This window comes from Cupressus sempervirens, chromosome 7 (genome assembly GCF_028749045.1).
Source record: "Cupressus sempervirens isolate cs-2001-9-10 chromosome 7, ASM2874904v1, whole genome shotgun sequence".
NCBI lineage: Eukaryota > Viridiplantae > Streptophyta > Pinopsida > Cupressales > Cupressaceae > Cupressus > Cupressus sempervirens.
The window spans coordinates 599,489,435-599,777,792 of record NC_143124.1 but is presented as its reverse complement, the minus strand read 5'-3'; the positions used below and the strand labels follow the sequence as shown (position 1 = coordinate 599,777,792).

The 288,358-nt window shown below is 36.1% G+C and overlaps 2 protein-coding genes across 9 annotated transcripts; one reads left to right on the top strand and one right to left on the bottom strand.

Moving 5' to 3' along the window:
- The first annotated feature begins 17,479 nt into the window (after positions 1-17,479).
- LOC149548161 (uncharacterized) lies at positions 17,480-19,015 on the top strand. The gene is made up of 2 exons (XM_089794232.1): positions 17,480-17,665; positions 18,584-19,015. The coding sequence occupies exons 1-2, from the start codon at positions 17,480-17,482 to the stop codon at positions 19,013-19,015; spliced, it is 618 nt and encodes a 205-aa protein (XP_089650358.1).
- A 55,715-nt stretch (positions 19,016-74,730) lies between these two features.
- Positions 74,731-282,750, bottom strand: LOC149548160 (isochorismate synthase, chloroplastic-like). Of its 8 annotated transcripts, none has more exons than XR_016353995.1 (15): positions 282,331-282,748; positions 274,258-274,514; positions 258,162-258,279; positions 257,895-258,011; positions 257,383-257,574; positions 222,891-222,965; positions 222,558-222,626; positions 203,870-203,988; positions 146,903-146,960; positions 146,589-146,699; positions 146,410-146,494; positions 107,433-107,564; positions 79,698-79,790; positions 75,283-75,384; positions 74,731-75,195 (listed from the first exon to the last, which is right to left on the bottom strand). XR_016353995.1 is itself a non-coding variant. In XM_089792197.1 (15 exons), the coding sequence occupies exons 1-14, from the start codon at positions 282,610-282,612 to the stop codon at positions 75,301-75,303; spliced, it is 1,809 nt and encodes a 602-aa protein (XP_089648323.1). In that variant the 5' UTR covers positions 282,613-282,747; the 3' UTR covers positions 74,731-75,195; positions 75,283-75,300. The 8 variants fall into 8 exon arrangements, 5 of the variants coding, with proteins under 5 accessions (XP_089648323.1, XP_089648326.1, XP_089648325.1 ...); XR_016353996.1 differs by having other exon boundaries at positions 107,433-107,552; positions 282,331-282,746; XM_089792197.1 differs by having other exon boundaries at positions 107,416-107,564; positions 282,331-282,747.
- Positions 282,751-288,358: the final 5,608 nt, after the last annotated feature.

The following is a 288,358-nucleotide window of genomic DNA, read 5'->3' as shown; positions in this document are numbered from 1 at the left end:
TAGAATTATGTACAATGTGCATCAGCATGAAAATAGTAAACTACCAACTTTAAGGGATTCAAAATGACTCAAAATCTAAAACATAGGTTCTTGAGTATGGACACTAGACACTCCCAAAGTGGCAGGTCATGACACAATTCTGGGTGCGAGATATTCAATGATAAACACAACTTCCTGTCATTGTTTGACACTTGGTGAAAAATGCAGAATGGACAAATGCTCAAAACAAGACTTCACAAAATGACTCGGAATGGAAATTTAACTTCATGGAATGCTTAGATAGGCTAAATGCATGGTGTTAGAAACATTAAACACCTCACAAGGTTCAAAGGTATAGCCAGGTACATAGGCATCAAAAGCATTTATAGGGCTCAATTTCTTCAATGGTGCTCAAAATTTGGGCTACAATTTTGAGTGCCAACACTCATCATTATAATCATCCTCTGAATCCTCCTCCTACTTTATCCTTTTCTTAAATCCTTTTTGTGGCTTCTTTTTTTCTTCTTACCCATATCCTTCATGATTTTTTCCACCTCCTCTTCATCTTTTGAGTACATAGCAACAGTGTCCTTCATGTCCAATGGGAGGTAGGAGCTCTATGTTTCCTTAGAAGAAACTACCTTCTAGGCAACAACCCTTCTGTGGGTTTGAGCTTTAAAATGCTCATGTATGAGTAATATCAAACCCACATGGAATACTAGGTTAGAGTACACTTTCTTCTTATAATTCATTATACTCTAGTTTGCAGAGAAAAATAGATAGTAGGGGATCAAAATTTTGGTTCCATACATGAAATGATTTAGAATAATGAAATGGTGGGTTTGAATCTTGTCAAACCTAGTGTTGAGCATAATGTAGGAGATAATTACCCTTAGGAAAAACCTCCACAACCTCTTTATAGATACAAGCTCATAGTAGGCTCCAGTCTTCACAAGATCCTTCATTTCCTTCACATCCTTAGCAAAATCTTTCACCGTATTCAAGGAAATTTTCTTATCCCTATAGAATTTTATGCCCTGGTTGGGAGAGTTAATTACATTGGAAATAACCCCTTGATTGACTTAGAAGTCCACCCCATCAATCTTCACCTTCCCTTCCCTCCATGTCTTCGCCATTAGGTTAGTAATCTTCAGGTCCTAGCTATGAATTTTTTCAATGAAGGACAAGATGTCACCTTCCCTCAATTTCTCCCACACCTTCGAATGCCTCCTCCACTTCTCAACTTCTCCCTTTGGCTCCCTTCTATACCTCTCCCCAACCATTATGTTGCATACAGGAGAATAATTACTCTGAGTTCTCCAATCACCATGCACTAAGACCTAGTTTTTCTCCCAAAACCTATACTTGATTTTGACATCAAAAAAGAAATAGATATAGTAATTACCATAAGTCCTTAAAATTTCCCATAAAATGTGCCAATAAACTCCCTAACTATGATTCCTTTGAATCATCTCATGCCAAAACCTCATTACTTTATACACCTAATTGACAACATTAACTGCCATAATTACATTGTATGTTGCCTATTCTCCCCTAGATCCTCTCTAGCTCAATAATTCTTTTTGCATTTATCAAAAAACCCTCTTCACTTAACCATCTTTGTGACGAGTCTCTCGTTACTACCTCATTTTCTATCCAATTAGAAGCCACATTACCTTCATGGTAAACATGTGACACAAAGACCTTTCCAAAGGAAAGAAAAATATTTTTTCATTTCCTCCATCATATTCTTAATATTCCATACTAGAGGGTGTTCTCCCCTTAGGCATTTAAAAATTTTATTTGAGTCCCCCTCCAACCAAAGACATTTGACCCCTACCTCTTTAGCCAATTTTGTAGTCTGAAGAGCAACATAGGCCTCTGCATAGTGATTAGTTTGAAAACCCAGTGAAAAAGTAATGACTACTAAACCATACCCATGACTATTTCTAATCACCCCTCTACATCTCACCTCTCCCAGGTTGCCTTTGGCCGCACCATCAAAGTTGGCTTTGTGCTAGCCTTTTGAGGGTAAAGACTAGTGACACTCCTTTCTTCTTGTCCAAGTATCATTAATTCTAATATTATCACTTGGAAAAGGGTTAGTTCCTTTAATAAACATATAGTTTTCCAAAAGGGCATTTTGAATTTTTCTAGACTCAATTCTAGCAGTAAGGTTGGCATCACTAAATATCCTATTATTATGTTCCTTCCATATACCCCATCCAAAATGAGGCAATGCCCATTTACTAATAGTTTGAAGCCCAGATCCTCCCCAAGAATCATCCCACTGCTTGAAGAAATTAGTCCTCAAGTTAGGAGCACACAAGTTCATCTCAAAAGCTTGACTAAAAAAGACCACAACCCTCTAGAGAAAGAGTGATGTATAAATAGATGATCCACCATCTTAGCCTGGTTTTTGCAAAGGACACATCTATTAGAAATAGGATGGCCCCTCTTGTACAAGCTATCTATAGTCAATATCATGTTTTGGAGTAAAAGCCAAAAAAAAAAAATGTTGATTTTAGGTGTTAGACCAAGGTACCAGGCTTTAGCCTAGTCCAGCCTTGAATCCTACTTCATAATAGCTTGGTACCCCAAGGCCACTGAATAGGTTCCATCTGAAGAATTCTCCCAAAAAAGCTTACCTTTATTCTCATTCATAACCATAGAGAGAAGAATAGTCATAAGGCATTTAAAGTCCACTAAAATGGCAAATAGATCCCTCTAGCCCTGGCGTTGTCTATAATTTGATACAAATCTCCCAAACCACTAGATGCAAATGTAGACCCATCTCTCAAAATTAGAGATTACAATAAGAGGCCACTGAATTAGCCAATTATCCTACCAAAAAAGAGTATCCTCTCCATTCCCAACACTCCATTTCGCCCTACTATTAGCTACTTCTCTAGCACTTAGAAATATGTTCCATATATTAGATCCTTTAGGAATAGACTCACTAAAGAGAAGGTTTATGACTGAAGGTCTTAAAAGATATTTTTATTCCTTGATGTCCCTCCATTCCCCTTTGTTTCAAAATATTCTCCAAACCTATTTAGCTTGGAGGGCTTTATTGTAAGGATACTATTTCCTTATCCCTAGTTCACCATTCTATTTTGAGAGACACACATTATCTCAAGCCACCATGTGTAAATTCTTGTTGCCTTCTTATCTCAACCAAATAAAGTTCCTCTAGATCTTCTCCATGAGATTTGCAAACTTGCTTAAAATCCCAAAAAGACTCATTGCATAGGTTGGAGGGTTTTGGAGAGTAGCTTTGACCAACTAAAATTTCCCATCTTGGCTAGGAGTGACTCCCTTCCATCTAGCTAATTTTTTTATTGAACTTGTCTAATATGTTACTCCAAAAAGAATTTGGGGGCCTCAAACCTATGGGGAGGCCCAAATAGATTGAAGGAAGATTTCCCATTTCATAGCCCAGAATAGCAACAATCTTCCTTTGATGCTTGATTGGAGTATTTATGAAGAAAATAGAGCTCTTGTTCCAGTTGATAAGTTGCCCCAAGCCCCTTGAGTAAGAGCTCAAAATATTTTTCACCACCCTAGCTTCACCAACTATGGCTTTCCCACCCATTATAGTATCATCAAAAAAATTTTGGTGGGAGAAAACCAAGAGGCTTGATAAAGGTTTGATACCAGATAGAGCACCAAAAATTTTGTTAGCAGAAATCATCCTTTCAAGTTACTCAGCTAATATAATGAAGATAATGGGGGAGATCGGATCACCTTGCCTAAGACCTCTAGAAGGTTTGAAAAAGGTCGAGGGGGATCCAATGACTAGCACAACCAAGGAAGTAGTTGTCACCAACTAGCCAATAAGTTTGATAACCCTTGAATTAAATCCAAAGGTCGTAAGAACTCTAAAGAGAAAGGCTTAGTCCAAATGATCATAAGCCTTAGACAAGTCAGGCTTAAGGTGGAAACCTTGTCTCTCACCTTCTTTCAAAGAGTGGATCACTTCATGGATAATCATAATAGAATCTAGGATTTATCACCCTAGGACAAAACCAAATTGTTGAGGAGCTATAATGGAGGGGAGAACCTTGATGATCCTTTAAGCCAATAATTTATAAATAATATTATAGAAAGATTTACACATGCTAATAGGTTTGAAATGGTCCATAGAGTCCACTCCTACCACCTTTGGGATTAGCATTAGGAAAGTGACATTAATCTCCTTAAGAAGACTTCTAGTGCCAAAGAATTCTTGCACCACTTTAGTTACATCCTATTGAACCACATTCCAAAAAATCTTGAAGAAAAAGACAAAAACCCATCCAAACCTAGGGATTTTTCAGTTGCAAGAGAGAAGACAACCTATTTAACTTCCTAAGGTGATAGAATAGACCCAATCATCGCATTCTCCTCAGGTTGGATCAAAGCTAGAATGTTAGATAAGATTTCCATCTCATCATGTTCCAATAGATTGGGGTCTTTCGTAAGAAAATTAGTGAAGAAAGAAATAACCTCACCAACTATTTCATTTTCTTCTTCCAAAACCACTTCTCCCTTCTTGATGTTGCTAATTTTGTTATGAACTCTATGCTTCAAAGTGGAGGTGTGGAAGAACCTAGTATTCATGTCCCCCTCTTTCAACTAGAGAGCCCTCAACCTCTATTTCCAATAGGCCTCCTCTTGACTAATGACATTGTGAAGCTTAGACATGATAGATTTTTCCTCCTCCTATTAGGATTAACCTCAAATTGGAATAATAGTTACATGCAAATATAACCAACCAAAAAATAGTAGAGCGCAAGAGAACACAAGACACCAAGATTTAACGTGGTTCACCCAATCCTTGGGCTATGTCCACTAATAGCAAGTCCTATATTAGTATTATCTAATGATTACAATCTCTAACCCCCTATAGCTCAATACTGCTGCAAGAACAAATTTTTGCATCACACATTATGAAAATCCCTAACCCTAAGCCTTTTTATACAAGATTTTTTTGCTTACAAAATTAAGGCTAGAATAATATAAAAATAGTAGATGATGCTTTTTATAATAGTATACCAAGACCCTGCAGGGGCCCTACCCTCGACCTCGTTTTGGGGGCATTGCCCCGCATTGCCTCCAAACCCCCATAGAAATAATCTAGAGGGAAATTGTACTAAATAAACCTTTGATTCTAATTAGGCTTCACATTACAACACCTCCATCCTCTCATCATTATACCCCTCCTTCTGAATAGCATCCTAAATGATTCTTAGGTCCTCTGAGATCTAAGCTTTGTGTTGGGTGATGCGACGCGCTCCCCTGCCCACAGGTGGTTAATTATGTGGTGTTCCATGTTCACTAATAGTCATGGCTTTTGGTGCAACGACAAATAGGCCTTACAATTGGTATCAGAGCCTGGTTTTGGCCTGGTCATGGGTTCAAATCTCCCTGGTGCCTTCCTGACCCACGTAAGCACCTAGTATGCGCGTCGAGGGGGAGATTTTTGGGTGATGCGACATGCTCCCCTACCCACAGGTGGTTAATTATGTGGTGTTCCATGTTCACTAACAGTCATGGCTTTTGGTGCAACGACAAATGGGCCTTACACTTTGGAGTGAAAGATATTACCAAAATCTGACTTGTTCCACTTTCTAACATTCAACTTAACATTTGTTAGTTTCTTAGCCACCTTGAACATAGTAGATCCCTCAATATGGATATTCCACCAATTCGAGATATGGAGAAAAATATCCGGGTGAGATATCCACATTTTCTCAAATTTGAAAGGGAAATTAGATTTGATATCAATAGGATCTAAAGTGAGAGAAATGGGCGAGTGATCCGAACCAGTCCTAGCCATTGACAAAAGATTGTAGTTAGAAGAAGAAAACTAGTCTAAAGAGATAAAAGCCCTATCCAAACATACCTAAATGCAATCCCTTCCCACTCTTCTATTACACTAGGTGAAGAAACCTCCCTAAAGATCTAGATCAAGTCAAGCCAAATCATTGATAAAATCTAAAAGGTCTATCCCACTGTCTAGATCTGGAGGCAGACCTCCTTCCTTTTCATCCTCCCTTAAAGGGGTGTTGAAGTCCCCTATAATAATACACATTCCCACTTGGAATCTAGTAAAAATGATGTTTCTTGCATGGAGATTCAACATTTAATGCATGGAAATGCCTTCAAATGTAAAAACTACCCTATAGAGAAGATTTCCTTGACTTGGAATGAATAAATTTGGAGATTCCAACAAAAAATGTGTTCTTGGAGGGCAAGTGCATGGATTTTTGCCTTCAATCTTCAAAAATAGGTTTCTTGGAGGAAAATGCATGCAATGGAGACAAATCACACCTTTTAGGTGTCATTACATATATACAAATTTTTAAAATGGCTTCCTTATAAAAAACACACCTTTTGGGTGCAAACACATATTTTAAAAACTTCTAAAAATGAGTCTAAAGGAAAAACACACCTTTTAGATGCATATGCATGTTTCAAATTTTGCACAAAAATGACCTTTAAGGAAAAAACACACCTTTTGGGTGCTACTACATGTTTTTAAAATAAAATACATGTAATAACATGTTTTAAGTGTTCTCAAAGCCATTTTCATTCAAAATGGCACCTTTTAGGTTCAACTACATATTTTTAATGAAAATCTGCTTGTAGACATGTTTGCACAATTTAAGTGATGAATTCATCACATGTCAAAATAATTTTTCAATAAATATTACTCAAATGGGTCATAAATAATATTTACACTATATAGTTAATATAATATGTGCAAATATTATCTTAAAAGTAATATTTATCAAGATGTTTTGATTTAAAACTCAAAAATTAAATTAAATTATATAGTTAATATAGCCACTTAAATGAAAAATTAAAAAAACAACTCAACTTAAAATTATAACTTAAAGTGCACTATAGTTATTTTAAGGGAAAAATTGAAATGATAAAGTAACTTAAAAACATAACATAAAATGAATTCATGTTATATTTTTCAAAAAGTGAATGTCAACTTAAAAATGATATTTTTAATTCGTGCAGTTGTACCTAAAAGGTCAACTTTTTGGGCACTAAAATGATCATATCTTATGATTTCCAACTCTAATTAAGCCTTAAGATAGATCAAATTGAAAGAAAAATTGAAAGCAATAATTTGAGCAAAAATAAAGGACCAAAAGCGAACAAATGCACTCAAAAACAAGAAAAATGATTTTGAAGGCTTCAAAAATCAACCATAGACTCAACAAATAGAAAAACTAAAATACTTGACAAAAACCTTCAATGAAAGGATTCATTATATCAATTGGAATTAATTGGTTGATCAATACTAACCAATTAAATAATGAACTAAGCTCAGATAAATGCAAAACTAAGTTGAAAAAGTATAATATTGTTACCTACATTTTGTGGTGACAAAATGTAGGACAGCATCTGGCTCTGTCTTGTGAATGTTACTCATTTATTCTTGAAAACAAAGAGTGAAATATAATCTAGTTCTCTAAGTGCCTTCATCCACTCCATTGGGCAATAGAGTCAGGTGACAAAAGAAAAAGAAAAAGAAAAATGTATGATCTAAAACAAAACTTATATACAAAAAGTACTTATCTATTAATTACTAAAAGTAATGTTTCAAATGTTGTCCATTGTAGGGCAACAACATTGGTGTTGCATCATTATATGAAAGCCATAAAATATATTTTCCTACAATTTGATGAATTGTGAAAGGTCCTCACCAAAAAGAATCAAACTTTCCATGTATTCCTTTTGGTTGTCGCCTTTTGTCCTAGAGTAGAACAAGATCACCAATTTGAAATTCTCTGTACTTGGCCTTTTTATCAAAAATATCTTTTACTTATTGCTAATGAGCAACAAATGTATCAACCACCTCTTTCCTCATCTCCTCCAATTGTTAAACAAACATAATCCTCTTATCCAGTGCATCTGAATAAGTTTCATCTTTGATGGTCATACTAAATTGAGAGCTAGAAGCTATAATGTTATTGGAATCTGAGCATTGATCCCATATACAAACTGAAAAGGAGACATTCCAGTTGCTTTTTTAGGAGTAATTTGATCTACCCACAAAGCATCAAACAAAGCCTTGTGCCAGGTTCTTCAATTTGACTCAACCGACTTTTTAATGATAGTCAATAAATTCTTGTTGCTTGATTCTACTTGGCAATTACCCTATGGGTAATAATTAGATGCATGTGCCAAATTTATCCCATGATTGAAACAAAACTCAATCACTTCCCTAGAAGAGAAAGTGATCAGATTGTCTAAAATAATTTTATTCAGAATACCAAAATGTGAAATGATGTTCTTCTTCATAAAGTCACAAGTTATTTTAGATGTAGAACCCTTCACTGGAATTGCTTTGACCCATTTAGTGAAGTAATTTTTTATAGCTAAGATATGTGTATGAGCCTTTCTTGATGATGGATTAATAGTACCAATAAAATCAATTCCCAATTGTTGAAAAGGGTCATCGATCACAATTGCCTTTAATGGAAGAGCAACAAGCTTTTGGTTGCCAACAAATCACTGACACAATTCACATTTCTTCACCCACTAATAAGCATCCTAAAAAAGTGTGCACCAATAGTATTGTGCTTTGAAAATCTTATGTGTAGTGATAGGTGCTGAGAAGTTTCCACCACATACCTAATTATGAAAAGAATCTAATAGTTGTACTTGCTGACTTTTATCAACACATCTAAGGAATGTTCCATCCGTTGCACACTTGCAAAGTCCATTTTCCCAAAGAATGAAACTTGAACCTTTTAACTTGAGAGTCCTTCATTCTTTGTATGTCAAATGTGGATGAAATTCTCCATAGCTCAACTAGTATTCCATATCAAAGTACCAATCATATGTAGTGCTAACGAACAAAATAGTAGGAAGAGAAGAAGAATTCTCACTTCTACCTACAAGGGTTCATTTTCAGCCATCAGCTGATAGAGTCTTTTACCACAAACTAACTTGGTAGGTCATATTTCCATATCATATTCTTGAATCTTAGCAACCCAATTTCCTCTTTTTGTACCAAAATCTTTTTGTGTCAGAATAGTCTTAACAGTAGTATCTTAAACTAAAGCAATGATATGATAATTCAAAATATAGAACCTGAAATGCTTCATTTCTTTAACAACAATATAAGCATGTTTTTCCATTTGACTATATTTAGTTCATGAGCCTTCAAAGGGCACAACTCATCAAAAAAATTGGTGATTCAATAGCTTCATCATTTTTTTGCATTAGAATAGCAAAAAGAGTATGTTATAAAGCATAACTATACATGATGAAGCTTCTTGTATAATCAGGACATACTAACATAGGAATGTGCTATAGCATCTTTGATTTTTACAGATGCTTTTCTTTCATCTTGATTCCAATGGAAAGCATTATTTCCTTTCATCACTTCAACAATATGACAAGTTTGTTCAGCAAAATACGGTACAAATATTCTTAGAAAAATCACCTTTCCAAAGAAATAATGAGCTACAATTTTTCTTGATGGTAAAGATAAACATTGTATTTCTTGCACCCTTTTTGGATCAATCTTAATACCTTCTTTTGACACAATATGTCCCAACATCTTACCTTCCATCAAGCCAAAAACTTTTTTTTTTTTGTATTCAAAGACACACCATGACATTCTATGTCTTTCTAGGACTTGTTGGAGATGAAATAAATGATCTTGACATTTTTTGGAGTAAACAGTCAAATCATCTAAGTATACAACAATGTCACCATTGATAAGACCATCAAAATCAAGATCCATTGCTCATTGAAAGGTTGCTTCAGCATTGATAAGACCAAAATGCATCTACTGATAAACAAAAGTTCCACACAAAGTAGTAAATGATGTCTTATATTGATCATCTTCACAAAACTCAATTTGATTGTAACTTAAAAAACCATCTAACATAGATTAAATTTTAGAACCAATAACAACTTGTAATACTTGGTGTATGAATGGTAGTGGATAATTATTCTTAAGAGACACCTGATTGAGATTATGAAAATTTACACATAACATGAACTATATTAGCTACCTCAAATAGATGATGAATATGAAAACTAATACTCACTTCAAGCATTTTTGGATTTTAGCCATAATGGTATCTAAAATCTTGGGATTATATTGTCTCTTCTTTCGGCGAAAAGGATACACACCAAACTTAATTGGAATATCATGTTGCATTTCCTTTGGATGAAAATATTTGAGATGTTCATACAAATAGGCTAAGGCATCTTTCTATTCATGAAGCAAAGTGATGAATTTTTTCTACTCCTCCTTCATGCACCAATTACCAATGTTCACCAACTTAGGATCTTCTTCAATTCCAATGTTGTATTTCTCATATTGCTCCAAATATGTCATCCTTTTCTTTTGTTGTTCCTTAACATATTGATCATGATTGTCAAAATTTGTTTCCAAAGAAATCAAACCTTTGGGAATCTTATTTCTTTTTAGCTGAATAACTTCATGACTATTTTCACAATCTATGTTAGAAATTACTTCATCTGAGGTATTTTCACTTCATTTAAAGTACATCTCATCAAAAATCTCCTTAGTTTCAAGAAAATTGATGATTTGAGTATAATCAATATTAAACACTTTTCAATGCTCACAATTATTTGGAACACTTGGTTGATAAACCAATTCTATTTCACATATGTTATCTTCAAAATATTGATGAGGAAGTAACAAGGTTGCTGAAACAACAAGTGAATCAGCCCTATCATTCATCTCTCTAGGAATTACTAAAATATTGAAAGCATTAAACAACTTGATGTAATCCCAAGCTAAATTGCAACAATGTCTAAGTCAACCATTTCTTGCTTAATATTGACCCTTGAATTGACATACTACCAATTCAACATCTCCCTTTGCATGCAAATTTTGGATTCCTTTGGCTTTTTCCATGTTCAAACCCAGTATGAAGGCTTCATATTCAGCCATGTTATTGATATTAGGAAATTGCAATTTGTAAGAAAAGGGAAAAATGCACCGTCAAGTGAAATAAACACAACTCCAACACCAGATCCCATATAAGCATATCTTCCATCAAATTCCATAACCCAAACAACAATAGAACTACTTGAACTTGCTCCATAATCATTAAGAATGATTTTCCCTTCAAGAGAATTAGTGGAATCACTTTTGGAAAAAAAAAATTCTTTGTTAAAAAAATCCATAGGATCATCTTCAAGAATAACTCCTTCCTTAGGAATAACATCTTCTTCTATGGTTTCAACAACATCAACAAATCTTTTAGGTTTGATAGTAATGAAGAAATCTCAAAATCAATTCAATCTTTGGAAAATTTAGACACTTCATCAACATGTAGGTAGTAGTTACCCATTTTGACTGGCTCAAAGAGGATTTGAGCATGTGGGTCATTGGATTTAACCACCACATACTTTGTTTCTCTTTTAGGATACAACTTCTACATAATACCCTTTACTAGTATCTTGGCTTCAATCATGTCCATATTGAGTTCACCTCCCTATCCATGCAAAAATTATGACCAAGTAAAATACCATAAGAAGTTGGTACATTTGCGACCAAAATAACCATTTGATCTTTTTGTCTAGGAAATACACAAAGGAAAACTAAGCATCTTTGATTTGCCCTTTCAAAGGCACTCATTTTTTCTCCATAGAATAAAAAATACCAAAAGACTTTGTTACAATCAACCCTAAAGCATCTGCAATCTTAACTAGCATAACATTATCAAAGGCATCAAAATCTATGACACAATTGCTTAACTTGAAACCATTAACTAGTAGGGAAAGATAGAAAGGTTAAATCTTCCCTGAAATTGAGGATGGAGTGGTAACTAGGTTATTTGACATATTTTTATATTTAAGGGAAACCAAATGAGTCTGAGTAGGCCAAGACTCTTTGACAAATTTAGTAAGTCTATCCAACTGATTTAGATAGGCTTGTAGGTATTCTACCTCAAACATCTAAATTTTAGTCTTTTTAGCTCATGATCTATAATATAAAAATCCAAGAAAGAATCAACTAAAGAAGAATTGAAATTCAGCATGGGTTTTAGTACTATTATTAGGCATATTGGATTTAGAAATACTAGATGCAGGAGAAATTTGATCAACACTTGGTTTCTAGTTGGATCATTAAGTAGGCTAGATAAAGTTGTTCCCCTCTTTGCAATGGTGACATGCATTTAAGGAGTATCCAACTTATTTTAAGCCTCCTCTTGTTGTTGAGCCAACTTGGTTTGTGAATGTGTCATAACTGCATAAGCTTGTGCAAAATCAATTTCATGATCTTCATTATTGTATTGTATGTACCCAATAGTAGAGTCACTAGTTGCTTGATGATCTTCATGATATAGAAAAGAAATATCTTGAGAAGGATATTCTTCTTGATTATCATTAATTGGATCAAATTCAAAGTAACCGATCCTTGAATTACTTGGTGGTGCTTCAAGTGCAAGCCTCTTTGGAGGAGGAGAAGCTTACTCTAATTTTTAGCTGCATAATAATTTGCAACATTAGGATATAATTGCCTTGGAATATCCTTGTATGGTCTTGCAAATGACCCTTGAGATATTTTCTTTTTGAGTGCAAGAAGTTCATATTCTAACTTCTAAACTAGAAAATCAAATGTACCCAATAAAGAAGATTCTAAAAGGGAATTTTTTAAAATCGGTTGGAATCTTTATGATTTTTCTTGCAAGTATCAGATCATATTAAATCTTTGTTACTAGAGATTGTGCAAGAGACCATGCTGCAAGAGAAACTCTTCTCAATAAAAACATGACTTCAGAAAGCTGAGTGTTGTTCAAGAAACACTTCAAATTTTTGGTAGTATGTTGAAAAGCAACAAGAATTTGATTGGCTAGTTTATTGAATTTAGTAATAAACTCCTACATTCTCACATTTTCTTCCTTCTTCATCTATGTAAGTTGTGCTAGGAGAGCATTCTCATCTTTTGCAAGCTTGAATCTTTCAAGAAACTTGGATGCAAAGATGCCCAATATGTGATAGAATTGGGTTCCAAGTTATAGAGCCAATCAACTCTATTCCTTGTAAGGTTGCTATAAAAATCCTTACACATATATCTTCATGTTCAAAACCAAATACTCCTACAACAATGTAGAAGGCTTTAATGTATTCATCAGGATGTTGCTTTCTAACCCCGTAGAACTTCAAAAAATTCTTGCGAGAACCTTGTGATAATGCATGTAAGGGTACTGCAAGATTTAATAGACCAAAAGTTACTCCCCATGGGCTAGTAGCCATATTGATATTTTGGTTATGGATAGTATGAGTGGAAAGGTTTAGCTATGTAGTAGAAAAAAGGGGTTTAAAGAAACATTGGGAATCTTCACTAGGTATAGAATTTTCCTTTTTAGGAGGATAGCTTGTAGTATGGGAGAGAGAAGAAATTTTAATAAGAAAATCAAAATGAGCTTTTCGTGCCCAAAATGATCCAATAGAACATGATGAACTATCACCCTTCTTTCTTTGTGAATACACATGCTCAAAAATTTCCAATGTGATAACCTATAATGCCAATTAGAAAAATGAGCTAAACTTCAAATGAAAGCAAGAGGCTTCTGAATGCATTTTTATCCCCAACATAGTCACCAAAAAACTATTGGATGGATATTTTGTAATTGATAGTTTTGAGTAAAATCTAGTCACAAAATAGGATGACCAGCCACAACGTGTGAGACAAAGTCTCTCCTACCTTAAAGGGAAGGCTCCCCCTTCTCATCATTCCTTGGATCAACTCAAGGAAAGCAAAAAATTGAGAGATTTTGTAAAAGGGTGTTACTAATATTCTTTCCTCTTAGCTTTCATGAAAGAATCCACTTACCCATGGAGTGAGTAATGAGCAAGATGAAATCTTTAATTACACTTCTATCTAATATCTGGAAACAATGATATTGATAAACCAACTATTAAATTTTTAGGGATCTCTACAAGTGTAATAACATAGCCATTATATTCAGTATGTGTTTTCCAAATGGCAACAACCTCTTATATATATAAAGAGAATAATCGATGAAGAGACATATCCCTTCATGGGACATGTCTATTCATTATTATAATATAAAATTTAATGATATATATATATATATATATATATATATATATATATATATATATAATGAAAATACATATATAAAGGATAAAGACATCCTAATTGACTAAAACTTTAATACTCCCTCTTAGTCAAGAAGGGAAAATACATTTTGATAATCAAAGGTAAAGGACAATCAATATTTTTGAATAACCCAAAGATGATCAATGAGATGATACCTAAGCTCTTAGTTTTTAAAATACCTAGTATGCATTTATACAAACAACCCAAAGATAATCAATTTAATTATATCTAAGTTGTTAGTTGTTAGTCTCACAAAATGTATACTTACCTCATACCCAATATGCATCTATACAAACAACTCAAAGACAATAAATTTAATGAGATCTAAGAACTCAATTGTAAGTCTCACAAGATGCATATTCTCATGATTTAATTATAAAACTTACTCAAAATCTATAACATAGAATTTAGCCAACTAAAGTTGCCACACATCAACACTCCCTCTTAGCTAGGAAGGATAAACCCAAGGCATATATTACCTCCGTATAAGAATATTCTTGATCAAAAGATATTCAACATTTTGATATCACATTTGATCCCATAAGTATTGGTCTTCCAAAATATCAACATATGATATTCACCAATTACTCAAATAGGGTTTTGATATCACATTTTCTATCAAGAGTATTAATCTCCCAATCCAATATTCACCAAGTACTCTAAGTAATGGTCTTCTAGAATGTCGAGATGCAAGATATTCACCAAGTACTATGAGTAATGGTCTCCCAAAACATCAAGTCGCATGATATTTGCCAAGTACTTTGTGTAATGACCTTCTAGAATATCATTTTGCATAACATTCACCATGTACTCATTTTTTTTTTATATAAGGTATGTGCACACACATTCTCATAAGGCTTACCATATAAAAATCCACTATGCAAATTATAATTTATCATGATCTACATAGACATCATAAGATATCCATCATAATAGAAAATTAAGTTATTGTAAGATGGTCATCTTTCAATAACTCGTGAAAATGCAAGTGATGATAACTTAGATTTTGTCACTTCCTCATGATGTACACAAGGAGTAGGCCCATTAAATCATGTATTCATACACATGATACCAAAAGTTTACATGAATTCAAAACTCCCTCTCATTCTAATATGATCAAGATCTCCCATTAAATCATGCAATCATACACTATGTTTAAATTTTGTATGTCATTTGAAATGCTCAAGTAGCCTCACAAGTTTCATTCCATAGATGTACAATTTGTAACCTTTATCGCCAATTATTAACAATGGAAATGCTATGAAATTAATAGAAGTTTAAATTTCCAACATAATTTAACAAATTGAGGCAATGAATTTTATCAAAAAATAGGACTCCATTACTCTCTTTGGGTAATGATTTTTTCCATTGGTTAATATAATATTTATGTTCATTTTTCATAAGAACACAAAGCATGTATAGGCTAGGTCATCTAGGGTTGGTCAAGAAACCTTTCGGTAGAACCTTGGTCCATTTTCAAGGCTTCCCTCGTAGTGACTTAAATGAGTTCTCACCTTCCCTCATCATACCTATATGTTTTTCCATATTGCAATGTTAGGACATTGTTGTGGGGTCCTATAACTTGATTAGCCTAAACCCAAGAGGGGATTGCATACTCATTTTGTCTTAGGGATCAACCCTACCCTCTTACCTACCTAGTCCTTCCTCCCAACATCATTATGTTTATCTTTGATCATTTGCATCTATTTAAACATATTTAGTGATAAATAAATTAACATATAATCTTATTTATTTAATACACCCTATGCTCATTACATATTATGTCATTTGTCTAGTATTTAGAAAATATATTTATTTTCTTTTTTAAATTGTAATGCTTGCCAATCTATGAATCATATTTATTGATATGCACTTAACCTCACCTCCCTTACCTTACTCATGTGGGTGACGACTTTACTCCTCTTAACAAGTTGATGTGGCAAATTGAAATGATGACACTTGTTATTTACCCCTTCCTCCTTCATTTAATACACTCACATTGTCATTTTATTGAAGATAGAAACATATGTCTTCATCTTACTTCTTGTATAATGTCCTTTGATTAGTTGCCTTAAGTGTTTTAGTTTTGACTTTCTTTTTAATTCCCCTTATTTAATGTGGGATTCAATTAATGTATTTTCTTCTCTTTTATTTGATTGCATGCTTTTTTGTCTATGTGTATAATTTATTTCTCACAAGGTATATATATATATACATGCTAGAACTATGAGAGAAGAGAGCACTCAAGCCCTAAAGGCCCTATCTGTAGTCAAATTTTTGTTGATCAGAGTTTATGACCTAACATCTCTAGACTACTAAGTAGATTCTTCATCCCAGAATGGTCTTTCCCTTCGCATTTTAGCTCAATATTCTCCTTTTTTTTATGACATGTATGTCATGCCCAATTTTTTTTTTTAAACTTAGCAAAAAAAAATATTGATATGACGAAATATTATTGAATTGACATGAATATAGAATGCTTGTATTATATAAGTTCAACACATGTAGCCAAGTTTGTTGTCATGCTTTCGTCCATTAAACCAACTAAGCTCCAGGTGTCACTAACAAGTATAATTTAGGACTAGATGTTTATAATACAAGTTAAGATTTCATAGATATTTCTTAGTTAGTCAAAATAGTTAGATGAAAGGTGCATCCCTAATAGTGGGAAGTTCATGTATTAAGTCACTCACCAATACTTGTTTCCATTAGAGGACGAGGTAGTACATACCTATAAATTTCCTAGGGGAGTATATCATGTGTATTGTGAATAAATCAACATTAATTTCCTTGATATATATGTGTGTGTGTGTGTGTGTGTGTGTGTGTGTGTGTGTTTACCTAGTATATGTATTAGATGGAGCTAAATGTCACATTACTTACTAGTAAAATGTTGTCTAAACAATTTCATTGGATGTCATGCTTTATATTTATAATTACATTTGATAAATATTCATGATGTATCATCCATCACATAACATCTAGTAACATTATACATTCAATGATCACCCATTAATTAGGTTGATAATGGACTTCAATACTCCCTACATGAAATGAGTGTTGCTAAAATTATAAGAAGAATTAATTATATAAGGTTTCTATGCATATATACCTATATGAATGGCATGATCCATACATACATTTTATTCAAAAGATGTAACTTATCATTAATTAGATACATGTGTTTAAAAAATATATAATTCCCATCTCGCTACTAGCTATTCCTCATTAACCATTTAAATCCCTTCCCCGTTTAATGGGCATCCTTCATGTATAATATTGAGTTCAATAAAAAGTTTTTATATTAATTATTTATACTCTTATGTATTAACTATCAAACAACTTTTAAAAATTAGTCATCCTATATAGACTGGAATGGGCGCTCTCTTGGAATTTGAATTAGCTGGATCGCTTGCAAGTGAGAAACTGGTCGAGGAGAATCTGGCTGGCGATACTGACCTTGGGGGAACGACAGAGGATACTGAGAAGTTTACGGGGTTAGAATCTTTGGTTGACGTGGAAAATGGAAAGTCTTCGGGCGATACTAAAATTTTGTGTGGGGTCTGTGTCCCACCTTTGGAATCCCATTCTGCCTCTCATGTGTTACGATAGGATCTCAAGAAGGAAAAATAAAACGTTGTCTCTTTCAAGGAAAAGACATTTGGAGGACAGAAGCAAGGGGCATTGGAAGGAAAATCCTGGTCATCCTTGTTTGGCAAGAAACCAACTCGAAAGTCTCTCTTTCCATCGCTGACTGTGAAGACCTGCTGGGAGAAAGGTGAGTTTCAAGTTTTTATCCTGGACCCTTTAGTTGATTTTTCTATGTCTTCCATGGATTTCACTTTAGTGGGAAAATTTTTAGGCACTAGACTTGATATTGAAACTCTTAGAAAGATGGTGAAAAGGAAATGGGTTATTAGAGGAGAGGTAGATGTTGCCCCCATGCTGAATGGCTTCTTTTCAAAGAAGACATGGACAGAGTTCTTTGTGGAGGGCCATGGTCTTTTGGAAAAAGTTCTCTTACCATTAAAAAATGGGAACCCAATATGGATCTTTTAGACTCATTCTTCTTAACCACTCCCATTTGGGCCAGACTCCCTAGACTCCCTCTTGAATTCTAGCATGAAGATATCTTTAAAGGTATCGCTAGTTCCTTTGGCGAACTAGTGGCTATGGATAATGCTATGGCTTCTAGATCCAAACTTCATTGTGCCAGACTTTTTGTTAAGGTGGAAGACTTGAATCGCCTCCCAAAAAAGGTGGATCTAATCTATGGTTAAGGAAGATATTCTTAATATTCAAGAAAAAATACAGAAGGAAGGTTATACCTCTGATCTCCTCCTTGAAGAGAATGAATAGCTTGTCCAATACCATGACATCATCACTAAAGAAGAAATCTTTTGGAGATAGAGATCCTGATTGTTATGGTTGAGAGAAGGGGATAAAAATACTAAGTTTCTCCATCTTTCCACTCTGAAGCACAGGGCCAAAACTCGCATTTCATATCTTAAAATGGGTGATGTGAAAATTGTTGAAGACAAGGTTATCATGAATGAGATGGTGACATTTTTCTCTTCCCTTATGATGGATGATTCTAACATTAATGTGGAAAGTCAGGCTAAATTCCTCAAAGTGATTCCTCCACTGATTACTAAGGATCATAGTAAAATGTTATGTTCTATTCCTAAGGATGATGAAATTCTCAAGGCTGTTAGCTCTCTGGCAGGAGATAAAGCCCCTGGCCCTGATGGATTCCCCATGTTCTTCTTCCAAAAGCTTTGGAAAGTGGTTGATAAAGATGTATGTGATGTTGTTAAGGAATTCTACGGGGCTAAACAACTGCTCAAAGAAATCAACTCCACTTTTATGTGCCTTATTCCTAAGAAAGTTGGGGTTGATTCTCCAGATTAGTTTCATCTGATCAGCCTTTGTAACTCTTTTTATAAAATTATCTCCAAAGTTTACACTTCTAGACTTGTTCAAGTGATCCCATTGATTACTGTTGATCAACAGAATGATTTTGTCCTTGGTAGACAAATCCTTAACTCTATCATCTCTGCTCATGAGAATATTCATTCCTTGTCTTGTCCTAACAATCAGGGCTTCATTATGAAAGTGGACATTGCTAAGGCCTATGATAGAGTGGATTGGTCTTTCCTATGCAATATTCTGCTTGCTTTTGGGTTTGATCATAAGGTTGTGGGTCTGATCTACCAATTGTTTTCTACTATCTCTATTGTGGTCTTGGTTAATGGTAGCTCCTCTCCGTTCTTTTTTCCTTCTCGAGGGCTGAGACAAGGTGATCCTTTATCCCCCATCCTTTTTGTTATTATGGATGATTGTTTGGGGAGATTTATTTAGGACTTTGTCCAAAGAGGTTTTCTCAAGGGCTTACAACCTTCTTCTCAATTGCTAACTTGCTCCCATGGATAATTTGTTGATGATACCATCTTCATGGGTAAGGCTGAAGTGACAGAAGCCAAGATTTTAAAGCAAGCTATTAACTTATATTCTGTTGCTTCCTGATAAGGGGTAAACTGGAGCAAAAGTGTTGTGTTCTTCATTAACACCCCTATCCACAGACAAGTTAAAATTGCTAAAATCTTGGGATGTTCTATAGCTTCTCTCCCTTCCTCGTACTTGGGGCTCCCCCTAGGTTTGAAGGTCCTTGATGCTTTCTTGGAAGATCTTATTAACAAATTCAGCAAAAATTTAGTGGGATGGAAAGGATTCTTTTAAGCCAAGCTGGTAAGTTATCTCTTCTCAAAGCTTGTCTCCAAAGCATTCCTACTTATGATTTAATTCTTTTCAGAATTCCTTTTAAATTTGTTGAGTCAATTGATAAAATTCAAAGAAACTTCTTATGGACTGGCTCAAAGGATAAAATGGAATGCCTTTAATTTCTTGGGATCTAGTTTGTAAACCTCACAGTGAAGGGGGATTAGGAATTTAGAAAATCAGTAGTTTGAATAAAGCCCTTCTAGACAAATAGGGGTGGAGAGTGTACCATGACAATAAAGAGTGGATTTCCATTTGGAAACATAAGTATCTCTTCAATGCTTACTCCCTTCTAGATTTCCTCGAATCTCCTGATGTTATTCACTCTTCCTCCATATGGGGAGTTGTTCAGGGGACCAAGAAAACTTTAAAAAAAGGATGTTCCTAGAAAGTTGGTAATGGACTTAAAGTGAAATTTTGGGAAGATATCTAGCTTATGGATCACCCTTTGACTGAAGATTTTAATGAAAAGGCCTTAATTGATTGATGCAAGCAGAGATTTGGCCTTCTTGTTTGTCATTACTAGCAGAATGATTCATGGGTAAATTTAACTGATGTAAGTCATGGCTTTAGTAATATCCAATTATCCCTTAATGCTATTTCTCTTTACCCTTATATGGAGGATGAGATTATCTGGCATGTTGACCCTAGTGGGAAATTTAAAGTCTCTTCTATCTTTACTCCTAAGGACAAGAATAATCAACCTCTCTAGTCTCAAGCTTGGATTAAGGTTCTCATTCTCAAAATTAACATTTTCTTTTGGACTCTTCTCCAAAACAAAATTCTAACTCTTGATAACTTGCAAAAAAGAGGTATAAATTTGGTTAATAGGTGTTCTTTATGCAGAAAGGGACTTCAAGATAGAGATCATATGTTTTTGAGTTGCTCTTATACCCAGGAAGTCTGGACTGAGATTTTGAATTTTTTAGGCATAACATGGGTACATCAAAACAATGTGGATCTTGCTTTCAAGAGTTGGAGATGCCCCTCAAAGGATCTTGATGCCCAATTTCTTTAGAAACTTACCCTCCCCCACCTTTGGTGGGGCATATGGAAAGAAAGAAATAACAAGATATTCAGAAATAAAGATCTTCCAGGATGGGTGCTTGGTCAGAATATCATCAGAGCCTTCAAGGAGAATTTTATGTCCTAGAGGGAGCCTGTTTAGACCTTCCAACTTGATCACCCTTTAAGATCTCAAGGATCTAAGTTGAAAATTGATAATCCTAGATTGATTATAAAGTGGCTTGTTCCTCCTAGTGGATGGATCAAAGGAAATTTTGACAGAGCTGCCAAGGGTAACCTAGGAAGAGTAGGATGTGGAGGTGTTCTTAAAGATCATATGGGAAATGTTATTGATGTTGTTTTTGTCCCTATTGGTCATTCAAATAGTCATATTGTTGAAGCTACTACTACCCTTTATACCACTATTTTAGCTATTGATTTGGGGTACTCCAAATTATAGTTGGAAGGTGATTCTCTAAATATTATAAATATTCTTAATAATAAAAATTCTATCTCTTGGTCTATAGAGGCAACAGTTATGAAAATCAAAACCTTATTTCAAAATTTTGAAAAGGTGGTCATTTCCCATACTTATAGAGAAGCCAATGGGGTTGCTGATTGGATAGCAAATCACACATTTCAAATGGGGCAAAAGATGAGGTGGATCGATGACTTAAACAAACATGTGGATCTTAAAGTGATTATTAATTATGATTTTATTCATTCCAGAGTGGAAAATATTTGCTTCGATTAGAAATTTAATGATTTTTGGGAGTGGCCTTAAGACTGTCAGATTACCATTCCCAAGGAGGTACATTCATGTGAAGGCTATGTGCTCTCTACACATATCCTCAAAAAGGCATCCTCGAGATCATGTCACAAAAAACTGGTCGCACTTCTACCTCTCTGCTATCGATATTTGGGTGCCTCTAGTTTTTTGTTTGCTCTGTAATATGTGAGGTGAACCGAGGAAGCAGGAACCCAAAAAGTGTGATGATTGGAAGGCTAGGTAGGATTTTTGGAAGAATCTCTTGAAAGGGAAGGTGGTCAGCTACCTAGAGCAGTTGCATGGATTCAAACCCCATGTCACCATTGGCTTCTTCAAAAACTGGGTGGATGACAAACTTACTTTACATGGAGTATCTGTAAAGCTTACTGAGGAATTCATTGCCGAGGTCACTGGCCTCCCCATGAAAGGTATCAAGTTTTTGAAGCAGACCAATATTTCCAATGCAGCCTACAAAAAATTCTCAAAGATGAAAGAAGAGGAGTTGCAATTGGAAAAGAATGGTGACTTCTATGATGTGCAATAGATAAAAGGTATTTGGCATGATGTGCTTGGTTGTATTCATGAGTATTTCATCCTTGATGGAAGAAACAAAAGGGTGCACAAATTCCACTTTGTCTTCCTTAACCATTTTAGGTACAAGGACAAAATTTCCTTCCCTTTCTATTTGTAGTTTTCTTTGCTCCAAAGTTTGAATGCCCATAAAAAGAAACAATCTCAACCTATATTACATGAAGGTCTGATTTTAATCATTGAGGGTTTTTGTAAAAATAAGTCCATTGCTTCATCTCTGTCCACTGGTAAGCATAAGAGTCCAAATCCCATAAAAGGTAAAATAGATGAGAGTATTAAAGAGAAAATTAAGGCTAAACTAAAACCCTCCAACTCTTGAAGACAAATTGAGGAAGAGGATACAGAGGTGAAGAGCACTAAAGGCTCAGATAAGGATGCCCCTGATTCAAAAGACAAAAATGAGGATGGGAGAGAGGAGGATACTACTAAGGTGAATTCAGAACAAAGCAAGTTTGAAAATGAGGACACTCATATCATGTCTGGGGGAGGTGATAAAGAGAAAGAAAATTTAATTGATGATCTAGTCATTTTGAGTGAGGAGGAAAACATGGGGCAAGCTTCCATTCCTATTAAGGAGACTGAGGGACATGATAAGGAGGGCCAGAGCCACCATATTCAAGTGGAGTCTGGTGAGGAGGATTCATTGGATGGAGGGATTCATATTGATAAATTTGGCCCCTTACCACACACCATTTTTGATGACACAGGTGACTCCTCGGGGAGGGAAACCAAACTCTCCTTCCTTCACTCTGCTAAAAAAAATGATGACTCTTTCCTTCAGGTTGATTCTTGGTTATATAATGAAATAATGGGGTTGAAGAAGAAAGTGGATACCTTGCAACAAAACCAGGAGGCTGATTGGGCTATTATTCAACACATGGAGGTGCAAATGGGAGATATCCCAAAAAAACTAAAGGATTATGAGCAGAATCCTAGAGTGCTCTTCAGGGAAAGTGGAACAAAAATGGAGCAAGTAACCTCAAGCATCTGTGCAGCTGTGGCGACACTGGGCAAAAGAGTTAATGAAGGAACCATATCTTTAGAGGGCCCTAGCAAGAGGACAAGATAGAGTTCAAGGAAGAAAGCTTTGATTTCTGCTGCTTCTTTGGTTGCTAATTCCATCTAGGACATGGCTAAGATTGGTAAGGAGGCTGTGAAGATGATTACAGAACTGTAATAGTTTCCTAGGTCTTCTTTTCTGGTCGAGTTCCTATTCAGGTCATGTTTGCTAGCTATCACTTCTGGTTCCTGGGTTCGGTCCTATTTTTGGGCTTTTAGTTTAACTTGTACTGTCGGTTCTAGGTCCTTGTAAAACCTAGGTACTTTATCTGGACTTTTTTAGTGGTTTCAAGTCCCTGTAAAACCTAATTTTGGTTCTACTTTTCAGTAGGTTTATGGGCACTTTCCTATTGGATGGCTTGTTTTTTCTTTTTTTGAGGATGTGAAAGGGTTTCAGGGTCCCTTCAAAACCTATTTTTACCATAATCTAAAACTATCAAACACCTTTATTATTTATTCTCTAATATTGCATGAAAACCCTTATATTTATTGATGTAATGAATTTAAATTTGCTTATGAGTCCATTTGTTAAAATGATGAAATCACATTACCTTCTTAAAGATCTCTAAAAACTCAAGTATCCAACTCAAGAAATTACTTGAATATAAGAATACCATTTGATCTAATTTTATTTTTATTATGTATATTCATATCAATCTTTACAATTTTTGCAAGATGAACTCTAGGACATACAATGTTTATATCATAGCCCTTCAACATCTTGGCACTAATGGTATCAATACATGTATGTTACTCACTATATTCCATACAAAATACTTCTATCCTATATTAGATTTGTATATGAGGTATCAGCATTATTTAGACGATTCCTAGAATAATTACCTAAACATAATTATCCCATATCCTTTAATTTATTTTATTCTATTATTTTATTATTATTATGGTTATTATGATTATTATCATCATCATTTCATTTACTATAAAATTAGTTATCAATTGAAGTCCTTACTAGCCTACCTAAGGTTATATCTCCCTTAATTCTTTTATCTACTTCATTAATTAATATATATATATATATATATATATATATATATATATATATATATATATATATATATATATATATATATATATATATATATATATATATATATATATATATATATATATATATATATATATATTATTAACATTCAATGGGTACATAATCTGGATAATTACCAACTTGTTAACCTAATTATATTATAATCCTATACATCAATTTCTAACCACACACTACCCAACACCTCACCTTGCATGGACAAACATCCAATCCCAAGCACCCCCATATTCTTCCATGCAAAATCTTCCTAGGCTCAGGATCACATGCCACTTATTAATCCCCTATAGGGGGTGTGGTTGACAGTACCATCTTCCTTTAGACAATTTGCTACATAATCCCAAAGGTAGAAGGAGCATTAAATATCTCCTACTTGCCATGAATTTCCTCCCACTTCCCAAACAACTACCCCTCCTCCCCTTGAAAATCGCATGGCCTCTCTCCTTCCAAGGCAAATTGGGATGTGGAAGGACAAGTTTGACTTGGGGTTGGGACTAACATGATGTCAAAATTACACCCTTCCCCATAACCTTGTGACATGCCCCACTTAATTTCCAATGGGGAAAATGTAGGCGCTTGGTGGGGTGTTTATATATATATATATTTTAAAAGGGCTAATAAAGCCATGCCTAGCATGATATAGGCTAGAGTAATGTATGTTAGTTTTTTTTTTTACTACTTTGTGTCCCTTTCAAATTTCCTAGTCGACCCATACGTAAAGTTCAATTTTCTAGGTTTCCTGACTACCCAATAAATTCATAATGTAATGTACTTAAATTTGATTTCTTGGGTTTTGTTATACTTTATTGTCTATGGATTTTATTATCTCTTTAATTGGAAGATATTCAACATATTCTTCTTATTCTATTATTGGTTTGTATTGGCTAGGTCTTATATTTCACTTCCTCTATACAATTTCCAGAGAGTTGAATAAGCATCTTCAACAAGTTTAATAATTATACATTTATGCATTCATGGCAACCATTTCCATTCTCTACCCCTATAGCCCAAGGTATTCATAATATGTTAATTCATTAATAATTTGGAGTTACTTATTATACTATGCATAGTCTGAATTGATTGAGTTATTTAATCATTTAATCAATATAGTCAAAGAAAGAATATATGTATCATGACAGGGTCATATATTAAATTAACTAATTATTCTTATCTATGGATAATGAAGTTTAGAAAACCATTGGCTCAAGAATTAATGTTGTATTTCTCATGCAAGGTTCAGTTTGAATATGCATAAACAACTACTATACAATAGAACTGGAATGATAATAATGTTCCACAAGATGACCTTCCTATCATTACAATTTCTTCTATGATATTAGATTCAATTTGGCAATCTTCTGCATACATCTTAAGGAACATCAAGTATTCTAGTTTCCATGATGAATATCCATATCATGACTATAATCTAAATACAAATTCCATTACCCAACAATGCATATTCTATACTTGTATATGCAATCAAGATTAATCATAGAATGCATCTACTTATTTATATGAGAATAGAGAATAATAGGGACAATAGAGATGTGGTTATATTTGCATCTTACTAATATCTACAATAAAACTAAATCCATTTCCCCAATATAATCATGTTCATGATAATAGATCTACAACATCAATACAATGGAATTCTCTCTTCTAGTTCTCCCTTAACATACAACATGCTTATCACAATTGAACATAATGTGGTAGACTCTCTTGACAACATTACATGATGTAAGATCTCTACACAAGATGATGCACAATCCTTCTAGTGACAAATGAATAGGAGCAATATCACACTTACAATCACAAATAAAAACACATAACAAGATGGAGTTTTCTGCTCCATTATCAACCAATTACAATAGTATTTCTTCCTCTTATGCAATGAAATCTTCATGACTTCCAAGTATCCAAGTGCATCAAAAAACCTATAAAGATCAAAATTATGGAACCATGGAGGCTCATCTCCCAACCTAGGCCTCAAAGAGACCACCCTTGCACCAAGGAAAATAAGGCTCAACCGAGATACATTTAAACAACATCACAGCAACAAGAACTAACATGATCACAACATTTTGCAACACATTTACAACCACAACCAAGGTTTGCACAATGATTCACAAATGGAATCATAAACATTGGGTGAAGGTGGGCTTTCAATTAGGAGACTTTCCATATCATACCATATCTACAACAACAATTTTTCATGCCCTTTTGGGGCTTCCACAAATCAAAAAATTCCATGCCCTTTTGGGGCTTTCACAAAATAACAAATTTCATGCCCTTTCGGAGCATTCACAAAAATCCTCCAAACATACTACCATCAACTGTAGCATCCTTAAAAAAAACCATACTCCATAAACTTTCTTTCTACACCATCATTTTCCTTATCACCCCCAAACAAGTTATGAATGAATATGGCATACAATGGAGCCCATACTCCAAGTTTCTCAACTATATTTCAAGCCCAACTAACCCCTTCACCCAAGGCTTCTCTTCCCTCCCAAGGGTGAGTGAAGCCTTCACACCCATGAAAAAATTTCAACATTCAAACAAAACAAGGAACTCAAGAAGAAACCCCAAGGAAATTCATGAAACAATATACACAATCACAACACAACAAAACACAAAGATTTCAATGACAACACATGATTCCATATCACACACATAGATCCTACAAGAAGCGCTCTTACAATTTCCAACTTCAACTTCATAACATGAAGAAAACATGGCATGAAGCACTAACCTCCTTCCAAGCTATGGTTATCAAATGGTGAACAAGATCATTCCTTCCTTAACTTCCAAGCTTCCTCTCCCAAAAACCTACCCATCTCTACAATTAGAGAGTGGGTGAACCACCCCTAAGTTTGGCACAAGCTCTCTAAAAAGATCTCCACTTCCATCCTCACCTCCCTCTCTTACACCCTTGTACCTTCTACCAATAGGAACTTAACCAAGTGGAGGGATGAGGAAAAAAGTCATGTGGCACTCAAATTTTCGAATTGGCTTGAAATTGACTAGTTTAAAGGGCCTCCTAAGTCCCCCGAGACAACTTATGGTTATAGTTAGACCCCCAACCTATTCTACTACCATGTGGGTAACTTGTTTTCACCAAAATAACACTTGGGGACCACTTTTAGGCTCTCTAAAGTTCCTATAAAATTTAATTTGAATTCCTTCATGGAGGTGACTCATCCTAACACTCTCCAAGGTGGGTTAACTTAATTTCACAATTGGATTAAGTTTAGATTTAGTGAATTCTTGCCCAAAATCCTACATGACATGTCATTTTCACATAAACAACACAAGTGTCAAATGACACACACTCATTAAATACTTTACACATCACGAGGACATGTTGCTAATTAATCATGATCTTTAACTTATAACACCCATGCACAATCACATAATGAAATAAACACAATACAATGAGGTTTTGAATCTTCCAAAGATTCACCTTGGATTTACTGTGTTCACATAGGTTTGAACCTTGTTTCCCCGAATAATTTCCATGGTTCAACTTTTCTACATACTCAACTTAAACATCAGTAGCCCAATGAAATAGTATAGAAATACATACAAATAAGTGTATAATAATCCAATATCACATAATTCACATTAACATATACAATTAACTTTCATCTAAGAATTTTCATAAAATATTCAAAACATTGAAATATCAAATATGTGTATCAACAGTTATCTATCTTAACATAACCAATTATCATTCTAAATATTATCACAACTCTTTCTAACATAACAATGAAACTCTAAAGTCCTCTTTACTAAATCATGAAAACATATAAAATGGATCTCATAAATCATTATTAGTAACAAAAATGTCAATCATAACCTAATTAACTCCTAATCATATTTATTTCATCAAGATCTAAAATAAGGTACTAATGTGGGCCTTACAATGTAATTTATATTAAATGTTGAATACCTAAAATCCTCCATAGCCCATTAGATAATTTGGATTCCTATTCATCTATTTTCTAATAAGGATGGTGTGCGACTGATTACAATTGTGCAACTATATTAATTATCCTATGATGATCATATGTGAAATTTCTAGTTCATAGCCACTAAATTATGATCTTCAAATATCACCGGTAAAATATAGAGAGAACTTATTGTCATCACTTGATATTCTTGATTGAGTATTGTTAAAGGATCTACTATTATTAAACTTGCACAACAATAGAAAATTCTATCTGAAAAGAGTAATATGGAAACTCTATATGCATTCTCTCGATGGATGTCCATCATTTTTCATGAACCCTCTCATGGACATGAAAAAGATAATACTTGTATCTAAAGTCATATTCCATGAATTTATAAAAATATAATCCTACCATGGTGTTCTGCAATAAACATGTGTGCCATAATATTCAATCCTTCCATAGAACTATATAATAAACATATCTGTAAGTGACTTGTTATCATCAACATATTTTTTCATGATTAAATTGTACCCATTCATGCTATCAAAATAATACAACGATCCAAACACAAATAGACAATGATCAACAATTTCACTATTGTTTACTCTTTTCCATAGTCATGTTTGAGGATCATAGATTGGCATGTTTTGGCCAAGAAAGAAAACATAAAATTTGTCCTTATGAAAAGCATCAACATAGTCATGTTGATGACGGGGGTGATCAAATTCAATTTGAGGAAGAGAGTATAACTTGTTTTCCTCTAAATTGTAAATGAAAGGGTAGAGATGGGGATGATATGGAACAAATATATTACACAAAATAAACAAGGTCTTTTGGTGAAACTGAAACTGCCTTGGGAAAGAAGAATTCAAAGTTAGGACTCAAATCACGATCGAGGATGTTAAGGCACCAAGTGAAAGATAAAAAATCAAACATCAAAACAACTACTCTCTCATCAGATTGTCTTAGGAGGCTCATCAAAACCAAATGATGTTTTGATTTAATGTAGACATAGTGACATTGGCATTGATTAGTCTCGATTTGCCCTCTCAAATCAAACGCTTTTGGGAAGAGAGGAAGCATTTCCTACCAATTCCCAAGAGGGTAGTCAAAAATCACTTGCAATTCCCAGAGAAGTGGATTAAACTTACATATTCATATATTACGGCCTTTGGGGCAAATTGGAACTATTCCTTCTTTGTACACATTGTGGCGACGATGTTCAGTATAGAAATTGGGGCTGCTTAATAGAGTTGCAGCTCTTGGAGACAACCCTGATTTCTATGGGACTTGTATAAAACTCTTATAAGACATGGCAACATTAAACTATTTGGCAGACCTGGCACCAATTCCATTGTGGTAGAAGTGTTGGTATGCTTTCCTTTTTATTCATTTGCAACCTATCTTGAAACTTGGGTCTAATACCATATTAAATTTTTAGGGATCGTTGCAAATGTAATAGTATAGCCATTATATTCAGTATGTGTTCTCCAAATGGCAGAAACCTCTTTTATATATATATATATATATATATATATATATATATATATATATAAAGAGAATAATTGATGAAGAGACATGTCCCTTCATAAGACTTGTCTGTCCATTAATACATACATACATACATAAATGTATGTATGTATGTATGTATGTATGTATATATATATATATGATAAAAAAAATTATATTATATTAATGAATAGACATGTCCTATGAAGGGACATATATATTTATATATGATAAAAAAACACATATATAAAGGATAAAGACATTGTAATTGACTAAAACTTTAACACTAACACCAACTCAAAGGCTAGCTGAAAGCATGCCAATTTGGTTCTAACTCTAATCATAATCTATTCTATACAAATAATATTTACTATTGGGGCACAAAGAATTCTAGAAGTAAATATATCCCAAATGAATATTGACTTGATTTCTTACTCAACATATATTCAAAACTTAAACATAGACAAATGGATTATGGAACAATAATAGAAACAAGTAGATTCTCTAATAAATATTAATCCTATTCTTTCTCAAAATAATATTTAGGATTCAAGCATATCAAAATTCATTACAAACCAATAGTATAAAACCAATAAAATCTCATAAAATTCCTTAAAATATGTTATTGCATTATACAACAATAATACAATGACCAACATTCAAAGTCAAATCTTAAACACTATTTTACAATCATATTGGAACACTAAGAAAAGAACCTATAAGAACATGTGAGATTCTTGATGTGACATCTCCACGAAAAATGGGTTTAAATCCACTATCTACCAGCATAAAGGGCTACGTCTTCACATTTGTTGAAAGCTAAGCTTTTTGAATAATTCTTGCAGGAGAGAAATTGAAATCTAAATCATAAACTAAGCATGCCAAATGAATGAGTCTCTTCTCCTTTTATCCTCATAGCTATGACTCTTTGACTCCCCTCTTGGCTTTTCATCCTATCTCTCCTTATCATTTTTAGCCCACTTTGAATATTAAGTTGACCTTTTATAATTTGAGTTCACACTTTCCTAGTCAATTTTAATATCGTATGAATGTGTCCTTTAAATTTTCTAATGTCTCAAAAAGGGGACATTACAAATCTCCCCTCCTTGAAATTGCTTGTCTTCAAGAAATTAGTACTAGGATCCCATATGAATCTACAAGTAGCTTTGTAGCCCAATCTAAAAATAATTATGGCCATACTGAGAAGCAAGGTGTAACTCTGCATCTCATGCATCAACCAGATCCCTAGATCCCATATAAATCTATGAAATATCGATGCACCTATAGATTGCACAACTTTGATTATCATTGCATCCAATCTCAAACTGAGTAGAACTACAAAAATATCCTCAACAACCCATAGATACATACAATAAACACCTAGATCCCAAACCCTACTTTCATGACCATCTGATATGATGAGTTAGAAATGTATCAAGGGGCTATGTATAACCCAGTAGATGGTGAAAACCCAACCTAAATAGATGATGTAAGAAATGAGCTATTCAAAATCTGAAACTAACACCACAGGCACATCAAAAGCCATACTATCATCATAAATCAAGAGAATCCCCAAGTACATAGGTGCTATGAGTAAGTATGAAGTTGTAAAGCCATTCATTATTATTGAAACATAACTCTTATCAATACTCCATCAAAATCTATTCAATGGCTAATGTAGGAAATCCATCTGACTCTTGTATAGGTTGAAATCAAGAATCATATTTGGATTGATCAAATGATAAGTGAAAATAGTCAATTCACCACTCCCATTATGTGACTAGGTTCCACTGCTAGGAATTGTAATTGGATCCAAAATCCTCAAGTCTGGATCATCCTCTTCATGACAATCAAAAGGAGTGCCCTCATTTATCTCAAAAAAGGATTATCAAAAATCCAATCAACATCCACTCAAATATAGGGTTGTCTATAAGTTGAATGTGATCTAAAAATTTGATACTTGGTCTTTTAGAATAGTTGTCCAAGTCATAAGTCTACTAAATGCAAGTTCCTTAATTACTTCTTGGAAAAACTTCTGCCTCTCTTTACCCTCATGTTCCAAAAAAATGATTTGTGATCCTAACCTAATTTTTCAATTCCTAAGGAGAAACCTGAGTATCATCCAATGCCTCATGAGCATACTTAAGCTCCTTATTGAGTTCCACAATATTATTCCTTTCTTTATTTAACCAATCAACATATATTCCAACAACTTTAAGAATATAATCCCTATTGAAAAGAAAACACAAATAATCTAATTTCATAGTTTCAAGAGCTATTTTGACTACCTGCAAATCAACAACAAGCCAATCTCCTTCCACTTCCCTTTGAACCTTCCTATAGAGATCCTCAACCATCTTGTGAGTGTTATCATAATGTACCAAAGATGTCACAACCATGTATTCACTAATCTTCAATTGGTTCATTAGTTATGCATTTCATTTTCATCATGTTGCAATGGTTCATCGACTTGTATTGTCATCTTGGATTGTTCCTTTGAATTCATGTCATGGGCATACGAGATATATAGTTCATCACACCTCTAGAAATAATAAGCCTTCTTTCCCCATTCTCTTGATTTGTATGCAAAGACCAAAGTGTTGTTGTGTTATCATTTGTATATAAAAGATCATCATATAAAGACCCCAACCTACTATTACCTCATGTGCAACTAACCTCATCAACCTGCTTGTCAAAGATAACCTTGTAATGTTCTATTTGTCATAGTAGCTAGATGACTAGTTAAACACCCTAAATGGCCATACGACAAGGCTATAAGAAAGTCATACAAAGCCTGGGAAGATGGTACTATGAGTAGGAGTAGACAACAGGCCCATACGATAGAGTATATGGTAGTCATATGGTGGAGGTGTAGAAACTAAGCAATGAAAGTTGTACGGTGATTGTAGGACACTTGTACGATAGGAATATGAAGGGTCATATGGTATGTTTATGCAAGTCATATGGTAGACTATGTAGGCTATATAGTAGGCTATGTAGGCCACACAGTAGGCTATGTAGGTCGTATGGTAGGATATGGATGTAGTATAGTGAATAATGAATGCAGTATGGTCACTACAAAAGTAGTATAGTGAATAATGAATGTAGTATGGTAAGCTATGAAGGTAGTATGGTGAACTAGGAGGCCATATGATGGTAGAGTTGCAGTATAGAGTTACAATGAAGGTTGTCAGTTGTTGATGAAGTATGAATGGAAGATAGTTATGCACCATAAACTACTAATCCAAAATTTATCACACAAAAATCAAACAAAAATGAATATTTAAACATGAGTATTCTTCAATAATTATTTACCAAAAGATGGTACTTTGATTTTCTAGATCTAAGCAAAGTGTTATAGGTAATAAAAATTGGGTGAGGGTTTAATCCCACTGAAATTGGACAAACCAAATAGGGAAGGTCTTTCACTACCAAAATGGAAAACAATAAAGAATTCCAACATGAATTCACAGTATAGAGAAAACAATCCAAATTGCATACCTATGACGACTTACAAGCCATGCTTAAATACCTATCAAGAAATTTTTTTGAGGGTGTAAAAAGATAGTTGACAGCTACACTTACCTAAGGAAACAAAACTATAATGGGTTTGACATATTTTACATCAATCGGGCCATGAACAAAGATTTGATTTATAATATATTTTATGATGGGGATATATCAATCTTTGCGTCCCAAATTTTTCGTGTCCTCAAGAAAATGCAATGTCCAATGCTATAGAATATGCTCACCTTCCCAAGTTGCATCATCCAATGGAAAGTATTTCTAGTGTACCAAATATTCCTTCACTATTAGGTTCCGTAGGGTCTTCTCACGTACTTCAATAATCTCGACTGGTTCTAATATAAACTTTCCTTCTTCATTGAGTGGCAAAAGGTTTGTAGCTACCATGATGTTCTATCCCACAACTTTCTTTAGGAAAGAAACATGAAAAACATTATGAATATGACTCCCCTCTGGAAGTTTCAACTTGTAGGCAACTTCACTAATGTGGTGAACTACACGATAAGGGCCATATAATTGTGGCTTCAGTTTTTCTTTTCCCTTTTCTTTCAGTGATGATTTTTGGTATGGTTGGAGCCTAAGGTAGACCAAGTCTCCTAATTTGAAACACCTCTATATTCTATGTCTGCTAGCATATATCTTTTGTTGATTTTTTGCCTGTTGCAAGTTTTTCTATAGGTATTGTAGGATGTCCTGTCCCTCCTAAAGCCAATTCCTCACCCTTGGTGCATGACTGTCTCCCAAAACTATGTCAATGAAGGAAAGGGGTTCATACCTATCTAGATCTTTGAATGATACCATCCCAATGGACATGTGGTATGTGCTATTATAACAATATTCCCGTAGGCATATCTATTTGATCCATGCTCGTTGTTGTGTTGAAACATAGTTACAAAGGTAACCTTCGAGCCACTTGTTCACAATCTCTATTTGTCTATTTATCTAAGGGTGGTAACTAATACTTGGTGAAAATTCTATCCTTCCCAACTAAAATAATTATTTCTAGAAGATACTAATAAATTACCCATCCTAATCACTGACAATGTTTCAAGGTAACCCATGTAGATGGAAGACTTTTCTAAAAAAATAGATCAACAACTTGTGTAGCTTAAAAATCTATGGGTATGGCAAAGAAATGTGCATAAATTTTTAGTCTATCAACCACCATGAAGATATAATCCTTTTTGTTCACTTTGGGAAGTCTAGTTATTAAATCCATTGAGATACTTTCCCACTTCTATTTTGGAATTGGCAGAGGTTGTAGTAACCCGACGTATAGAGTATGTTCAAATTTGTTTTGCTGGTAGACCACACACTTTCTTACATAATGCAATACATCTCATTTAAGACCTTTCCATGAAAACCTTTTCCTGAGATATTTATAACTTTTGAGGAAGCCCAGGTGTTCGACCAAGGGTGAGTCATGTAGCTCCTTCAAGATTTTATGTTTCAATTTGAGTTTTGGTACTAAATATACCTAATTCTTATAGTAAATAATGTCATCCACCACTTTGTACCAACTATCCTAGGTGTTTCCGTCCATTAGCTCATATAAAAATATGCTTTGGAATATTCTACCAACTAATCTGCTTTGCAGTCAGCTAAAATTTGGGTCAGTAAATAGATGATGGGTTTTTCGGACAAAGCATCTGCAACCACATTGTTTTTTCCTTTCACATATTCAATGTCAAAATAAAAAGTTTGAACCTCGCTTACCCATTTTTGTTGCCTCTCATTCAAGTCTCATTGCTTCAAAAAATATCTCAAACTATTATGATCCGTACGAATGACAAACTTGGCACCCACCAGATACTGTTGGAACTTGGTTAGTGCATGTATGATGGCCAATATCTCTTTGTCATAAATGTAATATAAGCATTCTATCTACATAAGCTTCCTACTCTCATAGGCTATGGGGTATCTATCTTGCATCAGTACCATGCCAAGGTCTTCTCTGGATGTGTCGCACTTTAGAATGAATGGTCAAGTCAAATCAAGAAATGCAATTAAAGGACAAGTGCACATTGTCTCTTTCAGCTTATCAAAAGTGAGTTGTTCCTTTTCATTCTACTAGAAAGAACCCTTCCTTGTTAGATCTATTAAGGGTGCACTGGGCTAAGAGAATCCTTTAATGAACCTCCAGTAATAACTACAGAGTCTAAAAATTCCTTATAGTTCTATGAGTGATTTTGGGGGATGCCAATCAAGGATAGCCTAAATCTTCTCTTGATGAACTTGAACTCCATATTTATTGACAACATGCCCTAAATACAATATTTCTATCATACTGAATTCACACTTAGACTCCTTGGCAAAAAAAGATTGATCCTTCATGATCCTTAGAACTTCATCCAGATGCTTCAAGTGCTCTTCCCATGTCTTGCTATAAATAAGAATATCATCAAAAAACACTAGTAAGTAATTACACAATTATTTGTTGAAGATGCAATTTATACATGATTGGAATGTAGTAGGTGCATTCGTTAATCTAAACAGCATGACTAGGAACTCATAATTCCTGTAGTGACAATGAAAGGTCATCTTTTCCATGTCTTCCTCCCTCATGTAGATCTAATGGCATTTGGAATGGAGATCTATTTTTTTTAAATAAACTGCACCATGTAATTCATCCAACACCTCATCTATCCTTGGAATGGGATATCTATTTTTTTTTTTTTTCAATGCATGATAGTCCACACATATGTGCATCATCCCATCCTTTTTTTTGACCAACACCACTAATGATGTGAAGGGGCTAGAATTGGGATGGATCCATCCTTTCTCTAGCAGTTCTTGAATCATCTTTTCGATCTCATCTTTGAATTTCTTGGGATGGTGATAGGGTGTGGTTATAATCAACTTGGCTCCTGCTTCGAACTTGATAGTATGTTCAAACCCTCAATGAGGTAGTATGCTAGGAGGAATGTTTATAATTTATTTTTATTTTATCATATTTACTCAAAATATTCTAGAGATCATCATCTCGGGGAGGTGTTTGTTGCCCTTTAATAGGTTCTACTAAGACAAAACAATATGCAACCCAAGCAACATCATCATGCCAAAAAATTGCCTCCATTTGCAGTGCAGAAAGTTCCTTCGAACCCTCATTTTCCTTTCCATAGAGAACAACTTTATTTCCATTGACAACAAAAGTGAAGTCCATTTTTTTAAAGCTTTCAGTGTATTCATCAAGTGTCTCCATCCATTGTATGACTAAAATAACCTCCATATCATCAAGGTCTACTCTGAAGAAATCCTCAATCACTGTGTGATTCGACATTGTGATACTTAGCTAAGGCACAAGGTGTGTGTAGGGTAGAAGAGTCCCTCTGAAAACCTTGACCTCAGATCCTGCATATGTCTCCATAGGTAAACCTCTCTGCTTTACTAGAGATGAGTTTATGAAGTTTAGAGTAACTCTTTTATCAAGCATTACCATAACCCTTTGTCCTTGAAAGGTTCCCCATACATGAAAAAATGTGTACCTTAGGTTACCAGCTAAGGTGATAGTTCCTCCATTTCATGCCAATGTTGCAATTCTTTTCATACAGTTTAAACTAACAATTTTGGTGTCCTCATGGGGTTGGTTGTCTTCAAAGGGTATATCTTCTTGTTCATCCTCATCATTAATCATGACCTCAATATAGTGGATTCTTCTTTTCTCGAGGCATTTATGCCCAAGTTCCCATGGTCCTTTATAGTTGAAACATTGTTTCTTCCTTTGAAGCTCTTGTTTGGTAGCTTTGTCCAACAATGACTTTCTTGGTGGGGGTTTTTTATCTTTGTCCCTCAGAAACACCGACAGTTTGGAATAATGGTAACTTTGTAAGGATGATGTTGTTGATGATGCCTTACTCCTTGTCTTCTTAATGGCCTCTGATAGAGTGGCAAGATTGAACCCTTTTACTCAACCCTTTAGTGGTTTTGTCAGTCCATCCATGAAGAGTACTATCTGTCTTCTTTTAGAAATGTATGTGACCAAAATAGAGAATTTCTAAAATTTTGCAATGTACTGGTCAACCGATCTAGTTGGCCTCAATTGTGTCAAATCTTTGAAATTGAATTTAGGATATTTACCTTCAAATCAATCTATCAATCTCTAAATGAATTTTGCATAGGTATTTATTTGATCACGCCCCAATGTGATGGTGTCATGATGTTACCATTCATGTGCAACTCCCTCCAAGTGTAATGCCACAAATTTAACTATTTTTTCTTCTGGCATAGGATTAAGCTAGAAAATGGAGTTACTCAACTTCCTTTTGAGATTATTGTTAAAATATCCTTGGTTTTTTCCTCCTAAATATCTCATTCTCAAATCTATGTAATCTTTGTAAGATATATCTTCCTCCAAATTCACATTCACCTAGTCTTCTCTCAGTTGTTCTTGTATTTCTTCAAAGGTCGATTGCTTCCCTTTGTGTGGTGCCTCCATCCATGCGGAAAAGATGAAATGGAATGTCAAGAGCATGCTAGATGAGGGTTTACTTTACCCGACACTGAGTCTACATTGTGATCACTTTGTTCACTGGATATTTTATTGCCTGCCAACTTCTTGAGAGTTTCTTCCATGAGACACTAAGTATTATTGATTTGTGCCTGATTCCTCACAAGTTCTCTTAGTATTGCTATGATATCAACAACTGTGGGTTCTAATTCTATAGCCATTCTATCAATAGAATGGGTTCTTCTTCTCTTTCAACTATACACTCTCATTCACTGTCCACAGGAAGGTAGGATCGAAGCTCTTATACCACTGTAATGCTCCATTTGTCATAGTTGCTAGATGACCAGTTACACACCCTAAATAACCATAAGAAAAGGTTGTAGGAAAGTTGTAAAAAGCCTGGAAAGATGGTGTGGTGAGAAGGAGTAGACAACAAGTCTTTACAGTAGAGTATGTGGCATTCGTACAGTAGGCCAAGATGGTTGTACGATGGAGGTGTAGAAACTAAGTAATGAAGGTCGTGCGGTGACTATAGGATGTCGTATGGTGGTAGAGTTGTAGTATGGAGTTACAATGAAGGTTACTAATAAAGTATGGATGGAAGATGGTTATGCACCATAAACTACTAATCCTAAATTTATCGTACAAAAACCAAACAAGAATGAAGAATTGAACATGAATATCCTTTAATAAATATTTGTTGAAAGATCATGCTCTGATTTTCTAGATCCAAGTGAAGTGTTACAAGCAAAAAAATAGGGTGAGGGTTAAATCCCACCAAAATTGGACAAACCAAATAGGGAAGGTCTTTCACTTTTGAAATGGCGAACAATAGAGAACTCTAACAGGAATTTGTAGTATAGAGAAAATAATCCAAATTGCATACATACAACTACTTATAAGCCATGCTTAAATACCCATTAGGAAAACTTTTTGAAGATGTACAAGGATAGCTAATAGCTCCACTTTCCTATGGAAACAAAACTAAAATTGGTCCGAGATATTTTACATTAATCAGCCCATTAACAAAGATTTGATTAACAATCTATTTTATGACGGGGATATTACAAACCTCCAAATCACCAACATAGAAACTTACACCCTATGTAACATCTTCTACTTGATCACAAGAAGGCTATAAATCAATGGTAGTTGACTACTCTTCTTTTTCAAGACCCTCTATTAGATGATTTTGGTTAGTTGGAAATTCTCCATACACATTTTTGCACTAGTCTTCTACAAGGAGATCCTAAACCAATTCCAAATACTTCCTTTTTTCCATATCAGTCTTATTTTTCTGCTCTGGATGAGAATCCATTTAATCATTGAACAATAAGTCATTCTAAACTCGGTTAGGAAGTTTTGTATACTCTCTATAAATATCAAGTATTTCTGCTCTTATACTGGGTTTAAAATTTTGGGCTAACCGTTGTTGTCGTTTCATAATATTTTTCATGATTTTATCCTAGCCTTGTATTTTCCCAAATGATCAAGATGAATGCTCCTTCAAAATGTAGAAAACTAATGTGAATAGATCTTTAACAAAAATGATGTAGAATTTTGGAGAATGATGTACCAATGGAATGTCTTGCGTGTTTGAGCTAAGTTACTCTGATTAACAGTGAATGGAATTCTCTTCTACTTTGCAACTCTTGGCTCTGCTTAGACGTGACCTAGATGTAAGCACCTATTCTATGATAGAATTCTAGTAAAGATGATTATGCTGAAAGAGTCTCTTGTATGTTTGTTGTCTTATCAACAAGTAATTCTGACCTATCACCTCTCTCTAGTAATTTGTCAATATTTTCCACCATTAAATTACAAATGGGATCCTCACTTGCCTTCCTCAGTAGTGCCAAGTATTCAAGACCTTTTAATGGGCTTCCACAGTAGCATTATGTGTACTTCCATATGACATGGTGTTCTTAGCGATGCTAGTTGCTTTTGGTAGCTTCAGGCCCATTTGTTGGTGATGACTTCATATGACTATCAGTGGCATGTTCTCCCAAATTTACTTGATTTCCTTGATCCAATCAATCTTGTACCCGTTATTCCATTCATCTCCATGTGTTTTGTTTAGTGTAAAGTCCCCTTCTCCATGCTAGCTATAAAGACACCTAGTTGGTCTATCTTACCATCTAGATAGGCTAACAACATGTGATTTAGGATACTAGCTAGTCACAGAAGTTTTGGTTCAGTACTCGAGGAGATTTTAAATGGGAAATCCTAAGATTAAAGTCACTTTATTTTATTGAGTTGAGATATAAAGTACTTTATTGTTTAAAGTCACTTATGAAAAACTAACTTAAGTGACTAAAAGATGAAACAATCTTTTATCTCACATTGCTAAGAAGTTTGTATCTCTTAACACTTTGAGGTTATAAGAGAAATGAAATTGCATTGGGATTTCCACCACGAATATATGTTATTTTACAAATCCTAAAGGTTGCTTAAAAGTGCCTTGATATTTCCTAAGGATGAAACCCTTAAGCAAAGACAATGAGGCTAGACACAAACTTAGTATCTCACATTTACACTTCAGAACTGCAGTTTCAGATTGATAAATTAAAGATTTATAAGAAGTGGAAGTTCAACAATACAGTGAGGATAGATATTGGTAGTCATTTCAAGGAACTAGTACATACAATCTAGTATTATTATTTTGGTATTTATTTGGCTGTAGAAATAGTAGATAATAAACTCTAAGCTAAGGAAGTGGCCAAAGTACTTGCAGAGGCACATCTCCAGATGTTGGGAGATTCACATAATATTTGAACTATGTCTGGTCTCATCTCGTCTACCACAAGGAAATATGAATGAGTAAATTAGAAGAGAGTCAGAATGAAGCAACACATTAGTAGATAATCCATATGTGGGCAGCATATGATAAGAGAAGTTGGTTGCAATCAAGGAAAGGAAATAAAACTTCACGTGAGTAGGTTCCAATAGATAAACTCACATCTAAGGTAGTAGTTACTAAGAAAAGGGGGTAGAATTAGGGTTGGCATCTATTACCAGACAGGAGTTTGAGAACATTCATGATGATTTCTAGTTAGTTCATGGGGCTATTTACCAACCAGCAACATTGTTACTTAACCAATTGCACAAGTTTACATCTCCCAATTAAAATGGTTATTTCATTGCCATATTATTCATACTACTTATTCATTGCAATTTAGTTTGATGTTATGATGTAAGATCATCCTAGGTGTAAGGGAAATCTTGCATCACCCAAAAATATTTTATTTTCAGTCTTTTCTATTTTAATAAGGACTAGTAGACAGGGTGGTTACTATTTATGGGAACTTGCTATTTTTAGTAAGTTTTTCATGTGAGCTCAAAATGTTCTCTTTTTCTATAGCAAGGTTCATTTTAGAGATATAATCCTACCATAAAAATCTCATTTCTCCAACTTAAGTATTAGAGAAGTTATTGCATATTTTTGGTAGAAAAATTTGCAGAAAAATCTTTAGGCTCACTGTTGGAGGCCTTAGAGTGCCCGGATGAGTCGAAAACTCGATGGAAGGGCACTAGAACAATTTTCAGCCTGTAGATTAGAAGTTGGCATTTTTGAAAAGTGGTTATAATAATCAATCAGAGCAATGGTTCATGATTTATGGCCTTCTAAAGTTGGGCTACTCAAAATTTCCAAAATAATTGTCAAAAATGTATGTGACCAACTCTATATGTTTTGTTAGGGTTTTTTGGCCCTAGGCATTAAGTTTGAGCATCTAGAACCTTCCCAGGTGGCGTAAAACTGCCTATTTAAGAAAGGTCTAAACATTGTTTATAATAGCTCGGGGTGATAGTTCGTAGCTTGTCTTGCAAATTGTTGTACTGAAGGCGCCCATGTGGGTTAGCATATTGTACTTGTTAAGTTTCAAGATTTGCACCCTTTATTGAACTGGAAACGTTCAGTAACCCTTACTTAACATGGGAATCATTTCACTATGTAAGACTGGATAATGAAATGAAACCTCCGAATTCTAGGCCGGCTACTATTGGATCCTTCAGTAATAATCTCTAAAACTTTAATGAAAACTTGAGGGAAAAGGTAAGAAATTACTTTAAAAAAACCTAAAACCTAAAGTTTAAACTAAGGAGGTGATACACTAGAAGTTATTATGAGGACGTAACACACATGTAACATAGAGGATTATATAGCTTTATGAAATACACATAAAGCACAACTTCCTGTAAAGGCTTACATAAATGATTTATAATAAGGTTTCAATACTGAAACTACAAAAATGAGGATAAACTAATACCTCACTTTGATTAATTTAACCTAAAAACACATATCATAACCTGCAAGAAAACTTACTTTTCTACACAAAGGTGCTGGAATGAGACAGAAAGACAAGGAATAATGAAACATTCACAAATTAATCCATCAAATCATTCAAAGATGCACATAGAATTTGTAGAAAGGAAAAGGCTTAACAATTAACTTCATAAAACATGATCACACTGCTATCATTGGTATTATCCCTCCAAAATGTTGAATTAAAGACCCTATAATAAAGCTTAGGACTCAGAAAGAGGTCTCCAAAACTCTATTATAAAATCAAATCTGCTCCAATGAGTTACAAAAACTCAAATAAGTACAATGCCCAACTCCTTGGATCATATCCAGAATGATAGCCCCAAAAAGAGGACTTAATAACTCACATAATGAAGTCCTACCCTTGGGAAAACTCCATTATCTCATAAAGAACCCAATGACTCATCTTCCACTGTTAATAAAATGCTCAAACTAGTCATAAAGACCTCCAAACTGACTTGGCAAAGTCAAATTCGACCCCTTATATTCTCTCCATATGTTTCCCAACTAACTTCTGACTTAAAGACCATTACATAGGAATATAATGACTCATGTTTTACATTAATAATATAAAGGAAAAATATTAATGATTTATAATTACATCATTGAATATTTTCCTCTTTACATAAAAGTGACTATGCAAACAAAAACAATGAGCCTCTTATATTTTTTGCATTTTTACTAAGAAATAATATTAAATGATAACACATCATTATAATATTATTTCTTTACAAAAATGAATTTTATGCAAAATATAAGATATTCATATAACCTTCCCACATTTATTTTATTGTGAAATAAGAAAAGGGATAAAAAAAAATTCCATGACTTTGTCCGTGAACTTCAAAGAGACATAAAATATGACAAAGGTATGAATAGTTAGAATACCCTAAATGTTGTCATTTTCATCTTCATTTGTTTTTTGGAGGCTTTGAGTTGTGGAGAAGAATGATGAGGGTTTGTGGAAGTTTGCAGGGTCGACATTTATATCTGAGCTTGAATGAGTCACTATTTGCATTTGCTGCATCTTCTATTGTAGATGTGCCTTTCATTGATGTTTTTATTGCATGTGGAGGTAAGAATTTGACTCTGTTGAATCCATGAAAGATAAATAAATTGTTATCTTCTATTATCACTGAGATTCTTGTGACTTGTATTTAGATTTCTTCTCTTCTCAACATGAAAACCCAATCCATTGAAGGTTTATCCACTGCTTTTTCTGTTGTTATTATCATAATGCCAAATCTGTCATGAGAAGGGTGAATTTATTGATTTTGCAAATACCCATATGTATTTCTTTGCAGAGCATAATTTTGTTTGCTAGAATATAGACTTTTGTTCCAAACCTATGGATTTCATGATGTCTGGAAGCAAGCATAATTAACATGAGTAACATCATTCTGGGTTTGCTTTCTTTCATTTTTTCTTGCTAGCTGGAAAATTGATTAACATCATTTCTTATTTCCAATTTTATACAACCAATTTTTTAAAGAATTTGTAAATCATTACACCCAAATTCATGTTGTTACTCTTGTGAAGCCGCCATGAGGAAGATGGTAAAGCCACTGCTATGAAAATTTGATAAACTTTTCATTTTTGCATTAAGTCAGATTCATTCTCAAAACCCGAACTGGGTTTTAATATAGTTGTAACAACACTTTACTTTACTTTTCCTTTTGATGGTTCTTCAAACCCTTATGCTGCTTCTTTTCTATTTGAATGATAGATTTAGAAAACCAAAATCATAAATGACTTTTCTTGGCTATTTGTCACTTCTTAAAGATGCAGCATGTTGATTGAACACACTTTATAGATCCTCTAATGGGTCACATGAGCTTAATGTTGGAATAGTTTTCAGTTCAAGCTTGAATTCATTGCTAAGCAGCTAATTTAAATCAAGATCTTCATCTTGGCCCATTTTCCATCAATGCCAGTGGCTTTCTTTATTTTGTATCATACCAATAAAATTTACATTTATTTCCTATGATGAATATAATGGTTTTGATACAAAAACCTGAGTTCTCCTATGCAATCTCATGTAGATTTTTTGTTTCCTTTTGAAGTTTTAGTATAAATTGATGAAAATTTTCATAGATCTAAATAGAAATTTTGTTTGTAGAGTATCTTGTTGCCTTCAAAGTATGAGATAGACATTTGAAAACCATTTTTTCTTGTCCCAATTTATGTTGTAGTTGTTCATCCTATATCTTCCTCTTCAATATTTTGTCAGCATATTTTCCAGTAGCATGTTTTATATTTTCAATGAAAACTCCTTAATTCTTAGAATTACTTGAAGTATTTCCCATTGATTTTCTCTCATGCTTTCTTGCAGTGGTACACATGTTTGCAATCTATGATGACAAATCATTATTTATTTGCTATAATCTTGTAGCATAATATTTTGTGAGGTTGGAGCATGGGCTCGTGACACTCACAATAACTTTTATTTATTTCTTTTAGTTTTCTTTCTTTCATAATGAAATGCATCAACAGATAGAGTATGTAGTCGTAGAGATAGGTAGTCATTTCTTAGATCCTTCGGGATCTAACATCAGTTGCTTTTATGTTTTTACAGCTACTAGAGATCATGGAGCTCAGAGCTAGAAGAGTGTGCTAGGGAAAGAGTTCATAAAAAGCCAAAGCAACAGGCAATGACTGGTTATCTCTACTCTTTATTTCTTTCATTCATATATATTTGTTTATGTATTTCCTTATGAAATAAATTTAGTACAGTGAGCTATACTCACGGCTTTTTTGAGATCTTTTTTCGTTCATCATATCATTTCATTTCATTGTTTGAAAACATCCATGTATATTTGAAAGTAAATAAATACAAGGACATTTCTATTGCTTGAATGAAATGAATGGCACTTCTTATATTTTCATTGCATATATACTTAAAATTTTACACATGTGCAAAATTTTAGTAACAGTACTTATGAATTTTGTAATTTTGCATTTGTGGTGCAAATAAGAAGTCCATATTTTGTTCTCACATTTGTTGTTGTTTCTTTATTTTTGTTATGAGATTATGATATTGAGGGGAGCACCCTGCATCATGTTATATCTCTATAAGCTTCTTAATAGTCTAAGTTGACTCTGTAAGCTTTTCAATAGCATATAGGAAATTAATTGGATAACATACATTATTGAGTTTGTTGCATTATTACGTTGTTGTAACTTTGTATTGCAATTTTTTGTATTTAATATATCAGTACTATGAGTCTTTGCAAACATTAAATCAATGATCTGAACACCTGAAGGTTAGCTTGGATTATGATCATTAAGCAAGCTACAATGAGTCATTAATCAACAATCGTATTACATATACCAACTGTTTAATTAAATTTTGTGGTTAGAAATTCAACATCCTTTCAATATCTACCATAAATATTATTAGAGTGGTATCAAAGCCATAAATCTTGCTATCTTGTAGAAAAATTTATTACACTCCAAGTTGGAATAAATAGGGAAAAATATGATAGCTAGGTATGAGGAAGAAACTTTATAAGTTTTGTCATCTCCAGCCAGAACAGGTACAGTCTTCATATCAAATTGACATTAAAGACACTTATTTAGTTGATGAAGAGTTAAGTTTTGGAACAAGTGAATAGGCTACACAAGTTGAACAAATTGAACAGGATAGATAGGCAAACAACGTTCAAATGGCTCATAATGAGACCAGATAGGAACGAGAAGTAAGGGAAATATTACAGGCTATTAGGGATGAGAAGAATAATATTGCTAATGCACTTCAGTAGCTTGCAAGTACTATGCATCAATTAGCTCCAGTTAATAGGAGAGCATCAAGCCACCACAATGGAGGTGGTAGTGTGGCAAGATCATCCTGAGTTGTTAGGGCCCTGACATGAAACAAAGATAGGCCTTTAATGCCCATTTCTAATGTAGAGGAAGAGGTAACACCACTAGTAGCTAAATGTACTTCCAAAAAATGTTATGGTGATGTATGATGAATGGGACTTGTTTCTTGACCTAGTTAAACAAAATGTCCTTTATTCAATTCTTAAATTAGAAAAGGGAGGTAGAAAGATAATAGAAAGATAGGAGACCCAGAGCACCAAACAGAGACTTAAAGCATGCAATGAACAAACTATCTCTTCATACTTTTTATGGTAGTATTAAGACATCTGCAAAAGCTTGGATTCACAAGCTAGACACACTTAACACTTAAACCTATGTTAGAGATAGAAGCCATTAGATTTGCTATGATTCATTTAGAGGGAGCGACATATAATTGCTGGCATCATGGGTTGGTTACCCAAGATCATGGTCTCATTACATCCTATGAGAATTTTAGCTCTAATTTGATTACTCACTTTGATAGGAAGGATATAGAGGTCTATTATAAGAATTTGGCATAGTTACAAAAGGGTGGATCTCTAGATGATTTCATTGACAAGTTTTGATAGATCTTGGTGATGGTTCTAGACATGTTAGAACAACGTAAGGTAATGTTGTTCACTAAGGGTTTATAGGATAGATATAGAGGTTTGGTTAAGGTACTTAAACCAAACACTTTGGATGATGCTATTAAGATCACACATGATCTAGAGTCACCCTCTTCGATATTACAACCTCCCAAGAAAATGTATAAGGGGACCACTTTATTCCAAAAGAATAGAAACCATCATAAGGATACACCTCCTAGGATAGACTTTGAGACATGGAATGAACTCAAGAGGAAGAAGCTATGCTTCACTTGCAGAGAGCCATGGACACTAGATCATAGATGCCTAGGAAAACACAAGATACTTTATGTAGAGGTACTTTTAGAGGAGGAGGATGAGTAGCAAGAGGGCAGCAATGTTGATGATAGTGATGAGGAAGAGAATGATGACCAACCACCTAGAGAGAGGAATAATGAAGGTACCTAGGGACAACCTCCTATCATAGCATCACCTTCTAGCAATCCCATGAGACACCTATTTCATTTGAAGGGAATTGTTAGAGGACAACATATTATATGTCTCTTGGATACAAGTGTCTCACATAACTTCATAAGCTCATGATGGGTTATTAAGAGGAAGTAACAAATTGACGACATACTTGATTTTGAGGTTAGAGTGGCAGGAGGTGAGAGGTTGAGATACACAGGGAAGGTGTTAGGACTTGCAATTCATTTTGATGATTTCCTTCTTGAGACATATTTTTATGTGGTTGATTTGGATGGGTTAGATGCCATGTTGGGTAGATAGTGGTTGCAGACTATTGGAAGGTACATAGTTGATCATGATAAGATGCAACTGGAATTCTTATAGGATGACAGACAAGTGATCCTGAAGGCTATGTTGGAGGGAGAGCCTAGGTTAATTTCAGCTCGCGGGATAGGGGCAATCATGAGGCATAATGACATGGAGTTGGCAACCCATTGTTTTATTTCTTCTAAGGCTACTTTAGACTTAGGACAATAGATTCATTTTGACATTCATCTAATGCTTGATAAGAACCAGAGGGTTTGAGCATATCATCGAGTTGGAGGAGGGCACCAAACCCATCATCACAACACCTTATTGTCATCCCAAGCATTATAAGGAGGAGATGGAAAAGATTATTAAGGAACTTCTAGACATGGGACACATCAAACTTAGCTCCAGTCAATTTGCTTCTTTAGTTGTATTGGTGAAGAAGAAGGATGGTACTCTACACATGTGTATTGATTATTGTGCTCTCAACAAGAGGACCATCAAGAACATGTACCTGATCCATTGCATTGATGAGCTACTAGTTGAGTTACATGGGGCAGTTTACTTCTCAAAGATAGATCTTAGATCGAGGTACCATTAGATACGAGTTTGCAAGGAGGATGTGCATAAGATAACCTTTCGATGTAACTATGGTCACTATGAGTTCTTGGTTATGCCATTTGAACTCACTAATGTGCCAACTACATTTTAGTCATGTATGAACCACATCTTTAGAAAGTAGTTGTGGAAGAGCATATTAGTATTTTTTGATGATATATTAATTTTTCAAAAAAACTTGGGAGGAGCACTTGCAATGTCTTAGATGAGGTACTTAGTATCATGGAGGAGCACTCATTTTCTGAGGAGTCCAAGTGTGAGTTTAGATTGATCAAGATTTTTTACCTTGATCATGTGATTGGCATAGATGGGTGAAGATACATCAAGAAAAGATTCAGGCAATCCTAGATTGGCCATCATCGAGGAATGTATTAGACTTGAGGGAATTCATGGGTCTTTTCTCTTACTACAGGAGGTTTGCTAGAGGTTTCTCTTAGATAGCAGCTCCCCTCATTGACCCATATGTAAAGGGGCTTTCAAATGGGTAGTTGAGGTAGAGGAGACCTTTGATAGGCTCAAATAGGGGATGAGCACATGTCTAGTCTTGGCATTGTCCGATTTCTCTTGACCATTTGTTCTTGAGTGTGATGCTTCAAGGAGTGGTATTGGTATGATTCTCATACATGATAGGCATCTGATTGCTTATTAGAGTAGGAAGCTCAAGGATGGTGAGATATTGTACTCCACTTATGACAAGGAGATGTTGGTTATTATGCATTCTTTAGCCAAGTTCAGATAGTACTTAGTAGGGGTGAAATTCATAGTTAGGATGGATCACAATAGTTTGTGGTACTTCCTAGAACAAAAGGATCTTAACGAGAGACAACAAAAGTGGGTCAACAAGATTTAGGCCTATGATTTTGACATTGAGTACGTCAAAGGTAAGAATAATGTAGTTGAAGATGCACTTTCTAAAAGACCCTCAATAGAAAAATGTTGTGCTATTTCTAAGATATCAGTAGATTAGAAGTCTCAGCTATGATTTGAGTATTCTAAGAATACTCAAGCATGTCAAATTATGGATGGACAACTTTAGGACAACAAGTACAAGGTAATATATGATGCAATTTTCTATAAGGATCATATTTACATCATACTAGGATCTAAACTCAAAGGTAAGATTATGGAAACTCTACATGATGCATCATCAATAGGACACCCAAGATTCTTCAAAACCTATAGATAGGCCAAGGAAATATTTTCATGGAAGGACCTCAAGGACGACGTCCTCCAGCATATCATGGAATGCCAGACTTATCAATAGAACAAGTTAGAGCATGAGTTTCTAGCGAGGTTATTATAGCCTCACCCCATTTCGAAACAGAAATGCGAGAGTATTTCCATGGATTTTATTATAGGGTTTCCTAGGGTGCAAGGCAAGGATTCTATTTTTGTGGTGGTGGATAGATTAACAAAATTCACTCACTTCCTCACCATATCAGTAGATTGGTTAGCCTCTTAGGTAGCTGAGTTATTCTTTCAGGAGGTTTTTCGTTTACATGGTCTTCCTCACAGCATTGTGAGCAATAGGGATAGCAAGTTCCTTAGCACTTTTTGGCAAAAATTGTTTAGATTGACTAGTATAGAGCTAACACCCAACACAAGTTATCACCCCCAGATAGATGGACAGACTGAGATAGTTAATAAACAGGTGGAGGGTTATCTCTGGAGCTATGTAGTAGGACAACATAGAGCCTGGGTTAAGTGGTTGTATCTAGGGGAGTACTATTACAACTCCTCCTACCACATGTCCATTTAGATGTCTCCATTTTGAGATCTCTATGGCAACGAGCCCATGTCATTTGTAGACCTAGCTTTGCAGGACAACAGGGCACCACTAGTAAGGATTGGATATAGGATCAACAAGATATCCTTAGATCTGCTCAAGAGAACATTCTATGGGCCCAGAATCAGCAAAAGATGTACATTGATCGTCGATGGATTGAGAGGATTTTTGAGTTAGGTGATGTGGTTTATCTTTGTCTCCAACCATATAGGTAGAGTTCCTTGAAGAAGAGTGGGTCTCAAAAAGCCCATATTTTTTGGTTCATATCGCATTACCAGGTGAGGTCACCTATGAGCTAGATTTACCCGATGACAACAAAATTCATAACATGTTTGATGTTTCATGTCTCAAGAAAGCAATAGGCTAGCACACAATACCCTCCATAAAGTTTCCTTTGCTCAATGAGCAAGGGAAGCTTGTATTAGTTACAATAGAGGTGATAGAGGGTAGAGAGAGGAAGTTGCATAATAGGTCCATCAAAGAATATATGATTCAATGGAAGGATTTACCTTATGAGGATGCCACTTGGGGAAGCAAGTCAATTATGTAGCATCTGAGGTTGAGATTTCTTGAGGGCAAGCAATCCCAGGAAGGGATGACTGTAATGTCCCCTTCTCCACGCTAGCTATAATGGTGCCTAGTTGGTCTATCTTTCCATCCAGATAGGCTAATGACATGTGATTTAGGATGCCAGCCAGTCACGGGAGTTTTCATTTTAGTTGAGGAGATTTTAAATGGAAAATCCTAAGGTTAAAGTTACTTTATTTTATTGAATTGAAATATAAAGTACTTTACTGTTTAAAGTCACTTTATGAAAAAATGACTTAAGTGACTAAAATACAAAATAGTCTTTTATCCCACATTGCTAAGAAGTTTGTATCTCTCCACACTTCGAGGTTGTAAAAGAAAAGAAATTACATTGGGATTTCCATCACAAATATATGTTATTTTACAAATCCTAAAGGTTCCTTAAATGTGATTGGATATTTCATAATGATGAAACCCATTAAGGAAAGGACGGTGAGGCTAGATGCAAACCTAGTATCTCACATTTACACTTCAAAACTGTAGTTCTAGATTGATACATTAAAGATTTAAGAGAAGTGGAAGTTCAACAATACAGTGAGCACAGGTATTGGTAGTGATTTCAAGGAACTGGTATATACAGTCCAGTATTGGTATTTTGGTATTTATTTGGTAGTAGAAATACTAGATAATAAACTCAAAGCTAAGGAAGTGGCCAAAGTACTTGCAAAGGCACATCTCTAGGTGTTGTTCATATAATATCTGAACTATTTCTGGTCTCAACTCATTCACCACAAGGAGATGCAAATGAGTATATTAGAAGGGAGTTGGAATGAAGTGGCAGGTCAGTAGATAATCCGTGTGGGCAGCATACGGTAAGAGAAGTTGGCCGTAGTCAAGGAAAGGAAATAGAACTCCATGTGAGTAGGTTCTTGATGATAAACTCGTGTTTGAGGCAATAGTTACCATGTATCAAGCAAGCAATAAGAATGTAAATCTCTAGGACAACACTAGCTACAATTCTTTGTCAGGCCACTCAGTTGCAACACATACTGAGAAAAGGGGAGTAGACTAAGGCTTGGAATTTATCTCAAGACAAGAGTCTGGGAACATTCACGGTGATTTCCAATTAGTTCACAGGGCCATTTACTTGCCAACAACATTGCTACTTCACCAATTGCACAGGTTCACATCTCCTAGCCAAAATGGGTATTTCATTGCCATATTATTCATACTTCTTATTCATTGCAATTTAGTATGATGTTATATCTCTTTAAGCTTCTTTAAATTTTGAGTTGGCTCTGTATGATTTTCAATAGCATATAGGAAATCGATTGGATAGTAGACATTATTGAGTTTGTTGCATTATTACCTTGTTGTAACTCTATATCACAATTTTATGTATTTAATATATCAATACTGTGAGTCTTTGCAAACATTAAATCAATGAGTTGGACACCTGAAGGTTAGATTGGATTATGATCATTAACCAAGCTACAAGACATTAATCAACAACCATATTACATATACCAACTATTTGATTAAATTTTGTAGTTAGAAATTTAGCATCCTTTCAATATCCACCATAAATTTTATTACAATTAGAGTTCTTGCATTGATTCTATGGCATTCACTTATTCATTGCTCCACCTCATTCACCTGATCACAGTCTCGAAGAACAAAATAGTGTCAATGTTGCATTCTCAAGTTATTCTTAACATAATATAGAAGTCTCATGGCTTTGTAGCTCATGTCTCAAAGAATAAGCCTCAACCCAGTGATGAATGCTATAATATAGAAAGACATTGCAGATTACAAACATATTGCTATGTAACCATGCCAATTTAAGGTCTTGGTTGTCTTCCTTAGCTTGACCAACAAGGAAAATGAATGTTGACACACTCTAAGTGCCCAAAAATGATGGTAGACTTCACTAGAGGCTTCAAGCACCCCTTACAAATTGTTGTAGTAATGATGATCTCGACTTGCTAAAAGTCTTATACTTAATGTACAAAAGGAGAAAGGTGGCTTCCACTCTTTCCAATTCCTTTGTGATAGTTCATAACCCACAACTAAAATACAAGGATATTTGAGTACATAGAAACCTTTAAAATATTTTAGCTTGATCAAAAAATATTCCCAATAGTCCAAGGGACTTGTGTAGTATATTTTGACCTATTAACTTTTGGCGCCAAAAAGATGAAAAGCCTAATGTAAATCTTTAATCTTCAACCACTGGCAATATGAAATATTTTCTCCCGTTAGTAAATCCTCAATAACTATGGTTCTTGTTTCCAATGATTATGAAGCAGACGGTTTGTTGGAAGAAACATGGAAACTCTATCTTAAATCTGACTGACAGAAGGAAAAAAAATATCCCAAATCCAAAACACCCATAAAGATGGTTGGAAACTCAACCCACGAGAAACAATCCCACTCCTATAACAACATGGAGATCACAGATGACAAATAAGAATATTAGTCTTTAAATCAATGTGATATGGTTTTCCTTATGACAATATTTGCTAATGCACAACAACTTTTCCAGTGTGTGTTTTATCTACTAATTCATTCACCATAGAAGTATGCCTCTTAACAATTTCCACTTGCAATAAAATTTCTTCTATATTGCCTCCACCTATATCTTCTTCCCTCTAAGGCTCAATTAACATTTTAAGCACCACGCTTTGAATTCTTCTATGCATATTCTTCCTTGCTAATTAATTTGGCAAGACTCCATTCTAAAAAATGATGGATCTATGTATTCTCGTGAAGGAATTCAATTTTTTTATTTTTTTATTTTTTTCAAATGATGATTTGCATTAATTATCGAATGAAGATGAAGCGTCTTTGTATTTTCCTTTTTTGTTACAAATTTTGCTAACTCTTGTTTGTAGCTCTGTCAAGTTGGGGAATTAGAACTCCCCTCATCTGCACTAGAAATGACTCCTCTGTTACATTCCTTCTATCACAACCTAACATTGCTTCCTTGAATCTGCACAACTCATGCAATGTCTTTAACTAAGGACAGTCATCAAAATCTAACTGCAATACTAGCAGTGGCTAATGTTTTGTATCTCTCACCCTGGGCTTCTCACGATAATGTTGTGTCTTGCTCAAACTCGTTTATAGTTTCCTTTTGATATTTAGGGGCATGCACCTTAGACAACCACTTGCAAGACTCTAATTGTTTGCTTGACCAATTTTGCATGTTTTTGACTTTTTCCAACAACTATCGACGACCCAACCAATATATATATATATATATACATATATACATATATATATACATATATATGTATATATATATATGTATATATGTATATATGTATATATATATATATGTACATATATATGTATATGTACATATATACATATATATATGTATATATATGTATATATATAGATATATGTATATGTATATATGTATATATACATATATATGTACATATATATCTATATATATAGATATATATGTATATATGTACATATATACATGTATATATGTATATATACATATATATATATAGATATATATGTATATATATATATGTATATATGTATATATACATATATATATATGTGTATATACATATATATGTATATATATAGATATATATGTACATATAGATCTATATATGTACATATATATATATATGTATATATAGATATATATGTACATATATATCTATATATATATATATATATATATATATATATATATATATATATATATATATATATATATATATATATATATATATAAAGCATTATTATTTGTCATTCCAACTTCCTTAGTAGTATGATTCTGATACTGATGAGTGTCTACAATTTCATTTACAGTTAGCACATAACTTTGGACATGTATTCTACCGCAATCACCCAATTGGCATGTTTGAATGAACATTAATTCTCAAGCTTCCATAAGATGACCACGGCGAACTCTTTCATGTTCGAAATGCATGACAATGGTTGTCATTTTAAATTCCCATAACTTTTATTCACACACAATTGTTTTCTCAATGGTCAATACCCATGAATGTCTTAGGTTCCATGTGAATCGTGACAAACAACTCAGTTTCTTTTCCCCAGTTGTCCTCAACACAAAGAAATTTTTTTAATACTAGATCATCTTACCAAATGAAGGTGTTATGATAATTCAACTCACATTTAGAAATATTGTCTGCTAGACTGAGAATCCTAAAATTTCAAAGCTCTCTCTCTCTCTCTCTCTCTCTCTCTCTCTCTCTCTCTCTCTCTCTCTCTCTATATATATATATATATATATATATATATATATATATATATATATGTATATATATTCAAACAATACCACGTGACCATTAAATTGTGCAACTCGAACGAGTCGAGATAATTGTTCTAAAATGGATGCAAATATATCTGTACCATAATCTTCTGAATATGAATACCACACTGATATAATTATCAACAACTGATACAAAGATAATTTTGAACTTCTATGAATTCATCTTTGATAAAAGATCTTGATCTAAATTATTTTCTGAAAACTTATTTCTGAATAAACCCCACAAGATGTTAGGATTTTTAGCTCTGATACTACCAAAATATCCCAAATGGATATTGGCCCGATTTCTTCCTCAACATATATTCATAACTTAAACATCGACGGATGGATTACAAAAAAATAATAGAAACCAGTAGATTCTCCAATAGATATTAATCCCATTCTTTCTCAAAATAATATTTAGGATTCAAGCATATGAAAATGTGTTACAAACGAGCAGTATAGAACTAGTAAACTCTCATAAAATTCCTTAAAATATGTTATTGCATTATACAACAACAATACAATAGCCAACATTCAAATTCCAATCTTAAACACAATTTTATAGTCATATTGGAACACTAAGAAACAAACCTATAAGCACACACAAGATGCCTAATGTGACATCTCCACAGACAATGGATTTACATCCACTGTCTACCGACATGACGGGCTATGTCCTAACATTGGTTGAAAGCTAAAGCTTTCTGGATAACTCTTGTAGGAGTGAAATTGAAATCTGAATCATAAACTAAGCATGCCAAATGAATGAGTCTCTTCTCCTTTTATCCTCACAATTATGACTCTGACTCCCCTCCTAGCTTTTTGTCTTATCTCTCCTTGTCATTTTTAGCCGAGTTTGAATATTAGATTGACTTTTTATAATTTGAGTCCATGCTTTCATATTCAATTTTAATATCATATGAATGTGTCCTTAAAAATTTTTAATGTCCCAAAAAGGGGATGTTACACAATTCCATTGGAATGTACCTGTCGATAGCACACCTAGGTAAGGTATATGGTTCTCCTTTGAAATACCCAACTCTTAAATAGGTAAAAGTTGGAAACAAAATAAGTCTACACAACTACATTCCACCTTTTCTTGCTATTGTAGACTCCTTGCCAAGCCTGAATACATTGGTAATCAGGGATAAGAAGGAAGTAGTAACAATGAAGCTAGTGAAGATCATGCATCTAATGATGATGAAATGGCTGATTAGGCCAATGCATAATATGAATCTTTATACCGATACAATTACACATCTTTTATCATGCTCAATTGCCCAATCCACCTAGTCGAGAGAAGAAGAGGAAGATCAAGATCCTTTGTTGTGGTTTGGAGGACGTTCCATGTTTCTCAAGTTATCAAAACTAAAGATTATGGAGCCATTTTAATTTTTCTTTCTTGGAAAGCATGTATGCTTCAGTACTATCTGTGCTCGCCACCACATATGGTAACCATACCCACCCATTTTTTATATTTAGGATGTTTTCATAGAATAGCAAATTATGTGATAATCTCTTGCAACTTAATGAAATCATTAGAATTAATTTTTATCTTCTTATATCTCATCATTTTACAGCTATACATTGTTAATTTGTGTCTTTGTTTATTTATCTTGCAACTTTTTGATTGGTAAAATGAGATATTTATTTGTGGTACAATTATGAAATTGTAACTTATACATTATGAAACCCTAGTGGCAATACACTTGAATCATAACTTTAATCTCCAAAATAATGTTTTTGGTTGGACTTTTGTTGGGATTAGATGGAGAGTGTTGTGGCCCCTACTATTATGTTGCAAGCTTGCAGGCTATCTCCTAAACAATTTATTTAAAACACTACCAATTCCTATGTTGTGCTAAAAGGAATTTGGATTATGCTCTTACAATTGATTGAGCAACTTGTTGGGTGTCTTTCGTCTTTAAAACTTTGCTAATATATAGATTTGGTAAGCATTTCTCCAATATTATTCAATTGTAAATATAGACAAGTATGCCTAAAACAAAATCAGAAACAAAAAGATCTCCCTAAATGACAAAAGGTGATTTAATGGTCTCATTTGTATGCTCTCCACAACCAAAGAAGGTTTTTTCCCCCACAATTAATTGCTATATATATATATATATATATATATATATATATATATATATATATATATATATATATATATATATATATATATATATATATATATCCTTGTATTAATCTATAAGATATTCATAAGTATCTTGAATATTGTATTAGGAGGAAGCATATAAGAGGGAATGCCCACAATTCCTATTGGAGAAAGGCCTAATCCATATGCTCTTTCTCCCATATCTGCATTCATTTACATGAGATCATATGTTGATCCAAATACCAAACTTTGATCTCATTGCACCATGTCTTTGAAATTTTGATCTCAAAACAAGAGATACGTCAAACTCAAGTAATTCATATCCATAAAGCTTTGAACTAGAAGGGAGGAATAGATGATGGGATAGATCTGTTATCCATTATAAATAGACTTCTAACATAATTTTTTATTCTCTTATTTAATTGCAATATCATGACATGCCTAATTATATAATTTATGCACACTCAAAAGGGTCAAATACATAGAATGTAGGTTTTTCATCATTAAATTTGAGAGTATATTACATTCATGCATATCTATGATGAAATTAGCAATAACTATAAATAAATAGAGAATGGATAAGTGCATTTTAGAATCAAATACTTGGAAGAAGAAGAACAAAATACCTAGTAGAAGTAGTTTGTCTTACTCCAAAAAGTTAATTACGTTAAGAAGGTTGTAAAAATATTTTTTGACCTTACACACTCAACAAGGTCCACTCTTTCCTACGGTGAAGCTTTGAGGCCTAGATACACAATAGATTGATTCAAAGGATGGTAAAGAGCTGCAAGGTTTTTTTCTTTCTTCTTTTTTCAATTTCTACCTATCTCCTTTGGATCCTGAAATGAGGTAAGTGAGTCTTAGAAGTTCAAGGTGGAGTGAAGGGGAAGAGACCTATCAAATTTTGAAGGAAATAGTCTTGCAACAAGTAGAAGTTTGTAACATGCTATTTTTCAAAGCCATTTTAAGAACCATATTTTAAAGTAAATCTAGATTCAAAATAGAATGACATAATGGTAGTTACATCAATTACTTCACATGAAAGGGAAATCTATCAACTTATTACATTTTATTAAAAATAAAATAAAAATTAGAGATGAACTAATCTAGTTCACATGAAAGGAAACTACTATAATTTTCATATCTAATTTCTTTCCATGTCTATTTGTCATGTCCCCTTTTCAAATAATTAAAAATAATAATCTTTTCTAAGGCAGGCAGGCCCAAAAAGGTGAAGTTTCAGAAAAAGGGGATAATCTTTGGAAGCTAATGACTAATAAATGAAAATTATTATTAAAATATGTTTTATTAACCCCTCTTGGACGTGAGTTAGGGTTATGCCCTCTTTTAAGGAGTTTGGAGGCATTTTGGGCTCATTTCAGAACTTGATTTTTGCTCATTTCTTTATTATTCTTCAGAGGCTGCCAAACCTGTGGAGAAGGAGACCCAAGAATGGGAGTTTGTAAGTTTCTAGGAAGGCTAAAGATGGGAGTTTGAAGCCCTTCCATGTGCATGCTCATGCAGAGTTTGCCTTTGTGCTGAACAGTGCAGATTTGTGATTTTTCGAGTGTGTTTTTTGTAAGAGTTTGGTGTTTTCAATTGAGTATTTCATATCAGTTTGTGTTTCTGTTGTATTTAATACTTTTAGATGTTAAAATAGAGCTGAATATATGTATTTTGTCATGATTATACTTCTGTGATAGATTATTAGTGTTTTTGTGGTGTTTTCGGGCTATTCTATGTTGTTTTTGGGAGCCCGATAAGCATTGTTTTTATCCTCCGTTTGGGAGTTGTTGTGTGAATGTTATACAGATCTGAAAATGTCATTTTGTAGGCTATTATGCTGCTAAAATTTCTATAAAAATGTCCACTTTCAGATTTACTAATAATATGTGAAGCTGTGAAGTTTTTGGCACTATTTCCGACATACCCGATTTGGGGTTTATTGAGAAATTGGTGGATCTTTGAAAGATTGGTTGTTTGATCTTAAAGATCTTATTAGAGGCTTGAAATATCATATAAAATTAGAAAAGGGACATTTCAGTGGTATCAGAGCTATGATCTTGTCAGCCTGAGGGTTTGTAGAAGTTTGCATGTCAGTTTTGACAACTACCCAAAATCTTGCATGTCAAAATGTATGGTTGCATGCTACTTCTAATCATTTTCATGTTAGTTCTTGGTGAATTTGGTGGTTGCATGTTGCTTCTAATCAGCTGCATGTCAAAATCTATGGTTGCATGCTACTTCTAATCAATTGCATGTTAGTTCTTGGTGTTTGAAGAAGTTATAACCTATTGGGGTTACACTCTACTTTATCTAGAATGGATAGGTATAGTACAGAGTCTCAGAGGACACGATCTTGGACAATTGATATCCAAAGTCAGAACAGTAGAAAGGATGGTTATTTAGACATTCAAGATAAACTTAGGAAAATAAGACATGACATATCTGAACAGTTGGTTGAGCACCACCGTATAATGAATGACATGTTGTCCGACCCAGCTAAGGTGGATAAGTTGACTGGATTTCTATTTGGCAGATTTTCTCACAAGGTAGGTGACACAATTACCAAGAACTTGCATGAGGAGTTTGAGAAACTAGCTTATAGCCAGGCAGAGGTCTCAGATTCTACTCTGCCACAGGAGGTAGCGAGAAAGGATATTACGCAGATTGATAGTAATGGTCAACTTGATACTCAAATTGAGACAATTGTATACAGGTCGTTAAAGGGTGATATCACAGGTATTCAGGATGGTATAGTTACAACAGGTAGTGACTACAGTGTAGTGGGTTCAGATGATGATTATGAGGATGTTGTTGTGCATGATGGTGAGATACCTAGTAGAGATGAGCAGACATTGAGCATTCATGACTTTGCTGAGAAAGAGTACCAAGCATAGTTAGATGCTTCGTCACATGAGGTTGAGGCCGATAGTACTTCACACGATTTGTCCAGCCAGCTGAAAGTGAACAAAGACAATATTGTGACTTCATTATCTCATCATGACAGGTATGTGGAGTTAGTTGGTATTAGTCATACTACTCAAGTGAGGATTTTGCTTGAGTTACTAGCTGATTCTAGTTTATAGATATGGACTCAAGATTGTTATATTGGCATTTGGGATTCAGTTGACTGGAGATCTTTAACACTTTTTGGTAGTAGTGTTTTTTTGGGTGCTATCATGGATTTGATTAGCAGATTGCACGGTGTTGTCTTTTCTTGTGCTAGCAGCTTGTTCGATGTTGGTATTAGTTTTTATACACCAGTGTTGGGCTTTGTTCATATATCCAGTCGACCATACTTGCTGGAATGTATTGATGATCTTTCATATTTGGCAGTGTGTACAGATGAGTCCCAGGATCATACTGGCATTGATGACATCTAGGAGGATGCAGTGGGTAGTTTTAAAGACTTAGTTTTCTTGGGTACAAAGGAGTTGGACAGTAGTGCTATAGTTTTTGATACTCCGTTTGTTGATATAAGCTTTAGAGTTGATTCACAAGATATGGATGGTAATACTCTAGAGACTAGTAACTTTGAGGATACTCCTTTAGACACTGCATCAGAGGAGGTTTGTAGGAGACAGTCAAGCTAGTGCCATCATGTGTCTAATTAGTTGAGAGTTAGTGAGCGAGACATTGCTATCGCTTGCCAACATTTCGATGTTGCTCGTCAATTGTTAGCAGTTTATGGATGGGGTTCTCCTACTAGTGATGAGCAGGGAGGCAGTTATCTTTCCTTGACAGAGTTCCACTCTTTATGGGAGGCTATCCAAATTTTGAGACAGGATTATATGCAGTTGGTAGCCGACATCTTATGGAGTGGGGCAATACAGCATATGATGCATTGTTGGCCAAAGAAGATAAGGTGAGTGAGCTTACTGAGCAGCTTGAGGTGACTTCTGAGATTCTTGAGAGTACACAGTTGGATTTCAAGGAGTCAAAGTTCCATTTGGCTAAGGTGACCATGGAGTTAGAGAAACTACAGTCTTTACTAGATTCTGTACAGTCACAAGCTGTGGTGTCTGATGATCTGAGGATGTCCATGGTCGAGATTGTCAAAGATAGTGGAGATGGGGATGCATCCATCTTTGATACTAACATTGGCATATCGGGTTCATCCCCACTAGAGTTAGTTTTAGTTGAGTTGGGTGCTGCAGAAGATTGTTGTGGTATGCCTAACATGGTGGTGACCTCTAGTACTAATGACACGAAGACTAGAGATGCTGTATCAAAGACCATGTGTGATGTTGGTGAGCCGATAGTTGGCATGGTTCCTGCTAGTAATACTACTCCCTTGGCGATGTCTTTAGAGGTAGTAGACAGTTCCAACTTGGTTAGTGATTGATTGCAGTTAGTTACATTTGGATTGTAGTCTGAGCCACTAACTGGGATTGGCGGATTCTATTAGCATTACATTGTGAGGTATGCTCATCAATTTACCTTTGATGACCATGTTGATGAGATGATGATACAGAGATGTACTTTGGTTCCTAGTGCTTATCATCAGTTATGGGATAGTTTGATGCCTCAGGATGAGAGTTGTGATGGGCATGACATGGAAATAGGTTCTGTAGTTGACAGCTTGATAATACGTGACTTAGAGCAGGAGTTTCGGAGTGATGCTTCAGCGGGTGTTGTTATTGATTCTAATCCTTTGGCTATGACATCTCTTGACTTAGCTAGTGATCAGTCACAGTGGGTTGTATCACTTGTTCATGGTGAGCTGTTGACTGAGGTTGGTTTTTTTTATCAACATTATATTGCAAGGTATGTACATCAATTAGCATTTGATCCTTGTGTTGAGGAGTTGATGGAAAGAAAATTTGGTTTGGGTTCCAATTCTTGTTGTTTATCTTGTGATGGCTTTTCACCATCAGGGGTGCATAGGAGTTATGGTTATGAGATAGTGGTCGGTGATCTACAGATTTATGTTGACTGTAGGAGTTGTACAGTGTGTGGATTCTCCATACTTGGTACAGTTTCATTTGAGAGCATTCACCATTGTTGCAGAGTTGGATTGTACATTCTGTATAGGCTAGTGGAATGCATTGATGGTATTTACTGTGTTGGTAGTTTGATTTGTCCACTTTACTTGGGTTTTGATGTTCTAAGAGTTTGTGTCTCGTGGGTTTCTAACTGTGGAAGTTGTGACTTTGGAGTTTGGTTGAGCAATAATTGTCAGTTTGATTATGGATTCCTCTTGGTTATATTGCAGGAGCCTATGTTAATTGACAATAGTATAGTTCATGACTACATTTGGGATCCAGGTGGATTGATTGGTTTATTGTTCAGCCATTTCTTGAGGACAAACAATATTTGGAAGGGGAGGACTTGTCATGTCCCCTTTTCAAATAATTAAAAATAATAATCTTTTCTAAGGCAAGTAGGCCCAAAAAGGTGAAGTTTCAAAAAAATGGGATAATCTTTGGAAGCTAATGGACTAATAATTAAAAATAATTATTAAAATATGTTTTATTAACCCCTCTTGGACGTGAGTTAGGGTTATGCCCTCTTTTAAGAAGTTTGGAGGCATTTTGGGCTCATTCTAGAACTTGATTTTTGCTCATTTCTTTATTATTCTTCAGAGGCTGCCAAACCTGTGGAGAAGGAGACCCAAGAATGGGAGTTTGTAGGTTTCTAGGAAGGCTAAGGATGAGAGTTTGAAGCCATTCCATGTGCATGCTCATGCAGAGTTTGCCTTTGTGCTGAACAGTGCAGATTTGTGGTTTTTCGGGTGTGTTTTTTGTAAGAGTTTGGTGTTTCCGATTGAGTATTTCATATCAGTTTGTGTTGCTTCTGTATTTAAGACTTTTAGATGTTAAAATAGAGCTGAATATATATATTTGGTCATGATTACACTTCTATGATAGATTATTACTGTTTTTGTGGTGTTTTCGGGCTATTCTATGTTGTTTTCGGGAGCCCGATGAGCATTGTTTTTATCCTCCGTTTGGGAGCTGTTGTGTAAATGTTATACAGATCTGAAAATGTCATTTTGTAGGCTGTTATGCTGCTGAAATTTCTATAAAAATTTCCACTTTTAGATTTACTAATAATATGTGAAGCTGTGAAGTTTTTGGCACTATTTCCGGTATACCCGATTTGGGGTTTATTGAGAAATTGGTGGATCTTTGAAAGATTGGTTGTTTGATCTTAAAGATCTGATTAGAGGCTTGAAATATCATATAAAATTATAAAAGGGACATTTCACTATTACACTAATTAGGAATAACATAATGATATATCTATTTAATCAATATGATACTAAATTAAGACAATGAAATGTACAATAGAACCAAGTACCATACATGAAGCAGAAGACAATCCCTGTGTTGAGCAAGCCTCGACATCTGGTGAAGAGGAGAAGCATTGACATGAGCTTAACCTCCCAATCATGAACCTTAACTTATCCCCACACAATCTCAATTGAGAAAGACACTCCCTACTCCAAGATTCGGCTTGGGGCACCATGGCCCTGCCACCTGAGCATTCTAGTGTTAAGAGTGTCCGCTAAGAAATAGACAAGGCTAAGGATGTTCTCCATCAACCTCCCTCTGTCAGCTTGCACTCTGACCTTTAATGATTATTGTGACAAGTGTGCCACTAACCTACCTTAGCCAAGCAGGATGTTGAGTGCCCTTTCGAAATTTGAATTAGCTGGTTCGCGTGCAAGCAAGAAACTAGTCGGGGGAAATCTAGCTGGCAGTACTAACCCTAGGGGAACGACAGAGGATGCTGAGAAGTTTATGGGGTCAGAATCATTGGTTGAGGTGGACAATGGAAATTCTTCGGGAAAATCTCAACTTTTGTGTGGGGTCCGCGACCCACCTTTGGGATCTCATTCTGCTTCTCATGTGTTGGGCAGGATCTCGAGAAGGAAAAAGAAAACGTTGTCTCTTTCAAGGAAAAGTCTTTTGGAGGATAGAAGCAAGGTGCTTTGGAAGGAAAATCCTGGTCATCCCTGTTTGGCAAGAAACCAACTGGAAAGTCTCTCTTTCCGCCGGTGACTGCGAAGACCTGCTGGGAGAAAGGTGAGTTTCAAGTCTTTATCCTAGACCCTTTAGTTGATTTTTCCGTGTCTTCCCTGGATTTCACTCTAGTGGGAAAATTCTCAGGCGCTAGACCTGATATTGATACTCTTAGAAAGTTGGTGAAAAGAATATGGGTTATTAGAGGAGAGATTGATGTTGCCCCCATGTTGAATGGGTTCTTTTCATTTATCTTCAACTGTAAAGAAGATATGGATAGAGTTCTCTGTGGAGGACCGTGGTCTTTTGGCAAAAGTTCTCTTACCATTAAAAAATGGGAACCCAATATGGACCTCTCAGACTCTTTCTTCTTAACCACTCCCATTTGGGGCAGACTCCCTGGACTCCCTCTTGAATTCTGGCATGAAGATATCTTTAAAGGTATTGCTAGCTCCTTTGGTGAACTAGTGGCTATGGATAATGCTACGGCTTCTAGATCCAAACTTCATTGTGCCGAACTTTTCATTAAGGTGGCAGACTTGAATCACCTTCCAGCTAAGGTGGATCTAATTTCCATGTTGGGTAAAAGAACTCAAGATATCGTGTTTGAAGATTTGCCTAATTCCTACTATGCCTGTAAGAAGCAGGGGCATTTGGTTAAGAACTATCCCTCTAAAAGTAAAAAATAGGCTAGTAGTGGGTTGGAAAGGAAAAAGAACAAGATTCAGCACAAGAAAGTGTGGAAACCCAAAGTAGGCCAACACCAAGAACAAAAAAGAGATGAAAAGCTTCAAACACAATAGGCTGAGGCAGAGAAAGAGCTTGCTTCTAAGGAAAACAACTCTGAGAAACAAGGTCCTGGTTTACAATATGAAACCAATATACCTGAAAAAGAATTGGAAAATCAGGCAAATATCTCTAAACAATTTGTTATTTACCAGAGGCTAGATGAACAATGGGGAGATATTGATAACAAAATTGTGCTTGAGGATGGTGAAATCTTGGCTGATATTGGAAATATACTAGAGGAAGGAGTATTTCCTCCTTCTCAATCCAGGGAGAGTCAGATGCAAACCCAGATGGAAATTGACCCTTCTATGGTGGAACCTCCTCCCCTGGAGGATGTGAGAGAAAATGGCTCAATTCATAAACCTACCCAAAGGAAAAGGGTTGAAAAAAAGAACAATACCAAGGGGGTAGAGACTAGGAGCAACAAAATAGATCAACATAGCAAGGAAAAACCTCTTGTGTCTAATCCGAAAAAAATTGGAAAAAAAATAGATCAACACATTAAGGTAAAACCGGATGTTGGATCCCCGGGTAATCTTGGAAGAAGATCTAGGAAGAAAACTAGAGAGTTAGAAAGTATGCAGAATATTGCTGATGGTAGGCATGCAACCATTCTAGATTTTTCTCCTAAAAAATGGATATGAAGATCATAACTTGGAATATTAGGGGGTTGAACAATACTCATAAACTGGACATTGTTAGGAATTTTGTTAGAGAACAAAAGCCTAATTTTCTCCTGCTTCAAGAGACTAAGATGAATAAAGAGAAAGCGGAACAGATTAAAGCTTTTAATAACTATTCTTTAGAAGCTAGCAGTTCAGAAGGAGCTTCAGGAGGAACTTTGATGTTATGGAAGAACAACTGTTTCTCTAGAACTATTTTGTTTGCTAGTAAAAACCTTATGATAGCCAAAATTTCTAGTTCAAACTAGAAGGAAGAGTGGTATCTTGTGAATATTTATGCTCCTAACTCAAAGCATTCAAGGAAAAAGGTTTGAGATTTCATTTCTAACTTTAAAAGGAAAAACTATTCTGATCGATGGATCATCATGGGAGATTTTAACTTCCCTCTTTATGACCACGAGAAAAAGAGAGGCAATGCAACTTAGTTGGAAGGAAGATTGGATCTAAGGGAATTCATCAATAATAAGGGCTTTATGGACTAGGACCTCCATGGAATCCAGTACACGTGGAGCAACAAGAGAATTGGTAATGAATTTATTCAGGCTAGGCTTGACCGTGCTCTTATATCTCTTGACTGGACTAAAGACTTCATCTGTAAGCTGGAGGATTGTCAGAAAAATCGGTTTGGATCATTTCCCTCTTTTATTCACTATTGATAAGATTAATCTCAAGAAGAATTTTTCTTTTAGATTTGAGAAGATGTGGATGCAGCACCCTCAGTTTGAAAATAAACTAAAAGAATGGTGGAATATAGAGTTTAAAGGTACTGCCCTCTTTAGAATTGCTTCGGAGCTAAAAAATGTTAAAAGGGAAGTCAAAAAATAGAACAAGAACAGCTTTGGGAACATTTTTGAGAACAAATTTGTGGTTAAGGAGGATATTCTTAATATTCAGGAAAAAATACAGAAGGAAGGTTATACCTCTGATCTCCTCCTTGAAGAGAATAAAAAGCTTGTCCAATATCATGACATATTACTAAAGAAGAAATCTTTTGGAGATAGAGATCCCGATTACTATGGTTGAGAGAAGGGGATAAAAATACTAAGTTTTTCCATCTTTCCACTTTGAAGCATAGGGCCAAAACTCACATTGCACATCTTAAAAGGGGTGATGTGAAAATTGTTGATGACAAGGCTATCATGAATGAGATGGTGACTTTTTTCTCTTCCCTTATGATGGTTGATTCTAACATTAATGTGGAAAGTCAAGCTGAATTCCTCAAAGTGATTCCACCACTGATTAGTAAGGATCGGAATAAAATGTTATGTTCAATCCCTAAGGATGATGAAATTTTCAAGGCTGTTAGCTCGCTAGGAGGAGATAAAGCCCCTGGCCCTGATGGTTTCCCCATGTTCTTCTTCCAAAATCTTTGGAAAGTGGTTGGTATAGATGTTTGTGATGTTGTTGAGGAATTCTTTGGGGCTAAACAATTGCTCAAAGAACTCAATTCCACTTTTCTCTGCCTTATTCCTAAGAAAGTTGGGGCTGATTCTCCAGATCAGTTTCGCTTGATCAGTCTTTGTAACTCTTTCTGTAAAATTATTTCCAAAGTTCTCACTTCTAGACTTGTTCAGGTGATCCTGTTGATTATTGCCGATCAACAGCATGGTTTTGTCCCTGGTAGACAAATCCTTAACTCTATCATCTCTACTCATGAGAATATTCATTCCTTGTCTTGTTCTAACAATTAGGGTTTCATTATGAAAGTGGACATTGCTAAGGCCTATGATAGAGTGGATTGGTCTTTCCTTTGTAATATATTGCTTTCTTTTGGCTTTGATCATAAGGTTGCGGGTCTAATCCGCTAATTGGTTTCTACTGTCTCTTTAGCGGTCTTGGTTAATGATAGTTCCTCTCCCTTCTTTTTTCCTTCTCGTGGGCTGAGACAAGGAGATCCTTTATCCCCCATCATTTTTGTTATTATGGTTGATTGTTTGGGGAGATTTATTGGGGACTTGGTCCAAAAAGGTCTGCTCAAGGGCTTACAACCTTCTTCTCAACCGTTAACTTGCTCCCACGGTCAATTTGTTGATGATACTATCTTCATGGGTAAGGCTGAAGTGAAGGAAGCTAGAATTTTAAAGTAGGCTATTAACTTATATTCTGCTACTTCCGGTCAAGGGGTAAACTGGAGCAAAAGTGTTGTGTTCTTCATTAACACCCCTATCCACAGACAAGTTAAAATTGCTAAAATCTTGGGATGTTCTATAGCTTCTCTCCCTTCCTCTTACTTGGGGCTCCCCCTTGGTCTGAAGGTCCCCGATGGTTTCTGGGAAGATCTTATTAACAAATTCAAAAAAAAGCTGGCAGGATGGAAAGGTATTCTTTTAAGCCAAGCTGGTAAGTTAACTCTTCTCAAAGCCTGTCTCCAAAGAATTTCTACTTATGCTTTAAGTCTTTTCAATTTTCCTTTTAAATTTGCTGAGTCAATTGATAAAATTCAAAGAAACTTCTTATGATCTATCTCAAAGGATAAAAGGAGAATTCCTTTAATTGCTTGGGACCAAGTTTGTAAACCTCGCAATGAAGGGGGATTAGGAATTCGAAAAACCAATAGTTTGAATAAATCCCTTCTAGCCAAATAGGGGTGGAGAGTGTACCATGACAATAGAGAGTGGAGTTCCATTTGAAAACATAAGTATCTCTCCAATGCTTACTCCCTTCCTGATTTCCTTGATTCTCCTGATGTTATTAACTCTTCCTCCATATGGGCAGCTGTTCAGGGGACCAAGAAAACTTTTTAAAAAGGATGTGCATGGAAAGTTGGCAATGGATTTAAAGTGAATTTTTGGGAAGATATTTGGCTTTTGGATCACCCTTTGACTGAAGATTTTAATGACAAGGCCTTAATTGATCATTGCAAGCAGAGATTTGGCCTTCTTGTTTGTCATTACTGGCAGAATGACTCATGGGTGAATTTAACTAATTTTAGCCATGTTTTCAATAATATCCAATTATCCCTTAATGTTGTCTCTCTTTACCCTTGTCTGGAGGATGAGATTATCTGGTTTGCTGACCTTAGTGGGAATCTCAAAGTCTCTTCTATCTTTGCTCCTAAGAATAAGAACAATCAACCTCTTTGGACTCAAGCTTGGATTAAGGGTCTCACTCCCAAAATTAACATTTTCTTTTGGACTCTTCTCCAAAACAAAATTCTGACTCTTGATAATTTGCAAAAAAGAGGTATAAATTTGGTTAACAGGTGTTCTTTATGTAGAAAGGGTTATGAAGATAGAGATCATATGTTTTTGAGTTGTTCTTTTTCTCAAGAAGTCTGGATTGAGATTTTGAACTTTTGGGGCATGACATGGGTTCATCAAAGCAATGTGGAGCTTGCTTTCAAGAGCTGGAGATGCCCCTCAAAGGATCTTGATGCTCAATTTCTTTGGAAACTAACCCTCCCCCATCTTTGGTGGGGTATATGGAAAGAAAGAAATAATAGGATATTCAGAAACAAAGATCTTCCAGGTTGGGTGCTTGATCAAAATATTATCAGAGCCTTCAAGGAGAATTTTTTGTCCTAGAGGGAGCCTGCTCAGACCTTCCAACTTGATCACCCTTTAAGATCTCAAGATCCTAAGTTGAAAATTGATAATCCTAGGTCAATTATAAAATGGCTTGTTCCTCCTAATGAATGGATCAAAGGAAATTTTGACGGAGCAGCCAAGGGCAACCCGGGAAGAGCAGGATGTGGAGGTGTTCTTAGAGATCATATGGGAAATGTTATTGATGTCGTTGCAATCCCTATTGGTCACTCAAATAGTCATATTGCTAAAGCTACTACTGCCCTTTATACTAACATTTTAGCTGTGGATTTGGGGTACTCCAAATTATGGTTGGAAGGTGATTCTCTGAATATTATAAATATCCTTAATAATAAAAATACTAGCTCTTGGTCTATAGAGGCAACGGTTATGAAAATCAAAACTCTATTTCAAAATTTTGAAAAGGTGGTCATCTCCCATACTTATAGAGAAGCCAACGGGGTTGCTGATTGGATAGCTAATCATGCAGTACAAATGGGGCAAAAGATGAGGTGGCTCGATGACTTACATTAATTATGATGTTATTCATTCCAGAGTGGGAAAGATTTGCTCGGATTAGAAATTTAATGATTTGCAGGAGTGGCCTTACGATTGTCAGTTTAGCATTCCCAAGGAGGTACATTCATGTGAAGGTTATGTGCTCTCTGGACGTATCCTCAAAAAGGCATCCTCGATATCGTGTCACAAAAAATTGGCCTCACTTCTATCTCTCTGCTTTTGATATCTGGGTGTCTCTAGTTTTTTGTTTGCTCTGCAATATGGAAGGTGAACTGAGGAAGTAGGAACCCAAAAAATGTGATGATTGGAAGGCTAGGCAGGACGTTTGGAAGATTCTCCAGAAAGGGAAGGTGGCCAGCTACCTAGAGTGGTTGCATGGATTCAAACCCCATGTCACCACTGCCTTCTTCAAAAACTGGACAGATGACAAAGTTACCCTACATGGTGTGTCTGTTAAGCTGACTAAGGAACTCATTGCCGAAGTCACTGGTCTTCCCATGAAAGGTATCAAGTTTTCGAAGAAGACCAGTATTTCCAATGCGGCATACAAAAAATTCTCGAAGACAGAAGAAGAGGAGCTGCAATTGGAAAAGAGTGACGACTTCTTTGATGTGCAATAGATAAAAGGTATTTGGCATGATGTGCTTGGTTGTATTCACGAATATTTCATCCTTGATGGAAGAAGTAAAAGGGTGCACAAATTCCACTTTGTATTCCTTAACCATTTTAGGTACAAGGACAAAATTTCCTTCCCTTTCTATTTGCAGTTTTCTTTGCTCCAAAGTTTGAATGCCCATAAAAAGAAACAGTCTCGACCCATATCACATGAAGGTCTGATTTTACTCATTGAGGGTTTTTGTAAAAATAAGTCCATTGCTTCATCCCCGTCCACTGCCAAGCATAAGAGTCCTAATCCCGTTACAAGAAAAATGGATGAGAGCGTTAAAAAGATAATAAAGGCTAAACTGAAACCCTCCAGTTCTCGAAGACAAATTGAGGAAGAGGATACTGAGGTGGAGAGCACTGATGGCTCTGATAAGGATGCCCCTGAGGAAGAGGAGAGGACGGATGCTAGGGAGTTTAGCTTTAACTTGGATGGTTACCCGAATTCGAAAGACAATAATGATGAGGGGAGAGAGGAAGACACTATAGAGGTAAATTTGGAACAGAGCAAGTCTGAAAATGAGGACACTCATATCGTGTCTGGGGGAGGTGATAAAGAGAAACAAAATGATGATTTAGCCATTTTGAGTGAGGAGGAAAACATGGGGAAAGCTTCCACTCCTCTTAAGGAGACGGAGGGACATGATAAGGAAGGATAGAGCCACCATACTCAAGTGGAGCCTGGTGAGGTGGAACTGTTGGATGGGAGGATTCATATTGATAAAGATGGCCCTATTCCACACACCACTATTGATGATGCGAGTGACTCCCCGATGAGGGAAACCAATCTCTCCTTCCTCCACTCTGCTAAACAAAAAGCTAACTCTTTCCTTTAGGTCGATTCCTGGTTATATAATGAAATAAAAAGTGGATACCTTGTAACATAACCAGGAGGCTGACTGGGCTACTATTCAACACATGGAGGTGCAAATGGGAGATATCCCAAAAAAACTAAAGGACTACGAGCAGAATCTTAGATTGCTCATCAGGGAAAGTGGAACAAAAATGGAGCAAGTTACCTCAAGCATCTGTGTAGCTGCAGCGACTTTGGGTAAAAGAGTTAATGAAGGAACCATATCTTCGAAGGGCTCAAGCAAGAGGACAAAATAGAGTTCGAGGAAAAAAGCTTTGATTGATGCTGCTTCTTCGACTGCTAACTCCATCCAAGATATGGTTAAGATTGGTAAGGAGGCTGTGAAGATGATTATGGAATTGCAATAGTTTCCTGGGTCTTCTTTTCTGGTTGGGTTCCTATGCAGGTCCTGTTTGTTGGCTGGTTCTTCTGGTTCCTATGGTTGGTCTTGGTTTTTGGATTTTAGTTTTTTTTCATACACTATCAGTTCGAGGTCCTTGTAAAACCTGGGTATTTTATCTGGACTTTATTAGTGGTTTTAGGTCCCTGTAAAACCTGATTTTGATGCTACTTTTTAGTAGGTTTATGGGCTCTTTCCTATTGGTTAGCGTGTTTTTTCCTTTCTTGAGGATGTGAAAGGGTTTTAGGGTCCCTTCAAAACCTATTTTTACCATAATCTAAAACCTACCTTAGCCAAGGATTTTAGTGGACTACTAATTTGCTCGATCATCCATCGCCCGACTTGACAACAAGAGTTACTTACCAAACAACCATGAGATGACTCAATTTTACTTATATAATTTTACAATTTAATCACTTTCATTTATGACTTTCCTTTGTTCTTACATGGATGTTTTCTCCTCACACCCATTTGGCTTTGCGCTTCTATTCTTAGGGTGCATCCTAGGAGATCCTGTGATCATATACAAATCAGGTATCAGATTGAGTATTTTGAATTTAATGTTATATTTATGGCATCTCGAGCTGATATTATCTTAGAGGCATATTGCCAACACTTCTGTATAAGTTAGGTTGGTTAATTTGTTCAAAATATTTTAATGATTGCTTATAAAGCATTTCATGGACAAAATATGCCAATGGGAAGTACTTACGAAATATTTACATTGATAAAAAAGACAACCTATGATTTTACCTTACAATATAACCGACAAACATGTTCATCCAAATGATGTTCAGTAATTGTATAACAAGTCCATCATCAAACAATTCATGGTAACATAGTAAGACCACTGTTTGCAAAATCATTATTAGCAACGAGCAATGTACCAAGAAACAAATGATTGCATAACCTGTAATTGAATGTTGCGCTACCTAGAGCGGACTTGAGATCACTAGCCATGATGCAGGTGAAATGCTAACTATAAATGTTGGAAATGAAATCGATAGTATCAAAGTATTTACTAGACTCACTATAATTGCAGAGCTTCCCCAACAATTTTGATTGTTAATGCAGACTCGACTTGTTGCCATGAGATGGAATTTCATAGAGTATAAATAAACTTGAACAAAAAAAAAAGGTACTCGCATCTTGGTGAGAGCATAAATAAGCAACCCGTAAACGTACTCTCGGTTACAAGAAAGAGACCGAGATGGCAGGTGCAAGCCAACTATTGGTCCAAGGAATAAATAATTTCCAACCAAATAAAATAACAACTCCATTGATTTGAATTTTAAAAGAATAATGAGTCCGATAAAAGATGCCAATCGCTCAAATAATGAGCTAATATTAAAGATATTCATAAATGTTATCCTTCCTTATGATTTTAAAATAGATTGGCATCATGCAATTTGTGCTACCTTGATTTGTATGCCTATATATACATATATACATATATGTGCATAAATTTAATCACGCAATTATTTTTTATCATTATATTGGTTTATGCACACACACATAGGTGCAAGTACAAATGTTAAGATAACATGGTGTCAATATATGGAAATATAATCAGGAGGCTACACAATGATCTTAGATAAGGTAATAATTTTATATTATTTAAATGTTTAATCTTTTCTTGTATTATGAACTAACTGGGTAGCTCATGGTTGTCCAATGTATACACTTTCTTGCCTAGTCATTAAATCCTTAATCAAGACGATTAGAATGCATACTTGATGGTCTGTCAATAGACTTTTGGTGCCCCAATCTTTAGCTCCCATTTAGCAATACTTCCCCCCTTCATCTTCTCTTGCATCCAAGAAGATTTTTCCCATGATAATAACATACTCCTCAATCAAGATAACTATAACCAAAAGTTATTTCATAGTCATCACAATGGCTAAGCACCATTTCCACTAAACAACTAACTTTTAAATTTTTTTGCAAAATAATAAATATTCGTTTTCAGTTAAAATTGTAACAAACAACTAACAAGTCATCTTTGCATGAATCGAAATGAACAATCATAATTTCCATTTCACATGATCATAAAATTGAACTGATTTAATTATCCAACATTCACATGAAATATATAACTATAACGACTATATGATTATTTTAAATGGGCAAAAATTTGGGATGCAACAAAGTTGCCAAGCACTCGGGTTGATAGAATTCAATGAAAGCGCCCCTTGTTTCCCAGTGAAAAATCTTGGAGAAGCCAAAACAAGCCTAGAATGTGTAAGTATTCCTTACCCACACTACAGAATGCATGCATTATGTGTAAACAAATACATGGTGCGTGGCACAAAAGCCTCTTATTTCATACAAAATCTAAAAAAATGGGTAACATAAGCTCAAGAGCAGAACAAGGATACACCGAACATCACACCAGACTTTTGTGATCTCCCTACAGTGCTGAAGACGAGCTGTGGACAAATGGTTTTTACCACTTTCTTTCCTTCTATTATGCGATGTTTCCGAAAATGACATAAATGGAAGCCACATAACGCCACATGGCTGGCTGACATGCCCAAGAAAAAAAATCAAGCAACCATGCAATTGTGACGCCATTTGCAGAGCTGGAAACCTCGAATAGACCATCTCCATAAACCTGTAAATACTGAACGCTGTCACTTCGATTGTCCCTTCTTCTCTTGCGTTGGAACTTGTAAAAGTCCTGGTCTGGCCAGCTTCAATTATCACTTCATCTCTTGCATTGGAACCTGTAAAATGCTGGCCAGAAGAGATGTGCCAGCATGCATATTGGGAAGCCTGGAGATAACAATCGAGCATCTTTTGCTTGGGAAAAACAAGAAAGTTTGGAAATCAACTTTGTAGAAAGAAACACAAACACACTGATTGGTCAGGCACGAGTAGATAAATCACTAGTTATGTCCTAGTCCTAGGCCAGAGTTCTCTGCCACAACAGGAACTAATAAGGTTTTACTTATTTAAGTACTCGATGTAACAGCTTAGTTCAATTCCATTAATAGATTTGGTATCAATGTTACATATACATATAACTAATTTGAGTAGGAATACCCGACTAGGCATGGTAATAATTCCAATACTTGTACTCACTATATTTTCATGGAAGAGGGAAATCAACAATGAAACTCGAAGTTGAACAATAAAGGTGCGATCGAAGTTGAACAATAAAGGTGATTATCGCATGTTGCTCTTTGTTATGCTGTTGCTTTCTCTCCCTGTTAGGATTAGGGTAAATCTCTCACCACCCGAAGTGGAGTTTTTCTTAACTTTATTATTCTTGTGAATATAAATTTTGTAGGGTGGAGTTTTTCTTAACTTTATTATTCTTGTGAATATAAATTTCGTTTATCAAATATTTTGCTCCTTAATAGAACAGCTTTACTGTGAAGGTATTTGCATTTTGCATATGAAGAACTTGTTTCCTAATTGATTCCATAAGAGATAGCAGAAGCTATATACACTGGAAAATCAGATTCAGCTGAGGCATTCATTGCTATCACTAACTCTGTCATTTTCTTAAATTTTCTTCTGTTGCATATAATTCATGGCAAGGACAATCAGGCATGAGACTGCAGAATGCAGCCCCCACTCACAGCCCACAACTGGAATCAACGAAATTGAACAGTACACCAGAAACATGGAACCAAACTGTAGAATTCGGCTTCAAATAGCATATCAAGAAAAGTTACAAGAAAAATGCAATTTCAGCTGTATCATGTACTCGTCGTAAAGAACAACCCGGAAAGCAGCTTTTATATTTGGGCTTTGATTACATTCATTCAATTAGTGCAATTCCTAAATAATGAATCCAATGCTGATGATGTTCTGCCAATTCAATTTACTTGTACATTTGTAGGAGAGATATTGCTGAATTGAATGAGCTTTAGATCTTCCAGGCCATTATTCATATTGAACATCAAATTTTTTCATTGCCTGGTGCTTAAAAGGACGCAAGAATCAACTTATATGTGGAAAAAGAATTGAGATCGCCATCCATATGTTGCCAATATGTTATCCAGCGTATTGGGTAGTCTTCCATATCCAACAGGAAGGTTGGCATCATCTAAAGACCTATGAAGCAGCTACCTTGACAACAGGAATCTGCACCCAGGTACTACGTGAAAGTACACCAAATTGGAAATTACTTTTTCAAAAAATGAAAGGTTAATAGACTTAAAAGACTTCTTGAAATGAAACTCACTTTACGAGCAGAATGGCATCATTTATCAACCATAAGAGATGTCTGCGCGGCATTGATATTGGATGAATTTTGGGCAGAGGCAGGGTGAATTAGGGCTTCAAACTGTTGAAAAACCATTAAAGAATGTTAAACACATACCCAATACGTTGTATTTTGAAATATGAAAAATATCATACAATTAAATTGGTAAAGCTTGGGATCAAAACGCAATACTGTTGGTGACCGAATTTAAATTTTGGATTTTCCATGTCCAATAATAAATCAATTGCAATCTTTATTGACAGATGCTTAAACCCAATTAACAGTAGCCAGAACAAACTAAATTAGCTTCATCAAATCGAAATACAGTTTAGTAAAAGAATAAAAAAATTTAAAGTTAAAATGAAAGAGTGACTTGTATTTGGTGTAATAAAGTTATTTATTTATGTTGAAAGTGATAATTGTATTGATAGCCAAAATTAAAAAATTTTGATGTTACAAATGTATTAACAAAAAACTTTCAATCGTTCATTTCCTTATTTATAATTTCCAATATAAAGTACAGGAGACTCAACAATACTTACAGCCAAGTCAAAACATGAAAAATAGAAGAATACATTGTATGGAATTTTGTAAATGTGAGCAGTCAGAAAGTTAGCATAAATGCTCACGTTATATATAGACCTTGTGGCAATCCAGTGGTAACAAGTAATTGCAATATTCTGATTGTGTAAACAGAAGCCTATCAATCCTTCACTTTCTTATTCCTGGTATCAAATACACTAGTATTAAGTACAAGAGAATCTTTTAGCCTACTCAACTCTAATTCCCTAAGTTGAGGAAAAGGATACGGAGTGTATGGAATTTTGCAAATGTTAGCAGTTGGAAAGATGCATAAGTGCTTATACGTCATGTGCAGAGCTTGTGGCAATTCCTTCCAACAAACTCCATCTTAACATGCATTAATCACTCTTAAATTATTGAATTTTTTCTTATGTTATCACTTGTCATCATGACTGACTTCCTTTCCGAAAACCATGATTGGGTCTTACTCATTGCCTCCAAGGCCTTGTGGAGTGTTAATTATGAGTTGTTATTCTATAGCACACAAGTGGAATGCCAACACATCAAGGAGTCATTTCTTAAGTGAATACCTTCAGCGTCATTCTTAATGCTGTCATATCTTATAGCAGTGACATTTGGTGGCCTAACAAGATGGTCTTCGTGCATCTTGGAGGTGGTTTTGATATCCTTTGGGCGGACTACTTATTCAGATGGCTGTTGCAGGAAGATGGTGCAATGATAAACATCTATTTCTACTCCCAGCTTCAGACAGGTAGACTGATTTGGGATCCAGGAGTTTACATGATTGGTGCTCTTCTTTTCATGGATCGTAATGAGTGGGTTCACAACTTGAGGCCTAGTGTTGTTATCTTCAGAATAATGCAACAGAATGGTGAAGTGTTTTTTTTCAGAGTGACTCAAAATCTGGGGATCTTATGGGTGAATGAGTAGCATCCTAATATTTGGCTTCATAGGGTGGATTGTATCGATTTAAGTTATTCCAGATTGAGAGATAGAGCAACTTAAAAATTGATATGGGACCCTGGTATTGGTTTACAGATTCATGATTGCTTGAGGACAAGGAATCTCAAGGACGGAGCACTGTAATTTCCCCTTTTCATAAGAATATATAACAGCCAACTTCATAAAATATTAAAAATGATTTTATTGGTGCTTAATGCAAATTACTAAATGTCATTTTTAATATTAAAAGACGATTGAAAGGTGAAAAGAGAGAAAGAAGAAAAAAAAAACAGAAAAGGGCAATGTGAAGAGTCACCAGGTAGTGCTTAAAATAAGAAAGAGGAGATCATTTCAGCAGGCTTGAATATGTTTTGATTTCTTCACTCGAAGAATTTAGAAGCTCAGCTTTCAACCAGTGTGATGACAGAAATTCTCGAACTTTGAGGTAGTGGAAATAAACTCATTTTCTACTGGAGATGCCACAAAAGTATCTCAGTTGTGCTTAAAATCTTTATTTCATATTATCCAGTCCGACTATTGCTTTCTGTGTTTACAAATAGATTTGGTTATCATACTTCTGATGATTGAAATGCAATAACATTTTTGAGACTAAATTTTTATCTGAATATTTTGGTATTTATGCTGGAACACAACAAGAACACATGGAGATGTTTGGATGATAAATAATGGCATCATCTCTATAATCCAAGGTTGCATGGGTACTCATACCCACACCCCTGGTACTCGTACCCAAGTACCGGGTACACGTATCCCACGTACCGGGTACTCGGTGGAGAGCATCATAGCTAAGGACCTTGATTAAGATTCTGATTTTTTTTTTTGGTTTTTTATTTTTGTATTAGCTTGTTGTTTATCAAACTTAATTCAATACCAAATCAGTTTGAAACTTTGATACTCATTAACAATAAACTTTATCACTGTTCAAGTAATAAGTTTATCATTTACAATATGTCATTGTCATATGATTTAGGATCTTCTCGTTCATGTTTAAAGTCTGCCTTCTTTGTTATGCATCTAAGCATTTATCATGTATTATTATCTCAAACATATAGCAAATCTGAAACTGAAAACAATACATTACAGTTGCAAACTTTATCACTGTTCTTATTTTGAAAAACCATTGTCATGACTCATAATTTCAGATTTTTTATAAATATAAAAGTATAATTTTTAAATAAGTTTGACATACCCAAGTACCTTCGTCCCCTATTTTGAAAAATACTTTAAACATTAAACATTCAGCAATAGCATATATAAATATATATAATAATTTGACTTATGGCTCATATTTTCAAATTTCTTGTTTTGAATGCTCAATGTCATGACTCATGACATATATTTTGATTTTTATATTTTCTATAAAATATTAATTATATAGAAAAAATTAGGCATACACATGTACCCCCGTCCCCTATTTTGAAAAATATGCGTACCCGTACCCGTTCCCGTTCCCATACCCACGTACCTGTGCAACCTTGATATAATCATTTGATGGAGTCTCATTATTTAGTTTCTTCTCAATTTTTGGGGATAAAACATGCCAAGGAGTGATGCCATGTTATGTATGCAGGCATATAGTATTTCTGATTGATGGCCATATCAACAAGAAGTACATATCCCAATCACTAAATTATAGTGGATATAGGTACATATGAGTAACTTGTCGAATTAATTGTACTGGGTAATGCTGTTGTCCAGCAAATTGGATAGTTAGACGGTTACCGGTATAGGCACGGTTGTGTCGTTTCATTGACACCGTGTAGGATATTATAAATGTGGCTTGCACTTATATATTTGGCATCATTGTATTGAACATTATTGTTATGTATGAAAGCATTTGATGAGTGAATAATATTTTACATTGTTAAGTTATATGTTTCTTTCCTATTCACCTACGGGTTGAACAAATGCATCATCCTATGTTCAACATTAGTTATTTACATTTCCACTCTAATAAATGGGAGGTCTAGGAGGTAAGTAATATTGTGAAGTAATTCTAATATGTGAAGATTATCCCATGGGGTTGGGATCTCAAGTCAAAGATATAGTGTGGAGCAGCTTCTTACCTAAAATGTAATCAATGATATTCTCCGACCTTTAGAATGAATAATAATCATTCTCTTATGATTATAATAGATAGTATGGAATCTTGCCTCAAAAACATGGCATGTTATGTGATATCAATTTTATTTGTGTATATTGCATCATTATGAGGCATATTTTTGTTAGTGGATGCACAGAACATAAATATTTACAATGGCTGGGTATGTTACACAAATGGATCAGTCGAATGCAGCTTCTGCTAGAAATGTGGAGTGAAGGAATGGAGTAGGTCCATATGCTAACAAGTGCCACAATACTTTTCCTTATCACACATTTTGAAGAATTACCTAAACTTTCATTGTCTAAAGTAAGTATGACATCCCAGTTTGTTGTACCCAGTAGAGCCAACCTACTATAACTTTTACCACTGATAGGTTCTATCAATTTGTCCTAATTCCTAGTCAGTTCTGTGATTTTCACTTCACGAATTTCAACTTTAGGCATCCCTTCTAATGTTTCTGTAATATCTACCTTTTCTTATTAATAAATATCTAGATCGTATTTTATCAAAAACACGAGGGCTGGCATACTGCTTAGAGCAAGAAATCAACTGATACACTCTCACATCCAATCCTTGTAACAGAAGCATTTAGTTGAAACCTCCATATACCATATAACATTGTACAGCTTAAGAACATGACATTGCAAACTTATCAGTATTTGGATTCAAAGAAACCATGGATAAATGAAAATTTGTTATTGACAGCACTTATCCAGTAGAAAAATTGATCAGCAGACTTTCCTATCATGACATTGCCAAAAAATGTTACATGCTGTGTAGCTACCTGGCTTTCCTTCAAGTTCAGTTCCTGCCACTCAGAAGATGGCATCGAACCTCTTACTATTCCAGCCCCTGCATAGAGATATAAGCATGTACCCTGTAGTGCACAAGACAATATTAAAATCTACAGTTTTACAGCTTAAGCGAAAATTGTCAAGTCAACCAATCCCAAATATTACAGAAATGAAACAAAGAAAACCGGTCTTAATGTGTTCTACTAAGAGTGTTCCACATGCAACCTAGTATTGGATGGAATAGATTGGTTACAGAACGATTATTGTGCTTCCTTAAGACCAGACTAATCCACTATCAAATCCAAACCCAAGTCAAAAATCAGACAAACCCATGTAAAATATGAACAAACACATTCTGCAATAACAGACAGAAATTAATCTTTTACTGGCTAAATAGAGAACACAAGCATCTAAAAGAAATGTTTTATCCAAAAAATGGAAGCTTGTGTCAGTATTGTGTCTGGTACCAACATAAGTTACATAGAAAGGCAAACTGGATTCATGGACACCTAACAATGGCAAATTCAATCTTATACAGATGAATATTATCATAATGAGGAACTATAACCATAAAAGATTAGAGAGACTTACTGCTGTACTAAAACAAAAGTATTCTCAAAGATCATCATTATATCAAATGGATGAACAACAATAAATATCCAATTCACGGTGAATTTATTTGAAAGATATGAGATAAGCGTGCTTGGTCTTCTGGAGTTCAAGGTACTTTTCCAGCACAAACAACGAGGCCTTAGTTTGCTAACCGTTTCTTACAATTCATGGATATCACTATCCATCAGCCCAACAACAATAGTAGCACGGGATTCAAAGACTAACAAGTAATCTGCACATAAACTTAGAGCCACGATGAATAAAGTGACATCAATATAAAGTATGACACTTGGTCTTCAAATTCTGTTCAATCCATAAAAATTAATAAAAAATGTTCAACGATAGCTTCAATCATATAAACATACCATAAATCCTCCTGTAGTTTATGTGGTCAATGCAGAACAATTCCCCACTCCATGGTACTTCCAAATAATAATTATTTTATATGAAAACTTATTTTTAAAGTAAAATGGTTAATGACGACTAAAATGTTTCAAAGAAAGGAGCTTTAAAACATATACAGTCCTAAGAAAATAATAAAATAACTAGTTAAATGGACCTAAACATAGACCCTCATCAATTATGTAAAAATAGAACACAAAAAATAACTACAAAAATTAGCTATTGCTAAAATTAATAAACTAAAGTACGGATAAAATTTGTGATTTTGGAGCAACTCCTCGATTTGAAACTTGGTAGATCCTTTGAAGAAATTCTTGGTTCAACCTTTTATTTGCAAAAAGACACTACAAAATTTGTACCAGCAAAGAAATAAATTGAAAGGGGCAGCAATTAGGAGCTATATTAAGAGAATAATTATTAGGAATCAAGTATTAGTAGTTGTAGATAGTTACATTTTCTTGGCAACCATCACATGTTTTAGATAAGCTTCTCGTAGTCAAGTACATTAATTTGGTCTTGCTAGACATATCCCAGTTTACATTTTCCACAAGCAATACTCTGAATGAATGAAGTAATGATTGGTATCAGGCAATCTCTATTTTCTTTGCAATAGATAGTATTATCATATTATTGTAAACATTTGAATTTTTGCCATTACTTGAGTCATCTTTTAATAAGGTTAGTATTGATCTCTAAAGATAATCATACAAATGAGATGACTAGTTGAGAAACACATAACTCCAACCAGAAAAGAGCAAATGACATCACAAAGGATCTTGCATATCTTTTTGATATACCTATTAAAAAGTACATTTGTGTAGAAGCCGAAATGAAAGAGGTACACAAAAAAACTCAGAACAACTTAGTGATGACCATCTTCTTTGAATCCTCACAACACTCCCTAAGTTTCTAAGAAAATGAGATCATGGAGTGGAGTAATAGATTAGATGATTTCTAAGGTTGGTTAAACAAAGAGTGTAAATATGACGATTCTGATAGGTAGCCAAAGAGATCCCCTTGGAAAAAATTCAAAGTTGAATCCCGACTTGAAGTACAAGCTGGGAAATGGATAAAGTTTTCTGCCATAGATAGGGTGAAGACATCAAAACATTCAACTTGCCATGAACAATCATGAATAGGATCAATAGTGGAGTCAACTAGACATCTTCCTTTACTAGAAGAAGCATGCATCAACATCGCAAAGTAGGGTCAGTACAAGAAATTTCTTTAGACATGATACATAAAAGATATTGTGGATGTAACTTCCCTCCAACAACTCCAGTTCATAGACAACTTTGCCTATGTGTCGTGTTACATAGAATGAACTGTAACAATGCAGTCTCAACTTTTGTTTGCCTCCTACCTTCAAGGATGACTATTTGTACGGCTGGAGTCAAAAATATACCATATCACCTACCTCAAAACTTCTTTCAATTTGATGCTAGTCGATACATATCTTTTGTTGATTATGTGCCCGTTAGAGATTTTCCTTCCCACCTTGAAATGTCTTTTCCTTCCTGTAGCCAGTCCTTTGTCCTTGGTGCACGATTGTCGCCCAAAACCATGTCCACAAGTGAGGGAGATTCATATTTGTAAAGTGCTTTGAAAGGCATCGTCCCAATAGACATGTGGTAAGTGGTGTTGTAGTAGTACTCCCCTAGATGCAAAATTTGACCCATGCCCATTGTTGTGCTGAAACATAGTTCAAGAGCTACCCCTCCAACCACTTTTTCACAATTTCTATTTGCCTGCCAGTCTAGGGGTGATAGCTAGTACTTGGAAACAACTTGGTCCCTGCCAATCAAAATAATTTTTCCTAGGAGGTGCTGAGAAAACGATTTTCCCTATTGCACACTAAGGTTTGTGGCAACCTGTGCAGGCAAAAAACCTCCCTAAAAAATAAGTTTGTCACTTGTGCTACCTAGAACTCGGTGGGGATGGAAAAGAAATGTATGTACTGTTGATCTCTAAGCCATGTTTCCTTTTAGTGTTAAACACTTAGTTATTTCTTAGGCAGAGTTCATTGGTCATCACTGCGACCGAGCCATCCAATAAAGGCTGAGCAATGTATGATAGACTTGTTCACATGTCAGTTTGAGAAGAGCAAGTCTTCGGTTGCTGAGTACTCCAGTTTGGACCGAGTGATAGTGTATGCCAAGCGTGTCAGAAGTTTGTAAAGGCCAAACAAAGAAGAGAAGGTTTATGTCGAGCATTCAAGAGCCAAGGGACATGTATATCAATATGGACCGAGCGTCAGGATATTCAAGTGCTGAGTAAACCAGTTTTGACATGTGTTTGTGATGGCACAAACACTTATGTAAACTATTTTTGGCTGACTTCTATAGTTAATTTACGGATTGTAGAGATAGCTAAGAAGGTAATTATGCGTTTTGTTAGAGATCATTGATCCCTATGTGAGGTGATCAACCAATCAGAAAAATGGTTGGACTAAACGACAAAAGGGACGAATCTAGATAGTTGATCTTGATCTAGAAGGTTCATCAATTGTTTACTTAAGGAGGGAACCAAACCCTAAATCATCATGATGCGAGCAGAGACAAAGTGATAGTGAAGGACGCTATGTTTGTTGCAGAGAGATCAGAAAAAGCAGCCGAACAGAGTAGTGAAGGGCAAAAAAATATATATCTAATAAAGAGATCAAATCAAGATTGGAAAGAGAAGATCCATAACCTAGCAACAAAGTGTTAACTGAAGGATCAAGTATTGAGACATTCTAACTAGTTTATCAGGGTAAATCTCTTAACAGAGTAGTCCTAATAGGCCTATTTAAATCTCCTAACAGAGTGCTTACTTAGTTGTAACTTTAAATCCTTTAATCAAGGTAGACCAAATAAGTCTTGTAAGCTCCTAATAGGGCAGACCCCTCATAGGGTAGATCACTAGAAGTGATCAAACATTGCAGCCTTAACAAGCACACTTTATTGCAGCTGTAGTGAAGATTTGTGGGTGCCATCCCCACAACAATTTTACCTTCATCTTGGAGGGTTTTTTGGGTAACCAAATTTCTTGTGTTATGTGTGTACATTTACTTTCATGTTTATAGATGCGATGCATACTTAGATCCATTGCAACATAACAATTATATAATTAGTGATCTAGATATGAGATAGGTAAATGGTAAATGCATTTGATTTGTTAGAAGAAGTTAAAAGTTTTGTACATCCTGATTCACCCCTCCTCTCAGTATCTCACTTCCCAATGAGATGTCCAACAAATGGTATCAAAGCTTTGTTCTCTTAGAAGAAGTCTAACAACTTGAGAGTTAAGATCTTGGAGATGGAGGCTTACAAGTTGGGAAAGATCATTGAGAATCAAGTGCTTGACATCCAGATCATACTACAGCAGCTTGAAGTAGCAAGAGAGGAATTAAAGAAATCCTTAAAGAAAAGGAAAGAGTTGGCTATTTAGCAAAATGATACATTTTATGAAGAAGAGGACACTAAAGGCCTATTTGATAATGGCAATTCTAGTGAAAGTGATGCAACTATAACAAACCTATTAGAGAAGACCAACATACTGAATGAAGAAGTCAGAGGATTGAAGAGAGAAAGTGAAATCCAATTAGTAAGGTTATGTGAAGTGATTGAACAAAAAAGGAAAGCTGAGGAAGACAAAGTCATGGCAGAAGAAGACAAGAGACAAATGACTACCAAACTTGATGAAAGAACATTTGATGTGCGGAAACTCACAAACATTCAGCTAGACATGATGAATCAACTTCTACTTGCAAATCAAGAACTGAATAGGAAGGATATGGAGATTGCAAATCTGAGATCACAAAATGATCAACTGAGGAATGAGCTAAGATCTAAGAAGTAACTAGTGGAAAGGATGAACAAACCTAATGAAGCTATAAGGTACTTTGAAGAATAGATGAGATCACCAAGAACACCTAGTGACACCTTTGGACTAGGATATTTGAAGCATCTATCATCCACTGAAGAGGGAGAGTTAGAAAAAAGTGGAGAATAGAGTAATGCAAAGCCAAAGCACAATAAACCTACATGTCATCACTGTGGGAAACTTGAACATACAACCAATATTTGCAAAAGCAAGAATGGTAAGCAAATCCTAAGCCTAGATTTAATGGACACTATTTTACCTACAAGAAACAAGGACACCAAGCTCATGAATGCAGGTCAAAAGCTAGCAATACGCAAGTTGCACCTAGATTTGAAGGTCATTGCTATAATTGTCAGAAATATGGACATAGAGCTCAAGAGTGCAGATTCAAAACCAAATCCAATTGGACAACCAAGAAGCAAGGGAATGCATCCAAACAATGTAACTCCTACAACTAAGATTATAACACATGGTATAGTTGTCACTATTGTAATGGTCACAATGCAAAAAATTGCATTAAGACACATTTATGAGGCAAATACAAGAGTTGGTTGAATGAAAGCTTAGTTTGCTTTAGTTGTCACAAGATTGGACATATAAGTAAGAACCGTAGGACCCGAGCACCAACACTAAGTAATGAACGCATCAAAGGAAAAATAAAAGTTGATGTTGAACAAACAAAGAATGAGATGAATCAAACTTGGAGAAAGAAGGTAGAAGCTAGAAGTATTGGAACCAATGAAGTTGAGGTCATGCAATCTAGTAGATCAGGTGATCACACCCCCTCATAAGATGTGTTAAAGTCCATATCTACATGAATCAAGATGTACTAGGACAGACTTAAGGAAAGAATTGGGCAAAAGAAATCATATGCATAATAGATGCCGAGTATTAGTATTAGTGTCTATAGTGACCGAGTATCACTATATCGACCAAGCTTCTATACAGATCAAGTTGGAAACTGAACCAAGCATGGAAATGACAATGGTGATTGAGTGATCGTCTTAATGGAGCTCAAATTTGTTGCCTCCATTTATGAAGTAATGATAGAATATTGATGAAGTCTTGTCACTTATAAGAGTGATGGAAAGATGAAAATAGTAAGATGAAGATGTAGAGGGTCTACCACATGCATTTCAGATGTCTAGATTGTGATCATTTTAATGATGAATTATTAAAAATTGGTGAACTTGTATCTCTGATTGCTAGAAAATGGGCGAGCTGCTCCTGCTCTAATTGCAGAGATGAATTCAGAAAATAGCATACATGCCAATGTTTTTCTAATATACGTAGATCATCCATCATTACTCAATACTTCTTTGGCTCATCCCCATGTTAATACCACTATATTGATCGTGGTTGAGTTAGATAAGCTTTTAGAATTTCATGATGGATTTGCTCATTTCTGATAGAGGGATTTCAGATTGAAAGTTTGTCATCCTGTACCGACCACAGACATCTATGTTCGAAAAGTAACAAGCCTATCAAACCATGGACCTAACTGCAACTTGAGCAAACAAATATATATCTTGATATGTGCGTTGAAGAAGTCCCATCATGTTCTAATCACTACGGACAGTTATAGGAAATTTGGAACAGAAAGATTGATGAGCTTTTGATATGAACGAGAAACTACAAAGATAAAAAATGTTATAAATAATCAATAATCAATTTGAGAGGCGTCTAAACATCTGAAAAATAAAGACTTTCATTTGACATATGGTAGTAATTGTATGGTTGAGGGCAGTATAAAGAAGAGCCAACTTGAATATTTGCACCAAACTTGGACTTAGTGGAAGGAAGATAGGGCAACGTGAAAGCCTTGACTGTGAGAGTCTTCCTCAAACAACAATTGCTCCAAAAACAACATTGATGATAAGATTTGATGCAACGATATCTTTGGTAAAGTATTCATGGATCAAAAACACCCACAAAGGCATAGGACTAATAGATGAAGCTGCCACCGCGAAGGAAGTGAGATATTGGCGGTTATAAAAAATGCTTGGAGAAAATCCTTGCGAGCACAGTAATAAGTCTTTCAGAAGCGGTGACTATCTAACGCGATTCTAGCATGGAACAATAGGCGCGAATATGAAGGAGCGAGACCTGTGCGAAGGCCGAAGTTCCTTGTCAAACTGAAGATCCACATCACCATAGATGGCAGTAATGTAGATGGCTTCAAAATATTATGGATACCTTCGGCGATAGGAGACACCAACGAATATTAATACTACAGTATCGATCTCGGCATCTCTGCAATACAGTATATGGCTTCGGGAGCAGTTTGGCACTCCGCTTCAGAGATAAATTAATAAGTCTCACCGTTTATGAGAAATTAGAAATGCTATAAACATTCGATTAAAAGAAAATTAAATAATCTCCACTATGTTATAATAGTATCGAAGGAATCCTTTTATGTTGGTAATCAAAAACATTTGAATAAATTTGTTATGAAGAAACATGACCCTTTGAAAAGTCACTCTATGAGATATAAATAGGAGTAAGAAATATATTCCAAAGGGGCAGACATATTGGAACATTTTTATATTCTCTCAAAAGGAGTATTTTACATTTTATTATTGTATGGAGGAATGAGGGGTCTATTATGATTTTATAATATAAAGTCCATTATTTTATTTTTAAAATAAAATAAAATGCCTTCTGTTTAATTTCTAAATGGTGTGGAGATTTAAACTGCAGGCGAATCGTCCTTCATAATTATATTTTAGAATTCTGTATATGATTTTGATATCAGATAAGTGGACATGGTCAATTAGCATTTTAGATTTGATCATCACAGGTGTTGTGAAATATTAAATTGTTTACGTACTTCTGTCCAGTTTGTCTCCTTCTCAGCGGAGTTAAAATTCACTCTGGACTAATTTAAGATTGCATTATAATTGGTTTGTCGCATTTGTATTATTAAAATTGTTAGCAGTATAAGTGCATTGAACATTATGAAGTTGTATGTAAAAGTTCACTGAGGTTGACTCTATCGCCCAGATGAGCAAAGGCACTGGTCTTTTATTTGAAGTCAGAAAATGTACATATTCCTTCTACAAGCATCAATTCCATTATTTACAAAATTCACACAAAACATTCAATTATCAAATATTCAGCATCCAGTTTCAGTTTCATCAAGTTCAAGGACCTTGCCAGTCAAAGAACTCCAAAGTTTAAATTCGCTATATAAAAAGCTTGAACTAGGTAATCAGTATTCAAGGTGAAGGTCTACCCGCCTGGGTGTCGCGAAGCCCAAAGTGCAGGGGAATCTAAGTGATTTCCGTTCGTTGGCCAAAATTTGATTGAGAGATCCTATTGGAGAAGTGGCAGGCTCTTGGATTTCCAATCTACGGTTTTGGGAACCAACAGATTGGCGACTCTGCTAGGGAGAGTTGCTCGCAGTACATATTGCAAAGTTACCTAGGATTTCTAAGTTCGTAGATTAGTATCAGAAGTTGTATTAGTTTGTTTGGAAGTATACTTTGCTGGAAGTAAGAAATCGAAAGATAAATACATTCCTCGAAAGAAGTGGCGACTCTATTCAATAAAATTTCACTTGGTAACTTTGTCGAGGGAGAGGACTTAGAAGGAGATGATTTGATTATATAAAATGGACAATATGTACTATGATCAGGATGAGGATCTATGTTACACCATGGAGGAAGAATACATACACCCTCTAGATGCGCTTTTCAATTTGGAAAGATATAAAGGAGAGACATCGGCAAATTTGTTTGTATTGATGGTGGATATTTTTCGGGAAGTACCTTCAGATATCATGCCTTCACGCAATGAATTGATAAGAAATTTTTGTGAGTTGGGAATCTTGCCAAAAGATCCTGATTTGATGCTTCTCTTCCGAATATTAGATGAAAGTCCGAGTTATATATCTCCTTTGGATGCATATTTGAATTTAGAAAAGAAAGAGGATGAATCTGCAACAAAATTCTTCATGAGGATGTTTAATGCTTATCAAGAAATACCTTCAGAATACAGACCTCCATCATCTAATCTTCTCAACAGAATGCGGGAATTAGACCTCTTATATGATCATCAGTTTCTTAACTTTCTCAAACTTATGGATAATGAACTAGTTGCAAAGGAAAATGAATGTAAGATTGAAGTAACAAATGAGTCAAATGAAGTTTCAGATTCAAATGGAGATGAAAATTTTGAACATTTTGAAGGAAAATCAGCCCATGATGATGCTTATATGCCTATAGATGATAGTGAATGTGAAAATGATGAAGAGGATTCTCTTTGTGTGGAGGAGATTTCAGCCTTGTTAGATCTGGAATATCATAAGCATGTTGAGAAAAATGGCTAATTTTTTTTCTCGAATCACCATGGTGAGCAAGGTGATGAATCAGTGCATTCTAAAGTGATATTGGATGAAAGAAATGATCATTCTAAAGAATCACATAGTGAAGATGATATAGAATTGCATATGGCATATGAACATGAAGAAGTCTTAGGATATATAGCCGATGAAGATATCTATCTTACTAGTCAAGAAGATGATGATTCCCAGAAGGATGAAATTAGTACACTATTTGATGAAACATTTGCTGATTTAGATGAAAGTTCTCATGATAGTATGCTTGAATTCTCCATGTATCTAAACCCATTGTTTGAAGAGCAAGCAGAAAGGGATATGTCTGAGTTCACTATGTTTTCAAATCCATTGTTTGAGGAAGATTTTGAAATTGATGAAACTCATGAAGTATTTTCAGAAGATGAGACTTCTTTCAATTCATCCTATGAGCAGCAGGTACATCAAACATGTGAAGGTGAGGTGGAATCAGCCATGCATAATGGGGAGGATATGTTAAAGGATAGCGTTGAAAATTTTCCAAGTGTTATATTTGATGGGGTTCTTAATGAGGGAGAGGTAACATTTCTTGAATGCAAGTCATCTTCAAATTCGCTTTGTGAAGATAGGGCAGATTGTGTACAAGGAGATATCCAAACAAAAAGAGTTGATCTAGGCATTGGTACGACCAATCAAATGCATAAAGATCTTCCATTCAGTAAGGACTACAAGGCACTTAATGATTCCTTAAAGGCTAAAGATGACAAAGATGTCAAAGAATGCATTGGCGAAGTAGAAACAATATGTATTTATACGAATGATGGCATCATAATCAGCAATTTCAAAGTGTTACATGATCAAAACCAAGTGTTCGATAGAGGGAAGAATCAAGTTTCATTTATTTGGGGAGGCTAGTACCACCCAATTTTACCTTGCATTATGTTAAAGCATGGATGCTCGGTCTACTCTTCCAGAGATAGCTGAGATCTCGCTATGCCCACAAGGAGCATACGTCCCAAGAAAGAGCCACTGATGGAGCTCAAATTTGTTGCCTCCATTTATGAAGTAATGGTAGAATCTTGATGAAGCCTTGTAACTTATAAGAGTGATGGAAAGATGAAAATAGTAAGATGAAGATGTAGAGGGTCTACCACATGCATTTCAGATTTCTAGATTGTGATCATTTTAATGATGAATTATTAAAAATTGGTGAACTTGTATCTCTGATTGCCAGAAAATGGGCGAGCTGCTCCTGCTCTAATTGCAGAGATGAATTCAGAAAATAGTATACTTGCCAATGTTTTTCTAATGTACGAAGATCATCCATCATTACTCAATACTTCTTTGGCTCATCCCCCTGTTAATACCACTATATTGATCGTGGCTGAGTTAGATAAGCTTTTAGAATTTCATGATGGATTTGCTCATTTCTGATAGAGGGATTTCAGATTGAAAGTTTGTCATCCTGTACCGACCTCAGACATCTATGTTCATTTGGTGGAAAAGTAACAAGCCTGTCAAACCATGGACCTAACTGCAACATGAGCAAAAAATATATATCTTGATATGTACATTGAAGGAGTCCCATCATGTTCTAATCACTGCGGACAGTTATAGGAAACTTGGAACAGAAAGATTGATGAGCTTTTGATATGAATGGGAAACTACAAATATAACAAATGTTATAAATAATCAATAATCAATTTGAGAGGCATCTAAACATCTGAAAAATAAAGACTTTCATTTGACATATGGTAGTAATTGTATGGTTGAGGGTAGTATAAAGAAGAGCCAGCTTGGATATTTGCACCAAACTTGGACTTAGCAGAAGGAAGATAGGGCAACGTGAAAGCCTTGACTGTGAGAGTTGTCTTCAAACAGAAATTGCTCCCAAAACAGCGTTGATGGTAAGATTTGATGCAACGATATCTTTGGTAAAGGATTCATGGGTCAAAAACACCCGCAAAGGCATAGGACTAATACAAGAAGTTGCCACCGCGAAGGAAGTGAGATATCAGGGGCTATAAAAAATGCTTGACGAAAATCCTTGTGAGCACAGTAATAAGTCTTTCAGAAGCGGTGACTATCTAATGCGATTCTGGCATGGACCAGTAGGTGCGAATATGAAGGAGCGAGGCCTATGCAAAGGCCGAAGTTCCTTGTCAAACTGAAGATCCATGTCACCATAGATGGCAGTAATGTAGATGGCTTCAAAATATTATGGCTACCCTCGGCGATAGGAGACACCAACGAATATTAATACTATAGTATTGATCTCGGCATCTCTGCAATAGAGTATATGGCTTCAGGAGCAGTTTGGCACTCTGCTTCAGAGATAAATTAATAAGTCTCACAGTTTATGAGAAATTAGAAATGCTATAAACATTCGATTAAAAGAAAATTAAATAATCTCCACTATGTTATAAAAGTATCGAAGGAATTCTTTTATGTTGGTAATCAAAAACATTTGACTACATTTGTTATGAAGAAACGTGACCCTTTGAAAAGTCACTCTATGAGATATAAATAGGAGTAAGAAATATATTCCAAAGGGGCAGACATATCGGAACATTTTTATATTCTCTTAGAAGTAGTATTTTACATTTTATTATTGTATGGAGGAATAAGGGGTCTATTATGATTTTATAATATAAAGTACATTATTTTATTTTTAAAATAAAATAAAATGCCTTCTGTTTAATTTCTAAATGGCGTGGAGATTTAAATTGCAGGCAAATTGTCCTTCGTAATTATATTTTAGAATTTTGTATATGATTTTGATATCAGATAAGTGGACATGGTCAATTAGCATTTTAGATTTGATCATCATAGGTGTTGTGAAATATTAAATTGTTTCCGTACCTCTGTCCAGTTTGTCTCCTTCTCAGCGGAGTTAAAATTCACTCTGGACTAACTTAAGATTGCATTATAATTGGTCTGTCGCATTTGTATTATTAAAATTGTTTGCAGTATAAGTGCATTGAACATTATGTTGTATGTAAAAGTTCACTCAGGTTGACTCTATCGCCCAGATGAGTAAAGGCACTGGTCTTTTATTTGAAGTCAGAAAATGTACATATTCCTTCTACAAGCATCAATTCCATTATTTACAAAATTCATACAAAACATTCAATTATCAAATATTCAGCATCCAGTTTCAGTTTCATCGAGTTCAAGGACCTTGCCAGTCAAAGAACTCCAAAGTTTAAATTCGCTATATAAAAAGCTTGAACTAGGTAATCAGTATTCAAGGTGAAGGTCTACCCGCCTGGGTGTCGCGAAGCCCAAAGTGCAGGGGAATCTAAGCAATTTCTATTTGTTGGCCAAAATTTGATTGAGAGATCCTATCGGAGAAGTGACAGGCTCTTGGATTTCCAATTTGCGGTTTTGGGAACAGGTCTTAATCGAGCAATGAAAGATATGGTGTTGTGACCGAAGGACAGTTGTAATGCATACACCATAGTACGGACCATTTATTGCAAAGCTATTTCAATCGATTGGAGGTATATATCGAATTTTGAAGTTCATTTTCATTCACCAGGCGACTTAGAACTCATAGAGAGATTCAAGAACTATTGGAAAAGAGCAATTTGTGAGAAAGATTGTGTGAATTCTACAGCATGCCATCGACAAATTGCAAAGTGAAGTAAGGCTTGTGAACGAAATTGAGTTGTTTCGTGAAACTATTGAATTTGTTTTAAAACCCTAGGTCAAAAATGAAATTATTTGCATTTGGTATTGGCAAGGAAATGTTGAAAGATAGCAATGCACAAATTGTAAGGAATGATCAATGCCCCCCATCTAAATTTAGGGCATACCTTCTTGATATTGAGTTGGTTGGAGACGCATCAGGTGCTTTATCATCGATTCCTCCCAGAGTCATTATGGTGCATGACATTTGCTCATGCTACATGTGCAAGATAGGGGAGATTGGAGCCTATGAACTTAGAGATGCATATGACAAATTGTGTGAAAATGGAGTGTTGAAGGATGAGAATAAGGTTGTTGCCAAAAAAGGGCTTATTCATGCCCTAGCTTTCCCCAAAGTCTTTAAAGTTGAATAGATCAAAATCGGTTTAAGCAGGGTTCATGATATGAAATTATGGCTGGAAAGTGGGCTAGTGAAAATCAATAAGGTGATAATTCATTGTGTGACAGGGCATCCTACCCTAGATTGATTGAAGACCTTGCGTTGCTTAGCAAGAAATGTTATTGAAGAACAAACCAAGGCCAAGTGGAACGGCCGAGGCATGTCTATAGATGGCATCAAAGATCTCGTTATTGAATTTGCAGTACATGTAATTGCACATAAGTTCTATCAGTCTAGCCGACTAAATAGCGTGCCATGCATTGCAGTGGACTTAGGGCACAAAATTGTAAAGAAAGATCACAACTATGATCTTGTCAAGCTACAACTACAACACTTATCCGAAAATCTTGGAGCAATCATGAAAGCAAAGAATACATCGTGTAAGTTTGGATCAATCCTGATGTGCATATTTTTCTATGTGCAAAATTCATTTCCAACTATAGGAATTGTAGTATGGGATAAAACAAAACCAGTGATCGAGAAAATCAATTATTGTACTGAACAATTGGGAGAAAATTATGAGACAATTTTGGATGAGTATTTTGAGTAGTTTAAAGGAAAAATGAGGAACAAAATGAGAATTCCCCAGTTAGTTGTTGATCACTATTATGATGATATTTGTTTCATGGTGGACACTGACTACATATAAGCACAGGCTATGCTACCAAGGGTTGCATGGCTAAGGCCTATGCAATACGAGGTAAATGTAGATGAAACAACTGCAGCTGTGATAGCCTTGCTATTTGAATAGATTGACAAGAATGTAGAGCCATTTGGCACATATGAGACAATGAAAATAAAAATGATGATGCAAAACAAAGTGCCAAAGATGGACAGAAAGCGGAAGAAGATGATTGCTGATCTTGAGGGAAAACTTGGCAGAGGACTCTTGCAGATCATTGAAGGCAAAGGGGAAGATGAAGAATCTGATTTTGAAGGAGAATCAAAAGGAAAAGAATTAGTGGTTACTGAGCCTAAGGCAACAAAATAGAAGAAAGTTGTGATAGTAGATCCTAAGGTCAAGAAGGATTTGAAGAAAAATGTTATACCTCCTACCTCTGCACCTCAAAGAAGGATAACAAGACAAGGATCTAAAGCAACATCCCCTGCAGCTGCACCAAAGGAAGGCACCGAAGAGAAAACAAGCTACTAAAAAGACCGAGTAGGGTCAACAAAAGAAACCAAGGAGGAAATTAGTTATCATGCTTGATGATGAAGACGACGAAGGAGAGAAAACTGAGTCCGACAATTTGAGCAAATTGCAAATTGTTCCCAGACTACCTTCTAAGAATGTTAATTAGGGATGTGAAAGTATAAGAAAATCAGCAAGAATTTTAGGTTTTAAAGATATTGATTATGATTCTTTAGATAAAGAAAATAAAGAAAAGATTGAACAAGCAATGATGGATATGATGGCAAAGTACAAGCACACACCTATAGAGCTAGGCATAGGTATACCAGAAGAATTTTATAATAAATTAGATGCAAAATAGAAATGGGCATTGTTTACAAAAAAACAAATAAGGGACACAACTCTAGCCCAAACAATGCCAGACTTGGGCAAGACTCACATGTCTATTGCCCTATAAGATTGTGCAAAGAAATTTGTGCCCAAGACAAGGGCTTATAAGATTTTAAAAAATCAGATAGAAGAAGTTGTGCAAGAAAGCACATTAGTGTGGAAAAAGGCATTTGGGCTGTTGGTTCTTCCAACAGGAGAAGAGAAAGAAGAAAACACAAAAACAACTGAGCCAGTCAATTTGAAAGAGTAGACAAGAAGAAAGGAAGAGGAGAGTGGACAGCAAGATGTTGTCACCATTGAAGACATTCATGATGAAACACCACAAAATCTAAATGTCTTGACTGAGGAAGAAATAAAAAATGCAGCATTGATGAGTTTAACCTTAGATACTCCTCTACCATGGACCAATCTCGTATTGATACAAATCAAGAATTACCCAAGGATTGAGAGTGCACCAACTATGAACACTACAACTGATGGCTTTCAAATTACTTCAGTCACAGTTGATGAGAAAGGTCAACAAGATGTAATTGCCGAGGAACAAGGCAAAGCGCTCATTGTGATTCAATATCCAACCCCTATGGCCACTCTTGTTATTAACAAGGAAGAAGAAGAAGAAGAGAAAGAGCAAGCAGATAAATCTACAAATAATGCCTCAGGACCGCACATTGAGGGAACAAAGGAGGCCGAGTAACATCAGACTGAAAATTCTTAGAAGCAGAAAGAGGCAATACAATCTCTAGTACAATTGCCAAGTGTTATGCCTATATCTATTGAAACATTGATTGCTACACTTGTACAACAGGTCATACTTACTCTAAAGGAGAGTGCTACTAGAGGACAACAAATACAAGGACCGAGTGTTGAAACTACATCATTGCATATTACTTTACCAAGTGTCAACACACCAAGGTCTAAGAAAATGAAGAAAAAGGTTAAGTCACCTAGGAAGCTAGTGACATTGGATAAGTCATTGTTATTCCAAAGTATGACCCAAACACAATTACTTTTGAACAAATGCAAATTTTGCAAGAATTCTTGAAGAGGAAGACAAAACAAGAAGAGCTGAGAAGAGAACATCAGCAACGATAGGTATTGGATGAAATAATAGACATTTTTGTAGATCCATTTGACATTCATACTGTGAATGAGCAAAAACCAATAACTAATCAATTAATTCATATTGTTGAGAGTCAATAACAAGGACATTAAGGCCAACGACAAATTGTTGAGACGGTTTGAAAGGAAATTTGAGCACAAAGTTTTGGAGAAAGTTTCAATAGAAATAGCAATAAAACAGGTTGAACTTTCAAACCTTGTAAATACTGTAGAAAGAGTTTTGTAGAGTATTTATTCTTTGTATAACAAGCCTTGTCATGTTGAGTTCTTCACAATGAAGAATCAATAGTCTATTGATAAAATTCAAGCAAACTTGAAGTCATCAACAAATTCTTTGAGCATGGACGCAAGTTCAAGTTTTATTCATTTCAATAGACTAACTTTTGCTCAAGGAAGGTTAGCTGAGTTGCAAGCTAAAAGATTATAACATGAGAGCCAAATTGCGCTCCATTCAGTCCATGTTGCTACCTCATGTGGAGGTGATGAAAAAGGAACTTTCAGCTGCACAAGTATTGGTTAAGAGAGATCATCATCACTCTACAACAGACAGTTCAGTTGATCTAGCTGCTCAACTAGAAGTAAAGATAGAAGTTTTGGAATCAGTCAGATCCAGTTGGGATCATGCATTTGGAATGATTATGCAGATTCATAAGACATTTTTGGACAAATATAATTTGACCCCAGCACCCCATCAACCAAAAATGTCAAAAACAAGGGGGAAATAATATTGAGTGTGACAGATGACAAATCAAGGGGGGAATACATAGTTTGATTAGATACAATGGAAAATAGATTAGAAAATGAGTGAATATACAATATTATTTTTTGGAGATACATTTTTGGGAGATATGTATATATGATGAATATAGACCGAGTCACAGTCATAGGGGGAGTACTTATTTTGTAATTTTGGATGTAATGATACATCATAACAAAGTGTTTTTGCCACTAATGTCAAAGGGGGATATTGTTGATCTCTAAGCCATAATGCCTACTAGTGTTAAACACACAGTAATTTCCTAGGCAAAGTTGGTGGGTCATCACTACGACCGAGCCATCCAATAAAGGCTGAGAAGTGTATGATATACTTGTTCACATTTCAATTTGAGTTGAGTAGGCCTTTGGTTGCCGAGTACTCTAGTTTGGACCAAGTAACAGTGTATGCCAAGAATGTAAGAAGTCAGTAAACATCGAGCAAAGAAGAGACAATTTATGTCAAGAAAGATAGTTACTGCCGAGTATTCAGAAGCCGAGGACAACATGTATATTAGTATGGACCGAGCATCAGGATATTCAAGTGCCGAGTAAACCAGTTTTGAGATGTGTTTGTGCTTACGTAAACCATTTTTGGCTGACTTCTACACTTAATTTATGGATTGTAGAGACAGCTAAGAAGGTAATTATCATTTTGTCAAAGATCATTGATCCCTATGTGAGGTGATCAACCAATCAGAAAAATGGAAGGACTAAACAACAAAAGGGATGAATCTAGATTGTTGATCTTGATCTAGAAGGTTCATTAATTGTTTATTTAAAGAGGGACCCAAACCCTAAATCAACAGGATGCGAGTAGAGATGAAGTGATAGCGAAGGAGACTATGTTTGTTAGAAGCAAAGAGATAGATAGAGCAGCCGAACAAAGCAGTGAAGGGAAGAATAAAATATATCTAATAAGGAGATCAAATCAAGATTGGAAAGAGAAGATCTGTAATATAACAACAAAGTGCTAACCGAAGGATCAGGTACTGAGACATTCTAACCAGTGTATCAAGGTAAATCTCTTAATAGAGTGGTCCTAATGGGCCTATTTAAATCTGTTAATAGAGTGCTTACTTAGTTGTATGTTTAAATTCTTTAATCAAAGTAGACTAAATAAGTCTCGAAAGCTCCTAACAGAGCAAACTGCTCACAGGGTAGATCACCAGAATTGATCAAACATTGCAGCCTTAATAGACACACTTTATTGTTGTTGCAGTGAAGATTTGTGGGTGTCATCCCCACAACAGTTTTACCTTTACCTTGGAGGGTTTCTAGGTAACCAAATTTCTTGTGTTATGTGTGTACATTTACTTTCATGTTTATGGATATGATGCATACTTAGATCTATTGCAACATAACAATTACATGATTAGTGATCTATATATGAGATGGGTACATGTTGAATGCATTTGATTTGTTAGAATAAGTTAAAAAATTTGTAGATCCTAATTCACCCCCTCAGTATCTCACTTCCCAATAAGACTTCCAACATGTACTTCATTAGCCTATCGACTACCAAAAAAATGCAATCTCTACCATTTACCTTAGAAAGTTCGATGATGAAATGGATGGAAATGCTATTCCACTTTTGTTCAGGTATTGGTAGTGGTTGCAACAAGCCCACCGACAAAGTGTGTTCGAATTTGTTTGGTTGACACATTGCACATTCCCGCACGTACCACAGGACATCATTCCTAAATCTCTTTCATGAGAATCTCGCCCTGATCTATCTATAGGTTTTGAGGAATCTGGTGTCCAACCAAAGGTGATCCGTGCATTTATTTAAATATTTCTATTTCATTGTAAATTCAAGTACCAAGTATATCCTGCCCTTGCAATAGATGATGTCATCAACTATCTTTATCGGTCGTCTTGAATGTCGTCGTCCATTAGCTTACATGCAAAAGTATTCGTATTCCACCAAGATGTATGCCTTCTATTCAGCTGAAATTTGGGATAATGAATAGATGGATGGTTTTCTTGACAAAGCATCGGCCACGACATTAATCTTCCCTTTCACATATTCAATATCAAAGTCAAAGTATCTTACTTACCCATTTCTTCTATCTCTCATTTAGATCCCTTTGTTCCAAAAAGTATCTCATACTACTATGATCGGTATAGACAACAAACTTGGCACCCACCAGATATTGTCAAAACTTGGACAAGGCATGCACGAGGACCAACATTTCTTTATCATGGATGGAGTATAATCATTCACCCTAGGTGAACTTTCAACTTGATGGAGCTCTAATTTTAGAGACTCCATTTTTGCATTGTCCTTTATCTTTTCACCTTATGATTGACATTTTTTCTCCTTTGATAATGATTAGTCTTCTCCATATTCCTACAAAATACTATCCTAACCAAAGCCACCCACAAACCCAGACTCAAACTCGAATTTGTCCCTGAACCTGAATTTTGAAGAAATAGAACCCTAGATCATTGCTCCTTTAAGTACTACAAAATCTCTTTAGAATCTTCAATATATAAATCCCTTGTAAACTGAAAATTTCACCAGCTAATTTCTCTGTCTTTTACATCAACTTTTGGGGTCAGTTTCTTGTAACACCAAATTGTTAATTTTTTAGGATTCTCTGTAACAATAAACTTGTTCTGTATATGTGGATCATACTATAAACAATGAATTATAACATGCACATGCTCAAAACCAACGTTTCAGATGCTACAAATGTTACAGGTAATATGCAAATAGTAAAGACGAAAGACTAGATGAAGAATTGATAGAGAAAGTGGATGAAATGATAGCTTTCGAAAAATGCATAGTTGCAACAGACATAAATTGTATAAAGCCTCATGTTCACTAGATTTGTCAACATCTCAAGGTGTGGGGAAAGCAAAAATACATCTAGCAGATAATATAAGAAATATTGATTCTCAGAGGATGCCTGGAATTTCCCCTTCTGGTGGTAATCACTCTCAACACAGATATTTACTAGTACACCTAAAGGGAGATATATCATATTCAAAATTCTAGTGGGAATGACAAATTCTAGGTTGAACATTGACAAATCACTAGTCTAGAATATCCTCAGGAATCAATATTTTCATCTCACATGCAGAGAGATTTATTACCCAAGTTACAAGTTTTTCATCAAAGATTGATGATGGGAGACACAAGGAATCTAGAAGTGCACTGCAAAGTAGATCAAATGTCGAGTTACCTTTGGCAATTGATGGTTTGGAAATTTTGTGGGAGGATCTTATTATGTCAAAGGATTGTATTGGTTTTGGCTTTCTTATAGTGCATCATGCTGATTGGTGTGGATCGGATGATGTTGTGAAGACTCATAGATCAAAATTTGTATCAAGAGCAGATTACAGAGTTCTTGAGAAAGGATGCAACATCCAAATGTTGTCCTTCTCGTGAGCATTGTAACAAAGCACCCCAACTTGTCAATTGTGACCGAATATTTACCAAGGGGATGTTTATGGAGCATGGCTACTAGATGCAAGCCAAAGCACAATGAGATGGCTATGGTTTCATGGAGTTTATTTCTCGTGCATTTGTAGAAAGAGTGCTGCAAACATATAATGGAACACCAAATCACCATGAAAAGTATTCAGAAGGAAGAATGATATACATCACACACATATATATTGCAGTGAATGACAAATCAACATTATTACTTGTGATGGAAATGTTTCTCTTGATTCCATGCTTGGACTAGACGTGATTCAATAGAATGCCTCATACCCAGATAATATGAAAGATATTGGACACACGTATACAGTAATAGAGTCATATATCATCGAACAAGGAGGACTAATAAACAACAATAAGGGAGTTCTATTTATTAAGTTTCTATGGGCCAAGTCTGGAAGTCTATGTGCGATGAAGACATCCAAAGATATATAGAAGGAGCCATGTAGTAATAAAAAATAAACATACACAGAAAACAAAATGATTCAGCATTTAAACCAAAAGCATTTGATAAGCAAGCATGAGATGAACCGTTCAAATAAGTATAGGAAAAGAGTGAAATATACAAAGGCAAATCCAACTTATAGAAGAAAAGTCAACATGGATACATATGAGAAAGAAAGTATTTGGATTGACATAAGCCGTCAATTGGTACGCAATCAATTCTTGGCATTGATATAGAACAAATACATAGAGGATTCCACATCTTTTGTATTGAACATAAATTGCAAAGCATTTACCATTTTTGAGACTTACTAAAACACAAAGCCAGCTAGCAGTCAAGGAGTAATCAGGAAAGATATAAAAAGTGTTGATATATTCAAAAGATTAAACATGACTTATGACAACCATAGTTTATTAAACTATCAAAAGAATATTATCTATAGTTCATCGGTGATAAATTCTTAAATAAATTTCTTTATAAGACATGCAACTTTTTGAAAAGTCACAACTTTAGAATACACAAGATATAAAGAAAAAGATATATTGGGAGGAGACACAAGAAGAGATATTTAGAAGAAGCAATATATTACATCTAGATTTTTGTGAGGAATAAGGACTATAAAACATGACTTGTAATTTAATTCAGATATTATATTTTAATGATGAATAAAAAGTCTATTTGTTTATATTTATTTAAGGCATAGATATTTATATTACAGTTGGATTTGTCCTTTATGATCAGTAAGAAGATTATTGAATTATTCTGACAAAGCCTATACATTGGATTTTTCATCGCATTCTTTGTTTGATTATCAGAGATAGGCGTGGGATATATAGGTGTTTCCTCATCTCTGTCTAATCGGACTTTCCACAATGGAAGTTAAATTCCTTTTAGACTAACATTAATTGCATACAAGACTCTTTTGCATTTGGAGTGTAGGGATAATTGATGTTATTTTAAATAAATATTGTCTCATAAAGTTGTATGTAACAATCTTCATTATGATTAACTCTGTTGTTTGGATAAGCAAAGACATTGGTCTTTTGAAATCATTGGAGTACAATTATTAGATTTATAATTGAAGTCAATAATTTATATATTTCCTCCTTAGAGTGCTTTGGTCTCGTGGACGTCATTAAAAAACATTCATTCATTACATAAACATTCAATCATATCAAAGCATTCATATAACTTTATTTTGAACAAGTTTTAAAGATTTTGTCAACTTATAACTCACACAGTTTAAATTTGCTATAGAAAAACCTTTGAATCTAGCCATCGGGATTTATGGTGAAGGCATATCCACCTAGGTGTAGCAAAGCCTAAAGTGCAGGGGAATAAAAATCATTCTTGTTCGTTGGCCAAAATTGACTGGGCAATTCTATTAGAGAATTGGCAAAACTTCTCGATTTCCAATTTGTGGTTTTGGGAACCAACACGACTCTCAGAATCTATCGGGATACAACGTTGTAGTCCTCCCCAGAGGCATCACACTCTAAGATGAAGGGTTGAGAAATATTTGGTAATGCAAGAACTAGACAAGTACCAAATGCCTCTTTTAATTTATTGAAAAAGTGTTGCGCTCGTTTACTCCATTGAAAAGAACCTTTCATCGTCAAATCCATCAATGGCTCGCTGAGCTAAGAGAAACCTTTTATAAACCTCCTTTAGTAACTGCATAGTCCAAAGAATACTTGCAACTCTAAGAGAGTTTTTGGCAGCGGCCAATCAAGAATAACTTGAATCTTTTCTTGGTGAGCCTATGCTCCATATGTACTAATGACATGTCCCAAATATTATATTTTTGTCATCCCAAACTTGCACTTGGACCGGTTGACGAATGAGGATAGTGCCTTCATAATTTTGAGTACCTCATCCAAATGCCTCACATGCTCTTCCCATGTTATACTATAAATAAGAATGTCATAAAAAAATACGAACATGGATTTACACAATTGTTTGTTGAAGATGTGATTCATGCAAGACTAGAATGTAGTTGGCACATTAGTTAACCCAAATGGCATGACTAGAAATTCATAATGTCCGTAGCAACATTGGAAAGTCGTCTTTTCCACATCATGTTCTCACATGCGTATTTGATGATATCCCAAATGGAGATCTCTTTTACAAAAATAGATTGCATCATGCAACTCATCTAGTAGTTCATCAGTCCTAGGAATAGGGTATTTGTTCTCGATTATCTTCTTGTTCTGTGCATGGTAGTCCACACACATGTGTAATGTCTCATCGTTCTTTTTTACTAGTACCTTTGATGATGCAAAGGGGCTAGAACTAGGTCATATCCATCCCTTGTCGAGCAATTCTTGAATTGTCTTTTCAATCTCATCTTTAAACTTTTGGGGATGGTGGTACGGTGTGGTGATGACTAGCTTCCAATTTGATGGTGTTCTCGAAACCTCTATGGGGAGGTATGCCAGGTGGAATGTGAGCAAAAACCCTATCATGTTTATCCAAAATAGCCTAAAGATCATCATCTTGGTCATACATTTGTTTCTCTTTTATAGGTTCTATCAAAATGAAACAATGTGATGCCTAGGCAATGTTGTCATGTTAGAAGATGACCTTTATCCATCAGGTTGAAACCTCCTTTAGACCCTCACTCGTCATCCCTCTAAGAACAACCCTCTTCCCATCAACTATGAATGAGAAGTCCATTTGCTTGAAAATCGGTATATACTTGTCCAGATTTTCCATCCACTGGATTCCCAAAATAACCTCCATGCCATCTAGATCAACTATAAAGAAATTCTCACTCACCGTGTGATTACCCATGGTAATACTTGGGGAACTAGGCATGTGCATGATAAAAGTGTTCCTTCGAGTAGGTAAACCCCTTTGCTTTACAAGTAATAGTTCACTAAATTAAGTGTGGCCCTATTGCTCAACATTACTATGACCCTATGTCTTTGGAGAGTTCCCCATACCCTGAAAACTGTGCACCTTGGGCGACCGACAAGTGCGATGGTACCTCCATGCCATACTAGTGCGATGATCCATAACAATCAGTAACCATTACAATGCAAATAAATCTAATACATTTAGCTCATGCAAAATCCACTTTCGAAATTAGTTGTCAAGCTTGAGTGGTGGAGATCAGGTTATAAACCCACATCTTGAAATCCTTGGCCAAGGTGATAAAAAGGCATACTTGCCACAGCAAATTGATCGTGTTTTTGTCCTAATGCTTCAGTTATTCTTCCAAATAGTTGTTGGGACCTCAACCCACCTGAAAACTCCGATGGCTAGATCAATGAACGTCTCGTGCTCGACCTCGAGGTAGGGAGGGTCGTTCTATTAACTTAGAACTTGTGGGGATAAGTAAAAAGGTCCGCAGTTGGGAGGTTAAGCCTATGATAATGCTTCTCCTCTCACCAAAGTTAGAGCTTGGACAACCAATTAGAAAGATTCTCAACTAAAAGCAGTATGTTCTTTCTTACCTGAAAGTATAGTAATTTTCATTTCAAGTTGTAAGTTTATTTTACTGAAAGGATAGATACTATCTGAAAAACTAGTTAGATGTTTATGAGCATATTAATTGTAATTTTCATTTTCAGTTATCTATAATTAATTTAGATTTATTTCCAGCTAATTATATCAATTAATAGATATTGTTAAACTTGTTCGAATAGAAGAGCAATGTAGATTTAATTTTCAGATTTCAAACAGTTTTTTAACTATATGTCATGTGAATATGAAATATAAATCAGTTAGTTTAATGATGAAATTAGTTAGTAGAAAAACCTGTTGTTACAGAAACCGCTCTGTTACCACCGTAATAACCCCAGCTGGTTATAGTTCAACAATTTAGCTCAAATACATCAATTTCCTTAAACTAATCAGAATTTTGACATTTTGTCAAACTGGGTGGCAAGCAATTCAGTTATCACAGTATATATATGTTTTAAATTTGATCACAATGCTAGGAAATGTACTGGTCTACTCATAATTCACCAAATGAATCAGACTTTCAGAATTTGGCATTGTTGAATACTTCACAATTGATATAAACCCTCCCACACGTATGTGCATACAAAATTCTGAATTGAAAATATTCTCAAGCAACTAACTCTGAATCACAATAGAACTGAAATGATTTGTATTAATTAGTGAAAGGCTGCAAAGATGCCAACAAATTACAAAGGATGAACCTGGTAAAGAAGAGCTTTTAGAATAGTTGCAGCAGACCAATTATGCATGCCTGATTCCATCTAGCAAATTCAGTTTGGCCGAATAGAAGCAGACATTAATCCCTTGCAGCCTGTTAAGTTCGAACAGTCGTCCAAAAATGCAAATTGTACCTCTTAATATAGCTGCCCAATATCAATTATCTCTAACGTCCAACATACAAGCGTTGTTGCAGCAAATTGATGCCAAAATGGGTTGTACAAGTGCCCAGATTTCTTGGCACAAATTGCCAAACTATAGATCGGTCTCACGGAGATACAATCACCACAAAAAATAATATATTGGTGTCCAAATTCAATGCAGAAAACACCCAGGATATTTAGTGCCTCAATTGCCAAAATACAAGGTGAATGGGAGCACTGAAAGTGCAGACATATCAACACCAAATTATAGAAACAAACCACGATCAGGCCAGATTGTTGATGCCAAACAAATAATAGCATGCTCTAGATTTAAAATGCCAGTGATGAATTCCACAAAAGACAAAAAGTGCAGACGTATCAACACCAAATTATAGAAACAAACCACAATCAGGCTAGATTGTTGATGCCAAACAAATAATAGCATGCTCCAAATTTAAAATGCTAGTGATGAATTCCACAAAAGACACGTTCTTTCCAACCACAGAATGTACAGTAGGGAAGTCACCTCCAATTCATACCCTAACTCCAAATTCTCCAATGAACAATCAGCTCCGTAACACAAAACTTCTTAGCCACAGTCTGAAACAGTAAAGAAGTAATGGCAATTTGCTATACTTCAGCAGCAATTTTCAACAATACTTAGAAATAATTCCAATATCCCAACTACAATTAATCACAGATAGGAGATTTAACCAATGAAACCACTACACATCAGCAATGCCTTTAAACAATCTTTAGAAACTCAAAAACCCTTATACCTCAGCAAGAGCACAAAATCAAAAACCTCAGAAAAGCCACAAAGGCAACAAAATAAAATAAAATATCCAAGCATGTTTTTTTCAACAAATGGGCTTGTGTTTATAACTTCCAAATTCTTTTTTGTTGCCAAAATGTAACTTCACTCAAGAAGCTTCACCACACAACATTAATTAGAAGTTTCTTTTAGATTCTTTCACTTGACTTGGCTTACCTAATTAATAAATGACACTTTCCAATGATAACTCAACTCTCAACTTAAGTGAAATTATAAAGTTAAATTATAACTTTATAATAAGCCATTTAATAATTAATAATAATTTGGCCACTAAAAATAAAATAACTCTCAAAATACTCATCATTTAAATATGTCGTCTGAAATTAGAGGCATGTCTATTATTTCTCCATGTGACCAAATGCATTTTCCGAAAATAGAAAGGGCCCATCTCAATCAACACCAACTTACCACAAATAGTAAGTACACAAAATTAAGCCCAAACGAAATCCAATTTGAGCGAAATGAAGACCAACCTATAGCTTACTGAAATGTGGAGAATATAAGACCCTCCCAAGCCAAGCTACTGCCATAGAAGACCCTCTATCCACATTAATTAGCCTACGAAAATCACAATAGTAGGCTAATCCTTGAAACTCCAATGCTGGAAAAAATAGGAACATTACAAATATTAAATGAAAGCACTCATGGATTAATACCATAAAAGCTATTGCAAAAGAATAGCTAGAAAGCATTCACAAAAAATGAGCTAAAATGCATTCACGAAATAAGCACAAAAAGTATTTACAAGAAAATAAGGAGGAAAAAGCAAAATCCTAGAAAATTAGGGAAAGTCAAAGTGATGTGAAAAATGGTTTTATTTATCCCAAATTGTTAAAAGAGTGAATGAGCTCTTATGAGAGCTTTATAAAAGATTTCCTAGAGTTCACTTTTCAGCATGCTGGGTTTATTATTTTTCTTTTGGTAGGATTTGGGAGCTTTAACTTTCAGCAGGATTGACAACGGGACCCTCAAGCTTGCAGGCAGTGGAAGAAAACTCATTGTCAAAATATCTCACTTGTGTTTCAAATTTCTGGAAAGAAGTTACTGCTTCTGTAAGTTGCCCACTGATGAGGATTATTAATTTCAGCCAGTCAACTTATTTTTAGTCTCCAGTTTGTTGCATTTCTTAGGGACTCCTGTTTGCAGTTATTGTTGTGATTCTAAGAGTTAGAATGAAGAATATTTGGTGTAGAGTATATCTGAGCATGGTCATTGCTCACAATCTCATACTTGCCTAGGAGAGATCAACCTAGTAACCGTTATATTAGACTTTAAGAAGAATATTTGTATCAGATCTGAAGTATAAAATATTCCATTAGCTTTTTCACACCCTGCACCTCTGAGCTTCCATTTAATGGTTTTTCAGAATGTAATATTCTACATCACTATAAAATCTCTTCTTTTTATGTAATATTCTACATCACTATAAAATCACTATAAATTCAGGAAATATTATTATCAAATCAGAAAAGGATGCTCTAACTATGCTGTGTTTCAAAAATTAAAATCCAAAAATTCTGAAATTCCAAATCAAGAATTTTGATTTTCTGTTTCAAAAATGTACAGGCATTGAGATTGGAGTCCAATTCGAGGGAAGGTGGGTAATAATTAAGATGTAACTATAAAACAGATCAAGTAGTCCATCAGAAAATAGAGAAGCAAAATCACTTGATATTTATTTTAGTGCTGATGGAGAAGAATGATGCTGCATTAGAGGCTCATCTATTTATTTTATCTTGTCAACAAATATATAATTTGAGTACATGGATTTTGATAGGAAAGCAGCAGTATTTATGATATATGTAATTGGTATACTTTTGATGATGTAAACAGAAAAACAGACTTTTGACAAGCAGCAATTAACACTAATCAAAGGTCTGATTAAACATTCTTTATCCTTTCCGTCTCTGTACCTTGGCAATTAGATTATTTAGGGAAGAAACTAATTTATAACACATTCCAAAAAATTTACCTTGGGGAACATGCTACCTGGAGAAGAAATTGAGTTGTTTTGTTGTATTAATGCTGATCTGATTCCCACTGCAAATTCAGTTTCTCTTCCTCCAAACCAGCCCACGGGTCCAGCATACATTCCTCGATCAAACATTTCTGTCAATTGGCCTTTACATAAAAAATCTGGTGTCCTCATATCAAAACTAATATAAATGTTTTCAATTCAATATGTCATTGTAGTTGATGAAACAACTTCATGTCCTCAAGATCAATATCCAGAAATTCCCCATAAAAGGTTATCCTACTGTCAAAAATATGACACAATGCTCAAGATTTAACAATCCAAACATTAAAAAAGAAATTTGTATCTGTAGTACAAATTGACCATTCAGTTAAATTTCCGGTACCTTTCATAAACTAAAATAAATTTGCATGTATGTAGTCCTTGACTTCAGATATTATACTTTAGAAACAACAGGAGCCACAAATGTTGGAACTAGATAAATACTTTTGAGAAGATTCAAGAAAATGTTTATCTTAATGAGTGAAATACTAGTTATATAAAATATTCTCAACAAACAGTCAGTTGATTTAACGCCCCTTGCCAAATACTCCTCAATTGGTTGTGGGTTTAAAAGGAGGAAACTACAATTAGCAAAATCAAAATTGTAATGTCCCCTTTCTGGTCCGATGGAATTTGGGACAAATGTCTCTAATTTGCAAGAGATTTCTTCCTCTAAGTACTTGCAAGTTGCAACTACAGAGTTAATTCCCTTAATTTTTTATGCAAGAATTATATTTTCAACAGACTTGTATAATGATGATGGTTTCCTCACTCAATGAGTGTGATATACTCAAGTCTAAGATAAATTCTGATTACGCCGTATCTTATCTTTCTTCTAAGGAACTGAGATTATGCAAGATCAAGATTAAGTTAATATCAATTCATCTATATAGTGTGTACGAATCATGGTTAAAAGACTGTGAATCCAGAGCGAAGTCATGCCTCCAAAGTCTTTTGGCCTATGGACTCAAACTCAGCCAAGTCTGGGCTGACTCGCCAAGTCAGCTAGAACTCTGCTGACTCCGAGTCCCAAGCCTAGGACTTGGCCACAATAGTCAGCCACCAAAAGACACAAGAAACATTATCTTAAAGTTCTCTTTGACTTTTTTTTTTTTGCTTTGTTGACATCTCTAAAACCTAGAAAGGTGATTCCTTCATTCACAAACATAAGAGAGAAAAAGTCTTAAGAGAAGAATAACGGGGTGTTAGAATATGGACCAGCAGGTTGATTGGCTCTCATATATTGATTGTTGATTGTTTGTGCAAATTTGTAGCTTGCATTCACACACTCAGAGGAGCTAAAATAAGCATTTGGAGGAGGCCACTACGAATTTGAAGTGCATTTCTTCATTTTTGGAGCAAATTTGAAGTAATTATATTTTTTGTGTTGTTTTTTAAATCTTTATATTCATACTCCCATTTTGTTTACATTTTGTTTTAGTTTTGTTTCATTTTATGTTGATGAAAAACTTGAAAAGTAAGAAGCCTAAGGTTTGATTTTCTTTATTGTAGATGTTTATTTATTTTTCTACGATATGTTGCAGCAGCAAGGTAATGTTTGAGCCTGGGTGTACTTCATATAGGCCTAAGTTTAACCCTGATGTAGATCTTGTTAGAGTCCAAAGGTATAAGGGTTGGAAACATGTCATCCCCAAATTAACAAACGAAGTTATATGTTGGCATTGCAGTGTCAAATATAGTAGGGGAGATATTAACCGATTGAAATATCACCTTGCACATATATCAAGGCATGATGTTAAATGTAAGAACCCCAACTAGTTCTAACTTTACGACGGTATTGCTACTTAAAATTTTGCTTTTAAATTTTCGATTTTTGTGTCATGTGTTTCATCAGACAGTTGCCATAAAACCTCTATCTTGTTGTCTTTGTTTTCAGATTGATTTTACTTGCTTGGAATGGCTTTAAATGGAAATTAAATGCTTGCAAATGATTACTATGATACATAGACAAAGTACTATAGTACAAATGCAATCCTTTTGACCTTTTGAATGCATACATATAATTTCTACATGTAAAATGTGCATCTATAGCCAATGGACATTTTCACAAACACTTGAAATGAGAACTAATATGTTGATTATGAGCAAATTTACTATGGCAAATATGAGGCATAAGAATTTAATTAAAAATTGCTAAAGAGACCTATAGCTGATTGCATTAATTATAATCATCCAATAATGCTTGCAGCCCATTGATTATGATCCAACAGATGATGCCACAGCTAGAAAAAAATGTTTGGAGACACCAAACAACAGAATGCAACCCATGGTTTTTGAAACGCTGCCCCTAGTATCTATTAACAAAGCCTCTAGATGACTGTTGTTCCTCCATTCTCACCCACAGCTATGAAAAACTTCAAAAGCAGGGCCATAATATGGTAGTGACCTACAAAAACAAATGCCCTCTACCCTTTACAACTGGAATTCGGTAAGGCTGGCAATACTGAATCTTTGCACACAATTAAATTAATCCTAGCTTCTAGATGAATTCAAAGCTCTGGTACAATTCACTGGATAGTTTCATATGTTCAAAGTGCATGAAAATTTGAAACAATTCTCAATCCTTCAGACCCATGAAGTCTAGAATCAATTGGCTCTCAAACAACACAATTCACCAAAACCAAATGCACAATAGCCTTCTTTTGATTTCTCTCCAAGACACTTTTATAATATTTTCCCTTGAATCTTCTTAAGCAAGTCTCTTTAATGATTTTGATATTTTTTTCTAATGATAAGTTGTCTTTATACCACATCATTAATAAAGCACACTTTTAATTAATGAGTATTAATTACTCATCATCCTCGACAAAGCCCCCGGTTTATTAAAAATTCAATCTATAACTTTATAACTTAAATAATTAAACATCATCAAATACCATTAAAATATTATTAGCCCATTATTTTGACGAGCCATCTCAACCAAGGACTCAACCACTACATCCTTTGTCCATATGAATTCCTTACTAAAAATAAAAAGGGCCCATCTCTATCAACCTCAAACTTAATATAAACAGCAAATAGATAAAACCAAGCCCAAACGAAGTCTAATCTGAGCCAAACAAAGACCAAATAAGAACATGTTAAATTTTGAAGAAGTCGAGAACCTCTATTTATCAACCCTCTACCTTAGCAGACCCTCTATCAACAATAATTAGCCTATGAGGAATAATGCTAGAATATATAGTCCACCAATATAACTGAGGGGGGGGCGGGGGGTGAATCAATTATCCAACTATTATCACAATTATCAGCTTTATTAAATTTTAACCATATGACCAATATAATAAAAAATTACCACAAGATACTCATGCACAATAATGCTAGATATGTTAACTAGGGAATCCCTTGATCACATGGAAATTCTCGGTGGGGATAGTACCCACAAGATGATGTACTAGTATAAATATTCCTTGTTAGAGGATGGACCTTGTTAGGAGTCTGTGAAATACATTCAGTGCATATTAGTCCCTATTAGGAGACCTTGAGTCCCTCTTAGGAGATTCCAACCCTGTTAGGAGTTGTGGAAGGCAGATGGACCCACTGTCCAAACAGCTTCAAGGGAAAGACCAATGAACCCACTATCCAAATGATCTTTGTATTATTCCTTGCAGAATAATAGAATTGTACAGTATTGCTCCTTCCTCTTTCTTTGCCCTGTCAACTGGACCTCTGCTCCTTCTGATCTCAATACTAGATCACAAACTTGGCATCCAATGTTTACCGCATAGGTTAATTAAGAAATGATTAATGCACACAGATAATGAACATGAATAGCCACAGTACTCCTTTATTCGCATATGCCAACAAGTTACATCCAGAGCATAAGATAAGATCCGATAAGATAAGATGCTTTACAATGATCCCGGACGGGGTATAAATACTTTCCGCCGAACCTTCCAGAAGGGGTCCGTCGGCCACATACAATACTAATCTATTCGTCGGCTACAAATTTTTACCGACGAGATGAACCAGTCGGCCCATCGGCTACAAAATCTTTACCAACGACATGAACCCGTCGGCCCGTCAGCTACAAAATCTTTACTGACGACAACACCCTGTCGGCTACAATTTCTACCGACATCCAATAATCCCTTGGATTTCTTACTCGCATTTTCAAATACTCTACTCTTATTCGCACTTCTTAAATTACTTCGCATACTCCATACACTTACAAACAAAGAAAATACTTTCCTTTATACCAAGTCCTCAAAACAATTCCTTGAGTTGGCCTTGAGGCTTTCCCAATTAATTATAATAGCACCACAATAAGATAATTAATTATTTTGCAACCATATAGCACTATCAGCTCACAGTCTATTCAACTTCTCACACGTGCGACTTCAGGGCTTGCGCACTCAGTGACGTCATCATCAGGCTGTCCTTTATCACTGTATAACTGTGCATCTCCGGATTATATCTATATTAGAAGATATAATAGGATCATTTGAAACTGCTTTCTAGGCACTCTTTCTCTGCATTGCTCTCTGTAAATAACATCTAACTTCCGTATATCTTCGACTTAGATTACGCGCAATTGATCTCGCTATCAAGATATAGTGTCGAACATGTCCTTAACCATGCATCTCCAGATAATCAAAACATTGTCCGTATGACCACGATCTCTATCTGCTACTCTGCCAGTCTTCACAAAATTACTACTATGTTGACATCAATGACAAACACAGTCATGAATGCAACATGTCAATCATGCTAACAATCTCCCCAAGTGTTATAGCAATGCTTAGGATACTCCCCCAAAGGACCATCAACATTCATGCTAACAGATACAATAATAGGTTAATCCCTCAAAGTCTGATGCTTATGAAAATGGGGACATTTCATTAAACCATGTATGCAAAGGAGCACCCCAAGATGTTATACGTGAAATACAATTTCATTTAGAAGAACTTGAAGAAAGAAAAGAATAAATAAAGAAGTATATAAAAGAAATGGAAAACCTTGGTGGAAGGCCTCTTCAAATCTTCATTCTCCATTAACTCCATCTAGTAGTGGTACTATGAGTGTGAACATTAGGCCTTGGATTTGTAAGAAAAATACCATGAGATTCCATTTTTATTCCACACACGACCCTGGGTGCCTAACAATTGAATGTGAACATGGATTGGAAAAACTTGTTTGAAGCATGAGGCTATGAAAATGGCACGTGGAGAGCTTTGGTTCTACAAACCTTCTATTTAATGTAACAAGGCACTTGTTATTGTTTTAATTTCAATGTCTTGATTTTCTTGCTTTCAAGACTCAAGTATATGCCATATTGATTATATTAACTTTCAAAGCTGAAAGTAAAACTTAATGGTATACTTTTCCTATTTATTTAATTTGATTTAGGTCTCCTTTTTGGAAAAATGCAATAGATATTATTACCAATTGTGGTCTAGGGTTTAAAATTTAAATCCATGATGAGGAGCTAGGTCTTATTTTGACCCAAAAGATGGTTGATGTCAAAGTCGTAATTGTCGAGCAGTGTGAGGTATAAAGGAGGAAGGGTTGTACTATCATGACTATTGTTGGATCGACAAAAGAAGTAGAATAGTACTGAATTTTCTTGTCTCCTCATCAAGTAATTGTGGAACTTGTACTTACTAGTAGTAAACCATTTATTTAGTGATTAAGTTTTTAAATTTTGACTGTCCAAATTGTTTTTTGTCTCCTCAAGTGACAATGTTTTTGAAATCAGTTTGCTTTAGGAAAATCAAAAAATGCAATCTTTGTTAGCTATTGGAGGAAGTGTTAAAAGAGATGGGTGAAGAGAATGTGGTACAGATAGTCATAGATAATGCAAGAAATTATGTTGTCGCAAGCAAACTTCTTATGGATAAAATCTCGTGTAGCGAATGTAAGGAATATGTGTAAATTCATATAATGTCATACTTGGGTTCTCAACCTTATGAGAAATTTCAAAAATAAATGAGTTGGCTCATCAATGGGGTCACCTCAAATTTAATCACATTGCAATCCTTGCTTCAGTCTAAGGCTGGTTTGATACACAAGTTTGTAAGTGAGGAGTGGACTGCGTTATCATATGCAAAGAGCAATGTAGGGATTGAAACAGATGATCGAGTTTCTGATGATTGTGGCTTTTGACAATCGACCAAGGAGATTTTGCAAATATTATTTTTTTTGTGCTCATTTCCATTCATTTCATCATTTCTGTTTACACTTTGCTTATGTTCATTATCATTTAAAAAGTAAAACTTAAAACTTAAAGCTTAATGTCTCAACTTTCACAATGATTGCACTTCATAGAGTCTCTTATTGTTCTACAGGTTGCTGATGGAAAGGTCACAATGGGATACATGTATGAGGGCATGGACAAGGTGAAAGAGGCCATTAAAACTTTTTATACAAGGAATCAGGTGTTTACCGTACAGGTAAAGAAAATGAACGCATACAGACAATAGAATATGAACAGCAGAATTATATTCTTATTCGCAATAGTAGATGAATGATGATTTACAATGATCCCAGACGGGATATAAATACTACTGTCGAACCTTCCCGAAGGAGTCCGTCGGCCACAATTATTCTATCCGTTACAAACTATTTACCGCCGGACCGTCGGCTACGGAATACCGAAACACCGCCGGACTGTCGGCTACAGAATACAGAAACACCACCAGACCGTCGGCTACAGAAACACCGCCGGACCGTCGGCTACAGAATACAAAATACCGCCGAAACCATCCAGTCGGCTAACACCATCCCCCCCAAAAAGAAAAGTCGTCTCTTGACGACTGACAAAATATCTGAGACAAATTAACAAACAAAATACATTAACAGAGTGACTACAACAAGAGAAATCTGCTTCTGTCACATCACTTCCACATTCATCCCGTTACATCTGTAGCCTCTGCTAACACAATACTGTCTCCTCAAGCTGACCTTGATAGCCACCTGTGCTGCTTTCTCTGCTTTCAATTCCTCGGTACCCTAAGCCAAGTGTCGCTGCACTGCCTCCAACTGGATGATCAGCTCCTCCCAAGCTCTCTACGCATCCACCAAGACAGCCTTACGGCCAACACCTGCTCCCACTGCCTCTGGGACACAGAAAGTCCATGCCTGCAGCAACTTCAACTCTTCTCAACTGGTCAGACTCCCACGACTGATATCTGCCACGACTGGGGGTCCAGGGGGCAACGCCCCCGGCGGGGTCGAGGGGCAGCGCCCCCGCGGTGTCCTGGGGCCCGCGGGGCCTCTGTTTGGTGTTGTCCGCGGGTAGACTTGCCCACGGGACCTCCGGCAGGTGTTGCCCGCGGGGCCTTTCCGCGGCTCCAAATTTATTTATTTTTTTCAAAAGAAAAATACAAAGCACCTCAAATTTACCTCGGACCGTCGCCATTCGGCAACGACCAAGGAGTCTCCTTCTGCGACAACGACAGAGTCTTCCTGGCACCATATATTTTGAATTTGGATCTGTTGACTGCCGGAGGTACCTTCTGCCCGTCCAAAGTTGATAATCTGATCGCTCCATTGTCGCCGACCTTCCGAATCTGATATGGTCTAACCCATCTGCCCTTAAACTTTTTCACTTTGGTTTCATTCCGACTGTTGTACACCTTACGTCTGTTCTGTGCCACCTCCGTCGCCCACTATGCCTGCGGTCGTCGCGCAACTGGATTATTTCCTTGCTGTTGGTGCCCTTCCACTAATTTTATGCTGCGGTGTAATCTTTTCTTTCCGCGCCTTCCATTCACCATGTACCGGACAGTGGGATTTTTCGTTTTTCTATGTTCAAACTATATGTTCTTCCCCTCAGCTTCAGCCATGGTAGCTTTTCCTTCTTCCACTTCCCTGCATTCCTCCAGACATTCATTTTCCTCCTTTTTCTCATCTTCGTCGACCCCTAGCATATTACAACTCGGAAAGAGTTCGTAGTCTTCTATCTGCCAGTGGTAAAGGCCATTCACCGAGTCCAGGTCGTCGTCATTCGATCCTCCGTCAAGTCTCAATACTCCATCCGGTTCCATTCTCCTCTTTCCTTCGTCATCACTCTCGCCTTCACTGTCAGAATCTGACAATGCTGCCTCTTCGCCAACCATTTGCGTGTGTAGGTCAATTATGAATCTTTTGCCTCCGCGCTCCATTGATAGGGTATTGCATTTCCAATCATGTTTTACTTTTGCTTGCACCAACCAATCCCGTCCCAGAATAGCATCATAGCCTTTTCTTTTTAATGGAATGACCACAAAATCCAATAAAAATGGTTGCGTACCAATTGTTAGCGATTGCGCTTTTAGAATTCCCAACGGTTTGATTCCATGTTGGTCTGCCGTGAGCAACTGAAATGCAAGTGGCCACAGCGTCGGCTTTCCCAACTTCTTCCAAGTATCCTCCGGCAACACATTCATGCCGGACCCTCCGTCAACAATTGTCTCTGTCAAAACATTTCCCAAAATCCCCATCTCGACGACTGTTGGATGCCGTCCGGAGGTGAGTGCCAGCAGCATTGGCTCTGTTGCCGTCGTTTCCCTACTGTCCCTTCCTGTGTCCTCCGTTGCTTTCAAAAATGGTGTATGATTCAGAATGGTCGTCCGTAACTGGGGCATTGTGAGAAGGAGGTCACTTATCTTGACTGGTACCTCCGTTTGTAAGATCTGTCGTACAATGTTTTGTTCTGCAAAGTTCCTTGCCAAGGTGCCGGTGATATCCTTCAACTAAGATGTCCCCGCCGACGATGCCTTTGCAATGTCCGCCTGCACTTCCCCCACCTTCCTCTTTTCCTCCGCTTGCCTCCGTGTAATTGCCAAAACCTCCTCTACATCCATGCCAACAGTGATCAAGTTTACTCCAGCCTTTGGACACTTAGAATCTTCGTGATCGCCAGGTCTGCACCATCTGCATAATAATTTCGGTGTGTTTGCCGCTGTACAATCCCGCGCAAAATGACCCCACAAATTACATGCTCGGCATTGAACGATCGACCGTCCGTTTGCATCATACTGAGTTCGACTTCAGCTCCCATTATTATTGTTATTATTTTGCCCTCTGTTATTATTCCTGTATCCTCCAGATGTAGCACCGTCAGTATTCGCATTTCCGCTACTACCCGACGGGGAAGCCTCATGTGTGAGAAACACCTGCGGAGATCCTCTTGTCTTCATGTTAAAGGGACAGTCTTTTGTTGAATGGCCCATGATCTGACAGATGTCACAGAATTGGTTCTTCAGACACGATCCTTTAGTATGACCGTCGGTCTTACATTCCGTGCACCATAATTCACTACCTTTTGGCTCTTTCTGCATATTTTTAAATTCCTTCATCATTCGAACCATATCCTTCTGTAAGGCACGAACCTTTTTGCTACTACCTTCGTCGTCGCTGCTATCATCTCCAGCAGATTCGTCATCATCAGAGTCAGAGGAGCTAGTTTTCTTCTTCTTTGTCTTCTGCGCACTTTCAAGGTCCAATGCTCTGTTATAAGCATCGGCATATGATGACGGTGGCACGATTTTCATTTTCCTCCGCAACTTTGAGCGTAGGCCATCCACAAACCATCTTTTCTGCAATCCGTCCGCTGGCTTGCTTTCCATTTTGTTTACTAAGTCTTTTAATCTCCTGGCATAGACGCAGACAGTTTTGTGCTTCCCTTGCTTGGTATTGAAAATTTCCGCTACGATTTCATTATCATCCCGTAAGAGTTTAAATTCCGCCAAGAACTCCTTTTTAATGTTATCCCATGTATCCAGCTTCTGCGGATCCATATCCGAAAAACAATCAATCGCGACACCCCGTAGGGTTGCCAGAAATTGCCTGGCCCATTCGTCGACATCTATGATTCCATTTGCCTGCCAGATCGTCTCACATGTCTTACAATGTCGGAGGGGGTCGACTGTACCATCGCCTTCAAATTTCGGTAATTTTTCTTTGGGTCCCACCATAACTCTGGAGGGCTGCACTCCTACAGTGGTCGGCACTCCCACACCGGCAGTCTGGACTCCTACACCGGAGGTGTCGACAGCTGCGAACCTTGGTGAAGACGAAGGATCCTCCGAAATTGTTTCCTGCGGAAGTCTATCCTGGACGAAGAGGTCACTCCACACTCGTGCTCCATCGGCACTGCGAGCCGTGCGAGTTGATGCTCTCCTGTCTGAATTTTCTTCCCTCGGCGAACACAAATTCAAGAACTCCTCCCGTGCTTCTTCCACCAATTCCACCCGCTGCCGAGTCTCTTCCAACAATTCCTCCGCACTTCGATTTCCGTCGGCAATCCTCTGAAATCTTCATCGGCGTTCGGCTTGCTGTGCTAGAATTAAATTCTCTTGCGCAATACGGATTCTATCTTTTCCCTTCGCCTTATTCCGATCCTTGTTAAGCTGATTTGGCATTAATCTTCGTTCCTCCCACCTTCCAGATTCATAAGGCAACGGCGCCAAATGTTTACCGTACAGGTAAAGAAAATGAATGCATACAGACAATAGAATATGAACAGCAGAATTATATTCTTATTTGCAATAGTAGATGAATGATGATTTACAATGATCCCAGACGGGATATAAATACTACTGCCGAACCTTCCCGAAGGAGTCCATCGGCCACAATTATTCTATCCATTACAAACTATTTACCGCCGGACCGTCGGCTACAGAATACAGAAACACCGCCAGACCGTCGGCTACAGAAACATTGCCAGACCGTCGGCTACAGAAACACCGCCGAACCGTCGGCTACAGAATACAAAATACCGTCGGAACCATCCAGTCGGCTAACATCAGGCTAAAGATGGTCCCATATGGGATGTCATAGATCGACGATGACACTGCTTCACATGATCTTGTAACTATGGTATGAATGCTATCCCTACATATTTTCTTGATTTACCCTTATATATGCAATGGGCAAGCACCAATAGAATCAATGTCTCTTATGTTTATACGTTCTGGTACATCTATAAGCTATATAGAAATATCTAATTGAATGTTCTTTGAAGATTGCTGTCTTTTATTCAATATGTGTTTTAGTAAAATCTCTTCTATATCAACTCTTCGAAATATGCAAACCTGGTAAAATCTATTTCTTTCCCTCCCTCGCTGGAGTACATATTTTACTCCTTGGATTCTCACTTATCCCCCTATAAGCTCCTAAATGATGGATCAGATATATAAAAGGTTCTGAATTGATGATAAGTGTGTTCTCTTTTTGTCTTATTCTGCTATATACTTATCTTTGTTTTCTTTTAGCACCTTACATTTATTCGTATGAGATTCTTACTTTCTTTTTGTTAAATCTAAGGATTGTTTCTAGAGAATAATTTAGCCTCAGAATAACGAATCCGAAGTACTGTTGTACAGTTATAAGACTTTATAGATTCTGGAAGTCTTTTAATATTTCTGGTTTTCTATGAATCAGAGATGTCTGATATCAATGACTTAAATATATATAAATCTGAGATCGAGTATCTAATAACCCGATGACTGCAGAAGAGAAGGCAATGCCCCTATAATTGATTTCCTTTCCACACAGCCACCAATTGGAATATATATATGTGTGTGTGTGTGTGTGTGTGTGTGTGTGTGTGTGTGTGTGTTTGAATGGTCACAATCATGAAGAGTTGTGATAGGAGTCACAGCCCTTCATGGTTGAGACTCCTTTATAATTATAACAAAAGTCATCAGCAGGATTAGTAAACATATGATAATGAACCAAAACAAGTCTTTGACCAACATTAATATATATTCAATTTAATATCTTACCATCCCTCTCTCTCTCTCTCTCTCTCTCTCTCTCTCTCTCTATCTATATATATATATATACATAGTTGTTTGTGTAATTATCTAATATCATCACAATTATATATTGTAAAAAACCATTGCTAGCACCCAATTTTAAATATCAATGCACAATTTATTGTTTGCAATGTTTGGATGTTTACTAATTTATTCAGTATTTTCCAAGTTCGATATGGAATAGAAATTAAAGAATTTTGGAATGAGGATGAAAAATCAGATTGTAACTGTAAGGAAATTCTGAATTTTATTTATAAACCTCAGATCAGAATTACACATATTAATATTGGCACCTGTATTGCAATCAAATGTACCTACCCATGCCACCAAATTGTCTTCCCTTTACTTCCAATTTCAGCCGCAAGTCATGAATACCCTTGCCATCCACAAGTGTGCAGATTGCTAGGCATGTGTGAGGTTTGCTGCTTGACGTGACTCCCTCTACACCTCTGTACGGCTGCCTCTATGTATTGTAGGCTCCAGCAAATGTGACATGGCCTCCCAATGTTGTTTTCAATGCAAAATGCAAGGCGGCGTATGCAATGTTACTGCCGTACAGTCTTTTCCTTGACCACGGCTGCCAATATGTAGACTTCCAGAGCAAATTCGACTACCAATGCAACCTTCCAGCAAGGTCACACAACCTCCACAATTCAGCAATTGAATACTTTCAGACATCTCCAAGCCACAGTAGACACTGTAGGAGAATTTGATAATTGTTTACCTCAGCACAATTATTAGAGACGATCTCAGAAATTCTTCAAGAAGGGAATTCACAATACCTCAGCTGTAAATTACCCAACACTTCTCAGCATTAAAACCGTTATACTTTAGCAAGGGCTCACAAGTCTGAAATTAGGAAAAGCTACAAAGGCACAAAAAGCAAATATATTTTCAAGCGTACTCTCCCCAATGCAATGTGCTCTCATTTATAATCTTCCATTGGCCAAAGTTTCCTAAATAAGTCCACCTCATAAATCGTGTTAGTTTTTCAAAAGAACTCATGTAATGACCCTGCTCAAATCCGACCTTAAAATGCTGATTGAAAGCTCGAAGAATTTTGTCAAACACTTTGCATACAAGGGGTCATATGACTGATATAACTTTTTAGATTGCTGCAATGACTCTTGTTTCGATTTGCATCAAAGAGAATGCTTACAAAAAGACTCCAGATTGTCTAAACAATGACCTAACATGAATGTGCAACTAATTTTGACAATATTCAATACAAATATGTGACTTAAACTACTTGCAATATGCAGCTACAGCAACTAGTAATTATGACAAATACGTTGTATGCAACCTAAGATGGCATTAATGCATTTACAACCAAGTGTCATTAATATAAACACTTAGTATGCAAAATTATAAAATTATTTATGCCAAAAAGAGAACTTACAGCCAATTGATATTTTGTCAAACAATTGGAATGCAAACTAATAAACTGATCATCAACTTTAGGGTTGCAACATAGATAGTCGAAAAATTACAACGCTCTTTCAATTACAAAATCCTAGCCTTTCTTTGATACCAATAATGCCAAATGGCAAACAAAGACAAGTACAATGTGAAATAGTGAAGTGCTGAAGTTATATTTTGTACTCAGCTGAAAACCTACATTTCTCAGAAAATATGCCAAATGAGAAGTGAAGAACCTGATTGTAGATGGCTGTAATAATTTTCTTCAATGCTGCCCCTTCTGCTTTGCTTTTTTTCGATCTGCTTTTTCCACTTGCTTTTTCCGGATTTGCTTTTTTCGGAGCTTCTTTTTCGGACTTCTTTTTTGGCCTACTTTTTCGGTTTTGCTTTTTCAGCCTGCTTTTTCGGACTGCTTTTTCGATTTTGCTTTAAAATGGCTTTCTATAATTTCAGACCTGCTAGAAATGACCTCCAATAATTTTGGCCCTGCTAAAATTGCCTCTTAAAATGCTGAAATGCTGAAAATGGCCTTAGGCCCAATGATGCCCTAGCTGAAGTGACTGAAGTATCACCTCCAAATGTGCAACCTTTCAATAGATATTTCACTTCCTCAGTTATGCAAATCCAAGGGAGTTTTCGTTCTCAAAGATCAACTGACTATCTGAAACCACTTGGCTCCACAATAGACTATGTGACTAAATCACAATTTGATGTCAAGAGAGAAATAAACAACTGGATGATTAGAATGAAGCCCGGGGTGCCTATTTATTCTTTTTCTCCACTTTCTCCAAAAACTTCTAGAACATTATTTTATTTTATCTATTAAGTGACTTTATAAAAAATATTTTATAATTCAACTCACTATATTATATTAATTAAATATAAAGTTACCTTTTAATATTTATTTATTTGATAACTTTATAAATAATTAACTTAATACCACTTATTTATTTAATTAAAATAATTAATTAGTCATCCTCATAAAATATTCATTATTTTGGACAACTTAATTAATTTAATTAATTAATTCAAATTGCCTCCAAAATGGGGACATGACAACTCAACACTAGAAACTTTCCTACACGCTTTTTAGAAATATCTCTTAATGTCATTATTATAATAATATAAACATTATTATAATAATGCAACTCAATGATTAATAAATAAATAAGAGCTCATGCAATTATTAACTTTATTAACTGCAAGTGACGACCAACTATTGAAGTCACCCACTGCACTGACAAAAATAGCAACTATAAAAAATAGACCTACTAAAAATAGTAAATCTACAGCTGGAACTCCCAAAACTCCCTGTCAGCTCACGAGGATCGCTATGATCAGCTAACTCCATCAACTACATAGATTTGCCAAAAACGGGGACATTACTCTCCTCCCTCCCCAAGATTCCTTGTCCTCAAGCAATCCGACATCATACAAAACCACCACTGGGATCCCATAAGAAGCAAGTGATGTCCCTATCCTCATTGGACCAATTGAATGCCAATACCATCATTAGAACCAATAAAATGACCTACAATATAGTGCCAAATACCTGTGTTGGTGATGTAAAAGTCAAAACATCACTAAGAGACAAATCCATAGGAGATCTCAACACACTCTCCTTCATTATACCTACCCAATCACCTTGTAGACAATCCAACTTAGACTCAGACCAACTCTATACCCTATGCAAATCCTAAACATGTGAGTCAAATACCAAGCTATAATTACTCATCACCGTATAAACTCTATCCTCAGTATGATCATCCTCATCGACATCCTCATGCTGCTGTGATGACTCATCCTCAATCATATCAATGTAAACCCACATACCACGATTCGTTTCTTCCTTTGGCCTCAACGCACAAGTATGACCCTTAGTGAAAGGCCCCTTGCACCAATAGCAAAGTTGACGCCTCCTCAAATCCTCTCTAGAAATATCATCAGACCTCCCCACTGACTTGCCCTTGTCCTCAACAATTGGTGGGGACTCCTCATTGTCAGGTGGAAGAGTGGAAGATTTTGAAGCAACCTTGCTTCAAGAAGAGGACTCTAAGTCATGTGCCTTCCTCATCTCTACTTCTAGAGAAGATGGGTCCAATGACTTCACCCATCCACGAAGTAGCTTAGTCAATCATAAATAAAATAACCTATCTGTGCTCCAAAATATCATAAACCATGACTGAAAGCCTCTGGAACTCACAGATGTAACTCTACAATCCACCAAACTGCTTCAACTGAGCCAACTCACAGAAGTAGACCTCCAGATCCTTCCTATCAAATCTCTTGATCAGGTGATCCACGAACTTGTGATAGGAAGTGATCTAATCATGTTACAAAGAGACTAACCCATGGGCAGCTCCATCTAGATGCAACACTCCAAATTCGATAGCATCCACTTCTGACATAGGATGCAAAGCCAAATATGTGTCAAGCTTATGCATCCAAGCTCGAGCTATAACTCTCCTAGCACCATCAAAGTGCTCCAGCGTCATCTTTCTGGCAACTTGTTGTAACTTAGTCTCTCGAGGTCATTGTCTCTTAGATGCCGACCTCGCTCTGGAATGCTCCTGTTTTTTGAGTTAGAAACCTATCAAAATTCAAATGATCTTAAGTAGCCTATGATAAAGCATCCCACTCCGTAAAGTGTGCCAGCATGTCATCAACAAAAGGAGTAGCCTCAGACTTAATACTGACTGCATCTACCTCAGGTCTCAAAAATGTAGGCCTCTACAGCCTATCGTGAGTGCCAGTATGTATGTCAACTCTGTCAGCTAATCCAATACGATCCTCAACTCGAACCCGATCTGCATCTCTATACCTAACACCATCTCGGGTTCTATCCTTGACTCGAGATCTACGAGAACCAATAGAAACATCTCGAGTTCTCTCCCTACTTTGTCCTCAAGGAAGTGCTATTTGCTACAGAGTATTAAACAACTATTGTAGTACATTTGTCATCTATTGTTGCCTGACTACAATATTCCTAAATGCCTACAAGGCATCTCTATCAACCTCAGCATCTGTGGGTCGCAGTCCAGTGTGTAATGTCCTCAATTTTTATTGTAATAATTTAATTTAATTAATTAATTAACTGGTCCTAGAATTTAAATAATATAATAAAACGACCTTTAATTAGTTACTTTAATTAATTAATATGGGGCCTAAGTTAATATTTGTATTTGTGGTTTCGATTGATTTAATATATCTCAGACCTATTTTTATTTTAGTTTCCGTTGGTAAGTGTTGCCGTCGGCTATCTTTGTACACCCTTGAAAAGGTTTTTCCCGACGGGTATTTAAGCACAGCTTGTAAGTAGTCGTAGGTATGCATTTTGGATTATTTCTTTGTACTACGAATTCCCGTTGGGATTCTTTATTGTTCGCCATTTCAGATTTGAAAGATCTTCCCTACTTGGCTTGTTCGATTTTGGTGGGATTCAACCCTTACCCTATTCCGTCACATGTAATACTTCGCTCGGATCCGAAAAATCAAAGCACCATCTTTTATCAATTATTAATTGAAGGATTATTCGTGTTCAATCTCTTGTTTGGCATTATTTCATGAATTCGAATTTGTAAGTTTTTGTTGCATGATTGAATCCACCTTCTATCGGTACACAATCCGCTGCCCTTGGTTTGACGCAACACACAGTGCATTTGTTTCTGCTACAGCATTACCATTCTGTACGACCATCTCTACCATGCTACGACATTACCATACCGTACGGCCATCTCTGTCCATACTGCAACATCTCCATGTCGTACGACTCTACAGGCTACTGTACAACCAATCAACACCACCGTTTGTACTCCATTCCAAGCTACTGTACAGCCCACCCCAAGCAGTCTGTACATCACTGTAGACTCCATTCAGATATATTGTACGACCATCAAGTCATTGGCCATCAGGGACATGGGACCAATGAGTAAATGACCATTAGGCACATGGGACCAATGGGTACTTGCCCATCAGGTACATGGGACCAACAGGTAATTGACCATCAGGCATACAAGACCAACAAGTAACTGGCCATCAGGCACATGGGACCAACGAATAACTTGCCATCAAGCACACGAGACCAACAGGTACCTGTCGATCAAGCACACAGGACCAATGGGTAACTGGCCATTAGGCACATGGGATCAACAAGTAACTGGCCATCATGCACATGGGAGCAATGGGTACTTGGCCATTAGGCACACAAGACCAACAGATACCTACCCGTCAAGTACACGGGACCAATGAGTAATTGGTCCTCAAGCACATGAGACCAATGGGTAGCTAGCCGTCAGGCACACGAGACCAACAAGTAGCTGGCCATCAAGAACATGAGACTACCAGGTAATTGCTATCAGGCACACGAAACCAATAGGTAGCTGGCCATCAAGCACATGGGACCAATGGGTGACTACTATCAGGCACACGGGACCAATGGATCATTACACAGTGCCACCAAAACCACCTGGACTACCAACCGAACCAAACTGAATCTCAGGCTCTCCTTCTCCGGGAGGAGAATTACATTCCCTTCGGATATAGTGCATACCCAACACAAATCTCCTATCATCAGCCATGATAGAAAATAATGGATCACACGCTGACTACTAACAACTAATTCGGGGCCCAATTCCTACAAGCTAGCAGGAAACCGCTCTGATACCACTGTAAAACACCATTGCTAGCACCCAATTTTGAATATCGATGCACAATTTATTGTTTGCAATGTTTGAATGTTTACTAATTTATTCATTATTTTCCAAGTTCGATATGTAATAGAAATTAAAGAATTTTGAAATGAGGATGAAAAATCAGATTGTAACTATAAGGAAATTCTGAATTTTATTTAAAAACCTCAAATCAGAATTACATATATTAATATTGGCACCTATATTGCAGTCAAATGTACCTAGCCGTGCCACCAAATTGTCTTCCCTTCACTACCAATTCCAGCCACAAGTCATGAATACCCTTGCCATCCACAAGTGTGCAGATTGTTGGGCATGTGTAAGGTTTGCTGCTTGACGCGACTCCCTCTACACCTTAGTACGCCTGCTTCTATGTATTGTAGGCCCCAGCAAATGTGACATGGCCTCCCAATGTTGTTTTCAATGCAAACGCAAGGTGGAGTATGCAATGTTACTGCCGTACAGTCTTTTCCTTGACCACGGCTTCCAGTATGTAGACTTCCAAAGAAAATTCGACTACCAATGCAACCTTCCAGCAAGGTCATGCAACCTCCACAATTCAGCAATTAAATACTTTCAGATATCTCCAAGCCACAGTAGACACAATAGTAGATTTTGATAATTGTTTACCTCAGCACAATTATCAGAGACGATCTCAAAAATTCTTCAAGAAGGGAATTTACAATACCTTAGCTGTAAATTACCCAACACTTCTCAACATCAAAATCTTTATACTTCAGCAAGGGCTCAAAAGTCAGAAATCAGGAAAAGCCGCAAAGGCACAGAAAGAAAATTTATTTTCAAGCGTACTTTTCCCGATCTTGAACTTCACCAAGTACTTTTCATTAACCATGATCTTGTGTCATCCTACACCCAAGCAATCCAGTATGGGCATGGATGTCTCTCTTTCTCTCTTGAACTTTAATTTTGTGACCATCTCTTCTCTCAAAAAATTATCGATGCTCCCACTATCTATAATCAGATCACACAACTTACCCTCACACTTGCAAACTCATCATTTACCAAGACTCTTCTGGCAACTGGGACTTCTCTTTCAGCGTCTTCAAAATGTAATGATGTAATATCCTCTCTAATAATAATCATTTAATAAAAATTGCTAATTTATTGATAAATCTATATAATAGACAAATAAACAATATTAGTATTAAACTAAACTAATAATTAAATATTATCAATTAACATTATTAATTATTAATTGATTAGATAAGCAATATGAAATCTACATTTATTAATTGCTTAAATTCCATATTATTAAGCAACAACAAACATAATAACAAACAAATATATATATATATATATATATATATATATATATATATATATATATATATATATATATATATATATATATATATATATATATATATATATATATATATATATATATATATATATATATATATATATATATAAATAAAACACAAACATATATAATAATAAATGAGAAACTAGAAAATTACATTTATAACAAATTAATATTTGGATTAATGGGAAAGTATGCATATATTAACGACACCCACTCAAAAGTCACATCCCTTGAAAACAACATAGGGATGGTATTTAAATAACATTATGGCATGAAAAAGAACATCGAATGCAAAGAACATAACAAAAATACAAGTAGCCCATATAAATAGGAACGGAAAGAATTGGAGAAGTATGTGAAATAAATTTAATAATGAAATGCATAAATAAGAGGAGGTCCACCAAATAAGGAGGGAAGAGAAATAATAGCCAAAATTATAGGAGTAAGAGATGGAAGGTATGTGATAAAAATGTAAGTGTATTTTAATAATTAGAAAGGTTTTCTTTATTTGTTATTTGTTAAATAAGTTTTTGATATACCTCTTTCTTGATATTATTTATATATATGAACATATTCATATGTGGAAGTTTACAAAATATATTTATTTTATCTTAATAATATTTGGAAAACGGTTTTTAATTCAAGGAGTGATAATTAAATATTTGATACTATAAGAGTAATTACTCGGTTATAAGATATCAATATAATTTCTTATGAGATAAATAAATGTATTTATATTAGATTATTAATATCAAGGATTAATGGTTAATTATAATATAAATTGTAGGGGATTTGATAGACAAATCTTGTAGACCTTAAAGATATTCCTTTCAATGAGATGGCTAATTAATCGAGGGTCATTCTAAGGAATACAGGCGGTCTTCACAAAGGATTATGAAGCCTAACTTGAAAGGTAGTTTCAAAAAGGAAGACGAAATAATTGAGGACCGTTCCTCAGAATATAAGGGATCCTCACAGAGGGTTAGAAAGTCAAACTGAGGAAATCCTTAAGGATTGTAGAAAATTAGAAATAGTGTATTCATAGATATCAATCACTAGAATTGATTTTAATAGTCTATGTTGCTAATAATTTGTATGGGTAAACTTGTCCTAAAGAGTGGGGACATTACAGATGACTTGACATCTTCATCTATATGTGCATATCTTAACTAGCCTTCAGCTCTCCTATTTGTCATTCCTTAGCATTGAGGACATTCATAGGCTCAATGCAATTCTTCACTATGATGGAGACAAGTTTCATGAAAACCTCCTCTTCCTGATCCTTGCCCTCTTACTCTTCCTCCTTGATCCCTGTTATTTTGATCACAGAAACAATTAAAATTATTTCCTCTTTGATTCTGACTTTTGCTTGCCTCGTCATTCTTTTTATGACCTTCATTTCGGCCCCCATCAAACAATTCACTAGATCTCCCACCATGACATCTTCCACATTGCTTGCTTGCAAACTTCTTCAATTTTTCTTCCACCCTTAAGGCAAACTAGTATGCCTCTTCAATACTGGTCATTCTAACTATACTCAACTCCTCCTTCTTTAATATACTTGGCCTCAACCCATTACGGAAATGGGCAACTTTCTCCTAGTTAGCTTCTATATGCATGTTCTAATGAGGACTAGATAGAAATCATCTCTATACTCCTAAATAGATCTTCGTGACTGCTTCAACCCTTGCATTTTCTTTAGCAAATAAAGCTCAAAATCAATCGGAATGAATTGTCGCTTCAATTTCTCCACCATTCGATCCCATCTTATGATTTTATCATTTTCTCTTCTATTTTGCTCCAATTGAATCTTCTGCCACCAAATTTTCACATGCCTTTCTAGTTTGGCTTTCGCAAACTTGACCCTCTTAGGATCTTCAATTTCTTCATACTCAAAATATTCTTCTAGATCATTAATCTAGTCAATTAGCTCCTCCAGTAAAGCTTTTTTGAAAGTGTAGGGACTTCTATCTTGGGTCTTTTTCCAATCCTAGAAATGGCTCTGAAAAACATATCCTCCTCAAGATCCCTAGTTGCTTCTACTCATTGTTCAACATGCTCTTCTTTGAATACCTCCTTGCTTTCATCTCTTATAGCAATATTCATTCCTCTACGAGTCTCCTCTTGCAATGTTTTCTCTTGTCTCTGGAGGACTCTAAAACCCTCTTCTATCACATCTCCAACTCTTCTACCACGGTTACTTTGTGGAGGCAATTTTGTGCTTATCGCTCAAACCCATAACCACGATCCTGGTGTTAATTGCCTCACAGTTAGTGATCTATCTATACACTCAAGAAAACATGCTCTAATACCACTTGATGAAGGCACTCCCCTTAATAATACAAACACAAAACAAATAGAGAAATAACAAGTTACAAGAGCATAAAGTTGGCTTCTTATTATCTCCAAAAGTATGAAAATACAAATTTAAAAAATACAACATGCAAAGCCACATGGGTTCTAATAGGCTAACATTGGCGCAAATAATGAGAAAGATTTAATATTTAGAATGAGTTTCACCTTGGTCTAATCGTATCAATCTGGGGGCATAAGCTTGCGAAAGGTGTCTAGGTAATATACCATCGAGGGGTGCAGCTTGTGAGTTGAGCGATTACGGAGGCAGCTAGAACATATGAAAACAAACCTACATCAAATCAAAGCAATTCTAGCGATAGGAACTATCACTTTCTAGCGACAGAAACATTAGAAACAAAAACTAGTTGTAATAAAAATGACAACAATCTAGTGACAGGATCTATTTTATTCTAATTAACTATCAAAACAAATTAAATTCGATTTACTTATATTAATAATCTAGAACTATCTATTAATTAAATCTAAGAAACATCATTTGAATATTTAATAGATATTAAATTAATACTTAATGATGGTCTATGCAATGAAACAATACCAAACCTGCAATCTCACAAACAATCATATTGTAATTCGAATCTTACTAACAATAATACCAAGCTATCATTTACATATGAACACAAAACATAGAACATTAAAAAGAGAATAAAACATTACAAATGTATATAAACGTTACAAACATATCAAAACAAAAACAAACACAATAGAATTTCACCAAGCATTCTTAGAGTGGGCCCTTCCTCCAGGTTTGTAAGGTGAATAGAACATGGACACCTTCTTCTACATTGCTTCAATCAATGAACAAATATCATTATATGCGCCAAAACAATTACAAATGTCCACAGAATCTTTTGCAATAGTACAGAATATATTTCTTACATATTCCCTCAATAATTTCGTGTACAAAATATAAGAGAACTTAATTCTCTATTTCTGGCATTCCCAAGTATATTTGCCTACAATTATTATAGTTCCGAAAAAGGTGCACAGTACAATCGTGGAGAAGTAGCATGGGAAATGGGAGATTAGCGGTTCAACTCACCCACTATCTATTTCTTTATAAATAGGCATTTGTTATATTTTAAATACAGTATGTCATGGATTTGTTACCAAAAACAACGCTTGGTTAAGGGGTCATTTGAATAAATAGGATGGGGGAGGTTGCAAGTTTGATTGTCACCCAATCATACTTTTAACAAACAATATTCTCCTTGATTTTCGCCATGATAGTCCATGATTTTAGCTACAATCTTCTCCTTGATTTTAGCCACAATCTTCTCCTTGATTTTAGCCATAAACAAATAATATGGAATTTGCTTAGATGTAGTTATCTTCACATATTTGGTATTTCTCCTCCACATGAAATATTAATTTCCTTGGCACAATAAATGCTAGTAAATACAATCAAGTATTAGTTATTCATATATTTTATCTAATAACTAAAATAAATATTACTTATATATATTAAGATATATACAACATAAAATGGGAAAATGGTATTTTAAAATGGATATGGAAATGAGTATGAAGGCTTATATGAAGGCTAAAATAATGGTATAATTTAGGACATAAATAGCTCTCATCAAGTTTTGTCCTTAAAATATTCAATAAGTCAAAGCCACTACCAATATCCCAGAACTGTCATAGACAACCCTATGGGCCTTCTTTATATAGGCAATTTTCCACCACCCAAGAAGAGTCTAGAAATTTAACCATAGACTCTGAGGCTAACTAAACCTAAGTTATTATTATTTTTCATATTTTATTACATGAGTGTAGGCCTCAACAACTTTCAAAACTCAAAAGAAATTTTGAAGAAATTTCAGTTTTGCCCATTTTAGGAGGCGTGACTTTCGAAGGCCATAAGTCATTGCTTGTTGTTGTGATTGACTATAATAAACCCATTTCAAAAATGTCACAACCTGATTTACAACAAATAACTCGCGCAAGCTCTGGTCATTCGAGGGTTGACCCCTTTTCGAAGCCTCTATATAGCCTTCAAAACTAAGTTCAAATTTTTTATACCCTACTGCCAATACTAAAAAAATTCAATAACCTCACAAATAGACTTGATATTGCAATGAAACTTTACTAGCAGACTACTATATCTAAAATGAACCACCGGGGATGAAATTAGAACATTTTGAGATCAACCGACCAACTTACTAAAAATAGTAACCTTCTAGAAATAACAACTTTACATAGAGAGCCATTATTGAATGAAAAAACCAGAAATATTTTTGGGTGATGCAAGACCGCCCTTACACCCAAGATGCTCCTACATCAAGATGATAGAGCTCATGTACTAGAGGATATGGGAATAAGAAAGACGAACACCATCTCCTATATAAGATACTTGTTTAGAAGAGAGACCATCCCTTACCAGATGAATTCTTCCTGACAAGGAAGGATTTCAAGACTCGAGGAATGAAGAAGAGTTTGAGGGAGAAGCAGAATCAAGTCTATGGGGGCCATTGATAAGGGAATAACTTATTTCCACCATTAGCTGAGACTCCTGAGATGGAGGAGCCATTCCCATTCGCGGAGAGCTATGTCGCATGTTTACACTACTACAAAAGCAACAAACTCAATGAGGTTTGATGATGACGAGTGATTTTGGGATGAGCTTGAGGATTTTTGTTTGTTCTTGGACAAATAGTCATCCATGCAGAACCTAGAAGATGGCTAGCCATCACTACAGCAGGAGGGATTCCACAACAAACTCTTATGCTACCCCAAGTAGAGCAAGGCCAACAAGCATGAGCCATCTAACAACCCACAGAGGGCAGAGATGACTGAGAAACGGTCTAATAATACTGTCACTCGAGTAGTGGACACTAAAACAATGACACATCAAACTCCTAGCTTCCCTCCTCACTTTCGTCTGTGGTGCTCTTTCTTTGCACCCAGCGAGACTGACTCAATCTCCTTAGTCTCCAAGGATGCATCATTGTGTGGGCTCTCAGTGGAGTTGCCTTTACTTGTTTTTGGTGATAGGTCCCATTCTTGCTTGAACAACACACAAATATGGAATTTCTCCCACTGCCTCTTTTGTTAGTGGCACACTCTAATTGAAGAGTTTTCTTTAGGAACTCCACCCAATACTTAGCATAATAGTGGTGCATGTCAAGTAGATGACTACGAAAGTTTAGCATAAATGGCACAAAGGGCACATCTAGGGCAGTTTCTAGGTGAAACCATATATTTGTAGCAAAAGATAAACCAACCCCTTTCCGCGTTGCTGCCAACATATCCTCCATCCCTTCCCATAGGTCCAAGCTGAACAATTATTGCGCTAAGGATGTGATGGTGTCATTAGACTCCCGCTGGTCCAACAAGAAGCCCACATAGCACAAAGATATGTCAGTGTTGAGCCGATAGCAGTCCTTATTGTCAAGGAAATCCACACCAAGCATATTGTTAAGCCTTGCAAGGACTAGGGTGTTGCTAATGCCTATCAGACCAGCAAGGTGATCATTGTAAATATGGCAAAAACATGGCTTCTAATCTCTAGAGCTTGTCAATCAAATAAAAGTATCCATCTCTTTAAGCCTTGTCAGCAAAATTCATTTTGCCTCCAAGCTTTGTACCTTTCATGACCATGTGTTTCTTCTTTCATAAGCAAAAACGAAGTTCTCGCTGCCCTTCCGCACTTATTGCCCCTAGTAGATGGTCTTGTCATTTGCTGCAAAATGTACCCTTGCCATGTTCACTAGCTCTACCACTTTTTTATTTCAGAGAACTTCGAATAAACTCCATGTTGCAAAATGTGCCACTTAAGCAATATCACATCTCTTGTGTTGCGCAATGGTAAATGCATTTATTTCCTTCTTTTAATGAAAGATTATATTTGATCTTTGTATGTGCAAAGCTCTATCACAAGCTCTTAACATGTGTTTTGTAGTTTTTTCATGAAAAAATAGCAAACGCCAAACAAATTACATGCCTTTCCAAATTTAATTGCCTGTACCAAGTAGGACAATGTGACTTCAATTGGCATGCTTAGTGAAAAATCAAAGGCATCCTTGTACCACTCTGGCAGCCAACCTTGAAGGATGACATCATAATCTCCATGCATATGGTAAGCCAAAAGGCAATTATTTAAGAAAATCTTCAGAAAAGCCTGAACAAGCCTAAAACAAAATTTAATACATGTAACTTTTGGGCCACGTCAGTAACTCTATCAGAGCTATCAATGCTCGTTGACTATACAGAAATATTGATGGCTTGTCAAAGCGGTAACCTTGTTGAGGCTATCAATGCTCGCTAGCAATGAGGCTCTATCTAATCGCCTATGACATTTCAACTCACCTATGTAGTCAAGCATGCTAGTGTAATGCATATCCCCCTCTTGGTATTGAAAGAAATTAATATACCTGCACCCACATCTCCTTGGACGAGGTTATCTTCATGATTAGACTAAGGTAATGTTGACTTCTTGCAAAATGGCCTCATGTAGGAAATCAAATATAAAGTTTTGCAATAGAGCAAGAAATGGACACATTTAGTTTTGAAGTTCAGGGGATACCATCGTTCCTTGAAGGCTAGCCGCTAAGAGATCTTGATCCATCGACTAGGACGACATTTCGGTAGCATTCTGAATATAGCATGGGTCGTCACTTATGATGACCTCTTTCCCAACATTTCCCTTACCCACACAGTTGTGCTTGGTTTTTGCCTTGGAATTGGTCTTTGTTTTGTGTGTTGCTTTGATTGTTCCTTGCCTTTAAGAGAATTTTTTATTCTATGATTGCTTGTATAGGTTTTGATGGGGACACAACCCAAGCACAGAATGGACACAACAGGAAAGGGAAAATTTTATTAACTGTAAAAATATGCTAGTACACTTAGTGCAGAGAAAATAGACTTCAAAACAAGCCCTATGGGCTTACAATAGCATAAAACTGGAGATAATTTCTTCTCCCAGTACCTTCTCTCAAACTCCACTCCGAACTGCTTTTTACAACACCAGAAATGTTCTTAAATAGACCCCGGAGGGTTAAGGATTAGGAATACATTCTAGAAAGTGCTAGTTGGCATCCACCGACCAAATAGGAGGCTCTAGAAGTCGCATTAGAAGTCGGCACAAAATTAGAAGAATCCAGAAACGGTAACCGAACTTCCGGGAGGCGTAACTTTTGAACCGTAGCTCCGATTGAAGAACCGTTTACATTTCCGGAAAGCTCTCGAAGTGCTCTATAGCCCTCTGGACTAGCTTCGCTCGTCCCCCATTTTTCGGCCCTTTTCGAGGTCATTTAATGCCCCTAACCTAACTTTGAAGCATTCTTAGGAGGTCTCCAGAAATCGAAAAACAACAATAACTTTCAAACCGTGGGGCTTTTTGACCTGATTTTTTTTCTAGAATGCTCTAAATTACAATTACATTCATCTGGCCAATTTACACCTTCTAGTTCACCAAAATGATGGCTCAATTACATACTCCTATTTTTTCAGCATTTACACGTATCCCAAGGTGATTAAAAACTCTAACCCAGAACACTAATAGTGGAACTGTAAGAGTTGGAACCTTTATTTGACCCAAATGGATATCCAAAACTGAAAACAAATGAAACAAAAACTAAGTCTAAGTACATTTTTTGGATGACACAGGATCGCCCTTATACCTCTAGATGCTCCTGCATCAGACACCCAGGGTAGATTGAAAAGTGACCCTGTCACTTTATGAATGATAGAGGAAATCCCAAATGGGAAACCTCAGCTGCTGATATCCAAGTTGAGTCCTCTATCGGTCGTCCTTTCCACTTGACTGGATACTCTTCATACTGCCTATTTCTGGTACTCCTGCCCACATGATGATCTAAAATGTCTTCTTTTTCCTCCTCCTTAGAAGTAGGAATTGGACATGGCTCTAACATCGGCTCCTCATCTGCACCATCATCATGATACTCTGTTAAGTCTGCAATGTTGAAAATAGGAGAAATGTGAATACCATCTGGCAACTCCACCTCATATGCATCTCCTGAGTCATGTTTCTTCAGAATTTCTTCATTTTCAGCTTGTTGTAAGTACCAGTTGGAAATCTTTCTTTTCGTAAGTGTACCATGACTAGATCCCCTACTTGGAATTCCTTATGTCTTCTCCTTTGATCAGCCCTAGCTTTATACTCTTGATTCATCTTGGTAATGTGTGCCTAAACCTCCTCATGTAGATGCTTGATATGTTCAGCAAATTCTTCAGCTTCAACACTTGTCCTCTCCCCTTGCTCTATCTTCCTCAATTCTGGTGCAGTCCTTGGGCTACTTCCATATACAATTTGGAATGGTGATTTTCCAGTACTCTTGTTTATAGAGTTATTGTAAGCAAACTCTGCTTGTGGTAGAATCAAATCTCACCCCTTGGGCTTATCCCCAACTAAACATCTCAGCAAATTGCCCAGACTTCTGTTTGGCCGTCAGTCTACGGGTGACGTGTGGAACTGAATTTTAAGTCTTTTCTCAACTTCTTCCACAATGTTCTCCAGAAATACCCCACAAATTTAGTATCTCTGTCAAAATCTATACTCCTTGGGAGACCATGTAGTCTTACCACCTCTCTGAAAAACAAGTCTACAATATGGATAGCATCATGAGTTTTGTGGCATGGAATGAAATGTGCCATTCTGGAGAACCTATCAACCACCACAAATACTGAGTCATTACCCCTTTGTGTCCTCGGCAATCCAAGAACAAAATCCATACTTATGTCCTCCCATGGCTTTGATGGAACAGGCAATGGCTGATATAGTACAGTACTGTGACTAAATCCCTTGACAACTTGACAAATCTGACAACTCTGTACAAACTTCTTCACATCTTGTGAAATCTGAGGCCAAAAATAATGTTCTCTAAGAATGGCAATGGTCTTATCTCGACCAAAATGTCCTGCCATCCCTCCACTGTGTTTCTCCTTAATCAGATTTTCCCTCATGGAACTCCTTGGAATGCATAATTGACTGCCCTTGAATAACATACCATCCTGAATCAGATAGTCTAACCACTTAGTTCTGTCTACAGCAACAGGCTCTTTACAAGCTTTCCACGCTTTAGCAAAATCAGGATCCTCAGGGTACAGATTCTTGAGTTCATCAAACCCAACTACTTCAACCTGCATTACTGTAAGCAACAACTGTCTCCTACTTAGTGCATCTGCAACCCTGTTAGATTTTCCACTTCTATGCTTCAACACAAATGTATAGCTCTGCAAGAACTCTACCCACTTCATATGCCTTTGATTCAATTTACCTTGGCTATTTAGGTACTGTAATGCCTGGTGATCAGTATATAAAACAAATTCCTTTGGCAACAAATAATGCCTCCATTTCTTTAAGGCTTGAACTATTGCATAGAACTCTTGATCATAAATAGAATACTTCTTTTTCGCATCATTCAATTTTTTACTAAAATATGCAATAGGCTTACCTTCTTGGCTTAATACAGCCCCAATAGCGCTGCCACTAGCATCACAATCCCCCTGGAACACCTTTCTAAAATCTGGAAGTGCCAACACAGGTTGTTTTGTCACCTTCTTCTTCAACAATTCAAAACTTCTCGCAGCTGTCGCAGTCCATTTGAACTCTTTTCTATCCCCTCTTATTGTGTCAGTTAGGGGTGCACATATGCCACTGAAATTCTTAATGAACTTCCTGTAAAAACTAACCAAACCATGAAATGATCTTACCTCAGTAGCAGACCTTGGAGTAGGCCATTCCAAGATGGCTTTTACCTTCTCTGGATCCATTTTGAGACCTTCAGGTGATATAACAAACTCCAAGTAGACTATTTCCTTTTTAGCAAAGGTACACTTCGTCAGATTAATTAACAGTTTCTCTTTCCTTAACCTTTCAAGGACATTACAAATATGCAATAAATGTTCTTCCAAAGTCTTGCTGAAAATTAAAATATCATCCAAATAGACAATAACAAATTTTCCCAAGAACTTCTTAAGTACCTCATTCATAAGCCGCATGAAGGTGCTTGGGGCATTCGTCAATCCAAAAGGCATGACTAACCACTCATAAAGACCCTCCTTGGTCTTGAAAGCTGTTTTCCACTCATCTCCTTCTCGTATCCGTATCTGATGATAGCCACTCTTGAGATCTATCTTTGTGAAGTACTGAGCTCCACTCAAGCAATCCATAAGATCATCCATTCTTGGCAAAGGAAACCAATACTTGATGGTTATCCTATTTATAGCTCGAAAGTCTGTACACATCCTCCACTCTCCATCCTTCTTTGGTGCCAGTACTGCAGGTACTGCACATGGACTCAGGCTCTCCCAAATCAAGCCCTTCCTCAATAGCTCTTGAACTTGTCGATTTAGCTCCTCAGTTTCAGTAGGAGTCATCCTGTGAGGAGCCTTGTTAGGCAAACTAGCTCCAGGAATTAAATCTATCTGATGACTAATTTGCCTTACCGGTGGAAATCCTTCTAGAACATTATCAAAGATGGTATCTCCAAACTCACCTAGTAAATCTGAAACTTCAAGTGGTATTTCACTACTACCTTCTTTATCTTTCCTAGGGATCAACGCATAGCACATACGCTGATGTTTCATGCCATCTAAAAACTTCCTTCCATCAACAAGACAAATCATAGCACTGCTACATACCTTTTTGCCTTCCTTTTTCATGGGCTTTAGTTTGTGGCGAACTCCATCCTTTGTTAGAGAGTATGTGTTTGCATAACCATCATGTACTGCATGCCTATCAAACTGCCACGGCCTACCCAACAATAGATGGCAAACATCCATTGGAATAACATCACTGAGAACTTCATCATGGTAACTCCCAATTTTGAATTTCACTAAACATTGTTCACTTACCAGGACCTTATGATCATCCTTCACCCAAGTAATCCGATAGGGTTGGGGGTGTTTCTCCCTCTTGAGCTTCAGCTTAGAGACCATCTCCTCTGATACCAAGTTATTAGTGCTACCACCATCAATGATCACATCACAACATTTATCCTCACACTTGCACCTGGTACGAAATAGACTCCTTCTTTGTCCTGGTTCAATCTCACCACTTAGTAGGACCCTTTCATTTACTAAAGTCTCTCCTCTTTCTGCATCCTCTGAATGTGATGACTGTGCATCCTCATCCACATGAGCAACCCTAGCTTGACCCTCAGCTCTCCTATCTGTCCTTCCTTGTCGTTGAGGGCATTCAAAGGCACGATGACCTTCTTCATTGCAATGGAAACAAGTACCACGGAAGCCTCCTCTTCCTTGTCCACATCCTTTACCTCTTCCTCTCTGATTTCCATAGTCTTGATCACGAGAGCAGTTGAAACCCTCGTTCCTTTGGTTCCTTCTAGTACTCACATCTTCATTTTTCTTTTGGGTTTCATTTCGGCCTCTAGATGACCTACCACTACCCCTTCCTCCTTGACCACGTCCTCTTTGTCTCCCTTCAAACCTCTTATTTAGCTTCTCTTCAACTCGTAGGGCAAACTGGTATGCCTCTTCAACACTAGTCATTCTTATCAGACTTAATTCGTCCTGGATGCTAGGTTGCAACCCACTAATATAACGAGCAACCTTCTCCTTATTTTCAGAAATCGGTAAAACTCCTCTGTATATTCTTGGACTGATTTTCCTGCTTGCTTTAACCCATGCATCTTCTTAAACAAATCAAGCTCATAATCAACAGGAATGAATTGCTTCTTCAATTTGTCCACCATAGGATCCCACCTTGTGATCTTCTCCTTTCCTCTTCTGTTTCTTTCCAATTGAACCTCTTGCCACTAGATTTTGGCATGGCCTTTGCAAACTTAACCCTATCTGGATCCCTGATATCCTCATACTCAAAGTACTCTTCCAGTTCATTGATCCAGTCGATCAACTCATCTGGTTTCAAATTTCTTGAAAATACGCCCACATCAATTGTAGGTCTTTTCCCAAACTTAGTAATGGCCCTAAAAAGCCTTTCCTCTGCCTGATTCAAAACTTCCCCATCAAATTCCCCTTCTGGTCCAATTTCTTCTTCTTCATTGTCATCCTCACTTTCGTCGCCTGCGGCAACATTTGTTCCTCTACGGAGCTCCTCTTGCAACACTTGTACCTGCCTTTGGAGAGCTCTAACCTCCTCAGGATTAATAGCTTCGGCCCTTCCACCACGCTCTTTTCGTGGAGGCATCTTCTTAACTCAAACCCACAACCACACAGTCCTGGTGGAAACTGCCTCACAGTCGGCACTTTGTCTACACACTCAGGAAAACCAGCTCTAATACCACTTGATGGGGACACGACCCAAGCATAGAATGGACAGAACAGGAAAGGCAAAATTTTATTAACTGTAAAAATATGCTAGTACACTTAGTGCAGAGAAAATAGACTTCAAAACAGGCCCTATGGGCTTACAATAGCATAAAACTGGAGATAATTTCTTCTCCCAATACCTTCTCTCAAACTCCACTCTGAACTGCTTTTTACAACGCCAGAAATGTTCTTAAATAGACCCCGGAGGGTTAAGGATTAGGAATACATTCTAGAAAGTGCTAGTTGGCATCCACCGAGCAAATAGAAGGCTCTAGAAGTCACATTAGAAGTTGGCACAAAATTAGAAGAATCCAGAAAGGGTAACCGAACTTTCGGGAGGCATAACTTTTGAGCCGTAGCTCCGATTGACGAACCGTTTACATTTCCGGAAAGCTCTCGAAGCACTCTTTAGCCCTATGGACCAGCTTCGCTCATCCCCATTTTTCAGCCCTTTTCGAGGTCATTTAATGCCCCTAACTTGACTTTGAAGCATTCTTAGGAGGTCTCCAGAAATCGAAAAACTGCAATAACTTTCAAACCGTGGGGCCTTTTGACCTGATTCTTTTTTTGGAATGCTCTACATTACAATTACATTCATCTGGCCAATTTACACCTTGTAGTTCACCAAAATGATAGCTCAATTACATACTCCTATTTTTTCGACATTTACATGTATCCCAAGGTGATTAAAAACTCTAACCCATAACACTAATAGTGGAACTGTGAGAGTTAGAACCTTTATTTGATCCAAATGGGTATCCAGAAATTAAAACACATGAAACAAAAACTAAGTCTAAGTACATTTTTTGAATAACACAGGATTGCCCTTATACCTCTGGATGCTCCTGCATCAAGTTTTGACCCCTTGGTTCCTGCACACCCTAGCTTAAGTCAGTGGCAATTCTTATTTCAACCCCAAAGATCAAGGATCCTCAAATTTGGTAGGCTAGATTTCACAAGAGTTGCCAAACTTGCAATAATTTTTTCACACCTCCGCGAAGGTAGTCACTTCTTGCCTTGAACACTTTCTTTGCAAGACCTTTGTCGATAGCAAGTGTCACATGTCACTCCGGTAGACATCTTTTTAATGTCCCCTTTTTAGCATGACCATGATAGTGGATGAATTTAGCCTAATACTGGGTCCTTCTAGGCTAATACTAGTGATTAGAGGACCTTGTTGAGGGTTATGGCTCTGTTTGGTGGGACTTACTATTTATAGTAAGTTAACAGATGGTTCTAATGAGCTTAGATGAGTTAGAGGAGGTGAATGATGCTCTCAGTATTTATTTTTGGCTTCTGATTTGGGCTTCAAGAGTCTTGGATGGAGTTTCTATTTTTAGTAAGTCACCTTGTCAAGTTCATTCATCATCTTTCTTTATCAGGATTGCTCATGTGCTTTAGTTTTTGACACTGATTTTTTTCAATCATTTTGATTATTCTCATCCGGTAGAAACTCCTCATACAGAAGCCTTCCTCATCCCTCTATTGTTATTTAGATACCATTCCCTTACAACATTTGCATACCCATTCGTCAACACGCCACTCTACGTCACCATCAGGTCACACTATACAACCTTCATCAACTCCACAATGTACAACAATAGCCTTACCCACCATGTGTGACACCTCTCTTCATTGTGACACCTCTCTTCATTGTAGGCTCATTACTGTTATAACCCATACTCCTCCAACCCCCGTACATTGCACTAGTTGTACATTCTCCTCTAAATATCATACAGTCCCTCCTCTCTGCTCTCACCATGCACCATCTTTGTCCCAAACATACACTCCTACCATACACGTCCATTGCTATTTTCTCGTTGGGCTATAACAAAGTTTACTAAGTGGGACAAAATCCTTACCACCGACCGCACAAGAACATTATAGTGGTATCAAAGTTGGTGATCTTGCTAGCCTATTGGGATGATTGAGAGATTTTGAGATTTGGATCTCGCTATGACACCTAGCAGTGATGGAATTTACTAGTTAAAGGCACTACAAAAGATTGACAAAGAGCTAAATGAGGGTGTTGATCTTCCATTAGATATATTGGAAGAGGTGCGGAATAAATACCTTCAAGATTTATACAAAGGATCCTTTCTTCAATTAAGGATGCCTTAAGTCCTTAAGTCAACTCAAGCTTTTGAGACATTATGACAAGGAAATAAAGTTGTCAATTGCAGCATGTCTCAATGAGACCTTGAGAATCTCGACTCCTAGAGCATTGGATGATAATAACACCATGATGGAGATATTGCATTTGATCATTGATAACTTTCAAAGCCTTGATGACTTCAGTGGTAATCCTTTCGTAGGAGATTTACTGTATTGGAGAGTTGTGCAGATGTCAAAGTGGGTAACCTCCTCTTAGATCTAGAGTTCCAAGGCTTGGTCCATGATATGTTTCATCACTTCTTGGTCCCAATCAAGGATTGTCATTAAACTAAGGTTTTGGTTGTTATGGAGAGTCTTATGATTTCATCCATTGAAGAGATGGATGAAATATCCCAACTTGTCATATCTGTGTTATGGGCTATTCGTAAACTAGAATGTGTCCCTTCTATGCCAACATGTAAATTGGTCAGTAATGTATTCAACCATCATGAAGAAAAACTAATATCTCATCTGCACAAGTGTGAGAAAGTGGATGACAATGATAAGTGCGATGCATTACATGAGGAGGATGAAGGCATGATTATAGGACTGCTCCAACAGGATATGCAAGAATTTGTTGCTACCCCTACATGTGGAGAACACATAAAAATGAAGATGTTGCTTTCATGTAACTTGCAAAGACAACATGGATAGATCAAGATGGCATAAGCTCTACCACTACATTGTTTCAAGAGCCAGGCCTATAGTTCGTTGAGTATAAAGCCCTTCCTTATGTGCAGCAAGTTGTCTCTTCTGAGGTTCCATCCATCGAAGCTCTGCTCATCGCCAAGATTCCATCCATCGAGGCTCTATCTACTGCCGAGGTTCTCTTCGTCGAGGCCCTGCCCATTACCAAGGTTCTCTTTGTCGAGGCCCTACCTGCCATTGAGTTTCTACTTGTTGAGGTTGTTCTCACTGTCTAAGTTCTCATCAAGGCACTGCATGTCATCGAGGTTCTCTCCACCAAGAATCTGCCCGTCATCAAGGTTTTGTCCACCGAGGCATTATCCGCTGAGGTTCCCTCCGCTAAGGCTCTAACCGCCATCAAGGTTTTGTCTACCGAGGCTCTGTCTACTACCGATGTTCTATCCATCAAGGCTCTGATTGTCATTGAGGTTCTTTGTGCCAAGGTTCTACCTATTGCTTACATTTTGTTTATCAATCTGTCTATGGTTGTAGTCTTGTCTGTGGCTAAGTTCGTGTTAGCGTTAGCATCCCTGTCTATGGCCATACCTGAAGAGATTGTTGAACATGATCAGCAGTGGTGCAAGACAATGTTTATGTCAGAGTGGTGCAGCGGAACTTGGACAGCAGTGTGTTGCAATTGAGGTTTGATGTCAACTCACATGTTCTACATGCGCATTTCATTTTGAATCCTGGAGTTGTTGGTGTTGATTGGATAGTGAGTTGCTTGAGGATAAGAAATCTTTACATGGCAAGGATTTGTGATGTTCCTAAAATTTAATATAATAATTTAATTAATTAATTGGTCACAAAATTTAAATTATATAATAAAAGGACCTCTAATTAACAATGAAACCCAAGGACTCACCCCCCCCCCCCCCCCAAACCCTCGAAGTACCCATCCCCGCACCAAGTACTTGGAGTACCCAAGTACTCCCGCCATTCTACAACCATGCTGCCGCTGGAAAGGGTACCTAAACTTCAATTGAATTTTTATTTTTGAATATTCTATTGGATATGTACTATGTTACTATGTTGAACATTTAATGGTTTTGGTTTGTGTTGAAATTTTTCTATGTTCAAGTATTTCAATTTGGTATGTTATAGTGAAACATCATTCCATAACTCGTATTTCAAGTTATGTATGTATTGTATACAACATCCCCTTGCCCTCCTATCATCGTCCCCTTGCCGTCCTGAAATTGAGGCGCTTTGTTCCCCTATCCCGAAAACTCATCCCAATGTCCCAACATACTCTAGTATCGGTGTTACAATGTTAATTAATTACTTTAATTAATTAAATATGGGGGCCCAAATTAATAAAATAAAATAAAAATGTATTTGGAATTTTGATTGATTTATGTATATCTCAAGCCTATTTTTATTTTTGTTGTAGGTGTTTTTTTTTGTATCAACACTTATTGTGCACCTTGGGAGCTTTCCTCCGATGAGGTATTTATAACCAACCGGTAGAATGTTTTTTTGTTATGTGAATTGATTTATTTTATTTGTACTACAAACTCTATTGGGAGTTTTGCTTGTTCACCATTTTGGAAGTACAAGATCTTACAAATTGATAATTCTCTCTTGTGGCAAATCTATGTATGGTGTTTAATGTTCATTTGCTTGATAATTGGTTTGGAAGCATCATTTGCACACTACCTCAGCATTAGCATCTGGCAGAAACTCCTTCCTTTTCGTACAGAAGCCTCCTCTCATCCCTCCATCATTGTTTAGATAGCATCCCCTCATGGCATTTGCATACCCATTCGTCAAGACACAGCTCTACATCATCATTAGGTCAATACCGTACGACAATATCCTTACCCACCATCTGCGACATCTCCCTTCACTGTAGGCTCATTGTCGTTGTCACCCATACTCCTCTGACCCCCATACGCTGCACTTGTTTTACGATCTCCTCTAGACATCATACGGTCCCTCATCTTTGCCCCATCGTATGGCCCCTCTCTTCCCTCACCATACACATTCTCTACCACACACAAACACTCCTACCGTACACCGCCATTGCCATTTTTTCGTTGAGCTATAACAAAGTTTATTGAGTGGGGACAAAATCTTTACCACCAACCGCACAAGAACATTACAGACAATTCATCACGATAACTCCATCGGAAAGGCATTGGCTACATCAGCTAATTGTAGATGCTTAGAACTCCTTTGACACCCTACAATTTATCCTCTTCAAAAATAATTACCTTCCTTTCGAAATGCCAAATGGAGACCAAATGAGAAGAGAGCTTAGCTGCAAATAAAATCAGAAGAATAAACAATGAATGGCCTCGTTTAGTGTTGTTTTAGGGTTTAGGAGAAAAGATAGAATAAAATACCACATGCAAATTGCTTGGGTCCACAGATGCTTCTGGATGCTCATGAAGGCCCTGCTGATGCACTCAAGAAGCACTGCCCCTGTGGATGCTCTTGGAAGAGTTCAAAGCGCCTCCACAAGCATCCAAGGGCCCGGGCAGCACTTCCTAAGCGCCTCCATAGGGCCTTCATGGCACATTGCACATCAACATGCCTTTGTACTCGCCTCCAAGCTTTCCAAAGAGCATAAGTAGCTTAGGTTTTTATAATGGTATCAAGAGTTCGTTTTTAAACTTGCAAAAGAATTCTCAATTTGCTTTGTGTAATTTTGTAGGGAAAATATTGGAAATTATTATAGGATATTTGTTTTCGTCTCATATCAATTGCATAGTATTTCATAAACATCGTTATAATCAACAAGTCATTTTAGTAGGAGAAATATCCCATCTATACTGAATTTTTAATCCAAAATTGCTTTCTCTGGGGTAGCACCATTCAAATGTGTTTTCTATAGTTGATTAAAGTTTATTTTTTCTTGTTTCTTTTGAAACACTCTTGAAGGCAATATAACTCTATGCTAAGCTCAATATAGAATGAAGAAATATATCAACGTCAGACTATATTTTAGCTTAAGACATAGACATTACTACCCAGTAAGATTACTTGTTCATTGGTATAACCAAGATGGTTGTGAATCATAATCCATCGATGCAGATGCAGATTCACAAACTATGCAGATAAAGATTACAAAACTATAGTGGTACAGATTCAAAAGCAATTCCAATGTATCAAGAAGACAATTATAATTAGCTAAGTTACTGAATTCTCTCCAACAACCTTCAAAGTCTGGTCCTTGCCGAATTCTCTCCAAATTTGCCTGCAGAGCTATTAATTTGCTGCAAATTCTGTCAGAGGAACCTGGGCAGAATTTGTAGCGAATTTTGAAAAATTTGCTGCCCAGGGACCAATCCTTGGCCGAATTTGGTCTGAAAACATTTTTTTAGACTTTTTTTAAGTGTTTTTCTTTTGCCTGATTTGGTCTATTTCATCCTTCCAACCCTAAAGTGACCACTATGACAACCAAAAAAGATCGTTTATATGTCATATATGCATTGGTGAATAAAAATGAAAACTTTCTCATAGAGGGAATCCAAATTGACAATAGGTGACATCCAAATTGACTCTTATAGAGGAATTTCTTTTAATGTGATATGATATCTTTGAATCTTGGGCTTCAAATTTTAATCTCAACTTTTGATCTAGCCTGGTTAGAAATCCTCTAACTAATACAAAATAAAAATTCAAATAACTGCACTTATCTTTTGACAATTTCTTTCATTCTCAAACTGTCCCCTTGATATGGAAATATGTTCCACGCATGTGACCAGGCAAGTTATCATGTTGCATGTATGGCTAAATGATGGAATTAATATCCTATTGAACTGAAACATAGATATGGTGGTGTATTTTGCTATGTTTTTTTACTTTTAGCATAGTGATGTATGGACTTATTTGTCATTGCATATATATACACACAAATACATAATTTTAAAAAACATATGTTTTGTACGGATGAACCCAAAATGTATCTGAACACAACCCAAAAAAAAAAAAGAACGAATTTCAAACCTAAATCTCAAACCCGGATCCGTATTGGAATCCGAATCGACAACTTAGATAATTAGTAAAATAAAAAGAGTATGATTTAAGAACTCATAAATTATAATGCTCATTCTCTCACATTTTGCGTCTACAATGCTAAAGAGAAACCAAAGGAAAAAATAACAGTAAATGTTATGAGGAAACAAAGATTGTCACATGACTTCAAAACGCTATTTAAGAAAATCTGAAACCAATCAATCATTCAAGGAGCTACTTTTATAGTAAGATGAAAGGCTGGGCTCCTACAAACATGTTTTACAAAACTGCCACGATTCATTCACAATTAACCTACCATTCTGACTAATAAAATTGAGTGCAGCTTCTCGTGGATATCCGCAAACTGCTGGTGTGGGATGAAGCAAAGACAATAGACCAATCTGAGGAAAAGAATTGAGTGGTTATTCTACATAACAAGCTAGGGATATTATTAAATGATTGCCCTCCAGAAGAATTAAGAGAAATAATTCTTACATCATCAGTTTCCTCTTTCAGTTCACCTATGAAACGGGCACATAAATGTTGCACTCTTGCTTGCTTGATAAGGCATTTTCTGGACTCCATAATGACGCGTTCACAAACAGTCTGTAGATAAAATAATGGTTGTTATAATCAATCAAATACCCAGCAACCAGTTAATTATACTAAAGAAAACATCTCTAACAGTGTCATACTCAAATCCGATATCTTCCTAACTATCAAGAAAACACCTCAAACAGTATTCTAACTAACTAAATATCTGTAAAGGTAGCCTCATAACTATGACTATCTTCATAACAAATACATACCTCCATCTGATGTTTAATTGTTTCCTTAACTATGTCGAACTCGTACTGATCTTTAAAACTGCAACAGTAGGGACACAAAGAAGACAATTAGATTGAAAAATTATATTGACAGAAGATAGCTCAGAATATTTACATTTCGGGAATAAGAAAATCTGACTGCACTTAAGGTGAATTTGTTATAAATGCAGATGTGTTGATCCTACTGTTATCAAGCTTGATAACCAATTTGGCGATAAATGATGAGGATCCCTAGGGTACAGAAAATTAGACATTGTTCATTTTACTTTACTGTTTTATATTTTTCATTAGTTATTATTTTGTGATGCTCCCTACTAGGACTTTACTTAATACAAGGCAGCTCCCCCATTCTAGGAGTGCTTACCTATAAAAAATAAAAAGAATAGCGATACTCATACATCCATAATTGTCAATAAAAAGAATATTTAAATACCTCATTATATCATATTCTTTTACAATATTCTATTAAAGACATTTAAAAGAATAAGTAGATTGTACTTGATTTGATTTGAACTACTATTATATATCTTTTATAGTTTTAATACTGTATTAACACTACATATATTGATGTGAACAACATGAATTAGAAATATTCATAGTATCCTATATCATCAGATACTATACTTGCACTCCCCTTCACCAAATATAATCTTTTCTTTGTTGGAAATGCACCTAGCCTAGCTTACCTATTTATTGGGTACTGTTATACTAAATGTGAAATTCAACCCAGATCCCATGAAAAATTAAGAAATAAAATTTAAAGAAAATCCAAATTAAAAACGTGAAAAACTCTACTTATGAGTTGGACATCATGTAACAGGCAGACAAGTCTCCCATTCACACATACTATTCATTAGACATCATAATTGGATTTACATTAATTTCAGATATAAATGCCATGTGTCTTAATACAACATGGTTAATAGCATCTCCCTCGTGCAGTTTAGATGGATTTTTCTTTTCTTGGCAATAAAATCAGCTTAATATATAGTTTCACTAAATCAATGAATAGATTAATCCCTATTCTATGAAGTCATATGTTTGTATTTTATCAATACATTACTTTTTGCATAAGTCAAAAGTTTATGATCATGACATTTAGGGTCTATCTAAAACTAAATATTAAGAGAAATTCCCTTGTATTCCATATACAAACCTGCATGCTGTTTTGTGATTGAACAGCCATGCATACAAAGTTTTGAATAAAAAGAAGGAACAGCATGAGTGGGAAAATCCTGGTCTTTGGAATTGCTTCTATGCATTGGGACTTGAACTTTAAACTGTTCATTACACAACACTTTCTCCACATATTACAGAGCAGACTGCCATTCAGTTTCAACCTTCAAAAAGAATGTCTTTTTACATCCCAAATAAAAATAGGAGCTCGATCTGCTTTAAAAATTGAAACAGCATCATGCCTGGGTACATTTGGTACACTCTAGGTTTGCCTGGCTGAGTTCACCCGGGGGAATATCTGTACCAGATCAGCAGTTGGACTGCACCAGAACCCAGGCCAAGGCCTGCAGGTAAGGAGACAGTAACATAGGTATTCTTCCGACATCCAGCCAAAGCCAACATTCCTGGATTCAGACATTGTTGAGTGTGCTCAACACTAGGACAACTTACACAAAAGCATAATATTCTTAGTTGCCTATTCATGAAACGAATCCAATTCAAGCACGTGAATCAGATTAGTGGATTCGGGTGTTTTTTTCCCAATTATGATTCGTAGAGGATTCGTGTGTATATATATAAATATATATACTAAAAAATGAGAGAGATATACATAATTCTAAAACTAAATCATTTCATAGTATGAACCTATGATTCTAGTATGGATCTATGAATCAAGTATACTTGATAATTGATTTATTTTCATGATTCTAAAAAAAATCAACACATTCACATTGAATTACTGAATTACAAAATGAAATTATGATCCTTGAGGAACCTCAAGCTGTGACTTGGATCCTTGAGAATCCTCGAGTTGTGGCTTCGATCCTTGAGGATCTGCACAGGATCCTTGATTCTACCTATGGATCCTCAAGCTGTGGCTCCAAGCAGGATCTTGTAATGTTTTGTTGTCCAATTTACCTTCAGGAACTAGTTTCTCCGTGTGTGAGCCTGGCAAACACCAAAATCAATCTCCAGACAATGTGTGCCCTAGGTCCAAGTAACCACACGAAATAGCTTGAATGGGTCATACGGTGAGAAGTGTGATATACAATAAAGCTAAGAATACGTCATACGGTGAGGCGGGTCATACTGTAAAGCCAAGAATAGGTTGTACGGTGGAGGGAATCAGCTGAGGCTAGGTTGAGTTGGTTGTATAGTAGGTTCAGAAGGTCGTACAGTGCAGCTAGATGAGAACACGGGGTCGTACAGTATTTTTGTGATGTCGTACGGTAATGTTTGATGCCAGTCAAGTCAATAGTCTATACAGTGGTGGAGTTGTATGGAACAAGTCACATGGTGGTGGAAGAGGGGGGGGTCAGTTGATACAACCATAAACAATATCAAAGTTCCAAATTCAACAAATAAATGTTGAGTAAGAATGGAGATTAACACAAATAACCTTCAATTAATATTTGCAAACAGGATGGTGCTTCGATTTGTCAGATCCAAGCCAAGAAATACAGAGATGGAATAGGGTGAGAGTTGAATCCCACCGAAATTGAAGAGAGCCAAGTAGGGAAGATCTTTCACTTCCGAAATGGCAAACAATAAAGAATCTCAATGGGAATTCGCAATACAAAGAAATAATCCAAATCGCATCCCAACTGCTACCTACCTGTCGGAGAAACTTTCCAAGGGTTTACAAAGATAGCCAATGGCCACACCTACCTACGAAAACAATTAAAGAAAAAAGGGTCCGAGATATACTAAATCAATCAGCCCATTAACAAAGGTTTGATTAAATATTTATTCTAGGACGGGAACATTACACTCCCCTTGTCCCAAAATTTGCTTGTCCTCAAGCAAATGCAAATCCGATTCTTAGAAACCTTTTGTAATCAGCTTCTTCAATTTTGAGTCAGGTACCAAGTAGATCTTATCACCGTAGTAAATGATATCATCCTAAAATTGGTATCTTTCATCATGTATATAGCCATCCATCAACCGACATGCAAAAGTGTTCTTGGAGTACTCAACCAATAGATGGGCCCGCCAATTATCCAAGGAATGGGGTTAAGTGTTGACTGTCGTGTTTTTATTTGCAGTGTATGGGATCATGTCATGTTTAAAAATGGCCTCCATCTTCTTGATTATTACTTCCCTTGATCCTTTATTTGACATTCCTCTTAGCAATACCTTCTTGCCATCTGTCTCAAATGAAAAGTCCATCCTCTTGAAACTTTGGGTGTACTGGTCAAGGGTCTCCATCCACTTGATGCCCAATATGATATATGTATCAACCAAATCGATGACAAAGAAATCATCTGTCAAGGTATAGTTTCTCATGGAAATTTTTAGCCATGGGATCACATGAATGCAACGTAACAAGGTTCCTCTAGCAAACTTAACCTCATATCCTCTATGCTCTACTGCATGGAAGCCCTTACTAGTGATGAAAGATGAATTGATAAAATTGAGTGTGGCACCACTATCAATCATGACTATGACTCGTTTCCCATGAAGTGTGCCATGAACCCTAAAGACACTAGTTCCAGCCATTGTAGTGAGGGTAGCAATGAATTATGAAACCCCCTTTTTGTATCAGAGCATTTATTCTCTCCTGCTGGTTACTTTCTTCACCAGTCACTATAGGTACTTGTCCTTCGTCACTATCAAGAAACACCTCAATGTAATAAATCTTTCCCTTCCCAAGGCAGCAATGACCTAGTCCCCATGGTTCCTTGCACATGAAACAGAGCTTTTTCCTCTAGAGCTCTTGCTGAGAGTCTTCATCCAACGGAGGTTTTTTCTGAATTAGCTCGTCTGTGTCTTCTTGTGGGGATGGCGTTGGTGTAGCTACGAGAGTTTTGGAAGAAGATGCAACCATGTCATGCACCTTCTTAATAGCCTCATTGAGTGCACACGAGTTAAACCCTTTGATCTAGCCTCTCAAAGGCTCTTTCAACCCATCCATGAATAACATGATTCGACGTCTTTCAGAGATGTTTGTGACTAATACTAACAACCTTTGGATCTCAGTGATGTAATTGTCTACCATACCTGTTTACTTTAGCTGAACTAGATCTTTGAAGTTTAGTTAAGGATCCTTCCCATCGAAATGGCCAATGAGTCTCTCAATGAACTCAACATAAGATGTTACTTGGTTGTGGCCGAGAGTAACCAATCCATGGTGCCACCATTCTTGCGCCACTCCTTCAAGATGGAGTGCTACGAACTTGATTGCTTCCTCTTCAGGCATCAGGTTGAGTTGGAAATAAGTGTTTGCCTTCAGAACCCATGCATGTGCAGTGATGGCTCCAAATCCATCAAATGGTGATAAGTTTACTTTTCCAATCTCTCTCCTGAGATCATCATTAAAATAACCACGATTTCTCCCACCTGAATATCTCATTCTTAGATCAACACAGTCTCTGTAAGATATATCACCTTACATATTCGCGTTCCTCCAATCTTCTCGAAGTTTTTCTTGCAGTTCCTGAAAAGTGGGCTCTCTTTCTTTGTGTAGTGCTTCCATCCTTGGAAGGAAGATGGGTATCGAGGGTCGAGAGCGAGAGGGTTGAGAGTTTGTCCTTCCTAAAATAGAGTCATCGCTATGCCCGTTTTGTTCTATTGTCTTTCCCTCGGCCAATTTTTGTAGCATTTCCTACATAAGCCTTTGGGTTTTATTAATTTGTATTTGGTTTCTGCTTAGCTCTCTTAAAGATTCATGAGTTCTGTCATAGGATACTAAGGATCTGCCATTCACCAACAAGATTATTTCACCTTCTCCTTCGGATATAAACTTGCACTCACTTCCACAGGCTGGCAGAATCAGTGGCTTTGATACCACTATAATGTTTTGTTTCCTGATTTACCTTCGGGAATTGGTTTGTCCATGCGTGACGGTGGAGAACGCCATAATCAATCTCCATGCCCTAGGTCCCAGTAGTCATACAAAATAGATTGAATGGGTCGTATGGTGAGAAGGGTGATATATGGACCAGCTAGAGGAGAATCGTACGGTGAGGCAAGTTGTACAGTAAAGCCAAAAATAGGTCATATGGTGGAGGGAATAAGTCGTGAGGCTAGGTTGAGTTGGTCGCACAATAGGCTCAGAAGATTGTACAGTGCAATTGGGTGAGAACACAGGGTCGTACAGTATTGTTGTGATGTCGTATGGTAATGTTTGATGTTGGTCAAGTCAATAGTTTGTATGATGGTATTGGTACGGAACAAGTCGCATGGTGGTGGAAAAGGGGGGGGTTCAATCGATACAACCTAAACAATATCAAAGTTCCAAATTCACCAAATAAATGCTGAGCAAGAATAGAGATTGAACACAGATAACCTTCAATTAATATTTGCAAACAAGATGGTGCTCTAATTTGCCAGATCCAAGCCAAGAAATATAAAGATGGAATAGGGTGAGGGTTGAGTCCCACCAAAACCAGAGAGAGACAAGTAGGGAAGATCTTTCACTTCCAAAATGCCGAACAACAGAGAATCCCAACAGGAATTCACACTACAAACAAATAATCCAAATCACATCCCGGCTACTACCTACATGTCATGCTTAAATACCCATCGGAGAAACTTTCCAAGGGTTTACAAAGATAGACGATGGCCACACCTACCTACAGAAACAATTAAATAAAAATGGGTCTGAGATATACTAAATCAATCTGCCCATTAATAAAGTTTGATTAAATATTTATTTTATGACGGAAACATTACAGATCCTTGAAACATTACAGATCCTTGATTCTGCCTAGATCGTCAAGGATCCAAGCACGAATCTAAATCCAAATCTGATCTGGCCTGTCTAGGACGAATCCGGCAACTAAGATAATATTGGATTTGAAGTCTAGCAATATATAATATACAGTAGAAAAGAATGAGGTCAAGGAATACACAATCAGTTTTATATGACCGACGTTAATGTGGCAGGGGTACAGATTCAAAGCATTGAATGGTGGTCTATGCCAAGTGGGACAAATGGTAGATAGAATTTGTCCAATAACATCCATTCACTAAGTCTTTTGTAAAGGAAAACCAACGATGGATAGTAGCAGAAAGTTTTGTTGTTCATTTACACAAAAAATTAAAGGTTGACTAGTTGTTTCTCTAAGATTACTTGTAATGTCCCTTGCTAGGTGACAGACAGCTAAGAAACAATTGAACTATATCTTGAGTTCCCATAGGTCAATATTATGGGCAAGGGAATCAGTCAAGGGGTCATGGAGCTTTGTAGGGGCTTTGTGAGCCATTTTGGATGATTAGGTGGTAGTTCCTACTTTTTAGGAGGGATCCCTATGTTCTAGGGAATAACTAAAAGTTTGTTCCAAGGTGTCTATTAACCATTCTAAATGATTTGAGACTATCTCTTAAATTTTAGGGAGGGATCCTAATTTTTAGCAAAGATTGGGAGGTGATAGGCTGACCACTTGGAGCACCATGTTGATTGCAAACAATCTCCTACTTTTTAAAGTTGGACCCTCAATCTTGGGAGAACTACAATTGGCTTACAAGACGCAGTTGTCATTAGTGATCAGGGTGCATCAGACATATTCCAGGTTTGAATTCAAATTAGTGTTATATAAATAAATTGGGAAGTAATTAATAATTGCCCAAGTTACATTAAATAAATTATATTGAAGTGATTTTTTAAAAGTCACTTCTCATTAAAATAAAATAAGAACATGGCATGTTTTCCTAGGAATTGATGGTTATAAGTTGTTATTGAAATGGGGCCAAGTTTTATAATGAGAAAAAAGGCCTTGGGGGTCAGTTTTATGAGGATAAGTTCAAATTTAGTAGCATTTATTAAAATAAATTGTGATAAGCCCTAATCAGAGTTCATAATACTTGGAGGAGGGAAAAGGAGATAAAAGAAATGGGTAAGCTTCATTTTAGAGGAATCCAGGTTAATAATTTTGATTGCATATTGTGGAGAGAGCTCTGAGAATAGGGTTTTCAGCAAATTGAAGCTTCAAGAATGAAAACTCTTGAGATTACCAAGTTGGACGTCAGTCAAGTCTGCATGTGGAATGAAATTTCATTGTTTTATCAGCAAGACTTGGATATCGAATTTCATGTGAGGTTGTTGGAATTTGAGGAGAATAGTGCCCCAAATACCAAAGTTATTGATCAGAATATTAGCAGCAGCATTGTGGTTTAGGGTTCATCTTCATCAGCCCTATAATGCCAGGAGGAAGCATACATCCCATATTGAGGAAGACTTTCATTGTTTTTGGGTAGGGTTTGAGCTATTAGGGTGATCTGAATCAGAACAGTAGCTCGAAATTAGAAATTTGATGTAAATCAGTCAACATTTATTTATCGTCTCAGTCGTACCTACTACTTTGGCAGCCCATTACTATCCTCAATTGGACGTGTGGGTTAGAAAAGTAGAGTATTTCATCACTTTCAGCAAATTTGGACATGGCAGCACATCACACCCAATTGAAACATGTTCAGATCAGATTTGTATCAAATTTCTCATTCTTCTATATGGTGCTTACATGTCTATCTGGCCATACAACCTTGGTACAGATTTGTAGAGATTATTTTTGTTGCAATTAGGTTAGTATTGTGATATTTCTATCAGGATTTAACTATGTAGTTTTTGAGTCAAACTCATTGACCCATGTATCATGAGTAGGGATTCACACATGAATCCATCTCTCATGAGATTGTGAGAATAAATGGAACACTTAACACACATTTGATATATGTGATGCTCACAAAGGTGAAGCACCGGGACTACCTAGGAGTTCACCGATCCCAGTACTACTCCAGCTTGAGCATGCTTAACTATGGAGTTTCCTCCATGGTTAAACCCATTCTGCTTTAACCGAAGCAGAGTGGGTTTAACCATGGAAAATGTTCATACAGCACAACACTTGGTGAAGATTTTGCAAATGGGGTTGCAAATGGAGTGGATTTAACCATGGACGAAACTCCATAGAATGGTTCATAAGTGCAACACTTGGTGAAGGTTTTGCATATAGGGTTGCAAGTAGAGTGGGTTTAACCATGGAGGAAACTCTGTAGTTAAGCGCACTCGAGCTGGAGTATTACTGGGATGGTTGACCTCCCAGGAAGTCCTAGTGCTTCACCTCTATGAGCATCACCTAGATCCAATGAGTGTTAACTGTTCCATTTATTCTCATGAGAGATGGATTCATGTGTGAATCACTACTCATAATACATGGATCAATGAGTTTGACTGAAAAATTACACAGTTAAATCCTGATAGCAATATCACAATTTGACTTGCTGTGGAAAATATCTCCTACTAATCAATTAAGTGAGCAGTTCATTGGTGCGAAAGTAGTTGCATTTACTTAACCTCTGTTCTCTTCATTTCTTGTACTTGCATTTCATATTTCCAAAAAAGCAGAAAAAATCAGAAAACTAGAAAAGCTCAAAAAATCACAAATTTAAAACATATAAAATCAGACCTCATTCCATAAATCGCTAGTCAAAGATTTAAAAAAAGAAAAGAAAATTCAGATTTTTACCAAAGATACCTATGGGGATCTTTGAGTGGTATGAGCATAAGCTTGCCAGCCTGAGTGTTTTGAGTGCATTTCTATGCATATTGGCATAGCTGAGATATACAAGTATTACGCTTGCAAGAAGCACAGGCACAATTAGATTTAGATACAAAATCTCTAACAGGTATGGGTGATTTAAATGATTGAAGTGTGAGCCTGACCCAGAGGGTTGGGTAGAACCAACAGGACCCTGACCGAGTGTTATTTAGAACTCTCACTACTACACAACCTTAGATTACACGAGCATTAGAGCGCTATGGGAAACCCTTGATCAGTTGGATTTAAGGCAACATAGAGACAGGCATGGTAGGTGAGACAAAGTGAGTAAATTTGTTTCAATAGCTTGTAGTTATAGGAGCAACACATCTCTTTCAACAGATGATAGTGCATATGGCTCTCCTAGACGAGACAGGACACACACATGTACAACTGATAGGCTTCTAAACCACATTTCTCTCCCAAAGAGTATTTAGCCCTGATAGGCTTCTAAACCAAATTTCTCTCCCAAAGAGTATTTAGCCCTGATAGATCCAGTAGAGGATGTTGGATTTCAGGATCGTAGCTACCACTGAGTGGCAAGCCTTTCCATCGCATGTCAAAGATGCATTTCCACTATGTAATGTCCCATTTTGGTAACGTTAGTAAATTATAAGTCCTACTTATAAAATAATTGAAAGTGTCTTTGGAGTAATATTAAAACTATTTAAACAGTCTCTTTTAATTAAAAAGGGGAAAAGAAGATGAAAGACACAATGGGAATCTGAAGACTCGCTGTTGAGCATTAAAAGAGGAAGTCTCATTCATTTTGGGCATGCTTGGATTTGAAATTGAATTTTTGGTTTTGCTTTGGAGAACTTTGGGAAGCTTCTAACTCTCTCTTGTTGAGACCTAAGGACGGTAAACTTTCAGAATTTCTGGGTGGATTGGATGTAACCCTGATTCATCATCTGTGGATGATTCACATCAGAAATCACATTTGGGATTACAGGTGCATGTTGTATTTTCTCTCGAATGACTGTAATACTGTTTTTAAGATTGAATTTTATACATATCGTTGTTGTATTATTGCTTTTTAATACAATGACAATTCTGAAGTTGTATTAAAACTGAGTATATTAATGAGCATTCTGGTTCATTGCAGGTTTAATCTGCTGGTTTTATTTGTAAAAGATGTATTTGTTTTCTGAAAATTATTGTGAGCAAATTTGATGAGAATATCCATACAAGATACTCCAGTGGTATCGAAGCATCAAACCTGACATCATATTGCGAATAAGTAGAGATTTCTTCATAACTTAGTTGCAGATATACAGATGGCAGTTCTAAATTACTGTGAGAGTTTCTGTTTTGGACTCGCAAAATTTTGATATTTTAATATTGTTGCCTGAAACATTATCTGAGCTTTATATTAATCCTAAAATACACGACTCTGAGAATTTAGTATTAGTGGGGCTGAAATGGTATGAATACTTCTAAGAAATAATTTAAGCGACTACTTGTTCTGCTGAAATATTTCATCAACGGTCTTTTATTGAAGTACATGACATTTTAGAAGTCTATAGTCGAGCATACATAATTGTCTGTGAACATTACTATTGGCTAAACCTTTACCGTGGAATATCGTGTGGTCTCAGTCGATTCAAGAAACTAAAAAGAGTAAAGTTCTGGTAGCACACAAGGGTTTGTTAGTTATCAGCTACAATAGACAGGCGACAATTTGTAATCGTGGTGGACATTTTTACTCAATATCGGTGAAAGTTCTCTCTACACCGATTGAAATTGGTCTCTACAATCTGTAGTCGGAATTTTGTTTTGAAATGTCTCACTTGGTAGCACCTGGGAACAGTCTTTGCTCCTGGTTGGAGAAAAATATTTTCTACGCCTTCATTTTTCTTGTCTGCATAAATACAGAGTAGTAGTTTTCAAAAGACTAACATTCGATCAAGTGAACAATAATTACGGGGCTCATTAGTCCAAGGGACATTGCATATATATTCTGGTGAAGGAAGAATATATTATTGTCCCAGAGCCAAAAATTAACTATTGGGCCAAACTGATGGAATGCTATCTATTTCAACAGAGATGACTCTACTGCCATTGTTCGAAGCTAAAGATTTATACCCGAGTTCCATCTGTTACTAACCGAGAATTATTCTAGCAAAAGAATTGTTAGCGTCTATCCTGGATTGAGAGTCTTTTACAACTAGATGCGAGCCTTTTAAGAGTATGGAGATGTTACTGGGTTGTCATTACCGGAAAGGGAATGATTTTATTTCCGTATGAAATTTGTGTTGGCTTGAATTGGATTTACCCTATTGCTGCTGAAATACAGAACCATAACTGTTACCGTGAGTGGAATATGGAAGGATAGGGAATTTATCAGATTATTCAGACTGCCATTACAGAAAGCGTGGAGTCTATATTTTGTTTGAGAGTACAACCTGTTTTTCTATCAGGAGAATAAAACGCTAGTCTATCATTAATGAAAAAAGCAGACTTGCAGATAGGCAGCTTTCCTGGATCATGTGTCATTAGCGTCTTGAGCCGGCACTAAAGACAACCATAGGAGTGTTTTATCTGTATGCAGCTGCCGTCGAAAAAATTGAAGTTATAACATAAACTTGGGACGCCGAGAAAATATTTTATCGGAACTTGGTGCGTTGGATATTGATTTGAATAAATTTATCAAACTACAGGAGAAGATAAACAAGTATCAGGCTTCAACAAAAGACTTCACCATTGTCGTAGGTGATTGCCAAGTTGAATGGCTCTTTCATTTCTCAGTGTATCAACCGGTAGCTACAGTTGGGTTGCAAAAAGTTATCTTCTACATACAAGAGCATATTTGTGTGCAGATAATGACATATGGGAAAGAGATTTGATTGGATGGAGAGTTACTCGAATTAGTTTTGGGCAGTACATCTTAAATTAATTTCGGGGTTGGTGTTGTGGACGCATCTACGTAGACAATGTTACTGTTGTGGGTCTCTAGATGTCCTGGATGAGGAGAGTATGTGATTCAAAAACAAAATTGGTATGCTCCTGGATTATAGTACTTGTCATGATTAACAAGGGAAAACCACTGTTTAATTAATATGTGTATCAGACACATTTGAAGTGTGCCACGTTTAAGTATTTGGTACTGCTGAAAGATATATTGGTGCTCTCGGGTTTAAGGATACAAAAGAAACTTTCCTGTGCATGAGGAGTTGGGTTTTCTATGCATGATCTGGGAGCATCTACATGATCCAGAGTCACCAGCTTATACATAAAAAGTGGGACATCTACTGCATAATCTTCTGTGTGGGAACTACATTGAGTAATTGGTACATATTCCAGAATGACATTTTCAGGGGATGAAAAGATTGTAACAATCTGGTGAGAAACAACGTATACAGAATAAACTATTGTTGGTAAACCAAAAATTGGACAAGATTGAGGTTATTGTAGGTTTTACTTGTGGTTTTTGCTTGTTTGGAGATCATATGCAAGCTTGTGGATGACTGTGGGAATCCACTATTATCAGCAAGTTGAAAATTTTCACTAGAAAGACTAAAAATTCAGAACAGGAGTATTTAGTGAAGTAACACTGGACTTCTACAAGCAAATTGTTTGACGAAATAGTTCAGAATTGACAAAGGATAGAACAGTTAATAGAGATTAAAGCAATTTCATGTAGCAATGCTGATGTGAGCAATGCATAGGGCAGGCTCAGAAAAATTAATAGATTTAAAAAACATGTCAATTGACATTATGGAGTTGGCGAAAATACTTTATAAGACACGTTGCAAACTTGGATTGGGATTAATAAACAGGGGAAAGGTTCTTTGCTCATTGATTGAATTGGAAGGATGCTTTGCCATGGTAGAGCGATCACCCCTTAATTATTGCACACAACTCTTGTTCCTACAGTGAGAGGGTTGAATCAACACAAGTGGCTGAAACATTCGGATGACGGGATGAAACTATTTGATGGAGCCCCAACTATTTATAGGATTAAAACATCCATTTATATTTTTCATTTCATTCATAGGATGAATTTTTTTATCTAAACAATTATGAATCTTCTTGCTTGTTCTTAAGGTTTATTTGTAAGCTTCATATCATTATTTTCATTCAGCAGTGCTGCTAGTTTTCAACCATTCAAACTATATGTTATTCTATCGATAAAGCTGCTCGGTTTTCATGTAGTAATCTCTAGTCACCCTAAAGGATTATGCATAGAAGAGAATGTGATAGTAACTGTAATATGGATTGTACAGATGCAGCTTTAAAATAGCTGTGTCAGTGAGCTATCTTCTCATGGGGAGGTTTCATGAGATATAGTTAGATGAGGGTGGATATTGTAAAGATTCTGCAAATTCCTTATCTCTGAATCAGACTTTTGATCCTGTCTTTAAATGCTGAGAATGGTATTCTAAGAATTCTGAATATTGATGGAGTTAATTCCTAATTTTATGCAGATCCATGTTGCATCCCAAATTTTGCCCTAAATTTTAAGATTGAACATAGCTGTTGATTTAACGAAACAATATCACATGAAATTGAGTTAGTTAATTATAGCCGTTGTTTATTCCTTCATATCATGTGAAATTGAGTTAGTTAATTATAGTCGTCATTTATTCCATCATATCATGTGAAATTGAGTTAGTTAATTATATCCGTTGTTTATTTCTTCATGGTCATGTGAAATTGAGTTAGTTAATTATAGCCGTTGTATCAATTTATTTATCATATGAAAGTGAGTTAGTTACTTATAGCTGTTGTATCAATTTATTCGTGATCATGTGAAAGTAAGTTAATCATAGCCATTGTATATACGATGAACATGTGGAACTAGTTATTCTGACATTGATGAAATCCCTAATGGTCAGTTGATGATTTCGAATTAGCAATTTATAAATCTTGAATTGATGTCTTGGCGAGAATGTTGTTTTGAGTGATTACATGAAGAAGACTGAAGAGAGAGGGGAAGCATTGCTAAAAGGGGTCATCGGAAGGGGATGGTCGAATAGTCCAATCATCAAAATCAACAGATTTGACCTAAAACTATCTTGGCAAAGTTACTAGGGCTTGACAACATATTTCATGGTGGAACCGCATGAGCTATAAGTGGTACATTATAATAAATAATGTAAAATAAACATAAATTCTTACCTTTAAAAAATTATCAAATATTAATATTATTTAATTATTATTTTACATTCTCAAATATGATCATATGTAAATAATAATAAGATGACACCATTACATTATAAATTAATAATCCAATGATGCCACCCTATCATTACGTACACATAAGCATAGATGAGAAAATATAATAATAATAAAATAATTATAACTTTTAAAACCTTTCATCTTCTATCTTTCTTTCTTTTCCTCCTCCTTTCTTTTTATTTTTTAAGTCGAATTGAAATGGTTTCAAATGGTTTCTTGTAACGGATGGAAGCCGTAGAGTCAGCCTTTTGTTTATATTTTTTAACTCCCAAAATCGTATCATGCTTTTCAAATATTTCGATTCAGCCTTTCAATACCCTTTGCTACCGAAACCCCAAAGTAGCAGAGATCAAAATTCAAAAATTATACCTGTCTGAACCTTTCATATCACTCTTGCCGTCGATCACAGTTCAAGGAATTAACCAAGCACAAGTCTTTCAAGTCATTTAGAGAAGTCACATAAGGCACCCGTAGCTTCTTTACTCTTCTTATTTACCAAGTTCGATGCACTACAACCAAGTTTGTTTATATGATTTAAGTTCCACTAGTTCTGAGTTTCCTTTTTCATAATGTAACAACAGTAGCAAGAAGAACGTAATACCAATTCCATGTCATGATAGTTCCCAATTGAATGCAAGGAATGATAGATAGAAATAGATAAAAATACATTTGTAATCAGCTTCATATTTAAATCAAAATACTTTCAGATCATATTTCATAAGGGTGATTAGAATATCTCATAAACGGAACACCAATGAATTCACCAGGCGATGATGCCAGAATATGGTGAAGAAGGTGAAATGTACTGCTACAACTATAGAATGATAGCACCTGGGAATCACTGGCTTGGAGGCCTGAATAAGGTGAGGAGGTGTAGAGAATTTGCAAAACAAGAATGCTATTAGAATAAATAAATAACATGATAAATAAATAATGCATTAGCTCATGCATGTTCCACTCATGAAAAATGTTGTCAAACCGAGTGGTGGAGATTGGGTTTGTCGATCCACATTTTGAAATCCTTTACTAGGGTGGAATTAGGCAGATTTGCCGAACAAGTGATCTTTGTTGATTGTCTAGACACTTCAGTTATTTTGTCGAATAACTATTTGGACGTCAACCCACCTAGATACTCTGATGGCTGGATTTATGAACATCCCAAGCTTGACCTCAGGGTAAGGAGGGTTGTTCTATTAAATTAGTATAAGTGGGGATAAGTAATGGTCCGTGGTTGGGAGGTTAAGCCTATGTCATTGCTTCTCCTCTCACCAATGCTAGAGCTTGGACAACAAGTAAAAGAAGTTTCACAAATTATACTATATGTTCTTTAAACCTCTGAATGTTTAGTTATTTCATTTCAAGATAAAAGTCATTTACTTTACAAATAGCTATTACATTAAAGAAGTTAAATGTTCACAATTATCTCAATTTGTATTTGATAGATATCTCTTATTTCTTTTCAAGAATATCTTTTATTTTGTTTCAGTTGAAAATTTAGTGGTAGTTAAAAGATTACATCTGATATTTACTTTCAGCTGAGTAAGAAGTTAATTGATAACATCTCATTTTGTATTCTCGGAAATTCAGTAAAATATGTAATGTACATTGTAAATAGATTTTCTTTTCAGTTTAAACAGTTGTTGGAATTCTTAGTCATGTGATGTAATGTCCCTTTGTAATCAGACTCAAAAACTTTGAGATAATTACTTTGAAATCTCTCTTCTTATGACCATCTACAATCTCATAGACTTATCTCATAGACTTAGATAATGAATTGATATGGATAAGTTTTGCAAGAGCTATATATAATAGTTGTTCTTTACTAATATATCTCTTATCAAGATACAAAGGCAATCTGACTAGGCCTGTATAGATCCCCTCAACTATATGAGCTCTTTATAGATATGTTTGGTGTTAATGGCATTTCTTATGACCTTTCTTACTCTCTTCTACACCACTTTATTTGTAGCAGAAAAAAAAACATATGCTATTGAGTACTCATGATTTTCAATAGGAGAATCGAAAATACAAAATTACTCCTGTTGACTGTTGGATATCCAAGTCTTCCTGCCACCTTGGTTATTATGTTGATTACTATTGCAGGAACCCGTGAAAGGTTGTACCGAGTATTTCCTTTCTATATATACATCTATTGCTATCTTACTAATATTGTATTTCTTTGTGAATGTAACTAGGTTGACTCCTATTCGATGGTCTGATATCTGCTGAATCTCCTAATCGATTATTCTCCTACGATTCTATCTTTTCTGCACTTGCTGACGAATTCTTATAAACTCCTCTTATCAATGATTTGTTTTTAGCATCTTGATCCATGCAAACATATTTATCCTTACTCTTAATGAAGATAGTGTTGTCAGTTTAGCAAACCATCAACTGGTTCTTGAGTATTTAGCGGAAGCAATTTTATATCAAAGAAAGACTCGCCCTACACATCATTCCTTGTAGGGTTGTACGGGAACATGGAGTGCGAAGTGAAGTCTGAGTTTGATCTTTTTCTCTGCCTTGTAGACTGCATAGTATTAGCGGTAACTGGACTAATATTTTTATAATATTTTGTTCTCCGTCATTACTGCAGAACCGTCCCTACTTGAGACTTATCGCTGCATATCTTCTTCTGGTCATTTCCACTGAATCGTCTGTCAATTCATGCTGAGTGCCTTTAACAATGATGCCCTCTTAAACAATCCATGATGAATCACTGAATAATAATACCCTCTACTAGATGGATAGATAGATAAAATTTTAACGTCCACGAGGCTAAAAATAGCCTATGGGACAGCAAGACAACTCAAGCAGACTTAAGTAACAATGTTCGTTGCTTGTGTAGGATGATGATGAGTCCACCCAATTGCTCAATGTACTCTTCGTTGAATAAGTTATGCCAAGAACTGTCACATATAGTGTCCGCAAATTTATCTCTACTACTCTTGTAGGCTTCACATTCTAAAATAAAGTGTTGTTCAGTTTCCACTTTCCCAGAATTGTAGAATCTGCAAATTCTTTCTTCCCAAGCCTCCTTTGGCCTCTTCCAACGTCCGGTCTCACAACGAAGTTGGTGAGAGTTGGTTCTCTAGCCCTCCAAGAAATGTTGGCTCCTATGTATGCTTTTTGGAGTTGATCACAAGCGGGGTTGAACTCATTTATATAATATAATTTCTTCCTTCCGATCTCACTTCTCCAATTTCTCTTGTAGAATTTCTCCATGACAAAGACCTTTATTTCTTTATTATTTGTGGGGCACATATTGAATTGAATATTCCATTTACTCATCCATTTGATGTTTTGTTGCATCCATGTCCTTTTTCGCTGACATAGTGTGTCACTAAAGACCACTTTAGGCCATCTATCCTCTTCCATTTTTTCGATTCTTTTTAGATAACTTAAAAGGCGAACCATAGCAAGTGCCTCAATAGGAGCAGCCCCCATTTCACTTAGCATGATATCATATGGAACAGTGCTTTTGATTTTAAACTTGCTTGTGATCAAGCGCTTTTGGATTCCTTCGATTTGTTTCCATTGTGCTATAGTAGTGTTGCTGGCCCATAATTCACACCCGTAAAGAACAACTGGCAGCACAAGAAGACCGAACAAGGTTTGAATAGTTTTCCAATCCCACAACTCTGCTTCACGGCACCTATTCTGAAGAGCATAAAAAGCCTTCCATCCACCTAATATCCTTTTATACCTGCAGCTAGACCAGCTTAGTTTTTTGTTGAAATTAATGCCAAGGTATTTATACTCCGCAACTATGTAAATTATAATGTTCTTCGTTGGCTTCCTTCCCTGCCACGTAAAACTGTTCTCGTCTTTCCTCTCCTTCGGCGATCATGCCTACTTCCACTTTTTTCCTCCTCTATATATATGATGTTGGGTGCTTTCTTTAAAGATGCGTCTATTCACTAACGTTTAGTGAATGATAATTGATGTCTATTGCTAATTATAAGATCAGTATTCCATCAATAGATAAAAGATTAACAATTGGTATTAAGTCGTCTTTAATATATATATCAACCTTAGATATCATTATATATTTCTATCATCTTGTTTATATTATTAATAATAAATTGTATTATCATTGTATATAAAATGGTATGATAATAAAAATAGATTATGTATTGATTTATCTATTAATATTGTTATTCATTAAATAGTATTTTACTATTTAATCATTATTATAATCACTTTTATTATACTATATATTATTATTTTAATTATTTTATATTATGATTATTTTTGTAAAAATCATATATATTGTTATTATTATTATATTATATTATAATATAATAATAATATATTATAATATTTAATTTATCAAAGTAAAGTATTCTTTATCTATTTTATTAATATTTTATTATATTTATTATTAAATTCTACTAGAGGAAAATAGGGGACATGACATGTGAATAGAGTTAGGAGATTAATTTAGTTAAAGAGTAAAACTTGTTAAGGAAAATCTGTATGTTACATATGGTATCAGAGAGTTGGGTTCAACACTAAACCTAGGGCACATCACCTTTTTAAAAACTTAATGGAGATCTTGAATGACTACAGGATGTTAGTACGTAAAACACCCCTCAAGAAAACTCGGCATCCTATTTTCCACTATCTTATTAGGAACATGACTAAGTATGACTACTCCTGCTGCTCTGAACTTAGAGATAATGGAACCTTGAGTCAGCCAATTCAGCGAATGAAGAAGGAAAGAGTCAGATGGACTCCTGCCAAGAAGGCGGCATATAGAAACAAATTGATACAGAACTGGAATGCTCAGCAGAGCAACTCCCTTTTCCATTTTCATAAGTCTTTGATGGTACAAGACATGTACCAGTCTGAAACAGAATGTAATGCTGCAAAGTAGGAATAAAAATGTTGTGTGAATGTAGACTTCCTCAATAGAAGAAAATTTTGTAAATAAGATTGCTTGGTTGAGCAATGAAACTAAAATTATGCTCGGTTGGGTTATTGGAAATTATGTGTTGTATTACCTTTTCGCTTGTAAAATTCTCCTCTTTGCAAAATAACACAATTGTAAATTAACAGGTGAGAAACCTAAAACATAAAAATGAATACCAGCGGAAATGCAGAAAACCAGGATATAGTACGCGAGAACCCTCAATCCTCCAATGAATTGTTACTCCAAATTTTGCAAGAAACATAATTAAAGCTAGAAACCATCGAAAGCAGGATGAGTGAAATGGCAACCCAGATGGGGTCAAACCATGAAGAAGTGCAAACCACACCCGGAGCGGGGACAGAAGTCTCTGGACGTAACGAAATCCCCTCTCCCAAATAAACAGAAAAGAAAAAGAAGAGAGAAATAGTGGCTGATTTATCAGCAGACATAAAAAAAATAAAACCACCTAAGTTCTCTGGTTCTGAGTCCGTAGAAGAAGCAGAAGCATGGTTGACTGAAATGGAGCAATATTTCAAGATTAGAAACTTCTCTGAGACCTCAAAGGCAGTATGGGGTATATATCATTTCACCAGGAAGCTGCAACTTGGTGGGGAAACACCAAGGTTGAACAAAACATTAGAACTACTAATATCACCTAGGAGAAATTCGTGGGCATATTTAGGAAACGATGGCTGCCTCAGACCTTTTATGACCAAAAACTCTTAGATTTCCAAAACTTAAAACAAGGAGATTTGTCAGTGCATAAGTATTGGGAGAAGTTTATTTGGTTGCTTGAATACGTATCACCTTATCAGCAAGACACCAATCTGAAGGTAAGAAAGTTTATTATGGGACTGAATAAGAAGATAGGAGGAGTTGTTGATGTTCTTGCACCTCGGACCATGGAAGAGGCTTTAGAAAAGGTTGTCCGACAAGAGCATAAGATTAGAAAGGATGACTCCATCCGAGACAACAAAAGAAAGACTACCTAGAATTCAGAAGGTGCCGATTTTGGACCACCGAAAAAACAATTTAAGGATTATAAAAATAACAAACCTGAAAATAAAAGCGGTGGAACAAGAGATATCAAAGGTAATTTTTATGTGAACAAAAACAACAAAAATAATGAGAAGAAAGGACCACCGAGAGGATGTTTTATCTGCAGAGGAAAATTATAAGAAGCAGTGCCCTAACTTCAACCAGTCACAATGTCCATCTTTATCGGAGCAGCAACAAGTCTCTCAGCAAAGGATTCATGCAACCTTGGATAACAGACAAGCAGAGCAAAAGATAGGCCCTATTGAAACTCTGAATAAGATCTACCCTATGTCCATATTAATTGATTCTGGAGCAACTGAATGCTTTATTTCACCTAGAATGTTAAGTAGATTCCCGAAAAGATCTAGTTTTATGGCAAAACCATGGACGATCGAGTATGCAAACCAATCAAGGGCCAAGGTAGAGCAATGCCTGTTTGAAGCTTAAGTTGATTTTCCAAATTTCTCTACAAAATTGAACTTATATGTAGCTCCATTAGGGTCATATGACATTATCATTAGAATTAACTGGCTCAGTGAACATAAGGCTAAGATAGATTGTCTTGCCAAAACTGTAAATTATGTGGATGATCAAGGTAGACCAACAAGTATTTCAGGGATCAAATATGAAATCAAACCAAAACAAATTTCTACAATGCAACTTAAGAGATATGAGAGAAGAGGCTATGAAATTTTTGCAGTTAAGATTGAAGATACAAGAGAGCCTAAAATAACCATATATGGGAATGACTACATTTATGAAGTTGGAGAAATCAGGCAAAAACTAAAAGAATCTTTCGAAGAAAAATATCCCTATTTGAAGAATTATCAAGATGTGTTACCTGGGGAACTTCCTGGATTACTTCCTTCTCGGGCATTTGATTTTACCATAGACTTGATACCGGGAGTGAAACCCATATCCAGAGCCCCATATAAAATAACCACCACAGAGTTAATGGAATTACAGATTCAACTGCAGGATATGTTGGATAAGAAGATGATTCGACCTAGTGTCTCACCATGGGGAGCCCCAGTGTTATTTGTAAGAAAGAAGGATGGAACCATGAGACTATGTATTGATTACAGGGTGCTTAATAAAGTCACTATCAAAAATCGGTACCCATTGCCAAGAATAGACAATCTCTTTGACCAAATGAAGGGGGCAACTGTATTTTCAAAAATTGATTTAAGGTCAGGATACCATCAATTGCGAATTAAAGATGAAGATATACATAAAACTGTCGTCAGAACTAGATATGGACATTATGAGTTTATAGTATTGTCATTTGAATTAACTAATGCCCCCGTAGCTTTCATGAATTTAATGAACAATATATTTCAGGATTGTTTGGACAAATTTGTATTGGTCTTTATACATGACATTTTAATATATTCCAAGAATGAAGAGGAACATCAGAGACACTTAGAGATAGTTCTACAAAGAATAAGATAACACAAGTTATATGGGAAATTATCTAAGTATGCTTTTTACCAAAAGGACATTCAATACCTAGGGCATATTATTTCAGCAGAAGGTATAGTCGTAGATCCATCTAAGATAAAAGCAACTAAAGAGTGGCCCATACCTAGAAACGTATCTGAAGTCATGAGCTTCATGGGATTAGGTGGATTCTACAAAAAAATTGTTAGAAATTTCTCGAGGATAACCTATCCAATCACTTCACTCTAGAGGAAGGAAAAGAAATTTGTTTGGATGAAAAAGTGTTAATCAGCTTTCGAGTTTCTGAAAGAAAAATTGGCTACTGCACCTATTTTGAGGGTACCCGATCCACAAAAACCCTTTGTAGTTATTACTGATGCATTAGGTGAAGTTTTAGGGGGTGAATGCAGGAAAAACAAGTCATTGCTTATGAGTCTAGGAAACTGATGTAATGACCCTGCTCAAATCTGATCCCAAAATGCTTTAAAGGTTCAAGAAAACACTTTGCATACAAGGGTCATATGACTAATAAAATTTCAGTTTGCTTTTATGACTCTTTCCTTTACTTAGCATCAATAAGAATGCTTGCAAGTAGACTCTGAATTGATTAGACAATGACTTAACATGAATGTGCAACTAATTTTGGTAATATACAATGCATATATATGATCTAAGCATGAGAAATGAACACCTACAGCCAACTGGCATTTTTACAAATAGTTGGTATGCAAACTAACTAACTGATAAATAATGATATTGAATTGCTCAAATGACACCAGCAACTATTATCTCCTTAATTGCAATGAAATTTCTAATACAATGCTCATGAAATATGGCCAAGACTTTTGGCATTTACATGGATTACAAAAATGATAATGTTGGTATAATGCACATCTACAGCTGAAACTTATAACACCTAAAAAGCAATGCTAACAAAGGAACTTGATTGTAGATGGCTGTAATAATTTTCTCCAATGCTGCCCTTTCTGCTTTTCTTTTTTCGATCTGCTTTTTTCACTTGCTTTTTTCGGATCTACTTTTTGGCTTTGCTTTTACGAACTGCTTTTTCGGATCTACTTTTTTGGATTGCTTTTTTGGATCTGCTTTTTCAGATCTGCTTCCAAAAACTCAAACCCTCAAGTAGTCTGAGTATACAAATTAAGCTCAACTTGAAATGGCTGAATACCACTTCCAAAGTGCAACCCTTTAGAAGGTCTTTCACTTCCTCAGTTATGCAATCTCTTGAGAGGTATCGTTCTCAAGGATTATGCTGAATATTTGCAGACTATCAAGCTCCACAAATGTTCATAGAAGATGTAGTTGAGTTACCAAATCCTGTGTATCCAAATGGGAGCCCAAGCCCTCTATTTATCTACTTTCCTAAGAAGTTACTAAGAACTTCTAGAAACATCCTTTTCTAAGAAGTTACTAAGAACTTCTAGAAACATCCATTATAAAATTCCATTATAATGCACTTTTTTTATAATAAATAACTTTGTAAAATAAAAGTGCAACTCAACTTAGAATTATAACATGTAGGCCCCGTATAAGAAGTGATGCTAAAATATAAATTAAATAATATCTTCAAGAGCATAATGAGCCATCTAATCACCAAATAATGCCAAAATTGACTCTCTCATCAACCCCATCTGCCTACGAGAGTCTGGAATAGGCAAATCCACCATTAACACCATGTCGAACTAAAGAGGGGAAAAATTACGAACAAAATTATGCACCCCATGATTTGGAACTAGCAACAATAGTGCATGCCTTGCAAATGTGGAGGTATTATTTAATTGGAAAACCTTTTGAGCTTAGATCTGATCACCAAAGTTTAAAATATATTTTCACCCAGCAGAATCTTAATGCAAGACAAAGGAGATAGCTGGAATTCTTAGCAGATTATGAGTTCGACATAAGCTACATTAAAGGAAAGGAAAACAAGGTGGTTGATGCCCTAAGCTGGAGAAGACACATCTCGGCAATGACTATGGTAAATTTCAGGTTGAGAGACCAAATTTTACAACATTTGGAACATGATGAGTTTTATACAGAAATCAGCATGGCACTTATTAGAGATCAGCAAGATCCCAAGTATTCGGAGTTTAGCCTAGAAGAAGATGGATTGTTAAGCTATCGCCACAGAATCTATGTACCTAATAACCTTGAACTCCGAAGATTGATTTTAGGAGAATATCACTCAACTCCATACTCAGGACATCCAGGAGTAACGAAAATGTTATCCAATATAAAACCTTTATATTTCTAGAAAGGGATGAAGAGGGAGATAATCGAGTTTGTAGCAAGTTGTTTAGAATGTCAAAGAGTGAAGGCGGAACATCAGTACCCAGCCAGTTTGTTGCATCCAAATGAGGTACCTGAGTGGAAGTGCCAGGTAATATACATGGACTTTGTACAAGGGCTACCTATGACCTGGAACCGATACAACACTATTTTGGTCGTGGTTGACAGATTCACTAAAGTTGCTCATTTCATACTAGGAAATTTATCTAATGGAGCACCTGAAATTGCTCATAAGTTCATAAACGAAATTTTTAGGTTACATAAGATTCCAAAGAAAAATATTTAAAATAGAGATGCTAGGATAACTTCTAGATTTTGGCAAACATTATTTACAGCCTTGGGCACAAAATTGAATATTAGTTCAACCTATCATCCTGAGACAGATGGTCAGACCAAATGAGTAAATCAAGTATTAGAGGATCTTGTAAGAGTATATTGTATGGTTTGACAGTATCAATGGGAAACATACTTACCTCTAGTTGGATTTGCATATAATAACTCCTACCAATCTTCAATTAAAATGGCTCCTTCTAAGGCTTTGTATGGTCAAAAGTGCAGAACTCTGGTAAGTTGGAATCGATTGGAAGACAGGGTCATTGTCAAGCCTGAAATGCTTCAAGAGATGGAAGAACAAGTACTTCAGATTCGTAAGAGATTGAAGGAAGTGAACAATAGACAGAAGAGTTATACTGATGCTAAACGAACACCCAGAGAATTCTCAGCAGAGGACAAGATGTTACTAAGGGTTAAACCTCAGAAAAGTACTATCAAGTTTGGCAAGAGTGCTAAGTTAGCTCCAAGATATGTAGGAACCTTTGAAGTTTTGGAGGTTGTTAACCCAATAGCTTACAAGATTGCTTTACCACCAGCCCTTGCCAGGATGCACGATGTCTTCCACGTGTCTTACCTTAAAAAGTATATTAGTCACCATGAGCATATGATTGATTGGAGATTACTGCAGGTGCGAGAGCCAGGAATGGTAGAGGTAAAACTGCTCAGAATACTCGAGGTATGTAAGCTACACTTACAAAATCAAGAAGTGACACAGTGCAAGGTCCCGTGGGACTAGTATATGGAAGATAATGCCACCTAGGAAGATTATCATGATATTTCTCAAAGATATCCCTACCTTTTCTCTGAAGTTGAAAACTAAATACTTTATTTCTTCTATTTTAACTGATTAAGTACAATTTGTTATTATTTTCATCGAGGAAGATGAAAAATCTAAGGGGGTGGGTATGTTACATCTCAAATTTTGCCCTAAATTTTAAGATTGAACATAGCCATTGATTTAATGAAACAATATCATGTGAAATTGAGTTAGTTAATTATAGCGATTGTTTATTTCTTCATATCATGTGAAATTGAGTTAATTATAGTCGTCGTTTATTTTATCATATCATGTGAAATTAAGTTAGTTAATTATAGCTGTTGTATCAATTTATTTATCATATGAAAGTGAGTTAGTTAATTATAGTCATTGTATCAATTTATTCGTGATCATGTGAAAGTAAGTTAGTTAATCATAGCCGTTGTATATACGATGAACATGTGGAACTAGTTATTCTGACATTGATGAAATCCCTATGTTGGCATCATATTGTATTTGTCATTAGTGACAACACTTATTCGACTCTGAATGATTATCGAGCTCATCACTCAGTCTACAGTGTATACCAAGCATTCAGTGGTTATCTTGTAGGTTCATCACTCCAACAGCTCACACCGAGCATTCCTGAAGCTACCGAGTGAGTGTGCAGTCCAGCAGTATCTACCGAGCCTACAGTGTTCACCGAGCTTCACAGTGTCTACCGAGTCATTAGTTTGAGTGATGAAAGCTAGTGTTTCCCGAGTGATGGAAGTGTAGTGTTTACCGAGTGAAAGCAAGGTAAATGAAGGATTCAGTTTTTACCAAGTGACATTATATCTACCAAGTCTCCAATGGTTACCGAGTTCCAAGCTACGTTGTCTGATTAGTATGGACTGAGCTTCTACTTCTACCGAGTGCATGATGATGCCCAGTAATGCAGTGGATGTCGAGTATCAGAAGGTCACCAAGTCAGCTTGAAGAACCCAAGTTTTCTACTGTTTGGCCGACTCAGTAATATTTTGTTTGCTTGTGTTTTGGCCGACCTTGCAATTGTAATTATTGGAATGGTATATATGTAATGTATTATATCATTTGCAATGTGTGAATATATATGAATATATGTATCAAGGAATTGACATGTAATGCTTTGAGAAGAATAAATGTGAATTAGCAACAGAGCAGAGTATTCAGCAAGGTCTACAAGAAGCAGTAAAGATTCATCAGTCACAAGAGGTGATCTGTACTTCAAGGATCTAATCAGCAATCAAGTTGTAAGTAGATCCATTGTTTCATCTTAACAGGTGAATCAGTTTTGTAAATCCTTTAACAGGGTAGACTTAATAGTCTCTGTATAAATCTCCTAACAAAGTGCATACTTCATTGTATATTTGTAAATCCTCTAACAAGGTGGATCTAGCAGTCCAAATTGCTCTTAACCGGGTAGATCATCAGAAGTGATCAATGTAAGCCCTAACAAGCTAACTTCATACTGCAGTAGCGAAGTTTTGTGGGCATCATCCCCACCCCAGTTTTACTTTCTATTTGGAAGATTTCTGGGTCACCAAAATTCTGTGTTCATGTGTTATAAATGTTTGTCTTTCTCATGCATACAGTAGATTAGATGAATGAATGATGAATGGATTAAGTACTGAATTGATTTAAAGTTTTTGAGGTTACTGATTCACCCCTCCCCTCTCAGTAACCTAGCTAGTCTTGATTATTTCCAACACCCTAATGGTCAGTTGATGATTTTGAATTAGCAATTTATAAATCTTGAATTGATGTCTTGGCGAGAATGTTGTTTTGAGTGATTACAAGAAGAAGACTGAAGAGAGAGGGAAAGCATTGCTAAACAGGGTCATCGGAAGGGGATGGTCAAATAGTCCAATCATCAAAATCGCCAGGATTGACCTAAAACTATCTTGTCAAAGTTACTAGGGCTTGACAACATATTTCATGGTGGAACCGCATGAGCTATAAGTGGTACATTATAATAAATAATTTAAAATAAACATAAATTCTTACCTTCAAAGAATTTTCAAATATTAATATTATTTAATTATTATTTTACATTCTCAAATATAATCATATGTAAATAATAATAAAATGACACCATTACATTATAAATTAATAATCCAATGATGCCAGCATAGATGAGAGAATATAATAATAATAAAATAATTATAACTTTTAAAACCTTTCATCTTCTTTCTTTCTTTCTTTTTATTCTTTAAGTCGAATTGAAATGGTTTCGAATGGTTTCTTGTAACGGATGGAAGCCGTAGAGTCAGCCTTTTGTTTATATTCTTTAACTCCCAAAATCGTATCATGTTTTTCAAATATTTTGATTCAGCCTTTCAATACCCTTTGCCGCCAAAACCCCAAAGTAGCAGAGATCAGAATTCGAAAATTATATCTGTCTCAACCTTTCATATCACTCTTGTCGTGGACCACAGTTCAAGGAATTAACCAAGTGCAAGTCTTTCAAGTCATTTAGAGAAGTCACATAAGGCACCCGTAGCTTCTTTACTCTTTTTATTTGCCAAGTTCGATGCACTACGACCAAGTTTGCTTATATGATTTAAGTTATGTTGGTTCTGAGTTTCCTTTTTCATAATGTAACAACAGTAGCATGGAGAATGTAATACGAATTCCATGTCATGATACTTCCCAATTGAATGCAAGGAATGACAAATAGAAATAGATAAAAATACATCTATAATCAGCTTCATATAATGTATACCTTGTTGTGTAGTCTGATAAATATATTTAAATCCAAATACTTTCAAAGCATATTTCATAAGGGTGATTAGAAATTTAGAATATCTCATAAATGAAACACCAATGAATTCATCAGGTGATGATACCAGAATATGGTGAAGAAGGTGAAATGTACTGCTGCAACTATAGAATGATAGCACCTGGGAATCACTGACTTGGAGGCCTAAATAAGGTGAGGAGGTGTAGAGAATTTGCAAAACAAGAATGATATTAGAATAAATAAATAACATGATAAATAAATAATGCATTAGCTCATGCATGTTCCACTCATGAAGAATGTTGTCAAGCCGAGTGGTGGAGATTGGGTTTGTCAACCCACATTTTGAAATCCTTGGCTAGGGTGGAATTAGGCAGATTTGCCAAACAAGTGATCTTCGTTGATTGTCCAGACACTTCAGTTATTTTGTTGAATAACTGTTGGGACTTCAACCCACCTGGGTACTCTGATGGTTGGATTTATGAACATCCCAAGCCCGACCTCGGGGTAGGGAGGGTCGTTCTATTAAATTAGAATAAGTGGGGATAAGTAATGGTCCGCGGTTGGGAGGTTAAGCCTATGTCATTGCTTCTCCTCTCACCAATGTTAGGTCTTGGACAACAAGTAAAAGAAGTTTCACAAATTATACTATATGTTCTTTAAACCTCTGAATGTTTAGTTATTTCATTTCAAGATGAAAGTCGTTTACTTTACAAATAGTTATTACATTAAATAAGTTAAATGTTCACAATTATCTCAATTTGTATTTGATATATATCTCTTATTTCTTTTCAAGAATATCTGTTATTTAAGTTCAGTTGAAAATTTAGTAGTAGTTAAAAGATTACATCTGATATTTACTTTCAGCTGAGTAAGAAGTTAATTGACAACATCTCACTTTGTATTCTCGGAAATTCAATAAAAGATGTAATGTACATTGTAAATAGATTTTCTTTCCAGTTTAAACAGTTGTTGGAATTCTTAGTCATGTGAATATAGTTAGGAAATCAATTTAGTTTAAGATTAAAACTTGTTAAGGAAAATCCTCATTCTACAATCCAATAATGAATATTCGACTTTTGATTGTGAAGAAGTATCTCTAATTATTTGCAGGATATAGATACTTAGAGGAGTAGACGTAGCTATGTGTCCTTAATCTGCATCTATAACCTCTTTATATATCCTTCCTAAAGGGTATATCCCTCAAAGGGACATAACCCTTCCTAAACTCCCTCTAAGTCGGCAATTAGAGAAGACAAATTAATAACACCTAACTAACTATGTGTTAGTTTAGTTAAGCATCATACTATTGCATCCTGAAAAGTCACCAGCTCTTAGGAAGAGTTATATATATAATATACTGCCAGTTTAAAGATATAAAATAAGAAGAGGAAGTATGGTCTGGATTATTAGACCTATAGGTTATCAAGTTAATATTCTTAACACTCCCTTTTAACCTAATAATCCTACAGAGAGATATTATATCTAGCAACACCAATACAAATGAATAAGCAAGAATTATACTCTGTATCTGTCTGTTTCTTCCTAGTATGTGTTATCATGGAATGCATGATACAAAGTCATATTACTAAACCTGTGATATGACAAATCACTGCTAATAGTGATATTATACAGGATAAATCTGAAGAGTAATCTCTTCATTTATCCAAGGTGTGATTTCATAGAAACTGGTATTTCTATATCACAACAAGATCCTGAGTTTTAAGATCTACCAGAATATAGGATAAATCGGTAGAATACTAAGATTCTTCCTTTATCCAATTTGTGACCTATAAACATAGCAATGTCAATATCACAATATGATCTAAAACTCATCTAGAGCTTATAGTAAAATCTACTATTTAGAACATTATCTAAGAGATCGTCATCTCTCATAATGCCTTTTATACAAGTGTTCATTATTTTAGATATTATCACCTCTTTAAATAATGAATACACATGGTGGAGCCCATAACAGTCAATAGCCTGACAAAATAAAATTATTTTATTAATAATCAAAAGAGTACAAATAGATTGCAACTCAACCATACTAAGTCTCCTAAAATGTTCTATCTTCACTCTAGATAAAGGTTTGGTGAGTATGTCTGTTGTCTGATCTGTAGTGCAAATGTATTCCAATTTTATAGAATTCCTATCTACCATATCTCTTACATAATGGTAAAGAATTTCAATATGCTTGGACCTGTCATGGAAAACTGGATTCACTGAGAGCTTGATGGAACTCTGATTATCACAATGAATAATCGTAGGATTCATAGCTTGCTCAAATAATCCCACAAGTAACTTCCTTAGCCAGACTGCTTTTCCAAAGGCCATCGCTGCTACAATGTATTCGACTTCTATGGAGCTTTGAGCTACTAAAGACTACTTTCTACAAATCCAAGATATCATAGTTGATCCTAAAGTAAAACAACATCCTGAAGTACTTTTTCTATCTTTAACACTTCCTCCCCAATCTGAGTCGATAAATCCATGCAAGTCTAAAGCAACTTTCTCATATTTGACTCCAAAATTAAGAGTGCCTTGTAGGTATCTCTTTATGTGTTTAACCGCAACTAGGTGAATGTCCTTCAGTTCACACATAAACTGACTTAAGGTATTAACTACATAGCAAATATCTGGCCTTGTATTTACCAAGTATATAAGGGACCCAATCAGCTGTCTGTAGAGAGTAGAATCTATGGAAGGTGATTTTGCTACTGCTTCCTTATGTATATGTAGATTAGTTTCCATTGGAGAAGACATAGGTTTGCAATTCCACATTTCAAATCTCTTCAAAATATGATACTGTCAGAATTCTGTCATACTTCTAGTCGTAGGAAGTAATGAAGGAGTCCCAAATCTTTCATTTTGAACTCTCTAGTTAGATCTTTCTTGCACTAATCTATGAGATGATCATCACCTTTTATTAGTAAATCATTGACATATAGTATCAGAATTACCATATCAACTTTATCTCTTTTATAATATAAATTTGGATCAGCTTCATTCTTGGAGAATCTTATGCTGGTGAGATACATATCAATTCTTTCATACCAGGCCCTGGGAGCCTGTTTAAGACCATAGAGAGCTTTCTTGAGCCAGCAAACAAACACATTAGGATCATGAGTTTCAAATCCTTCCGATTGCTCAAAATATACTTATTCTAAAATCTTTCCATTTAGGAATGTTGTTTTTACATCCATTTGATGCACCTTCCATCCCTTTGATGCGGCAATTGCTAAGACTGCTCTTACAGAGGTATATCTGGCAACAAGAGCAAAGGTTTCTTCATAATCAATCCCTACTTTCTAAGAAAATCCTCTGGCTACAAATCTGGCTTTATGCTTCTCAATACTACCGTCAGCAGCATGCTTTATTTTAAATATCAATTTGGAAGAAACAACAGATTTTCCTTTAGGTGTTGGAACAATTTCCCAAACATCATTTTTCATAATTGATTGGTATTATTTTGTCATAGCATCTTTCCAAGTTGTATGTTTAATAGCATCAAAAGGATTGGTTGGCTCTATTTTGGATAAATCACTCGTATTTGTTGTATAACTAGAGAATCTTTTAGGTCTTTTGCTTTCTCTAACTATTTCGGAAGGTGCAGCAAAGTCTTGAGCTGCTTCAACTATTTTAATGGCCCAAAGTGGTCTTTTCTTTGAATTTTCTTCAAGGTTCATATTTTGAATTTCATCTTCTATTTCTTCTATGTTCTCCCTCTGGGACCTAGATTCACTATTTCTTTCAGAACTAGATAAACAAGAAGGTTCATCAAAACTTATGGCTCTTTTGAATGCAAGATCTTCTTCAAAAAATACATCTCTGTCCAAGTATGAAAATCCTATATGCCTTAGATGTTTCACTATACCCTACAAAAATACCTTTCCTTCCAGAGGGTTTTAACTTGGTTCTCTTTTCTTTTGGAACATGGATATATACAGGACACCCAAAAATTCGAAGATGACTTATATTGGGTTTTACTTTAGTAAATACTTCTTCAGGGGTTTTATCTTTAAGATAGGAGTGAGGACTTCTGTTTTGAATATATACAGTAGTACAAGAGGCTTCTAACCAAAGATAATATTCTAAATTTTGATCAAAAATCATAGCTCTAGCAGCTTCTATAATTGTCCTATTCTTTCTTTTTGCTAACCCATTTTGCTCTGGATTATAAGGAACAATGTACTCCCTCTTAATCTCTAATTATTTACAAAACCTTTTAAACAAATCTGAAGTATATTCACCTCTGTTATCAATTCTGAGGGTTTTAATTTTATGCCCTGAAAAGTTTTCAATTAATGTTTTGAATTCTTTGAACCTTTGTAGGATTTCTTCTAATTCCTTGCATTTTAAAAAATAAATCCATGTTTTCCTAGAGAAGTCATCTATGAACAAGATATAATACCAAAATCCTCCAAGAGAAGGAACAAACCTGGGTCTGCATAAATCAAAATGAATTAATTCTAGTACATTATTTGTTTTTTTAGTACTATCATGAAAGGGACTTCTGATGTTCTTACCCAGAGCACACCCTTTGCAAATACTTGGTGGTCTTTATTTAGTTTAGATAATCTAGTAACCATCTTCTCCATAGTTGATAAAGTTTTGAAATTTAAATGCGCTAATCTTCTATGTCATATTTCATTTGTATCTGTAGCTTCGTGAACTAGGGCTTGAATAGAATGACTAGGTTCTGTATTCAATTCATACAAATATCCTTTTCTTTGACCAATTAACTTTGCTTTCTTGATAGAGGAGTTCTTAGCCCAAGTTAATACTTTGTCATCTACGAATGCAACATTGTGCCCATCATGTTCAATTGTTGTAATTGAGATTAGGTTTCTTTTAATTCCTAGTACATAGAGTACACCTTTAAGAAGAAGAGTATTTCATGATTTTAGTTTTAAAGTACAATTTCCAATTCCTTCAACGGAGTGTGCTGAGTTATCACCAATGGTAACTTCACCGTTAATCTTCTTTGATAAAGAATCTAGAGTTTCTTTGTATTCCATTATATGTCTAGAAGATCCACTATCAATTACCCATGCTTTATTTGAAATTTCATTTGATAGAGAGGAATGCAAAATACAGTTCTCAGGATCATAAGTATCTTCTTCTCTAATGACATTTGTACAATTTGCTTGTTGTTTGGAATTTTCAGGACAATTAGATCTATAGTGTCCAAATTTTTCACATTTGAAACATTTATTTTAGATAGATCTTTCTTGGGTTTTCCATTCTTTTGATTTCCCTTTTTCTTCTTGAAATGCTTATCTTTGCCCTTATAGGAGTTTGTATTAAGAATGTGAAGTTCTTCATCTTCTATTTTTTGGTTCCCCTCCTTTCTTTGGTTTTCTGGATTCCTCTTGAAGACAATCATTCTTGAGTCTGTTAAAGTCTAAAAACTTATCTCTGGCACTTATTCCTTGTGCAAATGTCTCCCATGAATCTGACAATCCATCTATAGCCATAAGTGTTAATTTTGTGTCACTAATGATGGTTTCTATGCTTGATAGTTCATCTCTAATGTTGGCAACTCTTAAGTGGTAAGAATTTATCGATTCTCCTTTTTTTATCTAAATGTGATTCAATTGCGTTTCTAGTGCAAGAACCCTAGTTGCATTGTTTACTTCATAGGCATTTCGTAATGCATTCATCATATCAAAGGCAATTTGATATTTTCTAAGCATAGGTACAATATCATTTTTTACTCCATCCAAGATGATTTGAATAGCTTTTCTATTTCCTCTGCTCTAGATAGATTTGTGAGGCTCAACTGGGGGTTGTTTGGATGCTCCATCAACAAATTGTTTTACATCGTTCTCTTCAAGAATCATCATGATTCTGAATTTCTAGGCTTCAAAGTGTTCTTTCCCATCAAACCTATCCTCGGGTTTGATTGTGTATGCCATTGAAGATAGAAGATAGTTGCTAGATATATATAGAGTCTAATGATTGAATTTTGTAGAGCCTAGGTTCGATTACTAGAGCTTTGATACTATGTAAAGATTCTGCAAATTCCTTATCTCTGAATCAGACTTTTAAACCTATCTTTAAATGCTAAGAATGGTCTTCTAAGAATTCTAAATATTGATGGAGTTAATTCCTAATTTTATGCAAATCCAATAATGAATATTCAACTTTTGATTGTGAGGAAGCATCTTTGATATTATTTTGCAGGATATAGATACTTAGAGGAGCAAACTTTGTTATAGTTGTGTGTCCTTAATCTGGATCTATAACCTCCTTATATATCCTTTCTAAAGGGTATGTCCCTCAAAGGGACATAACCCTTCCTAAACTAGCACTAACTAAACTCACTCTAAGAAGGTGATTAGAGAAGACAAATTAATAACACATAACTAACTATGTGTTAGTTTAGTGAAGCATCATACTATTGCTTCCTGAAAAGTCACCAGCTCCTAGGAAGAGTTATATATATAATATACTACCAGTTTAGAGATATATAATAAGAAGAGGAAGTTCGGTCTGTACTATCAGACTTGTAGGTTATTTGGTTAATATTCTTAACAAATATATCCTAAGTGATATGGTTCCAAGGAATATGTCCATAATGGAAAGACTTGTGTCATAAATGTTAGGTCTTCTTGAGAAGGCAACAATGACTTCAAACAGCATAGCATAATCAGGCAGAATTTGTAGCATAGAACTATATGTGTACAAGATAAGATTTTTCCTGTGAAAGAGACTGAGATTATATCAGCCTGACTGGTGTTTGAAGATGCAAGTAAAATGATTTATTCCACATATTTTCTTGACTGAAGTATGTTACATATATGAAAGAGTTTGAGGAACATGTGTAAAATGAAGCCACCAGTTTTAATTGTGTGCACAAAAGGAAGTTGATCACTCAGGATAAAAAGAATCTATATGTCCACAGATACAAGCTCCCAGCCTACTTCTTGATCCATAGAATGAGGGATTGGAAAGAGACTGTATTGATTCAGTTTCCTACAAGAATACTATTAAAAATATATACATCCACAGCAACTACACCTAGAACTTTATCAATGTGAGCAAGTAGTGAAAAGGGGTCTTATTTCAGAACTATAAGACTTGGAGAATTTTGAGAAAAGATGACCAAGGTGATGCTACAGTTATGATACCATAGCATATAAATGTTTGAAGTCTCAAGACATTCTCAATATATGCAGTTGGCGATTTGTAAAGATTGAAAATACTATCGAATCAACAAGATGTACGATGAGAGATAATTGTTGCCAAAGGAGTAACATATGTCCAGAACTTGGAAAATATATATTGTGAACTTCTCGCATGCCTCTGTTGAAGAGCTTGGTATCCCATGTAATTTCTAAGTTGTCTCTCATCCACGATGATGGAGGACTAAGTAGATATATCTTTTAGAACCACCAGACCCAAGGACTTTTGTCTTTTCTAATCATTGATATCTAATGTTGTCATGTGTTGTTGCAGGATGAAGAATCACCATGGAAGCAAGAAGTTTTGAACCAAAGGCATCAGATATCTACATTGGCAATATCATTATCAATTGGTAGATTAAAATGACAAGAAAGCACATCTGTGTGGAAACAAGCATATGAGACAAAGAAGACTATTTGCGAACCCATGCACAGGAAAAAGAATGATGCGTCTAGGTGACCTTTTCGTTTTATGGTGTCGTCAGGTCTGAAGATGCACGCAAGAATTGAAAAGATGCACCCGACTCCAACGAGATAAAGGCTCGGGTCATACAAACCACCAATCACACACCCAAACAGGTGGATACGAAGGCAAAGTAAAGGCGCCAAATGGTAAATATGGATGCAAATCATGGAGGTTCCAGCAACGACCATCCAGCCTCTATAATATATTTGAGATATATTTAATAGCTTCCTATTACCATTGCGGAGTTTCTAGCAAGGGCTTTATTACGCAAAAATAGAGATTATGTTGTGTTATGGTCAACTTTTAACACCGTAATCATTCAGCTGAAGTGCGATTAGATGTTGTGAAAAGTGGTGACTTTTTATTTGCACTCTTTCACTTGCTTATAAATACATGTTAAATCATTCAAGAGAGACAATTTCATATACATATACATTTCTAAAAATTTTACGGCACAACTGATATATTATTCCTTCATTAGGTAAAGGAATGAATTTTTGAACTAAGTTGGTAGAATGTTGGATCATTGAATATAAGTTTTTATATGTGACTCTGGAATGAAAATGCATTGGATGGATCATCCGTAAGGAATGTCTCTAATGCAATTCTTATTTCTGACACAATCTGTAAGTGTATCTATTTTATTTATTTGCATTAGGGTTCAAAATATTTATTAAGATGTGTCCTTTATAATTGGTTTTTGTAATTCTATAAATATTTTAATGTTTGGACTGTGTCATTATTGCATTTTAAACTTGATAAACATAAATATTGTGAAATATCTAATTATTTCCATGTTTATGTCTAGTTTGTCTCCACAGGACTCAAACTGCATCCTAGACTAGTTTAAAATTGCATTCATATAATTGATCTGTCGTGTCTGAATTGTTAAAATTGTTTATAGTTTAAATACATTGAACTTTATAAAGTTGTACATTTCAACTTATAATATTGACTCTAATTGCCCATTTAATTAAGCACTAGTCTTTATATTACTCTTGATTAATAATCCATATGCTGACAATTGTTTCATTTCTTTCCTTTGAGGAATTAATATATTCATTTGTTGCATTAATCTATAATTATTCTTTATTTAAAACATTATCACATTTATACAATCATTTACTTTTATTCTTAATTCATAAATCGCAAGTTTGAAGTTTTTGATAATTCTTGCCATTTTGGAAGCTTTCAATACATTTGTGTTCTAATCAATCTGCTATAAATGTCTTGGGTCTAAGTGTTTTGTCCAAGATCAGGTACACCCACCTCGGTTTTGCAAAGCCAAAAGCGTAAGAGATTTGGATCACCTCAATCAATCCTGTCAAGTTGGCCTTAACCGGTTGGATATCCCAGCATCGAGTAGGCAAGGCTCGTAGGATTCCAATCTGTGGTTTTGAGAACCAACACTATTAACGACTTCTTTTCTAATGGAAGTCATTAGAATTTCAGCACCACAAGAACCTTACGAAAAAGACACTATGAGGGAGGTAGTTCAGCTCATTGTTGATAGTTCTCAGCATCTTGGTGACACCAATAGTCGTCATTTCCCAAAAAGGGCAGCCATACTAAAATCATTTGCAAATATTAGTTGTGCAATTTACTACTTGACTTAGGATTGTATGATTTAATGCATACCATGTTTCAAAATCTATTAGGCACAATCAAGGAAGAACACAATGTAGATGTTATTGCAGCCATGTAAAACATTATGGTCAAGACAATTATTGAATGCGATGCCCATTTCCAGCCACTTCTACAAATGTTGTTAACAATTTCAGATAGGGAATAAAAGGCTTCACAAAGTGCTAATAAGTTGGTCAATAAGGTGCTCAAACGATGTGAACAAAAAATTGAGAAGTGCAAACAACAAGAAGCTAAAGAAGAATTAAAAGCAATAGGATTACAAGTCTCAGGTTCTCCAACAATGAGCAAAAACAAATTGAGAAACGAGCAGCTTTGTCTCACATGCCAGCACCCCTGGTCTCTTGATCATAATTGTGAGAAGAACAAGGAAGAAGTGCAGATTAGTATTGAGGAAGTTGAGGACTCTTTGGTTCAGCTTCAACATAAGAATGCTCAAGCTTGTAATGGGACAAAACCGGCTGCAGATAATGGTAAGGATTACACAAGTATCTTATTTGGTGATTTGGAGGTTTTTATTGACGAAGGCTTTGATTTTTACATGGAAGAAAATTAAACCTCCCATGATGGTGAATTATTCAAAGGGTAAGGTCATGTATATTGAGGTAGTAGAAAACTTTGAAAATGGTGCAGCTGAAATTGAGAATAAATTTAGTATGCAAGAACTTGAACAAGATGATGCTACTATAGGAGCTGATTTGAAGGATGAATTAGAAATTCCATTTCAGGATGATGATTTTGGAGAATATAATTTGGAGGATAATTTGAAAGTAACAAATGATATGGTTATTGCAGCCTTAGTGCATTTTGACAAAACCCATAATAACATTGAAGAAACCATATGGGATATTAAAGGTGTTAAAAAGGAGAAGGGAACAATGAATGGAATCAATAGCGCAATCCTTCACACTCTTAAAAAAGCATTGGAAAGAATGAAATCAGATTATTTCAAGTTGCTCAAAGACAAGAATATGGCTATCAAACATGTTGAAGATAAAGAGAGGGAGATAGATGAGTTATGTCTCCAACTTAGTATAACACAAAACTCATTACATCAGGCTGAAAGTCAGATTTCTATAACAGCCACTCACCAAGATGATGGACAAGAACCTAAGGCTAAGGAGATCATAAAAATAATAGAAGAGACTCACACCCTTGGCAAGAGTGAATGGAAGCACAATATTTACACTTCACCTTATCTATATAGGGCTCATTATGTTGAAAACATTAAGGACCAATGAGAAGAAAACCACGAGAACTCTGATTTTTATGATAGTAGTTGTACATCTTCACATTGTCATGTGGATAGAGATAAATCAAGTGAAACTAATTCAAAGATTCCACTTGACGGTGATTTGTTCATTGATGGATGGTGATCTCTTCATTGATGGAGATGTTGATTTTAGTGATGATAATTAAGGTGAAGTGGAGAGTTCAGAGTTGTCTTTGGTGAGTTCTGAGGGTTTTTACAGCTTATGTAGAGATCTATCACCAAGTTCTTATGATACGGCAGCTTCCTACTTATTGATTGGTGATTTCATCTTTCTGCATACTCCAATTATCAATGGCTGCCCTCTTTGGACTATTAGTACATTTTCAGATTCAGCTTGGCCCATAGGGGTTAGTGAGTTGCATGTAGATGAGTGGGAACACACGTAGTGATATATTCCATATGAGATGTTTACCTTAGCAGTTCAACAACATAATTGTGATAGTGTTGACATTCTTGATGCTGACCTAAGTTATGATAGTGACATCTTGAGTCACAATGAGTTGGTATCATTGCATATGGGCAGTGTATAGAGCATCTATTCATTCAGTTGACTGATTCAGGAGGTTAGAGATTCATCGATTATCTATTTCTACACCCAGGATCATGTTGATAGGTTGGTTTGGGATCCAGGTGTTAACAGGATTATGTTTTACATATTGTAGATTATGTTGTGATGCCACACAATCATAGATTTATGATCAAAGTTGTGCAATCTACAGATGTAGTGGTACTTCACAGATTGACATGGGATCCATGGATTTGGTTGATGGAGAGTTGTATTTGGACACCTTGTTTTGCAATGTGGCAGGATGTGTTTTCAAATTGGACTATCGAGCTATTTATATGGAATCCTGGTAATGATAGCTAAAGGACAAGCAATCTCAAGGAGGGAGGATTGTAATGTCCCTTTTTGGGGATGATAGAAAATAACAAATCCTACTTATAAAACAATTAAAAGTGTCATTAGAGTTAAATCAAAACTATTTAAATAGTCTATTTTAATTCAAAAGGGAAAAAGGTGACAAAGGGAAAAGAAAACGAAAGACAGAATGGGAATCCAAAGAGTCACTGTTGAGCATTAAAAGAGGAAGTCTCATTCATTTTAATTATGCTTGGATTTGAGATTGAATCTTTGGTTTCTCTGTGGAGAACTTTGGGAAGCTTCTAGCTTTCTCTTGTTGAGACCTGAGGACGGAAAACCTTCAGAATTTATGGGTAGATTGGACATGGCCCTGATTCATCATTTGTAGTAGATTCACATCAGAAATCACATTTGGGATTATATGTACATGTTGATTTTTCTCTTCAATCTAAGTGTAATATTGTTTTTAAGATTGGATTTTATGCATATTGTTATTGTATTGTTGATTTCTAATACAATGTCAAATTTGAAGTTATATTAAAACTGAGTATTTGAATGAGCATTAGGGTTCATTGCTAGTTTTATTTGCAAAAGATGTATTTTGTTTTTTGAAAATCATTTGTGAGCAAATTTGAGGAGAATATCCATATGGGATATTCCACACTACCCCAGTATTGTGCACACCACACTAACAATTTGAGGCCAAGGGGAGATAGATGGCCCAGATAGTAGTAGAATGGGGATCTTAAGAGAGCAATAAGAAAGCTTTCATTATCTCCTTTTGATGGAAATGGGAAGATTAGTACATGGATTGGGTGCACAAGTTGGATATATGCTTGTCACTTAATCCTGTGCCTAAGCAGGAGGCTATACACTTTGTCATGCTACACATGAAGGGGGTCACACAAGATTGTTGGCACCATGGTTCTATCACTCAAAACCATGGTTGGTTACACTTACACAAAGTTCACAAAGCTACTTGTAGCTAGATTCGATTGGAAGGATGTGGAATTACACTACATGGATCTAGCAATGACTTGACAAACGGATCATATTGAAACTTACATCAATTAGCTTCAGCATATTGTTGTCGTAATAATTGCCAAGCTCAATGGATGTCATGGTTATTGCCAAGCTCCATCAATCACAAGTTTATTACTTTGTTACAAAAATGCAAAATATGTACAAGAGACAACGTATGTAAACTTCTTACCAATCTTATTCAATATATATATATATATATATATATATAACTGATTTTAAAAAGTTGGTATATCACAACAACCTTCCAGGATGGATCGAGAGACACGTAATGAATTGAGGAGGAAACTTTGTGTGACATCCTCAGTTTTGCTAGCATTAGAGTTCAAGGGATTAGCCTATTATTGTGATCCTCGTAGGCTAATTATTGTGGATAGAGGATCTTTTGAGGAAGAGGCTCGGTTATGGAGAGTTTTGTCTTCTCCACAATTCTGTATGTTCTACCTTGGTCTTCGTTTGGCTCGGATTGGACTTTGTCTAGGCTTAGTTTCATGTACTTACTATTTATGGTAAGTCTGGTGATGATTGAGAGGAACCCTTTCTACTTTTGAAAAGTACATTTGGTCATGTGGGGAAATAATAGGTGTGACTCCTGATTCAGATGGCATATTTAGAGGATAAATATTTAAGGAATTATTATTTTAGTGGCCAAATAAGTATTAAATAATTAAATGGCTTATTATGAAGTTATAATTTGACTTTACAATCTTTAAGTCATCATTTGAAGGGGTTATTTACTCAATTAATTCATGGAAACTTAAGCCATGGTATAGATTAAAGTATACTTTATATTTTAATGTGTACATCAAAAGAAGGTGAATATAATAAAATATTATATTTCAGTTGCAACAAAAGCACAAAAATTAAAATGGTAAGTTATGATTTAAGTTATGCTAGGTGTGAGTTTGAAGCTATGGGGACAATCTTCAACTGAGAATTATAAAAGGATTCTTTGGTGAACGTGAATTCATTTATGACTTGTGCATTTTCTTTTGTTTGTGTGGAGAAGAAATTGAAACAAGGATTTTAGTTTTTGAGCTTGAGGAATTGTGAATTCGTCCAAGTGTTTTTGCACTTTGAATTAGTGAAACTATCCAGTGAATTGTGCTTAAGGATGGTTTAAATCAAAACCATCATTGTGCTTCATTTGTGAACAGATTTTGAGGAGTATTTCAGCGTAGGGTTTCAGATTTGATTGTAAGGGCAGAAATCTTTAATTGGTGCAGATTGTAACCCATATAGGGTTCACCAGTTGAGTTTGGAGAGTGGTCGCAGGTTATATAGGTGAAGTATCAATCTTCTACAAATTGTGATTTTTAAATATTAGAGACGGCGTTCGAAAACTTAGGGAATATTCTTTGATGATTAGTGTCTCAAATCAATGTTTCCAGCCTTAGCATTAGATTAGAGGACAATTACAGAGAGTTGCGACATATATATTGGAGAGGTTATGGCATAACACATAGACCACATTTCATTACCAGCCTTGCATTCTTAGAAGTATTCAATTACTTCATTTGCATCCTATGAATTTAAAGAATGTGTTTAGTTTAGAGGATCGCTGCAAATGTATTGGCACTACCTGTACGAAATGTGTTTTCCAAGTGCAGATTTGAATGTATATATATAGGAGTAGAAGAGACATGTCTCTGTGTTAATCAATATTGATTATTGTAAGTCAATTGTCATTAGACAATATTAACAGAAATATATATAAACATCAAAGAACCAAAACTCGGAATCGGATAGGAATCGGCAAGGCTGACTCAACTCATAAATTGGCTATGAATCAGCTATGAATCGGCAAAGTGAAAAAACCCTTGAATTTTAATGATATAAAGCTTATTTCATGCACCCTTTACTAAATATAACTTAAACACACTATAACATCATCAAATAGAAGCTAAAGCCTAACATACATAAAAAAGGAACATAAACAATAAATCCATCACATACATAAAAAAAAATTAGTGATTTTTGGTATTTTTTACCAAATTGACGATTTTTAGTGCCAATTTTTGGCGATTTTTGACAAAATCACCGAGTTAGGCAATTTCTGGCGATTTCTGAGAAAAAACTGCTGAGACGAGTTACCAAGTCAAAAAAAATCACCTGAGCTTGCTCAAATTGCCAAAATCACATGAATCGACACGATTTTTGGTTCTTTGATAAGCAAACATATATATATATATATATATATATATATATATATATATATATATATATATATATATATATATATATATATATATATATATATATAAGTAGATATGTCTAATTGATGATTAATCAAATGCAATAATGTTTAACCAATAACCATAGAGTCTTAGATCAATTTAATCCGACTGAAGCTATAACATCAACACTCCCTCTTAGCTAGGGAGGATAAACACATGGTTAGATATTACCTCAATGTAATATCAAGTTGGCATGATTAAGAATATCTTCGATCTGAAGATACTCACAATTTAGATATCATCTCATGAAATTAGGAGTAATGGCCTCAGAATATCAAGTCATGTGATATTCACCAAGTACTCTGAGTAATGGTCTCTGAATATCAAGTCACATGATATTCATCATGTACTCAGAAAAAGGTCCATAGATAATGTATCCTCAATAATACTTACCATAAAACATTCATGGTCTGTTTAAGGAACTTAATCCACCATACAAGTTATCATCTATCATGATTTGCTTAGACATCATAAGATGTCCATCACAATAGAAGGCCTAGGTCTGTTTAAGGAACTTAATCCATCATGCAAATTATCATCTATCATGATCTGCTTAAACATTATAAGATGTCCCTTCACAATAGAAGGCCATGATTTATTTAAGGAACTTAATCCACCATGCAATTTATCATCTAGCATGATCTGCTTAGACATCATAAGATGTCCACCACAATAGAAGACCTGTCATGTCCCCTTTCTAGTGACATAATTCCCACAGTAGATTTGCCTATCATTGACTCTCGTAGGCAAATGATTTTGGAGAGAAAGAGTCATCCTGTTGACCAGATGATTGTATTTGAGCCTACATCCAATAAGTGGGGCCTACATATTCTAATTTTGAATTGAGAATGCACTTTTAATTTTATAAAGTTATTTAATAATAAAGTGCATTATAATAAGATTTTATAAAAGATGCTTCTAGAAGTTCCTAGTGACTTCTTAGAAAGGTGAATAAATAGAGGGCGGGAGGCATCCATTTGAACAACCGGTTTTTTGGATTCAACTTCTATTTTTGTTGGAGCAATTTGTAGTTATTTGGTTTGCAAATTCTCAAATTATCTTTGGGAACGAAAACTCCCATTGATAAGCAATTTTGAGGGTGTGGAATATCACCTGAATTATTGCAAATTGGAGGTGATATTACAGTCACTTCGTCAGGGCAGAAATCTGTGGCCTAAGGCCAATTTTGAGGTTCTTGCATCATTGATCATTGGAGGATTAGCTAGAGTGGAATTAATTGCCATCTACACGAATTATTGCAAAACTGGAGAAATTCGAAAGGAAGCTGGAAGCATATTTATGGTTATAAATCCCTCATGCCTAGTCGGAATTGCATTGTCTTCCTTGAACCCAGGCGGCTCAGTCCACACCAAATTTGGCACTACGTTTGAAGGTTACAATTTATATTAAAAATCGCATAAAGCCGTACAGGAGCGGCAATGTGGGCAAGTGGTAGAGGGGCAGACCAGGACAGATCAAAGGTCTCAATCCGACCATTATTCAGTCCTTCTCATCAGCCTTGAATCGCAAGGACTTAGCACTCAATTTGGAGTTTAAGAGGAACAGAATTGTGCTGGAGCAACCCAGTCTTCATAGCTGATCCAAATTTCATGCGACTTAGGGCATTGTCTTCCTTGACACCAGGCGGACTCAGTTCATATCAGATTAGGCACTGTTTGAAGGTTGCGAATTTTTAAAAAAAATCGCACAGGTACAGCAGTATTGGTAGGCGGGTCAAGAACATATTTGAATATTCAATTCAGACTCATCGGCACTAATTGCAAAGGTTATGGTGACTAAGTCCAGGCCTATTCCAGCTGGGAATTAAAATATTGACTGGAGTATTCATGTACAGGTTTGCTCGATATTAGAATTTCCTCAGCAATTGGGCAGCGCTGACATTTTCAGGTTCTCATGTTAAAATTGTTTGCATATCGATTTTGAGATTAGGCCAAGGACATAATTGAGTAATCATTCATTGTAATAATCAGACATATGAAGGTGAAGAATGATTTAAATAATAGATGTTTTCAGTATTTAGCATTATGGCAAATTTTTAAGTTTACAGCTATACCTTTACATTTCTTGCCAACTGTTTGTGAATTTGTCTCAGTTAGTGTAGTACGTTTGGGCATCATTTATCAACAAGTTGTTAGTTCTGTAAACAATTCCCTATAATCAGGAAATTACCTCCAGCAGTAGTATTCAGTACATGCCCAGTTTTGACAAATTTCATAGTACATTATCTTTCCATAGTGCAGTTCAGACTACAAGACAGGTGTTTGACGAATTGTCTCAGTTTAGCATTGGTTCTTTTAGTGACCTTTATAGTAAGGGTCATTACAATGGTATCAGAGCGGTTTTCTTTCCATCTTGTTGGGTGAGAACCGAATTACATGAGTGATCAACACTCTACTTTATCCAGAACAGCCAGGTATAGTACAGAGTCTCAGAGGGCGCAATCTTGGACAATTGATAGACATAGTATCCAGAGTCGGAATAGTAGAAAGGATGGTTATTTAGACATTCGAGATGAACTTAGGAAAATAAGCCATAACATGTCTGAACTGTTGGTTAAGCACCACCATATAATGAATGACATGCTGCCCGACCCAGCTAAGGTGGATAAGTTGACTGGATTTCTATTTGGCAGATCTTTTCGCAAAGCACCGACTGATACAGTGAGGGATGTTACCAAGAATCTTAATGAGTTCGAGAAACAAGCTTGCAACCAGGCAGAGGTTTCAGTTCAGCCACAGGAAGAAGTGGTGAAGGATATTACGTTGATGGATAGTAACTGTCAACTTGATACTCAAGTTGAGACAGTTGTATACAGGTTGCCAAAGGGTGATGTCTCAGGTACTCAGGATGGTTTGGTTCCAACAGGCAGTGACTACAGCGTAGTGGGTTCAAATGAAGATTATGAGGATGTTGTTGTGCATGATGGTGAGATACCTGGTAGAGATGAGCAGACATTGAGCATTCATGACTTTGCTGAGAGAGAGTACCAAGCACAGTTAGATGCTTCATCATATGAGGTTGAGACTGGTAGTACGTTACATGATTTGTCCAGCCAGCTCAAGGTGAGCGAAGACAGTATTGTGACTTCATTATCTCATCATGACAGGATGCGAGATATGATAGAGGATCACATCTGGATGATTTAGTTACAGGGTAGACATAAGGGAGTTCAGGAAAAGTCTTCTTGTGTTGACTTACAGGTGATTAGGGAAGGAATGGGAACGATGAAGTTGAGTTATTTACATCTTCTATCAGATCGTGACCATCTTCTTAGCCTTGTCGGAGACTATTCAGATGCCTTGAGAAGGAAGGAGGAGGAAGTGGACAGGCTTTCTCGCGAGCTGGAGGCCACTCGAGCTTCTTTGGTGAATACTCCATTGGCATTACAGGACTGGGAGAGACATGGGGATAAGCATGGCATGGAGTTGAGTTCAGTTTCATCTTGCACTCCTAATACTCAGCTTTCTATGGCACGTAAATCATATGTGGTCGTTGATAATGTTGTGAGTTCATCTTGCATTCACATTCAGGATACAGGGACAATGTCAGACAGGTATGTGGAGTTAGTTGGTATTAGTCATATTACTCTGGTGAGGAGTTTGCTTGAGTTACCAACTGATTATAGTTTACGGATATGGACTCAAGATTGTTATATTGGCGTTTGGGATTCAGTTGACTGGAGATCTTTATCACTTTTTGGTAGCAGTGATTTTTTGGGTGCTATCATGGATTTGATTAGCAGATTGCACGGTGTTGTCTTTCCTTGTGCCAGTAGCTTGTCTGATGTTGGTATTAGTTTTTATACACCGGTGTTAGGCTTTGTTCATATATCCAGTCGACCATTCTTGCCGGAATGTGTTGATGATCTTTCATATTTTGCAGTATGTACAGATGAGTCCCAGGATCATATTGGCATTGATGATATCCAGTAGGATGCAGTGGGCAGTTTTGAAGACTTAGTTTCCTTGACAGTTCCTTTTGGTACAGAGGAGTTGGACAGCAGTGCTACAGATTTTGATACTCCGTATGTTGACATGAGCTTTGGAGTTGATTCACAGGATATGGTTGGTAATACTCTAGAGACCAGTAACTTTGAGGATACTCCCTTAGATAGTGTGTCAAAGGAGGTCTGCAGGAGACAGTCTAGCCAGTGCCATCATGTGTCTACTCAGTTGAGAGTTAGTGAGCGAGACATTGCTATAGCTTGCTAGCATTTCGATGCTGCTCGTCAGTTGTTAGCAGTTTATGGATGGGGTTCTCCTACTAGTGATGAGCTGGGAGGCAGTTATCTTTCCTTGACAGAGTTCCACTCTTTATGGGAGGCTATCCGGATTCTGAGACAAAATTATATGCAGTTGGTAGCCGACAGAGATTTTCTTATGGAGTGGGGGAGTACAGCATACGATGCCTTAGTGGCCAAGGAAGATGAGGTGAGTGAGGTTACTTAGCAGCTCGAGGTGACTTCTAAAATTCTTGAGAGTACACAGTTGGCTTTCGAGGAGTCACAGTTTCATTTGGCTAAGGTGACCATGGAGTTAGAGCGACTACAATCTTTACCAGATTTTGTATAGTCACAAGTTGTGTCTGGTGATCCGAGGATGTCCATGGTCGAGATTGTCAAAGACAGTGGAGATGGGGATGCATCCATCCTTGATACTAACATTGGCATATCGGGTTCGTTCCCACTAGAGTAAGGTTTAGTTGAGCTGGGTGCTGCAGCAAATTGTTGTGATATGCTTGACATGGTGGTGGCCTCTAGTACTGATGGCACGGGGACTAGAGATGTTGTATCAAAGATCATGTGTGATGTTGATGAGCCGGCAGTTGGCATGGTTTTTGCTAGTGATACTACTCCCTTGGCGATGTCTTCGGAGGTAGTAGTCAGTTCCAACTTGGTTAGTGATCGATTGCAGTTAGTTTCATCTGGATTGCAGTCTGAGCCACTGACTAAGATTGGCGCATTCTATCGGCATTACACTATGAGGTATGCTCATCAATTTACCTTTGATGACCATGTTGATGAGATGATGATACGGAGATGTACTTTGGTTCCTAGTGCTTGTCATCAGTTATGGGACGGTTTGATGCCACAAGATGAGAGTTGTGATGGGCATGACATGGCGATAGGTTTTGCAGTTGACAGCTTGATAATACATGACTTAGAGCAAGAGTTTGGGAGTGATGCTTTAGCGGTTGCTGTTATTGATTCTACTCCTTTGGCTATGACATCTTCTGACTTAGCTGGTGATCAGTCATAGTGGGTTGTATCACTTGTTCATGGTGAGTTGTTGACTGAGGTTGGTTCTTTTTATCAGCATTATACTGCAGGGTATGTACATCAGTTAGCATTTGATCCTTGTGTTGAGGAGTTGATGGCAGGCAGATTTGGTTTGGGTTGATGTCTTTTTGCCATCAGCGGTGCATGGGAGTTATGCTTATGAGACAGTGGTTGGTGATCTGCAAAGTTGTGTTGACTGCAGGAGTTGTACAGTGTGTGGATTCTCCATACTTGGTACAGTTTCATTCGGAAGTCTTCACCATTGTTGCAGAGTTGGATTGTACATTCCATATAGGCCAGTGGGATGCGTTGATGGTATTTACTATGTTGGCAGTTTGAGTTGTCCACTTTACTTGGGTTCTGATGTTCTAAGAGTTAGTGTCTCTTGGGTTTCTGACTGTGGTAGTTGTGGTTTTGGAGTTTGGTTGAGCTGTAATTGTCAGTTTGATTATGGATTCCTCTTGGTTATATTGCGAAGGATATTGCAAGAGCCTGTGTTAATTGATAATAGTATAGTTCATGACTACATTTGGGATCCAGGAGGATTGATTGGTTAAATTGTTCAGCCATTGCTTGGAGACAAGCAATTTCAGGAAGGGCGGATTGTCATGTCCCCTTTCTAGCGACATGATTCCCACAATAGATTTGCCTATCATTGACTCTCGTAGGCAAATGATTTTGGAGAGAAAGAGTCATCCTATTGACCAGATGATTGTATTTGAGCCTACATCCAGTAAGTGGGGCCTACATGTTCTAATTTTGAATTGAGAATGCACTTTTAATTTTATAAAGTTATTTAATAATAAAGTGCATTATTATAAGATTTTATAAAAGATGCTTCTAGAAGTTCCTAGTGACTTCTTAGAAAGGTGAATAAATAGAGGGTGGGAGACATCCATTTGAACAATCGGTTTTGTGGATTCAACTTCTATTTTTGTTGGAGCAATTTGTAGTCATTTGGTCTGCAAATTCTCAAATTATCTTTGGGAACGAAAACTCCCATTGATAAGCAATTTTGAGGGTGTGGAATATCACCTGAATTATTGCAAATTGGAGGTGATATTACAGTCACTTCGTTAGGGCAGAAATCTGTGGCCTAAGGCCAATTTTGAGGTTCTTGCATCATTGATCATTGGAGGATTAGCTAGAGTGGAATTAATTGCCATCTACACGAATTATTGCAGAACTGGAGAAATTCAAAAGGAAGCTGGAAGCATATTTATGGTTATAAATCCCTCATGCCTGGTCGGAATTGCATTGTCTTCCTTGAACCCAGGCGGCTCAGTCAACACCAGATTTGGCACTATGTTTGAAGGTTACAATTTATATTAAAAATCGCATAAAGCCGTACAAGAGCGGTAGTGTGGGTAGGTGGTAGAGGGGCAGACCAAGATAGATCAGAGGTCTCAATCCGACCATTATTCAGTCCATCTCATCAGCCTTGAATCGCAGGGACTTAGCACTCAGTTTGGAGTTTAAGAGGAACAGAATTGTGCTGGAGCAACCTAGTCTTCATAGCTGATCCAAATTTCATGCGACTTAGGGCATTGTCTTCCTTGACACCAGGCGGACTCGGTTCATATCAAATTAGGCACTGTTTGAAGGTTGCGAATTTTACAAAAAAATTGCACAGGTACAGCAGTATTGGTAGGCAGGTCAAGAACATATTTGAATATTCAATTCATACTCATCAGCACTAATTGCAAAGGTTATGGTGACCAAGTCCAGGCCTATTCCAGCTGGGAATTAAAATATTGACTGGAGTATTCATGTACAGGTTTGCTCGGTATTAGAATTTCCTCAACAATTGGGCAGCGCTGACATTTTCAGGTTCTTATGTTAAAATTGTTTGCATATCGATTTTGAGATTAGGCCAAGGACATAATTGAGTAATCATTGTAATAATCAGACATATGAAGGTGAAGAATGATTTAAATAATAGATGTTTTCAGTATTTAGCATTATGGCAAATTTTTAAGTTTACAGCTATACCTTTACATTTCTCGCCAACTGTTTGTGAATTTGTCTCAATTAGTGTAGTACGTTTGGGCATCATTTATCAACAAGTTGTTAGTTCTGTAAACAATTCCCTATAATCAGGAAATTACCTCCAGCAGTAGTATTCAGTACATGCCCAGTTTTGACAAATTTCATAGTACATTATCTTTCCATAGTGCAGTTCAGACTACAAGACAGGGGTTTGACGAATTGTCTCAGTTTAGCATTGGTTCTTTTAGTGACCTTTATAGTAAGGATCATTACAAGGCCATCGTCTATTTAAGGAACACAATCCACCATACAAGTTATACTCTATCATGAACTACTTAGACATCATAAGATGTCCATCATAATAAAAGATGAAGTTGTTGTAAGATCGTCAGCTTTCAGTAACTTCTGCAAATATAAGTGATAATCATTTAAAAGTCGCCACTTCCACGTGATGTAAACAGGGGGCAGGACTATTAAACTTATGCAGTCACACACGGATTTTTATACTCCCTTTGAATATCAATCTTCTAAGCGCCTCATCCAATGTTACTTCTGATGAAGTGTCCAATCTTCATTTTCCTACAAGAATATCCCTGGAGGGAAAGGAAAAGATCAAGGCAATAGCTCTTATAGTGTGTAGAAATACAAAGTAGAGAAAGACTACAATGAGTAGATAAATGAAATACCTAAGGATAATAAATACTTATCTGTGCATCCTTGATACAAGTTGCTCCAATGAAGGTCCATATGCTTCAAATCTTTATCCACCCCTATTACCATCTACTATTTGTTTTAGATACTCCTCTCCTATAAATAAACTCACACACTATTACATTATTATGAAATCAAAATTTATAAACTTATTATTTATATCTCATTGATCTTTCGGTCCTTATAAGTTAGCCCTTTATTATTAATTCTTTATAATCCTTCTGCATGATGACATTAGGCTCAATTCATTAAAAAATCATGACTCCATATGTAATTGATTCTAAGTTATTCATTATCATCAAGCTAGGTAATAGGTCGACTAATGACGTCTATTCTTTTTGTATATTGATGAAAGGGTTCTTTCTACTTTGACTAATCTTTGACCTAGAATTAAGTGTTCTTATCATTGTCATTGGACCTTAACTATTGAGGGTTTTACAATGTAAATGTTACTATTCTTGAGTCACAATCCATGTTTCTATGATCATTATACTGATCAATATCTCTTGCCAAGACTTGTTAAAGCAAAAGTATTTATCACACCTCCATATTAACCTTTTCCAACCCTTATACATATTCGAGTTCAAATTGTTTTCAATAGTATATGCCTAGCTCCCAAGATTTTGTCTCGCAAATCAGATTAAATATTGCAGCCCTCTTACCATTAGCATTTGAACATGGTGACTAGTTGAGATATATCACACCATGTAATGCTATGGTAAAAGATGTGTATGATTTTCAGTTACTAAGTGCATTAAAATCTCTTATTCTCTTATTTAGTTGTGATCCCACATCACCAATTGCTTCTACAATGATAGCAAGATACCTTCTCTAATTAATAAAGAAATTAAAATTGTGCACCAGTGTTTATAAGTTGGTGGTTCAAAATTCACCACATATATACCATCTAAAGAAGATCCTTCTCCATTCGATGAGCACGTAATATGTTATAATCTCTACTAAAACTAGAGGAGCTTATGCCCAAGCTTAATCATCAATTCCCATGATATTATCAACTGTCATCTCAGAAGCATGCCAAAGAGAGAGAAGGTAAAGACCTAGAGAAAGATTGCCAAGGCTCCATTCGTGCATTTCAATAGTACTCCGATGCAAATTTGTAGCGATTTCTACAAGAGAGCGAGTGCTTGTGAGACCTTGTGGATTATCTATCTCATAGGCTGATGTAATGTATTGTCCCTATTGTCTCGATCACAATCTACTTTCTGCTTGAATGTTGATTACAATCTGCTAATATATAAAGCTTTTGTAATCTCTGATTTCTTTGATCTTTCTTTCTCATATTTGCAGCCTAGCTCTGATACCATGTTGAGCTTGGAGGATCGCTGCGAATGTATTGGCACTACCTATACAGTATGTGTTTTCCAAGAGCAGATCTGAATGTATATATAGGAGTAGAAAAGACATGTCTCTATGTTAATCAATAATGGTTATTGCAAGTTAATTGTCATTAGACAATATTAACAACAATATACATACATACATACATACATACATACATATATATATATATATATATATATATATAGAGAGAGAGAGAGAGAGATGTCTAATTGACAATTGATCAAATGCAATAATATTCAACCAATAACCATAGAGGGATCATCTCTAGATCAATTCAATCCAACTGAAGCTACAACATCAACAAAAGGCAATCAAAAAAATCATGACAACAGTTTCAAAATTTGTTTGCTAAATGTTTGAAAATATTCATTGAGCTTTATAACAACAGATTGTGATCAGATTTACAAGGGACATTACAGTGGTGAAGCTAAACCTGCAGGGGTTCTTGCACTTTGCTTCACGTGTAAGCAGACAAGAGAGCCAAGACATAAATGCCTTGCAAAAGGCAAGGCATATCTCATTGATGTTCATTCAGATGTGGAGGGTAAACATATTTAGGATATATACTCCGAGGTCAATAATGATGAGGTTTTAAAGGCACGTGATTTAGGTACCATTGCCACTATTTTTTATGTTCCTAGATATCAACCTTCCATGTTGAAAATAACTGCCAAGGAACAATAGGTCTTATGCATGGTAGATAGTAGAAGTACTCATAGTTTCATTGTTGTCAATGAGGGGTGGGAAGCAAGGAAATTTGATGGATTCCTTGTCATGTAAGCAAACCATTCCAAAATGGGCTGCACAAGAGGGATATCACAATTAAATATTGCATTGCATAATTATTCTTTCATAGGTGATTACTTTGTTGTTGATATTAGTGGAGGTATGGATATGGTACTTGATGCAAAATGGTTGAAGTCTCTTGGGAAGTGTGCTCAATATTTCAACAAAAGGAGTTGGAGTTCACTCACATTGCTAATCATATCATGCTTAAGGTACTAATGAATGGCACTAAGAGTGGGGAAGATAAGAGTATGTTTTCTTGCCTTGACCTTGAGGCTTTGAAAAACACGGATAAAGGTGAAGAATTCTGACCTAATTTTCAGGTTTCTAAAAGCAGTAATAAATCCTTAATTTTGAGGCTCCGTTGTTATTAGCACACAAGATGCAAGCATTGAGCATCATATATTCTTTGATGCATCTCATTCTATGACTGATTTTAAACACTTTGGAGCAGCTGACATAGAGAAGTCTCAAAAACTTGATGAGGATTACTTAGTAAGGGCAAGACAAACCAAATTATTGGCCCACCAAGCCAAGCCCCTTCTTCAATATATTTGTGAAGGCCACCAGTCTTTGTCAGATGTTGAACATAGAATGGCCAATTCAGAAATTTTAGATGTCGCTATACCAATTTATGGATTCAATTCTGTAGAGTTTTTTGCCATCACCAAAACCTCTACACAATTGAATCTGGAAACTAATATAGCATTGGTATAGATTGTGGAGGTCTAATAGATCAAATTTAGTTGTTGGTCACTTTTTTTATGATAACAGTAATTCTATTGGCAACAAGTCTGGTGGGCCAGCCACTCAAGAGTTGTCTATGACAAGCGTTGAAGATATCCATAGCCCAACCTTGGTATCACATGTTTCCCTTGATAGGAAAACAATATCTTAGTTGATTGCTGACTTCATGTTCCTTGACTCCATATGGATGACTGGCTTCCCAAATTGAAATTACATAACATTCTCTGATTTAACATTGACTACTTCAGCAATTCAGCAGTATGGGAGTACTTAGAGATATATCCTTTGGATAGACACATGGTACGAGGAGATTTCCTTGGATTGGCATTGGTTGAATTACATGTTTTTTGTCACATTAGTTGCTGGTTTGAGTTAGTACAGCAAGAAAAGGTGGCCATTGTTTACTGTATGGGGTAAATAGTTTAATGCATACAAACAATAGACAAGAACATGTAACACAGCAGTACTCCTTTTATTATTCGCATATATGCCAAAGAGATTACATAGTGCTTCCAATGATGATTGCCACAATGATCCAAAGTCCATTTCGAACGGTGTACATATACCATTCCGAAGGGGTGACTCAATCGTCATGCGTCCTTTCGGATGCTAATCTACCTGTCGGCTATTTTATAACTTTACCGACAACAGCCATTTGTTTAGATTTCTTGGCATGAGGGCTTTATTCTCAAATTATTTGGATACTCAACATACAACAATGGTTACTTTATGGTGATGATATGTTCTACTTCTACATTTCATAAAGCAAGGACTTTATATTGATGTCCCCATCCTTGGTGATAGACAAATGAGTAGAGATTGACCTCTTGTGGGTCAACAGTATGGGAAGCAAACTTAGTCAAAGGGTCATGGGGCTTTGCTAATAGTTCTTACTTTCTAGGTGGGACCCCTATTTTCTAGGTAATGACTGAAAGTTCATTCGAGGTGTCTATAGACCATTCCAGATGATTTGAGATCTTCTCCTAAATTTTAGGGACTTTAGGGAGGATTGGTAGTTGACTGGTCAACCAACTGCAATAACATGGAGTAGACTAGGATCTCTTTTGAGCAGTTTAAGCCAATTGGAGACAACTATAATGAATCCACCTAGCAACGTAGTGTTTGAGTACACAACAATGATCGGTTAGGTACAAATGGCAGTCCATATATGAAGGTAGGAGTCCATACGGTAGAGGAGGCTGGGCTGAAACAGATCTTACGGGGTAGGGGGAGATGTTGCAGTATGGTATAATGGAAGGATCGTACACCAATAGTAGAGGGAAGAGCATACAGGATGGTAGGATGTAGTACGGTGGAGTAATAAGCCATACGATGCAGGAGACTTGGTCATACAGTGCAGGCTGACTTGGTCATATGTTGCTGGCCGTACGGTGCAAGGTGACTTGGTTGTAAATTGCAGGATGCAGTGACTGTGCGGTGTGACAATGATCACCGTGAGGTAGGCACTAGGGTCGTATGGTATACTTGGGGGGAAGCTAGTGAATGTTGAGGGAGGTCTTACATTTGATGGAATGAGGGGAATGGGAAGTTGTCATACAGTAGGACAATATAGGCACATAGAAAGATGAACTACTTTGTGCAGGGAGAAGTGAACGATGTATGGGTAGAAATGTTTGGACATACAATAACTCAAAGACCCAAATTCATCAAATAAAGCCAAAACACAAATGGAGATAGAACATATATATTCTTCAAATAATATTTGCCACAAGATATTGCTCCGATTTGCCAAATCCGAGCGGAAGTGTTATAGACGGAATAGGGTGAGGGTTGAATCCCACCGAAATCAGAATGCCAAGTAGGGAAGATCTTTCACTTCCGAAATGGCGTAAAACAAAAATCTTGACTGAAATTTGCAGTACAAAGAAATAATCCAAATTGCATACCTAATGACAACCTACAAGCCATGCTTAAATACCCGTCAAGAAAAACTTCCCAAGTGTGTACAAAGATAGCCAACGGCGACACAAACTTCAGAATTCAAAACAAAAATGGGTCCAAGATATAATAAATCGATTGGCCCATAAATAATTTGATTAATGATCTATTTTATAACAGGAACATTACAACAACCTCTTACTTTTTAGGGATGGTCCCTAATTTTTAGGGGGAATTGCTAGTTGGCCTATAGGACTTAGACATCATTAGTGATAAGGCTGCTTCAAATAGATTCTACATCTAAGTCTACATTAGTGTTTTATGAATAAATTGGAAATTACTTAATTATTTCCTCGGCTAGATTAAATAAATAATATTAAATTGATTTTCTAAAGTCACCTTACATAAAATGGAGCCAACTTTTAAAATGTAAAATAAGGCCTTGAGGGTCGATTTTAAGAGAACTTCAATTTTAATAAAGTTCATTAAAATAAATTGTAAGGGGAGGAAAAGGAAATAAAAGAAAAGGTTGGGCTTCATTTCAAGGGAATCTAAGTTTAAAATTTGATTGCATATTGTGAAGAGAGCTGGGAAATCAAGGTTTTCGGTATATTGAAGCTTCAAGAATTAAAACTCTTTAGGTTACCAATTTGGACGTCCCCCCAACTCACCTGTGAAATGAGTTTTCATTGTTTTATCAGCTGGATAGAGCACTTGGACATCAAATTTCTTGAGAGGCTGTTGTAATTTGTGGAAAATAGTGGTTAATTTCTTACCAGAGCTGCAGATCAAAATATAAGCAGCAGTATTGTGGTTTAAGGTTCATCTTCATCAGCCATACATTGCCAAGAGGAAGCATATGTCCCATAGTGGGGAAGAATTTCATTGCTTTCAGTTAAGGTTTGAGCAATTAGGATGATCTGAATCAGATCAATGGCTGGAAATCAGGAATTCGATGCAAGTCAGTCAACGTTAATTTATCATTTTAGCCATACCACTATTTTGGCAGCCCATTACTATACTCAGTTGTATGTGGAGGTTAATAAAGCACAGAATTTCATCGCTTCTAGCAAATTTGGACATTGCAGCAAATCAGACCCAGTTGAGACATGTTAAGATCAGACTTGTATCAAATTTCTCATTCTTCTATTTGTTGATTACATAATCTATCTGGCCGTACAACTCTAGTACAGATTTGTAGATGTTATTTTGGTTGCAATTAAGTTAGTAGTTCATTGGTGTGAAAGTAGTGGCATTTACTTCATCTCTGTTCTCGTCATTTCTTGTATTTGCAATTCATATTTTCAAAAAACCACAAAAACCAGAAAACTAGAAAAACAGAAAAAATTACAAATTGCAGACACAAAAAATCAGACCTCATTCCATCAATATCTGGTAAAAGATAAAAAGAAGGAAACAAAATTCAGAGTTTTGCCAGAGATACCAATCAGGAATCTTTAATCACTTGGTGTTATCCCAGACGTTTTGGTAGAGTTGTTGGCTCTAACCTATACCCTTGTTTGGAACTTCTTTTCTATATGTACTTTTGAATACCATTAAGTATATTGATCATTTCTGGACATTTAATCATAATGGCAATCATCTGTCTAGAGAAACCGCATATTTGATGACACTATTAACATTTTACATGAGATTATGCATTGTATGTTGATACTAGGCTGATTCCACACTTTCAACAGGTTTTAGATTCATTATTTGGATATTGCAATTTTTTGTGTGAAACGACAAAGTGAAGTATAAAGTATTCAAAAGGACACTTTCTACAAGTGCTATTTACAGAAAGATTGTTGTTCGTGTTGGTCAACTTATATGAACCTCTGATATTAATGCAAGAAAAATAAACCTATAAGCTGTTATTTCAAATGAGTAAAAGGTATTTACATGGTTCTGTAAGCAATTAATTCGGGATTAGCTGCAACGAAAATATATAATAATCAATCTAATGGCCATATATTAAAGAAAGCATCTGAGGATGACAGAAATACCTGTGCAGCAAATCTAGTCCAATCTGTAAGTCCTCTTCAATTGTACGCCCACGTGCACGTGTTCCAGCAACAGCTTCACTAGAAACATCACTTCCACTTCTATGAAAGAGTCTTTCTGGCTGCCTTCACAAATGTATAATTTATTTAAAAATATGTAAACCATTTTGCTTTTTAGACGTGAAACATTTCCCCAAATTGACACAGGTTATCAAACTGCTTTATATTCAATCAAAATAACAATATTGTCATTGCTTCAGTCGTATAAAGATGATGAATTACAGTCAAAAGAGAGTTCCCTAATGAAGCAGAGAGACAAGCACTGCAAAGTTCCAGTTGATCAAGGAAAGAACTATACAAACTTATATAATGAAAGAAAGAAGACTTTTGATGTCCTCAAACAATTAAAATGATCAAGAAAGAGATACAGAATTACAGAAAGCATACATGAAGAAAGAAAGTAACATCTCTGACCTAATATAATTCAATGTCTCAAGAAATAATGTATTTTTAGAAGGAACAAACCTTACTTTATTGAGATATCAGACTTGTGCTACTGGGCTTGCAGGGTGTCAGGGTAATACCTAGACCATATATGGATCTTTGACTACACATGCCCAAGACACGAGGCAAAGAACCATGCCCTGGGTAAACCTGGGTCAAAACAAGTCATACCCAGGCCGAAATCAAACAAAGCACTTCTTTTGAGGAAACAATGCCAAACACAGCCTGCGAAATGGAATTAGTTTTCCTCATTGTCCTCCTGACAAACTATCAAACTATTTGAAACTAGTTGTTAAAATATTAGTTTAACAATGTAACAAAACAGTCGAATCTAAAACTGGACAATGTTACAGGGAGATCAGAAAAGAGAACATTTGAAAAATCCCAACTAGGAATCAAAGGCAATGCCTAATGGTTTTGTCCTGATTGTTTCCTTTCAGACCAGCGACTGATGAGGAATATCTTTCTTTCTTTTTTGGGAGGGTGAGGGGGTGGGTGGTGGGGGTTCCTTCTGATATTTTTGAGCTTTTGATAGTTACTTTAATTTTGTTGTTTTCTTCCCAATAAATTGCAATGCAAAAGCAAGTGATTTCTAATACTGAAATTGTAAGGAACAATTAGGAATTTAGTCAACTGCTAAGTTGATCATATTTTTATTTATTTCACCCAAAATGCACAATATGACAGCTATACCAGGTATATGTGGTGTAGAATGAATTGTTGCTAAATTATAGAACTTCAAACTTGCCTGCTAACTGGATCTGATAATTATGGGTGAAATTTTTTATAAAATCTGTTATGAAAACACCTCCAATATGGCTCTCTGCTGCTAATTTATCCTGTATGGCCATAAGGTAATCAAGGGCTATGCCTATTGGGAATGACTAGCTGAAAACAAATGCAATAAACCAATTCCCAAACTTCTCGGCTGCAGATCTGTAGTGGACAGTCAATTTGTTTAAACCCCAATCTGAAAACAACAATTTTCTCTCCTAAATCAGATGCCAACCCTTCCTGCTGTAGTATGGCCATAGTGGGAGTCGTGGGTTTGCTAATACTTCCTTGAAATTTATTAGATTTGTAAATTAAATGTGGGTGGGTTATTTGATGATTTATGGGCTATTATGAGCTCTGATTATAATTGATGTTATTTAGTTAAGTATACATATGCTTTTGAGTGGGTTATTTGATGATTTATGGGTTATTATGAGCTATCATTATAATTGACGTTATTTAGTTAAGTATATGTATGCTTTTGAGTGGGTTATTTGATGATTTATGGGCTAATATGAGCTATGATTATAATTGATGTTATTTAGTTAAGTTATACAACTCATACTTAATTAAATAACATTATAAGCTTAAGTTGAGAGACATTATTAGTTCCTGCCAAGGCAAGGCAGGAATACTTATGCATTCATGTCAATCCAAATATGACATTAACACTAACCAGTCAAATCCAAGAATTTAAAAGATTATATGAGAATTCAAATGTTTATATCTTTTTCTAATTTTTCATTATTTTATAAATCACATTTTTCATCCATTCTATTGGTCCATACTATTTTTGGTGGGGGAGAAAATTAATTTTCTTTAACAAAAAATACAATTATTTTCTAACAACTTCATCTTGCATTAATGAATGTATTAATTATAACTTTATCTTTCTCACATTTGTGACAAGTTGATAAGATTTTATTTTTACAATAATTTTATCTTCCACCTCACACAACATGTCTAATCAATATTAATTATCATAATCTATTAAATATTTTTAATTTCTTATTTCAAATATATTTATTATTAGTTTTACATTGATGTTTATTTTTGACTATTTGATATAACTTGTTCCTAAAACTTCATGTAATGCATAAGTTCAAATTATACTTCTATATATATATATATAACTAATAAATATGTCTTTTTAATATAATTTCAATATGTTATATCTTTGTATTTGAATTTCTAATTTTTTTAAAACTTTGCTTTTTTAATAAAAGTAGTTAAATTATTACTATTATTTTAATTTTATAAAAATAAATTAAACAATATTATTTTTTAATTATATTTTATAATAGTGTTAGTAATATGTATAATTGATAAGTGTTACAATTTTTAAATTATATTATTTATTATTATTAATATTTTTTATTTAAACAATTTATCATTTAGTTTAAATACATTTAAAACTTAAATTTTTTATTTTTTTTCTATTAGATCTAGAGAGATCAAAAAAAAGGTTACATAGAACTCTGAGCACTACAAAAGAGGCAAAGCCTCAAACTAGAGTTATAGTAGCAAAAGATCAGCTAGAGAACATCAAAGAACAACAAAAACCAAATAGCACAAGGCTAGTACAAGATATCATAGTATAGAACAACCCAAGTGGTCCAACCGAGAGGGCCTTCTGTCCAAACAATAGTCTTCCACTCCTGAATCTAAACAACATAAAGATATTCTCCTTCCTGGCATTATGGTTCCTCTTAATAGCTTGGATCATCTTCCAACACATGTGCTCAAACATCTGCAGATTTTCCATAGTATTTCACCACTGATAGCCATACTTAAGATCGTGAACAAAGAAAGAAGCCTGCCCATCTCTAAGAAATCTACTTAATTTGTCCTTTTCAATTACCATGGTGTTTTGCACCTGCAAGAAGATTTTAAAATGTGTGAGTTTTTGAAAAAACTCAATAAGAACCCTTGGCTTACCTTGGTACTTTTCCTCATTCCTGCATTTTCAAATCTGCCAAAGAATGTTAGAGGAGAGCATATTCTAGAAGAAATTAGCATCCTTACTAATCCCATTAATATGACCGGTAACAATTTTAATGATGTTCACACTAATGGGATAGTAAATATCAAATAAATTCCAAATTTCTTTAGCAAAAAAGCAATCAAATAAGATATGTCTACCTGTTTTAGGTAACCTACAAATATTACAAATATCAAAATGTTGATTATCTCTTCTAATAGGAAGTCTATCAATTAACAACAACCATTTAAAACATTGAAATTTTAGGTTCACAAGGACCTTTCCAAATAGAATTCAGCAACTTATTCCAAACTTTAATATCAAAAGAACAATACCAGAGTTTATTGACATGGGCAAGAATATCCACATTATGAGCAATAACCTTATAAATATTCTTAGCTTTAAGCTTATCTAAAACAACTCCGTTAGGCCACTTGCATTTAATGTATCTAAGAGAGTCCACATGGCAAAGAGAAGGAATATCCTTGGAAGCTTGAGAAATTAAATTATAGGTTTTCTTCTGAGACTGAGATAAATTAAATCTAATCTTGAGATCTTCCTAAGGATAAGAGAATCATGTTCAAAGATATCAGCAAATTGAGAAATACCAGCTTTAGCCCAAGACTTAGCAAAACACCCTTGGTAGAGGGCTAGGGGCTTGTTATTTAGGCTCAAATTCCACCAGATGGATCTCTCTCCATGAAGGTGACAATCATTATAAAAATTCCTATTGGTGATAAATTTTCGAACATGCTCCCAAGCTCGCTAGATGGATCTGAAAATAGGTGACCCTTGGACCACAACTGGGAACTTACCAACAATAAGGTCACATAAAGGGAGATTTTTCCAAGATCTAGCCTGCTTGGGAAAACCTCTCTCAATGTTGTGTCTAACAAGAACTTTCCAAGGACTATCACCCTCCATATATTGAAAAATCTATTTGGCAGAAAGAGCAATACCTTGCAGCTTGAGATCTTTTAACCCTAGCCCCCCTAGGGACTTATCAGTATGGCACTAGTCCCATTTAACAACATGATACTTTCTATTGTCCTTTCCATTAAACCAAAGAAAATGCCTGATGGCCTTTTGAATCTCAATAATTTGGTAGCTATTGAACATCTAGGCAGAGGAGTAATAAATACTGTAAGAAGATAAAAGCTTTTGACAAACTTGAAATCTCTTGACCAGAGATAAAGATCTGTTATACCATTTATCAAGTCTATTCTCAATCTTGGCCTTAACCCAAGCCCACATGTCCTTGAGAGAAGGATCAACAGAATAGGGGATACGAAGATACTTGACTATATTTTTGGGGCCTCCCCATTGAAACTTGTGCTGGAAGAACCAATCAAGAGGCTAATTAGTCCAACCTAAGAAAATAGACTTAGCCTAGGAGATTTTAGCACCTGAGATGGTACAAAATAAGTCCAACTTAATTTGTAGATTTTTAAGGTTATTGTCAGTAAGCTCAAAGAAGACAGCAGTGTCATCAGCAAAGTGACTATTTATAAGCTCTTCATTATTAGGCAGGTAAAGCCCTCTAACTTTCGGGGACAGAGTATCATCTCTAAGGATATAGTATAAAGCTTCAGCAGCAATAACAAAAAGAGCAAGAGCTAAAGGGCAGCCTTGCCTGATAGACCGACTAAGAGGGAAAGGGTCAGAGATAGAACCATTAATCTCAATTTGGGCATAAGCATCAATGAGCAGAGTTTGAACAGCCATACAGAAGTACAAAGGAAAACCAAAAGACTGCAACATCATGATAATGAACTTCCATTCAACTCTATCATAAGCTTTCTCAAAGTCAAGGAGGAGCAAAGCAGAGTTCTGATGAGAACATTTAGCCCAATCCATAGCTTCCCAAGCAGTAATAAGATTTTCCAAGATATATCTACCTTTAATGAAACCAGTTTGGGAACTACTTACAAACTTAGGAAGATTGTGAACCAATCCAAGGGCTAAAACTTTCACTAAAATTTTATAAGAAACATTAAGGAGCGAAATAGGCCTCCAATTTTTGATAAGAGTTTTGTCCCCTTCCTTGGGAAGGAGTTTAATGATACCTCTGTTGATTTCAGGGCTAAGAGAACCCACACTAATGGCCTCATTATAAAGATCAAACAAGTCCTTGCTGATTCAACTAAGGTTAGCCTTATAAAATTCAATAGAAAGCTCATCCAGCCCAGGGGCCTTGTCATCCTTGAGAGCTTTAATAGCCCACTTGATCTCTTCAATAGATATAGGGGTCGAAAGAAGCATAACATCTTCAGCATCTAATTTAGAAGGAATAAGGGGTCCACATTTGGATCTAATTTCCTCAGCCTCCAAGGAATCTTCAGATGAGAAAAGCTTACTATAGTAATCAGCAAAAGCCAAAGAAATACAAACAGGATCAGAGACTTCCTGATTATTAATAACAAGCTTGTCAATAGATTCTTTAATCTGTTTCTGCCTAAGAAAATTAAAGAAATATTTAGACCCTTGATCACCATGTTGGATCCAATTAATCCTAGAACGAATTCTAGCTCCATGAATTTTAGTCTGTTGATGCTTGCTAAGGGCATCCTTAGCAGCAATAACTTGGTTCAAAAGATCCGCATTAGAAGGGTCAGCCTGAACATTAAATTCAATAGTTTGAAGGTTACAGCAGAGCAACTTTTCAGTGAACCTATAGTCCGTGGCACACTTTTGGCCAATGGTTTGCAGGAAAGCTTTCCAAGCTGGGAGATTTGCCTTCCACTTGTCAATCATGAGAGAGTCCTTCATGTTAAAGAAGTTGATGTTCCTGATAAGATGCAAGGCACATAGAACATCATCATTGTGCAACAGCTTAGTATTCAGCAAGAATTTGGAAGAGATAGGTTTATGACAAACAGGATTAGAATTAATGCTGATACGGGTGAAAATAGGATGATGATCAGACAGGGTGGTGGCAAAAACCAAAACAATGTTACCATTACTATTGAGAAGAAAATAAAAGAAGTCTTTATTGCCATAAAAGCGATCTAATCTGAAATAGATCCTGGATCGACCTTGCTGGAAATTGCACCAAGTGTGCCAAATTCTGGGATGAGATTCTTTAATGTTAGCTAGGGGGTCAAACAATTTTTTTGAGTTAATAAACTTAGACCAATGCAGATACTCATAATCCTTCCATCTGAACGGGTTGCCACCAATTTTATCCTTCTGGGACTCAACCATATTGAAGTCTCCTTCAAAAAACCAAGGAATATCAGGGAGAGCGGATAGCCAATTCTAGAGGGAGATTCTATCCTTAGTATCATTAGGAGCGTAAATAGAGCAAATACCTTTTTTATTATTATTAATATTCATAGTAAACCAGATAGCCCTTTGACAGGGGGAAACACCATTATTAGTTATGAGCTTCCCCCACTTGGGATTAACAAGGATAGCAATTCCACCTTTACCCCTGATATGGCTAGAGTAAAACTTAATGGCATCCTTCCAAATAAAATTAAGGCTGATATCGAGCATGAAACTAAAAGCTTTAATTTCTTGCATCATAAACAAATCAACAAAGTTAAAAGAATTTAAAACACGCTTAACAACATATTTTCTATCTGGAGACTCAAGCCCCCTAACATTCCAGGATAAGCAATTCATTGAGACACATTGCAAGGGGTTTGCGACGCATCTTCAACAGTAATGCTAGCACAACTAGGAGCATCCCCAGGATTCTTATTAGCAGAATTGTTTTTGGACCTTGGTGGCCTTCCACGCCTACTGGTGGAAATGGTGTCTAATTTAGGAGACTCATCAAGGATTGACAGCTCCATATCCATATTGAGATCAAAGAGAGCAGACCTAGAAGCAGGAATGACTTCGAAAATATAACCATCCTCAATTTCCTTAAACACCTTTGGTGGATTCAAGGCGGACTTGACTGCTTCAATGGAAGAAGCAGGACACTCAATTGGGACAACACTTAGTGGGGGATTTAATATGGGATGAGAATCCGAAATAACATAATCGGATTTAGGGTTAACCAAAGTAACCCCTCTCCTCTTTTTCCTGTTTCTAACAGGAGTAAATTCATCATCTAATTCAGGCCCCGACACAGTCTCTGGAGGGGGAGATAAATTCAAGTTAAGAGCAGAAACAAGCTGGTTAAAATCTGAGGAAATAGGAGCCTTCATAGCAACCTTCATAGCGGGTTGACCATCAGATTTAGAAGCAACAGGTGGGTTAACCGGCAGAGGGGACTTGGGAGGGGGATTATTACTATTGGAAGACTTAACAGAAGGCTTATTATGGATGGGACAAGCCCTACGCCAATGACTCTCCTTCCTGCACAAAAAACAAGCATTCAAGCCCCCTAAAATTTCAATAGGGCAAACAAAATTTTCATTAAGCACATTAATATTAATTTCAGAAGGAATTTCTTTGCCAGGAAGGAGCAATATAAGAACCCTAGCATCCATATGTGGACTAATCTAATAGTTTCATCCATCCTGATAATTTTGCCCAAATTTTCCAACTGTTGTGGCAAAAAATGCCAAAGAAATGGCGGTAAGTTTTTTACAAGAATTCACCTGGGCGCCGAGAGGGCCAAAACTTCCTCATGGACAGCCTCAAGGGTCCAAGCCAATGCTCAAAAGGACATCAACCCAACCGTCCAATACTGCTTATTTACAACCTCTTGTTGGGCATCATGGTTAGTGAAAAAGATAAAAAAAAGCCCCCTTTGAATTTGTCTACAAAAAGTTATGTGAAACCCTAGTTTGGTATTCCAGAAATTATGAAACCAATCATCCATAAACTTGCATGGAGGACATTTTTCAATTTCAACGACAGTAAAAAAGATTGCAGTGTCTTTAATCCTACCTTTTTCTTTAGTAATTTCAGCAACCATCTCAGAATTAGGAATTAAAGAAAAATGAGCCAAGGAAGCCAAAGCGTTCTTACCATCCTTGGGGACCTCATAGTTGTCAGGGCCAACAACAACAAACCTCGTATGTTCATGAATACCACCTGTCGAATTGGAAACCGCCTTTGAGAAAGATTTAGGTTTGAAAGAATTGCTAGCAGTCGGCATAGGAATACCATTAATGCTAGCAAAAGCATTAGCTGAAGGAGGAGGTACTTGGAAGTAAAAGCATCACCAGGAGCACTGGGAGAAGAACAACCACTATCGACGACCCCAAACTTTTCCTTCGCCACCTTGCCAGCAACGAGCAAGACCAGAGCGAAAAAAGAGCAAAGCAAACTCGCATTGAGCAGAGCAGAGCGACTATTTTTTCACAGAGCAGAACAATCTTATCTTCATCTCAATCGTCGTCTTCTCTACTGATAGATTTTGAGCTTTAATGGGCGAGTGAATGCCAAGAGACAAATGGCATTTCAGATCTCCAAGAACTGTTGGAGAGAATGTGAAAAAAGATCTTGTCAGGAGTTGACGAATCTGTTTTCCTACTACTCAATGCAAATGTCTGCAAACCCTAACCCTAGTGTAACTTGCAGAAAATAACACTGGGAAAAAGATCAATGCATGCACCAAATCTCGCTAACTCCCGCCTGCACCAAATTTCGCTAATTCCCGCCCAAAAAAACAAATTTTCCATATATAAAATCTGGTCTAAATTCAGAAGCCAACATAATTGGAACAGATCTCAGCAGTCAAATCGAAATCACATGAAAGAGTTTAGTGAACCATTGCACTCAATACATTTATATTTTAATATTAAATTAATAATAACATTTTATATCAAAAAAATACAAAAGAAATAACCACAAAATAAAAATAATTCAATTTTAAAAGATATATAAATTATTATTAGATTTTTATAAACTATGTATTAAAATTAAATAGTTATATTTTATTTCTTATTTATTACATCATATTTATTCATCAACATCAAATTTATATGTATTACATCTATTTATTATTTACAAATGTACATATTAAATTATATATGTATTATTTCATAATTAAAAATTACTTAATTTTATGAAAAATTTGGAAATACAAAACATTAAATAGTAAACCTTCTCTAATTGTGTAAAATTAAACAATTAGTTTTACTTATAAAATATTTTTATATTTCAGTACATTTCATTTTTTCTTATAGAAATGTGAGTTTCAATATAAAAATTAAATTCTTAGTTTCATTAATTAAAATATAATATGTTTTAATTTTTTATTATAACCATGATTTTATTTTGACTATTTGTTTTATTAAGAAAAATAATTATATTTAATTCTCTCTCCCTCTCACACACAACTTATGTTGGTATCACTCTATCTTACTATTTTATCTCTCTTCCTCTTCCTCCTCTATATTATCTATCATTTTTTCCTCTGCATATATATTTATGTTGTTATTGTTGTATACTGCTATTTATCTCTATCTATATCTCTATCCTAATTTTTGTCCAGTGCTAATGATTAAAAATAGTGTGAGTTCCATTTGATAATCAAGATGAGAATAATACATAGTTGGGGGAGTTATTCCAACTACTTATGGTTGTCTAGTAGCATGCATGGTATGCTTAAACATATAATGTGATACTCCAAATGCTTATCACTTCTTCAAGTTCTATAATTCAAATATTGGTATGGATATCTTTCCTCATTGCACATAATTTAAGTAGTCAATGTAGAAGGTGCAAATTTGTCTAAAGCATATGTATTGATCGTAGTATGATATTAAGTACTTAGTGCCATATTGAGGACTTTGGCCTCTTATTCTTGGGCTTAAGTGCCCAAAGATATAATAATATAGCACGAGAACTTAACAACAAAATATGAGCCATCCTATCAGATCACAAGCGCATTTCTAGGATGAAAATTTAACAACAAAATATGAACAATCCTATCAGATCACAAGTGCATTTCTAGGTAAAAATTAATGCATTCATAATATTAATTTAGATTCTCACTCATCTACACCTCTACAACCATTATGCGTTACACAGGAACTATGACGCATTGCGTCTCTTGTTTATAAAGTGCATTATGGCACCTATGAGGATTTATTTTTAATTAATTCAAATTCAATTGTGCAACCAAAACCAAAGTTATGATTTAAGTGAAAAGTGTGAAGATGAAGTTAGTAGCCATTTGTGTAATGATAAAGCTATTCGATCGATTATATAAATGTAGCTCCAAAGACGTTCATTCTATGCATGTGTTTTCTTGATATTATTTTGGTAAGAAACTTGGCAAGGGTTTGAGAAAAATCCATCCATAGGGATTGGACGATCCTTGTATGATTTACAGACACTTTGAATCAGCGTCAAGTGCTGGTGAATTGTGTTACTCAGTGGCTATTTCCTATAGCCGACTATGCATCCAAAGTGGAGGGTTGTGTGAGAATTCTCAGCGTTTGATACCAGTTATATTCACAGGGGAAAAAGATCAGTTTGTATGCACTTAGCAGCATTTTCCTTAGGCTTCCATTCACAGGTCCTGCGTCTGCAATTAGGAGGCATCGTTTTGCTTGGAGGGTGGCCATATTGCAATCCTTAGCACCCACACCTATCTTTGCTCACTAATTTGGTTGTTGCAATTAAATACTTGTGAATATCAACGTCATTCCTCAGGCTCCAGGTTCTTATAAATATACAGAATAAATAAATTAGTGTCTCAGTTATTACAACTTTCATGCAGTGTGATCATTCCTTGTATATATGTGATGAATAAACTTGATGTGCATTGTTGAATTTCAATTTCAATTTCCTTGCATTGCAATCATTTTAATTCCTGAGAAATTTCAAAAACAAAAACATATATTGTCAAAACACAAGAAAAATGCAAAAACTATCAAAAAGCACCAAAACAACATTTCTTGGGACAGAGTGGGTGAAGGAGCTAGCAAGGCTCTAAACATTAAACTCTGATGTCTTTCTTAGCCTGAGCTAAATTACTGATTTCACCACAAACAATTACCACAGTGCTCTGTCAGCTGATGTAATCATCAAATTTCATTCTACGAACAAACTAGGGGGATGTCCAATCTTAGAAGTTTTCCTTATTGAAGAATGATACTGTTGCAACTCTGCAATTCACAGCTCTGCCTCAAGTTTGTAATGAAGACAAATAACTTGCATGCTCAAAATGAGCCTCCAAAAACTTTTTTATCATTATTTAATCCAAGCCGGCCATCTCTAGGGTTTTATTATTTTACTTTTAATAACAGAATTGCCTCTTGATAAAATATTAGAAACTAATCACCAAGGCTTTATTTTCCATTGTTATAATTGGCCCCCCTTTTATTTATAATAAATTGCATTCATAGGCCAATGGATGGGTCCACAATTTATTATAACTTATTACATTAAAAATTGACTTATAAAATTGCTTTAATATTTATTTATTCAATACCAACTCATAAAATATTTCATAGTCGATGTTCACCTGAGTTCGCAAATATACATGGCATTCATATGAAACTAAGCACAAAGCATGTCATTTAAACATTATTACCAAAGAATGATATATATATCTATATATATATATATATATATATAACAGTTATCACAGAAATATATATTCATTCATAATTTATTTTTCAAAGAATAATATGAATACATTCTATTTATGAGTTAAATTATGACAAATATCCTCACAACTATCAGTAGCATACTCAACTGATGGGTTTTCTCCTATCAAAGATCCAAAGTTCATGCTTCCCTCTAATGAACATTTGCTATCCCTTGGATTATGGCTGCTGATTTCAACATGGTAGAGAGGCAACAGGACAAATCAGGTGGACAGTGATTTGAATGGAAAAATGAGGAAAAGTTCTTTTGGAATAGATTTGTCAATAAGTATAAACTCTTTGATGCCCTTGCTGGAAATAGGAATGAGCACAATGGCATTTGGTTTACATGGACTAACTTTCAAAAAGGACCCAAAAGAATATATGGTAGACTCAACAGATCCTCTGTTAGTAAAGTTACCTTCTCATTCAACAGAAACGATGATGGTGATTGCATTATGGTGATTGCATTCAAGTCTACCCTTCACTCTCTCAGATCACAACCTTGTCATTGCTTCTATATTTCTGATCAAACAACTTGGAGTGACTAATGCAAAAAACTCTAGCTTTGCCCTTAACACATCACTACTTAAGAGTAAAGGAGTTACCTAGGCGGCCTTCTTTATCATGTGGTATAATGTATACATGGTTAAACACATAGATGTCATCAGTAGGTGGATCACCATGGTTGATAGTTGGAGAAAACTGTTCCAGTCAATAGGTAAGAAAAGAGCAAAAGATGCCAGGAGAACTGAGAGCACATTACATGGAAAGCTGGTGGTGGTAGAAAATATCCTTCAGAAGGACTACCTTAACCCAAATGCCCTAGACACTAGTGAAAGTCAGAAACTAACTAAGGAATTTCCAAAATTATTAAGTTCAAGCCTCAAGGTGCCAAGGTTAGAGCCAGAATTAATTGGTTGGAGCACAGAGACAAAGGCACCAAATTCTTTTTTCAACTATTGAAGTGGAAGGAGGCAAGGGATAGATTGATATGATCTTGGCAGGAAACTCTACTATCTCAACTCAAGAGGATATCCTCAAGGCATTTGTCAATTACTATGCTTATCTTTTTACTATGGAAGATGTTGGGGATGGTATGAAAGAAGAGAGGAAAAAGATTTGCAGACTCATCCCAAACAAAATTAAAGATGAAGATAGAGCCAAACTATGCCTACCTATATCAAAAGAGGAAATAACCTCTGCAATCATGCTGATGAGAAACAGTAAGGCCCCTGGACCAGATGGCATCCCAGTGGAATTCTGTAGGGAACATATTGATTGGATCTGGCAAGACCTACTATGGATGTATTCACAAGCCTTGCAAAAAGGTACTTTAGGATCAGAAATATTCAAGTCAGAGTGAGTGGATCAGATATGTTCAAGTCCATATGGAAAGGATGGGAACAAGTCAGACATCGGATAGTAGGAGAAAAAATGACTGATGACTCATTTAAACTCTGTAGTGAGAAATCCCCATGGTGGAACCTTGAGAGAAATGGTAAGCCATTAGCCCTGCTGCAAGGATGCTCTGTAAACACTGGTGCAAGCTTGGTATCTACAAATTTAGTGATTTAATCAAGGATGGTCATTTGCTTCTTTAGGAGGAGCTTACCCTTAAATTTCTTTTACCATTATCACAGAAGAAAACCTACTCTATTTTAAAGGAAGCCTGTGCCCAAGCTAATGTACCCTTTGTTGTTGGAGAAATCACTAACAGACTAACTGTCCTGAAATGGTCTGATGGCTCCCCCATAGTGGAAACCAAAGCCAAATATATCTACAGTTTGTTATCTAACTCTGAGATCACCATTAATCATCTCAATTGCAAATGGAGCTCCAACCTTGAACAATCCTATTGGACTAAGTGCTTGCACTCTCTTTGGCATAGACCAGTGGAACCCAAGATCCTTCGTTTTCTTTGGCAAGTTTTGCTTCATAAAATCCTTGTTTATATGCCTAATGGAAATCCTTACTCGTACTATCTATCACCTACTTGAGTCATTTGGACATATTTTCTTTGATTGTTCCTTTGCCAAAGGGGTTAGGATGTTGTTTGGCATTAAAATTGGATACCACATTTCCTTTTTTCATGTTATTTCTGGTCATATTCCTGATCTATCCAAATCTTCTAACACTATCTGGGCTACATTCTCTTCTTTATTCGTTTGGCATTTGCGGATTCTTAGAAATGAGGATATTTCTAAAGAGTAGACATAGGATTCTTACTGGGTCTCAATGGAGACTCATTATTAGACATGTGTTTGCAGGTCTCCATCAATTGCAAGGTTAAGGAACAGAAATTCCATAAAGTCATTAAGGAGTGTACATAGATCCTGAAGAAAGAACTTGCATTTGACATTCATTAAGAAGGTAAAGAAGATGAAAATACTTACTGTACTTTGAAAGAGATGTTAAACCAAATCATTATGAAGAAAAGATTGGCTAATCCTACACTGCCTACTGATAACATTTCTAGTTCTTCTAGAGGCAATGGGCAGTCCACCACCCACTAAACAGATGGAGCCAATAACACTAGCTTTGCTACAAATGGTGCCAAGGTAGGCTGTCAAAGCTGAGGACAACAGGAACCAAAACTATACCACAATTGGTGAAATGATTAATAGGATGATCCCCAATAATAGAGCTGAAAATATCTTGATTATTGTTCATAATGCCGGTGAGCTCAGAGCTGGAAGGAGACCCATTGTTACCCTTAGCCCTGTACCTAGGCCTCCTACAACCATACTCAACAACCCCTTCAATGTCATCAAAGAAGAAGGGTTGCAATTCAGCTGGACTGAAGGGTATGCTTCTTGAACTGTCTGGATGGCAGAATGATTTCGCTAGAACTTAGATATTTTGTTACAGCTCTTTTTTTATATTTGATGGCCTGATGTTTAAAACTATGATATGATCTAAACAAGCCCAGACTCAGATACCATTTCTGCTTATGTTGTCCATACTCTGATGTTCTTTCGAATTGATGTTACTCCTTTTTTGGCCTATCTTATACTTAATAGGAGAAAAAAAAAGTGTGAGCGATGAAAAAAGGAAAAAAAGGAGAGTGAATAAAAGAATTTTATATATATTCAGATTTCCAATCTGATATACATATGAGAATAAAATAGAGGAGTATGTATGAATAAATAAAAAGATGCAAGGAAGAATATGCAGAACATATCTTTAGAATAGAGGAAATGAGAAATAAATATAAGGGTGAAGGAATCTAGAGAAGAGTTGAATAAATATATTTATATGTAGGTTTATTGTCTGATATAAATATCAATTAAAGAAAGTGAGTAAAAGTATTAAAGAAAGATTATGGCAAAGTAAAATAAACATGAAATAATTGGATCCATCATCAATTGAATGAGCAGCATTATCAAGGTGGAACATAAGTGTGTGTGCAGTGAATTAGTGCTCATGAAGATAGCAGAGGGAGTTGGAGCAACCTGTAGATTGGATCCTGTGAAGTGTGGGAGTTGGAGCTTCTAGTGAGTCGATGCTCATAAACATAGGGGTTGGACCCTCTAGTATGTTGAAGCTTGAAAAACATTGTAAAAGAATAGTTTATTTAAGAAAGCATTTATTTGTCATGGTTTTCTCCCGCATTGGGTTTCCACATAAACATTGTGTTATTGTGCTCATGTGCATGATTGTTGATTCCAGAATTATAAATCATTTGAAACTATTGTTTGGATAAAAAGTTTTAATTTGGCCAAATTATTATTATACTAATTCAAACCACCCCTCCCCCCCCCAACCTCAACATAATTGTGTGCTGTTCACTATCACTATGGATGAGGCACATATTGAGGATTTTGTAACTACTTCTACACCACCCACCCAACAACAACAATCTCTTTTGAGCACTAGTCTTAAACACAATTTATGATTTCCAACTTTCATTGATATCAAAACTTGAACTTAACATGTATTTGGAGGTTGTATTGAACTCAATTTATTCAAATGTTGCACTTGCCTTTTTGTCTATGACTCTATTGCCAAATTGTAATTGCTATGTATTTAAATCAAAACTTTCATTTATATATGATGGAAATCTCAAATTAGTATATGTTCTACAAATTTAGTGTATGGTGTGTTTTTTAAGAATATTTTATGAGCTCATATATTTTCAAATGTTCAATAGAAGAGTCAAATTATTGTCAATATTTCACTGAGATTTTAAATATTTTGGACCAGCCAAGTTATTTTTGAGTCCCTAATTTTCGACTATGGTTCATAGTCATCTATTTTTAGGCATTTTTTTGTTATCTAAAAATTGTTTGACTATAAAATTTATAATGCCAAGTAGTATAAGCATCCAGATTAAACAATTTTTTTATATTGGTCATATTACCTTTCAGCTCTATCACCATTTGTTTTGACTAACCTAGCGTAAATCTGCTTGACATTGTGTTCTCCTGAAATTATTGATACACTTCCCAAATATTTCTCTGACACAAAATTAAGTACTACTTCTTTGTTGCGTCAAGTTTGTCTTGGACCATAATAGTGGTGCCATAAAACCAAGCATTAGACTAAGAAAATAGTCAAATTACTAAACTATGTTACCAATTCAAGTTCGGGGACAATTTTTGAAATGAGAACTTAGTACATTGGTTCATGAATATTTTTCTTCATTATGGTTTGTATGGGATCGTGTGTGTGTATATATGTGCATTTTATATACAAAAAAATAAGAGAAATATACATAATTGTAAAATTAAATCATTTCATAGTATGAATCTATGATGTTTAATCATTGATCAATGTCAAATGTCATAAACATTAAAAGTCTAAATACTTGAAATGCCAAATCTGCTTTGTGGAAGGTATTTGGCAGTCCACAATCGAATACAATCACCTCACTTCAAATTAGAAAGATGGAGAGAGAAAAATGAGAGCAGTGTGAAAAGAAGTATTTTTGGAGGCTTCATTGTGGGCCATTTTAGGGTTAGAACAAAACAATAGCAATAAAAATGTTTTTTATTATGTTTTTGGACCAAGTTTTTGAGTTCGACATCGTGGCTCCTCATAGGTCACTGCTTGGTTCGCCCGGGTTCATGTTAGGTTTGGGCGGGGTCTGTGCCCAGCCTCGTGGCCTTGGACATAGCATGAACCAATTCACAAACCCAAACCCAGCTCGCACTTGGACTCGGTTCGAGGGTTCAAGGCACGAACCCAATAACACGGATATTAAATGCATTGTAATGGGACCACACATCAATGATAATCAATAACGCATGCACTAATCAAAAGAACGTGATAAAGTAGTAACATGATACATATTATTGATTAACAATAACCACTAGTAGCTAACTTATCACATACAATGTAAACGTACACTTTATTATATGACTATACTAATATTTTGATAACTAATATTGTGATTAAGTAATATTTTGTTGTTCGTAGTCATCATCTTTTTAGTCAATTTTATTGTTATTTATTTAAGCCTATGAAAATTTACATACCCAAGCATTATAAGCATTCAGATTAAATAGCATTTCTATCTTGGTCATATTGACTTTCAGCTGTATCCCCATCTATTATGATTAACTTGGCTGTAATGTTTCATTCCTAGAGGGTGGTCTGATGGTCAATCACAAACATTGAGGGTCCTCAATGAATAGCTACACGAAGGCAGTACGGTGGGATTGTTTGGTCTATACGGAGCCTAGAAGCTAGTACGGTGAGAAAGAGCAGATGAACAGGGGGGCCGTATGGTAGAAGATAGTGCAACCATACAATATTCAAAAGGGTCGTACGGTGGGAGATGTAAAGAGGTGGGTGTACGGTGGATAGTTGGTCGTACGGAGATCAAGGAAGGTAAGTTGTACAATGCAGGTAGGAGTCCAAAGGGTGAAGGGGAGGGAAGTATGGTGGGTCGTACAAGATGGACCGTACGGAATGGGCCGTACAGGATGGGTTGTATAGGATGGGACGTATGGTGTTACTACGAAATGACTGTGTACCAATCCAGAGTCTGTATGTTTGTGTAGTTATATGGAAGAAGACATAGGGGTAGTGGAAGTGAGTTTGAACAATATGACCATGAACAAGATGAAATCCAAATAATGAAAATTGAACACATGTATATTCAATTAATATTCGCAGATAGATGGTGCTCCAATTTGCTAGATCCAAGCGAAGTGTTACAAGCGATGGAATAGGACGAGGGTTGAATCCCACCAAAACCGGACAAACCAAATATGGAAGGTCTTTTACTTTCGATATGGCAAACAACAGAGAACTCTAACAGGAATTCGCAATACATACAAAATAATCCAAAATGCATACCTAACTACTACCTACAAGCCGTGCTTAAATACCCGTCGGGAAATCCCTTCCGAGGGTGTACAAAGATAGCCGACGGCCAAACTATCTACTGAAACAATTAAATTAAAATGGGTCCGAGATATATTAAATCAATCAGCCCATTAACAAAGTTTCATTTAATTCATTTATTTTATGACAGGGACATTACATTGGCATCAAATTGCTTTTAACATTTTGCTTTCCTGAACTTATTGATACACTTCCTAATTATTTCTCTAATAAAAAATTAAGTACTATTTTGTTACATCAAGTTTATCTTGAGCCATAATATGGTGCATTAAAACCTAGTATTCCACAAGGAAAATGGCCAATTAGATTAAATTCGTTGTAATGGGATCACACATCAATAATCACTAATGCATGTGCTGATTAAAAGAACATGAAACAAATCATGAAGTCCCTCTAGTAAAACTTTGATTCATTGAAACCATATCAAACAAGAAAACTCTAAATTTCTTACACTAGGAAAATACAACCACCTATGATTTTTAGCTTCAGATCATGAAGTAAAAGTAGTTCAATATTATGATACAAGAATTTGTGTCATCAAAAAATCAAACAAAAGTCATGGAGTTCATCATACCGTGCTTCCGATAAATGCTGATAGATTTGGCAGCTCGAAACAGAATTGATATGAATTTTGATTATTTTCCTGATTCAAAATCATCCTATAAGAAAGTGCACACAAACTTGAAAATAATTTCTCCTTAGATTCAAGAACTGCATTTTGAAGAAAGGAATTGTATTAAAATGTTCTCTAATGACCAAAGTAGGCACAAAGTGCATCCACTTATGTTACAGAAAGTAATGAAAACCAGGTAAACAACAGCAATAAAGAAGTAGAATTCCATTTTAATTACCAGTTCATGATTCTAAAACACATGCTCAAAAAAAATTGAGGAAAACTCGTTAATACCTGAAGACAGGCTACCAATTCCAAAGGATCAATGTTCACATCGATTTCAATCTTTGATCTCCTAGCAAGAATGACCTGGTCTTTGGATGCAGGTAAAAAGAAATCTATTCATTATGAAATTAAATGAATTAGGCATTCCTGTATTATATAAGCAAAGAGGAAATAATCTTATTCTTCCAAGACACCAAATATGAATCACTTTGGTGCGAGAATTCATGAGACAAGATATGACTGTGCAGGGAGAATTTTGATGAACCAATTCAGCATTATAATGTGTACTAAAATTCTGTTAAAATATTGAAGAGAAATATATCTCAGAAAGGATCCAAACAGTTCTGACACTATAGATAGAGAAGGCATTCACAATATGCTCATGTCTTTTTCTTCCATCAAGGATTAGTATTGGCAAGTAACAAATATTCTTTTAACTAGTGAATTTTCAACAATATGTCAACAATTCTATCATCTCTTACCACAAACATGCTAGATACGCAATCAATCATTGATGTTATCCACCGTAAGGGAACAAAAATAAAATCTTAAACTTGTATGCAATTGTCTGTAAAACAACATTTTTATTCTCAACAAGAGGTTAGTGAGACTTTGATATAGATATCATTTGAAAGACATCTTGTTGATAGCTCACCAATACGTACTTCAAATAATATCATGTCTTTAGAAAGGTGGCTATAATTGAAATATAGGAGGAAATATTTTCAAGAAATTTGTACTTTCTTATGACAAGTATTACTCTCGTATACCTCTGTAATGTCCCCCATTTTGTCGGCATAAGAGTTTCAAGGATTAGCCTATTATTGTGATCCTCGTAGGATAATTATTGTGGATAGAGGGTCTTCTGTGGTAGTGGCTTGGCTTGGGAGGGTCTTATCTTCTCCACATCTCAATAAGCTATGGGTTGGTCTTCGATTGGCTCAGATCGGACTTTGTTTGGCCTTAGTTTTGTGTACTTACTATTTGTGGTATGTTGGTGTTGATCAAGATGGACCCTTTTCTATTTTTGAAAAGTGCATTTGGTCACATGGAGAAATAATAGGTATGACTCGTATTTCAGACAGCATATTTAAATGATGAGTATTTTGGGAGTTATTATATTTTTAGTGGCCAAATTATTATTAATTATTAAATGGCTTATTATAAAGTTATAATTTAACTTTATAATTTTGTTTAAGTTGAGAGTTGAGTTATCATTGGAAAGTGTCATTTATTAATTGGTTAAGCCAAGTCAAGTGAGAGAATCTACTGGAAGCTTCTAATTAATGTTGTGTGATGAAAGCTTCTTGAGTGAAGTTACATTTTGGCAACAAAAGAGAATCTGGAGGTTATAAATACAAGGTCATTTCATTGGGAAAAGCAAGCTTGAAGATATATTTGTTTTTGTAGCCTTTGTGGCTTTTTCCTAAGTTCTGAATTCTGAGCCCTTGCTAAAGTATAAGGATTTTTGAGTTCCTGAAGATTTGTTTGAAGCCACTGCTGATATATAGTAGTTTCATGGGTTAAATCTCCTATCTGTGATTATCTGTGTCTGGGAGATTGGAATTATATTTCTCAGAATTCTGAGTTGGTGTGTGCAAATTATGCTGAGGTAAATAATTTGCCATTTTCTCTTCTATTGCAATACCTGTGGCTAAGGAGAGATTGTGTGTGAACGTCTTCAATTGCGGAGATCAAAATCTGTTTGGTATTTGCGAATTCTGATTGCGGAGGATGTTTGTAATTCTAAAGCTGCATATTTGTTGCCAGTGTTTTTGCGAGACAATATTTGGTTTCAAATTGGGGCATTGTTGTGTATCGATTCATATGTAGAGAGCAGCATTTCAAATGCTGTGTGTATACTTGGTGATCTCTGAGCCAATCTAATTCCCTTGGGGTTGGATGGCATTGCATATTGAGTCTGTGATTGATTTCAAGTCGTGTGGGATCTACTATGGAAGCTGCAGGTTAATCTACAGGCATTGCAGTCAATGTTTTGACCTGCGATCTGCATGTTAGGCATGTGATCAGTACCTATAAACCATCGTCCAATTCCATCTACCTGAGATTTGACTCCAAGGGAAGTCACTACATATTTGGCAATATAGCGGATGCAAGGAAGTGATTAAATACTACTGTTTGTATTGTATTCTGCACTTTCTTTAAGGGCCAGCATTTTGTTTAAAGACTTACAGTGAATTCTGGAAGATCTGTGTATATCATTTTGCATACTCAATCAGGTTTAGAGCCACCAGAAAAGTCTGTACTTGAACAAATTCTTGGAGGAGTCTAATCAGGTTCTAAGTCATTGCATTTCATTTCCAGAAGATTATGATCATTATAATTAGTTTGATTGCCAATAATAGTTGTGATTCAGTAGAGTGAGCCTCAACATTGGAACTCATGGAATTGGATGCTTTCATAGCTATTACACAAGAAATGATTTCAGTTAGTATTTAGTTTCAGTATTTACATTTGAATGTATTCAATTTGCAAATCATAAATGCCAAACTCAAAAAAAAGGTACATACCAAATACCATAAATACAGTATTGACCAGCTACGTGCCAAATGTTTGACAAAATGCCAAACATCTGATTTGTGAGGAAGAATTGGTGAAAATTTAATGAAAATTGGAATTGTTTTTACAACCTCCAGCAACATAAAGTAAATATTTTATACATAATAGCCATGAGTCAAGCCAAATTTGTCAGGAAAGGAAAGAATGGGTGTATACTATATAGTATATAGAATATATTTGTCAGTTAATGACATTAACTAGATATGAAAGGTTATTTCTTGTAGTTTTTAGTCCTTAGAAAAAGACTGCCTTGGGTTGTATTATTCCCCCAATTTTTCAAAAAGTTGTGCATAATTTTACAAATTATTTCAAAACCAATACATTTTCAATCACCAAAGGTCCCAATTGAATCTGTATCTACTATCCAATCAGATTCGTCCTTGGCTGGTGGAATATCGACTATGTAAACAACCAAACTATTTCAAAATGAATGTATCCAGTTAAGTCTAGACTCTAGTCCACATTGGAATGTCACCTATGTAAATTACCAAAACTATATTCTCTATGGATATTTTAGGTGTCCCCATCCTAGGGACATCCCATAGCTTCTCCAACACCTTTTTTTCCATGACCATTTCCAAAACAAGGAGATGGATAGGGAGCAGTTGGATGTCCCCTATTTATCTCCATTATGCAATTAAGTTTCTTAAAAGGTCTTGAATTAAAAACTGACTGTTTGATTCTTATTTTGTTTCCCTCCAAACCACACTCAGCTCCAAATCAACAAAAAAAAGGCCTCCATACCTTAATCTAACTCCTTTGACATTCAAAAAAAATTGAAGCCAACCATGTGCAGTACCTCCCATGTTTGCATCTTTTTATGCGTTTATTCATTTTATCAACCCTGACACCTATGCATCATCTAATCAACCCACACATTTATTGTTGTAGCCATTTACCCATCTCCCTTAACCTGCCTAATGGACTCCTCTGAAATGGATCGTGCCAATGGATCAGCCTGTTCTAAAGATCTGGTAATTTTTTGAATCATCGTGTTAGCAATTCATTTTGTTCTTTCAGTTGGTTCTTCTATTTGAGCTCATCACAGTCTTGTGTCAGCATTGCTACAGATTCTTGAACATCACTGATTATAACATTATGTGTATGCTTTCCCAAATTGAATCTGCTGTGATGTCCCCAATTTCTTGAAGAGAGTTTAATAATAAATAATAAAAATTAACAAATAAATTATAACATGATTTATTATTAAATCGCTTAAATACAACAATGATAGAATATAATCAATATAGTACAATATAATACGAATATAGTAAAATTATTTAATACAAATAATTTATTATAAATAAATAATAATACAAGGAAAGAGCCTACAACACAGCGGTAAATTGTGAGCCTCTCATCTGGGAGGTCTTGGGTTCGAGTCTAATCAAACTTAACACATAATAATAATTAATTGCAACAAATAATAATAATAAATAATAAATACTCTAGATTCTGGCCCATTGCCTATCAAAGAACATAATAATACAATGTAATGTATTTACTTATAGTTTGATCAACATATATATAAATATATCGTCTTATTGATCATTGTTTTACATAATTAATTAATTAATTATGTTAATCAATTATTTATTCTTATTTATATAATACTAATCAATATTCAATATTAAATCAAAATTCAATATTAATCAATACTAATCTTAATCAATAGCATTAATCAATACAAAATAATATTAACTAATAAAATGTATTAATAAATAATTCTATCAAAATTGGGCTAAGCATTTGAAATACTTCAAGGCACGACAACCTTAGAAATTCATACTTGGAGTATATATATTACGAACATCTAAAAGATGATTAATAATCATTGATGGAGAAAGATTACAGCAATTAATATAACACAAATATTGTCTACAAATTATACTAAATCAAGTAGCCACAGATACAAAAATCATTGGAGTATGAGAAGAATATTAAATTCAGACCTAGTTCAATGTCAAAAGGAAAAATATGTTATCAATGATTTGGAAAAACAAGATGGCAATTGGTCATTGGTGTAGACTTACTGCAAAATTAATTAGGGATAGTACGTATCTCTTAAGCTTCGTGAGACGCAACCTTTCAATACAAGAACCTATAAATCTGTATTGATTGCATTTATTTTGCGGGTATAGGAGATCATTTTTCATATCTTGGAATCTATATACATATATATTCAAACACCTCAACATTCATCAAGCACATAAAAGAGATAATATTGAAAAAGATATTTAGGATGTGTGTGTATATATATATATATTACAAAGTAATTGGCAAATATTTGTTTGTTATTAGCAGAGACCGAGAGGTCTATATATACAAAAGAATAAAGCAATGTTTTCTTAGGAAACGATCGTAAAGAATAGAAATATTCTATTCTAGCTAAAAGAAAGCTAATAGATAACTACAGCTAACTAATTATTAGAAACATTCTAATATTTACAACAAATAGCCATTAACTAATAATAGAAGCTTATCTATTATCGCAATACCCTCCCTTATGGTTAATCTATCCACAACACCAAGTTGTCCTCCGAATTTGACAAATTTATCAGGACCAAGAGGCTTGGTGAGAATGTCTACAATTTGATTTGTGGTAGGAACATATGGCAATCCTATTGTCCCATCTTCAACTAGTTGTCGTATGTAGTTACAATGAACATCCACATTGCTTGGTTCGTTCATGGAAGACTGGATTTTACACTAATTTGATAATGCCTTCGTTATCAACAAACAAAGTGGTCGGTCCTACTAGTGACATTTGCATATCCCCAAGCATCCAACAAAGCCAAACAACTTCACAACCTACCTTGACTATCCCTTTGTATTCGGCCTCTATAGAGGAGAGAGAAACTATCTGTTGCTTCTTACTAGTCCATGTGACAACACCTAATCCCAAACTGAACACATATCCAGAAGTTGACTTTTTATCGTCAACAAAGCCTACCCAATCTCAATCTGTGAACCCACTGAGTCTAGGATTAGAACTTCGCGAGTAAAGAAATCCATAATCTAAAGTGCCTTTCACATAACGAAGCACACACTTTTTTGCCATCCAATGATCAGCCTTGGGAGTTGTCATAAAGTGTGAGATGTAGCTAACTGCAAAGCTGATATCAAGCCTAGTAGCAAATAGATAGATAAGGTTGCCTACTAGTTGCATGTATCTAGTATCATCAATAGGAGGAGAATCAAACTTGGCTAATAACTTGAGACCTTTCTCCATGGGTGTAGATGTAGGCTTGCAATCCTACATACGGAATTTGTCTAACAGAGCCTTGACATATTTGAACTAAGAGATGAATATACTATAAGATTTTTGCTAAACCTCAACACCTATGCAATAATGCATGAGCCCAAGGTCAATCATATCAAAAGACTGGCATAAATTATGCTTGATTCCCTGAATCAAAAATCTCGAACAGCCAGTGATAATCAAATCATCCACATAAATAACCAAAAGGACAATGTCACTGTTAGTAGTCTTGATGTACAAATTTGAGTCTGAAGAACTCCTTTTGAAGCCTTGACCACTAAGGTACTTGTCAATTTTTATGTACCATACCCGAGGGGCCTGCTTCAAGCCATAGAGAGCTTTTACAAATCTGACAACTTGATGTTCTATACCGAGAAACTTGAAACCAAGAGGTTGTGTCATGTAGACCTCTTCGTGGAGATCGTTATTCAGGAAAGCACTCTTGACATCCACCTGATGGACCTTCCAACCAAATTGTGTTGCCATGGCTAGGAGTACTCTAATGGTGCTCATTTTTGCAGCAAGAGAAAAGGTCTCCTCATAATCAATGCCCTGATGCTGAGAAAAGCCCTTCATAACTAAACAAGCTTTGTACTTATCCAAAGTACCATCAGATTTGTATTTGATTTTGCAAACCCATTTGCAGCCAATGGGTTTCTTCCCTGGTGGAAGATCAGAAAGGACCTAGGTGTTATTCTTTAGTAGACTCTGGCGTTTAGATGTCATGGCCTATTTCCACTCTGGAATTCTTTTAGCTTCAAAATATGTTGGAGGTTCAAATACACTGTGAATGTTGACCATGAGAGCAAACTTAATAGACTTTGTAGGTTTGCTCTTTTTCCGAGCAGTTCTCCCATCAATGAGCTCATCATCATGAAGATAGCTAGTGACAGCCCTCCAATTAGGCCAGAGAGCATATGACCAACATTAGTATCAGGAGATGCCTGGTGATTAGGTTCCTCATCAGAAGAACCTAGATCAAACTTAGGTGAAGCATCTACAAATCAAGGTGATCCTGCAAGAGAAGATGGAGGTGTCTATACAAGGATCACTAGTATAGTTGGAGCTATAGGAGCTATTGGAGCCCTCATCAGGGGGACCTAATGGAAGCCTAACTCTCAAAATAATGAGCCTTTATAGTCTTGTTTGTTGAATTAGGAACAAGAGAAACAGGCATGAATGGTCATCATTGCTCATCAAAGACTACATCACGACTGTACATGAGATGAGATGTCACAATGTCAATCAAGGGGTAGGCTTTGTGAAGGCTACTATATCCAGCAAGCAAGACTTTCTAACTCTTGGCATCCAACTTGGTGCATGATGCATCAGGGATCCAAACAAAAGCAAGGGAACCAAAAAGTTTCAAGTGATTGATTCTGGGCTTGCAACCTGGCCAAGCCTCTTCCACAGTTTTACCTTTGACTGTCACTATGGGTGACCAGTTCAAAAGATAAACTGTAGCATAAACTACTTCTTCGGAACATGTTTGTGTTCAAGCATGGATTGAGCCATCTCGATGATTGTTTTGTTCTGACATTCAACTACACTGTTCTGTTGTGGTGTGTAGGGTGTGGTTAATTGGTGTTTAATGCCATGAGTATCCAAGAAACTAGAGAATTCATTAGAACAAAATTCCCCTCCATTGTCTGATCGAAGAGTAATAATAGACTTCTCAGACTATTTTTCAACTGAAGGTTTAAACTTCTGAAATGCAGGAAATACATCTAATTTCTTTTTAAGAAAATAAACCAACATTTTTCTATTGAAATCATCAACAAACAACATAAAATACCTGAACCCAAGAATAGGAGTGGCCATAGGGCCGTAGATATCGGCATGAACAAGCTAAAGTACCTAAGAAGCTCGCCATGAATCGCCACTAGTGAAAGGTGTGCGATGTTGCGTCCCAACTTGGCATGCATCACAAACTCCAAGCTGTTGAGTCTAAATCTCCGGCAAACCGAAGACAAGCTCTTCCTGAGAAAGTTGAGAGAGATAATGCACATTTAAGTGCCCATACCGTTGATGCCAAAGTGTGCTAACAAAAGACCGTCAAGCAGCCATAGCAAAGTCCCGAGAATCGTCTGAATCAATAAGTCAAAAAAGACCATAATCCTCAAGACCTACTACAACGATTAACTAAGTCGCTTGATCAGTTAAGGTACACTAATGTGAATTGGAGGTGACATCCAACTATAGAGAATGTTGTAGTAACTAACTGACTAATAGTAGATTTAGTTCCATCCCTGAAATGCAGTACACATCGAGGAAAATGAGATTCCTCTTAGAAGACTGAATTTCAATGTTGCCTTTAACAAAAACAGTGTACTCTTCTCCGCCACCAAAAATGACAGAATCTGAATAAGGTTGGTAGTTAGTAAACCAGTCTCTGCGGTGGGTGAAGTGACGAGAGGCACCTGAATCAATGTACCAGGCAAATGACTTCACATGATCTGCAAGTCTTTTAGCCATTGTAAGATCCCTTGTCAATTCGAACCTCAACTTGTTGATTTGTAGGTCAAGGAAAATTGTCAAACACTTCCAATACGATCTCTATGCTTGTTGTTTTTGAGTTTCAGACTGATTATGCTTGCTTGAAATGATATCAAAGGGAATCTAAAAGCCTATAATTGATTATTGCTATATCTAAGAAAAGAACTAAATGCATATGCAATTCTCTTTTGGCTTTTCAAATGCATATAGATGAATTCTAAATGAAAAATGTGCACTTACAGCCAATTGGTATTTTGTCAAACACTTGGCATACATACTTGGTATTTTATCAAACATATGGTATATGAATTCAATGCTTAACATAATATTCCAAGGCTCTTGGTTTTGCAACCCCAAAAAACTAATTAGAAATGACATTATAAATTTGATATAAAATGTTCATCTACAGCTACTTATGACAGCCACCTTTACAATGCCAAATGACCAATTTAAATGATACAAATTGATTACAGAACCTGATATACAAATCACCCAATGAAGGAGATGAAATTGCAATCATAATCAAGCGAAGTACTGTAGTGTAGGTACTATTCATGACACTGTTCACGTCATTGTTTACGGCACTGTAGTAGCCAACAATAAATGTATTCTCCAATTTAAGCACAAATAGAACTCCAGAATGAAGCTCTCCTGAATGTCAAATTCAGGATATTTCACCACCTCAAATAGTTGCAACACTAAAGAATTGACGCTCTCCAATGGCTAACTGAAATCAGAAACCCTTAGTTTCTTCTCCCAAGTTTATATCAAATATAATTGACAATAATTGGATGCCTAACAATGAAGCTCTCGCCTCTATTTATTCTTTTCCTCCACCCTTCTAGAAGGAAATAAAATATTATTTAAATTACACTCTCTAGAAGCTTCCCCCCTTTCCAATACAATAATTAGTTGTGCTACTAGAAAATGCACTCTTTAGAAGCTGCCCCCTTTCCAATAAAATAATTAGTTGTGCTTCTAGAAAATTAAATTAATTAAATATAGTCACCTTTAGATTTATTTATTTATTGACTTTAATTTATTTTTGTCATGTCCCCACTCTAGCTCAGTCTAACAGAGACATGTGAGTCAGCTTATTATGGGGTCTTGTAGGCTGACAGGGTTGGATAGAGACCCAGTATGGTTATTCAGTGTTGGGGACTTGGTTTTCTGGTGGGTATTGATCAGTTGGGTGACATTCCTTGTTTTTAGGAGGCAGTTCCTACATTTATGGGGTTCATTCCTACTTTTTAGGAGGTATGATCATGCCCAGGGCTGGGTTTCCATGAGATGACCCTTTGGGTTCAGTTTCAGAGGGATGGGGCTTGTTTTCTAAATTGTAGGAGCATCCCTAGATTTTAGGGATGAGACTGCCAGAGGATCCTTGATTTCCGACTTCAGTCACAGATAGGTGACAGGATGATTTTATGGTTTGTGATGCCAGTTGGGCAGTTTGTGGCTATTTGGGTTATATTTTTAATATTTCCTAAGTTAGCGTTTAATATTTAAATAAGGCTAAGTTAATAGCCATTTTGGAGTAATAAGAGAATTTTGGCCTCATCTGGATGCGTATCCCATGTTATGATAGCTCGTTGGAAAGGTCTTGAAATTCTCTAAATCTTCCTCTTTGGTCTGAGGGCAATTCGGTGAACGGATTTATTACTATGGTAGAAAAGGTCTTTTTCTAGTGACATGGTCACTTTAAAATAAGATTTAATTCATTTTTTATAGCCAACGCCAATTGGGGGTCACTTTAGGGTTCGAATTGCTTTGCAAGGGGTTATAAGGAGATGGGCGCCATTTCTCATGATTATACATATTTTTCAAACACTTCTTTTCAGATTTGCTCTGCTTGAGCGATTTGCATTCTGGGACGCAAACCCTAGGGTAATTGATGGGTGGGACGTAACCCTCAACAGCATTGGGTATTGGTTTGTCAGTAGTTTCAACAATATTCAGGAGTAAGGTAGGCGCCACTTCAGCTTGGACCTACAGTTTGTTTTGTTGAGCATGTTCTTTGGCGTATGGGAGGTGAATTCTAGCAGCCGTACACTGCCATTTCTTGCAGTCGTACTTGCAGCCGTACTCTGTCATTTGCAGCACTTGGATACATAGAAAAATCGGTTACTCAGTAGCAGATTCTTGCATCTTATCAGCCCGTTATCATCAGCGAGTTGTGGCATCATTGTTAGAGGAAATGTACTAGATCTTTTATTTGGCTCTATAATTCAGAGATCTGCCTGGTAAGATTTGTATCAACTCTGACTTTACTGCATATTGTTATTTATTTTCAGACTCTTTTCTTGCCATTTGCTACTTCTCATTTCTATGTAAAATAATCATCAAAAACACAAAAACAAACAAACTCTTCTGCATTTCCGTCTAGTTCTACAAGAAAACATTAATAAACAGGAAAAATAAAAAATAAAATAAATCTACAGCAAATTTTCAGCAGAGATCCATCAGGGATCTTTCAGTGGTATCAGAGCCTACATCCTGCCAGCCTCTAGGGTTTGTGAGAAATTGTCACAACAGATTTTGGCATCTGGGTATTGGATAAAAGTTTTTGATAAATCATTTCAGCATCTGGGTAGTCACTAGTTGGTGGATTGAATTCAAATCTATGCATCCTGGTGGAGAAATACACAGATTCTACAAGCGCAGGAGAAACCAGTGGCAAGCAGAGGCCACCAGAGACGTACAGATACCAGCTATGGGTGAGGCACAGGGTGCTGCTGGCAACGGCATGCCTACAAAGGCAGAAGAAAGAGAGATGGTGCAGACCCTATTCACTACTCAGCGCAGGATCGCTCAGGCTCTAGACAGGTTACAGGATACCTTGGAGCGTTTGGAGATGGGTGGACACAGAGGCAGGCAAAGTAGATCAGTTTCAGTGGCTAGTAGTCAGCGCAGCCCTCAGTCCCATTCTTCAGTTGGGAGCTCCCTTCATTCCAGTAGGAGGCATCGCCATCGTACACCTACTACGAATAGGCCATTGCTTCCCCAATGCATACCAGGTGAATGGCCAGCGCAGGTGGAACCACCAAAAGTGGGGTTTCAGGAGTCAGTTTTGGCGGCCACAACTGAGTGGAGAGCTCTACCTCCTGAGGTTAGGGACGGTTTCCCTCTTCCCCAGTATTGTGCACAGCGTAGAGATACAACTAGGTTCTGGGGAGATCGTGGTAATAGACTACCACAACAGCAGCAGAATTATGACCTCAATAGAGCTATTGCGAAGATTACATTGGCCCCATATAATGGCTCAGGAGACACTAGTGCACGAGCTTGGGTCCACAAGCTGGACATATATGTTTCATTGAGGCCCATGCCTGAGCGTGAGGCTATTCAGTTTGTTGTGTTGCATTTAGAGGGGATTGCCTATGATTGGTGGCACCATGGATTGGTCACCCAGGATCACGCCTTAGTTCACTCCTATGCTGAGTTCACCGAGCGACTCATTGCACGATTTGACCGTAAGGATACAAAACTTTATTACAGGGAGTTGGCTCACCTTAAACAAACTGGTCATGCAGAAGCCCATATTAATGAGTTCCAGCATATTGCAGTTATGGTACCGGATATGCCCTAGAAACGTAGTGTGATGTTCATTGAGGGTTTGCAAGATAAAATAAAAGGATTGGTGCGTGCTTTCCAACCAGCTACTCTTAAGGAGGCTATTGATGTGACATTGAGATTGGATACTGTTCCCACTTTTTATCAGGTAGATAAGAAACCATTTAGAGATTCACGGCCTGCACAGAAGGCCAATACGACACAGAACAAAGGAGGGACCTCATCTAAAACTCCTTGGATGAATCAGGAGACGAGGAATGAATTGACGAGGAAAAAGTTGTGTTTTTCCTGCAAAGAACCATGGGAACCAGGACACCGTTGCATGGGTTAAGGAAAGGTTCATTTGATTGAGGTGACTTCTGAGTTAGGGAATGAGGAGGTTCCTGATACTGATATCGAGGATAATACAGAGGATGTTGAGCAGTTTCCGACACAGTTGGAGTTAGACACCGTTGAGCCTGTGGCATCAGCTAAAGTAGCTATGGCTACCCTCTCCAGTTATCCTAAGTTTCATGCCTTCCGGTTGAAAGGTACACTTAAGGGTAAGCGGATCACCAGTTTGGTAGACGCAGGTGCTACGCATAACTTTATTGTTCAAAAATTAGTTGAGAGGCGTGGCTTACAATACGAGGAGTTTGGTGGTTTTGGAGTGAAGGTGATTGATGGTGCCATTTTGGGTCGTACCAAGCGGATTCCACAGCTTAGTATTCAGATGGGAGATTATACTTTGACTAATGACTTCTATGTGCTTCCCATAGAAGATTATGATGTGATTTTGGGCATTCAGTGGTTACAGGGTATTGGGCGTTACATTATTGATCACCACCATATGCAGTTAGAGTTTCTTTCTGGCGGGCAGAAGGTGATTTTGAGGGCAGCGTCAGATGGTGGACCCAGGGAGGTCACTTCTCACAGGATGGAGACCATCCTTAGGCATAATGATGTGCTTTGGGCTACACACTGTTTGGTTAAATCCAAAAAACCCATATCTCAGGATGGCCCTGTATTTCATGTGGACATTCAGTCAGTGATGGATCGTCACAGTAGAGTGTTTGGTGATATAGCTCCTGGAGTGCCACCAGATAGAGGGTTTGAGCATGGTATAGAATTTGAGGATGGAGCGAAGCCAGTGATTACTACCCCATACTGTCATCCTAGAGCCTATAAGGATGAAATTGAGAAGACTATTCATGAGCTATTGGACATGGGTTTCATTTGACCTAGTTCCAGCCCCTTTGCTTCTTCTATAGTGCTTGTTAAGAAGAAGGATGGGACTCTACGGATGTGTGTAGACAATAGAGCTTTGAACAAGAGGACAATAAAAAATAGATATCCCATTCCGCGCATTGATCAGTTGTTAGATGAGTTACATGGGGCTGTCTACTTCTCTAAGATTGATCTTCGTTCAGGTTATCATCAGATAAGTGTACGAGTAGAGGATGTACACAAGACCGCCTTCCGTTGTCATTATGGGCACTATGAGTTTCTGGTAATGCCTTTTGGCCTTACCAATGCACCAGCTACTTTCCAGTCCTGTATGAATAATATCTTCAACAAGCAGTTGAGGAAATCGGTTCTAGTGTTTTTTGACGACATATTGATTTTCAACAATACTTGGGAGGACCATCTCAGACATCTCGAGGAGGTACTTAGCATAATGGAGAGTCAGTCTCTATTTGCTAAGCTTTCCAAATGTGAGTTTGGATTGGGGGAGGTGTTATATTTGGGTCATGTGATCAGTGCTGAGGGGGTGAAGGTGCATGAAGAGAAGATTCAGACGATTTAGAATTGGCCTGTTCCTCGGAACATTACTGAGTTACGAGGGTTCCTTGGATTGTGTGCTTATTATAGAAGATTTGTGAAGGGTTTCTCACAGCTGGCAGCACCTTTGACAGATCTCATAAAGAAAGGATCGTTCAGATGGACAAAACAAGCACAGGGGGTCTTTGATAGACTCAAGAAGGTTATGAGTACTTGCCCCGTTTTGGCACTACCAGATTTCTCGCAGCCATTTGTCCTGGAGTGTGATGCGTCGGGCTTGGGTATAGGAGCGGTGTTGATGCAGAATAGACACCCCATTGCCTATGAGAGTAGGAAGTTGCAAAACAATGAAAAGTTGTACTCTACCTATGATAAGGAATGTTGGCTATTATGCATGCGTTAGCCAAGTTCAGACAGTATCTTGTTGGCAGTAAATTTGTGTGAGAACAGACCATAACAGTCTAAAGTATTTCCTAAATCAAACAGAGCTCAATGATCGACAACAAAAATGGGTTAGCAAAATTCAGGCTTATGACTTTGATATCGAATTCATAAAGGCAAAGAATAATATTGTGGCTGATGCACTCTCTAGGAAACCTTCATTGGCTGCCCTATGTTCATTGAGCGAGATTTCAGTAGATTGGAAGGCTCAACTTTTAGTTGAATACTCCAAAGATCAGCATGCTTGCGAGATTATGGAGGGATTGATAGTGGATGACAGATACAGTGTGGTAGATGATATTATCTACTATATAGATAGGGTTTACCTTGTTTCGAGTTCTCAGTTGAAGGAACAAATTTTGCATGCTCTCCATGATATTCCCACAGCCGGACACCCAAGATACGGTAAGACTTATAGGGCGGTACGTGAGAGGTTCTCTTGGAAGGGTCTCAAAGATGATGTTTTACGCCATGTCCATAAGTGTATGACTTGTCAGCAGAACAAGTCGGAGCATACCTACCCAGCGGGATTATTGCAGCCCTTGCCTATACCGGAACAGAAGTGGACAGGGATCTCCATGGATTTCATTATAGGTCTTCCTTGGGTTCAGGGGAAAGATTGCATCTATGTTGTTGTGGATAGGCTAACGAAGTATGCCCACTTCTTTCCCATTGCATTAGATTTTACAGCATCGCGGGTGGCTGAGTTGTTCTTCAAGGAGGTGTTTAGACTTCATGGTCTTCCCAAGACCATTGTGAGTGATAGGGACAACAGATTCATGAGTTCCTTCTAGCAGGAACTTTTTACACTAGCTGGTACTTTGTTAACACCTAGTACTAGTTACCACCCTCAAACGGATGGGCAGACAGAAATAGTTAACAAATGGGTTGAGGGATATTTGCGTAACTATGTGTCAGGGCAGCAAAAAACATGGTTGTGTTGGCTACATTTGGGCGAGTATTGTTATAATACTACGCATCATATGTCCATTGGCATGACGCCTTTCAAAGCTCTCTATGGATATGAGGCATTATCTTTCACTGATTTGGCATTTGGTGACAGTAGAGTTCCCTTGGCTCAGGATTGGTTACAAAAGAACCAGGATGTCATGAGATCTCTTAGGGAGAATTTGCAGCAGGCCCAAAATCAGCAAAAGATGTACGCTGACAGGCACAGGATTGAGAGGGCATTTGAGGTGGATGATATGGTCTTTCTGTGTTTACAACCATATCGGTAGAGCACCCTAAAAAGGGGGGTAGCTGAGAAGCTCAAACCACATTTTTATGGTCCATACAGGATACTCAGGCGAGTGAGAGGTTGCATATGAGGTTGAGTTACCACATGGCAGCAAAGTTCATAATGTATTTCATGTATCTTGCCTGAAAAAGGCCCTTGGACAGCATATTATAGTTTCACCCGAATTACCTCCTATGGATGAGGAAGGCAAATTGATTTTGGTCCCTAATGAGATTCTTGAGGTGAGGGAACGGCAGTTGAGAAGCCGAGTGATTCAAGAGTATTTGGTTCGATGAAGAGATCTTCCCATAGAGGATGCCACCTGGGAGGGTGAGAGCATTTTACAGCATCCTGCATTACAGTTGCTTGTGGGCAAGCATCTCCGAGAGGGGAGGACTATCATGTACCCACTCTAGCTCAGTCTAACAGAGACATGTGAGTTAGCTTATTATGGGGTCTTGTAGGCTGACAGGGTTGGATAGAGACCCAGTATGATTATTCAGTGTTGGGGACTTGGTTTTCTGGTGGGTATTGATCAGTTGGGTGACGTTCCTTGTTTTTAGGAGGCAGTTCCTACATTTATGGGGTTCATTCCTACTTTTTAGAAGGTATGATCATGCCCAGGGCTGGGTTTCCATGAGATGACCCTTTGGGTCCAGTTTCAAAAGGATAGGGCTTGTTTCCTAAATTTTAGGAGCATCCCTAGATTTTAAGGATGAGACTGCCAGAGGATCCTTGATTTCCGACTTCAGTCACAGACAGGTGACAGGATGATTTTATGGTTTGTGATGTCAGTTGGGCAGTTTGTGGCTATTTGGGTTATATTTTTAATATTTCCTAAGTTAGCGTTTAATATTTAAATAAGGCTAAGTTAATAGCCATTTTAGAGTAATAAGGGAATTTTGGCCTCATCTGGATGCGTATCCCATGTTATGATAGCTCGTTGGAAAGGTCTTGAAATTCTCTAAATCTTCCTCTTTGGTCTTAGGGCAATTCGGTGAACGGATTTATTACTATGGTGGAAAAGGTCATTTTCTAGTGACATGGTCACTTTAAAATAAGAATTAATTCATTTTTTACAGCCAACGCCACTTGGGGGTCACTTTAGGGTTCGAATTGCTTTGCAAGGGGTTATAAGGAGATGGGCGCCATTTCTCACGATTATGCATATTTTTCAAACACTTCTTTTCAGATTTTCTCTGCTTGAGCGATTTGCATTCTGGGACACAAACCCCAGGGTAATTGTTGGCTGGGACGTAACCCTCAGCAGCATTGGGTATTGGTTTGTCAGTAGTTTCAACAGTATTCAGGAGGAAGGTAGATGCCACTTCACCTTGGGCCTACAGTTTGTTTTGTTGAGCATGTTCTTTGGCGTATGGGAGGTGAATTCTAGCAGCCGTACACTGCCATTTCTTGCAGTCGTACTTGCAGCCGTACTTTGTCATTTGCAGCACTTGGATACATAGAACAATCGGTTACTCAGTAGCAGATTCTTGCATCTTATCAGCCCGTTATCATCAGCCAGTTGTGGCATCATTGTTAGACGAAATGTACTAGATCTTTTATTTGGCTCTATAATTCAGAGATCTGCCTGGTACGATTTGTATCAACTCTGACTTTACTGCATATTGTTATTTATTTTCAGACTCTTTTCTTGCCATTTGCTACTTCTCATTTCTATGTGGAATAATCATCAAAAACACAAAAACAAACAAACTCTTCTGCATTTTCGTCTAGTTCTACAAGAAAACATTAATAAACAGGAAAAAACAAAAATAAAATAAATCTACAGCAAATTTTCAGCAGAGATCCATCAGGGATCTTTCAGTGGTATCAGAGCGTACATCCTGCCAACCTGTAGGGTTTGTGAGAAATTGTCACAACAGATTTTGGCATCTGGGTATTGGATAAAAGCTTTTGATAAATCATTTCAGCATCTGGGTAGTCACTAGTTGGTGGATTGAATTCAAATCTATGCATCCTAGTGGAGAAATACACAGATTCTACGAGCGCAGGAGAAACCAGTGGCAAGCAGAGGCCGCCAGAGACGCACAGATACCAGCTATGGGTGAGGCACAGGGTGCTGCTGGCAACGGCATGCCTACAGAGGCAGAAGAAAGAGAGATGGTGCGGACCCTATTCACTACTCAGCCCAGGATCGCTCAGGCTCTAGACAGGTTACAAGATACCTTGGAGCATTTGGAGATGGGTGGACACAGAGGCAGGCAAAGTAGATCAGTTTCAGTGGCTAGTAGTTAGCGCAACCGTCAGTCCCATTCTTCAGTTGGGAGCTCCCTTCATTCCAGTAGGAGGCATCGCCATCGTACACCTACTACAAATAGGCCATTGCTTCCCCAATTCATACCAGGTGAATGGCTAGCGCAGGTGGAACCACCAAAAGTGGGGTTTCAGGAGTCAGTTTTGGCGGCCACAGCTGAGTGGAGAGCTCTACCTCCTGAGGTTAGGGACGGTTTCCCTCTTCCCCAGTATTGTGCACAGCGTAGAGATACAACCAAGTTCAGGGGAGATCGTGGTAATAGACTACCACAACAGCAGCAGAATTATGACCTCAATAGAGCTATTGCGAAGATTACATTGGCCCCATATAATGGCTCAGGAGACACTAGTGCACGAGCTTGGGTCCACAAGCTGGACATATATGTTTCATTGAGGCCCATGCCTGAGCGTGAGGCTATTCAGTTTGTTGTGTTGCATTTAGGGGGGATTGCCTATGATTGGTGGCACCATGGATTGGTCACCCAGGATCACGCCTTAGTTCACTCCTATGCTGAGTTCACCGAGCGACTCATTGCACGATTTGACCGTAAGGATACAAAACTTTATTACAGGGAGTTGGCTCACCTTAAACAAACTGGTCATGCAGAAGCCCATATTAATGAGTTCCAGCATATTGCAGTTATGGTACCGGATATGCCCTAGAAACGTAGTGTGATGTTGTTCATTGAGGGTTTGCAAGATAGACTAAAACGATTGGTACGTGCTTTCCAACCAGCTACTCTTAAGGAGGCTATTGATGTGACATTGAGATTGGATACTGTTCCCACTTTTTATCAGGTAGATAAGAAACCATTTAGAGATTCACGGCCTGCACAGAAGGCCAATACGACACAGAACAAAGGAGGGACCTCATCTAAAACTCCTTGGATGAATCAGGAGACGAGGAATGAATTGAGGAGGAAAAAGTTGTGTTTTTCCTGCAAAGAACCATGGGAACCAGGACACCGTTGCATGGGTAAAGGAAAGGTTCATTTGATTGAGGTGACTTCTGAGTTAGGGAATGAGGAGGTTCTTGATACTGATATTGAGGATAATACAGAGGATGTTGAGCAGTTTCCGACACAGTTGGAGTTAGACACCGTTGAGCCTGTGGCATCAGCTAAAGTAGCTATGGCTACCCTCTCCAGTTATCCTAAGTTTCATGCCTTCCGGTTGAAAGGTACACTTAAGGGTAAGCGGATCACCAGTTTGGTAGACACCGGTGCTACGCATAACTTTAATGATCAAAAATTAGTTGAGAGGCGTGGCTTACAGTACGAGGAGTTTGGTGGTTTTGGAGTGAAGGTGGTTGATGGTGCCATTTTGGGTCGTACCAAGCGGATTCCACTGCTTAGTATTCAGATGGGAGATTATACTTTGACTGATGACTTTTATGTGCTTCCCATAGAAGATTATGATGTGGTTTTGGGCATGCAGTGGTTACAGGGTATTGGTTGTTACATTATTGATCACCACCATATGCAGTTAAAGTTTCTTTCTGGCGGGCAGAAGGTGATTTTGAGGGCAGCGTCAGATGGTGGACCCAGGGAGGTGACTTCTCGCAGGATGGAGACCATCCTTAGGCATAATGATGTGCTTTGGGCTACACATTGTTTGGTTAAATCCAAAACATCCATATCTCAGGACGGCCGTGTATTTCATGTGGACATTCAGTCAGTGATGGATCGTCACAGTAGAGTGTTTGGTGATATAGCTCCTGGAGTGCCACCAGATAGAGGGTTTGAGCATGGTATAGAATTTGAGGATGGAGCGAAGCCAGTGATTACTACCCCATACTGTCATCCTAGAGCCTATAAGGATGAAATTGAGAAGACTATTCATGAGCTATTGGACATGGGTTTCATTCGACCTAGTTCCAGCCCCTTTGCTTCTTCTATAGTGCTTGTTAAGAAGAAGGATGGGACTCTACGGATGTGTGTAGACAATAGCGCTTTGAACAAGAGGACAATAAAAAATAGATATCCCATTCCGCTCATTGATCAGTTGTTAGATGAGTCTACTTCTCTAAGATTGATCTTCGTTCAGGTTATCATCAGATAAGTGTACGAGTAGAGGATGTACACAAGACCGCCTTCCGTTGTCATTATGGGCACTATGAGTTTCTGGTAATGCCTTTTGGACTTACCAATGCACCAGCTACTTTCCAGTCCTGTATGAATCATATCTTCAACAAGCAGTTGAGGAAATCGGTTCTAGTGTTTTTTGACGACATATTGATTTTCAACAATACTTGGGAGGACCATCTCAGACATCTCGAGGAGGTACTTAGCATAATGGAGAGTCAGTCTCTATTTGCTAAGCTTTCCAAATGTGAGTTTGGATTGGGGGAGGTGTTATATTTGGGTCATGTGATCAGTGCTGAGGGGGTGAAGGTGCATGAAGAGAAGATTCAGACGATTTAGAATTGGCCTGTTCCTCGGAACATTACTGAGTTACGAGGGTTCCTTGGATTGTGTGCTTATTATAGAAGATTTGTGAAGGGTTTCTCACAACTGGCAGCACCTTTGACAGATCTCATAAAGAAAGGATCGTTCAGATGGACAAAACAAGCACAAGGGGTCTTTGATAGACTCAAGAAGGTTATGAGTACTTGTCCCATTTTGGCACTACCTGATTTCTCGCAGCCATTTGTCCTAGAGTGTGATGCGTCGGGCTTGGGTATAGGAGCGGTGTTGATGCAGAATAGACACCCCATTGCCTATGAGAGCAGGAAGTTGCAAAACAATGAAAAGTTGTACTCTACCTATGATAAGGAATGTTGGCTATTATGCATGCGTTAGGCAAGTTCAGACAGTATCTTGTTGGCAGTAAATTTGTGGTGAGAACAGACCATAACAGTCTAAAGTATTTCCTAAATCAAACAGAGCTCAATGATCGACAACAAAAATGGGTTAGCAAAATTCAGGCTTATGACTTTGATATCGAATTCATAAAGGGGAAGAATAATATTGTGGCTGATGCACTCTCTAGGAAACCTTCATTGGCTGCCCTATGTTCATTGAGCGAGATTTCAATAGATTGGAAGGCTCAACTTTTAGTTGAATACTCCAAAGATCAGCATGCTTGCGAGATTATGGAGGGATTGATAGTGGATGACAGATACAGTGTGGTAGATGATATTATCTACTATATAGACAGGGTTTACCTTGTTCCGGGTTCTCAATTGTAGGAACAAATTTTGCATGCTCTCCATCATATTCCTATAGCCGGACACCCAGGATATGGTAAGACTTATAGGGCGGTACGTGAGAGGTTCTCTTGGAAGGGTCTCAAAGATGATGTTTTACGCCATGTCCGTAAGTGTATGACTTGTCAGCAGAACAAGTCGGAGCATACCTACCCAGCGGGATTATTGCAGCCCTTGCCTATACCGGAACAGAAGTGGACAGGGATCTCCATGGATTTCATTACAGGTCTTCCTTGGGTTCAGGGGAAAGATTGCATCTATGTTGTTGTGGATAGGCTAACGAAGTATGCCCACTTCTTTCCCATTGCATTAGATTTTACAGCATCGCAGGTGGCTGAGTTGTTCCTCAAGGAGGTGTTTAGACTTCATGGTCTTCCCAAGACCATTGTGAGTGATAGGGACAACAGATTCATGAGTTCCTTCTGGTAGGAACTTTTTACACTAGCTGGTACTTTGTTAACACCTAGTACTAGTTACCACCCTCAAACAGATGAGCAGACAGAAATAGTTAACAAATGGGTTGAGGGATATTTGCGTAACTATGTGTCAAGGCAGCAAAAAACATGGTTGTATTGGCTACATTTGGCCGAATATTGTTATAATACTACGCATCATATGTCCATTGGCATGACGCCTTTCAAAGCTCTCTATGGATATGAAGCATTATCTTTCACTGATTTGGCATTTGGTGACAGTAGAGTTCCCTTGGCTTAGGATTGGTTACAAGAGAACCAGGATGTCATGAGATCTCTTAGGGAGAATTTGCAGCAGGCCCAAAATCAGCAAAAGATGTACGCTGACAGGCACAGGATTGAGAGGGCATTTGAGGTGGATGATATGGTCTTTCTGTGTTTACAACCATATCGGTAGAGCACCCTAAAAAGGGGGGGAGCTGAGAAGCTCAAACCACGTTTTTATGGTCCATACAGGATACTCAGGCGAGTGGGAGGTTGCATATGAGGTTGAGTTACCACATGGCAGCAAAGTTCATAATGTATTTCATGTATCTTGCCTGAAAAAGGCCCTTGGACAGCATATTATAGTTTCACCCGAATTACCTCCTATGGATGAGGAAGGTAAATTGATTTTGGTCCCTGATGAGATTCTTGAGGTGAGGGAACGGCGGTTGAGAAGCCGGGTGATTCAAGAGTATTTGGTTCGATGGAGAGATTTTCCCATAGAGGATGCCACCTGGGAGGGTGAGAGCATTTTACAGCATCCTGCATTACAGTTGCTTGTGGCAAGCATCTCCGAGAGGGGAGGACTATCATGTCCCCACTCTAGCTCAGTCTAACAGAGACATGTGAGTCAGCTTATTATGGGGTCTTGTAGGCTGACAGGGTTGGATAGAGACCCAGTATGGTTATTCAGTGTTGGGGACTTGGTTTTCTGGTGGGTATTGATCAGTTGGGTGACGTTCCTTGTTTTTAGGAGGCAGTTCCTACATTTATGGGGTTCATTCCTACTTTTTAGGAGGTATGATCATGCCTAGGGCTGGGTTTCCATGAGATGACCCTTTGGGTTCAGTTTCAGAGGGATAGGGCTTGTTTCCTAAATTTTAGTAGTATCCCTAGATTTTAAGGATGAGACTGCCAGAGGATCCTTGATTTCCGACTTCAGTCACAGACAGGTGACAGGATGATTTTATGGTTTGTGATGTCAGTTGGGCAGTTTGTGGCTATTTGGGTTATATTTTTAATATTTCCTAAGTTAGCGTTTAATATTTAAATAAGGCTAAGTTAATAGCCATTTTGGAGTAATAAGGGAATTTTGGCCTCATCTGGATGCGTATCCCATGTTATGATAGCTCGTTGGAAAGGTCTTGAAATTCTCTAAATCTTCCTCTTTGGTCTCAGGGCAATTCGGTGAACAGATTTATTACTATGGTAGAAAAGGTCTTTTTCTAGAGACATGGTCACTTTAAAATAAGATTTAATTCATTTTTTATAGCCAACGCCAATTGGGGGTCACTTTAGTGTTCGAATTGCTTTGCAAGGGGTTATAAGGAGATGGGCGCCATTTCTCATGATTATGCATATTTTTCAAACACTTCTTTTCAGATTTTCTCTGCTTGAGCGATTTGCATTCTGGGACGCAAACCCCAGGGTAATTGCTGGCTGGGACGTAACCCTCAGCAGCATTGGGTATTGGTTTGTCAGTAGTTTCAACAGTATTCAGGAGGAAGGTAGACGCCACTTCACCTTGGGCCTACAGTTTGTTTTGTTGAGCATGTTCTTTGGCGTATGGGAGGTGAATTCTAGCAACCGTACACTGCCATTTCTTGTAGCCGTACTTGCAGCCGTACTCTGTCATTTGCAGCACTTGGATACATAGAAAAATCGGTTACTCAGCAACAGATTCTTGCATCTTATCAGCCTGTTTTCATCAGCCAATTGTGGCGTCATTGTTAGAGGAAATGTACTAGATCTTTTATTTGGCTCTATAATTCAGAGATCTGCCTGGTACAATTTGTATCAACTCTGACTTTACTGCATATTGTTATTTATTTTCAAACTATTTTCTTGCCATTTGCTACTTCTCATTTCTATGTGGAATAATCATCAAAAACACAAAAACAAACAAACTCTTCTGCATTTCCGTCTAGTTCTACAAGAAAACATTAATAAACAGGAAAAAAACAAAAATAAAATAAATCTACAGCAGATTTGCAGCAGAGATCCATCAGGGATCTTTCAATTTTATTTCTCCACTTAGCCTTTGAAGAACGAAAAGCTAATAACTTCATTGAGGGTCTAAAAGTGGGGGGCATTACAATCGGCCCTCCCTAAAATTGCTCGTCCTCAAACAATCCACCAACACAATGAACCCCAACCTCCACCTGGATCCCAAGTGAGGTAGTATGTGACACCCTTGTTAACACTAAACCAACTGCATACAACTAACATCATCAGGACCAACGACATAACTTGCAGTATAGCATTCAAAACCTGTGCTAATGATGTAGGAGTTAGAATATCACCATAAGAAAACCCCACAAGAAATATCTTCATCCTAGTTCCCACCCGTATAATATATACTAGACTGGAATCCTGATCAACAATCCCTTGAAGAGATGTAGCTACAAGAGAACCATGTGCACTCATGCCAACTGTATCAACAATAAGTGTAGCTACATCAAAATTTGTGGACACGGGAACATTGCCAACAGTCGCAACACAAAACTGAATCTTTACAGATGGTGAAAGCTAAGGCCAACTCCACTTAGGTGAGCAATCAACATCAACCTCAAACAACGAATTGTCATAAGAGAATTCTACATCCATGTGGAACATAGGATAGTCCATGAAGTGAACATCAACACTTTGTTGATTGATAATATAACATGACTCTGTCACTATATCACTCACCTCATCAACAATAACAAATGTACTATCATCAGATCACACATCTACAACTGCATGCATACTACTAAACTCCTTGTTGGATGGCTCAACTGACACCGAAGTGGCTGCTGATATGACAATATCCTCACATGCTCCACGGGACAGCCACCAAAGGATATGCCACAAAGTGAAAGGCAAAAATTATCAATCAGGAGTTGTACATTTCAATTGATTAATGGATTACTGCATAGAATGGGGCCGGATCACATCTTGCGACGGTACATGTTAGAGGAAGAAATACCGAGAGTCTTGAAAGAAGCACATGAGGGTCCAGCAGGAGGACATATGGGATCTGATACCACAGTGCGAAAAATATTGCTGGCAGGACTGTGGTGGCCAACAATGTACAATGACGCACGCAAATGGGTTGTCGGGTGTGACACTTGTCAAAGGGCTGGAAAGCCACTAAAGAGAGACTTTATGCCGCTTAACCCTTCACATGCACTAGAATTATTCGAACGATGGGGATTGGATTTCATGGGACCTCTGAAAGTAAGCCGAATGCACCAATGTTGATATATAGTCATAGCTACGGAATACTTAACAAAGTGTGTGGAAGCACGGGCTCTACCGGATAACTCAGCGGTCAGTACAGTGAAATTCATATATGAACAAATAATCACTCGGTATGGGATTCCACTTCAGATAACGAGTGATCATGGAGGGCATTCTGTCAATCTTGTCATTAAAATATTAATGACGGAATTCAAAATATATCACTCTCTATCTAGCCCATACTACCCAAGAGAAAACAGACAGGCTGAGGCTACGAACAAGATCTTGGTAGCAATCATTTACAAGTCATGTGCAGTTGAAGGTAAAGACTAGGAGGAAAAATTGCCCTCTTCCCTTTGGGCATACTGCACAGCATACAAGGTGAGAACGAGACACACACCGTTCCAGTTGATGTTTGGACAGGAGGCGGTGGTACCAACAGAATTTATGATACCGAGTCTGAGGATCGCACTAGAGACTAAGTTGGGCAACATGAAAAGCCTGAGGGAAAGGTTGAATAATCTGAACAAACTAGAGGATAAGTGGCTATTGGCACAATGGGCCACGGAGGTGACGTAGAATAAGCATAAAGCATAGCATGATGAACACCTGAAACTGAACAAGTTCCAACCGGGACAGCTAATGTTGAAGTATGACGGACGGAACAAAATCAAACCAGGCAAGTTTAAGGTCAAATGGGTCGGGCCATTCCAGATCCGAAAAGTAGGTGATAACGGAGCAATAAAGTTATGGACACTGGACGGGCAGGAAATTCCAGAAACGGTGAATGGTTGCAAGTTAAAAATATATCATGCGCAACCCATTCCGTTGTTGACGAGTATCAACAAGTAGTAAAATTTTGAGTTACAAAAAAAAAAGTCATTGAAGTGTGTGCACGGCAGCATGCCTCCACCGTACGACAGTGTGAGTCCTGGCAGACACCATACAGCAAGACCTTCGCAAATATCGTACAGCAAAAAAAAAAAAATTTTAAAAAGAAAACACTATTATTTCCGTACGGGCAAGGAAAGACACTGTACGGTCCTTCACCGTACGGCCTCTTATATACCCACCATGACCGTACGACAGCGTATGTTATATGTTGTTGATGCTTGTACCATATGGTGAAGAGATGAAAGGCAAGAAATGAGATCAGCGGACAGCAAAATACACCAAATGAAGGGTACCGTACAGTAATAGGAGCTTATAAAGGATAGAATACCGACACAGTACGGCATATGCATCATAGTTGTCAGGTGCACGTGGCAAAACAAGCCCATTCGAAGCCGTATGGTGTACGGTGGTAAGAAATTGCTTTGCCAAGGAACAACAAACTGAAAGGTTGTACGATGTACGGGATTAATCATCGCTTGAAGATTCGTATGGTAGAGTCAGGGGAGTGAATTTCGTACGGCGGCCAATAGCGGAGAGGAAAAAGACTGTATGGTCCAAGGTTATAAAGAAAAGGGCAAAGGGTCATACTACAGGAGTGTGTAGAGAAGAAAAACAACTCGTACGGCCAAGAGGTATTAGTTGGAGCCTTGAATTCATACCATACGGCAGAAGAATTGGGAAAGGGATAAGACCATAAAGAACAAACTGAGCTAGCATCCGTACAACCTCCATACGGCCAATAGAAAGGAAGACAATTCGTACAATCACAGGAGGAGCCAATTCAGTGAGGAAGAAGAATTGTTGCAGCCGTACAACAAAAGCTGATTCACAAAGCTTGAGGGAAAGCCGTATGGACACTAACTAGAGAGGAATTTTGTACCAAGTATGTACGAGGAAGTAACTGACCTAACGGTAATCTATCTAGCAAAACGACAAAGGAGTAATAGGTATGCAGTCAACCGGAAAAAGGGCTTGGAGAAAGAAACTCGATCAAGATTCAGCCATGAGTCAAAATACGCAAGCTGGGCCTTCAGGAGCGTGGCCAGATGAAAAAGACAAGGAGAAACAAAGGGCCAAAGTGCAGAACCAGCCAGATGTACAAATAACACCACAGAACGTAGCATTCGAAGGGTTGAATGGGCTGGAATGCAAGAAATGGTGGAATGAAAATCTGGATGACCACCTCGTCAAAGCAAGCATACGGAAGGCACAGGTAGAGTGGGCAATCCGGATGCCAATTTTTTGTATCTGGAATTTCAAAGGTGTCTTGTGTATTATGATTGAGGCATACGACAAGCACACCCATAAAAGTTCAATCCCATACTTGGGATACGACGTGGTGATATCATTCCAGCCAACCGACTTTACCAGGGTATTCAGCATACCAGGAACGGCACAAGGAGGAAAGAAAATTGACAGCAAGCCAAGAAAGATGGACAAGTAGAGAAAATTGAAGCTGGTGGAATTAGTGTGCAAGGATCAGGTACAACAGAAGAAAGATGCCCTTATTGACACCTCGAGGGGAAGAGGGTTGCGGAAATCAGATATTAGAGAAGGCCATTGGAGGTGCCTCATGGATGTGAAAAAGAGTCGACTTATAGGGTCAAGTAGGGCGTTAGACATCTTTCCGCTTGTCAGTATGATGAACGGACTCATTAATGGGTGAGTTTATGACTGGACTTCTCTATTGGCCACACACATGGATGAGTTCATGACTTTGCAGCATAAAACATTTTACATGGCGCACTATGCCATCGGATTCTTTTTGGAGGCAATTGCAAGGATGATACCCAAAGAAAAATTGGAAATCCAGCCGAGTCTGACAGTACTCGACGAACCTCCAATAATGCAATGGAGGAATTTAGACACCTAGAGGGCAAAAAGGCGTTGGCCAGAAGAGGATATGGCAAGAGATAGAGGAATCTGGAAACACGAATAGTGGCCGGCAGGATACATCTTGTGAAGAGGATGACTCAGAGGAAATGGAGGTGGAGCAAGATGAGGAAGATCATGAGGAAGTTGGGGTGATTTCAGCAACCCCACTTCACTTGCCGCGGCAATTGACGGCTGCCCCAGTGATAGCTACGCCATCTTTTTTAGCACCGCATGTACACACTATGGAAAATGTTCACATTCTAGGGTTTGGGCAATTTAGACAACAGGAGCGGCAGGATTAGTTTCACACTCAATGGCTGCCCAACCTTAGGAAGCCGGAGGACAACATCACTAGCGGACACACCTACAGGAACGCAACCTAAGCCAGCAGTTCAGGAGGAAAGAGAATTGACCTCCGTACCTCAGGAGCACAGATCACCTCAGTCAGTAGCATTGAGTCTGCCTCAGCCACATCGAGTAGCAAAGTCGACAGCCATGGAGGGAGGAGATAGTCAAGGAAGGGCACAAGAGCAAGTCCGATTAGAGGTGATTGGGACGGATGCAGTAGTCACGTTAGTCGACACACTATTGGATGATGCAGTAGATCAAGGTGCTGATTTGAGCATGCCAGAAGCTGAACACCAAGTGCTAGCAGCTGCACAGATTAGCTCGGCGAGTCGAGCAAGTGAGTATGTAGGACGACGACTACTTCCCCCTATTGCCAGAGGTCCTTCCATTCAATCTCCCATGTGAGAGGACCTTCAATTAGAGGCAATTAGTCGAACAGCAAGGTTGTCGAGGTCCCTGCATCACCAGAGGCAAGAGATCAGAGTGCAGGGGCACCAAAAAAAGCAGAAGGAAGGGTACAAATGCAGGGTCCTATACTAGTAGCAAAGGAAAAGGATAAGGATATCCATTCATGCCTCAGTGACATCACCGAGAGAAGCAAGTTCCTAGCAGAGTTGGTGCTCACAGAAAGACAACGGGTAGAGGCTAGGCAAGAAGCTTTAGAGGCTGCAAAAAAGGCTTGGGAGGAGATGGCCAACCGACTTGCCACCTAGCAAATTGCATGGGAAACGGAGCAGACAGTATTTTTAGCACAACTCGAGAAAATAGTACGAGGGAAGCAGGAGGCAGAACAACAACTTGTAGCAGCGCTACAAGAAAAGAAATCAGCAAAGAAAGCACATGATCAGAAAGTAGCTGAATGCCATGAGGTCACGATGATGCTGAAGGAGGTAGTGGAAGAGAATTCACAAATCAGAGCTAATCTAAAGGTCCAGACAGAACAAGTGTATCAGCTACGACGAAGCCGGTCTACACAATCAGAGACACATCCTTCGATCTAGTATCTATGCATTAATGTAATTAGTTGTTTTTGAGTTTTGTTGTGTTGTCGTACAGAGACGACTTTTCTTTTGGGGGGATGATGTCATCGATAAATATTGTGTAGCCAACGGGTTGATGTCATTGGTAATTGTTATGTAGCCGATGGACCCCTTTCGGGAAGGTTCTTGTTATGTAGCCGACGAACCCCTTCGGGAAGGTTCTTCGGAAAGTATATATACACCATCCGAGACCACTATAATCATGATTGGAAGCATTATGTAATCTCTTCGGCATATATGTGAATAATGAAAGGAGTACTGCTATTACATGTTCTTGTTTATTGTATGTATGCATTAATCTATTTACCCATACAGTAAACACCAACAGAGCTCATTACAAATCTAGATGATTGACCGCATGATAGGGCTTAGTCTTGAAGAGTACACAATTGGGAATCCTTTCTCTCTAAGAGGATCTAAGGTTTTTTGTGCTTGTAGCACAAGGCCTTCTACATGATGCAATGTGCCATTGGCCTCTTCCTTGATGTGATGCACACTAATGTACCCCTGGACAAGTGGGAAAAATAGCAACCTACCAATCAACTAGATGTATCACAATCGACCATCTTCTACTAGGCTCGCTTGGGTATAGAGTTAACTTCCTTGGAGCTTGCCTAGCCAATGTAGAAGAAGATGAAGCAACAAGACAACCCAAAGAATAGAAACGATGGAGAGGTGATTAAGTTGTCTTCTACCTCAAGTGGGAGTGGAAAGGTCATCTTGTTGGATGCGCCTTTCTTGAGGATACACTAAGAACTCACATGAGAAAAGTTAAGTATAAATGATTTTTGCTTGAGGACAAGCAAAACTTGGCAAGGGAGGACTATAATATCCCCGCAAAAATTAGAATTACATAATAATTAGTAAATAAAGTATATATAAATAATGATATAACTATAATTTTATAATCTTGTTATAATATCACATACTATACTACATCACAATAATAATATTATTGAATCAAATGATAATTAAATATTACTATATATAATAATAAAATAAATATTGATTAAATAATAAATAAAATGTATAAATTAATCATATATATAATAATATAAATATAATATAACATAGTGATAATATATAATAAAATTTATATGAAGGGACGCATCCTTGTATATAAGGAATATTAATGCAAAGAAAAGAGATCAAGAAACTTTTATGAAAGAGATGAGCAAAATTTTAGGATTAAAAAAAGGAACATTACAGGTTCACATGGGACCCAGGGATTATAGTGATAGACGAGTTGCATTCTTGTTGTTGGTACTACAACATAGAGGGTCCTGACTTCAGAATTACCAGTATGAGCCAGGGAGATGCTAGCCATTGGTTATGGAATCTTGGTATTGGGTTATGGACTCATGATTGCTTGAGAGCTAGCAATCTAGAGGAAGGGGGACTATAACGTCCCATTTTTGAGACATTAGGACATTAAAAGACATATTCATGTAATATTAAAATCAACTTCTGGGACCATAATGTAAATTTATAAAAGGTCAAGTTAACATTATAAAGTGGGCTTAAATGTGATAAGGAGGAATAAGACTAAAAGACAAGAGATGGGAGTTAAAGGGTCACAACTTCTAGCAATAAAAGAAGGAAGGCTTCATTCTTTTAGGTAGGCTTGGATTTGGATTTTGTTCAGTTTTCCCTTGAGGAAGTGGAAGCTTTTCTTTCAGATTCATGATCCTAAGGACGAGTATCTTCAGGCTCTTCTTGTGAATCAGACGCAAACCTGGTTCAGATTTGTGGTGGATTCGAGATGGAGTTCACATTGCGCATACAGGTTCTTTCTAGGTGTTTCCAATCTAACTAAGGTTTCAATCTAATTGGGAATCCTTTCTCTCTAAGAGGATCTAAGGTTTTTTGTGCTTGTAGCACAAGGCCTTCTACATGATGCAATGTGCCATTGGCCTCTTCCTTGATGTGATGCACACTAATGTACCCCTGGACAAGTGGGAAAAATAGCAACCTACCAATCAACTAGATGTATCACAATCGACCATCTTCTACTAGGCTCGCTTGGGTATAGAGTTAACTTCCTTGGAGCTTGCCTAGCCAATGTAGAAGAAGATGAAGCAACAAGACAACCCAAAGAATAGAAACGATGGAGAGGTGATTAAGTTGTCTTCTACCTCAAGTGGGAGTGGAAAGGTCATCTTGTTGGATGCGCCTTTCTTGAGGATACACTAAGAACTCACATGAGAAAAGTTAAGTATAAATGATTTTTGCTTGAGGACAAGCAAAACTTGGCAAGGGAGGACTATAATATCCCCGCAAAAATTAGAATTACATAATAATTAATAAATAAAGTATATATAAATAATGATATAACTATAATTTTATAATCTTGTTATAATATCACATACTATACTACATCACAATAATAATATTATTGAATCAAATGATAATTAAATATTACTATATATAATAATAAAATAAATATTGATTAAATAATAAATAAAATGTATAAATTAATCATATATATAATAATATAAATATAATATAACATAGTGATAATATATAATAAAATTTATATGAAGGGACGCATCCTTGTATATAAGGAATATTAATGCAAAGAAAAGAGATCAAGAAACTTTTATGAAAGAGATGAGCAAAATTTTAGGATTAAAAAAAGGAACATTACAGGTTCACATGGGACCCAGGGATTATAGTGATAGACGAGTTGCATTCTTGTTTTTGGTACTACAACATAGAGGGTCCTGACTTCAGAATTACCAGTATGAGCCAGGGAGATGCTAGCCATTGGTTATGGAATCTTGGTATTGGGTTATGGACTCATGATTGCTTGAGAGCTAGCAATCTAGAGGAAGGGGGACTATAACGTCCCATTTTTGAGACATTAGGACATTAAAAGACATATTCATGTAATATTAAAATCAACTTCTGGGACCATAATGTAAATTTATAAAAGGTCAAGTTAACATTATAAAGTGGGCTTAAATGTGATAAGGAGGAATAAGACTAAAAGACAAGAGATGGGAGTTAAAGGGTCACAACTTCTAGCAATAAAAGAAGGAAGGCTTCATTCTTTTAGGTAGGCTTGGATTTGGATTTTGTTCAGTTTTCCCTTGAGGAAGTGGAAGCTTTTCTTTCAGATTCATGATCCTAAGGACGAGTATCTTCAGGCTCTTCTTGTGAATCAGACGCAAACCTGGTTCAGATTTGTGGTGGATTCGAGATGGAGTTCACATTGCGCATACAGGTTCTTTCTAGGTGTTTCCAATCTAACTACAATACTATGTTTAAGATTGGACTTTAGATATCTGGTTATTATATTGTTGATGTATAATGCAATAACGTATTCTGAAGGATTTATATGAGCTTTTTTGGTCATGTTATTGTTTTGTTGATATTATCATGCAGTAGAAATTTATGAGGTTTTCTATATGAGCATTTTTTGTTTATCTGCTGAACAAATCTGAATGTTTATTGCATAAGCAATCTGGTTGTATTCTGAAATTTTTTTTTGAGATAAGGTTCGGAGAATATCCATTTGGGATATTACATAGACATTGGTCATGATCCCCTCGTAGCAAAAGCTACAAAGCGCATTCTTGTCTTCATGCAAGTGAAATGCCAGCAGGAGGAGTTGTGATAATTCATTTCCCAAAGGTGGCCTCAAATGGAAGCGCAAGAGATGTTAAATGCTTGGCATCCTCCATGATCAATAGTTGGGGGCCAACATGATAGGGTACTAAGAGCACTCCATGGAAGGAAGTTGTGCTTTTGGGATCAATTTCTTTGATACTATAGACATGAGGCTTTGATGAAGGAAGCTACTCAATCACATGACAAGGCCCTTTGCTGAGCTGAAGAGGCAATGAAGGAGTTGATGGCATAGAGCCAAAAGTCACAAGAGCAAATAGCTCAGGAGCACAATTGCATTCTAGCAATGGAAAAGGTAGGAATTGAGAACAAACTTAGTTGGCAAAAAGGCAGGAGTGGTTGACAGAGTTGACCACTCAGCCAAAGAAGAAGAATATTTTGATTGGTGAACAAAGTTAGCAGCTCACGGAGAAGGATGTCAAGTTGTTAGTAACAAACCAAAAGATGAAGAAAACTAAGAAGTGTCTAATGGAGGACATCTACATGGTGAAGGCAACTCGGGAGGGAGAGCTAGTGGCTGAACAATCCCTCCAATCTACACTGACATCCAAGGATGTTCTCTCACCCCTCTCAGTAAATGTTTTTTATTTTGTTGTGTCCAGCCTTTCGTTTTGTTTCAGTCATCTTGGGAGATGATTATTTTCTGGGGGTGTTGATGTAGTTGGCAAGTATCATTATACTGGGCTGCATGAACTTTGTTACATTTTTAAAGAGAAAGATTAATTCCCGACTATGTATTGTTGGTTGTTGGCAGTCACTAGCAGCTGGTAGTCAACTCACGCAATACAGTATTTATTTTTTGTTGGTTGTAATTAGGAGATCTATCTCTTAGTTGATTTTACTTATTAGATATAACTGGAATGGATAACATGCTCCATCTTTTTAAAGCAGACATTTGTGTTTGATGTTCTATATTTTTAAATTATATTCTTATCTACTACGTATTAGCCTAATTGGAATAAACAACAGGTATCTAGCCAGCTATTATAATATTTTTTTCATAATATTCAGCTGACTATTATTCAAATGTATTTGTAGCATTCAGATCCCTTTATCACTTGTTCAACATGTGCTCTCTCAGGATCCTTATCAGAAACTGACAAGTTCTTGACTCAAGCATAGGTAGCAATCTCAAAACAATTACTGGGTTCCTAACTTTTCTTGAAATACTGAAAAGGGACAACTGACTATCTCTCCACTGCCTGCTACTCTTTTCTCTCTCTACTTCCTGCCTCCCACAATCCAACTCCTTCACCTTATTCTTGCCCACCATGCAACCTTTCCTCTCTCTCCCAAGAAATGGAAATGATATCCATAATGTGGGCAATGGATACATTAAAGATATCAACATAATCCAGAAAGGCATGCTACCATGTAGTATTCACTACTTTAAACACAAGACATGTAGGATTATTCCTGCCATTAACTTAACTGTGTTAGTAAAAATCAGCATTATAGAAATTGTTTGATATCATAGAGTGAATAAACCAGACTAAAATGGGTTAGATAGGATACCAATATGAATTACAAATATAGTGTTTTTTTAAGTAACAGTCTTCTACTTTCCTCTAGTTGAGGTGGTATAGTATATCCCTATGGACGTCGACTCCTTAGTTCAGGTACTGAATCTTGGATATGAGAACGCTTCTGCGAGGTAAGCTAGTAATACTTCTAGGAAGTCAATAATTATATGTTCTTAATTATATTTTAAAATGAATTGAGAAGATAATTCTTGTAATTAATCTTCTGGAGCTAAAACATATGTTTTTGGAAAGCATTTTAAGCTGTAAATCAATCTATTGCTGAACACAGACCATTTTAATAGTTCTATTTCTGCTTATGCTACTATCAATTTGTATTCACTGTTTCAAACATTATTTTTATCATTTTAACAAGATATTCTTCACAAATGGTTTAATTTTCATCAAATTTTTGCAACCATAGATGTTAGCAACTAGAGATAAGTGAAACAATGGTTACCTTTCTTAGACTTCTCATATGAAAAGAGGAGTTGCCTTGCTGAGAACAATGCCAGTCTCTAGCACTTCTTGATTCTATCATGTTCAAGGCCTTTTGCACAACAGCATTCCATGACTGTTCATCTGGAGTATTAACCTTGTTTATCACCATTAAATGATGCATGCTTGGAGATATTCTGATTTGAGAAGATATCTGAAGTAATTGTAGCAACAACATCAATATATAAATAATACATTATGCATGTTAAACTTTGAGAATTTGAGAGATTCATAACTAATGTTTCAAATTTGAAACTGCTGTTGTCAGGTAAGCTATAGAAGGAATGAAGATGAAAGTGATACCATACAAAACAAAATGCATTAATGCTAAAAATACAACTCCTTGTTTGCATACCAAAAATAATGTCAATTTAAATGCATCTTTTCTCTATCGCTTCACAGAAAGGGCCAACAAACGGAATGATATAGAAAGCAATGAGTAAAAAGTAAATACACAACTCCCCATCTGGATACCTGACCCAAAGTTAATTCAACTGCATTTATTGCTTTGTTGAAGGTCGACAAGAGAGAATGATCCCATGCAATAGTTGCTGCTAGAATCGAACTTCCTTCACACTCATCTAGTTCCATCTGTTTACAAAATATAGTGGTGAAATATGAAGAATCTCCAAAAGGGCACTGAAAATGAATCTCAAATGCAAGAAAGACACTAGCGAATGTTGTTTACAAACTAATACAGTTCAGAAAAGCCTTTGCAGAGGTAGAACAATGCATTTTTACCTGTGGAATAACAAAGTAGAAAGAGCCAAAACCTTCCCACTCCTTTGATGGCTTTGTTATGGAGTCAAAACGAATCATCCCATATGCTCTTATCAGAGGTGAGTCATCTGAAAGAAACCTTCATAAACAGAATACATATTGTGTTAGCAGTTGAGTTTATTCACTCACAAGATCAAATAAAATACTAGATATATTATAAAGTGCATGGAAATGCTAATAAAAGCGTGATTCAGATGTTAGCAGCACTTTATTCTTGTTTCTGTGAAACATAGCAAACATTTTAAAAAGTTGATTGAACGTAAATCAGCCTCCTTAAAAGCTTGGTTCCAAGGGCTGATACTGCATGAAATAGACTTATTCATTCATTCAATTTAATATGATAAGGGGAAAAAAATAGTGCATCGTAAATTCCTCTGTTTTCATCCATGTTCCATCGAGTTCCAGGAACGGGAACGGCAAGGGACACACTTCTGGGACATTTCCTAGAGGACCAAAATAGGGAACAGCAGGGGATGGCAGTATACAAATATTTAAATAGATATATGAATTTTTCAAAATATACTCATATAGTCTATGAAGGTTTTATCAGGTTTGAGAAAGGGTCCAACAAGCATTTTATTACAGGTCTGAAATTATGGTGTTAATTCCCAAAATTGGGAAGATTTATGCCAAACTCAAATTTGGAGGAAGCGGAAATTTATTCCAGATTTTTGGCACTGTTTTGGAGCTGGTTCGAAGATCAATTTGGCAAGGTTCACATTAGAATCTAGAGAGGTTTTGATGCAAGGTTGTGTAGGATTTTTAGTCATTGTCTAGGGCTTCTTTAATCCTTGATCATAACAGCCTTTAGCAGATTTGAGCACCACAATTGGAGCTGTTGGTGTTTCATTTGATGATGGATTCCTTGAGGGCAAGCAATCTTTGGGTAGCGAGGATTTGTCATGTCCCCAAATTTTAATGTAATAATTTAACTTAATTAATTAATTAGTCCTAGAATTTAAATAATATGATAAAAGGACCTTTAATTAGTTACTTTAATTAATTAATATGGGGCCCAAGTTAATAATATGTGTATTTGTGGTTCCAATTGATTTAGTATATCTTTGAACCATTTTAATTTAATTATTTCCGTAGGTGTGGCTGTCGGCTATCTTTGTAAACCTTTGAAAAGTTCCTCCAAAGGGTATTTAAGCATAGCATGTAGGTAGTAGTTGGTATGCAATTTTGATTATTCTTTTTTGTACTGCAAATTCCAGTTGGGATTCTCTATTGTTCATCATTTCGGAAGTGAAAGATCTTCCCTACTTGGCTATTCCGGTTTCGGTGGGATTCAACCCTCGCCCTATTCCGTCTTGGTATTACTTGCTCAAGTCTAGCAAATCCATGCACTATCTTTCTTTGCAATTATAAATATTGTTCAGTGAAGCTCTATCTTGACAATTATCTTTTTGTGTGATTGGCAAATATCATCTTCATATCACTAACTTAATTTGCATCACAGAAGTTACACAATATTCCCCCCGTTACTAGGAATTTGTCGGTCTAGACCTACATGTGTGATAGGGGACTACCAAAGCATTGAAAAGGACTATCCGAAGCCTTGAGGAAGACTACCTAAAGCATAAAGAAAGACTACCCGAAGCACTGAGGGAGAAATACCTAAAGCACTGGCTACCTGAAGCATTGAGGAAAACTACCGAAGCATTGGAAAGGACTACCTAAAGCATTGAGGAAGACTACTTGAAGCATTAAGAAAGACTAACCGAAGCACTGAGGAAGAACTACCTGAAGCACTGAGGGATACTACTTGGAGCACTCGACAAGACTACCTGAAGTAGAGGACAAGACTACCTGAAGCATACAAAGGGATGTTGTTGGAAAGCTAGAAAATAAAGTGACAAAGAAAACAACACACAAAAGGCTAGAGGAAAAAAATATTGTACGATATCTTCTAACCGAAGCACAAACGTATTCCTGAAGCATAAACATTCTAATAGCGTATCGTACGGTCCCCAAATCCATATAGATGTTGTATTCACCGTACGGATGTTGTGTAGGCTTTCCATTGTACGGCAATGAGTGTAATAGGTTGAGGTTTGATTGCCAATACTAAAAATACAGGGACTTCATGAGGCAACTCTAGAATGGAACACTACATATATGGCAGTATTAAACAAGCCACTATTTGTAAAGGAGTCTATAGATGTTGATGGAAAAGTCATCATACAAGAGAGAACAACAAATAAAAGTTGAACGATAAATATTAAAAACCAAGCAACAATTATATGTGGTAGGGAAAATGAATTCCACATGCACATCATCGGCTATGGAAAAATATCTATCAAAGTGGAGGGCATAGACCAGAAAATATCATGTGCTGTCAAATACATAATGAATAATTGCGAACATGAAGATGAAGTATGAAGGGTTTCTCAATACGTTGGAAACATTTCGAACAACATAGAAAAACTGTATAATATATACCGAATGAAGATATAAAATAGCAATGCTATGGAGCCTTATGCCACTGGAGCAATCAAACAATCAAATTCATAAACTACAAATGCAATCGTGAATTTTCATGATATATATCGGGTGTCTTTTTGATAATTAGCAGGTCAACCATAGTTAATATAAAGCATCAATGAATCCCAAATATAGAGGATGAAAAATATGGATACAGCAGCCCAGGCTATGCAGATATTGCAGATGAAGTGAACTAAGATTGAAATATGGTGACATGGGTGAGTTCACATCTAGCAGCAGTGCATATTGTTTCCATATCAATAGTGAAAGAAGATAGAGATGAGATGAATAAAATATCGCAGAGAAGAGGTAAAAAATTATAATTCAAGCGAAGTTATAGAATGAAATCTGGATGATGGGAACTCCTTCAGCAAAAACAGAAATTCATCACATGGCATATAGTTAATAGAATATGTTAATTGAATGATCAATCAACGATGGTGGCACAAAAGTATCATCAGCAATAGAAAAGATATACCAACCAAATAAGCAAAATGTCAGCAATCAACACCCTCATTAGTTCGTAAAGGTCACAGCAATAGCTGGAGGAAAATATCTAGTTGTCTCTATCAAAATTTCATCATATTAGAGACATTATGACTAGAAGGTTATATTAATAAAGGTTATGTTGATTATAATGAATTCAATAAGTCTCCGCTGAAAAGTTATAAAGTTATGCTAAGTTTAGATGCAAGCCGATAGTTAACTTATTGGTAATTCTAGATTAAAATGGATATTATTCGCATTAAAAAGATACAACTTTTTATTCTAAAAGACACTTCTTGAAATAAACAAGATATATAAAAGGAGTATATTATTTGGCAAAGGTGTGTGATGAGAGATGTGTGGTGGTAGCACAGAAAATGCAGAAAAAGAAGTTAATTAGATGTGTGAAGAAGTAAAGTAACGAAAAGAAAAGTAGAGGAAGTCTGCAGTTAAAAAGAGGTGTGTGTGAAAGAAGAATATTTAACAAGAGTAAGAGGAATGTAGAGCAGATTGATGGAAGGAGTATAATAGAATATAAGTTCAGATCTTTATTAAATTTGAAATATATATATATACTATAAGTGTGTGTCAGAATTATACAAGAAAAATTAGGAGGACTGCTGCTACAAAGGTGAATATGATTTCAATCCAGAGATAAATATCAGTTTTAAAAAGAAGGAAGTTGTACAAGAAGAATGTCCATCATCAGTTGAGTCGGCAACATTATCAAGGTGGAGCTGAAGTGTGTATGCAATGGATTGGTGCTCGCGAAGTTAACAGAGGGAGTTGGAGCTTCCTGTAGGTCAGAGCCTGTGAAGTGTAGGAGTCAAAGCTTCCACTGAGTCAGTGCTCATAAACATAGAGGTTGGAACCTTTAGTAGGTCGAAGCCTACAAAACATTGTAAAAGAATAGTTTATATAAAAAGCATTTATTGTCATGGTTTTCTCCTGCATTGGGTTTCCACGTAACTCATTGTGTTAATGTATTCATGTGCATAATGTTCATTTTAGCATTTGAAGTTAATTATTTGGATAAAAGCAGTGTAACACGGGGACTTGCACCCCCTCCCAAACCTCAAAGTACCTGTCCTCAAGACGTCCCTGCACCAAGTACTTGCGTACCCAAGTAACCCCACCTCTATCATTCTGCAACCATGTTGCCGCTGGGATGGGTACATGAATTTGTATTTGAATTTTGATTTGTGAATGTTACTATTGGGTATGTAATATGTTACCATGTTGAATGTTCAATTGTTCTAGTTCATGTTGCAATTTTACTATGTTCAAGTATTTTAAATTCATATGTTCTACTAAAACATCACTTGATAACAAGCATTTCAAGTTCTATATGTATACTATACAACACCCCTCCCTACCCCGCCCTCCCCTTGCCGCCGTCCCCTGACTGTCCCCCCACCGTCCCGAAAATGAGGCCCATTTTCTCCCCGTCTTGGAAACTCGTCCCAACATACGCTAGTACTGAGGTTACATTTGATAAAAGTTTTAAATTGACGAATTTCTTATTATACTATTTCACCCCCCCTCTCAGTATAATTGTGTGCTCTTCAACAATATCACAATTATAAATATTTATCTACTATGGAAGTATTGTTGCAAAATAAGGTGGCATACATGGGAGTAACTATTTAATTATCGCAATACTTCGAGGATTTGAATTGTGTTGGATATAGCTAACTGTCGAGACAAGCCACCATCAAAGTCTTGACATATCGAACTGTTGAAGAATTTGATATATTAAAATATTACATTGATTTCTATTATCGTTGAGGATTATAACATGATTACTGAATAATTACAGATATTCACTATGTATTCTTGAATATTGACTTTATATTCAACATCCTCCCATAAATATATATTAGTGACTCATCCTTAGTATCGGCAATTCCTTAAAAGCAATTGATTCAGCCAATGGCAATTTAATAAGGGTACAATGACAAGGAAGATTAGTGTGTGGACTTGAAGGAAAGATTTTCTGATGCTTCTATAGCTAAAGATTGAAAAATTAGATATGGTATGTCATTTCTCATAGTTTATAATTGATAGTTCATGCCTCAAGGAGAACCAATGGGGATAAAATTCTATCGTCATCACCTGAGTTGGTTATTATTGTTCTTGTGAAGGACTTTCTATTGCTGCATGAACTTTGTGTTGATAAGGACTACAAGTTTTGGCATAGTTGTATGAGGTGAATTGCAAATTGAACTGAGATCAAGATGATAAATTTATTGGTGGCAACTCTTGAGTAGATAATTTGTATGAAGACTTTCCTTGTTGTGCGTGGAGTTTCTCAATTTCTTGGTTGGGAATTAACTAAACAAAATTCCAATACATTTCAACTCATATTTGAGTCAAAATATGTCTACTTGAAAGTCTGCACATCCTAGCTGATGTTTTGGCCATTGTAACAATCTAGGAAGAGCCTATGATCTTCGTTGCTAATGTGGTTGGCATCATCGTAGTTCAAAAGAGACACATAAAGTCTCCCTGTCATCATGCTAGAGTATTGGGGTATAGGAGATTCAACAAATTGGACATTCTAGCCTTACCTATAGAAAAGTAATTGAGTTCAAAGAAGATCTGCACTAGAAGGTGTGAATTGGAATGATTAAAATGTTATTAAATGCATAACAATTGCTTCTATATTGGCCTGTATGCATGCATCAGAGATGCTACAAGATCATCCTAAAGATTCTAAGCATTATAAAGTGCGACTACTTTGTTGTAATGTCTCCTCTAGGGTCCATTATGATAGATGATTATTTAATCAATCAAAATGCTCATATTACTTATTGTTAGTTATCAGATGATAATAATTATTCCATTTAAATTTTAAATATTGGTAATATCAAATATTCAATCATATGATTACTTTGATATTCACATGTCATATATATGTAAAAGTCATATAATATATTCATAACCTATAAAGATATCTTTTTCTATTTAATAAAATGTATAACTTCTAATATTACTTACCTCACAATGAATTGCCCCTATATGTTCGGGTTTTTTTGCTTAACTTCTAATATTTCGCACATGTAATGCCCTTTACCTTATTCTGGAATTTTTCTGAACTTCTAATATTTCACATGATATAGCATGTGGTTTTTAGAGGTAATTTATTTTTTGTCTTACTTTCCACCTCACATACTAATTTGTTGTTTGCCCGTTTGGTGGGGTTAGGAAAAATGGTTTAAAACTTGTTTTTAAACTCCTCTTTTTCATATGCTCCTTTGGGTGGTCTTTTCATACTTTATTCCATTTATTCTACTTATATCTCTTGCGATGTTCCATTCAATAACCAAGCATGACTTTATTGTAATGTTCTATTCCCATACGTTTTCTCTGAAACAATCTTTCTCTCATCCATCATGGTCAATGGAGCAATTGAGGAAGTCGTATGGTCTAACAGGGAAGCACTAAAGCTAGAAGAGGATGTCTACAATGTCTAGGTAGGAGAATGGTCGTATGATGTGTTCAAGGTGGCTGTACGGTGGACTGAAGAAGGTCGTTTAGTGAGAGAAGCAATCATAGGTTTGGCTGTACGATACAATTGAGAGAGATATCAGGCCGTACGAAAATGTTATGATGTAGTACGGTCAAGTATAATGCATGTTGCACCAAGCCCAAGGTCTGCACAGTAGTGGAAGGTGTACGGATGGGAGATGGGCTCCGTCAATGCAACCATAAACAAACTTGGAGTCTCAAATTCATCAGATAAAGCCAAACAAGAATGAAGATTGAACACAGATAACCTTTAGTTAATATTTGCAAACAAGATGGTGCTCTGATTTGCCAGATTCGAACAAAGTATTATAGGCAACGGAATAGGGTGAGCATTGAATCCCACCAAAACTGGAAATAGCTAAGTAGGGAAGATCTTTCACTTCCGAAATGGTGAACAATCCAAAACCCCAACAAAATTCGCAATACAAAAAAATAATCTAAATCACATACCTACTATTGCCTACATGTCGTGCTTAAATACCCATCGGGGAATCCTTTCTGAGGGTGTATAAAAATAGCCGATGGCCACACCTGCCTATGGAAACAATTAAATTAAAATGGGTCTAAGATATACTAAATCAATCGGAACCACAAATACAAATATTATTAACTTGGGCCCCATATTAATTAATTAAAGTAACTAAATAAAGGTTCTTTTGTTATATTATTTAAATTTTGGAACTAGTTAATCAATTAATTTAATTTAATTATTATATTCAAATTTGGGGACATGACATTTATATATTGTTGGTCAACCTGTGTAAAGGTTGTGACCCATGGGTCTTCCAACAATTTGATTATACTAATTTTCTTAGATAATTATTTATTAATAAGTGTTTATTTGTTAAATAAATATATATTTATTTATTTATATAATGTTTATTCTTTTGATGTTGTTTATTTAATAATATTTTTTAATGTCTAAATTTAATTTCCTTTTGACCTTTATCTTTAATAATTTATTATTCAATTTTATACATCCAAATCAATTATCTGTTCCATTTATATATCATGTTAATTCATTATAAATATTGTTCAATGTTACATTTCATTATTAGGGGGAAATTACAGTCCTACCCTCCCAAAATTGGTTGTCCTCAAGCAATTAAGATTTTCATTTCATTTGTTAAATCTCAATGAATCCTAAATTCTTGTTACCTTTCTCAATTCCTTCTCCAAGCTTGAGTTAGATTGAGTACTACAAATGGTCCAACTTTGATTGATTATATGCTAATCATATTGGTAAACATAAGATCGATCCTTATTTAATAGTATGTAATTGATTGAGCACAATGGGTGAATTTCTTTTTGATGATTGAATGATATTTATGATTGATATATTTCATGATGTTGAGGTGAGTAGCTCAAATGATTCCAAACATAATTTGATTGATACCTTCATTATCAAAATATATAGTATGATCAATCTCTTTAGTTTCAATATATTTTCCTTGATGATTCATTTAATGAAATAGATTGAATAGGTTAGCATATTGAGCTCAAGTCCTTTTGTGTTTAATATATTACCTCCTTAAGAGGATGAAAAGCTCAATGTCATAGGGCGCTAGATACCAATCTACGAGTAGGTTCCTTCAAGGCATTGGGACTATATGTTCGTACCCATCTTGGACTCATTCCTTAGGGATTTTGGAATCATGTCCTTACCTATCTTGGACTCTTTCCTCAAGGCATTCCAAAACATGTCCTCACCCATCTTGGACTCTTTCCTCAAGGCATTGGAACCCATGTCCTTACCTATCTTGGAATCTACCTATCTCAAGCGGATTTACTCTGCCTCTCCCATCTTGACAATAAATCACTTGTATGAACTTAGATTCATCATTTGTTTAATCATATTCCCACGCTTCTTTCACAATTGTATTCAATAGTTTGATCTTCTTTTATAACTATCTTCACCCTGCAGGATGGCAAGATCATGCTGTGATACCACTGTAATGTCCCATTTAGGGTCCATTATGATAGATGATTATTAATCAATCAAAATGCTCATATTAATTATTTTTAGTTATCAAATGATAATAATTATTCCATTTAAATTTTAAATATTGGTAAAATCAAATATTCGATCATATATTTACTTTGATATTCACATGTCATATATATGTAAAAGTCATATAATATTTTCATAACTAAATAAAGATATCTTTTTCTATTTAATAAAATGTATAAATTCTAATACTACTTACCTCAAAATGCATTGCCCCTATTTTTCAGGTTTTTTTGCTTAACTTCTAATATTTCACACAGATAATGCCCTTTACCTTATTCTGGAATTTTTCTTAACTTCTAATATTTCACATGGTATAGTATGTGGTTTTTAGAGGTAATTTATTTGTTGTCTTACTTTCCACCTCACATACTAATTTGTTGTTTGCCCATTTAGTGGGGTTAAGAAAAATGGTTTAAAACTTGTTTTCAAGCTCTTTTTTGTATGCTCCTTTGAGTGGTCTTTTCATACTTTATTCCATTTATTCTACTTATATCTCCTGTGATGTTCCATTCAATAACCAAGCATGACTTTATATATTGTTGGTCAACCTATGTAAAGGTTGTGGCCCGTGGGTCTTCCAACTATTCAATTATATTAATTCACTTAGATAATTATTTATTGATAGGTGTTTATTTGTTAAATATTTATTTATATTTATTTATATAATGTTTATTCTTTTGATATTGTTTATTTAATAATATTTTTTAATGTCTAAATTTAATTTTATTTTGACCTTTATCTTTAATAATTTATTATTCAATTTTATACATCCAAATCAATTATATATTCCATTTATATATCATTTTAATTCATTATATATATGATTCAATGTTACTTTTCATTATTAGGGGGATATTACATTTGTGTTGAAGTTGAGCATTACCAAAAGATATGAGCTTCTCGTAAGACTCTGAGCTGAAAGCTCAACTTGATTGCTCGTATATCATCCTCCCATAGTACAAATAGACTAAGGTTCTAAGATCTAGTAAACAACATGAAGTTTTTCATAATTGATGCAATATAGTTCAATGATATAAGTGTGAGGATTTTACATTATGGGGGGGAATAATAACCAATGTTCCATTGCCACTTGAGCCATCTTTAGAAGGGAGATGTAAGTAAAGGGACATCATCAAATTTTCAAATCTAAATCATCCTTTGATTTGATACATATGGGCCTTCATTGGAGCAACTTATATTAAGGATGTTGATGTGCAGATAGGTATTTATTATTTTTTAGTATAATAATTACTTTCTTATTGTAGTCTCATGCTAATATGAATAATAAGAGTCATTTTCCTTGATGTGCTCTTGTTCCGTTCCTTGGTCTATAGGAATAGTCTTCGAGGAAAAGGAGAATAATACATTAGGAATGTTGTTGAGTGATAAAAAATGGGACTATGAAATAAAGACAAGGGGCTCTTCTATTGAGAGAGAGCAGACTGTGATAGAATTTTGTTCTAAGATAAAGATTGGTCATTCAAATGATCTTCACTTGGCATTAGAGGATCTTGGACAATTTCTTTCAAAGGGAGTAAAACACGCAGCCTTGGAAGAAAAAGTGAACACATTGAGATCTTAATGAGGAAGAAGTTTTAGGTGAAATTCCTTGTAATGCACTCTTCTCTGTGATAGAGAAGTTTGAGGTGAAAGCCTTTGTTCCACCCTCTAAGATCAGCTATGGTGGATCCACCCTCTAACATGGTTCATGGTGGATATCATGTGAGTTACTACATGATTCTATTGGAAATCATCATGAGAGGTGGTGATCTTTCATCGATGTTTGATGGTGGATGTTGTTGTAAGGTGACAATCTTTCATTGATGTTTGATTATGGTGGTTGTTGTAAGGTGACGATCTTTCATTGATAATTGATTATGGTTGTTTTTGTAAGGTGACAATCTTAACAATGGCTAACTTGTTATCATGATGGACTGCAATAAGTTGTTGTCTCGGAGGTCATGATGGACAATTATGATGTCCCCTCTTCCAAAATAAGAAATGAATGTTGGAACCTACAACAAATCATTAGTACAATATTGAAAAATGTATATTAAACATGCTAGAAATATTAAACTAATTAAATATTAGTCTAAATACTACCCTTTTGAACCCCTCCTAATCCCTTGGAAGGAACTCTTCTCAAATCACCTAACCCTCTAGTGAGAATTACTTCTCAATTAGGAAATCATCATATGAAGAGTGTCTTCCTAAGGCCTCTCGGGATCTCTAATTATGCACTTTATACCACTACTTGGTAGAGATCCCACCTCTAACTAAAATCTCTTTTCTCTGACATATGCATATGTTTGACCACTACAATATATATATTGTCCCTAGAGATTCATAACGAATCTCTCTATAAATTCCAATTTTGGAATCTCGACATTCATATTGAATGCCCTCTAATCTCTAATTGACATTCAAATGAATGTCCTCTAACCTCTGAATTCTCATTATGAAAGACTCAATATCCAAAATGGATATCCTCTACCAGAATTATCTTTATTGTTAAAAATATATTTTAAAAACGGATTTTTTACTATCATATATACAAAGTACGTGAGACATACCTCTTACACTTAATTATTCATTTCTCTTTTGATCATTTGCTTCCATCACTATAACTATCTATGCTATGTAATGTCCCCAATTTTAATGTAATAATTTAATTTAAATAATTAATTAACTAGTCCCATAATTTAAATAATATAATAAAAGGACCTTTAATTAGTTACTTTAATTAATTAATATGGGGCTCAAGTTATATTTGTATTTTTGGTTCCGATTGATTTAATATATCTCGGACCTATTTTATTTTCATTTCCATTGGTAAGTGTTGCAGTCGGCTATAAATTGTACACCCTCGGAAAGGTTTTCCAAAATGGGTATTTAAGCACAGCTTGTAGGTAGTCGTAGGTATGTGATTTGGATTATATTTCTTTGTACTGCGAATTCCTGTTGGGATTCTCTGTTGTTCGTCATTTCGGAAGTGAAAGATCTTCCCTACTTGGCTTTTCAATTTCAGTGGGATTCAACCCTCACCCTATTCCATCGCCTGTGATACTTAATTCAAATCTGGCTAATCAAAACACCATCTTATGGCAAATATTATTTGAAGATTATATACGTTCTATCTCCATTTGTGTTTTGGCTTTATTTGATGAATTTGGGTCTTTAAGTTCTAGTTGCATTACTAGTCATTTTCCTACTATCTAAAGCATTGACCACCCGAAGCATTGAGGGATACTACCTGGAGCACACAACCAAACTACCTGAAGCATACAACAAGACTACCTGAAGGATACTACCAGACTTCATAAGGCAACTCTAGAACGAAACATTACATGCCAGCCAATTATATTGCTGAGTTGGCTTGTGTAATTCAAATACTATTCTGCTTGAATGTTTGATCTATTGAATTTGTCTTTATCCATTTGATTTTGTGCCTTTTATCTTGACAAGCCTTTTATATTAGATCATTGATTGATAGTATTTTTTGCTCTTCCCTTCTGTAGTATTCTTATTACACAGTTGCTACTTTTCTTTATTTATCTACTGAAAACTCCTTGTCTTTTCCTTATGTCTATGTCATCTATTATATATTGATTCACATAGAAAGGAGACATGTCTTTAACGTCACCCTTCACTTGGAGTCGGTTAGTTTATTGTCTTAGCTTGATATTCCTTAATCAACCACTTTAGATTATATAATTGTTTAATAATTAGTTTAATATATCATTTATTTATTAATAAAATAATAATTATCGCTTAATTTATTGTTGTATATTTAATGATTGATTTAACTACTATATTTAATTAACTATTCAATATATTCTATAATAATGTTCTTAATAATTATAATACCTAATCAAGTTATCTAATAATCATTCCAATCTCAAATCAATTATTTAATCATTTCAAATAGGGATGTCAACTTTTGTGTTCAAATTTCGCTATTAGAGGGGGATATTACAATCCTAACCTCCCAAAATTGCTTGTCCTAAAAGTGGAAAGGATAAATTGTTATTATTTTCTTCATTTTCTTGTGTTAAATTTTTTTGTTTTGATAGTACAACTAAGAGTGGAAAGGATAAATTGTTAAGTGTGTATATATTGTATGCTAGAAGTGATTAAACTCTGATTGGTTATTAAATTAATAGGATTTGATAAATGTATGATTGATTTGTATTTAATAATTGAGTGACATACAAGAGGTTGATTGATAGATTTCATAATATTGAAGATAGTGCATTTTCCAATTGATTCTTGTTGCCCTGCATTTTGTCACCACAAAATGTAGGTAACAATACGAAACTTTTTCAATCTAGTTTCGCATCTCTCTAAGTCAAATTTGTTACTCAATTGCTTAATGTTGATCGATCAATCAACTCCAATTCGCATATCAAATTCTTTTACTGAAGTCTTTTTCGTTTCTTTGTTTGTCGAGCCTTTCCTTGATTTTTGAGGCCTTCATCATCCTTTTGTTTGTTTTTGAGTGTGTTTGTTAGTTTTTTGTACTTTGGTCTTGCTCAAGTCATGATTTTCGGTTTCCCTTTCAATTTGATCTAACCTAGAGATTAATTGGAGTTGTCAATCAAAAGATATGGCCATTTTAGTGCCCAAAAAGTGGACCTTTTTTATGCAACAACACAAATTAAAAATATCATGTTATATTTTTAATTTTACATTCACTTTTTAAAAAATATAACTTAAATTCACTTTATGATATGTTTTTAAGTTACTTTATCAATTAAATTTTCACTTAAAATAACTATAGTGCACTTTATGTTATATTTTTAAGTTGAGTTTACTTTTTGATTTTTCACTTAGGTGACTACATTAACTATATAGTTCAATTTAATTTAGTAAATATCACTTATTAAATGATATTTACATGTTATATTGTTTGTTTTTTTTTAATATGTAAAATAGGTTTTCACAAGTGTCTAAGACCCAATGGTTTGCCAAAAAAACAGACATTAAGTCCTAAACTGAAAAAAACATCAAAGAAACAATAGGCCATAGAAGGCCGAGAGAACTTGACTAAAAGGAATAGACTCTAAAAGAGCAAGCAAGCAACAGGTTTTGAAAGGACCTGAAACCTTATTCATTACAAACCATCAAGATTTTCATTTTGGTCCCATCTTTTGAGATCATAAAGACATCAAACGAAGGTTTGTTAATATGATATGTAAATATAATTTATGTCCCATTTAAGTAATATTTTGTTGAAATCAAATTGACATGTGCTAATTAAATCACTTAAAGTCATCAAAAGTGGACCTTTTTCATGCCATTGCATGAAAATTTCAACTTAGAAGTATAAAGTCATTAAAAGTGGATCTTTTTTATGCCATTGCATGTAAGCTCACTTAAAATATGCACCAACATCAAAAAGGTGAGCTTTGTCTTAATATGTATATGCATGTTTTAAAATATGCATTCACCTCCAAAAAGTGAGTTCTTTTAAAATATGCATTCACATCCAAAATGTGAGTTTTTAAAATATGCAATGACCACTAAAAGGTGCATTTTGCATCTTAGTGAGTTTTCCAAACACACTTTCACTCCCAAAAGGTGTGTTTTACATCTTGGGTTGGGAATGAAGGTACTAGGGTAGATCACTCGGGTTTTGGTGTTCTTTTTCTTCTTGTTTGGAATCACTCTATCTCCATTTGAGAATTCCATACTTGATTGGAGTAAAGAAATGTTTGTGTGGGATTGGAATGATTACAAGGATCCTAGGTAGGTTACTTGGGTTTTGGTGCTTTTTCCTTCTTGTTTGTGATTTCCCTATCTCCATTTGAGAGTTTCACTTCTTTGGGGTGGAGAAATGGTCATGTGTGGGGTTGTCATGATTCTAGAAGGCCATAGATGACAACAAAAATTAGTATAAGTTTCCCTTCCTATACTTTATGTTATATTTCATGTATATTGTAGGATGTTTGAGATGGGTTATAGATATTTAAGAGTTACAATACAAAATCTAGTTTGGAGGCTAATTTATAGTTTTTCAGACAAACAAATTTCAGTAATCAGCAGTCTTCAGTGTGTGTTCAATTTTGCCACAAGAGATTGATATATCTTTCCAATGTTCGTGTTTGTGTGAGTTTTGAAGTGATGCTGTGCTAGAAATGAAGTTGTAGCTTGCTTGTGTATTAGATGTGTGTTGGTGAGATTTTTGGGTATCTTCCTTGCTGCTTAAACCTGTAGCGGTGTGTCTTGAGTGCATTTGCAGACCTGCACCAGCCTCACTATTCATCAAACCAAGAAATCACATTGTCAATTGATAGCTGGGTTGTTGGGTACATGTTATTTGTCACCATTGTAAGGTGTTACAGAAAGTCTTATTTGCATCAGGACTTGTTACGAACATGTTAATCTTCTTATTTTGATGATTGTGAATCTGTGATGCAAATGTAATAATCATGTGTGCTTTGGATGATCTTGCTGCTTAAAGATGTTATTCCGTGCATTCTATTGTAACATTGAGTGATAGTAGTGCTAGTAAGTTGCTTTGATAATTGTTGATGAGCTTACCCCAATTAACAAGCTGTTTATTGTAACTCACCACTGGATAAGTGGAAGCAACTTGTGTGTACATATCCATATTGTATAAGCTTTCCCACTGGATAAGTGAAAGTGCCCATAAGCTTTCCTGCTGAAGCAACTATGCCCCTATGATCACCACTGAATTAAGTGGAAAACTCACACACAAATTTCTTGTAATGCATGTGCACCCCATGGAAAAAGTAGTATTGGCTAGCATGCCACATGGTGCTTTCCTTTCAGCGTTGCATTTTCAATTGATTTGTAATCCAAAATACCATATGCTCTCACCGTACCCATACTAGGATCTGGGTGATCAGAGAGTGGTAAGGAAGTTGCTTTGCATCTTACTTGGTGAAATTATTTTCAAACAAATCTTGGGTTGTTTGTGTACACATACACAGTGATATCACATCGATGGCAATGTGAGTATTGAAGTTCATATCATAATTTAAACTCCAATTGAACATGAGATGGTATATTCTTTGCAGGTTATGATATGTGTACAAAATCCAGGAGGAGCTTCATAGGAAAAGCTCAGAACTGCATTTACTTAGTTCATCTTTAAACTTTGTAGTGTCTTATCAATAGAGATAAACAATATACACACAACATCACCACAAAGCTTGATCAATTTCTTCTAAAAATCTTTAGGACAAAACTAGAGCCAAGAACTTACTCCTGCTTAAAGGAAAGCTTGTTTCAAGAATGTGCAATGAAGTTTTGACTTTAAATTGTCCTCTACCTTATTTTTAGAGCCAAAAGAGTATCTACGATTATCTTAGTTTTGCAAAAAAACAATACTTAATGGATGTGTATCTTCATCGTTACAAATGCTGTATGAAACCAATGATCCACAAACTATGTACAAATCAAAGATTAAATTGAAAAGGGGCACATTTGCAGGATATTTATGTTAATCCCATGGTAATAAGTAAACACTATAAGTGAAATAACTAACTTGGCCAAACAAAATGCAAATTGCGTCACCTTCTTATGGTCTTCCAATCATTTAAGGAGAAAGGATGGGAACTTTTGAAAAGAACAGCTGATCCAATTCCTGCCACTCCTTTCACAATTTTCTTGTATGATTGGCCCAATTGTCTTTTGGATATATGCTTAGGCAGTGATTCCCCAATACTTCCCTGATACTGTCTTGGGGAAAAGTAACAGCGCGGAAGCAAGGCAGGACCTTTTGGTTGGGATTGAAGCCATTCTAAAGCTTTAATGTCTTGTAAAAGTGGAACCTGCATTCCAATTACAGAAGTATAATTATCAAATGATAAATATAGAACATGTGTGCATGACAAATATATCATGTTCCTTTCTTGAAGACAACTTTTTTACCACACACATGTAGAATAAGTTGATTAGTGCATTGATTATCCAACATTTAGAACTAAAATCCATGTTTACTTATTTGACATCAAAACCAAAACTAAAACACATTTTTTGCTGTACATATAGCAATATTTAATTGTAAATGTAGATTTAACTCGATAACAAAAATGGATTTTTTCTATTGGCTAAATCCAAGATCAATATTCTACATCAACAAGAATTGTGATTAAATGGAGTAAAATTGCATGATTCTAGAACACAATTTTCTAAAGCAATATGCAGAGTTGTTAATTTAGTGAATAATGTTTTGCAACCCTCTTGGAGACATTTTAAACACCTTTTCTTGCTATGCAATTTTTTGGTGAATATGTGTGTATGTGTGTGTTTCTTATGACATGGTTTATGATCTAGGAATGATCTTTCTTAAGCTTGCATGAATGAGATATTTTATGAATGATCAAAGATGGGTATTATCATTATGTTTCCAACATATGCATGATGAATATGGGCAATGGGTTAACTACAAACGTGTTCTCAGATGGATGTTGGATAAACACCACACCCTCTAGAAAAGGGAGGGAGAGCATCATTGCGGAGAAGAGTACAGATAGGGTAATAGGTTAGAGCATCATCTGAGTTCATGAACACATGATCACTTAAGTGATTTTCGGTAATGTATGATTTGTTCCTCTATGTGTCATTAGGGGCAACTATCATTGTCCTGTGTTGGCTTTGTTTGTCAACCAAACCCTAATGTGGAACTTAAAATGTCCAAGTCTATTTCTTTTCTTTGAGCTCAAGATTAAATTATGCAAACTATTAAATTATAACTTTACACTACTTTTATTAATTAATACATGTGCATGTATGGATGTACAGTTACATATAATGTAAATGCACATATGCATGTGAATGGGAAATAAATGTATACTGATGTTGTGGCACATGAATAGTGGTATCATGGCTAGGTGGCATTGGGTTATCATCTTATTACCACCTACGATGAGTTTACAAGCTTCCATGAGTAGTGGTATCATGGCTCGGTGGCGTACAATTGAATCAAAACTTACAGGAAGATCACAAGCATCTCACTTGGAAGGTTCTGAAATCTAAGGTCCTTTAGTATGTGAGATAGTGTCCCTTTTGTCAACATAACAAGCAGGAGCATTCCTTCTCAATAGAAGTAGAAGTAGAAGTGCATTTCCATACCCATTCCTAATTCCCATACCCATACCCATTCCTAATTGGAAGTAGAAGTGCATTTCCATGGATTTTATTACAAACTTACCCAAAGCTTAGAGCAAGGACCATATTTATGTCATAGTTGATAGGGTCACAAAGTTTGCACACTTTTTTCCAATCACAACCATATTTACAATAGTACAAGTTGCTGATTGTTTTTTCTAGAGGTATTCAAGCTACACAGATTGCTACGGAGTGTAGTTGGTGATCAGGACAACAAATTTATAAGTACTTTTGGTAGGAGATATTTAGACTCAATGGGACAAAGCTTCTTCTAAATACCAATTACCACCTACAAACTAATGGGAAAACAAAATTATTGAGAAATGGGTAGAGTGATACCTCAGAAGTTACCTGGCAAGGCAAAAAAAGGCATGGGTTAAGTGGCTACACTTATCTGAGTATTGCTATAATACCACTTATGACATATCTATTCGAATCTCACCATTCATGACACTATATGGGTATGAAGCACCGAACTTTCTGAATGTGTTGTGTGGAGATAGCAAGGTGCCTAGCACCAAGGACCTTCTTCAGAAGATTCAAAACAACATGAGATCTCTGAAGGAGAATATTCAAAAGGCACTAAACTAGCAGAAGCAGTATGCAGATCCGAAGAGAGTTAAGCAATTGTTTAAGGTTGGGGACATGGTGTAATTGATGATGCAGAAAGAGTTTTAGGATTATCAAGCAAATGGGTAGAGTGATACCTCAGAAGTTACATAGAAGGGTAGAAAAAGGCATGGGTTAAGTGGCTACACTTATCTGAGTATTGCTATAATACCACTCATGACATATCTATTCGAATCTCACCATTCATGACACTATATGGGTTTGAAGCACCGAACTTTCTGAATGTGTTGTGTGGAGATAGCAAGGTGCCTAGCACCAAGGACCTTCTTTAGAAGATTCAAAACAACATGAGATCTCTGAAGGAGAATATTCAAAAGGCACTAAACTAGCAGAAGCAGTATGCAAATCCGAAGAGAGTTAAGCAATTGTTTAAGGTTGGGGACATGGTGTAATTGATGATGCAGAAAGAGTTTTAGGATTATCAAGCACATTATAGAGGTGGCTTATGAGGTTATAAGCAAACAATAGAGTGTACAATGTCTTCCATGCATCTCGCCTCAAGAAGGTGATTGGGCACAATGTGTTTCCTTCTACACCACCAAACCTGGATGAGGAGGGAAAGTTGAATCTTATCCCTAAGCCCATAAATGATACCAGAGGATGGAAATTGAGGAGGGTTATGAGCGAGTATTTGATGAAGTGGAAGGATCTGTCAGTTGAGGCTACGATGTGACACTGAGCAAATTCAACAGCATCCAGAGTTGAGGTTGCTAGGATACAAGCAATCTCGGGGAAGGTGGATTATAATGTGCCCTTCTAAGGCAATTCTATTATCAGCAGGGCTGGCCTACAATCAAGGTTTTCATGGGTCAGCATAGTGGATAGGGAATCCAACCAAAGTTTTTGGAACCTTACAAGAAGCTTTATGAGTCGTTTCAGATCTTCAGAGATTATCTCATATATTTTGTGAAGGTTCTTATTGTTTAAGAGGAAACTGGAAGTTGGCTTGCTACTTCAGACATCACCAAAAGCCCAAATGCATCATCAATTTTCAATTGAAGAGGTCAAGTGGGTAGATTTAATTTTTTTTAAAATGTTTTAACTTTGATTCTTTATTTAAATAAATTGCAGTTACTTTATTGTAAAGTACCTTTTAAAAATAAAGTGACTTTATAATTACATTAAAAAGTGTTTTCATTATGTACAATTCAGACCAATCCGTGCTCAAATGTAAACTTACTCTAAATAGTAACCTAATGTCAATGTAAGGTTGAGACTTCATTTTCCTAACATAATCAGCAAAAAGGGTCAAAGATGTTTTGACTAACCAACCAAAACCTAGCTAATTGCTCACTAATGTAATTATCCTCATTTTTGAGTTTCCTTGCATGGTAGTTGGCTTTGACCTTGTCAGTGGGGGCTTGTCTTGTCCAAGGGATTATTTGACATTACCAATGATTTCACTCAATCTTGAGGACACATATTCCACTTTCTGAAGAATTTTCCAACTTCAGGTCTTTTCTCCAATCATGGAGAAGATGTCTATATTTAGGTAGTTGCTAGTTTTAGCTCGATCAAGTCCAATACCTAATTAGTAGCACCTTGACACTTTCAGTTTCACATCTTGATGATCAATTGTTCGTAATTATAGGGTCATTGTTTCATTAAATGCTCAAGTTTAATGTTATGCACTTTATAGCTATTAAATTTTTATTCTGTAACTTTGGTTTGAGTGCCCAAGTATTGAAAATAGAAATCTTTCATTATTTTATAAAGAGCTTTGTTTCGGGGCCTGTGGTTCTGAGAGATATCAGGGGACTAAAATGTTTATTTTATTTCTCTAAAATTCAGTGTAGAGGTTAAAATTACAATAAGGGGATCATGATTCATTTGTTGTATGTGTGAAATGAAGTTGGGAAGGAGAAAATTGGCTCTTATAATATGAAAACCTTCCTTGAGATCGTTTTTGATTATGGGAAAAACAGGTTTTATAGGGACCCGAAACCCACTACATTATAGAAAGTATATAAACCTTTAAGACCCAAACCAGACAAGTGTGCTGGAGAAAACAAAAGTCCAACACCCAAAACAGGCCAGCAACAGACCACAAACAACAGATCCTAAACCAAAAACAACAAAAGACACAGGACAAACAGCCACCTAAGGTTAGACCAACTCCTTGATGGTGTTAGCCACCTCTTTCCCCATTTCAGTCATCCTTTGCACCACCTTCTTGAGGTCTTCAAGATTATCAGCTGGAGCAATGATAGCCATCTTTCTCTTGCTGGATCTGGTGCACTTTCCTCGGCCCGCATACTCATCCTCATCTTTGTCAGCATCAATGATAACAGCATGTCTCTCCATATTCCCTTCCAGCCTGCTAATGAGGCCATTTGTGTTATCAACAGAGGACATTATGATTTTGAGACTGTGCTCAAGGATTTTTTTCAGGGTATCCTCATTCTTATGAATCCTGGCATTGAGAGAATCAATTTTTTTGTCAAGCAATCTCTTGGTGGTCCCTTCCATCTCCACAGAATCCAAAACCAGTTTCTTCTCCTGCTTAGTCCAGAGGGTATTCTCCAAATCATTGCCCGTCTCCTTCTCTTGATTCAGCTTCTCAAATTTGGCAGAGAGAGCCCTATACTTAAGGTTCAGACTTTTGATTTCATGGAACATCCATCTATTGACCAAGAAAGCACTCAAAGTCATAGCTTAGCCATCTGCAAAACCTCAAACGAGGGCTCTTTCTTATCTTGCAACTCATTAAGCCATATGTCCACAGAAATCTCATTCAGCATGTCTTCATCATCCTCACCAGAAACTGGAGGATTAAGAGGAACATCATGGATAATGTTGTTGGTAAAGTCCTTTGGGAGAGGGATCTTGCTCTCCTTGCCAATCATCAAATTAATGATCCTGCCAGCAGAGTTAGCAACTTTATTCAAGTCATTATCAGTCACAGTAATAACAAGGGATCCAATGCAAACTTCCCCAGGGACCATCCTATCACCAATAGCTGCCTTATTAACATTGGGCACCCCCTCAATAATCTCCTTCTCAAATTTTGTGGATAAAATCTGAGCCGGTTCAACTATTGTGGACCCATCAGCAGGGTTCTCATCATCACTGTCATCAGTGTGATTACCAATATCTCCTTCAAAAACCAACTTCTTAGGGGTGGACTTAGGAGATGTTATCCCTTTCTTCTTCCTTGACATCTCCTTCTGAGTATCTTCAGTACCTTTGCCCATGACTACCTTTGTGAACATTTTTTTGGGTAGACAATTTTCTTTTCTTTATCACCTTTTTCTTCCCCTTAGTACTCCACTCGTCCTCCATATCCTCAGGATCACTCTCCCCTTCAGAATCCAGACGAGAAAACCCCTTATCCTCCCCTACATCCTCAATTCTTACCGAGGGGTTCTCAGCATTCTTAGCTTTTAAATGTTTATACAAGATAAGAATGAGCCAACCTTCTTTCGGATCGTTAATCCAAGAGGATCTTACAATTAGTCTCATTCAAAGGCTAAGCTAGTTCTTTCATCGCGGTTCTAGTTCTAGGTGGGAAGGAGAAATTCGCTCTTAGAATATGAAAACCTTCTATAGGATCAATATTCTCTCCAGGGTGATTTTACTATTAGTGTCACGAAAAGGCTAAGCCCATTGTTTCATTATGGTTCTAGTTCAAGGTTTTGAAGCTCTCTTTCAGTGATTATTCTAACCATCAAGAAGGTTTTTATGGTTTTGAATTCATCCAGAGATTTTGATAGCATTGGCATATGTTGTGAGTTTTGTTTGATTTAATGTTTTCTTCAATTGAGCTACCTTGCATACAGTTAAGAAAATACATGAAATCCATTAAGGGGTCAATTAGGGTAGATAGAGATGATCTTTCCTCTGGGTATTGTTTGCAAGGGTTTATTTCCTCTAAGTCTCCAGACATGAGCAGCTGTGAACAATATTGCTTTTTCATTTTTGCAGGATGGACCTGCACCTTGGCGCTAAGCCTTGGATTTTGTGGTTTGATTTTTATTGTTTACCCCTAGCGAAGGAGGTGCGATTTTATTTTTGCAAGTCTCCTTGTGATAAGAGCAAACCTGCGCTTACATGGAAATAAGACAAAAAAAAGAAACAGTTTGACTTAGAATTTTGAAGGGAAGTCAGACAAATCATCTGGTATTAAAAGAATAATCGATACTTTCAAGGCAAACAATATAAGGACAAATAGTGAGCTTTGAGGAGGCGTTTAAGAAGAGAGAAAAGGAATTTTGAACACCTCTGAATCACTTAGACGTCTCCTGTAATGTTGATTAAGGGTAAATTAAGTTCAATATTTGGTTTTGGCTGCGGTGCACAGTGAACTGGAATATTATGGCAGGTGTGTAACAAGAAATGTTGTTTGACAGGCAGATAAATGTGCAGGTCCAAGGCTTGGCGCCAAGGTGCAGGTCCATCCTTTTCGTAAACAATGTGAGCAGAAGAATTTGGCATGGGATGACGAACATAGTGTCCAGATTGGCGTGTGAAATTGTTGATTTTTGGCTCGGCTCTGAGCACTAATCTCTGTTGGCTATGTTAATATGAGAATTCGCTGCGTAGACTTGGAGGAGTGAAGAAGCTCAATTACCAGTGCCTTAATCTGTCATTGGGTTTTAGTGTTGCAGACCTGTTATGAAGACAAAGTGTATAATGATCTGGACGAACAGTTGTTCTGTCAGCTTAAGGGTTAGGTTCTGAAGACTCTGAAGTCTGAACCATTGTTCTTAATCAGCAATATGAATCATTAAACACTGTCATTGAATGTTGCAGTCTACTGTTGCAGTTGCTTCTTTGATTGTTTAGTTTAATTATGAATTTAATATTTTGAGCAAATTTATAAGAAAGCTTAAAACTTGTAAAACCTCAAAAGACGTCGCAAAACAAAGCATCCCTTCATAGGCATATGAATTGTTTTGATAAAATCTCCAACAACTGAATGTGTGGAAAATTGAACTTGGCTAAAATTATTTATAGGTAACCTGTTTGACCGAATTCCTTAACCTTAAAAATGGAGAATAGTCAAAAAGACAGAGCAAAATCATTTTGGTTCCAATAGAGTATACAACTAAATTGTGTTGTATTCATAAGATATTGAACAACCTACAATTTCTCGGCAAGTTTAGCATGCTAGTTTGAACAGGCACAACCCAACCAATAGTCTAAGATTAATTCTGAGTAAATATGGACTTTTGACAAAAGTAACTTCCGCGGGATAAACAATAAATGAAACCCACTACTTTGGAATAACTTAGAAGGCAGCTTTGTCTCACAAATATTACCTATGAAGGGTATTACTAAGTAAGCAAAAGCTTCCATGGAGATTTTAAGTTAAAAATATAATTTTTGTGGGATTTGACCCACCTTCCGAGCCATTCATGAATCTCAATAATGGCATTGTGCTTCAAGTTTGTGGCATACTTGAGAGTTACGTAGCTTCATCTTTTTCTCTCACCTTTCCACTCATAATTTGTGTCAAGCCACTGACTCGCTTTAACCTGGAGCTTCCCCTATTTGTTTGTTAGCATTGACCTTTGCTAATGGTAATCCCTCCGCCTTCTAACCATCCAAGCCTACCGTGCTCTAAAGTGTAATAATTGAAGCGCACTTGAGTCAGAAAGATATTGTAATATGTGGCTTCCAACGAAGTTTCGCTGCTTCTACCAGCGAGCATCAACCAAAACAAGTGTTAAGTAGACAACTGTTGGTCATGCTAAAGGGTTATACTAATGATTTACTTCAATGTGTTCTAATGGTTTATATATTTCTAGAAATCTGGAAGCAAGATAGTTACAAATATCGCTCTATTGTGGATTTTTCTGGTTCGGTGATTTGCAAAATTGATGTTGAAGAAATGATAATGCATACCTCAAATCGTAGTAGTCCAGAGTGTTGAGAAGGGGGTGCTGATTTGAAGTGGTTAATAGCGGATTGCAACTGCTTTGCTGCATCAGCCAACGTCCCTGCTGCTCCCAACGTTATTGTCCTGCACCAGACATTCCCATCCTCTTTGCATGACCCATTTTCTTCTAATCTTAAAGTTAGTGATGCTTTCACGGTAGAGCTCGGCCTCCGACCTCGCTCTCGCCATTGCTTCACAGGAAATGAAGGCACTCCAACACAGGCGTTTGCGAGGACGAATCCCTTCATACTCGCAAACAATCACTACACACACCAAGCGGATAATAGCAATATAGTCCGTTATTGCTGAAGATGGCCAGTTTCTATTGGATGCCAGTCAAACAGAATACGGTAAATGTTTGTTTAATCCAATTGTGTCAGGCCGATTTGGATGTATTGGTCGATCAAAGATCAAGGGATGAGAATAAAATCGTATTCTGAAGTAGAATTTAGATTAGGTGAAAAAATAATTGGTATCAAGAAGGCGAATCAGTCGAGTCGATTTGATTGGCCGAATTGTCTCAAGATTCTGTTTATTCATGTTCCTCCTCTTCGTGTCACAAAAGGATAAGAGGTCGTTGCATCCTAATTATTATCACTTGCAACGGGTGCGAGGAAAAGCTAGAGTCAACAAGTGCCACGTAGTGGCTTTATTTGCCGTAGATTATAATAGTTTTAATTAATTAGAATAATGAAGTAAAAAATTGATAATATTAAATATAATATTATTACTAATTGATTAATATTTGATATATACTTTAGATAAAATTTTAATATAAAAAATTTTAATTTTCATAAATGCAATGATAATATTATAACTACTTAATTGTATTTTAATATATTTATTAATACATTAATATTTTTTTTTACTATAGATAACTAAACATTTATAAAATAAATAGTATTAAGATGTAGAGATTTTGGCCCTAGATAATCATAAAATAATTGTACTAGATTTTAGTCTAATAACAAAGTATTTGAAGAAAGATATAATTATTATTTATATTATATTTTTACCTTTTTATTTATTATTATACCCTTTTTCACAAATACTATATTTTAATATATACATTAATTAATTGTTATCTTTCACAAATTAAAGTATTTAAAATTTAATATAATCAAATACTAGAATGACTGGTGATAAAATTAATATTTACAAATCCAAAACTATTTATTTCCATACAATGTTATTTTTTTAAGTGAATGGTAAAATTTCTGGTAGAAAAATCACTCTTATAAGACCTCAAATGTAAGAGCCAATCAAGTTCAAGTAAAATATTTTAAAGAAATTTAGATGTTAAAAAACCCATATATAAACAATCCAAAAATCAAAATTAAAATTAGAAGGAAAAATAATTAGATCTAATTGGTTGAGATGTAAAAAATTAATCACTAGATATGTTGAACTAATTACAATAGTATGAGCCTATGGCAAATACAAAAAAAGGAAGATTGTAACGGAATTTAGATATAGTAGATGATAATTAATCTATTAGATTTAATTTGTGTGATTTGACAATACATTTTTAAGCTCTTCTATTTTAAAAATAATAATATTGATATATTTGTACTTCATATTATTATTTATATTTGAGAATAATAATATCTATTTGCAATGTATTATTGTCATTTTAATCAATGTAATAAAATGTTTAATAGAATCTTTCTATTATATTAATGTATGACCATGTTATTTGTCATAGATATTAAAATATCAAATTAATATTTCTATAGTACCTGTTATGTTTGCGTTTGGGTAAATCTGGTGACCTAATATTATGGAAGTCTACAAATGTTGTATATTTGAAAGATTTGAGGTATGAAAGACTATGATTACATATGATAAAATTGATAGTAATATGACCCCTATGATCTTGTGGACTCCTCAATCATTAAAAAAAATCCTTATGGCTCTATATTGAGAAGGAAAGAAGTAGAAATTGAGGGAATCCTAATGTATATGTTATTTGTTAGCTCATGACATGAATATCAATTAATACAAGTACAGTGTGAAAAAACTTATAGCATGGTATTTTCATTTTTACAGATTGATTTTGTATAAATGTATTAACAAACTAAATGAACAATCATTTTCATAAAAAAATCAAATAATGGTTTGGGGAATGAAATAGGTTTAGCATAAAATGTGGAAGATGACATAAATTTGCAATAATGTATGTGCAAGACCGGCCTAAACAAAGAAGTAATAAGTAGAGATAAATTTGAAAGCTCCCACCCATTACATAAACTTTAATATTAAACCCTAAATTATTATTTTAACCATAATATAAACTCTAAGCCCAATCAAAATGCTAACTCTAACTATGATACTAACTGTCACATAAACCTTAATTTGTTATGAACTTGTTGATACACAATTATTAATTTTATAATTAAAATATTAATAAATAATACATATAATTAATATTAACAAATAAAAAATGTATTATAAGCTTAAAACTAAATAAATAATGAAATTCTTAAATAAAATAGTCTTTGGTAATTAAATTTTTTTTTTTTAATAGGTAATGGGTCAAAGCTTGGATGTAATTGTTTGTTGAGATTAATTATAATTTTATGTTTAAAAAAAGGATTGTCAATGGTCGACTTCAAGGAGGTTGCAAAGTTTGAATGCGGCAGAATGGTGTATATTGCTAGGAAATAGAGGTTTTTCGTTGGAATAATGGGGATCTTGGCACGTAGAGTAGATTTGAGGAGATCTCATAGAGGAATCCTAAGGAGAATATCACCAGACCAAGAAGATGGTCATTAAACAAGCTCAAACCCAAGGTTCCAAACAAACCCCAAGCAAATGTGTGGCCCTTTGTCCAACCAAATGGATGTTAATGTAGACAACACGTGGCGAGATAAAAGAGGTTGGGATAATCGGAGAAGGCTTGTTGATGTATAAGGTGGAATGTTCTCTATGTAGAAGGATTTCATGTTCCATCAAATTGCTCAAAATTTTTGGAGACCCAAATCAAAGATGGGTGATGATGCATCCCTCTTGAAGATGAGTAGTTACATTATGGATGTGAGGGCATCCTCTCTTTAATCAACAAAAAATAGTGGTTGGACTGTGTTTCTCTCCTTAAAGGCTAGGGATTTCTTCATGAAATAGATGGGCCCCTAGTCAATCATCAATTTGTTTCAAAATTGGTATAATGAGTAGTAGGGATTAGGTCATATTTTTATAACTATGGAAAATGGATTTTACCTTGTTTTTGATAAGATAAACAGGTTTTAAGGGATCCTGAAACCCATAAGTTTTACAAAAACAAGGCTGATAATAAGCCAAAGAAGCCTAGCCAAAACAGAGGTCCAACAGCTGAAAATAAGCCCGAAGGCCCAGCCCAAAACAAAGGCCCACAGAAAGGCCAGAAAACTAACAAACTAAAACAGACTACAGAAAGCCTATCGAAAAGCCAAAAGCTAGGAAGACAAAAAGACAAAAGACAAGAAAACTAGTCTTCAATTATCTTCTCCAATTCCTGCATAGTCTGAGCTGCCTCAACTATCTTTTGTTGTTCCTTTGCCATTTGATCCTAGACCTTCTCCATGCCCTGATCCATACTGGTGAGTGTACTGATTGTGGCCTTGTCATCATCCGCCCTGGCCTTATCCCTATTCTATCCATATGGATTTTACCTTGTTACTTGCACATCTAAATATGATAAAGAATGGATTCTGAATGGGGGGGCTTATATAATAAATTTGGGAAAGGGATTTGTGTGAAGGATTGGACTCTGAACTTTGACCCACGCAAAGAGGAGAAGCTAAAGTTTTACTAACATGGTTTCAACTTTAGCATTTACCCTTTGAATATAGGGATGGTGAAACTTTAAAAAGGATTGGGGATGGTAAGGGCTCCTTTGACATGATGGATGAATATGTAAATCCATTAAACTTGTTCTATTAATCCTCAAACATTGGTCAAAGTGCAAGAATGCTTGAAACCCCAAACTATGTTGTCTTAGGCTTGGATAAAGGTGAGTAGAAGCAACCTCTAGTCATTGTGGAAAACAATGAGAAAGAGATTAGCCAGGTGGAGAACTCTATGGAGAATGGGAAAAGAAGAGGTTTGGTGGTTAATTTGTTGATGTATTTGATATTATGGAGCACATGTAAAAAGCCCTCAAAGATTTGATTTAGAGGAAGCCTTAAAAGAAGAGGCAATGATGGTTTTAGTGTTTCTTAGAGATGATGACCAAGTCCAACATTTGGTTAAGGGTAGTAAGAATGACATTGATCGATCCTTAGTAATTGAAGGGATGGGAGACATCTTAAGGGAAAATTTTGACATGTATGTTCAAGTAGCAAAGACAACCCCTTCATCTTTTTATGAGGGTCAAACACAAGTGGATCCCAATCAGGGTTTACTTCAGTGGTGAATATTCACCAATTGATGAATTTTGCATATCGACCTATGTCGATTTTGTGAATTTTTTCCACATATGTGGCAAGGAGTGTTGCTCCAACTTTACCAAAAATGGTATGCACCCCTAGGCCCATCGCGATACAATTTATGCCATTGCCTCTCCTTTTCACTGATATAGCCAATTAGAATTAATTTTTTCACATGACAAACTAAACATATATTTGTGTATGATTTTCAAAGGGAAATTTTTGGATGGCCTAAATTCACACATTTTAAAAGGTTTTTTCAAAGAGGGACAACATTTTCTCCACAAATATGTGAGCGTGTGTCCCACACTAATGTAATTTTGCCAACTATATCATTCATGACCATATATTGGACGCACCATAATTACCTTGGAAATTACATAAGACATATTTGTATTGTGCAGGCTTCACCAAATATCTTCTATATGCTATAATATTCCTATGGAATTTTCCAAAAGGATTGGTATAAATACATTCATAGATCAGTATGTGCTTTTAATTTTGATTGATAAAAAAGTCTCAGTTTCTTAAATTGCAAAGAGCATGGCGAGTGATGACTGTAATTGAGGTAAAGGTGAGTAACTCATACCCCTATCCATTTAGACTCTGCAATTTTAATTTTTTTCTTATTTAGTAGGTACAAGTTAGACTGTTAGAGGTCACTTATCACCTGGGACCGGTGACTATTGAGTCACCTAGTAACCAAGGAGACCTAGGACATCTATATTTTATTGTGTAAGTTATACAACCAATGAATCCTATTTAGATAAATAGATGCAATAATTAGCTATAGTCTGACACTTCTTCAAAAAGTTAATTTTTTTGGTAGCCTATATTTCATTGGAGATGTCAAACATGAACAAGGGTAAGAGTCCTACATGTGGTGGAAGTCAAGAGAGGCCAACCAAATGCACTCGTAGAATGTTGTCATCATATTTTAGTGGCCAAAATTATGAAGCTACAACACCACAAGTATGTTTACAAGATTCACAACCACTACGAGTCCCACTACCACATATCGAATAATTTGGCAAGCCTGATATCTCTAATCATGATGAGCTTGAAGTTGAAAAAGATCTTCAAGTAAATACCCAGAGTAGCCAAGAAGATCTTTAGGTAAATACTTAGAGCATCTAGAATGATATTCATATAATCAACTTAAATGATAATTCCAAAGATGGTGATGGTGTATAGGCATGAAAGGTAAAAAAAAATCAGAAAGCAAAAAATGATGCAAAATCCAAAAAAGATCAGAATTGGGATCTATCGATCAGGAATTTTCAAATAGAATGAGACTCAAAGTATCCATTCATTGAACCTATGCACAATCCAAAAGAAGGTGAGCCTCTAGTAGAATGTAGATGTATGATATGCATAAGAATAAATAAAAAGGAAAAGAGGTTTCCACTAAAAATTGACACCATAGAAAAGAATATGGGTAAATTTTATGAGAAGAAAATCATAGATGGAGTGGATAAATCGATGTCAAGATGGAAAACCAAGGAGGAATGCCAACATGTTAAGAATGCAAAAATCTTTGAATTTCAGGAGAAAATATAGATGAAGCCTACTAAAGTAAAAGACTCAA

What these genes read in the sequence shown, in the direction of transcription:
- LOC149548161 (XM_089794232.1), top strand. Translation starts at nt 17,480, where the DNA reads ATGGGCGCTCTCTTGGAATTTGAATTAGCTGGATCGCTTGCAAGTGAG. An exon ending in ATACTAAAATTTTGTGTGGG is followed by an intron (nt 17,666 to 18,583) that starts GTCTGTGTCCCA and finishes TCCACTCTGAAG; the next exon opens with CACAGGGCCAAAACTCGCAT.
- LOC149548160 (XM_089792198.1), bottom strand. Translation starts at nt 282,612, where the DNA reads ATGAAGGGATTCGTCCTCGCAAACGCCTGTGTTGGAGTGCCTTCATTT. An exon ending in CAATTAAACATCAGATGGAG is followed by an intron (nt 146,700 to 146,902) that starts GTATGTATTTGT and finishes TTTTATCTACAG; the next exon opens with ACTGTTTGTGAACGCGTCAT. An exon ending in TGAAAGAGGAAACTGATGAT is followed by an intron (nt 146,495 to 146,588) that starts GTAAGAATTATT and finishes TCTTTTCCTCAG; the next exon opens with ATTGGTCTATTGTCTTTGCT.